Source organism: Pecten maximus, chromosome 6 (assembly GCF_902652985.1).
Source record: "Pecten maximus chromosome 6, xPecMax1.1, whole genome shotgun sequence".
In the NCBI taxonomy this organism is placed as follows: domain Eukaryota; kingdom Metazoa; phylum Mollusca; class Bivalvia; order Pectinida; family Pectinidae; genus Pecten; species Pecten maximus.
In genome coordinates this window covers 11,747,870-12,036,227 of record NC_047020.1, presented here as the reverse complement: position 1 = coordinate 12,036,227, position 288,358 = coordinate 11,747,870, and the positions used below count along the sequence as shown (strand labels likewise).

Here is a 288,358-nt window from a genome sequence, read left to right as displayed (position 1 = left end):
ATGATAAATATAAACAGTACATAGCATGGATATGTTTAGGTGAATAGCACCGGGGAGCCATTCATCCCTTTGGGAGTCAGAGTAAGAATATCATACTATTGTTGTTCCATGCTTATTTCCAAATGGAAATATTCCACAAACTAAACGAGTCCGATCATCAATCATTTAACAACTTTAGTCAAGATATTCCATATATTATTTACTATAGTTAGACTGTTCGATCTATCATTTACTATAGTCAGACTGTTCCTTCTATCATTAACTATAGTCAGACTGTTCCATCTATCATTAACTATAGTTAGACAGTTTACAGTTGTTTCATGCCTCATCAGTCAACAGTCAAAACTGTTTTCACGAGGTGTTGGTACTGACCAGGTGAACTGTTTCCCAGGGGCCGAAGGAAACAGTTCACCTGGTCAGTACCAACACCGGGTGGAAACTGCTTTGACTGTTGACTGATGAGGCATGAAACAACTGTTTTGTTATCTGACCATTGATGTGAATAAATTACAACAACAAAAAACAGTCTGAAATTCAAGATTTAATAACTCACAGAGCCCTTGATGATATTCCTGGTATTAGCTGAGTCTCTGTTCTCTAAGAGATTTAAAAGCTCGTCATCGTTTATATCTTCAAACCTAGAAGTCATGTTTACAGTCGACCGATGTTTACAAACCTGTCGACGAAAAGTAGTGTAGTCACTGTCATCTGTACGCTTGTAATTAGACGCGTTCGATTGGGCAGCGCTTGATCGGTCAACAGTTGGGTAGCATTCACGATAAATCATGTGACTGGGCAACAGTTCATGGGTAGCATGTTTTATAGGAAAACAGTCAAATTTGGTTAATATCCATTTATATAGCGAGTCCGATAACAATTCCAGCTATCATTAACTATACTTAGACTGTTCCATCTATCATTAACTATAGTTAGACAGTTCCGTCTATCATTAACTATAGTCAGACTGTTCCATCTATCGTTAACTATAGTTAGACTGTTCCATCTATTATTTACTATAGTTAGATAGTTCCAGCTATCATTAACTATAGTTGGACTGATCCATCTATCATTAACTATAGTTAGACAGTTCCGTCTATCATTAATTATATTCAGACTGTTCCGTCTATCATTAACTATAGTTAGACAGTTCCATCTATCATTAACTATAGTCAGACTGTTCCATCTATCGTTAACTATAGTTAGACTGTTCCATCTATTATTTACTATAGTTAGATAGTTCCAGCTATCATTAACTATAGTTGGACAGTTCCATCTATCATTAACTATAGTTAGACAGTTCCGTCTATCATTAATTATATTCAGACTGTTCCGTCTATCATTAACTATAGTTAGACAGTTCCATCTATCATTAACTATAGTCAGACTGTTCCATCTATCGTTAACTATAGTTAGACTGTTCCATCTATTATTTACTATAGTTAGATAGTTCCAGCTATCATTAACTATAGTTGGACAGTTCCATCTATCATTAACTATAGTCAGACTGTTCCATCTATCGTTAACTATAGTTAGACTGTTCCATCTATTATTTACTATAGTTAGATAGTTCCAGCTATCATTAACTATAGTTGGACAGTTCCATCTATCATTAACTATAGTTAGACAGTTCCGTCCATCATTAATTATATTCAGACTGTTCCGTCTATCATTAACTATAGTTAGACAGTTCCATCTATCATTAACTATAGTCAGACTGTTCCATCTATCGTTAACTATAGTTAGACTGTTCCATCTATTATTTACTATAGTTAGATAGTTCCAGCTATCATTAACTATAGTTGGACTGATCCATCTATCATTAACTATAGTTAGACAGTTCCGTCTCTCATTAATTATATTCAGACTGTTCCGTCTATCATTAACTATAGTTAGACAGTTCCATCTATCATTAACTATAGTTAGATAGTTCCAGCTATCATTAACTATAGTTAGACAGTTCCATCTATCATTAACTATAGTTAGACAGTTCCAGCTATCATTAACTATAGTTAGACAGTTCCAGCTATCATTAACTATAGTTAGACAGTTCCGTCTATCATTAACTATAGTCAGACTGTTCCATCTATCATTAACTATAGTCAGACTGTTCCATCTATCGTTAACTATAGTTAGACTGTTCCATCTATCATTAACTATAGTTAGACAGTTCCATCTATCATTAACTATAGTTAGATAGTTCCAGCTATCATTAACTATAGTTAGACAGTTCCATCTATCATTAACTATAGTTAGACAGTTCCAGCTATCATTAACTATAGTTAGACAGTTCCGTCTATCATTAACTATAGTCAGACTGTTCCATCTATCATTAACTATAGTCAGACTGTTCCATCTATCGTTAACTATAGTTAGACTGTTCCATCTATCATTAACTATAGTCAGACTGTTCCGTCTATCATTAACTATAGTTAGACAGTTCCGTCTATCATTAACTATAGTCAGACTGTTCCGTCTATCATTAACTATAGTTAGATAGTTCCGTCTATCATTAATTATATTCAGACTGTTCCGTCTATCATTAACTATAGTTAGACAGTTCCATCTATCATTAACTATAGTCAGACTGTTCCAACTATCTTTTACTATAGTCATGTTGTTCCATCAATCATAATTATAAATGCATAATGTGGGTGATGATACATGTGCAGATGATGTCTCGTTGCTGTGGTTAGACCAAAGGAAAACTGTTCATTGAGCCATAGTCTTCTAGGAATGAGCATCATATCAACTTCCTTTACAAATTCACATGTAACCAAATTGAGTTTGTACCTTCTCAAGTTAGACCATAGTTACTGTAGTTTTTGATTGAACTTGTCCAACATAGATTCCATTGTCTCTAGTTATGCTCTCGACCAAAATTTTACTGGGCCCCAGACATTATTCCAATGTGATACTTGTGTAAAATCCAAACACTACATCTACTATGTTGTCTGAGAAAAGTTTTTCATTTGTTATTCCTACAACTTTGAAATATCTTATCATTTTTTTTTCTTTAGAAAGGCTATTGTAGGATAATTTCTGTACATATTGAGTAAATTACTAAATATAAAGTGATAATGAGTTCATTTTAATGGCCTCTCCATGCCAATTATATGATAAAAATTATAAAAGGTATCACAATTTGTATTCATAACTCTGAATATTTCAACCAGGGATGGTATCACTACATCAAAGATTGTGAATTAATGCTACAACATTCTAAAATTAAAAACAAGATATGTGTGAATTGTAAAGTACATGTACAATGTATTGATTCGTTCTATAGCCATCAGCACAAATCAATGTATTTATAAATTAATTGAGAAAAAAACACATTTCTTTGTTTATACTAATTACCGATAATAAGTACATGTAAAATGAATTATTTGTTAACTTTTAAAATGTAACTTTTTAGTAGATAAAGCCTGTCAGAACTTTATGCCTTAAAATTCTTCAGAATTTTATTTGAATTCAATAGTTTTGTATTAGATATTAGGAGGCACAAACACAGCCTTGAAAATATTCAGTTATAAACTAAGCACCAGTTAAAATTTTGAAGAAGAATTGGAAAAGGCGAGTACTTTTGGATGAAAAGGCAGTGGCTGCCAAAGTGCGTGGACTAGTGTCCCCAACAGGGGTCATGGAGACTGACCCACGACCTGCCGCTTGTACCATGTTGAATTTGTTAACAGTCTGTAGTAACATTCCGACACCCTGGGCGGGAATCCCCTGGTCGCCAGCAAGTTTCAGTCCAGGGGGAGGGGCTATTAAACGGGCATATACAGCACCAGACTGACCCTTGCCCTTCTGTGAGCCCTTGTCTTGGGCCTTGGCTGGGTAAGGTATGATCTGTCCCGAGGGCAGTACTATGGCCTGAGTGGCCTGGTTATCAGGGATCTGGGGCTGGGAGATGGGGATAGTTGTCTGCTAAAGCCAACCCTGCTGGCCCAGAACAGTCCTCACCACTTGAATGTTCTGACCCTGCTTTTGACTTCCCCCACTCATGATCTGCAATGGCTTTCCGCCAGAGAACCTGTCAAGAAAACATCAAGTTTAACTTTCATTTATAGTACTTCCTTAACCTTTTACTTAATATATTGGGACATCATTTAACTTGAATCTAAAACAAGTAAAAGATATAAGGATATTGTGTGATGATACATTTTTTTTACTGAAAATACAGTAAAACCTCACATAACAAACCACCTCACAATTACGACCACCCCGATATTACAGGGTTTTTTTCTGTCCCGCTATTTTCTCCTATATGTATTTGTATTGGTCCCTTCAGTATTAAAACCACTCTGCTATTCCGTATTACGACCACTTCTGACAGTCCCAAAGACCACAAACAAAATTTTATGTAATAAACTTATAAATTTCAGCTTTAATTTTTTCTGACAGACAGGCCTAGTCTCTTTTAACACACACTATATTAGTGTATACTATGTCAATTTTTTTATTGTGTGCTATGTTAGTATATAAGTACATTACACTTTGATAGTGTTTTAATTTATTCTTTAGCCTCTCTTGTGAGAGTTACAAGAGTCCATTATTAAACTATTACTTTAGTATTAATATGAAACTGTGATATAACTATAATTTAAATTTGTTACAATTGATGCATGTACTGTGATCATGTTGACTTTACTTATGTTTTTCGCAAGAATAGCACTACAGTGCTAATATTGGCTTGTATAATATGCGACGTTAAATGAAATTTCTTAACTCTTGACTCTTGACTAATTAACGTTAACTGGCCCCGTAATTGCGACTGGTAGCCTGTGGTCAAACTAACCGTAGAGAGGTTTCACGGTATATCAAATGCTAGGTATGTTCTATCATATAAACAATACAGACATTTAATTCAAACTTTAAGTTGACCATTTATTTCATAAATGTCTTTTGTAGGTGAAATTAATGATTGTTTTTAAATGCTTACTGCACAATAATCACTGAATTTTAACAGGAAATGTTATATTGTCTTATTGGTGATCTGTTAAATGTTAATATATATCCAGGTGAGAGAAGATAAAATAAAGTTCCAGTTCAGAAAACGTTTCGGAGAAATCCCCATATGATGACACTATGGCCCTCTATAAAGCACACAAGTCAGTTATCACTCTTTCAATGTGTGTGTAAAGCTACACGTCCCACATGCTGTACATTCTCTTTTGTATCCCCTGTTTTCAAATTCTACCAACTGCAGAAAATGGACATGTAAGTTAAAAAGGTATTTATCACAAACTGTTTTTCAAAATAAAAATACATTGTATAATTTACAATTAAGATACGCTAAACTTTTAAGTCCAATAATTAAGTAGTTCATTCTAAAATAAAATGTAACTATGCCTTTTGGTCAATGCAAAAATGTAAAACTGTATCATATCATTGAAGACTAAAATCCGTCTTCCTTAATGTTTATTTTCCTTTTCTCTGCGTGCTCACGGCAAGTGTCTTTTTCAAATAACAAAAAATGTAGGCATGCCAATTAGACCTCTTTGCTAAGGGAAGATAACTGTGGTTAATCACTTCTAATTAATTTCCGGGTTCATTCTTTACGAACGGTGGGCGATAAGAATGGAAAAAAGGCTCCTTTCTCTCCTTGTCTTGTGTATCTTCTTCGTCATTGGTAAGTAGATCTATATGGAATCTTCCATAATTCACACATACTCGCACATAATAGATCTTTGTTTTATCTGATGTGCATACAGTATCTGAGATGTGTGTAAGTCTTGGGCTAGCTCGATCATGAGTAATCAGAAGACCCCCTGGTTGAGTAATCAGGTAGACCTAATACACCTATATAAGAAACCCATTTTATATGTATTATTACGCCTCATACAATTCAATATCAAGCTCAAGTCAATGGTATTCATGTGCAATAGGAAAGAGTCATGAAAAATAACCTGCCCTTACTGGGGCTCGAACTGGCAATCTTTCGCTCTCGTCATACACTAGACTAAAAGGAATGTCCCGCTAGTCTGAGCTAGTTAAGAGACTTTATCACCTTATACCCTTCAGGTTAAACATGTATGAGAAAGAGGATTAAATCTCTATTTTGTAAGTAGCCATGACGATGGTGCCAGGGCCAGGGGAAATTCCGGCAATTTTGTAAGGTTATCAAAAAGTTATCAGCTGTCCATATGAATTGGTTTTATTATTTCTGAAATTGTGATTTGCCATAGATGATCAGGTGATATATAATGTATACTCTCTACTCTTACTCTATACATTTCAGTAGATTACATAATATATACTCCCTACTCTTACTGTCAACATTACAGTTGATCAGGTGGTATATATACTCCCTACTTTTACTGTATACATATCAGGAGATCAGGTGATATATATACTCCCTACTCTTACGGGTATACATTACAGTAGATCAGATGATATATATTTCTTAATCTTACTGTATACATTTCAGTAGATCAAGTAATATATACTCTCTACTCTTACTGAAAACATTCTAGTAGATCAGGTGATATAAACTATAACTGTATACATTTCAGTAGCTCCCTACTCTTACTGTAAACATTTCAGTAGCTGCCTACTCTTACTGTAGAAATGTCAATACATAGATGATATGAAATCCCTACTCTTACTGTATACATATCAGGAGATAGTATATACTCCCTACTCTTATTGTTAACATTTCAGTAGATCAAGTAATGTATATTCCCTAATCTTACTTTATATTCCCTACTCTTACGGTATACATTTCAGTAGATCAGGTGATATATACTCCCTAATCTTACTTTATACATTTCAATAGATCAAGTAATATATACTCCCTACTCTTACTGTAGACATTTCTGTAGACAGATGATATAAAACCCCTACTCTTACTGAATACATTTCAATAGATCAGGTGATATATACTCCCTACTGTTACTGTAGACATTTCAGTAGATCAGGTGATATAATCTATTACTGTATACATTTCAGTAGCTCCCTACTCTTACTGTAAACATTTCAGTAGCTGTCTACTCTTGCTGTAGAAATTTCAGTAGACAGATGATATAAAATCCCTACTCTTACAGAATACCTTTCAGTAGATCTGGTGATGTATACTCCCTACTCTTACTGTATACATTTGAGTAGATCATGGGATATATACTCCCTACTCTTATTGTTAACATTTCAGTAGATCAGATAATATATATTCCCTACTCTTACGGTATACATTTCAGTAGATCAGGTGATATATACTCCTTAATCTTACTGTATACATTTCAGTAGATCTGGTGATGTATACTCCCTACTCTTACTGTATACATTTCAGTAGATCATGTGATATTTACTCCCTACTCTTACTGTTAAAATTTCAGTAGATCAAGTGATATATACTCCCTATTCTTACTGTTAACATTTCCGTATATCAGGTGATATATACACTTCCTACTATTACTGTTAACATTTCAGTAGATCAAGGGATATATACACTTCCTACTATTACTGTTAACATTACAGTAGATCAGGTGCTATATACTCCAAAATCTTACTGTTAACATTTCAGTAGATCAGATAATATATATTCCCTACTCTTACGATATACATTTCAGTAGATCAGGTGATATATACTCCTTAATCTTACTGTATACATTACAGTAGGTCAGGTGATATATACTCCCCACTCATACTGTATACATTTCAGTAGATCAAGGGATATATACCCCCTACTCTTACTGTTGACATTACAGTTGATCATGTGATATATACTCCCTACTCTTACTATATACATTTCAGTAGATCAAGGGATATATACCCCCTACTCTTACTGTTGACATTACAGTAGATCAGGTGATATATACTCCCTACTGTTACTGTTAACATTTCAGTTGATCATGTGATATATACTCCCTACTCTTACTGTTGACATTACAGTAGATCAGGTAATATATACTCCCTACTCTTACTGTTAACATTTCAGTAGATCAAGGGATATATACCCCCTACTCTTACTGTTAACATTTCAGTTGATCATGTGATATATACTCCCTACTCTTATTGTTAACATTTCAGTAGATCAGATAATATATATTCCCTACTCTTACGGTATACATTTCAGTAGATCAGGTGATATATACTCCTTAATCTTATTGTTAACATTTCAGTAGATCAGATAATATATATTCCCTACTCTTACTGTATACATTTCAGTAGATCGGGTGATACATACTCCCTAGCGCGCTTCATTAAATTTGCCTTTGTCCAGTTGGCATTCATCAGCCCATAACTTCCCACTGAAAGTAGTTCAATGCTTAAATATACTCCCTACACTTACTGTTGACATTTCAGTAGATCAGGTGATATATACTCCCTAATCTTACTTTATACATTTCAATAGATCAAGTAATATATACTCCCTACTCTTACTGTTAACATTTCCGTAAATCATGTGATATATACTCCCTACACTTACTGTATACATTTCCGTAGATCAGGTGATATATACTGCCTACTCTTACTGTATACATATCAGTAAATCAGCTGATATATACTCCCTACTCTTACTGTTGACATTTCAGTAGATCAAGTAATGTATATTCCCTAATCTTACTTTATATTCCCTACTCTTACGGTATACATTTCAGTAGATCAGGTGATATATACTCCTTAATCTTACTGTATACATTTGAGTAGATCGGGTGATATATACTCCCTAGCGCGCATCATTAAATTTGCCTTTGTCCATTTCGCACTCATCATTCCATAACTTCCAACTGAAAGTATTTCAATGCTTAAATATACTCTCTACTCTTATTGTATACATTTCGGTAGCTCCCTACTCTTACTGTATACATTTAGTCAGTACTCTTGTAAACAGTTGACTCGCATCACTGTGTGGATTAACATATACATATGTCAACTTGTATTTACTTACATGTAATACATCACGCTGTTTTTGATATGACAGGTGAAGCAGCTATCAAGTGCTATAGCTGCGATTATCCTGATGTGAAATGTGGAGACAATTTTGCTTACACACCTTCTGATGCCATAGAGTGTGCGGGTAGCTGTGTAAAGCGTAGTGGGAAACGTTCTGATGGTAAATAGAAGATTGTAGTATTTGTCAACTCCAGTATAGGCCTGAAACTTCTCCTGTGACATACAATATGAGATATCAACATGATTGTAATCTGCTATTACATGGCTTTCTTGAACTGGGTATTTACATTGTAAAGAAAGTCATATAACAGATGATTTAAGTATTAAATCTGATTGAAATTACATTGGAATATGAATATTTGATACTTAATTTAGGATCAAATTCTTATTTTACTTTAAACAATGCACAAAAAGTCATACAAAAGATTGAATAGATGCAGTTCATTAGTGATATTGCCAATCTGTTAATGATATCACCACATTCAATAGGTGACATCACCACAACTGACATGTGACATTACCACAATCAATAGGTGACATCGCCACAATCAACAGGCGATATCACCACAATCAATTGGGAACACCACAATCAATTGGCAACATCACCACAATCAAAAGGTGACATCACTTCAATCAACAGGTGACATCACCACAATCAACAGGTGGCATCGCCATAATCAACAGGCGACATCACTACAATCAATCACAATAATATGGTTCCTGCATATTTTTGCTCATATTTTCTTGTACTTGAATATGTCCTTTTTTTCTTTTCTTTTTTTTTTGTATTTTTCCGAGATTGCTTAAGTGTTATGAGCTCAATGTTAAAATACCAAATGTGTTAAGTAACTTGCTGTATAAATAGTAAATTGAAGATATTTTTTCTCTGGGTTTTACGTAATTGTGTCCCACATTATATACTCCTATTCGGCATGTCAGGTTGGGGAAACACTGCACTATATTTACATTCTGTGTTGCATTGGCCTATATGTCGTTAGTAAACCAAATTGTATTCATGAGACTGTATACTACAATTTACAGTGATTCGGTCAGAGTAGGAATACAGCCCCAGGTGTTGCTGGTCAAAACAATGGCCGCCAGCTACTTTCGGCCTAGAGAGATTTCGAATGCTAGCATTTATAATCCACAACACAAAAAATAAAGCAACTTCACAAGTTATGAGAGTAATATTTTATAATTAAAACAAAATGTGGTCAATACAAAATAACTATAAGTACCGTTATTGATTTAAGATTTATCAAATTGTCAATGTCGTCACACTCACAGGGGGTCGTTTCCGAATTTTCAGAAATGTAAGACACGACAACATTAAAAGTCCTGGTTTCCGTTCGTGTATGTATATTGGGTTTTAGTTTTGTGGTTATTCACTGATGTTAAAGGCCTACTGTACCTTACAAAATCGAGCCCCTGTGAAACACTACACTGTATTAGGAAGTAAACAGACTATCGTACGACAAAATGATGCCCATAACACAAAATGCATTATCCCAATCCATCCAATCACACAAAAGAAGAATAGACAGATATGGTGTTAAATTTTGTAAACTGTTTCATGTTCCTAATCATTGTGTATGCTTATTTCCAAGCTCCTATGAGGTTTACAGGGGGTGCCATTCACAGACCGAGACATACTGCCATGATGCACAATACAATGGAATGTCGGTTACAGAATGCTTTTGTAATGAGGAGTATTGTAACTCAGGGTAGCAATATGAGAATATCTACAGGAAGTTTAATCATTGCTTTGATAACAGTTTTCTGTAACCTTTTATGATGCCGTGCACTTAACAAGGAATTTATGTGGATTTGGATTTTTTATGAGATCTTAGGTCACAGTTTCATCAACATTCCTTACCAGGGTAATTTAATATTTTCCATAGGAAAAGATTATTATAATTATGAAAAATTCTTATTAAGGAACTTTCTTTAAATTTTGTCAGTGTAGTTCATTCCTATTGAAAATTCTAAGTTAAGATATTGCCTTCAGTTAAGAAATATTGATGAAACTCGGGCCTTATATTTTACATTTTCTATTGTTCAAAATTAATAGCCGGTCATATTTTAAGCTGGTTATTCTGCTCAGTTTATGTGTTATTTGGTAATATCATACAAAGCCATAACTCAATGTAGAGGAAATCGCGGCAATCAAAAATTGATGGTTGTAATGTCATATGTAGTTGTCTCCCTTGATGACTGTGCAATTAATTCATGTTACTGTGTATAATTACAGACATTTATCAAGTTTCTTTTTGAGGAGTTGTATGGTATATATGTAATGTTTGACTTCATTAACTCATAATGATTTTGACTTATTAGATTATTAATGAACTTTTATTATTTAAGTAAATGTCATGTGTAATTAATAGTCCTGCTGGTTTCTTCGGTTTGTATTCTCTCAAATGGGTTGATTGTATTTTACATAAAACAGGGTTGTAAATTCTCTCCACATCTCCTCTTTCGTCCTTTCATTAATCTCATCTTGTTCTCCGGGGCCCTGTATACACTACATCATGAAGGGGTCACTCAAAAAAATAAAATTTTCACATTCTGAGTAGAGATCAAGACATTCTACTATGTCTAGTTGTCTAGTTGCATAGTGATGTTGTTTCAATAGAAATATACCATTTGTATAGCAGATATTAATCCCTAATAGCATTGGTTATACACCACGGGGACCTGGCCCAGACAATATACCATCCGTCATGATCATAAACCAATATTTAGACTGAACAGACATCCGACATAATTAATATGTTTTCACTCTTGTATACTTTGTTTCGACTTGAACTTATAACCACACAAAGACATGTTGGTTCAAAAAAATGATCGTATTTGCAAGATTTTTACAAACTACCAGCTATCTTCAAAAGTGAATAATAATTAGTTGTTGTTTCTCATTGATATAAAACCAGGGTTTCTAATATTGTCCTTTATACAGTATTTCCCTGTTTTCTGTGACTGGTCCTAAGGTCACATTGTCTTGTAATTGGTTGTGAATTGTATTGTTATTTCTAGAATCATACTGTATACAATTACAAATATCAAGCATCCCTTATTACTAATAAATATTATTGTATTTTAATGAGTGTTTGTGTTCTCGTTGATGTACAAGGTGCTTGTTATTCTGAAACAGCTGCCAAAAGATCAGCCTCCTCATCAGGTATAAAGATAGACAATCGACCATCGATGAATAACAATACGAACAGCCAGATGGTGGACCAAGTATCAAACTGACCATATTTTATCATTTTTATGCATATCATAATACAGGAGTTATTTGCTTAAAAAATCGCCCATGGCCAGCCTGTTTACTGTAGTGTGCTACCCTATATAGAACAGGTACAACAGTTATGATATCCTATGTGTACTGAGGGGCTAAAGAAACATTCGTGAAATCTCACAATAAATAGACACATTTTGCTTTTCTTAATTATTTTTAACTTACTCATGTCACATTTTTTATCAAGTCTGAGATATTTAAGTCATAAATACATTCCTTAGTTTACAAAAAGATGTGTATTTGAAAAATAATGTAGCCGGGTCAGTGCTACATTGAATTAAAACAGCAATGCTGGTATTTCCGTTAAAGCACTTTTATTTCTTATAACGAATAAGACCATACAATGAAACAAATACAACATATTAGAATAAGTACACATTCGATAAAAGCTAGAAACTAGTCCGTGAGTGATATACATGTACACTTCATGAGAGATATACTTTATCACATTAAATACAAATTTTCCATAATGGTTACCATTAATATAACGGCTTAAAATGCATACATATATCCTACTCTTTATGATAAATTACACAATTTATCAACTTAGTGAATACACATTATTTTTAAATTACGTAACGTACATATTAACAAAATACAATGTACATACCCTATCAATCCGACAGGGTTCTTAATGACAATAGCAATAATGCTGACCTGTCGTCTACATATTCAATTCTTCTGCAGAAAGAAATAGAACATCCCAAATAAGTAAATTCGTATAATACTATTAAAAACACTGCTTCGCTTCTCACAAGAACATAATGACGAACCACACCAAAAATACGTCTAATAAAGAAGGAATAATTTAGCTTTCTCAAACCGAAAAATACCTAATTCTGTAAAGGTTATTGATAGCATATAACTTTACATAATTTATAACTCTCATTACAATGTACTTATTTTACGATATTGCTGCACTTAATACCATGAAGAAAAAATGTTACAAGAAAGTAGAAATTAGACTAAAGAAGGATTACAAGAATCACAAAGGGAATTTAAGAGGAAAAACAAGCAAACCAATTGTAAAATAACGAATGAAGATTTCTACAATCACTTTAGAAAGTTATCCCCAGTAAGTGTGCGAAAAATGAAGAAGTTAAAGAGTTTTTACGGGAATATGATAAAAGTAATACCACAATATCGTACGAAGAATTGGACAGGAACATAACTAAAAGAAAGGTCAAAAGTGCAATAGATAATCTTATACATAACAAGGCATGTGGATTAGATGGTTTGCATAATGAATTTTTTATGATAGGTAAAGAATTTTTCATTCTATGTCTGACTGCTCTATTTAATCGTATTTTTGATTCAGGTAAATTTCATTCTTCGTGGAGTATTGGCACGTGTATTCCGGTCTTTAAAAAGAGGGACAGAGAGAACCCGGATGATTATCGTGGTATTACCTTAGTTAGTTGTCTTGGGGAAATATTCACTTCAGTGCTAAATGAAAGACTTGTCTTAGTTGATAGAATGTGTAATAAATTAACCGACGCGCAATTCGGATTCCGGAAAAGTCAGTCGATTGTAGACGCTATTTTTGCTTTGCAATGTTTGATCGATCGGACGCTCAGAAAAGGGAAACGGTTATATTGTTGTTTCATTGATTATAAAAAGGCTTTTGATTTTGTTAACAGACAGAATTTGTGGTTTAAATTAATTAAAGAGATTGAAGGGAAAATGCTGAATGCTATAAGAAGCCTTTATGATAACGTAAGATGTTGTGTGAAACATAATGGTTTATCTGAATTTTATTAGGTCAATTGTGGATTATTCCAAGGTGAAATTTTGTCACCAATACTTTTTACATTATATGTTAATGACTTAGAAATGAACTTTATAAATGATAATTATCCGTCAATAGAGATTAGAACCATAAATGTATTCTTACTCATGTATGCGGATGATATGGTTTTGATATCTGAGACGCCCGAAGATCTCCAAATCTTATTGAATTCTTCACAAGAGTATACCAAGAAATGGGTATTAACGGCGAATGTGGAGAAAACTAAAATTATCATTTTTAGAAATGGAGGATGCATTAGAAATAATGAGAAATGGTATTATAATCATGAAAAAATAGAGATAGTAAATGAATTAAATTACCTAGGTTTACTGTTGAATTATAATGGCAAATTCTTTAAGACTCAAAAACATATCTCAGAACAGGGAAAGAAAGCTTTATTCGCTATATTGAATGTATGTAAAAGTAATCATTTTAATATTGAAACCTGTTTAGCAGTCTTTGATACTTATGAGAGTAGTGTGTTGAACTGTGGGTGTGAAATATGGGGTTTCCATAAAGCAGCTGACATTGAAAAATTACGTATCAGTTTTTTGAAACGACTACTAGGTGTGAAGAAAAACAACAAATGCTATGGTTTATACTGAAATTGGGAGAGTTTCTTTATCAGTTGTTAGGAAAATTAAAATATCTAAGTACTTGATGAAGCTGAAAAATACTGATAATTGCATTTTAAAAGAATGTCTTATAGAGATGGAAGAAAACAGATAGATAGATAGATAGATAGATAGATAGATAGATAGATAGATAGATAGATAATCTTTATTTCCCCATTTCAATGAGATTACAAACAAATAGATATGGTGCAGTGAAATGAATTACATAGGTGATATATTATTGATACCGATATTAACAGTTCGTTGTTGATCTAGTTCATGTTTTAATTATCACTTATAATATTGCGTCAATTTTCAATTGCATTTTAGGTATCAATTTTGCAATGCATTTGATCATTTCCATCCATTCTTTTTTTTGATAGAGGCACCTCATCTGACCGTTTGCCAAGAATAAATTTTGTTTGCTCTATTTCACTCATCGCCGTGAATTTCAGGTAGTCGGTGACAGGGAGGAAATTCACAATTGACTCTAGAATCAAGTCTCTTTCAGCGAAGAGAATGTGGCATTCAATGAGGAAATGGACCACTATATCAGTTACCATTTTACCACATAGCTTACAGACGACGGGATAGACTTCCGAGACAAAGGACAGCTGTATTAGTTCTTTCAACAGCCAAGTTTCTCTAACACTAAGTTAAGATATTTTCCAAAAGGGATGTATATCTAGTTTGACATGAACACTGCTGAAAATACGCAAACCATCCTTTCCTGCCAATGATTCTCTCCATTCTTTTTCTTCATACGTCTGTAACACTCTTCTTATAAATTGTTTCCATGGACCTTTAGATGGAATGTCATCATCTGGATTGAATCCCTCTATATTATACTTTTCCAGTATCTTATGTACGTCCGGTATAAATCCTAATGAACGCTTGTTGTTGGTCAAATGTGTTGTCAATATTGTGTCGAAAATTTGTTTCCATAGCAAAACATCCTCTCCTGTACTGTTGAATTAATCTCACGAAGGCCTAATGAGGCTATGGTTACTGCGTTCGGAGAACGAGTGTCGAAACCTTGTATTCTACGTGCGGCTTTACGTTGGAATATTTCGATGTTATTTAACGAGTAGTTAGAAAAATTGCTCCACAATTCACAACCGAATAAGAGAGATGGCGGAATTATTCTTTTCCATATCGACACACATGTGACGGGGCTCATTCCGTTTTTGTGGACTCCAATTGAAATGAAGCTATTCAGTTTCTTTCTATCTTTATTAATGAATTCTCGTATAGCAAGATCGCTTTTGAGGTTTTCATTAAAGATGATTCTCGCGTATATTTTTGAATTTTCAATTGGAAGTTGTGCCTGGCCGAGCAATACTTTGCATTTTCCAACGTCTTTCCTTCTTCTTTCAGGACGAAAAAGCACAGCTGCACTTTTGGTGGAGTTGTAATTAAGCCTCCATTTACGCGAGTAATTGTATACAATATCAAGGAGCCGTTGCAACGTTCTGTTACATCCAGATATGACACAAGTATCATCCGCTAGTAGTATACAAGGAACATGTATGTTTTCAACCAATATACCGTTTTGTGACAAATCTAGTTCCTGTGCTAGACCGTCAATCATGACGAGAAACATCCAGGCAGATATGGTTCGGCCTTGACCGACGCCTTGTTTGACGTAGTAGGGTTCCGACATTTTCCCATCATATAGGCTAGTACCATGGCTTTCACATTTTGAAATGAATTATACAGGAGTCTCCATGTTTTAGAATTTATTCCAAGCTGGTAAAGTTTGAAGAAAAGACCTGCAATCCAAACACTATTAAAAGCTTTCTGGTTGTCCAAAAATGCTATACATACCGGAAAAGACGTCTCCATATAGTGAGATATACTTTCATGAAAGAATGAATCCTGCCGTGATACTACCACATCCCCGACGAAAACCTTGTTGGAATTGAGAAGGAAAACTGTTCATCTCTGAGAACAGAACTAACCGCCTTTTTTGAATTACCGACATTAGTGTTATATCCCTATAACTGTTTACGTCAAGCCCGTCTTTGTTATTTCCTTTATATAACGTTACAACTATCCCTAACTTGAAATGTTCTGGACAGATTTCACTTTGTATAATATTGTTATATATTTTTACAAGTAATTCCACAATAATATCAGACAGACTTTGAAGATGTTCGACAGATATCCTTGTCGTGACCAGCTGCTTTCCCTCTACTCATCAGCTTCTAATGAAACAAAATATCTTCTATTGTTATTGGTGTATCAAGGATCGTTTCAACGTTGTTAAATGTCTGTACGCGTAAATTGGCTACTTCTGATTCAATGCGATTTTTGAAATCTTCGTCATAATTATCCATGTTTGTTTGACTACTTACATGTTTATAGTGCTGGAACCATACATATCTCAATGTTTCGGGATCACGCACAATCTCACCATTAATACGTAGTTCGCTACATGACTCCTTTCGGGCGTTCTTTGAACGCATGACCTTGAAAAATGTTCCAGTGTCTAGTTCTGCGGCCACCATGAGGTCTTCATATTGTTTGTTGAGGTAGATTTATCTAGCCTTGTCCAGCTCTCTTCTGAAGACTCGTTTTGCATGTTTATAATCAGCAAAGGATGTATAACAGAAACCGCGCGGTCGTCCATGTGCGATCCATATAGCACGCTATTCTCGCATAGACTTGTGTGCCGATTTAACATTACCCTCTTTCCAATATGGTATCCAATACCACTTGAACATTTTATGTGGTAAGTACTCTTTCGCAGCTTTATTTATTTGTGAACAAAACCTTGTTAGAATCACGTCTATGTCCCGATATTCTGCTGAGATATCGTTATCAAGTAATTCGACTTCTCCTTGTACTAGGGAACGGAAAGTGTCTGGTTGGACCCGAGTAACTCGTTTCCAGTTAATGGCAAAGTTGTCTGATTGTTGTGGAATCGAGTCTGTTCTATAATGTGGAACAGTAAGTGTCAAACCAATAGGTAGATGGTCTGATGTATTTGCAGCACATTCATCTACTACCCCGCTTCTGTTAAGCATGTCCATTTTGTACTTTGGAAACAGAACGTGGTCGATGAAAGTTCTGTAAACTCCGTTTTTTGTAGTATATGTATAATCGAGCCCAAAAGACCATGCTTGGCTATTTACGGAACAGAGTTGACGTTGTTGTATAAATGATTGTAGTATGAGTCCCTTTTCATTTGCGGTTTCGTGGTTTTTCTGTCCAAAACCTTTATCGATATGAGCGTTGAAATCCCCAACTATAATTACAATGAGATGGAAGAAAACAATCATAGTTGGAGTGTACAGTTGAAACAGGAATTAAACAATTGTGGGATAGGTTATATATATAATTTGGAATTTGTAAAAAAAAATGATATTGAGTTATTCAAGATAGAAATAAAGGATATTTTCCGTCAGGAGTGTATAACCCTGATAAATAATTCACCTAAAGGAGATTTATATAAATATCTTATCACTTCCTCTTACTGTCAGTCATATTTGAATAAGCCATTAGACACTAACATACAGAGAAATGTAACTATGATTCGGTTATCTGCACATGACTTGAATATAGAAAGAGGAAGATACAGAGATTTAGATAGAAACCAGAGGATATGTACATTTTGCAATGATAATGATATTGAGGACGAATTTCACTGTTTGATAAAATGTAGTGTTTATGCAGATTTACGAGCAAAATGTCTTAAACCTTATTATGTAAAAAAAAATTCAAGTATTAACAAACGGATTCAATATGTTAAAAGCAAACAAAATTTGAAAGAAGTTTATAATCTTGGAAAATATATTGGTTTAGCTATGTACAGAAGAAGGTTGTTGTCAGCTAAGTCCATAATTTCAAACTCTCTCTCTCTCTCTCTCTCTCTCTCTCTCTCTAATACTATATCAATCATTAAGTTGGTATGAATGTATATGGTGTGCATGTGAATTAGTGAAATCTGATTGAAATCATAATTATGTACTATAGTGTATCAACAATAATCCAAGGGATTAGATATGATTTCAATTAGATTTACTGTTGTATGAAAAGTTAATGTGTTCGTGTATGTAAATATTGTATTATGTCTTATGTAATTGTGATGAGTTAAAAAACTCAAGCAAATAAAGAATCTGAATCAACCTACGAACACGCAGTCACGTGACAAGACATTAACATGACAATACAATACAAATGTACATATGTACAGGTAAAATATACTCAGGTGGACATGTGAACTGGACAAACAGGTTTGACGGCTACATGTATTAAAATAAATAGAGATACCTGTAATAAAATAGTTCTATAGTTCAAAATAATTAATACTTATATCACCACTCTGGTGATAAACAGAAAGTATACTTTATCTATCCTATATTTTATTTACTCACTGCCATAATAACTCCTGATGATAACGAACACACTGAATCGACTACAGACATTCATCTCTGTCATGACTTGGCATCAGAGTTGGGCACTTCAGTTGAGCTAGTAGATAAGGCAGTGGCTGCCAAAGTGCGTGGACTAGTGTCCCCAACAGGGGTCATGGAGACTGACCCACGACCTGCCGCTTGTACCATGTTGAATTTGTTAACAGTCTGTAGTAACATTCCGACACCCTGGGCGGGAATCCCCTGGCCGCCAGCAAGTTTCAGTCCAGGGGGAGGGGCTATTAAACGGGCATATATACAGCACTAGACTGACCCTTGCCCTTCTGTGACCCCTTGGCTTGGGCCTTGGTTGGGTTAGGTATGATCTATCCCGGGGCCAGTACTGTGGCCTGAGTGGCCTGGTTATCGGGGATCTGGGGCTGGGAGATGGGGATAGTTGCCTGGCCAGGCTTAAGTCCACCCTGCTGACCCAGAACAGTCCCCACCACTTGAATGTTCTGACCCTGCTTTGGACTTCCCCCACTCATGATCTGCAATGGCTTTCCGCCAGAAAAACCTGTCAAGAAAACAATGTACATTTTTTACTGAAATACAGTGAAACCTCACATAACGACCACCCCAATATTACGGGCTCTTTCTTTCTGTCCCGCTATTTTCTCCTATATGTCTTTGTATTGGTCCCTTCAGTATTACAACCAACCCGCTATTCCGTATAACGACCACTTCTGACATTTCCAAAGACCACTAATTAACGTTATTGGCCCGTAATTGCGACTGGTAGCCTGTGGTCAAACTTACCGTAGAGAGGTTTCACTGTATATCAAATGCCGGTTAGGTTCTATCATATAAACACTACAGACATTTAATTCAAACTTTAAGTTGACCATTTATTTCATAAATGTCTTTTGTAGGATGAAATTAATGATTGTTTTTAAATGCTTACTGTACAATAATCACTGAATTTTAACAGGAAAAAATATTTTGTTTTATTGGTCATCTGTTAAATGTTAATATGTATCCAGGTGAGAGAAGATAAAATAAAGTTCCAGTTTAAAAAAACGTTTCGGAGAAACCTCCATATGATGACACTATGGCCCTCTATAAAGCACACAAGTCAGTTATCACTCTTTCAATGTGTGTGCAAAGCTACACGTCCCACATAATGTACATTCTCTTTTTTGTCCCCTGCTTTCAAATTCTACCAGCTGCAGAAAATGGACATGGAAATTGAAGAGGTATTTATCACAAAATATTTTTTAAATAAAAATACATTGTATAATTTACAATTTAGATACACTAAACTTTTAACTCCAATAATTAAGTAGTTCACTCTCAAATAAAATGTAACTATGCCTATTGGTCAATGCAAACATGTAATTTGTAAAACTGTATCATATCATTTAAGACTTTGTCTCAAGATGGAGAATTGAGGTGTTGTCAAATTCTCACATCGGTTGTGAAACCACATCTCACATTTCTCACAGAATACACACATTCGTGTGCAATTCTTGCCACATTTTCCACAAGGATATGCCATCTCCTTTATTCAAAGTCCGTATCTGTGTATTCCCTTCCCAACGGGGAAATATTCGTATTGGTACAAATATTCCCTTGCCCAAGGGGAATTATTTATAGTAAAATTGTATTTCAGTATCCCTTGCCTACGGGGATCGTTTTAGTCTTGATTCAAACAGTCGTACGAGTACTAATGCAAGAATCTATGGGGCGCCGTTTTACTATTTATTCCCATTTGGTGATATCACCTATTCAAATGAGTGATATCACCTATTCGAATAGGTGATATCACTTAAGAACTTTTTTAAGTGATATCACCTATTCGAATAGGTGATATCTATGGGGCGCCGTTTTACTATTTATTCCCATTTGGTGATATCACCTATTCGAATAGGTGATATCACCTATTCGAATGAGTGATATCACCTATTCGAATAGGTGATATCACTTAAGAACTTTTTAAAGTGATATCACCTATTCGAATAGGTGATATCACCTATTCGAATGAGTGATATCACCTATTCGGATAAGTGATATCACCTATTCGTTTCATAAGTGATATCACCCATTCGAATAGGTGATATCACTCATTCGAATAGGTGATATCACTTAATGAAACGAATAGGTGATATCACTCATTCGAATAGGTGATATCACTTAATGAAACGAATAGGTGATATCACCAATTCGAATAGGTGATATCACTTAAGAATATCTTTAAGTGATATCACCTATTCGAATAGGTTATATCACCTATTCGAATGAGTGATATCACCTATTCGAATTGGTGATATCACCTATTCGTTTCATTAAGTGATATCACCTATTCGAATAGGTGATATCACGTATTTGAAAAATGAATTGGTGATATCACCTATTCGAATAGGTGATATCACTGATTGAATAGGTGATATCACCTATTCGAATAGGTGATATCACCAAATGGGAATAAATAGTAAAACGGCGCCCCATAGATATCACCTATTCGAATGAGTGATATCACCTATTCGAATAGGTGATATCACTTAAGAACTTTTTAAAGTGATATCACCTATTCGAATAGGTGATATCACCTATTCGAATGAGTGATATCACCTATTCGGATAAGTGATATCACCTATTCGTTTCATAAGTGATATCACCCATTCGAATAGGTGATATCACTCATTCGAATAGGTGATATCACTTAATGAAACGAATAGGTGATATCACTCATTCGAATAGGTGATATCACTTAATGAAACGAATAGGTGATATCACCAATTCGAATAGGTGATATCACTTAAGAATATCTTTAAGTCTTATCACCTATTCGAATTGGTGATATCACCTATTCGTTTCATTAAGTGATATCACCTATTCGAATGGGTGATATCACCTATTCGAATTGGTGATATCACCTATTCGAATTGGTGATATCACCTATTCGAATAGGTGATATCACGTATTTGAAAAATGAATTGGTGATATCACCTATTCGAATAGGTGATATCACCAAATGGGAATAAATAGTAAAACGGCGCCCCATAGATATCACCTATTCGAATGAGTGATATCACCTATTCGAATAAGTGATATCACCTATTCGTTTCATTAAGTGATATCACCCATTCGAATAGGTGATATCACTCATTCGAATAGGTGATATCACTTAATGAAACGAATAGGTGATATCACTCATTCGAATAGGTGATATCACTTAATGAAACGAATAGGTGATATCACCAATTCGAATAGGTGATATCACTTAAGAATATCTTTAAGTCATATCACCTATTCGAATAGGTGATATCACCTATTCGAATGAGTGATATCACCTATTCGAATTGGTGATATCACCTATTCGTTTCATTAAGTGATATCACCTATTCGAATGGGTGATATCACTCATTCGAATAGGTGATATCACTTAATGAAACGAATAGGTGATATCACCAATTCGAATAGGTGATATCACTTATTTGAAAAATGAATTGGTGATATCACCTATTAGAATAGGTGATATCACTGATTGAATAGGTGATATCACCAAATGTGAATAAATAGTAAAACGGCGCCCCATAATGATATCACTCATTCGAATAGGTGATATCACCAATTGGAATAGGTGATATCACTTATAAAATATCATAAGTGATATCACCTATTCGTATAGATGATATCACTTAAGAATATTTTTATCACCTATTCGAATTTACATTGCAACAATTTCTAATAATCAATCTACACGAACTTATATAAAATAAAAATATACTGAGATTTACTTTTTTTTTTTTAAATAAGTACGAAATTTGGAATATATTGGTAGTTATTGTAATCAATGCAAAATTAACATTGAAGTTATTCCATTATCATATCATTTAATAAATTTCTTTTAAATATATACATATAATATAATTGTTAATTGTTCAATATATTCCAGTACATATAATTAAATTAGTATACACGAAGAAATAATCTTTCTATTCTTTCTTGTCGGCTTCTTGTCGGTAATTCTAACTTCTTGTCGGTTCCCGTTCAATGCAGTGAAATTATTAGAAACTAAGATACAGAAACAATTGTATCAATCATTTTCTGGTAATGCAATCATTGTCGACATCTACATATATTACTACATTGTACGTGTAATTAAATTAGTAAAAATCAAGAAATAAAAACGATCGTATTGTTCATTTTCTTGTCGGCTTCTTGACGGTAGACTAATTATAACCTCTTGTCGGTAAATCATTTTTTCTTGTCGGCTCAATTAACTGTCGCCAACATTACATTAGACAACAAAACAATCCAAATAGATAATAAATAACTTATAAATGAACAAATCAAACATGGTATTGATAAATAAAATGTGTTTTATCTTTTATTTTCTTTCTTGTCGGTAATTGCAGCCTCTTGTCGGTAGATCTATTTTTCTTGTCAGCTCAATATTACCTGTCGCCAACATTACATTAGACAACAAAACAATCCAAATAGATAATAAATAACTAATAAATGAACAAATCAAACACAGTATTAATAAATAAAATGTTTTTATTTTCTTTCTTGTCGGTAATTCCAGCCTCTTGTCGGTAAACATGTTTTCTTGTCGGCTCAATATTACCTGTCACAACCATTATATCCAACCACAAACTATTACAAAAAAAAAATAAATAAATAAACAAATCATACATTGTTTTGATAAATAAAAACTATTTTATCTCTCATTTTCTTTCTTGTCGGTTTCTTGTCGGTAAATCTAGTTTCTTGTCGGCTCTTGTCGGTAATTAGTGAGACCCTAAGGGAAGATAACTGTGGTTTGATTGTTTACTTCCGGTTAATTTCCGGGTTCGTTCTTTACAAACGGAGGGCGGTAAGAATGGAAAGGTGGCTCCTTTCTCTCCTTGTGTTGTATATCTTCTTCGTCATTGGTGAGTAGATCTATATGGAATCTTCCATAATTCACACATACTCGCACATAATAGATCTTTGTTTTATCTGATGTGCATACAGTATCTGAGATGTGTGTAAGTCTTGGGCTAGCTCGATCATGAGTAATCAGAAGACCGGGGGTTGAGTAATCAGGTAGACCTAATACACCTATATAAGAAACCCATTTTATATGTATTATTACGCCTCATACAATTCAATATCTGGCTCAAGTCAATGGTATTCATGTGCAATAGGAAAGAGTCATGAAAAATTAGTTAAATAACCTGCCCTTACTGGGGCTCGAACTGGCGATCTTTCGCTCTCGTCATACACTAGGCTAAAAGGAATGTCCCGCTAGTCTGAGCTAGTTAAGAGACTTTGTCATCTTTTACTCCCCAGTTTTAAACATGTATGAAAAAGAGGATTAACCTCTATTTTGTAAGTAGCCATGTCTATGGTGTCGGAGCCAGAGGAAACTCGGGCTATTTTGTAAGGTAATCCAAAAGTTATCAGCTGGCCATATAAATTAGTTTTATTATTTGTCATATTGTTATTTGCCATAGATGATCAGGTGATATACTGCCTACTCTTACTGTATACATTACGGTAGATCAGGTGATATATACTCCCTACTCTTACTGTATACATTACGGTAGATCAGGTGATATACAATGTATACTCTCTACTCTTACTGTATACATTACAATAGATCAGGTGATATATACTCCCTACTCTTACTGTTTACATTACGGTGATCAGTTGATATATATACTCCCTACTCTTACTGTATACATTACAGGTAGATCAGGTGATATATATACTCCCTACTCTTACTGTATACATTACGGTAGATCAGGTGATATATACTCCCTAATCTTAATGAATAAGAATTGAAATCCAAGTCTCCAGCATGATAGGCTCTACCTACCAAGGCAAAGAAGCATGCTCAGTCAGCTGAGTGACAGAGACCTATTAAACACTATGTACAAGCCACATGGACCCTTTCCTTTTACGCAGTGGATGAGATGATAGTCAGTATTTTGTATACAGTTGACTCGCATCACTGTACTCGCATCACTGTATTGATCAACATGTACATATGTCAACTTGTATTTACTTACATGTAATACATCAAGCTGTTTTTGATATGACAGGTGAAGCAAACATCAAGTGCTATAGCTGTAATTATCCTGATGAGAAATGTGGAGACATTTTTGCTTACACAAATCCTTATGCCAACCTGTGTTCGGGTAGCTGTGTAAAGCGTAGAGGGAAACGTTCTCAAGGTAAATAGAAGATTGTAGTATTTGTCAGCTCCAGTACAGGCCTGAAACCTCTCCTGTGACATACAATATGAGATATCAATATGATTGTAATCTGCTATTACATGGCTTTGTTGAACTGGGTATTTACATGGTAAAGAAATTTGTGTAACAACTAAGTTATAAATCTGATTGAAATTCCATTGGAATATGAATATTTGATACTTAAATTAGGATCAAATTTTTATTGAACTTTTAACAGTGCACAAAAAGTCATTCAAAAGATATCATTAGTGATATTGCCAATCTGTTAATGATATCGCCACAATCAATAGGTGATATCAACACAATCAACAGGTGACATCACCACAATCAATAGGTGACATCGCCAAAATCAATGAGTGACATCGCCACAATAAAAAGGTAACATCGCCACAATAAAAGGTGATATCGCAACAATCAATAGGCGACTTTGCCGCAATCAACAGGTGACATCACCACATTCAACAGGTGACATTACCACAATCAATAGGTGATATCACCACAATCAATAGACGACATCACCACAATCAATAGGTGAAATCGCCAAAATCAATGAGTGACATCCCCACAATAAAAAGGTAACATCACCACATTCAACAGGTGACATTACCACAATTAATAGGCAACATCAGTACAATCAACAGGTGACATCACCACAAACAAAAGGTGACATTACCACAATCAATCACGATAATATGGTTCCCACATATTTTTGCTCTTTTTTTGTTGAACGTGTACTTGAATTTTTTTCTCTGGGTTTTACGTAATTGTGTTCCACATTATATACTCCTATTCGGCATGTCAGGTTGGGGAAACACTACGATATATTAGGAAGTAAACAGACAATCGTACGACAAAATGATACCATAACACAAAATGCATTATCCCAATCCAACCAATCACACAAAAGAAGAATAGACATATATGGTGTTAATTTTTTTAAACTGTTTCATGTTCCTAATCATTGTGTATGCTTATTTCCAGGCACCTATGAGGTTTACAGGGGGTGCCATTCACAGACCAAGACATACTGCCATGATGCACAATACAATGGAATGTCGGTTACAGAATGCTTTTGTAATGAAGACTATTGTAACCATGGTAACAATGTGAGAATATCTGCAGGAAGTTTAATCGTTGCAGCAATTACAGTTTTCTGTAACCTTTTATGATGCCGTACACTTAATACTTAAGGAATTTATGTGGATTTGGATTTTTTATGAGATGTTAGGTCACAGTTTCATCAACATTCCTTACCAAGGTAATTTAATATTTTCCATAGGAAAAGATTATTATAATTATGAAAAATTCTTATTAAGGAACTTTCTTTAAATTTTGTCAGTGTAGTTCATTTCTATGGAAAATTCTAAGTTAAGATATTGCCTTTAGTTAAGAAATATTGATGAAACTGGGGCCCAATATCTTACATTTTCTGATGTTTAAAATTAATAGCCGGGCATATTTTAAGCTGGTTATTCTACTCAGTTTATGTGTTATTTGATAATATAATACGGAGCCACAAACCCATTTAGAGGAAACATCGTGGCAATAAAAAATTGATGGTTGTAACATTATATGTAGTTGTCTCCCTTGATGGCTGTACCATTAATTCATGTTGCTGTGTATACCCGGTAATTACAGACATTTATCAAGTTTCTTTTTGAGGAGTTGTATAGTATATATGTAATGTTTGTCTTCGTTAACTCATGATGATTTCGACTTATTAGATTATTAATGAACTTTAATTATTTAAGTAAATGTCATGTGTAATTAATAGTCCTGCTGGCTTCTTCGGTTTGTATTCTCTCAAACGGGTTCATTGTATTTTACATAAAACAGGGTTGTAAATTCGCTCCATATCACCTCTTTCTTCCTTTCATTAACCTCTCCTAGTGCTCCCGGGCGCTGTATACACTACATCATGAAGGGTTCACTCGACAAAATATAATTTTCACATTCTGTGTAGAGATCAAGATATTTTACTATGTCTAGTTTTCATTACATAGTGATGTTGTTTCAATATAAATATACCACTTTTTTGATAGTAGAAATTAGTCCCTAATAGGATTGTTTATACACCACTGGGACCTGACCCCAGACAATATACTATCCCTAATATTAATGATCATAAACCAATATAATATAGACAGAATATACATCTGACAAGATATATGTTAGGTTTCTAAACAAAAAGTCAAACTTAAAAAGTTTTTTTTCATCTATGTATGCTTTGTATTGACTTATAACCACACAAAGACATGTTGGTTCAGAAAAGTGATAATATTTTTGCAAGATTTTGACAAGCTATCAGCTATCTTCAAATTTGAAGTAAATAATTATCAGTTGTTTTTCATTTATCGAAAACCAAGGATTCTAGTCTTTTCCTCGATACAGTATGTCCCTGTTTTCTGTGACTGTGTAAAAGGTCATAGGGTCACATTGTCTTGTAATTGGTTGTGAGTTGTAATATATTTCTATACACACACACAAATAATCCTTATTATGTAAGATAGTTTGTTAGCTGTATATAAAGTGTATATTATATTGTAAATTGTTTGCTTCCATTAGAGTTCTGATGTATGACATTATTGCTTTCACTTCACTGGAACAGACAAGTTTATGTGACGATCTATATAAAATTGTATTGTTATTGATATGGCATATGATACAGGAGTGTTCTTACCTGTACTTGTTGGCCTTACAAACAAGAGGTACAAGTTAAACAGTCCCAGTGTATTTACACGTAATTCTAAATATCCAATCAAGTATTTCTCTGTAAAATAATTATTTTGTTCCACAACCAGTGTTGATTCAACAAAGGTTCAGTATTGAGATATACTTTGCCTGTGACAAGTCCAATTTAATGCACAAGTATCCTACTTTATCTATTAAAATTGAACTTAATGGGATGCTGTTCATTGAGTTAGGATGCCAAAATGTAGGTAGGGCAATGAAATATATATTAATACACATGTAATGTAATTAAAAGGGTGTTTATCAATCCTTACTTGTGGTAGAATCTAATGTAAAATTGCCATGAAGATAACCGCTGAAATGTGCATTTACAGTGAACTACCAATCACAAAAATGTTCCAAATGATGCCACATAATCTACGTGTATGATAAAACATCAAAGTTCTGTGTGGTTGTGATGTACCAGAATATTTACTGTAATTTAACTTTTAAACATTCCATCGTTTGCTTGTAATTAATAACTTCTAATGTCAGTGATATAAATAATTTGTATTGAAATACCTTACAAGAATTGTCAATGTTATAATGTTAATAGTTCTGCACTGTCATTATCTTGTCCAGAGATATGGACTAAATCATGAAACAGGTAATTTATGACATACTCGTTACTTCATCATTATTATAATAATCTTCTGTAGACACTTTTCTTTACCATTATAAGAGTTTTATAGCTACATGTGTATCAGAGAATCATCAGAGACGGTATCCGTTTGTTACATATCCACCCTTCACTTATAGCTACATGTGTATTGGAGAATCATCAGAGACGTATCCGTTTGTTACATATCCACCCTTCACTTATAGCTACATGTGTATCGGAGAATCATCAGAGACGGTATCCGTTTGTTACATATCCACCCTTCACTTATAGCTACATGTGTATCGGAGAATCACCAGAGACGGTATCCGTTTGTTACATATCCACCCTTCACTTATAGCTACATGTGTATTGGAGAATCATCAGAGACGGTATCCGTTTGTTACATATCCACCCTTCACTTATAGCTACATGTGTATCGGAGAATCGTCAGAGACGGTATCCGTTTGTTACATATCCACCCTTCACTTATAGCTACATGTGTATCGGAGAATCACCAGAGACGGTATCTGTTTGTTACATATCCACCCTTCACTTATAGCTACATGTGTATCGGAGAATCATCAGAGACGGTATCCGTTTGTTACATATCCACCCTTCACTTATAGCTACATGTGTATCGGAGAATAAACATGTGTATCAGAGAATCACCAGAGACGGTATCCGTTTGTTACATATCCACCCTTCACTTATAGCTACATGTGTATCGGAGAATCGTCGGAGACGGTATCCGTTTGTTACATATCCACCCTTCACTTATAGCTACATGTGTATCGGAGAACCATCGGAGACGGTATCCGTTTGTTACATATCCACCCTTCACTCAGAAGGGGACATTCCAGATATAATGCAATACAATTCCTGCCCAGATATTTCATCAATTGTGTAAATTACATTGTTAACCTTTAGCATGTTTTTTGTATGTAAAGTGAAAATTGGCTGGAAGTTAATTATGGCAATGTTTAACAGGTAATGTGCCTTAGTTTAGACACAAATGTTTTATTTGTATGTTGTATCTTAATTTCTGTAAATATTGAGATGAATCTGTTAAGTAGGAATTCAAAGGTGTTTACAACAAGCACAAAACAGTAAAATTCATCAAATTGGATTTTTTTTCTACTCAAGTGTGTCTCTATCCATGTGGATATGCCACAAAATTGCCAACCCCAGTGTTGATTGTATTGTATTTATTCATCATTATTGTTTTTATACACTGTATGATAGGATCATACTGTTAACAATGACACATATCAATGTACGATAGGATCATACTGTTAACAATGACACATATCAATGTACGATCGGATCATACTGTTAACAATGACACATATCAACGTACTATGGGATCATACTGTTAACAATGACACATATCAATGTACGATAGGATCATACTGTTAACAATGACACATATCAATGTATGATGGGATCATACTGTTAACAATGACACATATCAATGTACGATAGGATCATACTGTTAACATTGACACATATCAATGTATGATGGGATCATACTGTTAACAATGACACATATCAATGTATGATGGGATCATACTGTTAACAATGACACATATCAATGTACGATAGGATCATACTGTTAACAATGACACATATCAATGTATGATGGGATCATACTGTTAACATTGACACATATCAATGTATGATGGGATCATACTGTTAACATTGACACATATCAAGCATCCTTTATGACCAATAAAGATTGTTGTATTTTAATGAGTGTTTGTGTTCTCATTGATGCACAAGGAGCTTGTTATTCTGAAGCAACTGCCAAATGATGAACCTCCTCATCGGCTTGTCAAACAGTTAGAAAGGCATTTTGATCTTGTCTGGAGCATTCTGATTATCAGTGTGAAACTTAGTAGGATTAGTTACCGAGCTGTACAGTTAAGGTTTCTTGAGCAGCATTTTGATTGGACCTTCCTTCTTATTTATCTTCTATATTATGATACAAGAACGTATGTCACTTGGGTACCAGACTGGCGTACAGTATATCATTTCTGCTCCACAGTGCTCTTGTTCTCTCCAGTCAATGACAACTACAGCTAGCTCATCTTCAGATGTGTTTTAAAATACCATGGCATCAAATTTGTTTTTTTGATCAGTCTGGAACTCAAAACATGCACAATGAAACAGATCAAAGGAATTTTGTGAAAAATTGATCCAGTACTTGTTGAGTTATAGTGATGATGAGATATAAAGATAGACAATCGACCATCGAGGAAGAACAATACGAACAGCCAGATGGTGGACAAAAAAACAACAAAGAAATAATATCATTGTGAATAATTATTATTATAATAATTATGTTATTATTTGAAGGAGTTTCCTTCATGTTTTCACATCATATACAGAGATTCCATAACAGAATATACAAACTTAACAACTATACACTCACTATATACAGGGGACACAACTCATACTACATTACCGGGCACTACACTAGATTTAATTTCCATATTTGTTGGTTAACTGGCGTCAAATTTTGTTGACTTTCAGCCTTCTGCCATCATCAAAATTAAGTGTATAAATTTGTTGATTGTTAAGTCTTCCAGTCAGGAAACATCAAAAACCATTCCAATCGATAAATAATTTAAAAACAAAATAATCTAAAACAATTTTTCTTTTTTTGTGTGTGATAATTTCTGGAATTGATTTGCCTTCACTTTGTTTTCACATTTTATCATACATGTAGTTTAAAAAAATTGGTATTGTATGAACCATCAAAATACTTTTTTTAATTGATTTTTGCTAATTCGAATAAGGGACATATCAGTGTTTTGTTACAAAATTGATTTTTTCTCTCTCTCTTTTAATTAGACATTTTTCTTGACATGTAACAACCTACAAGTTAGTGTAATGAATTCAATGAAAACTTTATAAACATTCATATTCATTTTTTTTTATGATGTTCATCTTCATCTGCATAATTTGTCACCGTGTTTTCACTACTGAAGATGGAGTTGTAAGGAAGAGGTATAAGGCCACCCCCTGAAATCAAGCCCCGTGATATCTTTTCAAACAATTTTTTTTTGTCACAGAGTGTAATGGTTTTACTTCAGAAAGGGAGATTTTATTTTCAAGTATCCTACTGACCATACTGATTAACAATGTGAACATAACATGTATGTTTGCTTTATATCAAGATTAGCACAATTTAAACATTTAGATTGACAAATCAAAGATGGCATTATAATTTTAGCTCCAAAACTACACGAAAAATAACTGGTTTTGTTTGTTTATACCATAATAATCCGTTCTCTATAAAAAAAATGCTCTAAGTTTTGCAAAAAATTATTCCAGCACTTTTAGTCATGTTGTATAACAGTTGTCTTGACCAAAACGACAAGGAACCCAACATACAAAATGTGATTGTCTAACATGGACTGATAAAACATGTACATGTATAAAAATAGTACTTTGCATAAATATATCAAAGAAAGCACTACACTATAGATGCATTATTATTCCATGATATAAACAGTACATAGCATGGTGATGTTTAGGTGAATAGCGCCGGGGAGCTGCTCAGCCCCTTGGGAGTCAGGGTAAAAATATCATACTAATTGTTGTCCCATGCTTATTTCCAAATGAAAATATTCTACAAATTGAACGAGTCCGATCATCAATCATTTACCAACTTTAGTCAAGATGTTCCATCTATCATTTACAATAGTCAGACTGTTCCATCTATCATTTACAATAGTCAGACTGTTCCGTCTATCATTAACTATAGTTAGACTGTTCCATCTATCAATAACTATAGTTAGACTGATCCATCTATCATTAACTATAGTTAGACAGTTCCAGCTATCATTAACTATAGTTAGACAGTTCCATCTATCATTAACTATAGTTAGACAGTTCCATCTATCATTAACTATAGTTAGACAGTTCCATCTATCATTAACTATAGTTAGACAGTTCCATCTATCATTAACTATAGTTAGACAGTTCCATCTATCATTAACTATAGTTAGACAGTTCCAGCTATCATTACTTATAGTCAGACTGTTCCATCTATCATTAACTATAGTTAGACAGTTCCATCTATCATTAACTATAGTTAGACAGTTCTATCTATCATTAATTATAGTCAGACTGTTCCGTCTATCATTAACTATAGTTAGACTGTTCCATCTATCATTAACTATAGTTGTACTGATACCATTAACTATAGTTAGACAGTTCCATCTATCATTAACTATAGTCAGACTGTTCCGTCTATCATTAACTATAGTCTGACTGTTCCATCTATCTTTTACTCTAGTCATATTGTTCCATCAATCATAATTATAAATGCATAATGTGGGTGATGATACACGTGCAGATGATGTCTCGTTGCTGTGGTTAGACCAAAGGAAAACTGTTCATTGAGCCATAGTCTTCTAGGAATGAACATCAAATTAATTTCCTTTACAAATTCACATGTAACCAAAGTGAGTTTGTGCCGTCTCTAGTTAGACCATAGTTACTGTAGTTTTTGATTGTCCAACATAGATTCCATTGTCTCTAGTTATGCCCTCGACCAAAATTTTACTGGGCCCCAGATATTATTCCAATGTGATACTTGTGTAAAATCCAAACACTACATCTACTATGTTGTCTGAGAAAAGTGTCTTTCATTTGTTATTCCTACAACTTTGAAATATCTTATCATTTTTTTTCTTTAGAAAGGCTATTGTAGGATAATATCTTTACATATTGAGTAAATTACTAAATATAAAGTAATAATGAGTTATTTTTAATGGCCTCTCCAAGCCAATTATATGATGGAAATTATAAAAGGTATCACAATTTGTATTCAAAACTCTGAATATTTCAACCAGGGATGGTATCACTACATCAAAGATTGTGAATTAATGCTACAACACAATTCTAACATTCAAAAAAATATGTGTGAATTGTAATGTACAATGTATTGTTTTATTCTATAGCCATTAGCACAAATACATGTACCGTATTTATTCTAATAAACGCCCCCCCCCCCCCCCCCCCCCCTTTTTTTGGAAAGAAAAATTCCTCAATTCAAGAAAAAGAATTTACCGTGGCACAGTTATATATCCATCCACGTGTGTCCAGAGGTAATTATTTAAAGGATATCCAACATAAAACTAACACAAACCACAAAACAAAATTTCAGTAACTATATACACAGTACCACTATATGTTTCATGGTGTGAAATGGGTACATACAACAGATCTCACAACTTACCAACTCTGAAATTTTGATCTCCATTAAATGCCTCCCCTTGGAAAAATTTCACGCCCCCGGGGCGTTTATTAGAATAAATACGGTATTTATAAATTAATTGAGAAAAAACACATTTCTTTGTTAATACTTATTACCGGTAATAAGTACCAGTAAAATGAATGATTTGTTAACTTTTAAAATGTAACTTTTTGGTAGATAAAGCCTGTCAGAACTTTATGCCTTAAAATTCTTCACCAGGGTCAGAATGCAACATCAGACCAACTCTAGCCACAAGTATGTGGAAATAATCAAAGGGCCCAATACACACTAATCATCAGAATTTTATTTGTATTCAATAGTTTTGTATTAGATGTTAGGAGGCACAAACACAGCCTTGAAAATATTCAATTATAAACTAAGCACCAGTTGAAATTTTGAAGTAGAATTGGAAAAGGCCAGTAACTTTAGGTGAAAAAGTTATTCCTAATTTTACATCAAATGGGCACTTGTCTTAAACAAGGCTACAATGTATGATGTCAATCTAAAAAACTGTCTACTACTTCAAGATCATACTAAAGCCAACATCTTCTGTTGTTGATAAACATAATACGTAGATATTTTGATACTCAAAAATAAATCGGGAAATATTTCTGCTTTTTACCAAATATTTGCTTTAAGCCAATAAGAAACTGTCTCGTACTTATTAGGAGAGAAATATTCTAGACATCTACATGACCTTTGTCAGACCTATATAGAACAGGTACAACAGTTATGATATCCTATGTGTACCGGGGAGTTAAAGAAACAGTGACATCTCACAATAAATAGACACATTTTGCTTTTAATAATTATGTTTAACTTACTCATGTCAAACTTTTTTATCAAGTCTGAGATATTTATTTCATAAATGTATTCCATAGTTTACAAAAAGATGTGTATTTGAAAAATAACTCCTGATGATAAGGAACACACTGAATCGACTACAGACATTCATCTCTGTCATGACTTGGCATCAGAGTTGGGCACTTCAGTTGAGCTAGTAGATAAGGCAGTGGCTGCCAAAGTGCGTGGACTAGTGTCCCCAACAGGGGTCATGGAGACTGACCCACGACCTGCCGCTTGTACCATGTTTAGTTTGTTAACAGTCTGTAACATTCCGACACCCTGGGCAGGAATCCCCTGCCCGCCAGCAAGTTTCAGTCCAGGGGGAGGGGCTATTATACGGGCATATACAGCACCAGACTGACCCTTGCCCTTCTGTGACCCCTTGGCTTGGGCCTTGGTTGGGTTAGGTATGATCTGTCCCGAGGGCAGTACTGTGGCCTGCGTGGCCTGGTTATCAGGGATCTGGGGCTGGGAGATGAGGATAGTTGCCTGGCCAGGCTTAAGTCCACCCTGCTGGCCCAGAACAGTCCTCACCACTTGAATGTTCTGACCCTGCTTTGGACTCCCCCCACTCATGATCTGCAATGGCTTTCCACCAGAAAAACCTGTCAAGAAAACATAAAGATGAACTTTCATTTATATTACTTCATTGACCTTTTACTTAATATATTGGCACATCATTGAACTTGAATGTAAAACTAGTAAAAGATATAAAGAAATTGTGTGATGATACATTTTTTTACTGGAAATACAGTGAAACCTCACATAACGACCACATCACAATTACGACCATCCCACTATTACAGGCTCTTTTTTTCTGTCCCGTTATTTTCCCCTATATGACTTTGTATTTGTCCCTTCAGTAATACAACCAACCCGCTATTCCGTATTATGACCACTTCTGACAGTCCCAGAGACCACTAATTGACGTTAATTGGCCCCATAATTGCGACTGGTTGCCTGTGGTCAAACTTACCGTAGAGAGGTTTCACTGTATATCAAATGCTGGTTATGTTCTATTGTATAAACAATACAGACATTTAATTCAAACTTTAAGTTGACCATTTATTTCATAAATGTCTTTTGTAGCATGAAAATAATGATTGTTTTTGAATGCTTGACACTGCATTTTAACAGGAAATATTATTTTGTATCCCCATATGATGACACCCTCTATAAAGCCCACAAGTTGTCAAGCCAGTTATCACTCTTTCAATACACGTGCAAAGCTACACGTCCCACATAATGTACACTTTCTTTTTTTGTCCCCTGCTTTTGAAATTCTGCCAACTGCAGAAAATGGACATGGAAATTGAAGAGGTGTTTTTCAAAATAAAATTACATAGTATAATTTACAATCTAGATATTTTACACACATGAAATGAAATGAAAGACCAGAGGCCCATGGGCCTTAACGGTCACCTGAGATTTGAAATATTTCAGTTAATTTAAATGACCCATTTTGGCCAGCCCCATCAGCCCCTAGGGGTCAGTCAGGGCCAACATGTGCATACCATCAAACTGCCATCACAAGCTGATAATGTTAACCAAGTCAGAATTAATTCCAATAGAAATCAAACAAATAAGTCAAAAATGTGATTTCCCTATATAAACTATAGTAAAATTTACCCCCTCCCCAGGGGCACACGCGAGACCCCTGGGTCATGAAATTCACAATTTTGGTAAAGCACCGTAAGACCTTTCCATCTATGAAGAGTATTTGATTCCATCATATCTGAGAGTAGAGAAGAAGATTTTTGAAATTTCAGTCAATTTGACCCTTTTTAGCCCCGCCCATCATCCCCTGGGGGTCAGTCAGGGTCAATATGTGCATACCATTAATCTGTCAACCCATGCTGATAATGTTAACCAAATTAGATTGAATTCCATTACAAATCCAACAAATAAAAGTCAAAAATGTGATTTCCCTATATAAACTATAGTAAAGTTTACCCCCTCCCCAGGGGCAAACTTGAGACCCCTGGGTCATGAAATTCACAATTTTGGTAAAGCACCTTAAGACCCTTCCATCTATAAAGAGTGTTTGATTCCATCATATCTGAGAGTCGAGAAGAAGATTTTTGAAATTTCAGTCAATATGACCCTTTTTAGCCCAGCCCCTTAGGCCCTGGGGGGTGGGGACCATATAATTCACAATTTTGGTTGACCTTTAGCCATAGAAGCTTCCTGCCAAATTTCCTTGAATTTGGTTTAGGGGTTTTGGAGAAGAAGTCGAAAATGTAAATTGTTTACGGACGTAAAATGATAAAGTGGAATGATGGGTGGACTATTTTGGATATCAATTATTTTCAGTTACATTCGTGAGCAAATTTTGACAGATATTTGGGCGATAGCTGTGAGGTACTGGCCATCTTCAATGCTCTGTTACAACCTCAGGTAAGTGCTTTGTTTTTTCAGGTGGTCAAACCTCAGGTAAGTGCTTTGTTTTTTCAGGTGGTCAAACCTCACGTAAGTGCTTTGCTTTTTTCAGGTGGTCAAACCTCAGGTAAGTGCTTTGTTTTTTTAGGTGGTCAAACAGGCAACATGGTGTAGAATAAGTTATTAAAGCGAACAGTCAATACTTGAATGAAAGAATGTGTGACAACCCATATGCTTTTTATAGGATTGGTTGAGTGAATTGGTTTCCAAGCAGAGGTCAAACTAAAATATCTGCACTTCTTTACAATTGGAGGGTTTCAAAGAAACAATTCTGGAAATACATACTTTGATCTTTTTCAATTTCAAATAGATGCTTTGTAACTACAGTCAGTTTTATGGAAAGTTTCCTTACTTGGAGTGAGTGTTGCATTGTTACTGGTAAGTCCGCCTGATGACTGTTGGACAATAAACTGAGGTAACAAACCGGCTTGGCCTGCAGTTACCACTTTGGCTTGCGTGGATGCAGGCATGCCCCCGGGACGCAAGGTGATGCTGCCATGAGGAAGTTGAGTAACCACAATGCCACCCTGTCCTGGTGTGACTACTTTAGGTTGATTGACCATCTGCACCATTGCCTGAGAGCCAGCGGGTGTGGCTGTATTAACCACCGAGGTGTTGGTGAGGCGTGAGTTAGTAGTGACTGCATGTGTAGTAGGACTTCCCACTGATGACTCTGAGGTAGCTGTCAACACAATATTGAAAATCATGGTCAAGAGAACAAATTACTGTAAATCGGAGAATCATTAAAATACTGAAAATCTCCTATAAAAACCTAGCTCTGTGACACTGGTCACCAGTATACAAACATACCTGTGGGCGTCCGAGGCTGTGCGAGGGTCATCACCCCTCCTCCGCTGCCCTGTGATATTATGCTTATGGTTGGAAGAGCGCCCTGCTGGGTTTGTAACAGGCCCTGGATCTGCTGTTGACCTTTGCCCCCTATCTGCACCAGCTGGCCACGGGGCTTTCCTGTGAATTGTACAGGCTTTCCTCCTGCCACCTGATGTACCATGTTGCTGCCTAGAGACAGATTTACAGAACATCTTTGGTTAAGAATTTATGACTGATATGCAATGTTATTTTTATGTTGGTATTTAAAAAGATGAATTTGTGTATTACAGAATATACCATGTTAAACTTGTGGATTAATTGCAGCCTGAAATCTTTGGAAACAAAACTACTATAAAAATTGCACTGAATATATCGTTTTGTAAAAAAACATATCCAATTTGCAAACTGAATTTGAATCAGGTTTAAGATAGACAAATTGTTAGATAAATTGTTTTTAGACAGACAATGAAAGAAAGATGATAATGGACAAATGGTGATTAGAACGGGTCACTTGAGACTTCCCCTCATGTGACCTAAAAATGCCATAAAGATAATGCAGTATCATTACCTTGTATTTTAATAGTAGTACTAGCTCGAGGAGATTGGGCCTGTGCCCTCTGTGCCGCTAACAGGTTACTCACAGAAACCATTTGGTTTCCAGCAACTAAGCGTGCCACCAAAGGTGTCCCTACACCAGATGATGGCACTGTTGATGTGGTATTGCTTGCATCTATCATTGTCTGAAGTCCGGAGGCAGTAGTAGCTACTGTGGTGGTTTTCTTGGTGACCAAGGTTGAGGTTTGGGTAGGGGTGGGAGTGTGGGCTGGGGAGTTACTAGGAGTGCCACCCCGTGACCCTTGTATAAACAGCTCTGGGCAGATCTGTTGTCCAAGACTTTGAGCCAATGCAGGGCTTCCCTGCGGGTTTGAGCCCATCAGAGTGGCTCGCACGTTATGTAGATTTAGCGTCTTTGAGACTCCAGTTGGTGTGTCTGGCCGCGACTGCTGCAAGGCTGTGGAAACGTTAACAGAGGGAGACCTGTTGCTTCCTGGGGACATACCTGAAGTGTAACAAGAACACAATTCATACATAGGCTCCCTCCTGTCAATATGTCTCCAGTAGGAAGAAAATCAATATAGTTTCAATATAGTTATCATATACAATTGTATAAACTATTTATTTTACAACAATTGTCAAACCAGTTTTATCAACTTATATTAATCACGCTTGTTGGCCCAGATGGAAGCATGCGAGGGGTCTCGTGAATTAGTGCAGGAAAAAGTTTGCAAAATTAACAATTCTCTGTAACACACCTGTAATTTACTAATTTAACTACACAGCAGTTTTATTTTCACTACATTCTAGAGAGTCACTAATACTGATGGGGAGTAATTAAGGTCTATTGGCTATTATTGTGACTCTTCTAACAGAGAAACATCAAAAGAAGATGGAAATATTTGCTACCTTGTCTTAACTGTGTTTCATGAAAATTTTGTTCCAGGAAATAAAACACTTTAATACAATGAAACTGTTAACCCTCCTACAAACTACAGACAGTATACCTTTAGTGGGTGTCCCAGGAAGACTTCCTGTATGCTGTAACTGCTGTTGTTGTTGCTGTTGCTGCTGTTGTTGCTGTAACTGTTGTATCTGGAACCTGATAGTGGCACCAGACATGGATGATAAACCACTCCCACTAGACAGGAGGTTGGCAGCAGCCCCAGACTTGTTCATTGTGGAGGCCAGTGTGGAGGTCGCACGAGGACTCCCTGTAGCACGGGGGCTGATCTGTCCTACGACAGGGCTGCTAGGAGTGCCCTTAGAAGTGGGGCTGCCCGTAACAACCGGACTGGAAGGAGTGTGACTGCTGTCTAGAGCATTAAGACTCTCTGTACTGGCACTGAGGGATTGAGTGAGGCGTGGACTACTGGCCGAGGTCAGACTAGGAGTTGGCGGGGTCTGGCTTGTCAACTCCTTCACTTTTTGCTGTATAAACCAAATTAACTTTCAGTACATGTATACACTATTGCATATAACTTAAGAGAATATTTAATATTTAGGATAACATATTACTATATCAGCTAATATTAGCACATCCTATACAATTTGTACTTTTCTCTGCTAGTGTTAATGTTGAGGTACACAGAATATGGGCATAATTTCTGATGGTTAATCATTTTTCCTCAAATTTTTTGTTCAGCATTTCACCTCAAAATTACAGTTTATTTAATATCAAGGTGTACAAAATAAAATTGAATATTTTTACAGTTCCTTCCTTTATTTACATAATCTACCTTGCTACAGGAGAGACAAATTAGGTTTAATAAGAACCTACTGTTTTCTGAGTTTTGGGCTTCTGTAGCGATTTCCTGGCTTTCTGAGCTGCAGCATGTGCTTGGTGTATCCGTTCTAAGTTAAGAAAAAAAGAATGATTGACTGATTAAAATAGTTTTACATTATATATGAGGAAATTCTGAATTAGAAGGCAATGTTAATTAATAGTATCTCCCAACATGTAATTGTCTGGAATTAAAGAGACCTTCATCCATATCAAAATTCATGCAGAGTTTGCATGTTATGAATGAAGAAGTATCATCACAGAGTTGCTGAGGGAACTGATGGTACTTATAACAATATTTAGATTCGGGTATTCAGAGTACTACTTTCATTGTAAGCTGTATAATAGGTAACAAGACTAATGGTAGCCAGTCTTCCAGTTCTGGTACTTACCAAACTCTGTATAATAGGTAACAAGACTAATGGTAGCCAGTCATACAGTTCTGGTACTTACCAAACTCTGTATAATAGGTAACAAGACTAATGGTAGCCAGTTTTCCAGTTCTGGTACTTACCAAACTCTGTATAATAGGTAACAAGACTAATGGTAGCCAGTCATACAGTTCTGGTACTTACCAAACTCTGTATAATAGGTAACAAGACTAATGGTAGCCAGTCTTCCTGTTCTGGTACTTACCAAACTCTGTATAATAGGTAACAAGACTAATGGTAGCCAGTCTTCCAGTTCTGGTACTTACCAAACTCTGTATAATAGGTAACAAGACTAATGGTAGCCAGTCTTCCAGTTCTGGTACTTACCAAACTCTGTATAATAGGTAGCAAGACTAATGGTAGCCAGTCATACAGTTCTGGTACTTACCAAACTCTGTATAATAGGTAACAAGACTAATGGTAGCCAGTCTTCCTGTTCTGGTACTTACCAAACTCTGTATAATAGGTAACAAGACTAATGGTAGCCAGTCTTCCAGTTCTGGTACTTACCAAACTCTGTATAATAGGTAACAAGACTAATGGTAGCCAGTCTTCCAGTTCTGGTACTTACCAAACTCTGTATAATAGGTAACAAGACTAATGGTAGCCAGTCCTCCAGTTCTGGTACTTACCAAACTCTGTATAATAGGTAACAAGACTAATGGTAGCCTGTCTTCCAGTTCTGGTACTTACCAAACTCTGTATAATAGGTAACAAGACTAATGGTAGCCATTCCTCCAGTTCTGGTACTTACCAAACTCTGTATAATAGGTAACAAGACTAATGGTAGCCAGTCTTCCAGTTCTGGTACTTACCAAACTCTGTATAATAGGTACCAAGACTAATGGTAGCCAGTCTTCCTGTTCTGGTACTTACCAAACTCTGTATAATAGGTAACAAGACTAATGGTAGCCAGTCTTCCAGTTCTGGTACTTACCAAACTCTGTATAATAGGTAACAAGACTAATGGTAGCCAGTCTTCCAGTTCTGGTACTTACCAAACTTTGTATAATAGGTAACAAAACTAATGGTAGCCAGTCTTACAGTTCTGGTACTTACCAAACTCCTCCTCTGTATAATAGGTAACAAGACTAATGGTAGCCAGTCATACAGTTCTGGTACTTACCAAACTCTGTATAATAGGTAACAAGACTAATGGTAGCCAGTCTTACAGTTCTGGTACTTACCAAACTCTGTATAATAGGTAACAAGACTAATGGTAGCCAGTCTTCCAGTTCTGGTACTTACCAAACTCTGTATAATAGGTAACAAGACTAATGGTAGCCAGTCTTCCAGTTCTGGTACTTACCAAACTCTGTATAATAGGTAACAAGACTAATGGTAGCCAGTCTTCCAGTTCTGGTACTTACCAAACTCTGTATAATAGGTAACAAGACTAATGGTAGCCTGTCTTCCAGTTCTGGTACTTACCAAACTCTGTATAATAGGTAACAAGACTAATGGTAGCCAGTCTTCCAGTTCTGGTACTTACCAAACTCTGTATAATAGGTAACAAGACTAATGGTAGCCTGTCTTCCAGTTCTGGTACTTACCAAACTCTGTATAATAGGTAACAAGACTAATGGTAGCCAGTCTTCCAGTTCTGGTACTTACCAAACTCTGTATAATAGGTAACAAGACTAATGGTAGCCAGTCTTCCAGTTCTGGTACTTACCAAACTCTGTATAATAGGTAACAAGACTAATGGTAGCCAGTCTTCCAGTTCTGGTACTTACCAAACTCTGTATAATAGGTAACAAGACTAATGGTAGCCATGTCTTCCAGTTCTGGTACTTACCAAACTCTGTATAATAGGTAACAAGACTAATGGTAGCCAGTCTTCCAGTTCTGGTACTTACCAAACTCTGTATAATAGGTAACAAGACTAATGGTAGCCAGTCTTCCAGTTCTGGTACTTACCAAACTCTGTATAATAGGTAACAAGACTAATGGTAGCCAGTCATACAGTTCTGGTACTTACCAAACTCTGTATAATAGGTAACAAGACTAATGGTAGCCAGTCTTACAGTTCTGGTACTTACCAAACTCTGTATAATAGGTAACAAGACTAATGGTAGCCAGTCTTCCAGTTCTGGTACTTACCAAACTCCTCCTCTGTATAATAGGTAACAAGACTAATGGTAGCCAGTCTTCCAGTTCTGGTACTTACCAAACTCTGTATAATAGGTAACAAGACTAATGGTAGCCAGTCATACAGTTCTGGTACTTACCAAACTCTGTATAATAGGTAACAAGACTAATGGTAGCCAGTCTTCCAGTTCTGGTACTTACCAAACTCTGTATAATAGGTAACAAGACTAATGGTAGCCTGTCTTCCAGTTCTGGTACTTACCAAACTCTGTATAATAGGTAACAAGACTAATGGTAGCCTGTCTTCCAGTTCTGGTACTTACCAAACTCTGTATAATAGGTAACAAGACTAATGGTAGCCAGTCTTCCAGTTCTGGTACTTACCAAACTCTGTATAATAGGTAACAAGACTAATGGTAGCCAGTCTTACAGTTCTGGTACTTACCAAACTCTGTATAATAGGTAACAAGACTAATGGTAGCCAGTCTTCCAGTTCTGGTACTTACCAAACTCTGTATAATAGGTAACAAGACTAATGGTAGCCAGTCTTCCAGTTCTGGTACTTACCAAACTCTGTATAATAGGTAACAAGACTAATGGTAGCCAGTCTTCCAGTTCTGGTACTTACCAAACTCTGTATAATAGGTAACAAGACTAATGGTAGCCAGTCTTACAGTTCTGGTACTTACCAAACTCTGTATAATAGGTAACCAGACTAATGGTAGCCAGTCTTCCAGTTCTGGTACTTACCAAACTCTGTATAATAGGTAACAAGACTAATGGTAGCCAGTCTTCCAGTTCTGGTACTTACCAAACTCTGTATAATAGGTAACAAGACTAATGGTAGCCAGTCTTCCAGTTCTGGTACTTACCAAACTCTGTATAATAGGTAACAAGACTAATGGTAGCCAGTCTTCCAGTTCTGGTACTTACCAAACTCTGTATAATAGGTAACAAGACTAATGGTAGCCAGTCTTACAGTTCTGGTACTTACCAAACTCTGTATAATAGGTAACAAGACTAATGGTAGCCAGTCTTCCAGTTCTGGTACTTACCAAACTATGTATAATAGGTAACAAGACTAATGGTAGCCAGTCTTCCAGTTCTGGTACTTACCAAACTCTGTATAATAGGTAACAAGACTAATGGTAGCCAGTCATACAGTTCTGGTACTTACCAAACTCTGTATAATAGGTAACAAGACTAATGGTAGCCAGTCTTCCAGTTCTGGTACTTACCAAACTCTGTATAATAGGTAACAAGACTAATGGTAGCCAGTCTTCCAGTTCTGGTACTTACCAAACTCTGTATAATAGGTAACAAGACTAATGGTAGCCAGTCATACAGTTCTGGTACTTACCAAACTCTGTATAATAGGTAAAAAGACTAATGGTAGCCAGTCTTCCAGTTCTGGTACTTACCAAACTCTGTATAATAGGTAACAAGACTAATGGTAGCCAGTCTTCCAGTTCTGGTACTTACCAAACTCTGTATAATAGGTAACAAGACTAATGGTAGCCAGTCTTACAGTTCTGGTACTTACCAAACTCTGTATAATAGGTAACAAGACTAATGGTAGCCAGTCTTCCAGTTCTGGTACTTACCAAACTCCTCCTCTGCACGACTCCTGTGGAGGTAGATCCAAAGCTTCCTGTTGACATCATACTTGACACAAGGGTCCTTCTCCGAGTGAAGTCTGTCTAGAGCTCCACTAACCACCACATTTATCTGGCAAGATTACTGACCATTATCAGCATTGTCTGCTATTTTTTAATTGATACCTTAATATAATACAGTTTACAAATCTTGGTTCTGCATTCTCAACCTGGTCTGAAGACTTGGTTCCAGAAAGTCTGGAAAATTGACTAAACTGAATATTTAAATCTGTACAAAATTCCATACAAATTTGAACTTATTTCAAATAGTAACTAAATTAAATACATGTAGTCCCTATCGGTCAAATAAAATGGAGATTCTCCAGAAAAAAAGAGACCTACAAATCTGTTGTGGTAAGCAATTAAGCTCATGCAACATGAGGCATTATATTCAGGTTTTCATAATAATATAAATTTCCTATCTACATTAATTATGTTTTAAATTTTCAGTTCTGTCCGGTTTCTTGTACCAATTTCTATGTTGCAATTTTTACATGACATATACATACCTGTGCATCTGACACTCCAGGAGCTAAAAACTGAGAATCTTTCAGCAGCTCACAAATATCACCACGTGTTCCCTCTCCATTGGGTAATCGTGCTGCAGCATCTCGAACTGTAAAATTTACGGATAAATAATGTATGCTCCCCAGAATGTTATACATACCTAATGTAAGAATGGTAACAAGGGAAGACCTGTTTGAGGTTAACAATGTATGCTCCCCAGTCTACCAAACATATCTAATGTAAGAATATAGACAACGGAAGGCCTGTTACAGATAAACAATGTATGCTCCCCAGACTGTTATACATACCTAATGTAAGAATGGTAACAAAGGAAGGCCTGTTAGAGATAAACAATGTATGCTCCCCAGACTGTTATACATACCTAATGTAAGAATGGTAACAAAGGAAGGCCTGTTACAGATAAACAATGTATGCTCCCCAGACTGTTATACATACCTAATGTAAGAATATAGACAACGGAAGGCCTGTTACAGATAAACAATGTATGCTCCCCAGAATGTTATACATACCTAATGTAAGAATGGTAACAAAGGAAGGCCTGTTACAGATAAACAATGTATGCTCCCCAGACTGTTATACATACCTAATGTAAGAATGGTAACAAAGGAAGGCCTGTTACAGATAAACAATGTATGCTCCCCAGACTGTTATACATACCTAATGTAAGAATATAGACAACGGAAGGCCTGTTACAGATAAACAATGTATGCTCCCCAGACTGTTATACATACCTAATGTAAGAATATAGACAACGGAAGGCCTGTTACAGATAAACAATGTATGCTCCCCAGACTGTTATACATACCTAATGTAAGAATATAGACAACGGAAGGCCTGTTACAGATAAACAATGTATGCTCCCCAGACTGTTATACATACCTAATGTAAGAATGGTAACAAAGGAAGGCCTGTTACAGATAAACAATGTATGCTCCCCAGACTGTTATACATACCTAATGTAAGAATGGTAACAAAGGAAGGCCTGTTAGAGATTAGCAATGTATGCTCCCCAGACTGTTATACATACCTAATGTAAGAATATAGACAACGGAAGGCCTGTTAGAGATAAACAATGTATGCTCCCCAGACTGTTATACATACCTAATGTAAGAATGGTAACAAAGGAAGGCCTGTTACAGATAAACAATGTATGCTCCCCAGACTGTTATACATACCTAATATAAGAATATAGACAACGGAAGGCCTGTTACAGATAAACAATGTATGCTCCCCAGACTGTTATACATACCTAATGTAAGAATGGTAACAAAGGAAGGCCTGTTACAGATAAACAATGTATGCTCCCCAGACTGTTATACATACCTAATGTAAGAATGGTAACAAAGGAAGGCCTGTTAGAGATTAACAATGCATGCTCTCTTGCTTTGTTCATGGCGTTCTCCTTGCTGTAGACTCCCTTTACTGGCCCAACAACTGACTCGTAGCCATGCATTTTGTATGTAAAGGCTTTATGAGGGTTCTCAAACCGTCTCTTTTCCTAAAATAAAAAACAAACTTAGCAATCATAAACTTTTAATTTAAACTTCAAAGATTCAAAGACGGTGGCTTTGCCTGGATATAGTGAAATCAAACCAAGAGAGTTCATGGAATTAAAATTTGCCAAAAAAGATATTACCTGTTCCCTAAATGTACCCTTTTCCTCGTCTGATGTTGCCCGTACCACAAATGAAGTCCAACTGAAATATGAAGTTAATAAACGAATATAGTTAAGTGGCCCAGAGAGCCTGTATTACTCACTTGGCTATTTAATGGCATATAATCTTAAGTAAACCTAAAATTCATGGTTCTTCAGATAATGCTTTATGAAGTTTTGATCATATTGCACTATCTTGAATGACTGTTAAGGTCATCTATATTAGAAAATCTTTAAACACCTAATACCAAGCATCCAGTAACCAGATTTCATGAACCTAGGTCCTCTGGAATTGAGGAAACAGATTTTAGTTTCACTACAGTACCTTGTACAGGTAATTTGTACATGTGCAGACACAGTGGAGACCCCAGATCTCTATAGCAAGAGCATTATATACCTTTGACTTAAGGTTGTAGCAACACTAGTACTGGTGACCTATGACCTCCATCACTAGTGTAATATATACCAATGTACAGACAGTGGTGACCCCTGAACTCTATGAGAGCACTATATACCTTGTCCCGAAGTTTGTAGCAGCACAGGTGACCCATGACCTCTATCATTAGCGTACCTATGTGGAGACAGCTGACCTCTATCAACGATATCCTACATACCTTCGAGGAGGTGGAGGTGATCCTTGACCACTGTCATTGAGGTCAGAGGAGGACTCCTTCTTATTTGAACACCAGTATTTAAAAAGTTCCAGGAGAGTTTCATCTGAGTCACGGCCGACACCAATCCAGCGCCACTGCTGAGCTCTCTCCTTGTAGTCCACGAATGGAACAAAGTTATCGGGTGTGGCACCTGTTGTTATAAACACACATCAGGAAGAGTTATTGATAGCAACATTCGACAATATCTTGATTATGAAGTTTAAAAAAAAATCTTATTCCCAAAGACTGGGATATATACATTTATACTTTATATCATTCATTTTATAATAGCCTTACAAATGAAAAACATACATTGAATCCAGTATACTCCATAAGTTTGTTTGTGGGGAGTATAATCATCTAATCAAAGTAGAAACTAGGTAATATCTACTTACCTACAAGGTCTCCGGCTAAAAATTTGAGCGTGGACATGACACTGTCCACCCAATTTGTCTGAAGACTGAACCAGGAGTTGAGTGAGCTAGTTGGTGCTTCCTGCCACTCTCGCACTTTTTCCTCCAACTAAAACAAAACATACAAAAGCTAGCCTAACATTTTTCTTTTTTCTATGACAATAGTGTAGATATACAATGTCCATTAAAAAGTTTGGAATGCTCGCTGATAAAACATGTCATTGCATTTTATTTTTTTTTTAATTTATTTTCTCTTAAATTTATTCATGAACTTTTGCAGATAGCAACTAGAGGCTACTTCATTGCATGTTAATGTTAATAAGGATGGATAGTATTGCAACAGCAATACAAAGTCCCCTGCCTGACCTATTTATTTCCCATCTTTTAAACAATATTTTATACTGATCATGTATACCAAGTTTCATGAAAATCTGAGTAGTACTTTAGGAGAAGTTGTCCGGACAAGCCTCAACCAATGAGAAGCCGGCGGCCATTTTGAAAACTGGTTTTTCGGGGGGGGGGGGGGGGGGGGGGGGAAATGTGGTATGCACAACTACATGTTATACTGATCATGTATACCAAGTTTAGTTAAAATCAGAGTAGTACTTTAGAAGGAGTTGTCCGGACAACTATTGCGTGACAGACAGACGGACGGAGGGTAAACCTATAGTCCCCCCATTTTTCAAACGGCAGGGGACTAATAACTGAAGATTAGCTCTAGATCCTCTGTTACCCAATAACGTTTCTTCCAACAAAATATCTGAAGCTGAAAATAAACTAAAATATGAACGATTCACTGACTTACATTAGCTGTGGTAAACTTTCCGTCCTGAAACTCTGTGAGTAGGTCCTTAATGAGGCTGAAGAAGTTATTGTGCTGACCGAAGGAAAGTCTGGTAGGACAGGTACTGAAATGATAATAACCATGTGAAGATTAATTGTTCATATAATGTATTCAAACATTTTTGTAGTATATTTTAGATAAAATATTTCTTATGGAAGTTCAATAAACAAGCATGCTGGGTATTGCTTAAGCAATACATTTCCCCTACTGGCCTCTACTAAAAATAGTAACAGTGACCTTGACCCAAAAACCCTGACACTCGAACTTGATCTGTAGCTGCTCATACTGAAGTTACATATCAATTTTCACCAACATACCTTGAGGTATAGCTGAGAAAAGTGTGGAAAACTGAGTGGACGGACTGACGGACGGACGGAGTGGGGGGCAATAGTTCCGCTGGATCCACCAGTAGAGGACTAATAGCAGTCAATACAAAACATAACATCTACAGATTTACAAAAACACTTACTCAGGGAGGGGGAAATCTGGTACCCCATCATCCTCACCCTTGAGGAAACTGTCATTCATCCCCAGGGCGGATCCTTCTTCATTATAGCCAGGCTCTGATTTTATCTTCACATTTTCTTGTTTTATCTTCATTACTTTCTTTAGCTTTCTGTCAGTTTTTTCTTTTAATCTTATCTTCTTTTTCTTAGCTAATGATAATGATGAATTTTCTGGCGCTTGAAAGTAAAAGTTCTTTAATTATAATTACAACCTACAGGTTATCAATATCAAAATGAATTAGACGTGACAACACTTCCAGAGATATCAATGCTATCAGATCACTTCAACAGAAATTTTACCAATTATTCTTAATTGATTTCATATATCTGTTTTATTAAAGTTAATAAACTTTCAGATAAAGTCATGAACAATTTAATTACTTAGAAACTATTACCTTATTACCTTTACTATGTATGTGGAATCTTATTTGATAAAAATCATTATAGAATTTATTCTCCAAATAATTCAATGATTGGTTTCATTAAAGCTTCGTAAACAGGATCATCATAAATAACAACATACTTGGTTGTGCCTTTGGTGTTTTCCTACTGGCCTGACACCTCGCCATGATGTCTTGCATAGTGATGTTCTGTGTATTCAGTTCTGGGTATTCCTGTAAGCATAGATCACTTCCCGATTAGGTTTGATAAAATCCTCAGTAAAAACATATTATCTTAGGATTGTGCCAGCACTCTTCCGAAACAATTTTTCATAATATCAAGAAAACATCACAAATTATATTGATATCATCATGACTTTTACCTCTAAACCAGCCATGTCTATTCATAAGATAATTTGGTTCACTGTTCTGTAGAAGATAAACTTACCTCAGCTTCCAACTTTTTCTTTTTGTGATTTTTTAACATTAGCAGATAATCTTCCTCTGATATCTCTACTGGGCTAAACGGCCGTTGCCGTTTTGATTGTGGTAAAACTTCCCCTGAAGTAAAAAAAATCAACAGTATCATATACTACTATGGTTCTAAAAATAATTCTAGCATTATAATGTATTACTGAAATCCATTCAACAAACAATCTCTCACGTACAATACTACACAAGGTTGTCAAATATTTAGGATACTTTGTAATGCTGCAAACATGGTTATTCTGTGGGGGTTTAATTTCACGATTCCATAGGTAAACTAGTGTATTTACATTTTTGCATGATTGGTGTAAAATTAACTTTTGTTACATTTTTTCTCTCTATTCTATAAATACCACATACATCGCAATAATACATGCATGGGGGAATTTTCACGGCTGACCGACCTTATTGTATTTAGCTTAAATTCCCCCCTTATGTAAATTTCCATGTTTACAGTACATGAAATAACAATGGGTACGTTTTTTTGTGATGTTCAATTCAAGAGATATCATTGTCAGTAATGCTTCAGTATGTTCCAGGGGTTTGAGGAAGAAGTGGATGTGATTCCCATGATTTGAGGACAAACAGTGCAGCGATTCCCGTGATTTGTGGACAAACAGCACAGTGGACAAACAGCACAGTGATTCCCGTGATTTGTTGACAAACAGCACAGTGGACAAACAGCACAGTGATTCCCATGATTTGAGGACAAACAGTGCAGCGATTCCCGTGATTTGCGGACAAACAGCACAGTGATTCCCATGATTTGAGGACAAACAGTGCAGTGATTCCCGTGATTTGCGGACAAACAGCACAGTGGACAAACAGCACAGTGATTCCTGTGATTTGAGGACAAACAGTGCAGCGATTCCCGTGATTTGCGGACAAACAGCACAGTGGACAAACAGCACAGTGATTCCTGTGATTTGAGGACAAACAGTGCAGTTGTTCCTGTGATTTCAGGACAAACAGTACAGTTGTTCCTGTATTTTAAGGAAAACAGCAATGGTTACTTTAGTTTGAGGACAAACTTAGCAGTGGTTACTGTGGACTGAGGACAATTAGGGCACTTGTTCCTGTGGTTTGAGGAAGGTTAAATGTCAATGATGCCTTCGACGAAGTCTATGAGTTAAGGATGAAGATGGCTGTGACAGACCTAGGGGTGTATGATAGACAGGTAAGGTATAAGAGTGTAGGTTACCTGTAACATCTCCATTAACAGTAGGCTTTGCAGAGAAGGTGGCAACTACGCTGGGGATGGTAGGTTCAGGTGAAGGAATGGGACACAAGGATTTAAACAACTGTTTTTTACCTCTCTGGGCTGGGCCTGAAACAAGGCAAATACAATAGCCTCTGTAACATCCAATGCATTATATTTATAATTATATAGCAAGTATCTTTATAAGTCAGCAACATATACATCATTCCAACAATTTTAAATAAAATGTATAATTAATGCTATTTTTTTTGAGATGAGCACTAAAAATCCTCGTTGATAAGTCAAAGATCTGACTGAAATTATAGAACAATTTACATTTATTGAATTTCAGTCTCTGAAAATAATCATTTATGGCTATGTCATCCTAATGCTCACAGTTTAATATACTTACTTTTCCCAGCAATTTACTACTGTTAACTCACAACTCTGTTGCCCTAAAGCTCACAGTTTAATATACTTATTTTACCCAGAATTTCACTACCGTTAACTCACAACTCTGTTGCCCTAAAGTTTTTAATTTAACATTTGCACACATATAAAAATCACTAATTACCAGTGGCTCTAAAATGGTCTTTACTCCAAGTACATGTCAACCCCGTGTTTATATCCCTTGTGTTGAAACTACAGTATCCTAAACAAGAGCTCTGTAAGCGGGAGCATGATCCTCCCATCACTGGAAAGCTACCACAGGAAAATGTAGTGATAAGCAATGTTATATATGTTTAACATAATTGCTTATTCTGTAAAATCTTACAGAAAATGAAAAAAAAAGTTTTCTATGCAATGCCCATATTTGGCAATAAAAGGGGTATAACTCTGCTAAAAATAATCACGAAATTCCATAACACGAACTCGCTTGAGCTATTGTGCCATAGAATATTTGTGGCAAAGTTTCATAAAAACCTGTTGATAAACAAAGGCATGAGAGTACTAAGACGGAAAATTTAACGGACAGACGGACGGACAGGCGTATAATAAAAACAAAGTGGTTTTCTGTATTCTACATTTTCCTTTGTTAAAACCACGTCATATACATATTTTCACTAAATTTCTTGCTTGCAATAAATTCAGTTGGACATTCATTCGAGTATATGACGCTGTATTTTGTTGCCCGGTTGAGCATGTTGTTCCTACATTGCCCAGTTGTCATTGTCCACTTGATATTGCCCTAATACTCACTGTCATGCTCATCTTCCTCTGATGAGGTGTCCTCCACCCCACACTCCTCCCTCACTTCCTTCATCAGCCTGAAATTATCAAAAAAAGAAAACTGAAATGTTGCCTCTTCTCATCACACACAGAAGAATTGTCAATAGTCTTTTGACATGTTTCAACATTTCATCTACTGTAAGACTATATAATGTCATTAGCAGTAGTTACCTGGGTAAATCAAAGCAAACAGCTGTATTTTATACAGTGAAATGAAATGAATACTTTTAAGTCAAAACAAAATCAAATATCTCATGAATGTTATTTAGGAATGTAAATGAATCAAGACTTGTATTTTCTTTTGTAAATTTGAATTTGCTTTCGAACAAATATTCTTAAACAAAACAGAATGTATTTTCTAGTGACTTTTAAATCAGTAGTTAAATAAATCACTTCTAGTTTTTGATCTTATAACCTTGAATATTAACAATCTATTGGCATACTTAAAGTCTCAGTATTTCTCTCTGCAAAATATTTACATGAAAAATCAGAATAATAAAAAAAAAATGTTTTGTACAATGTGTAGATTTTTTTCAATGTTTATTTGCTTACTGGGTTTAGAGCCAGTGTCACTATGAGATGCAGTCTCCTTTCAGTAGCTGGTGTGTACCTCACTGAACAACATATAGGAGGCCTGTTGCATGCAATCTAATGCAATTAGGGTAAAGTGTCTTGCCGAGGACACAGCCATGACAATGGCAGCATATGGTGGACTGTGATCTCAGCTTCAATGAAAAGCACTAAACCTCCCACACTGAGATGAAACACACAAACACCTCCATGAAGCACACGTTTACATGAAGTTACCTCGCCTGATACCAATATAAAGGACAACAGTATTATCTACCTGACATATTTTTTCCTGACTTTGTGTTCTATAGTGCGTTCCCTGAGTGGTGGTGGGGGAGTGGTGTACTCCATTGTCACATGGCCATCTGGTGGAATCTTCTTCATTTGTTCAAATACTTTCTGTAAAACAGCATTATCTTATTGAAAGTTAAGTTGGCACAGAAACAAAAGACTATTTTATATAATGATTTTGAATTTCTCTGGTGTTAGAAACATAAATACTAATCAGTAGATATCAGACAAGGTTCAGTAGATTCATTATACAGCATTTGCAGGGTTGATATGGATTGAGCCGAGATTCTGTATGACCAATTTAGAATTAGCACTATTGAATACTCAACACAACCAATATCACAAACAATTAAGTGTATCAAAACATAAAATTTCCTGTAAAGCACATGAAAATACTGATGTGATACAGAGCCATTTGACTTGCCTGTCTTGAGAGAAGGATTTCCTTGAGAAGGTTCGAGTAGTATGTTTGCTGTCGATGTTTATACTCCCTGTATTTGACCGTCCGACACAAGTTAGTGTACTTGGCAATGTCTGGAGAGTAAAATCCATCTGAAATAAATAGCATAAATATTTATTGTATTGTCCAGTATTTTCCCAGAGCTATTTAGGTATCAGGTCATGCCTGATATGTAGATGTAACACCTAGTTGGCAGAAAATGATGAAAGTCTATGGAAATAATGTAACAGATGTCTCATGTACTATAGAATTATTGTTTTCCTTTCTATAATGTTTACATGCTGTGTAACAAATGATACAAAAGTAAACAAGGATGGATAGTATTGCAACAGCAATACAAAGTCCCCTGCCTGAGCTAGAAGTGCACCTATTCATTTCCCTTTCTTTTTTTTTTGGAAAAATGGTTTTTCGAAAAACACAAATGTGGGATGCACAACTACATGTTATACTGATCATGTATACCAAGTTTCGTTAAGATCGGAGTAGTACTTTAGGAGGAGTTGTCCGGACAGCTATTGCGTGACAGACAGACGGACGGACGGACTGACGGACGGACAGACGGACAGAGGGTAAACCTATAGTCCCCCCGTTTTTCAAACGGCAGGGGACTAATAATCTAGTGACATCAGAGATAGTACATACATAAAAGTATACAATATATAACTATATTTGACCCTATATATCATGAATTTTAAGATACACATTTACTGACACAACCTTTTCATGTGCTTGAATGTCTGCACCAGATCATCTTACACTTCCACAGAGAACACCATTCATAATGAAACATCTTGTATCATACATGTACATGATTATGATGAAATGGGAGAGACGTGTTGTAAACAGCTGTAAAACAGAAAATCTAATTTGTGTTTACCTCTCAGCTTCGTATGGAACTCTTTCAATGGATTTCCAAACTTGAAGTTATCACCCTCAAAAAGACCACTGCAGAAAAATAAGAAAACACAAAATTATAAATGTCAACATAATAATCAGGTACAACTAATTATTCGTAAGTAAGGTATTAAGTACAACTAGTTTTCTGTGAGTAAATTATCAGGTACAATTTATTATCTGTAAGTAAATTATCAGGTACAACTTATTATCTGTAAGTAAGATGTTAGGTGCAACTAATTATCTGTAAGTAAATTATCAGGTACAACTAATTATCTGTAAGTAAATTATCAGGTACAACTAAATATCTGTAAGTAAATTATCAGGTACAATAAATTATCTGTGAGTAAATTATCAGGTACAATTAATTATCTGTGAGTAAATTATTAGGTACAACTAATTATCTGTGAGTAAAGTATCAAGTACAACCAATTATCTGTAAGTTAAGGATCAGTATAAATGATTAATATCTGTAAGTATCAGCTAAAGCTACATTTTGCATCTATCTGTAGGTATAACATCTTGCTTTAAAATAGTATGTTTAAGAGTCTATGCCAAAGTTTGAAATTATATTCCACTGAATTTCCTACTGTAACGTTTACGGGGTGTCGTACCCGGTGTATTCCGGGATAAGGCGTGTTGACAAATAACTAAATAGAGCACGAGCTGCTTTCCTAGCAGCTGACGACACTCTCTCAATTTACAATACTTAATTAGTAATATATACAATGATTATATGATTCGTTTATTTACAATGCATGCGTCTAGCCTGACGCATGAGCCCTAATGATATATATATATACGGTTTATTTATTGCCGGTGCGTTATTTTCCGCACAGTAGTGTGTACCCTAACAGTAACTACGCACGAGCAGGTCGTACTAACTGCCCCGGAGACAACTGTGTCACTGCGCACCGCGTCCTGTGTACGCTTGTGTTAACCAGCCAAGACCCGTACGGCTGCTTCGCAGTATACACACACGTGTATAGCCTACTACACGTACGTCTTGTGTACGCTCATGCGCCACTAGCCAAACCCTGCACAGGTCGAAAAGAGCGACGCACGAGCCAAGACTGATACTAGCACGTATCACTCCAAAGCCTCCGCTGTTAGTAGTACCAACCGGTCGTATGGAACACGTCTTCAGAACTGGCCCTGAACGAGAATTTTCTCAGCCTTTTATACCCTGTCAGAACAGGAAGTCTCACTCTAAACGAGAAGCCTCGTTCTAATTAATCCCAATCCTGGTACACAGAGCATTTGAAACAGTAGGGTACATAAATCACAGTCATTCGAGCTCCGAATTGACATTGACAAACACGGAAGTATTTACAGTTACAACAATAAAGGTAAGGCTATCTGAGCCTTCTAACTTGTATAACTTTGATTCGCTACACTACAAGTCAAATGAAAATACTCACGCAAGGGTTTCTTCTTTCTCTTTCCTGTCATTTTCAGAGAAGCTTGGCAATAAAGTCTGGTAATAGAAATAAAACAAAAAGAAATAAAGTCAATGAAGTATACATTTCTTTAAACAATGGTGAAGTATTCAAATAATGTAGCATATTACTGTACTAATAACAATCCTTTGGCGGGTGAAACACTTGAACTGATAAGTAATTACTCATACCAACACTGTTATTAAATATTGTTCATTAGATAAGTCATAAAATTAACACCACTGTACACAATCAATACATGTACATAAGCCATGTATCTGCTGTAAATTAAGAATAACATTTGGATATACTTAATTAGGGATACAGTCTAACATTAATTAGGGATACAGTGTACCATCAATTAGAGATACAGTGTACCAGCAATTAGGGATACAGTGTACCATCAATTAGGAATAGTGTACCATCAATTAGGGATAGTGTACCATCAATTAGGGATAGTGTACCCTCAATATTAGAGATACAGTGTACCAGCAATTAGGGATAGTGTACCCTCAATTAGAGATACAGTGTACCCTCAATTAGAGATACAGTGTACCAGCAATTAGGGATAGTGTACCCTCAATCAGGGATAGTGTACCAGCAATTAGGGAAACAGTGTACCAGCAATTAGGAAACAGTGTACCATCAATTAGGGAAACAGTGTACCATCAATTAGGGAAACAGTGTACCAGCAATCAAGTCAATCTGAAGGTATAATTTGCCTTCAAAAGTATGATTTATGTCCCCAAAAAGAACCTTACCAACAGATGTTCTCGTTGTTCACTAGTCAGCTGGTTCTGCCAGGTCTCCTTACTTACTACTTCATTGAAGATGTGGGACTGAGAGAAAAAACAAGATAATCTCTGTAATCTGTGTATTACAAATGCCCTATTAATATTATTTCACAAACACAGTAAATATTTGGAATTTCTTTACTCACAGAGGGATGTTCAAACAATTCACAAAACTATATAGCACATATAGTTGTATACTGCAATGTTCAAATATATTAGGTTTGAATTGAATACAATGGTATACAGTTTAATAAAAAAAAACAAAAAGAATATCTAATTTGTATTGATCAGCTACGTCTGATTAAAATATTAACATTTTATATGTAATTAGTGATGGTGAAGTGATGATATGGTTTCTAGTATTACTTCTGGAATCAAATTTACAATTTTACATCCTAGTCTTAGCCTTTCTAATATATAACTTAGTAGATTTTATTAAATTAAAACCTGTTCAATCATTGCTTCAGGTAGGAGCATTTCTCGCCTGCCTAGAAGGCATCGCTCCGGCTTGGTGCCAGGCTTGGATACTGGGAGTCCCCATGGTGCTCCCTCGTCTGAAGACATCCGCTGCACAACTTAATTAAATTTCTGGAAAAAAAATATGCACATATTTACCTTTTCTTAAATATTGTGGTTCCATCTGTAGCTAAGAATGTGATTTAAGATGCAAACATTGATCCAAAAGCACTTTGAAAATGAAACAACGTTTTCAATTTACCACTGCACTGGGACCTATATAGCATTTTCACTAGGTTCACCTATATACATATACATACATATATATGTTTCTGCTGGAACCTCCAATTGATTTCAGTTCATTTTGCAATATTTAGTTTATTTACTGATTATTTCAAACTTATTTCATTGCAATACATGAGGTGCATTCGATGCTTTTGCAGTGAAAGATATTTAGAATATATATGAATTAGTAATATCAGTCACAAATAAAAAAAATCAATTTTAGTGACTTAATTCAATTCCCAACTAAAGGCCAGCAGCATATTGTGTCAAAGTTATATCAAGCATGGGCAGGACATTTGCTTCCATACCTTATTTGTTTTGTATACAGTCTAGTTTAGCAATCTTTATTGATTTTTTTTTAATATTTAAGTTTTGTAACTAACCTAACTCAGCTTCTTTATTTGGGAATATACTATTTTCTATTCTTGCCAACAATATAATGTCAAAGCAATAGAGAAGACTTAAAATCGAAAAAACGCGTTATTTCAAAATAAACTATAAACATCACGTTTTGCCATAGAACAAACAGTTACTATTGATTACTGAAATATTATGTACATAACTAAACTAACCAGTGTTACAAACTATCACCATCTAGGTGCATCTGTCTAAATCATGCCACAATTATGTGACTTAAGGTAATAACGCAATAATTTGCATTCCAGGAACGTCTATTTTTTTTGCTTCAATTTATGAAATGTATACTACATTCCAGGGAAACATGCATTTCTGGAAAATACACAACGTGCAAATAATTTGCCTCTGAATCCATCCGCAAAACTTCAACAAGACCAAAGTTACAACTTCCATACTGGACTAATGACATTCGCTTACCCATTCACTGGAACACTGCTATCAAATTAAATGAAAAAGAAAAGGCTTTCGTGGCTAGAAAGTCATTTTCCGCATGGTTGTAATTGAAAATGTTGAACAGCCTTGAATAACAAAATAAAACCGGAAGTTTAGATAGCCATCATACCCTTCTTTTTGGATCGACAATGCGTGGAATTCATTGGATGAAATAAAAAAATGAACTCATAATTACTAAGATACATATATTTAAAAAATATTTTTTTGGCTATAACTTACCCTACTAATAATTCATTTTTCTTTATAAAACTGATTAATGATATTAACAAATTTGGACCAATAGCATTATTTCCTGCCCTTTGTTTCGAAGATGGCGACGAACCTCGTGTGCCGGGTTCACCCGGTGGTGTTATTCAGCATTATTGACTCATACGAAAGGCGAAATGAAGACGCAAAGAGGGTCATCGGGACACTACTAGGTATATTCGTCGCGTTATAGTACTTGTTGATTCTTTATGGTTAATATATGTTTACCAATTTCATTGTTTTATGGCGGGCACCTGTCGATTGCAGTTTGACAGCTGTTTACATTCTGTCAAGTTTCAGTAGGGTCGTCAGTTTACCCCATATTACCACATGCTACCCCATACTAAGAACCTACCTAATACTTCATGAAATACGACATATTATCGAATAATCTGTTGTAAAACGTTTTACAGTTGTACATACATTGAAGGTCTCAAGTATAAGATATGTACCAGGTAACAAAAGCTCTTACATTTATTTACAGTGCAATGATGCATAGAAAATAATTGTGTTATAGTGTAAACCAGAGTTTAACCAGTACTATTTGAATTGACTTTCTGTATCTTGACATTTTAGTTTTATGACTAAATTTGATCACAAGATGTACATGTGCTGTCACCTAAACATGTCCATGTTTAAATGGCAGTAGAAGTTTAGTTAGATGTAGCTATATAGTCAAATCGACATAAATTATGTTGACAATCTGACATCTACATACATATATAGGTCCATTTACGTGAACTGATATTAATCACAAGTAGAGGTCTAGTTACGACTGTATTATATACCTGGTAGTAATAATCTGATAATCAATAACCGTATCATTGTCTTATATAACGATATAATGCGTAATAACTTGATAGTTTTGTGATATAATGCATAAGTGTAATAACATGAGAAAAATAGTGTTTTCTCCTACGAAAATGATCCCAACTGGCCTTTGTAAATACTAATAGTTGGGGACAGATGTACTTTTTATACTACTATTTATTACAGGAGTCTACGACAAGGGTGCTGTGGAAGTTACCAACTGCTTTGCTGTTCCTCACAATGAGTCTGAAGATGAGGTTGGTGCATAAATCAAATGTTTTATTAAAATGCTTTTGGAATAAAAATTATAAATTTGTTCAAAAGAGGATTTTAATGTGTCAAATAAAGAATGAATGTAAAATTTAAAAAAAAAATGAATTTAAAGGAAAAGTATATTTATTATTATATTATGATAAAAATTTATTTAAAAAAAGGAAAGCAATTCTAGTGTTGTGATTTGATTGATAATTGTATTGGTGCTTTGGTTTAAGTAATATATTTATATGTATTTAATTCTGCTTTAGGTTGCTGCAGATTTGGAGTATGCCAGAAACATGTTTGAACTGCACAAGAAAGTCAATGCAGCAGAAGTTATTGTAGGATGGTGTGTTATTTGTTTACTAGGCAAGAAGTTATTCCAAAAAATGACATTAATGTCATCCTAGTGTTAATTTTTTTTTGTCAAACGTTGAAAACAACCTCTGAAGTATATTATCACAAGGGTTTCTTAAAGTTTGTGGTTTCTGATTACTGGAGAGAGAGAGACAGACAGAGAGGGGGGGGGGGGGGGGGGGGGCTTTTGAATATATTAAACTCTTAGTGATTGATATTCATGGAGAGAAGTCAGTCAGATATTTTATTAGTGTTGTTTACAAAGTTGTTATGCCATCTGCTGTTTCTTTTAGCTATAAATCATATTAATTCTTAATTGGTATAAAATACTTCTGGTTTATATTAATAATTAATATATTTTCTATTTGAAGTACATGCTCTATACATTACAAGCGGTTATATATGCAGTATCAGATTAATATAAGGACACATTTTGTTGATGTATGGTGTAATTCTGCTATGTTAAGAGGGACCTATATGTGTTCTCAATGATATGGCAGGTACTCGACAGGATCTGAGGTGTCGGAACATTCTGTGCTGATCCACGAATACTATGCCCGTGAGGCCAAGAATCCTGTTCATCTCACTGTGGATACAACACTAAAGGGCAGCAAGATGGATGTCAAGGCTTACATCAGGTACAAATGTTGTTAGGGTTGTATACAGCAGGGCTTATATAACATGGGGCTTACATCATTTACATAGTAGGGCATGCTTTAGGTACAAATGCAGCACTTGTATAATATGATATATTCTCATTATAGTAGCCATTTTAATTTCTATCCTGTTCCTTCTGTTATCATATGTTAATTTCACTGTATGATCTCGTTGTACAGTACATCCATAGGCGTGCCCAACAAAACCATGGGCTGTATGTTTACTGCTGTACAAGTGGAGACAATCACCTATGAACCAGAGAGAGTTGGAGGTAAGAAAATTGGGATGTCATTAATTGTAGTTTACTTCATGCAATATTCATCAAGATTTCAACTGCCGTGTCTATAAGTTTTTGATATGAGAAGCATTTTTGCCAGTGTCTCAAGTTGATTAAATAAATCAATGACATCACCTGTTGAAATAACCCAAATATGGGATTGGGCTTGTGTAGTATAGTTCACAGACAAAAATACAGATGCCATGGCAAAATCTACAAAAAATGTTTCATTGGGTTTGATGATTCAATAAATGATGTGTTATGCTGTTGTTATTACCTTTGCCATTGTTGATATTGACACTGAGGAATTGGTAAAATTATCAACTTTGCCTTTCCAGTGGATTTGATCCAGCAGGGGAAGCTGAACCCCAAACGCAGTGTTGCCATGGTGACAGACCTTCAGCAGGTAGAAAATGCATGCACATCACTACAGGACAAACTAGCCATGGTCATGTCATATGTAGACGATGTTTTGGTGAGTTTCAGATGAAAAAGATAACCTCTGTAATTTATAAAATTTTCAGAGAAAGTACTATAGACTAGTGGAATCAAACATTACATGAATTAAAACAGAAGAGTTCTGAGCCCAAATGGGGAAATACACATTCAGATATAAATAATCTTACAAGAAAGTTTCAGCAAAACTCTAACTTAATGGCATGGCATGAATTTCATTTGCACATCAGCAATTATTAATTTTATTCTAATTGATGAATTGAATTATTTCATCATAGTCTGTTAGCTGTGATTGAAAATGTACCATAATATATTAGCAAATTTCTGTGACTAGTAATGTAATTACTGTACTATAGCGACTGGTGTAATTTGTAGATGATATCACAAAGTCATACAGATATTTGATGTTTCTTCTGGAAACAAATAGTTTCTTTTCATAAATCAAATTAGAATCCATTAAAGATACAATAGGAAATGTAAATGTATCGCCATCAAGCTTTCTGAAAACTTGTATGGATTTGCAACAAACATACCAATATTGCACTACTAATACGTATTGTGTTTGCCTTTAAACTTGTCTTTCAATTAGGAATGTTACATTTCAGTGATTCATTATTTTCATTATTTATCTTGTAATTCCTTCACAACCCGGAGATAATAAAAAAAAAAAAAAAAAAAGGTTTTATTTTGCATTTTTTTTTTCTTAGTACAAGTAAAAATATGTTATCTGAATAATTCATCGTCTGCTCTCGCAAAATTGAAAGCAGACATTCTGAAAACATACCTTTAAAGATGGATTTTTTTTTTTTTTTTGTTACAGTCAAATAAGATTCCAGCCGACAACAGAATTGGAAGACATTTATTGGAACTGACAACAAACGTTCCTCAGATTGCCCCAGAGGAGTTTGAATCTATGTTGAATTCAAATATGAAAGTAAGCAGTAGTTTGTTAGCCCTTCATCAAAAGCACAAACATCCAATATTTAACAGATTATATCACAAACATCCAATATTTAACTGATTATATCACAAACATCCAATATTTAACTGATTATAGCACAAACATCCAATATTTAACTGATTATATCACAAACATCCAATATTTAACTGATTATATCACAAACATCCAATATTTAACTGATAATATAACAGACATCCAATATTTAACTGATTATATCACAGACATCCAATATTTAACTGATTATAGCACAGACATCCAATATTTAACTGATTATATCACAAACATCCAATATTTAACTGATAATATAACAGACATCCAATATTTAACTGATTTTATCACAAACATCCAATATTTAACTGATAATATCACAGACATCCAATATTTAACTGATAATATCACAAACATCCAATATTTAACTGATAATATCACAAACATCCAATATTTAACTGATTATATCACAAACATCCAATATTTAACTGATAATATCACAGACATCCAATATTTAACTGATAATATCACAAACATCCAATATTTAACTGATTATATCACAAACATCCAATATTTAACTGATAATATCACAGACATCCAATATTTAACTGATTATATCACAGACATCCAATATTTAACTGATAATATCACAAACATCCAATATTTAACTGATTATATCACAAACATCCAATATTTAACTGATTATATCACAGACATCCAATATTTAACTGATTATATCACAGACATCCAATATTTAACTGATTATATCACAGACATCCATTACTTAACTGATTATATCACAAACATCCAATATTTAGTGATTATATCACAAACATCCAATATTTAGTGATTATAGCAATCATCCAATATTTAACTGATAATATCACAAACATCCAATATTAACTGATAATATCACAGACATCCAATATTTAACTGATAATATCACAAACATCCAATATTTAACGGATTATATCACAAATTGTATTTAAATTTAATTTTTTTTTAATTTAAAGTTTGACTTCAGTGTGATTTTTTAATCAATTTCGGGAAAGTCAGATTCTTGTTTTGTCATTAGCTCATAAGAGATAATGATTAAAAAAGATTAAGTTAGTGCTCGGATTATTAAGTATAAAAAATACTTATTAAAATACTTATGTGTATATAGACATTTACCTATGTATCTAGACAGTCAGTTTGCATTCAGTGTACAAGTAAAAACCTCATTAGCATTACTGATATTTTTTAACTCATTGAAATATTTCTCTTGTTCACAGGATCTGTTGATGGTGGTGTATCTGGCTAACCTGACCAGAACACAGCTGGCACTGAACGAAAAACTCTCCTCCCTGTCATTGTAATGTTATTTATTGTTTCGTCGTCATCATAACTATGTAATAAAGGACATTCTCTATGATTGTGATTCACTGCCATCAGTTTACTGTGTAGTAATGGACAACTCCATTACTGGACTATACCATGGACAACTCCATTACTGGACTATACCATGGACAACTCGATTACTGGACTATACCATGGACAACTCCATTACTGGACTATACCATGGAGAACTCCATTACTCGACTATACCATGGACAACTCCATTACTGGTCTATACCATGGACAACTCCATTACTGACTATACCATGGACAACTCCATTACTCGACTATACCATGGACAACTCCATTACTGGTCTATACCATGGACAACTCCATTACTGGACTATACCATGGACAACTCCATTACTGGACTATACCATGGACAACTCCATTACTCGACTATACCATGGACAACTCCTTTACTGGACTATACCATGGACAACTCCATTACTGGACTATACCATGGACAACTCCGTTACTGGACTATACCATGGACAACTCCATTACTGGACTATACCATGGACAACTCCATTATTGACCATACCATGGACAACTCCATTACTCGACTATACCATGGACAACTCCATTACTCGACTATACCATGGACAACTCCATTACTGGACTATACCATGGACAACTCCGTTACTGGACTATACCATGGACAACTCCATTACTCGACTATACCATGGACAACTCCATTATTGACCATACCATGGACAACTCCATTACTGACCATACCATGGACAACTCCATTACTAGACTATACCATGGACAACTCCATTACTCGACTATACCATGGACAACTCCATTACTGGACTATACCATGGACAACTCCATTACTCGACTATACCATGGACAACTCCATTACTCGACTATACCATGGACAACTCCGTTACTGGACTATACCATGGACAACTCCATTACTCGACTATACCATGGACAACTCCATTACTGACCATACCATGGACAACTCCATTACTGACCATACCATGGACAACTCCATTACTAGACTATACCATGGACAACTCCATTACTCGACTATACCATGGACAACTCCTTTACTGGACTATACCATGGACAACTCCATTACTGGACTATACCATGGACAACTCCATTACTCGACTATACCATGGACAACTCCATTACTGACCATACCATGGACAACTCCATTACTAGACTATACCATGGACAACTCCATTACTCGACTATAACATGAACAACTCCATTACTCGACTATACCAGAGAGATCATTGTACATAGCACCTGAGATCACAAGAGTACATCACTGAATGTATATATTCAAGTCGTTGACCTTTAACCTGTTTTAATGGACATATAGCGATTCCCATAACGGTATGCTTTGTTATACATTTATATATAAGGTATACCCTCTGACTATTCCACCTCGACCTTACCATCATATTGAACCATTATAACATATTAAGAAGCTGATACATGTACTTGACTCATTTAACAACATATGACATAAATTCCTACAATACATCATCAGTCCCTCAATGAGTCTTCTCTACGATTCACTTGTTTGACCGGTGGGAGCACTTTCATCAGTCGATCAATCAAAATGCTTCTTGGTAATGAAGCTCTTTTTTTTTTGCCCGGAAAATAGAAATACCAAGATAGCTGCGCCAAACAAACCAAAGAACACAAAACAACGTTTCTGATTGGTCAGGTTTTCCAAAACCATTTTCAACAAATAAGATTGCTGGATTTGGTTCAAATATTATTAAATAATACAAGACTTTTTTTATGCAAGTGCCCTCCGAGGATTAATCGGAGCTATGCGAAGACGGATCAAACGTGTACCCTAGTTGCCTACAGTAATACCTCAAACCTACATAGCATTCTCTATGATGAAGATAGAAATTAAATCTTAGAACTTTTACCTTTAATAACACAGAGCAAATGTGTTGACCCCAATTATATTGTTTCGTGATATTGTAATGGTTACCATTAAGACTACTAAGTCTGACCTTGACTTTACATCATATGACATTTATCTTTTCGTATAGTGCCACTTGAAATTTGTTTGAACAGCATCTTGATTTCCATAAATCAAGAGTCCCTGATAGAACCAAGAGTGTTCCAAATTATTCTGAAGTGTGGATACTGACTGGAAGTGAATTACCACATCTGACAACGCACATTGGTCAATATTTTTTTTCTTCAAGGCCAACTTGGATAATTACCCTTATCTGTAATAATTAAACAAAGCCACTATCTTTGTAGCTTGGATCAAAGTTTCAGTCACAACCTTACACAATTCCTTGGTAAAAGTCCTCAGTCTCATTAATTGACTTGATTGTAGTAATAAGACATACAATATTGATACGATATACAAAACTAAACCAAAACGAACAATTTGTCGGTTAAGGTGCCATTTTAAGTATTTCGGGATTCTGCATTTCAGATAGGACCAGATGTGCACCAAACAGCCTTGAAGTTTGATCTCCATAAACTTTCAGAGGAAGTTATGTATACAACACTTTAAATATTACAATGACCTTTTATAACCTTCAATATACAAGAGATCCAGAGAGGATTTTCGCATCTACCATTGAATGATCTTTGTTTGTTCAATGTATGATGTTTTCTCTACTTTAATGTTCTGATAACAAGAAAGTCTACTTATGAAATATAAGACGGGTCTTGGAGCAGAATTTTCGGGGATTAGAAATATCAATGCTAAGCTTCAACTCTCAGCAATTTTGCATTCTGGATCGGACTCGAAATCAATTGGGCACAACTAGGGTCCAAGGGAAACCTACATATCAAAACCTAAAAGATATCCAAGAAGATTTTGTAAATAGGATCTCGATAATAAATTTCAACTACCAGCCACTTGGTTTACTGGATCAGACTCGTAATAAAACTAGAACAGTTACACAGACAGGTCAGTAAGAGCCCAATAATGTGACAAAATAAAACTAGAACAGTTACACAGACAGGTCAGTAAGAGCCCAATAATGTGACAAAATAAAACTAGAACAGTTACACAGACAGGTCAGTAAGAGCTCAATAATGTGACAAAATAAAACTAGAACAGTTACAGACAGGTCAGCAAGAACCCAATAATGTGACAAAATAAAACTAGGACAGTTACACAGACAGGTCAGCAAGAACCCAATAATGTGACAAAATAAAACTAGGACAGTTACACAGACAGGTCAGTAAGAACCCAATAATGTGACAAAATAAAACTAGAACAGTTACAGACAGGTCGGCAAGAGCTCAATAATGTGGCAAAATAAAACTAAGACAGGTCAGCAAAAGCTCAATAATGTGACAAAATGTACATCATACAATGGACTTCCCCTCGAGGCAGCACAAATTACCACAACCATGATACTCGGTAGTAATTTCCGTCCTCCGGTGTGTCACACGAGTCTATAGAATACGTCTTTTTGCTATCATCAGTATCTGGAACTCTTTGCCAAATTTTATTAAAAAGTACCCTTCGATTTATAAACTTAAAACCTATCTACGCACTCCCGCTCAAAAAAATCCAATACAGTCTGTATTTTACTTCAATGGCACCGGACTGGGACAAATTCACAATGCTAGGTTAAGAATGGAATGTAGTTCCCTAAAGTTTTATCTATTCCAAAGAAACCTTATTGATAGTCCTCTATTTCATGTATGACATGCAAGCAAATGAAACAACCGAACACCTTGTCTATTTTCGCAACTCCGTACTCCAACACCAAACAAAATCAACTACCCGCTTTCAACAGATTTACTCTTGTTCGGGAATGACGAGCTTTCAAATGACGAAAATGCTTTATTATTTTTTCAATTGTACAAAATTTCATTATCTTCTCCAACAGATTTGAATAAACACTTTTCGTCGATCAAATCATCCTCTATTTTCACATCATCTATCTCTGCTATTATCGATACGGGCAACTTCTGTAGGCTAAATTTTAACATTTCTCTAAAAACTGTTTCTATAACAGCTTTTGAAATTCAAATAAAATGCGAAATTTCTGAAGTTTTAAGCAGCTGTGGGATAATTCCAATTGTTTGCAAAAATTATATAAAAACTTTCTACGAGATTAATGTCGTAAAAACCTTATACTTTTGTAAAAAGATGTATGTTATACACTTGGGTACAATATAAAGGTCAAACTGTAGTGTATATATCCATAAATTTGAAATTTATCTTTTTTTCACTCCATGCGCGATAACCCGTCCGCGAACAACTGACTCGATAAAGCAGACGGAAAGTCTAAATGTTAGTATGATAGACCAAATACATTTAAAAAAATTTCATACATTATTCAATTACGTATCTCAAAATGAATTCATTTCATTGGCTATCATATTATGTATCATTGTTATCCATTTGTTAATGTTCATATTCTCTGTACTGTACTGTTTATGAGAATAAACTATTGTCATTGCGTTATTGTTCGAACCTTTGCTACAAAGCCCATCGCATTACGGTAAGGTGAACACCATTGAGGTTACAACTGAAACTACTCCTTACTATCGATGTAGGCATTCTTTTTCTGTGGTTAAACAGTTCACCTCACGTGGAGGTATCTCCATCATCGCCAACTTTTTGGCTCAAAACTCCCCCTATCGCTGTATTACGAAAGCCGGTTGGCACCATTTTCGTAGAAGAAAATAATATTTGTTTCGCGATATAACGCGAAAAAAAAATCTACGTAATGGTCCCAACCGGCTTTCGTACTGTATCACTTGCATTTATTTTGAAGATAGAACGGATTTCAAAAGTCAGGGTTGGTTAAAACCGGTGTTTGTGTCATGGCATCTTTTAATTCCCCGAATGCCTTTACTTGTACGTTTCTCTGTCAAGACTACTTTCAATGGCTCCGTTGATTAAAACTACCATTTCGGATGTATCTGTGGGCAGTAATACTTCATCGCCGGGACGAAGTTTTTGACCACTGACTCTCGCACTGTGTCTCGTATTTCAGCCAGTCGTTCAAGCATATTTACCACACGATCAACAAGATTTCTCTGTATCTCAGCATCCCTAGTCCTTGTCATGGTCTGGAACGGACTACGAACCGGCTAAGCCAACATGCATGGTTTTATGCCCGCCTTATATTCCGAATGCCCTATATAGTTCGAAGGCCGAATAGTCCGAAGGCCCAATAGTGCGAAGGCGCGACAGTCCAAAAATAGGTAATATCATAACGTGGATGGTGGGTTTTCCATTGAGTTTAACATGTGTATCACGAATATGATAGAATATATCTATACGAAAAATGAAAACAAATAGGGGGGAAAATGTGCCAAAAAGCCCGTGGATCAGTAGTATAATCTTTGACGTCGTGTCCTTGCAACGTTACGCTTCACAATACGGCGCCATTTCTGTTGATTTTTTCTCTCTTTTTATTCGCGCCATTTCTGTTGATTTTTTCGCGCCAAGTCTTTATGAACGTTTCATTTGAAGCATTCATTGAATCTTTAATAAACTAATTATTGATTTTCAAAAATAAGATTGTTTTAGAAATAATTTCAGTAACCTTTTCGAGTAATGCTGACATGAAACTATTAATATCACTATACAACATGTATTAATATTTACCTATTTTCGGACATCTCTCTCTGAAAAATGTAAAGATGCAAATATACCATCTTGTTCATAATCAAATTGTACAACTTCTATTTGGGAAAGAGCTCCATATAAGTTTGCCAACTTGTTCCCAACCTATTGTATATATGGATACAAATAAGATATGTTTAAATCAAATCTCGAATGTCGAGAACCCGGTTTCCTCACGATGCACATCTCGCTAAACAGTAAGGTAACATTGTCCCATTATTCCTGATTGGTGGTTCACAATTTCTTCAAGACAGCTTTCAAGGTAGCATTAAACCTTTATTGTACTTACTGTCTACCTGTGGACGATACGGCCATGAAGCGATCCCTTTGATACCTGTGACCTCTTACAGCCGTTTCAACAGTTTGGAGGACCCTGGTCCGTTAGAAGCACTCTCGGAAATCCAACATGCGGGAACATTTCAATAGGTAAGTTGGTCACCGTTCCAGCATCTACATTCCTGGGTGCAAAGGCCTCACGGTACCGTGTCGCATCTTTCCTTTCGTTGACTTTGATAAGAGACCTACTTCGTTCAGTGAAAATGGCGGTTGCCCTAATGGCGCTCTTTCTGCCACACATCACAAGTACTACAGTATAGGGTACACACACCTAGCCAGTCAAATGAAGTTAAACACTTTCCTTCGTCTCCTCTACACCAAACTGACATGCGAGTGCTTTCTTGTGAGCAAACTCGATAACGATTGGTCTTAGAATTCCAGATTAAATAACTTTGACACCATAGCACACGGCATCTATAGTCATCTCTATTTCCTTTGGGATTCCATTATTCCAAAAGATTGCACAGGATTCATCATCAATACATGCATCTTCTAGGGAATCAGCCACCTTTCTCCTCATATTTCCTAAAGAAATAACTTATCTCTGCGTCTCTCTAAGGATATCCTCGATATTTTTGTTTTAGATGTCGAGAGCATTGGTGTGAACCACTTCTGGAGTCTCTTCAAGAGTCTCTTAGTAATCATTAGGCGAATTTAGCTCACTCTCTTTGGCATTATCATCGATATCTGATAGTCCAGATTTACATTCAGAGAGGTCTCTTATTCACCCTCATCTGATGGTCGTTGCTGGCCCCTGGTATCCAGGTTGACTACTCTCCGGTCAATAATATCCATACCGTACGATGCCTCTGCGGCCAGGCCATGCAGGTACCAATCCCAACTTGGGCATGTCTCATGTAGAATGGCATTTCCATGTCTACAACAGCCAATATGCCAAAATACTGACCTAAGTTGTGGATACGGTCCGCCGTTGACCCTTCGATACACTTCGGGTCGACTAAATTCCCCTTATCGGTGTCATAATTGCATCAGTGTTCTAAGGCACGTCCCTTTTGTCATAAATGCATCAGTTTTCTTCACAAAGCTCGTGTCTCTCCCGTTCACTTCACCCGATAAGTGAACTAGGCCGACAGAATGATGGTTGTGTCTTTGGACAATCATCTGTATATGTACTTCCTTCATTTCTGACGTTGACGTTTTAACTGAATCCTGACACTACTATAGTAACCTGCGTTTTTTTACTTTGTCGTATTTCAGTCGGGGAAAAATGTAATTCTTCTCCGCATCAAAAACACTTCCAGATCCACGGTCTCTACGGCTCCATTGTGCTTGTTTTATGGGGATGGCATTTCGGGATAATTTATTCCTCTAATTTCTCAACAACATCCAGGAACCTTGTCACAACTTGTTTCACTCTTGTCGAAAGTTCTCAGCATGTCTCTTTCTTTTTGCTGTTATTGGACCTCCAGAAACATTTTAAAATATTGATACATTGTGGGCCACACCTTTTTAATCAAAGCTTTTAAGAAAGTTCATCATATGATTTATGTATGTACTTGAATTGACGCCTTCGGTGATTCCCCTGTTAGAAGACTTCTTAACTAAAAGCGTTTTACGCCAATAGCCTCAAACTCGGCAAGGTACGACATTATATCCTCACCTGCCTGATGGTTGTAGGTTTGAAGTTTCATCCTGCATGGCACGGAACTGATTTTGTTGTCCAGCTTAAGTTTCTCAACTTCTAGCTCCATCATTCTAAACTCTGCTTCAACTTTTCCCTGTTCAGCAATCCTTTAAATGTGATGTTTTCTTTCGTCAGCATCTATCTACACATGTAAAACTTTTTTCGTTCAGTCTCTGCTTCACGTTGAATCTTTTTCTGTTTTATTATCTCCATTTAAGACTGAGCAGCTGATACATTCTAAATGTCGGCAGTCTCTCCATCTACTGGCATTTTGTTCTGTGATCAAGTTCGTTATGGTAAAAGGTAATAACGGAGTCCAAAACTTTATAAAACCTTTACCGCTGTCAACAGTTAGTTTTGTTTCCTTCATAAATACTGTGGTACAAACAATAAACACCAATCGTCTGGTACAATTTTGTAATAGACTTTAAGGTTGGCACAGATGTGAGGCTTACAACGAAACCGACTCGTTACATACAAGATACTTCTCAATATTTACACGACAAATATAATCAACTAAACAATTAACAGCCAAAAATAGGTTTGAAACAAGTTGTGCCTCCCTTAAACGTAGAGGTCATCAATTAACCTTGACATATTCAACCGACCAACAAGCCAGGTGCCACGACAGCTTCACAAGTTACATGTCCTTACACGAGTACCAAGACGACCAATAACAAGAAAAATAACTGAAACAGCAATTAAATTAACATTTGACTTTCAGGTCAATATTTCACTCTTCCTGTCTTATGAAAATGTTCTTCAGTGAAAGATACTAATTGGATCTCGACCGTTGACCCAGTGACCTTGACATTTGGCAAGACGACTTCTTGTTTAAATTCGAACATTGATTCATAATCTCAAAAACGAAATGCTTATCAGTATCAACATGAAAATTTGACCTAGACTCCTCGTTTAATTCTGAACTTTAATTAATCATGTCAAGACAAAATATTCATTGACATTACTGTATATGGTTACATCTAGGGACCAAGGGTACCCCTCAAGAAATAGCTATAACAATGATTGCTTACAGACAGGTGGACCATGGATACAGAACTATTTGAACAGCCTGCCATCTGATGTTGATGGGCTAATAAAACTCCTCATTAATATATTAGTATAATGGCAGAACTGTTTGCAGACCATGTTTTTTTTATGAAATTAAGTAGGTTCATCTTTCTGTTCTTAAAGATGAAGCAGTAAGATTTTCATAATGGTGGAAACCATGACTGTCATTCATATTCTCAAAATTTCATTTGAGCATACAAAGGTCAATTCTACAGACAAGGGACAATGATTCATCACTTTCAACATTTTAATATTTTCATCATAATAATTGGTACATTTCATTTGTACATCAAATTGTATTGCCTAGTCCAGATATTTTTTCCTTAAGGCAAAGTAACATGGTAGGTCCTGTGGCTTCAATACATCATTACTAATTCCATTTTCTGGAGTAGAACTACCAGTATAAAAATGCAGCCTTGTCTTCCTACTTATTAGAATATATGCAAGAAGTTTATAGCACAAGTCTTTGTATCACAACAAGAATTTGCAGATAAATACTACATACGGTGTGTAGTTTGTTATGAAGTACTGCCTCCTACAGTACTCCTAGTTTTAATTTGTTATGAAGTACTGCCTCCTACAGTACTCCTAGTTTTAGCATCAATATCACGAGTCTTAAGATAGTCTATTTACTATGACATCTTGAGGAATGGTGCTAGTATTGATTTGATATTTTAAGACATGATCTGAGCAGAGCATCCATTATTAATTTCATTAGTCATATACATTGTAATTAAATGTCTTTTACTCTGGTGAATATATTTGTCAACTCTTCAATAAGGATACTTACTTCAGCTTCATATCTGGTCAGTAAACTAACCATATTCACCTTGCCATTGCCCAAAGATAACTGCATTTTTCAAATAAATGTATGTATAATGTTTAAACTATGTCAAGAAAATACATGAACCATCAATAACAAACGTCATTGACATTCTGGTTTCAAATTTTCAAGAAAGCTATCACATTTACTGAATTACAATCTTAAAACTAATTAATAGCAATAACCTCAACATTACACAATTAGATTTATTCAGTAAATGTTATTTTAAAATTTGGAAACACCTTAATTTGAAATATTAACTTAATTTGATAACATAAAATCTGATCTCACATCAGTATTCTTTCACAAATAATGTAGCCTGTCCTAAATGTTAAATACCGGAGCATTCTCGGTTAATATCAAGGAAATCTGTGTTTGGATTGACTTCAGACAAGTGCCCTTCACTGCAGCAAGGTCATATTTATGTATAAAAATCTATTTTAAACACTTCACAATTTACTGGTATGCAAGAGATTCAGTGACTTTTAGTACACAGAAAGTCAAGCGCCGAAATCTGACTTTCCATAAGGACCCATTTACATTTTGAATCCACTTGAACTGGGATTAATACAAAATCCTACAAAACACACTGAGCACTTTGACTTATGATAATAACTACAAAAGTCCTAATCATTCAAACACTTCCACTCAAGCATTTCCATTACATACATCATACACACATACAAAATGAATTCTTGTTCAGTGCATTCAACTCTGGCAAAGTAAAAGCTTTAACAAATTTTTTGTGTCATAGAATTTGAAAATGTTTGCATTGAAAGGCTTCTTGCATGTAATCCAGTGTCAAAGTTTCTGTGTACATATTTTACAGTTTACAGTCAATTCAAAATAACTGAGAAACAATATTTTCCACTTTGTCAATACAAAAGTCCTTAACATATTTTACAGTAATTATAGATTCATTTAATCCATAAATTACGTGTACTTTCAAGAAAATGAATAAAACCTGGCTGATGATGGTTGAAATAAAACCTTCCATCAGTATTCAATGTACATATAAGACATTTTTAAAACAAATTTCAAAATGAGAATTAAATAATTGCTATGGGCAAAAATGTCTTACTGCAATGACATTCATTTCTGTGGACATTAAAGTCCAGTTTAAATTATCAATAAATTTGCTCTCTTTTTTTTTTTTTTTTATATATATTTCATTCTTTTAAAACAACAAATGAATCCACTTAAATTGGTTATATTCAATAACAAACTCGCACATTCTCAAATCCTCACTTTCATAACATCCTGTATGAAAACCTATGTGCTATTGACATTATCCAAATGCTTCTGGTCAAATCGACTCTTATAGTTTTTGGCCATATAAATAAAGTATGTCAATGCTTCCTTCTCATTCACTGTTATAGTCTTGAAGTGCCGAGCTACAGTCTGAAAAGTAAACAGTATACTGTGTAAAACAAACAGTACAATAAACACACTTTAGTTTGATGATTGTAATTACTGCTAAATATAGTTTAGACTTTTTTTAAAACAACATCAAGCACATGAAGTTTTTTCTCTGCATATGACAATATGTTAGTAATGTAGAGGATGGAGAAAAATGAGATAACATTTTCAGGATGTAGTAGTGTAGTAGAAAAGTAACTTTCACAGAATTGATATTACATATGCAGTATGTGAAACAGCAAGTACCCCCCCCCCCCCCTTCAGTGATTTTCTGGTTAATTTGTCAGCAAAGAACTGCTATAAACGTGCGACTTACATCTGCTAGCTGTGCCTTGTTGTTCATGCCAGGTCTAGTCATCAGCTTGTAGTGGCGCTTGTATCGTCTCAGTGTGTTCACAGGCATTTGGAAAAAGTCAATCTGAAACAATTTGGATTTTATGAAATTCTTACCTACATTTACTGAAAAAAAAAAAAAAAAACAAACTTTCACCATAAGAAAGCATTTGTTACTTTGGTGAGCACTATCCTACCTTCTTAAACAAGCGGCCCAGAGGTCCTGTATTGTTCACCTGATGGATTTGACCAAACATCAAAATAATGTTCATGTTCAATCCATTAATAGCTTAATTTGTTGATGTCTAGCAATGCCATATATGGTTATGGGATGATGATCTCAACTGCTTCAAATATATTAAGACTCTTGGGTTGGGGAAAGACCCCATTTACATGTGGTTGTGTTTAAGTCTTGATGCCCAACAATTATATATAATTATAGGGTGGGGATCTCAACAATCAGTATTCTGATTTAGAAACTAAAGTCCCTTGGAGTGGGGTGTCAGTCAAATCATTTGTATTAATTTGAATCCCAGCCACATAGGGATGCTTCCACCAAATTTGGTTAAGCTGAGTTAGCTCACCTTGGTTATTCAGACCAGGTGTGATAATAAAATCAATTGTTAGTCTGACATTTTTAAGAAGTGAGATGAACAAACAAGTATTAAAACATAGCAGAATCGGAATAAAGGTTTGTTGTGGATGTATCTATCCATAGCTAATGTTGATCTGACAGATTTCTTTTTTCTGCAATGATCAGAGTATAAACAAAATGCATTCATTGAATGAAAACTAAAAAAGTTTTACTACTATATATAATGTTATAAGTAGCTTTCAGGAATGTGCCAGGCAATCAGAATCAGGTACATACCGGTATTTGTAAATATCACTCATTTTCAAGGCCAGTCACATAATATCTATTATGCAAGTAAATTAAAGAACTAAAATGCTTTTCTCTAGCACACCACACATCATGACATTAAGTCAAGTTCCATTATCGGTGACTAGACTTTGTCAAATTAACTGTCATTATTGGAATAATTCAGGGAAACGGGACAATTCAGTGAATTAGTCAGTGAAATTATACATATATGCCATGAATACACAGATGATAATTCATGTAGGAACTAATTCTACACACCAAATGTTTTGACAGACCAGCCACCATATTTGATAATTCCATAATTGCATTTGGTGGTATACCATTAATGTGAATGAATGCAGGACACACTTTCTCACCTAGGTGTGTCCTTCTATATATGTTTTAAGCTTTAACTGTTACCTCTGGAAGATCCTCCTCTACATTGGGCGAGCCGTTACCATCCTCACTGTCCTTCCTCTTTCTCTTCGCCCTCACACTTTGTATCACATTCTTATGGTAGTCACAAATATAGATGTGGGCCACCTGGTGATAGAAAGTACAAAACTATAAACCTATTCACAGAAAAAAAAGACAAGTTAATACTGCACACAATCGAAAGTACAAACTACAAGTATCACCTAGCACAGCAAAATACTCTGATTTACTCTAATTATTTCTTACTTTTGAACTGACTATCCCAACAATGGTTCAAACTACAGGTTGACTAAATCATGTCATTCTTGAAAAAGAACAAAAATATTGTAAAAGTTTTTTTGTTTTTGTTTGGATATATTTCCCTTATATCCCTTTCTCCTGCCCAATGGTGTCACGCCCTTAATTTATGCATCATACAATATAGCCAAATAATTCTCCAGACCAAATTTCATCAAAATCCATTTAGTTTTCAGGACTAGCAGCATTTTAAAAAGATTGACCCTTTGGGCCAGCTGAGCTAACAAATTGTTACAGTTGAATAATTCCCATTTTCGAACTCGCCCAAGATATTTTGGGTATATGGCTACATGCAAAGTTTCATCAAATTTGGTTGATATTTATTTGAGTTATCGTGTTCACAAAGTCCACTAATAATATTATTACAAAGGGCAATAACTAGTAAGCTACTGTTGAATAATTTCCATTTTCAAATTCGTTCGAGATCTTGTCAATATATGGCTTCATACAAAGTTTCATCAAATTTGGTTGATATTTACTCAAGTTATCATGTTCACAAGGTAACTATTGACGGAAGCTGGACACCACCGTATGGCATTATTAGGTCACTTTTGTCCTTAAGCTAAAAACTGTACACTGTACAAATTATACTACCATCATACAATGACTCGCTGTACAAGACAAAACTAACATAATACAACAAACCTACTTTACAAGACAGACAGACATCATACTGTGACTCGCTGTACAAGACAGACGGACATCATACTGTGACTCGCTGTACAAGACAGACGGACATCATACTGTGACTCGCTGTACAAGACAGACTGACATCATACTGTGACTCGCTGTACAAGACAGACTGACATCATACTGTGACTCGCTGTACAAGACAGACTGACATCATACTGTGACTCGCTGTACAAGACAGACAGACATCATACTGTGACTCGCTGTACAAGACAGACTAACATCATACTGTGACTCGCTGTACAAGACAGACTAACATCATACTGTGACTTGCTGTACAAAACAGACTAACATCATACTGTGACTCGCTGTAAAAGACAGACAAACATCATACTGTGACTCGCTGTACAAGACAGACTAACATCATACTGTGACTTGCTGTACAAGACAGACTGACATCATACTGTGACTCGCTGTACAAGACAGACTAACATCATACTGTGACTCGCTGTACAAGACAGACTAACATCATACTGTGACTCGCTGTACAAGACAGACTGACATCATACTGTGACTCGCCGTACAATACAGACTATCATACTGTGACTCGCTGTACAATACAGACTATCATACTGTGACTCGCTGTACAAGACAGACGGACATCAAACTGTGACTCGCTGTACAAGACATTACGATAATTTGAATGCCAACTGGTATCACAGCAACTTCCAGAACTATTAAAAGTACAGGTGAGGAAGAAATTTCTAGACCAGTTAACCAAAAGTTTTCAAATGTTCCTAATTAGTACTATATACAATATAGACGCTATGACTTACACTATCATCCCTAACTAACTTGAGTTTGCGCTGCTGTACAGTTTTCTGTATACGTTTACTGTAGCTGGCATTTCCAGCTTGGTTAGTACATCTCTCTCCCGAATCAAACAGACAACATATCTGGTCATGTCCCCCACGACTGTCCTCCTCTGTGCTGAAACCATTCATGGACATGTCTTCTGGTCTGTTAAATAAAATTTATTCCTTTAAAGTGGGTGTTTATTCAAGAAATTTGATTAATCATACAAATACAAGTTAGGTCAAGTTTTTTTATTACAAACACCAGGATATCGGGTTGGGTAACAGGAAAATTACCATCATATATATCAACAAGAGGCCCTAGGGTCTTAACGGCCAACAGAGTTCTGAAATACATACCAACAGTTGTGACAATTTTTTTAAAATTAAGAATTCAACACATTTTACCAGTGTGACCCTGAAGGTAGGTCAAGGTCATTAAATTTAACAAACTTTTCAGTCTTGTCAAAGCATGCCAATGTCCCAATAACATGACCCAAGGCCTCCAGGTTATTGAAAAGTCACTAAAAGTTTTTTTTTAACACATTTGACCGCTGCGACCTTGAAAGTTCACATGTACATCAAGGTCACTAATCTGAACATGTTTCTTTGGTAGTCCTTTATCCTAGCATGAAACTTGACCAATATCATGGCTATGAGCCTCTTGGTCATTAAGAAGAAGTTGTTTAAAGATTCCAACATATTTAACCTATGTGACCTTAAAAAAGGTCAAGGTCATTCTTTTGAACAGCTTTAGTAGCCTTTTCAAGGTCATTTATTGGAACATACTTGGTAGCACTTCACCCAAGAATGCTACTGGGCCAATAGCATGACCCTGGTTGGTACGGCTTTGGTTTATTTTGTTTATCATCCAGAGAAAAACCACCTGCCTATGGTCAGTACCAGGTAACTGCCCCACGCCAGTTTCAAAGTCGTGACCCAGAGGTGGAGGGATATAGTGATAAAGTGTTGGGAGGCCTTAACCACTCGGCCACAGCTGCCCCTTGCACGACCCTGGGCCTCTTAGATATTGAATAGAAGTCAAAAATGTAACTTTTTTAACAAGAACAAATGGAAAATGCAAAATTGATCCATCACCACCACCAATTATTTTGGCTATGGGTTGAGTTAATTCTCTGAAACTATATTTCATATTCATATTACTCCTTGGAAAACAAAAGAACCTTGGATTCCTCTGTTTGGGTCTATGAAGCCACAGGTGGGTTTTTCTTCTTCTTTTTTTCTCCTTGAACTTGTTTGTCTGAAAAAAACAAACCCAAAACAGATAGCTAGCATTCATCAATAAATCAAATAATACATAATATATTTTAATCTTATGAAGCAATTAACAGATTAACAGAGAATATATCTAAACCATATTAATAAATCACATACTCACCATTAATTAAACCATCTAATTTTGTAGTTTCATGTAAAAGCATGTTTTGCAAATTTGTGTTTATAGCAAGAGGCCAAATGGGCATGTACCACTCACCTGTAAATTTATGCAACTTTAAAATTGATCTATATCATTTATGCTGTTGCTAAATGTAAGATTTGACCAATGTTATTGATAAGTTGTTTAAATATTTTAGCATTCCTGTGCACTTGAATGAAGGTCAAGGTAATTCCTTGAACAAATTTGACAGCCCTTTATACCAGCACAACAAAATACAACTCTAATATCAGGTCTCTGGGCCTCTTGGTTATTGAGAAATTGTCGAGAAAGATTTCAGCACATTTGACCGCTATGACCATCAGTCATTCTTTTGAGCAATTTTGGTTGCCCTTCACCACACCATACTACATGTCCAATTATCAGGTCTCTGTGCTTCTTGCATTGGTTATTGAGAAGTTGTTTGAAGACTTCAGCACATTTTGACTCCCGTTATCTTGAATGTAGGCCAATGTCCTTTATTTGAATGAACTTGGTAGTCCTTCTATTGCCAAAGCATGCATATGCTATATACCCAATATCAGAAATCTGAGCATCTAAAGTAATGAAAAGAAGTGCTTTACAGGGCTCAAAGTGGCGCCTATTTTAGTGGCCATAGCACTTTAAATTCACCATTGGCGACCAGTAATTGACCTATAAGGCGCCTGCATGGCCACTAAAAAATTGTGTAAATTTGCAATTTGGTTAATCTTTTAAAGGTTGCAGTCAATGCTAAAATGGCATTTACAATTGAAAAAATTACAGAGAGATGTTCGACTGAACTAAAGAATTAAAAGACTTCTTCTTTTTAAATGCAAGACAACTTGGCCGGGCGACTAACTTTTCCAATTGGTGTCGTCTATATCGTACGACTTGGTAGCCAAATAGGCCACCTGGTAAAAATATCCACTTTGAGCCCTCCTTTAAAGATTTCAGCATATTTGACCCCTAAGGCCTTAAATGTACATCAATGTTATTCATGTTTGCAAATTTGGTAACCCTTCATGACTTCACCACAGCATGCTACATGTCCAATATCATTATCAGGTCTCTGCATGAGCTGCAGCCACACTTGGTTATTGAGAAGTTGTTAAAAGATTTCAGCATATTTGACCCCTATTACCTTGAATGTAGGTCAAGGTAATTTATTTGAACAAACTTAGTAGCACTTCACCTCAGCATGCTTAAGGCCTAATAGCAGGTCTGAGCCTCTTTGTTATTGAGAGGAAGCTGTTTTATAGATTATAGCATATTTGATGTGACCTTGAAAGTAGGTCTTTAAAGGTCATTTATTTGAACAAACTTGGCAGCCTTTCACCACAGATAAAGGATCAATATTGGGTCTCTTGAATATTCAGAGGAAGGTATTTAAGGAAAATGTTGGTGCTGAACAGACAGATGTCACACTATGGCATAAGCTCAATTGCTTTTCTGGCAGGCAAGTTAAACAAATATATTTGTGTATAGTAAAATATTATAAATTGAATTAATTAAAGATTTTTTTTGGTCTGAATTGTTAGTTTGAGCTTTGTTTATTGGGTTTATCACCCTGTCAGCCATGTGGCAAATTTGAGGCTATGTCTCCTTGTAGTAGCTGGTGTCTACCTCAGTCACTGAACAATAAATGAAAGACCAATCTTATACTATCCGGAGCAACAAGGATGAAGTTTCCTGTTCAATGATCATCATGACACAACCACAATAGCACAGGATGGTCTGTTATCAGTTTCCTTACCAATGCAAACAGCCCCAAATAGCGAAAAAAGCAAACCAATGCACACAATGCTCAAAACACATGTGGTTGCTTTAGTCCAGTGATTTACTGACAAGAGTTATTGTGGCCTCTCACTAAAGTTAAATGATCATATGGTAATATGCATGTACTCAAAGAATGAATGTACTTGTTTCCCATATATGTATTTGCTTTGACAGTGACTGCCACAAGTTAATTAGTTTGCAATTACATGTGTAGCAACTAAGCACATAGTGTATATATAATGTATACATACCAGTTCAAGATTCAAATAACCATCTGACTTATGTTGAAGTGTATCCTCGACAACTTTACACAGAGAAGGTAGAGCAGAATAACTGTGTATTATGTTGCTATGTTTACTGGCTAATGTAGAAGGGTCTAAGCTCATCGCATTAGAACATCACTAATATAAATTATCTGAAAATAAAGAAAAAAAATAATAACTGTAGATTCATTACATAAAATGTCAACTGTTGAGTCAGTCTGAATGATACTAACTTTCTACCTGATTTAATATGCTGTAGGTAGCAGATCATCCTAAAGCATATTACGTATACAGTGCGTGCCAAAGTACGTCGGACCCACGGACATATCCGGTAAAACTGTCGTCGGTCCGATTCGGTAATTAGTATCGCCGGACCAAATGTCCGGTTCGGAATTCATACAAGCCGTTTATTATAGTTTCTATCATAACTTCCAGGCCATGTTTCCGCCATTGAAATATGTTCCTGGTACATTGCTGGGCAAGGCTTTTAAGCGTAAAAGTTCTGATAGTTCCAATTCACGCTCAAAACAACAGTATTAGGAAAAGCGGGAGCGAAAGTTTCTAGCTAATACCCGGTAAGTGGTGTGATGGGCACTAGGAATGGCTGAGGTTTGACGGTGGCGTGATGACAAGTGTCCTATGCATTGATAAGACTGCTATCACTAAAGGTGTTTTCATTCTCTAGGAAATATTTATATTTCCACTCAATTCAGACTCAATGAACCTACCACAGTTAACTCAAAGTCATTTTTCAATGAACTATATCAAGTCCGGCGTAGGAATACATTTGTCACGGTCATTCTAAAAGTAGGGGACTATTTTTTTTTTAATTCCTTTTCAAAAGTGATCATATTTATATGAAATAAATTCCATTAAAAATAATATTTGTCTTAATTCATTATTAAGTTTGTTCACAAAAGAAATCCTGAAAGTATACCATATGTAAACAAAGACTGATGACGTACATTTCGGTAAGTTCTGTGGTAGACAAAAGGACAAAATATTATACAAAAATATCAAAAAATATAAATATAAGGATTGAATAAAGTTATGTTGACTGTTGAGGTGTATGGGGGTATAAACCTCAATAGGTCTTGAGACAAATTTATTATGAACTGCTTCGCAATTCATAAAATTTGTCTCAAGACCTATTGAGGTTTATACCCCCATACACCTTAACATAACTTTATTCAATCCTTAAATTTAACATACATTATTCAATTAAATCCTTATAGAGGCTGGATTTGAATTTTTATCTCTGGATATTTTTTGGTCTGGTAAAATTTTGTCCGATCTGGTAATGTCCTGTAAACGATTTGAAAGTTTGGCACGCACTGGTATATAAAGCAAAAAAGAATGTAAGTCTGCATGACTAGTTGACTACTGCTGAGCTAGTAATTAAAACACAACAACTTTTTCCCCACTCCACAAGCTATAATATTCAAATATTGTACTGATACCGTATTTGACCTAATAAGGGCGCCCCTACCTTTCTTCAAGGAAATAAATCTTTGACTGAGTGTCGAAATGGTGTCAAAATGGTGTTCAAAAGTAATAATTCATGTGAAATATTTTGCTACTTTATGTGTTCAATTTTCTTCAGCAAATTAAGTAACTGGAACACATGTTTTCGCCACATTTTGTGTATTCCTACAGGCTACAGATGACATATCAGTGCAAAGAGCACCCAAAACTAAACACACATACAAATAATAACTTACCATCTTTATTTGAAGATAAAGTAAAGACTTCATTCTTGTTGATAAATAACTTTTGTTCAGAACAGAAAGCTAGTAAAAGACATTGTAAATCAATTATTAGGTCAAAGAAAACGATGTCTGATATGATCTGGGAAATCACCTGTTTCTATAAATAGAACACAAAAGAGTTCCATTTGAATATAAATGGTGGAACACACGTTCTCTGGTCTAAAGATCAGCTGGCATGGTTTACAAGTTTACAGGAGTATTCAAGTGATGTTTAAGCTTAATATATGATAATGAATAGATATCTTCATCTGGAATATTTTTATGACTGAATATTTTACCGTTTCCACAACCTTGGGTATTCTGCTATAAGGTATAGTCTGTTTCATAAAACTTCAGAATAACTAATCGTAATAAGGGCGCCCCCACTGTCAATTACCCGCGGCCTGCGCCCTTAATAGGTCAAATACGGTATGTGAAACGAGTTGTGATGAAAACAGCTCGTTGAGTGGGTTGAAATTTGGAATTAGCTTTTCAAAAGTAGGCCAAAGGTCATAGTTAAGGTCAGCAGGTCTGCAAATAGATCACCAATATTTAATGGACAGGTCTTGTCACAAGGAACACGCATCAAATATGAAAGCCCTATCTTGTCAGTTATATTAACATACAGAGTCCAAGGCTATAGTTTTTTAAAAGTAGGTCAAAAGTTACAGTCACGGTCAGCGGGTTAGCAAATGTAGCACCAATGGAAAGATCAAGTCACAAAAACACATGTCAAATAACTATGCTTTATCTTAATTTGTTTAACAAAAACTTAACCTATAGCTGGCAAAGCATGCTATCACACCACCACCCCAGGGCCATTACAAAAGCTCCCCTGCACTTCATCCCAACAAGCTAAAAATTGCTTAAATTGGGGCATAAGATATGTCCAATATACAATATTAGAAACTAAACTCTAAAAGTTCTTTTCCATTTGGATCCAGTTCAAATGATATAATTCTATACTAATAAAGGCTCTACTGACTTCTGAGTATGACTGATGTACATCAGTGGATACATTTGTAACTGTGGTTATCAAAAAAAAACAAAAAAAACCCAACAACATTAAAGCTTGTCAACAGACTGAATAGTGATAATGGAAATCACTAATTATCAGTGAATTTTCTATTAAAATGGCACTGGGTACATTCCATATAGGCTAATGGACTTTCGTCTTAGTATTACAAGACAGTAAACCTCGTTATCAACTCATAGAGAGTTTATAATGACACATAAAAATGCTTAAATCTTATAAAATATAGACCAATCTTGATTCTTATGGGATAACATTTTATGTAGCTTAATGACATTCTTCAAAATTTCTCTGCTGAGTGTGTATGTATGAGTGTCATATGAATAGTGTGTGCTTAGTTGGGTGATTGTGTTAAGTGGGTATGTTGATTTTTTTCATCATTAACTAAGATATTATTTTGGACATGAATAAACTTTTTCCATTTACAGTATATCACAGAACTATTAAAAAAAAAACTTTGTATATAGACTCAAAACTTGTTAAAATGAAATGAATTAAATCATTACAAACCTCAGTACCTCAATTGTTTTTGCTGCAAGATAATCAATTTAACTTCCAAAATATTTCTTCGTCAACACAGTAAGTATAAAACATGCTTAAAGTATGCTTACACGGAAAATTATCAAAATTTGATATTGAAAAAAGGGATTGGACAACAGGCTCAACCTATATCAGTCCTTTCCTGGATAATCACATTGCAAGCTTTCGGCTACCAAGGCTTACATGCGGAATCCCTCAGGGTTCTTACTTCAATTCGCACATTTCATTAGGGCTATACAATTTTCAATAGAATGTACTGACACTTGTCACTTAGCATTCATATTATCTATAGGGTGTCTACATACCTTCAATTTAATAAGCCATGTGTGTGAAGTTTTGATATATTATGGATCTGGAATAGAAAACCGGTCTAAAGGCATATAAACCAGTGTAAACCCATCGCTTGTTTTGATTGCAGTAGGCCTACACAGTACTCGCATGTTCATGCAGCAGACGATACTTTCCCCATGAAACAAACCCACAATATGGAATCAAGCGAGTCTACATCAAGTGAGAAAATTTATCTTGTGGCTTATCAAACCCGTCAGCCTCTTTCTTGGTGAAGTTTCCAGATTATGAAATGTATAATTGAGCACCTACCAAAGGTCCAGCAGTTTGTGTTGGTTCAGAATCGACACAATCAGACCTTAGATCAAACTTATCCCAACCATCAAGTTCAGTCGTAACAATGAAATATTTTGACTGCTGAATAAAGAATGATTAATTTACACTTACATTAGTTTGGTCGGATTCAGACGGTGAAATTGTGCCGTGTCTCGTAAAATGTCAATAAGTTTGCCATAACACAAGCCTCAAAATACGCATTGAAATGGCGGCCTATCTTTTGAGCATGAATAGGTCAGAGTTCGTGGTGACGTATATTACCATATTAGGGTATTAAGGCTCCGCCCATCTATCCATTCACAACAACTTTTTACTACGGACGGCGACAAGCATATATCTGGTGATTTTATTTGTATTTTTTAATTTGTTGCTTTCAATCTTACCGCGTTGAGAAAAAAATGAAAATGTATGAATATACGTGAAAAATATGCACATGTGTCAATTTCAACAAACTCCCGAGGGCTATTTAGCAAAAAATCTGTCTCAAACACGCCTTGTGATTCAGGTGTCATGTTCCCGCTTGTGTGTATCACGTGATCGCTATCTGCATATATTATGCAACGACGTCACGCACCTGCCCTGTACTGATTGGCTCAATAATGCGGCTAATCCAAACATCGACCAATCAGCTCTCAATATTCTCATCCTTGTATCCTCTATGTAGCTAGCTTGTAGCGTGGGGTTAACACTGTGCTGCATAGGGCCTTTACTTACGAAGACTATTGGGTAAGTTGACGTTTTATAAAATAGAAAGGATATTTTTTCCGGCGACAAAAGTTGATTTTGCAACAGAACAAATATTTATCTGTCAATTGCATATTTCTGTTTTTTCATGGGTTGTGGTTTTTAGAATGCTATTCTAATTTTATTCCGATGTGTCTGCTAACTTCATGCGTAAGGCTGAGCGCCATGTCTGCCTATGTTAAGTCTATGTAGTTGCCCGATAGGGTTTCGAATTTTTCCGACATCTCGCTTTCTTTGACTTAACAGTCTGATCTAAGTTGTCATTTTGAAAGAGGATTTCTTACTCTATCTTTGTGTTAATTTTCTTAGTCGTGTGATACACTCACATTGGGTTTTGTGTCTGTTAAATGCACCGGCCTTTGTCATGAAGGTGGTCGTACGCCATACACAACTCATACTACCGATACCAGTCTCAAGCCAAACGCAATACAAATGCATTGGGACTCCTATATAATGTACAGAGTGGTATGGTGTGTGACAGGTTAAAGTAAAAAGTTCAAAGAAACAGATCGTGACAATGATTTGCCGAAATAAAACAACAGATAGGTTATTTTTAAGGGTACTTTCATTCATCAGCTCGGAAAATGACATTGCGAAGGTGAATTTTGAGGTCGTTGTTTGTCGGCGGCGAAGCGGCCATGTCGAATTTTCCTTACCATTGAAATACATGGGAAACTGGCTATAGTGTTATTCCTATAGCGAAAGACGAGATTTTCTTTAAAGTCCTGAAATAATCATCGACTTATTATATAATGTATTTATTCGTAAACGATAATTTAGAAATGTATTTCTTTGTCTTATAAATCTGGTTTGAGCCAGTTTTTATGTCGTTGGCCGACATAAAAACACTTTTCACTCGACGAAGTGGTGCATTCTTAGGTCCTCATGTCTGAATATGCTTCAGAGGTTGAGGGGATCCAGCACTAGATAACTAAGAATACAATGTATGTTAGCGACACCTATTACAGGAAACGACCCGACTTCAAAGTAAACGGATTTTATGAAGGAAAATGCTTAATTTATTCTTAAAATAGAAACCGTTTTTTAACAAAGACATTTCGAAGTGAATTTTACAACAAAATAAACAATATGTTTCTGATGATCGTTTCTCATTATAATACATAGCAACATACTATTAGATAAATGTTGTGTTTATTTTGCAACCTAATTATGATTTACTGTTGAAACAAACACATGTCCATCTAATTATGAATAAATTATTTAAATTTAGTCAGTTGATAGAATCTAGATTGTGAAGCATTAAATTATTTTGTGTCTGGTTTATTTGAAGTGACCCCAATGGTGTTTTGAAATGTTTCAATTGAAAGATTATTTGGATGTTCAAAAATCACTAAAATCGATCATTGATAAAAAAAAAAAAAAACATGTATCGTAATAAGAATATTTAAACTTTTGTAAGAATGTGTTAGGCCTATCATGAAATTCACAGGAAGTTGTATGCATTGTATTTAAGTAATATACCCTTTTTTCGTATCATAACGTGTCTGCCTTTCTTTCACATATCTTCATTGTAATCATGTTGTTAATTTGATACTTTCTTGACTTATCATGATTTAGTTAGTATATATTTTTATCGGGTAGCCTATTTGACTACCAGGTCATAAAATCTACATGCCAATTGGAAAAGTTAGTTGCCTGACCTAGTGTCTAAACTTAAATTTGAAAAAAAACTCCTTTAATTCTTCAGATCTCTGTAACTTTTTTTATTGTGAACATCATTTTAGCATTGAATGCAACCTTTGAAAGACTTTAAAATTTCAAATTAACTATTTTTTTAGTGGCCATGCAGGCACATTATAGGTCAATAACTGGTCGTCAATGGTGAATTTAAGGCACTGTTGCCACTAAAATAGGCGCCACTTTGAGCCCTGTATAGTACAACTTCATATTTAATCTTATTATCCATGTTGAAACTTTTGTGATGTATGATTGGAAGTTCATTCTAATTATATATAAGTGGTGTGATGGCCGCGAATGGCTGAGGTTTGACGGTGGCGTGATGACATGTGTCTTATATATGCATTGATCAGACTGCTATCACTAAAGCCAAAAGGTATTTTCGTTCTCTAGGGAATATTTATATTTCCACTCTATAGACTCAATGAACCTACCACAGTTAACTCCAGTCATTTTTCAATGAACTATATAAAGTCCGACATAGGAATACATTTGTCATTCTAAAAGTAGGGGACTATATTTTTTAATTCCTTTTCAAAAGTGATCATATTGATATGAAATAAATTCCATTAAAAATAATATTTGTCTTAATTCGTTATTAAGTTTGTTCACGAAAGAAATCCTGAAAGTAATAACCATATGTAATCAAAGAGTGATGACGTACATTTCGGTAAGTTCCGTGGTAGACTTGCACAAGTCCCTATTTGTCAAGGATAAAATATTATACAAAAATCTCAAAAAAAAAAAAAATATAAGGATTGAATAAAGTTATGTTGGTATAAACCTCAATAGGTCTTGAGAAAAATTTATTCCCAGTTCATAATAAATTTGTCTCGAGACCTATTGAGGTTTATACCCCCATACACCTCAACATAACTTTATTCAATCCTTAAATATAACATACATTATTCAATTAAATCATTATAGAAGTGGGATTTGAATTTTATCTCTGGATATTTTTTGGTCTGGTAAACATTTCTATTTCACCAGACCGAATGTCCTGTAAAAGATTGTAAGTTTGGTACGCACTGCAGAGTGCATGATTAATTAAATTTAAATCACTGACTCCACTAGGTATCAAACCTGGGACATCAGGATTACTAGCCTCTAAAGATGAGATTTCTCTAGCAGAGTGGTATATGCAACTAGCTACAGTGGAACTTCGTTAACTCGAAGTCGACGGGACCACGAAAAAACTTCGAGTTATCCGAGTGTTCGAATTAAGCGAGTTATCGTTTTTGGTGAAAAGTTTGGTCAATATTTGTCAACATTATATAATCATTATAACTTCGCTCTGTCGCTCATCAGTTTAGTGTGAAGACTGGTCAATACATGTAAATATATATGTAATGTTTCGTTATGTCACTTGTTATTTGGTGTAGTTTTGCCGATATACAGTCACGATAAAGTTTCTTTCACTTAGTCATTTCAATAACGATCTGATGTGCAAGTCATGTTTGCAAAAGGTAAACGATAAAACGGAATTCGACAAAATAACAAGTTATTAATGTCAAAACAAATAACCGTTTAAGTTTAACACAGATTGCATACAAAACGTAACAGAACCATTACCTTTATTGGACATATATAAAATACTGTTTGATCGGCCTACTTACTTTTTATTGATAACTACGCCATTTCCATGTGTATTAGCACCGGAAGTTGGGCTGCGCATGTGCGTATAAAATGTTACTGTAACTGAGTTGGCGTTTTATCCGATTTAATAGACAGCACTGACCGTTACAGTTGTACTCTGAACACCTCGGCGGTAATTACGCTATTGTTTCAGCAGTTTAAAGATTTAATAGGCGCCGGTGACTGTGTCATTCTACACCTGTAAAAACATCAGCCGGGTAGATCTACCGGTGTGTCAGAGATTAGTTCCGCTTGAGCGAACGGGTAGATGAGTTGTTGACTATCGTGTGTACTGATATCGGCGACCGCCTTGGGAAATTACCTGATGTAAGTAAAGCAGTACTTTTTATCACCAAGACTTGTTGTTATAAGATTCAACCGACAATTTCTTTTATGAATTTATGAAACACTTATAATAGCATGTAGGTTAGTAGTGCCGATATGTTCAGTATTACAAACGGAATTTAGCTCTTAAAAAATGTCGGCGTTTGCCACCGATCGACGAAAATTATACTTCGAGGTATTCGAACATTTCAAGTAGGATTTTTATTGTTGGGACCAAATTTTTACTTCGTATTATCCGAGTTTTTCGAGTTATCCGAATTCGAATTATCCGAGTTTTTTTTACTAAGATAAAGAGAGAATTCGGCCGGGACCGGCGAGGTACTTCGAGTTAAGCGGGGTATTCGAGTTATCCGAGTTCGAGTTAACGAAGTTCCACTGTATATAGTATTTACCTGGGTTACAAACTATCCCTCCAAGAAAGAACTTGTCCTCAAGTTTCCAGGGATTACAGCAGTGCTTTCGCAAGCAGCGATGAGTATCATTCCCAGATCCCCACATTGACACCAATGTAACAGACTGAGCATATGATTAATTAAATTTAAATCACTGCCTCCGCTAAGGATTGAACCCAGGACCTCTGGATTAGGAGCTATATAGTCTTAGACTCAATCGATTGAGCTAAAGAGAAGATCTCTAGCCGAGCAGTATATTGCAGCTAGTATTTACCAGGGTTGCATTCACTTTCTCATTGTCCTTGTAATCCTACATTTTACCATCCATCTGTGTAATGATCACATATACATCCATGTTCTCGGTACAAGGTATTTTCAAAACAACCAAATAATATCTGGGAATGTGTATACAAGATTTACCACCTTTGTTAATATGTAAATATGATTATAATTAATGAGGAGTTTTCTATCAGAAATTGTGAGTCAAACATGAATGTTTGACATGTTATGGAGATTCTCCTCTTCCTTTCTATGGTATTCTGGAGAAGCTTGGGGTTAAGAAAAAAAGGGGGGGGGGGGGGGGGGGGGGGGGGTCACTAGTTCTCTCCTTGAGTTAAAATCAAGCTGATAACACTGTTGGGGATAGTCAGAACAGGCAATGGAATGTTGCCTGAAAATCAGAGATGCCATTAAAAAGTCTCGATGCATGAAATGTGTGCAATGATTGAGTAACAGATCTATGTAATGGTGTAGGGATAAAAATGCAATTGTATAAGATTTTTATTTATTTTCAGGAATAACACAAAATATGGTTGGAAAACATGAAGCAGGGAAGCCCAAAGGGCGAATGTCATCCTATGCATTCTTTGTACAAACGATCAGAGAGGAACACAAGAAGGCTCATCCAGGGGAAAAAGTTGTGTTTGCAGAATTCACAAAAAAGTGTGCAGAGAAATGGAAGGTGTGTTACAATTTTGTTTTGTTTATAATCAATCAAAATAAGCAATTAAATCCTTAATGATTCAGTTACAGCTTGAGTAAGAAACTTGCAAATCTTGTTAAATCTTTCGGTAAATAATAAAGCTTGCATTAATTTCTTGGATTAAATTGAAATAGAGATTTCTTTATATTTTAGACAATGTCAGCCCATGAGAAGATGAGGTTTGAAGACATGGCTCAGAAGGATAAGGTGCGGTATGATGCTCAGATGAGAACTTATGTACCTCCTAAGGGCGAGAAGAAGAGTAGAAAGAGGACAAAAGACCCTAATGCACCTAAGCGGTCATTGTAAGTATTGAAAATATAATTACTGTCATTTTTTAGCTCACCTGCCCTAAGGGCAAGTGAGCTTATGCCGTGGTGCGGCGTCCGTCGTCCGTCCGGCATCAACTTTTTCATTTAAACAACTTCTTCTCAATAACCAAGAGGCCCAGGGACTTGATATTGGGCCTGTAGCTTGCTTGGGTGAAGGGCTACAAAGTTTGTTCAAATAAATGACCTTGACCTTCATTCAAGGTCACATGGGTCAAATAGGCTATAATCTTCAAACAACTTCTTCTCAACAACCAAGAGACCCAGGGACTTGATATTGGGCCTGTAGCATGCTGGGGTGAAGGGCTACAAAGTTTGTTCAAATAAATGACCTTGACCTTCATTCAAGGTCACATGGGTCAAATAGGCTATAATCTTCAAACAACTTCTTCTCAATAACCAAGAGGCCCAGGGACTTGATATTGGGCCTGTAGCTTGCTGGGGTGAAGGGCTACAAAGTTTGTTCAAATAAATGACCTTGACCTTCATTCAAGGTCACATTTGTGAAATAGGCTATAATCTTCAAACAACTTCTTCTCAATAACCAAAAGGCCCAGGAACTTGATATTGGGCCTGTAGCATGCTTGGATGAAGGGCTACAAGGTTTGTTCAAATAAATGACCTTGACCTTCATTCAAGGTCACATGGGTCAAATAGGCTATGATCTTCAAACGACTTCTTCTCCATAACCAAGAGGCCCAGTGACTTGATATTGGGCCTGTAGCATGCTGGGGTGAAGGGCTACCAAGTTTGTTAAAATAAATGACCTTGACCTTCATTCAAGGTCACAGGGGTGAAATCGGCTTAAATCTGTAAACAATAATTTTGCGATAGCCATGAGCCTCCGAGACCTGATAGTAGGCCAATAGAATGCTGGAATGAAGGACTAGAAAATTTATTAATATGAATAAGCCTAGCTTTCTATGATATTTGAATAAAGAGGTAATCAGCATAGTATCTGTAGAAATGACCTCAATCAACTTCAAAGTTGCTGTAGAGACAGGTGAGCGATACAGGCCCATTGGGCCTCTTGTTGTGTATTTGAAAGTGTCGCTTCTGAGAAGAAAGCAAATTAACTATAAACAAGGTGACATGTTAAAAGTGTCATGCTTAGCACATGATAAACTGTATTGGAATTTGGAGGCTAGATATGATCAGTTTTCTACTCTGGCCATGTATACATTCTTTAGTTTAGGATGTTTACATGAGCTATGTACTGTGTAGTCTTTGATTACTAAATTAAATCTTCGTTAAAATAATCTTGGATTAAAAAATGATAATGCAATGGAATTTTCATCTGCAGGTCTGCATTCTTTTTCTTCTGTGCTGATGAGAGGGGAAAAGTGAAGGCAAAGAACCCCAATTGGACTGTAGCAGATGTGGCCAAGGATCTGGGTAAACAGTGGGAAAAGTGTCCCAACCGACCCTTCTATGAACAGAAAGCAATTGCAGACAAGAAAAGATATGAAATTGTGAGTTGATGGAATTAATTAACATTTAGATTGCCCTTTTTGTTTTTTTTAAATCTGGAAAGATGTTGACTACCAGGTGTAATATAGGGGGAGTAACTCTTATGTAATGTTTATAACAGGCAATCTTGGTCTCCTGCTTGAAGTATGCTTGTTGTAGTACAGCACTTGATTAATCTTGTTGTATTTGATATCGGCACAGTTTTGGAGCATACTATCTTTGTTATCATCATTAATTCTAGGCCACAGTTCGAGACAAAATGGGGACATGTTCTGTACTGATCCAGCAAAAATGAATGTGTGTTATAAATATCAATTGATGTATTGAAGTTCATGAAAGACAATTTAAGTTTCATGTTTTCTTTTTAATTGTATATGTAGATATCAAGAATAGATGATCAATTTGATGGATCAATAAATTATTTGACATTGATATGATAGACATTTTATTGCATGCTTTATTAGCTCACCTGCCCGAAGGGCAAGTGAGCTTATGCCGTGGCGCGGCGTCCGTCGTCCGTCCGGCCGTCCGGCCGTCCGTCCGGCGTCAACTTTCCATTCAAGCAACTTCTTCTCAATAACCAAAAGGCCTAGAGACCTAATATTGGGCCTGTAGCATGCTGGGGTGAAGGGCTACCAAGTTTGTTCAAATGAATGACCTTGACCTTCATTCAAGGTCACAGGAGTCAAAAAGGCTAAAATCTTCGAACGACTTCTTCTCAACAACCAACAGTCCCAGGGAGTTGATATCGGGTCTGTAGCATGCTGGGGTAAAGGGCTACCAAGTTTGTTCAAATGAATGACCTTGACTTTCATTCAAGGTCACAGGAGTCAAAAAGGCTAAAAAAAAATTAGACGACTTCTTATAAATAGCCAAAAGACCCAGGGACTTGATATTGGGTCTGTAGCATGCTGGGGTGAAGGGCTACCAAGTTTGTTCAAATGAATGACCTTGACCTTCATTCAAGGTCACAGGAGTCGAAAAGGCTAAAATCTTTAAACGACTTCTTCTTAATAACCAAGAGTCCCAGGGACTTGATATTGGGTCTGTAGCATGCTGGGGTGAAGGGCTACCAAGTTTGTTCAAATGAATGACCTTGACTTTCATTCAAGGTCACAGGAGTCAAAAAGGCTAAAATCTTTAAACGACTTCTTCTCAATAACCAAGAGTCCCAGGGAGTTGATATTGGGTCTGTAGCATGCTCGGGTGAAGGGCTACCAAGTTTGTTCAAATGAATGACCTTGACTTTCATTCAAGGTCACAGGGGTCAAAAAGGCTAAAATCTTTAAACGACTTCTTCTCAATAACCAAGAGTCCCAGGGAGTTGATATGGGTCATTAGCATGCTGGGATGAAGGACTAACCAAGTTGATTAAATGAATGAACCTGACTTTCTATAAATTTGGTAACAGGGTAAAAGGCTAGAATCTTTAAACGACTCTTCCAATAACCAAAGTGCCTAGGAGTTGAGGGCGATACAGGCCATTGGGCCCTGTGTGGTATTTGTAAAGTGTCGTCATTCAAAGGGCACAGGAGTCAAAAACTTAAAAAGTCTTTAAAAGGCATTCTTTACACAGATAAACTAATATTGGAATTGGTAGGCTGGGTAATACAGTTTTTCACATGAGGGCCATGATCTTCTTTAGTTACGGGGTTCAAATGGGCTAATACTTAAGTCTTCTCAATAACCAAATCCGGGAAGTTTTTTGGATGTAGCATGATGAATGAAGGGGATATTTTTCAAATGCAGGTCTTGCCTTCATTCAAGGTGAGAGGGGGGAAAAAAGTTTTGAAGACAAAGAACCCAATTTGGCCTGTAGCAGGGGAGCTAAATCTTTAAACGACTTCTTCTCAATAACCAAGAGTCCCAGAGACCTAATATTTGGCCTGTAGCATGCTGGGGTGAAGGGCTACCAAGTTTGTTCAAATGAATGACCTTGACTTTCATTCAAGGTCACAGGAGTCAAAAAGGCTAAAATCTTTAAACGACTTCTTCTCAATAACCAAGAGTCCCAGAGAGTTGATATTGGGTCTGTAGCATGCTGGGGTAAAGGGCTACCAAGTTTGTTCAAATGAATGACCTTGACCTTCATTCAAGGTCACAGGGGTCAAAAAGGCTAAAATCTTTAAACAACTTCTTCTCAATAACCAAGAGTCCCAGGGAGTTGATATTGGGTCTGTAGCATGCTGGGGTGAAGGGCTACCAAGTTTGTTCAAATGAATGACCTTGACCTTCATTCAAGGTCACGTCGATCAAGTATGCTTAAATCTTTAAATGACTTTTAGTGAAAAGCCAAAGTGCAGAGAGACATTATATTGGTCCTGTAGCATGCTTTCAAATAACTGCAGGATCCATATATGAAAAGATCACTGCATTGCAGGTGAGCGATTTGGGCCCATTGGGCCCTTGTTAAATCGAATTATGCTTCAGTGATGATTGATGATGCTGTTAAAATCATTCAGTTTAATACTGGAATATCATGTATTCCTTACAGCAATCTGAACAGTACAAACAGGGAAAGACTTTCACAGAGGTCAACCTAGAGCAACTGATGCCAGCTAAGAAAGCCAAAGCTGCAGTTCCTCAAGCCGCAGCCCAAGAGGAGGAAGATGATGATGACGATGAGGAGGATGATGATGAAGAGGAGGATGATGACGATGAGGAGGAAGAGGAGGATGATGATGAATAGACTTTTATTTAAAAAGACTTGTGTGAATGAAAGAAGACATTGCCATCATTTTTGTTGGAAATTTATTGAGATTCCTGATGTTGGATCATATGGGCTAGTTTTCCCTATGATGGAGAAACATTTTTGATTTCAAGATTTACGCTGACAACATGCAAGTCTTGTGGGTTATGAGAGTACAAGAACTGTTCATGTTTGGTCATGTAAGTGAAAACTGTCTTGTCATCATAGCACGGAAAACTTTCTTTAGACAAATTTTGTCTGCTAAAGGTGTCATGTTTCAGCTTAGAGAAGTGCAGGATTGCAAATATATATGTTACATGGGATGTATGTAAAAATCATGACATTGATATAATATTTGTTCTGTTGTAAATATTTTTAAGGCATATGTTTTAGTTGTATCATGTGGAGTAACTCTGCAAGCACTACATTTTAAATAGTCCCCATTTCTGTACAAACTTAAACAGAAGTTTTATCATGCTATACACTTTTGAAGTCACTGGTCTTGTTTAACTGAATATTTGTTCTTGGCTCACAGTGTCTGTGAGCTTTTACCATGGTGCTGCATCCATCCACCATAGATCAACTAATATACAACTTTGAAAAACTCGGGAAGCATAGGTAATATATTTTTGTCAGTAACTTGTTAGGATATGAAATTTGGTCACAGATTATGTGGTGCAGTTGCAATTGGTCACATATAAAATTTGTTGGCATATGGAAAATTATTTTGACCTTATTTCAGGTTGCAAATAAAATGGATGATTTTTTCAGAAAATATGTTTGAAATAGTTTTATTTGGCCTGTAGCTACTTGGCATAACATATCAATCAAATTCATTTTGTTAATCAATCAAATTCATTTTGTTAGCTTGATTCTAAATAAGTTAATTAAAATATGACCGAGAATGAAGGTCTTCAATATGAGATGTCTGATGATTGTTGACTGTATTGAGTAGCAAGTGAATGATTAAGCCCTTTGGGTCTCTGTTCAGGGAAACCTAATAAATTCGGGCATTTGTGAATTAAATTGGTGTTCTCAGAACACTTTTATTGTTGATTAAATTATAATATGGATTTTTTTTTGTTATATATTTTCCTGTTAAAAATTGTTTAACTTCAAGAGTGAAATAAGTGTTTTACAAAACTAGATTTTAATGTGATTATAAAAGCATTTTCGGGGTTTATGCATCCTTCAACTTTTATCCAAATGAATTAAACAAATCTTGGTTCAAGTCTTTTATATAATGATACCAATTTTTGGGTCCTTTCTTCTCCAATAGCTGGTGTCTTTAAATTTGTTGTATTAAACTCTTCAGTGCTTCTGTCATATTCATGTGTAAATACATTCATCATTCTCCACATTGGCGATGAATATTGTTGTAGAACTTTTTTTCAATCATAAATAAAATAAAATGTTGAAAGAATTGTGAAGTTTGTTGGGTTTTTAGCTCACCTGCCCAAAGGGCAAGTGAGCTTTTTGCTGTTGCATGTCCGGACATCTGTCCTGCATCAATGTTTTCATTTAACCTCTTCAATAGCCAAGAGGCCTAGAGACCTAATATTGGGCATGTAGCATGCTGGGGTGAAGGGCTATCAATTTGTTTGTTAAAATGAATTACCTTGACCTACATTCAAGGTCACAGGGTCAAATAGACTATTCTTTAAGCGATTTCGCAATAACCAAGAGGCCCAAGGACTTGATGATGGGTCTGTAGTCCGAGTTTCCTCTGGCCCTGACACCATGTCTGGTGTAGGGCCAGAGCGCACAGCTATATAAATAAGTGGAAGTCTCAGACACTGTTAAATTTTGGTGTTGCTAAGATTGTATCATTTTAAAGCAGAATGCCTACATATGGAAAAATGAGAAATTCATTTATCCCAAAACATCCATTTAGTCCCATATCAGTATTAATATATCATATTCCATTCCATTTAGACCCTCACTTTACGCTGTCAAAATTTCACACTTGACTCGAAGCCATATTATGTAGGTTGTGTTTTATTTCTATATAGTTTACCGCTTTTAATTTGTAAACAATGTATTCTTGTATTAAATATAACAGGTTTTGGGAAATAATAAACTTAGTTTTCTTGATTTAAACTATGTAAGAAGAATAAACACAATAAATTACATATGGTCTTATCGGACCATTGTGTTCTGATTAGGGTGGTTAGTTGCACTCTCTTAAAAAATGGCAAGTCAACTGAAATTTTAACTAGGGTAAAGCGAGAGTCTATATGGAAGGAATAGAAGACCGATTTGGGTCTAAATGGAAGTTTTGGGGTAAATAAATATCTCATTTATCCAAATATGTAATGTCACGCCCGAATCAAATAGGCCAATTCCTTTAAGTGACTTCTCAAGGGACTTGATATTTGGTCTGTAGTGTGCTGGTGTGAAGAGTACCATATTTGTTAAATTGAATGACCTTTACCTACAGCTTTTTACAAATTAATCTTCTATTCAATAGCCTGAATTGTAATTCGAATTACAAATTCAGCAGTTTTATGTGGAAATGACAGGATATTTGGTCATATTTGATACACTTTATTTGACCTAATAATAAGCACACTGAGCACTTAATAATACAACAATGTACACAGAAAATTTCAGAGAGAAATTCGGAAGGAAAAGATCACTACCTGGTATTTTTTTTCATTTACATGTAGTGAAAATCCAAGAGTCTGGTTAATTGACTTAAGATATTATTTACATATCAGTGAGACAAGGAATGATCAATTTGTTTCAATTAGTGCACTCATACTCTTTTCCTGAAAAAAAGGGTTTGTGTGTGCTTATTGTGCCTAATACAGTATGTGTGTTGCGGAATATTTTTTTAGTTTTAATGATACATGAGGTTGCACGAATTTGCTTACCATCAAGTAACATTTACAACATGGACAGTCTCAAGCTATGACTCCCTAACATGTGTTTTGATATTGATTGGCTTGGCAGATGGTGTTGTTTGCAGCGGTCACTTTTAGTATTTCGCTCTTTTCATTGAAGAGTTTTTGCCCTTTGTTTTCCTTGCACAGGTCATTTTTTTGGCAATCCTTTACATATAGATATTAGGGCTATATTTGTTTGTCACAGTCCAAACAGTTGGACAAGAGTTGTTTTTGTAATAAGGACAAGCCTGGTGATTTAGACAAGCCTCGACAAAGATCTCAAGGCCTGTATTATCTGCTGGTCTGTCAAGATATATGTCCGAGATATTAAATTAAAAGACAAACAGGCCCCAGGACAGCTAAGTATATAGTCATCCATAGCAGACTCTGAAATTCTGATGGGTTGTCTGTACAGAAATTTGGAGCCTGCAATTATGGTGGGTTTTAGTGGACCAAGCTGACTCGGGTATAGACATTGAGTGGTATACCTCAACCAAAGTAAAGGAACTGATGGTCATTTCATTTGGTACAGTGCTGTAGTCTTGGAGAGAAAAAGCAATCAGTATTCATGAGAATTTAAAGATTGTTTTTTTTCTGTGTATCTTCACTTACACTGGGAAATAAAAAGGTAAAAGTCAACTTGAAAAAGAAAAGAAGATTTATTTCTGATTCTATGTAAATGCATCAACACAAAACATGTCAGTTTACAAAAACTATAATTATATTTTGTTTTAGGGACTGGACATATTATTTAATAAACCATGTTTACATCTGTGGAACTAAAATGAATAAAACAACTTGCTGTGAAGCAATATAAAACTTACTTACATAACGTCTCCTTTGCTGTATCAAAGTGTATAACCATCTGTTTACATGCTACTTAGTATACAGGTAACCCATAACACAGGAACCTCGTTACTGGTATATACAGGTAACCATAACACAGGAACCTAATTACTGGTATATACAGGTAACCATAACACAGGAACCTCGTTACTGGTATATACAGGTAACCATAACACAGGAACCTCATTACTGGTATATACAGGTAACCATAACACAGGAACCTAATTACTGGTATATACAGGTAACCATTACATAGGTGACTAATCATGCAGGTAACTTGTGATAAAGGTGACACATTATACAGGTAACCCTTAACAGTCTGTAAGCTTGTTATACCAGTAACCTAATATATGTACACAGGTAACAATTAACCCAGGCTATTTACAGATAACTAATTACCGGTATATTGGTAACCCCTTAAACAGGTAACCCATTTTACTGGTTACCAATAATTATACGGTTACATCTCTGATATTGGCCTCAGGGTCAACTTATTCATCTATATACTAGTAATTGACAAAAAGTTTTTTTAATAAAAAAAGACTTCTTGTAAAGTTTGAACATGAAGACAATAAATACCACTTTTTCTACAAAGAATAGCCTATTTGGTTAATGAAGTCATCAGTGTGTACAATGATAATATTAGCGTATGAAAAATAGTCTGTGAAATATTAATAAATTATGATGATTAATAATAATTTACAAGATCAGATAATTTTCTCAACTATGAGACATAGAGACAATATGCCGCATATCTATCCCCCAGTAGATATTTGATTGAATTACCAGGTATACAATAGTTATAGATATATGATTGGTACTGTGATTACCACAATCTGGGATCAACATAAAACAATACTGAATAAATCATAATACAGAATAGACAATTAGATATAGGGGGTATATGTTCCTTCAGGTACCAATGGAAACTCCAGTAACATGGTGTAAGTCACCACAAACACGAGCATACTGTGTACCACCCTCGTACTACACTTACACAAGATCTGTTTTTCCTTTCTGTAACTTATAGGCTAGGCTGCCAATTTAGAAATGTAAGTGGAACATAGGCAGTTTATAGACCAAAATCTTTAATCATTAAGAATCAAAATGAATATTTCTTCATAATGATCTTCAGGAAAGCATTTAAGACAAGCACTTTATGTTAATAGCTGAAACAACCGTTGAATACTTCATGGTTATGAAATTGCAAAGCACATGAAAGTACAAAATATAATTTAGCTTCGGCTAGCGGCTTTGAACTGAATCTTCCTCAGCAACTTTGGATACTATGGTAACAAGTAATAGAAGGGCATGGCACTTGACAAATTGGCTAGAGAAGAAACATCAATCAATGTAATTTATCTATCACAGTTAGAAAACCATTTTCTGTCATAAAATATTCAGTTTTTATATAAAGCGCCATTCACCTTATCACATAAGAGATTAAGAAACCCCAACAGTTCTTGTTACAATCTGTATGTATATAGAGTCTAATCTTCTCAAAACTAAATACTCTAAATTAATACTGGGTAAAAAAAATGTTTTAGGAAAAACATCGATTGAAGAAGACAAGAAGCCCACAGTCACCTGAGTTCCGAAATATTTTAGTCAATTTGACACTTTCTTGCCCACCAATCAGCCCCAGGGGATCAGTCAGGGCCAATATTTCCATCAAACTGCCATCCCATCTCATAATTTTAACCAACCTTGTATTATTTCTAAAAACAAATAATTCTCAAATACGCTTAGGGATGTGATTCCCCAGGGACTGTGTGACCAAAAATTCATGAAATTCACAATTTAGAGTACCTCAAGACCCTTTTATCTATGCAGAGTATTTCATCCTACCTTATCTGGGTATTGAAAAGAAGAATTTGAAATTTCAGTTAATTTCATCCACTTTCTCAGGCCCCTGGGAGATTGTTATTGGGAGAAAAAGTTGAAAATTTTAATTGTTTATTTATTGGTGGATGATGCACGAGAGACAAATTTGGAATAAACAAAAATAACTGATAACACAATGTCCAAGACCAACCTATAATTTTCTCTATAAAAAGTAGCTTCTGTTATGTGGAGGTATAGTATGTATGAACATCGACACCTAGAATGATTGTAAGAGTATTATAAGGTCTAATGTGTCTGTGACAATATGGTAGTGTACGTACTACCGTGACCTAGAATGATCTACGGTGTAATCAGGACTTGTGTAAAGGTTATAGAAATATTTACAATTGAATAGAATAATCTCAGCATTATACTTTGATTTAAATAGAAATGAAATAAAAAAAAAAAGTTTGATTAGATAATGGAGGAAATTGAGACAACAATAATTACGTACATGTATTATTATATATATTTCATACCATATCATTCTGAATTTGAAAAAATGAACACCACCATACATGTATACAAAGAAAAAAGTACTTGAATCTAACAATGACCTCTTCATACCTAAAACTGATACTTATGGAGAAGGTGAGTAAAAGTTACCATGGAACATAATACGTCCCTGATGTTACAAACAAGCACACATTTACTTTGTCCACAGAATATAACCATGTACAAATAATTCTAAGATTAACTGTACTGCTATCACATTCATGCTTCATATATACATCTACTCCTACAAATCAGGGGAGACAATCCATATCATTTCCCTCGCTGTCATTCTCCCAGTAAACATTGAATAGTGATGACACAAATCAAAACCAACTTTACAACATTTCATGTGTGATTCAAAAATAATTTCATCTCAATGACCATTATATCTTTTTGATGAGCATAAATTTGGCAAATACTCCATGTGAATAATGCACTGTATGTGGCTTAGAGATCATCACTTGTCATTTTGTTGTTTTATTTTTAACTAAAAAAAACACAATACTGTACTAAAAAGAAATACTGAACCAAGAAAAAATACTGTACCAAGAAAAAAAAAGCTTTAAAATCAATACTTATCTTTAGATTATTTCTGCAAAATTATAAAATAAATTTTCATATGTCGGGTCAAAACCTGCTTTATGAATAATAAAATCTGTTCAAAAACATTGTACTGATCAATTTCATCTCCTGAGTCAAGCATTCTTTACCAGCTGGTTCTCAATGCTATGCAAACCCTGACCTATACACATATCATTGTGTATATATTCTAACCACTATTGTATGTCTCCACAGAGAAATTCAACATCATTCACACAATTCAACATACTGCCCAGTAAATAAAGTGAATTAAGGCATTAATATGACCAATTTCAAATTAATTAAAGCATTTATTCAAAACAATATGACCAGCTGTTCAAATATTATGCTCAAAGGGTTCAATGGTGCATATGATCACATGTATTCATACACTGAAACTGTGACACAGCTAAAACAGAAAGATAATTATGTAGAATGTTCTAAGGAATTGTTTTAGATAGATGATAGTCCTGATGTTGCCCTCACTAAGGCTATAATTATAATATTAAAACTAGATATCCATGTTCTAAGTACATGTATACAATTATACACACAGGATACATGAATATGATTGCTTCACAGACAGACATTCAATAGAGGACAAACCAACACATTCTGACATAACAAGTAAAACAAAACACTGGAATTAATAGTAAAAATGGCATTCTTCTAATAATACTATGATGCTAATGGAATTTAAACTTCCAGACCACATTCAATTACTCATCAGTCATTCTGTTTATATGTAGGTAGTCATGACAACACAACAACAACACAATACAGATCTGTATAGTACTCCTTACTCTCTCTTCTCAATAAAAATTAACAAACAGGTGGGATGTATAATTCACCCTGAATAATGATGGCCAAATAATCCCCACTGTATGATGGTGAGATAATCCTTACTGTATGCTGGCGGGATAATCCCCACAGTATGATGGTGAGATAATCCCCACAGTATGATGGCGGGATAATCCCCACCGTATGATGGTGAGATAATCCCCACAGTATGATGGTGAGATAATCCCCACAGTATGATGGTGAGATAATCCCCACCGTATGATAGTGAGATAATCCCCACAGTATGATGGTGAGATAATCCCCACAGTATGATGGTGAGATAATCCCCACAGTATGATGGTGAGATAATCCCCACAGTATGCTGGCGGGATAATCCCCACCGTATGATGGTGAGATAATCCCCACAGTATGCTGGCGGGATAATCCCCACAGTATGATGGTGAGATAATCCCCACAGTATGCTGGCGGGATAATCCCCACCGTATGATGGTGAGATAATCCCCACAGTATGATGGCGGGTAATCCTTACTGTATGATGGCGAGATAATCCTTACTGTATGATGGCGAGATAATCCTTACTGTATGATGGCGAGATAATCCTTACTGTATGAGAACAAGATAATCCCCACCGTATGATGGTGAGATAATCCCCACAGTATGATGGTGAGATAATCCTTACTGTATGAGAACAAGATAATCCCCACTGTATCAAAGTGAAACAATCCCAACCAATGGTTGTTGAGATAATCCCAACCATATAATGGCAAGATAATCCTTACTGAATGATGGTGAGATAATATAAACTATGATGGCGGGATAATCCCAACAGTATGATAGCAAGACAATCCCCACCGTATGATGGTGAAATCATCCCCACCACACAAGACAGATAATCCCAACAGTATGATGTCAGATAACCCTGACCATATGTCAGATAATACAGACAGTATGATGTCAGATAATACAGACAGTATGATGTCAGATAATACAGACAGTATGATGTCAGATAATCCTGATGGTATGACAGTATGATGTCAGATAATCCTGACATTATGTTGTCAGATAATCCTGATGGTATGCCAGTATGATGTCAGATAATCCTGATAGTCTGACAGTATGATGTCAGATAATCCTGATGGTCTGACAGTATGATGTCAGATAATCCTGACCGTATGTTGTCAGATAATCCTGACAGTATGTTGTCAGATAATCCTGATGGTATGACAGTATGTTGTCAGATAATCCTGACAGTATGTTGTCAGATAATCCTGATGGTATGACAGTATGATGTCAGATAATCCTGACAGTATGATGTCAGATAATCCTGACCGTATGTTGTCAGATAATCCTGCTGGTCTGACAGTATGATGTCAGATAATCCTGACCGTATGTTGTCAGATAATCCTGACAGTATGTTGTCAGATAATCCTGATGGTATGACAGTATGATGTCAGATAATCCTGACAGTATGATGTCAGATAATCCTGACAGTATGTTGTCAGATAATCCTGATGGTATGACAGAATGATGTCAGATAATCCTGACCGTATGTTGTCAGATAATCCGGACCATATGATGTCAGATAATCCTTACATTATGTTGTCAGATAATCCTGATGGTATGACAGTATGATGTCAGATAATCCTGACCGTATGTTGTCAGATAATCCGGACCATATGATGTCAGATAATCCTGACTGAATGATGTCTGATTACAGTTTGATTGTTCACAATTTCCGAATATTTGATGACAACAGTTGACCAATCTCTACAATTTGACCGATTCCGACAGTTTGATAGTTGACTAATCCGGACAGTTTGATAGTTGACTAATCCGGACAGTTTGATAGTTGACTAATCCGGACAGTTTGATAGTTGACTAATCCGAACAGTTTGATAGTTGACTAATCCGAACAGTTTGATAGTTGACTAATTCGGACAGTTTGATAGTTGACTAATCCGGCCAGTTTGATAGTTGACCAATGCGCTGGTATGACGACTGATTCTTATAACACAGACATCACACAACACAGCAGAGACACAATAATAATATCATGTTATAATCCCTCAGGCTTCTCCTTATTACTGTCATAGACTCGGATGAGCTCCGCCTGAAAAGTATAAACATCAATGTTAATATTTCTAAATTACCTTTATCCAATGTTTATGACAAAATTATACTGTCGTTTTTACAGTCTTAAAGTGTTTTAAAAGACATAGTAGGGGTAAGAATGAATATATTTAAGACTTTTTCTGTTTTATTTGTTCCTTGAACCTTTCACAGATCACAATTACTTGTCATGTTATTACAAAATGTTTTCATCAACTTCCAAAGAAAGAACGTTTGGAAATGTACTTATTGTTCAAAGTGGAATTTATGATTGCAGTAGTATCTCTACCATTAATAATAATGTCTGCCAGGGATTTTCTAAACTCCCAGTTGTGGAGGAGTATTTCAAATCGGGGAAATATGTGGAATACAAAGAACACTCTCAAGACAAGTTGTTTTCTGAGACCAAGACCACTGCTGGACAGTTCGCTGGTGTGTCATTCACTTACCTGAGTCAGGACACCATGTTCTTCTTGTGAGAAAGCATAGCCATCTGAAATCACACAAATTGAAATTTTAATGTTACGTAAATATACATTTTGATATAATAAAAACATTCAAATAAAAGCAATAACTGCTCATTTCTTTTCAAACTGAGTTTGCTAAAAAAAACTAAAAAAAAAACTATAAATAACAGCAGACAGAATGACTAAACTTAAACAGGTATAAACAGAAACAACATATTGTGTCTGAGAATGATTAAAATGAAATTAAGATTTTTTTATTAAGCATAATACATGATGTTATCGTTTAACAAAATTAAATGAAAAATATGTGTGTGAAAAATAAACAGTGAAGTGATAACATGTTATCAAACTTTCCATCTAAACCATGATTAGAGTTATGTCCCTTGATTTCATTGCCATCTTGAAGAGGGTTAATATGGGATGCAGGTGTTAATTACTATGCATTCACCTACGAAGTACAGCAGGAACTTCTCGTGCAAAATCTGCCAATCTGCTGATGTTCCACATCTCATAAATATGTATTTTAGTTTAATGATCAGTTTGTAGTATATCAGCCCTAAGATGAAATTCAAGCATGTACATGCTAATTACTGATAAAGATCTGTTGGTATATTCACAATGCAGAACATTATTTTAAAAGAAAAACATAATATTTCATATCACCATGGCAATTATCCCGAATGCCCACCAATAACCTTCTGATTTCTGAATACAGATCTTAATCTTCCCTCTTAAAGAGATCAAGATCTCAATAACCATCACCAAATTACCTAACATAGAACACATACCAAACTGTGTAATACAAGTTGTATATTGAAATATAGTATCAAAAACAACAACAACAAACTGTCCATAGCCAGTCATTACCCTTCAAGATAAGAATATGCATGTACATGCAGATGCCAGTACCTGTTTGTACAGCTGGGTAGGCAAATTGGTGTAACAGAACATGGACATAATTGAGTGTCTGATGTACAGCTATAGGTACAGTAGTGTACCAGGGAACTTACTGTGACCTACCTTTAAATGACCTTGGGTCATTTGATTACCATTTAGTCCTAATAAATTACTGTGTTTTAGGGTCTTTATCTAAAACCATTGTAACAAATCACATAGTATACAGTAGACCCACAGTGTAGAATTGGGGTACCACGAAGTCTAACAAATTACATAGTATACAGTAGACCCACAGTGTAGGATTGGGGTACCACGAAGTCTAACAAATTACATAGTATACAGTAGACCCGGTGTAGAATTGGAGTACCACAAAGTCTAACAAATTACACAGTATACAGTAGACCCACAGTGTAGGATTGGGGTACCACGAAGTCTAACAAATTACATAGTATACAGTAGGCCCACAGTGTAGGATTGGGGTACCACGAAGTCTAACAAATTACACAGTATACAGTAGACCCACAGTGTAGGATTGGGGTACCACGGAGTCTAACAAATTACATAGTATACAGTAGACTGACAGTGTAGGATTGGGGTACCATGAAGTCTAACAAATTACACAGTATACAGTAGACCCACAGTGTAGGATTGGGGTACCACGAAGTCTAACAAATTACACAGTATACAGTAGACCCAGTGCAGGATTGGGGTACCACGAAGTCTAACAAATTACACAGTATACAGTAGACCCGGTGTAGAATTGGGGTACCACAAAGTCTAACAAATTACATAGTATACAGTAGACCCAGTGTAGGATTGGGGTAACACGAAGTCTAACAAATTACATAGTATACAGTAGCCCCACAGTGTAGGATTGGGGTACCACGAAGTCTAACAAATTACATAGTATACAGTAGACCCACAGTGTAGGATTGGGGTACCACGAAGTCTAACAAATTACACAGTATACAGTAGACCCACAGTGTAGGATTGGGGTACCACGAAGTCTAACAAATTACACAGTATACAGTAGACCCAGTGCAGGATTGGGGTACCACGAAGTCTAACAAATTACATAGTATACAGTAGACCCACAGTGTAGGATTGGGGTACCACGAAGTCTAACAAATTACATAGTATACAGTAGACTGACAGTGTAGGATTGGGGTACCACGAAGTCTAACAAATTACATAGTATACAGTAGACCCACAGTGTAGGATTGGGGTACCACGAAGTCTAACAAATTACATAGTATACAGTAGACCCAGTGTAGGATTGGGGTACCACGAAGTCTAACAAATTACATAGTATACAGTAGACCCACAGTGTAGGATTGGGGTACCACGAAGTCTAACAAATTACATAGTATACAGTAGACTGACAGTGTAGGATTGGGGTACCACGGAGTCTAACAAATTACATAGTATACAGTAGACCCAGTGTAAGATTGGGGTACCAGGAAGTCTAACAAATTACATAGTATACAGTAGACCCACGGTGTAGGATTGGGGTACCACGAAGTCTAACAAATTACACAGTATACAATAGACCCAGTGTAGGATTGGGGTACCACGAAGTCTAACAAATTACATAGTATACAGTAGACCCAGTGTAGGATTGGGGTACCACGAAGTCTAACAAATTACATAGTATACAGCGGACCCACAGTGTAGGATTGGGGTACCACGAAGTCTAACAAATTACATAGTATACAGTAGACCCACGGTGTAGGATTGGGGTACCACGGTGTCTAACAAATTACATAGTATACAGTAGACCCACAGTGTAGGATTGGGGTACCACGAAGTCTAACAAATTACATAGTATACAGTAGACCCAGTGTAGGATTGGGGTACCACGAAGTCTAACAAATTACATAGTATACAGTAGACCCACAGTGTAGGATTGGGGTACCACGAAGTCTAACAAATTACATAGTATACAGTAGACCCAGTGTAGGATTGGGGTACCACGAAGTCTAACAAATTACATAGTATACAGTAGACCCACGGTGTAGGATTGGGGTACCACGAAGTCTAACAAATTACATAGTATACAGTAGACCCACAGTGTAGGATTGGGGTACCACGAAGTCTAACAAATTACATAGTATACAGTAGACCCACAGTGTAGGATTGGGGTACCTCGAAGTCTAACAAATTACATAGTATACAGTAGACACAGTGTAGGATTGGGGTACCACGAAGTCTAACAAATTATATAGCATACAGTAGACCCACAATGTAGGATTGGGGTACCACAAAGTCTAACAAATTACACAGTATACAGTAGACCCAGTGTAGGATTGGGGTACCACGAAGTCTAACAAATTACATAGTATACAGTAGACCCAGTGTAGGATTGGGGTACCACGAAGTCTTAACAAATTACATAGTATACAGTAGACCCACAGTGTAGGATTGGGGTACCACGAAGTCTTAACAAATTACATAGTATACAGTAGACCCACGGTGTAGGATTGGGGTACCACGAAGTCTAACAAATTACATAGTATACAGTAGACCCACGGTGTAGGATTGGGGTACCACGAAGTCTAACAAATTACATAGTATACAGTAGACCCACAGTGTAGGATTGGGGTACCACGAAGTCTAACAAATTACATAGTATACAGTAGACCCAGTGTAGGATTGGGGTACCACGAAGTCTAACAAATTACATAGTATACAGTAGACCCAGTGTAGGATTGGGGTACCACGAAGTCTAACAAATTACATAGTATACAGTAGACCCACAGTGTAGGATTGGGGTACTACGGAGTCTAACAAATTACATAGTATACAGTAGACCTACAGTGTAGGATTGGGGTACCACGAAGTCTAACAAATTACAAAGTATACAGTAGACCCACGGTGTAGGATTGGGGTACCACGGAGTCTAACAAATTACATAGTATACAGTAGACCCAGTGTAGGATTGGGGTACCAGGAAGTCTAACAAATTACATAGTATACAGTAGACCCACGGTGTAGGATTGGGGTACCACGAAGTCTAACAAATTACATAGTATACAGTAGACCCACAGTGTAGGATTGGGGTACCACGAAGTCTAACAAATTACATAGTATACAGTAGACCCAGTGTAGGATTGGGGTACCACGAAGTCTAACAAATTACATAGTATACAGTAGACCCACAGTGTAGGATTGGGGTACCACGAAGTCTAACAAATTACACAGTATACAGTAGACCCAGTGTAGGATTGGGGTACCACGAAGTCTAACAAATTACACAGTATACAGTAGACCCAGTGTAGGATTGGGGTACCACGGAGTCTAACAAATTACATAGTATACAGTAGACCCACAGTGTAGGATTGGGGTACCTCGAAGTCTAACAAATTACATAGTATACAGTAGACACAGTGTAGGATTGGGGTACCACGAAGTCTAACAAATTACACAGTATACAGTAGACCCAGTGTAGGATTGGGGTACCACGAAGTCTAACAAATTATATAGCATACAGTAGACCCACAATGTAGGATTGGGGTACCACAAAGTCTAACAAATTACATAGTATACAGTAGACCCAGTGTAGGATTGGGGTACCACGAAGTCTAACAAATTACATAGTATACAGTAGACCCACGGTGTAGGATTGGGGTACCACGGAGTCTAACAAATTACATAGTATACAGTAGACCCACAGTGTAGGATTGGGGTACCACGAAGTCTAACAAATTACATAGTATACAGTAGACCCACGGTGTAGGATTGGGGTACCACGAAGTCTAACAAATTACATAGTATACAGTAGACCCACGGTGTAGGATTGGGGTACCACGAAGTCTAACAAATTACATAGTATACAGTAGACCCAGTGTAGGATTGGGGTACCACGAAGTCTAACAAATTACATAGTATACAGTAGACCCACAGTGTAGGATTGAGGTACCACGAAGTCTAACAAATTACATAGTATACAGTAGACACAGTGTAGGATTGGGGTGCCACGAAGTCTTAACAAATTACATAGTATACAGTAGACCCACAGTGTAGGATTGGGGTACCACGAAGTCTTAACAAATTACATAGTATACAGTAGACCCACGGTGTAGGATTGGGGTACCACGAAGTCTAACAAATTACATAGTATACAGTAGACCCACGGTGTAGGATTGGGGTACCACGAAGTCTAACAAATTACATAGTATACAGTAGACCCACAGTGTAGGATTGGGGTACCACGAAGTCTAACAAATTACATAGTATACAGTAGACCCAGTGTAGGATTGGGGTACCACGAAGTCTAACAAATTACATAGTATACAGTAGACCCAGTGTAGGATTGGGGTACCACGAAGTCTAACAAATTACATAGTATACAGTAGACCCACAGTGTAGGATTGGGGTACCACGGAGTCTAACAAATTACATAGTATACAGTAGACTGACAGTGTAGGATTGGGGTACCACGAAGTCTAACAAATTACAAAGTATACAGTAGACCCACGGTGTAGGATTGGGGTACCACGGAGTCTAACAAATTACATAGTATACAGTAGACCCAGTGTAGGATTGGGGTACCAGGAAGTCTAACAAATTACATAGTATACAGTAGACCCACGGTGTAGGATTGGGGTACCACGAAGTCTAACAAATTACATAGTATACAGTAGACCCACAGTGTAGGATTGGGGTACCACGAAGTCTAACAAATTACATAGTATACAGTAGACCCAGTGTAGGATTGGGGTACCACGAAGTCTAACAAATTACATAGTATACAGCGGACCCACAGTGTAGGATTGGGGTACCACGAAGTCTAACAAATTACATAGTATACAGTAGACCCACGGTGTAGGATTGGGGTACCACGAAGTCTAATAAATTACATAGTATACAGTAGACCCAGTGTAGGATTGGGGTACCACGAAGTCTAACAAATTACATAGTATACAGTAGACCCACAGTGTAGGATTGGGGTACCACGAAGTCTAACAAATTACATAGTATACAGTAGACCAAGTGTAGGATTGGGGTACCACGAAGTCTAACAAATTACATAGTATACAGTAGACCCACAGTGTAGGATTGGGGTACCACGAAGTCTAACAAATTACATAGTATACAGTAGACCCAGTGTAGGATTGGGGTACCACGAAGTCTAACAAATTACACAGTATACAGTAGACCCACAGTGTAGGATTGGGGTACCACGAAGTCTAACAAATTACATAGTATACAGTAGACCCAGTGTAGGATTGGGGTACCACGAAGTCTAACAAATTACATAGTATACAGTAGACCCAGTGTAGGATTGGGGTACCACGAAGTCTAACAAATTACATAGTATACAGTAGACCCAGTGTAGGATTGGGGTACCACGGAGTCTAACAAATTACATAGTATACAGTAGACCCACAGTGTAGGATTGGGGTACCACGAAGTCTAACAAATTACATAGTATACAGTAGACTGACAGTGTAGGATTGGGGTACCACGAAGTCTAACAAATTACATAGTATACAGTAGACCCATGGTGTAGGATTGGGGTACCACGAAGTCTAACAAATTACATAGTATACAGTAGACACAGTGTAGGATTGGGGTACCACGAAGTCTAACAAATTACATAGTATACAGTAGACCCATGGTGTAGGATTGGGGTACCACGAAGTCTAACAAATTACACAGTATACAGTAGACCCAGTGTAGGATTGGGGTACCACGAAGTCTAACAAATTACATAGTATACAGTAGACCCACGGTGTAGGATTGGGGTACCACGGAGTCTAACAAATTACATAGTATACAGTAGACCCACAGTGTAGGATTGGGGTACCACGAAGTCTAACAAATTACATAGTATACAGTAGACCCACGGTGTAGGATTGGGGTACCACGAAGTCTAACAAATTACATAGTATACAGTAGACCCACGGTGTAGGATTGGGGTACCACGAAGTCTAACAAATTACATAGTATACAGTAGACCCAGTGTAGGATTGGGGTACCACGAAGTCTAACAAATTACATAGTATACAGTAGACCCACAGTGTAGGATTGAGGTACCACGAAGTCTAACAAATTACATAGTATACAGTAGACACAGTGTAGGATTGGGGTGCCACGAAGTCTTAACAAATTACATAGTATACAGTAGACCCACAGTGTAGGATTGGGGTACCACGAAGTCTTAACAAATTACATAGTATACAGTAGACCCACGGTGTAGGATTGGGGTACCACGAAGTCTAACAAATTACATAGTATACAGTAGACCCACGGTGTAGGATTGGGGTACCACGAAGTCTAACAAATTACATAGTATACAGTAGACCCACAGTGTAGGATTGGGGTACCACGAAGTCTAACAAATTACATAGTATACAGTAGACCCAGTGTAGGATTGGGGTACCACGAAGTCTAACAAATTACATAGTATACAGTAGACCCACAGTGTAGGATTGGGGTACCACGGAGTCTAACAAATTACATAGTATACAGTAGACCCACAGTGTAGGATTGGGGTACCAGGAAGTCTAACAAATTACATAGTATACAGTAGACCCACGGTGTAGGATTGGGGTACCACGAAGTCTAACAAATTACATAGTATACAGTAGACCCACAGTGTAGGATTGGGGTACCACGAAGTCTAACAAATTACATAGTATACAGTAGACCCAGTGTAGGATTGGGGTACCACGAAGTCTAACAAATTACATAGTATACAGCGGACCCACAGTGTAGGATTGGGGTACCACGAAGTCTAACAAATTACATAGTATACAGTAGACCCACGGTGTAGGATTGGGGTACCACGAAGTCTAATAAATTACATAGTATACAGTAGACCCAGTGTAGGATTGGGGTACCACGAAGTCTAACAAATTACATAGTATACAGTAGACCCACAGTGTAGGATTGGGGTACCACGAAGTCTAACAAATTACATAGTATACAGTAGACCCAGTGTAGGATTGGGGTACCACGAAGTCTAACAAATTACATAGTATACAGTAGACCCACAGTGTAGGATTGGGGTACCACGAAGTCTAACAAATTACATAGTATACAGTAGACCCACGGTGTAGGATTGGGGTACCACGAAGTCTAACAAATTACATAGTATACAGTAGACCCACAGTGTAGGATTGGGGTACCACGAAGTCTAACAAATTACATAGTATACAGTAGACCCACGGTGTAGGATTGGGGTACCACGAAGTCTAACAAATTACATAGTATACAGTAGACCCACAGTGTAGGATTGGGGTACCACGAGGTCTAACAAATTACATAGTATACAGTAGACCCAGTGTAGGATTGGGGTACCACGGAGTCTAACAAATTACATAGTATACAGTAGACCCAGTGTAGGATTGGGGTACCACGAAGTCTAACAAATTACACAGTATACAGTAGACCCACAGTGTAGGATTGGGGTACCACGAAGTCTAACAAATTACATAGCATACAGTAGACCCAGTGTAGGATTGGGGTACCACGAAGTCTAACAAATTACATAGTATACAGTAGACCCAGTGTAGGATTGGGGTACCACGAAGTCTAACAAATTACATAGTATACAGTAGACCAAGTGTAGGATTGGGGTACCACGGAGTCTAACAAATTACATAGTATACAGTAGACCCAGTGTAGGATTGGGGTACCACGAAGTCTAACAAATTACACAGTATACAGTAAAATGACAGTGTAGGATTGAGGTACCACGGAGTCTAACAAATTACACAGTATACAGTAGACCCAGTGTAGGATTGGGGTACCACGAAGTCTAACAAATTACACAGTATATAGTAGACCCACAGTGTAGGATTGGGGTACCACGAAGTCTAACAAATTACATAGTATACAGTAGACCTACAGTGTAGGATTGGGGTACTACAGAGTCTAACAAATTACATAGTATACAGTAGACCCAGTGTAGGATTGGGGTACCACGAAGTCTAACAAATTACATAGTATACAGTAGACCCAGTGTAGGATTGGGGTACCACGAAGTCTAACAAATTACACAGTATACAGTAGACCCACAGTGTACAATTGGGGTACCACGAAGTCTAACAAATTACATAGTATACAGTAGACCCAGTGTAGGATTGGGGTACCACGAAGTCTAACAAATTACATAGTATACAGTAGACCCACAGTGCCACGAAGTCTAACAAATTACACAGTATACAGTAGACCCACGGTGTAGGATTGGGGTACCACGAAGTCTAACAAATTACACAGTATACAGTAGACCCAGTGTAGGATTGGGGTACCACGAAGTCTAACAAATTACACAGTATACAGTAGACCCACAGTGTACAATTGGGGTACCACGAAGTCTAACAAATTACACAGTATACAGTAGACCCAGTGTAGGATTGGGGTACCATCATAGTAATGGACATTCATTACCATGTTATACTGACTGAATGCTCAGTAGTGGACATCAGTCACAGCTGTGTCAGTTTAAGATCAGCCTACACATGTACATTGATGTAAATTTGTCATCTTCACTCTCAAGTAATTCATTGAAATTAATTGAGAAGTGTCCATTTGATATAAGTAGATAAAGTTTTTTTGGAGTCACCATGCTGAAGATATCTGACCAAAAAAGGTGCAATTATCAGTTCATATACCACATTTTGAGCTTAAGTATTTCTCACCTTGAAATGCTGTATAAAAATTGAAACACTATTGTTAGTATTAAGATGACATTTCCAAAATAGTCACTTTATAGTAAAAGTCATCACTTAATTGTAAAATACATATCTTCATAGTGGCTATACAGTGCATATATTTATTAATGCCACATATCATTTTAAATTATTGGTGAGTGCACTCTATTGGTCACTTCAGTATAATTATCTGATACAATCTAAACTAAGAAACATAAGTCATAGAACCAGAAACATCGCTCACTGAACCAGATACAAAATAGAACCAAAAATATTGGTCAGTAAACCAGAAACAATGGCCATCAAACCAGAAACATCAGTCGGTGAACCAGAAACAATGGTCATCAAACCAGAAAGACTAGTCAGTGAACCAGAAACATTGGTCAGTGAACCAGAAACATCAGTCAGTGAACCAGAAACAATGGTCATCAAACCAGAAACAACGGCCATCAAACCAGAAACATTGGTCAGTGAACCATAAACAATGGTCATCAAACCAGAAAGACTAGTCAGTGAACCAGAAACATTGGTCAGTGAACCAGAAACATCAGTCAGTGAACCAGAAACAATGGTAATAAAACCAGAGACATTGGTCAGTGAACCAGAAACATCAGTCAGTGAACCAGAAACATCAGTCAGTGAACCAGAAACAATGGTCATCAAACCAGAAACATTGGTCAGTAAACCAGAAACAACGGCCATCAAACCAGAAACATTGGTCAGTGAACCATAAACAATGGTCATCAAAGCAGAAAGACTAGTCAGTGAACCAGAAACAATGGTCATCAAACCAGAAACATTGGTCAGTAAACCAGAAACAACTGCCAACAAACCAGAAACATCAGTCAGTGAACCAGAAACAATGGTCATCAAACCAGAGACATTGATCAGTGAACCAGAAACATCAGTCAGTGAACCAGAAACAATGGTTATCAAACCAGAAACATCGGTCAGTGAACCAGAAACATCAGTCAGTGAATCAGAAACATCAGTCAGTGAACCAGAAACGTCAGTTAGTGAACCAGAAACATCAGTCAGTGAACCAGAAACATCAGTCAGTGAAGCAGAAACCTCAGTTTGTGAACCAGAAACATCAGTCAGTGAACCAGAAACGTCAGTTAATGAACCAGAAACACCAGTCAGTGAACCAGAAACATCAGTCAGTGAACCAGAAACATCAGTCAGTGAATCAGAAACATCAGTCAGTGAACCAGAAACATCAGTCAGTGAACCAGAAACACCAGTCAGTGAACCAGAAACATCAGTCAGTAGATTCATTATGTATCCACTGAATCAGGTCAAGATTAACATTTTTACAAGGCTAGTTTTTATAGAACTGATAGAGCAAGCTTTACTAAAAAAGATGACTCTGACATTATTTCCACATACATGTATTGGCAAAGACAAATACAAAGGAATCTGTACACATGGTATAGGGACAGAGCATCTCTCCTGCTGTAACTTTCATTAAGTTGTTCAAAGATTAATGTGTAGTCTATTGTGTTTTATAAATATATGAATACATTCAAGAATTTTGTGTAATACAGGAGATGTACATTCTGGCTAAACCCAGAACAAAACGCCACAGTGTCACATGTATAAATACAATGTACACAAAAAAATCCTTTCAAGGCTTCACTGTTTCCTGGTGAAATGCAAAAAAACAAAAACAAAAACAAAAAAAACATGAGTACATATGTCTGTATAGACCGTGATCTTACTCACCTGAGTTACTCAAATGCAAATAACTGTTCCAACAGGAAATTATGAGATAATTATGACAAAACTGAGCAAAATAGTTACCTATACACAATAGACACACACACCAAACTTTGAACAACCAGCTACAACAATGATGTGTTATATGGTACTTGTTTTTTCTACTATTTCCTGCTTAAGAAACTTATATTACGATGGTGACTGGTGAGGCTCATCTAAGTTCTAAAAAACATTCATTGTACATCACAAGTAATTCTGTAATACTCTATTCCATTGGCAAAAAATCAACAACTAGCCTATCATATTGTTAAATCATAATGAAAAATCCATTAAACTGATGACATCCCTAAAAACTTCACACAACAATTACGATAATATTGTATGATCCTGGAGGTGAGTACAGGGACATTAAAATGTGATCCTGGAGGTGAGTACAGGGACATTAATGTGTGATTCTGGAGGTGAGTACAGGGACATTAATGTATGATCCTGGAGGTGAGTACAGGGACATTAATGTGTGATCCTGGAGGTGAGTAAGGGGACATTAATGTGTAATCCTGGAGGTGAGTACAGGGACATTAATGTGTGATCTTTGAGGTGCATACAGGGACATTAATGTGTGATCCTGGAGGTGAGTACAGGGACATTACTGTATGATCCTGGTGGTGAGTACAGGGACATTAATGTATGATCCTGGAGGTGAGTACAGGGACATTAATGTGTGATCTTTGAGGTGAGTACAGGGACATTAATGTGTGATCCTGGAGGTGAGTACAGGGACATTAATGTGTGATCTTTGAGGTGAGTACAGGGACATTAATGTGTGATCCTGGAGGTGAGTACAGGGACATTAATGTGTGATCCTGGAGGTGAGTACAGGGACATTAATGTGTGATCCTGACGGTGAGTACAGGGACATTAATGTGTGATCTTTGAGGTGAGTACAGGGATATTAATGTGTGATCCTAGAGGTGAGTACTGGGACATTAATGTGTGATCCTAGAGGCAAGTACTGGGACATTACTGTATGATCCTGGAGGCAAGTACAGGGACATTAATGTGTGATCCTGGAGGTGAGTACAGGGACATTAATGTGTGATCCTGGAGGTGAGTACGGGGACATCAATGTGTGATCCTGGAGGTGAGTACAGGGACATTAATGTGTGATCCTGGAGGTGAGTACAGTGATATTAATTTGTGATCCTGGAGGTGAGTACTGGGACATGAATGTGTGATCCTGGATGTGAGTACAGGGATATTAATGTGTGATCCTGGAGGTGAGTACAGGGACATTAATGTGTGATCCTGGAAGTGAGTACAGGGATATTAATGTATGATCCTGGTGGTGAGTACAGGGACATTAATGTGTGATCCTGGAGGTGAGTACGGGGACATTAATGTGTGATCCTGGAGGTGAGTACAGCGACATTAATGTGTGATCCTGGAGGCAAGTACAGGGATATTAATGTGTGATCTTAGAGGTGAGTACTGGGACATTAATGTGTAATCCTAGAGGCAAGTCCTGGGACATTAATGTGTGATCCTGGAGGTGAGTACAGGGACATTAATGTGTGATCTTTGAGGTGAGTGCAGGGACATTAATGTGTGATCCTGGAGGTGAGTACAGGGACATTAATGTATGATCCTGGAGTTGAGTACAGGGATATTAATGTGTAATCCTGGAGGTGAGTACAGGGACATTAATGTGTGATCCTGGAGGTGAGTACAGGGACATTAATGTGTGATCTTTGAGGTGAGTACAGGGACATTAATGTATGATCCTGGAGGTGAGTACAGGGATATTAATGTATGATCCTGGAGGTGAGTACAGGGACATTAATGTGTGATCTTTGAGGTGAGTACAGGGACATTAATGTGTGATCCTGGAGGTGAGTACAGGGACATTAATGTATGATCTTTGAGGTGAGTACAGGGACATTAATGTATGATCCTGGAGGTGAGCACAGGGATATTGATGTGTGATACTGGAGGCGAGTACAGGGACATTAATGTGTGATCCTGGAGGCGAGTACAGGGACATTAATGTGTGATCTTTGAGGTGAGTACAGGGATATTAATGTATGATCCTGGAGGTGAGTACAGGGATATTAATGTATGATCCTGGAGGTGAGTACAGGGACATTAATGTGTGATCTTTGAGGTGAGTACAGGGACATTAATGTGTGATCCTGGAGGTGAGTACTTGGACATTAATGTGTGATCTTTGAGGTGAGCACAGGGATATTAATGTGTGACCCTGGAGGCGAGTACAGGGATATTAATGTGTGATCTTTGAGGTGAGCACAGGGATATTAATGTGTGATCCTGGAGGTGAGTACAGGGACATTAATGTGTGATCTTTGAGGTGAGCACAGGGATATTAATGTGTGACCCTGGAGGCGAGTACAGGGACATTAATGTGTGATCTTTGAGGTGAGCACAGGGATATTAATGTGTGATCCTGGAGGTGAGTACTGGGACATTAATGTGTGATCTTTGAGGTGAGTACAGGGATATTAATGTGTGATCTTTGAGGCGAGTACAGGGATATTAATGTGTGATCCTGGAGGCGAGTACAGGGACATTAATGTGTGATCTTTGAGGTGAGCACAGGGATATTAATGTGTGATCCTGGAGGTGAGTACTGGGACATTACTGTATGATCCTGGAGGCAAGTACAGGGACATTAATGTGTGATCCTAGAGGCAAACAACTAGCTGGGAGATGAAATAAACAAACTATTACCATTGAACAAGTGGAAATGTTATCTATTTCATATTCAATTTTGGATTGTGTTTTAACAAATCAATTTTAATTTCCTTAAGATCTGTTACTTATTAGAACTTTGCAGTTTTTAATTTATTATAAAGAAATACATTAGCTGAAATAGAAAAAAACCCATATACCTCATGCATTAACTATTTACATATAAATATCCTGCTGGTGTTTAGTTGTTTGAACTAAAATCCTTAACTCACTTACACCATTAATATCAAGTAAATCAATAAATCACCTGACATACAAACTGTTTGCCTATTACCGGGGGGTAGTTCTAAACAGTGAGAGGCTTTGTATTGTAAATATTCTAACGTTAGTTTTAAGAACTAGAAACATTAACAGTTAAGCTGCTTATTGTATAGAAATTATGTTAATTTCTATTTAAAATTTCTTTAAAAATCTAACCTTTCTAGTTTAAATTCACATTCCTTTTCCAAACTGTTAAAAGCTGATATAATTGGCATCCTCAGTTAATTACCATACCATATATGTAATATTCTATATTTGGTCTACCTGGTCAGTTTGTCCCATCCTACACACTTATCATACTAATAGCTGATGTGTTGCTTGCTGGAAAGAAATTAAGGCCTATCATTTTTTGATTTCTTAAAATTCTAAAATTCATCTAGCTTTTAAAATTATCATAAATAAACAGTAAGATGCTTCCTTTTTTTCTCAAACACTTTCATAATTGTAACTCCTCCCTTTGTTTGTTTCATTTGTCCTTCTAATTCATTGGAATAATAACATAAAAATATGTTTATTGGTTCAAACTCAATGAAACAAAGAATAGAGAGCGGTCCCTTAAATGATAATACTGGTATACGGAATGACAATGAAATCCCTGTGATAGGTTAAGCAATATCTTAACATTTCTAGACTTTTTATATAGCTGCAGACTATCACTTTAACCCTGTCAGGGATAAAATAACTGAAACAGTATGTATATCTTATTAAACAGGCCCTAAACGACTTCATCTGTCGATGGCCTATAACCATGTACCCATGAATGCCACCTGAATTGTCACCTCATGCTTTCCACCTTTCTCTAACAACTAAACCAATCAATTAATCTAATGTACACATATTTACATATCATTAACATGTCTTTTACATATCACATGATTTACATATGATTTACATATCATCAAGCTCTCTAACGTAGGTAATAACGGTAACCTGGTTACACATATCATAGATAACAAATAGGTCAGCTTTAAAGCAAGGCAAGAGCAGCAAAGGATTATGGGAATGACTTACGTGATGGCGTGGGTGAGGGAGCTGTCGCAAAACCAAAGGATGAAGTTAAACAAAAAAGTTTAAAAAGAAAGAAAATCACCATGGAAACTCAATATGTTGTCTCGGACCCAATTTATCATCATAAACCAAGAGATTTCTTGTCAGGGGTAATGAATCATAACATTTGCCTCCATTAAACTGAAATATAACTAACATCAACCAAAATAGACAGAAGTAGCAAAGTTTGATGATCTTTGTAAGTTTCCATGGTGACAATTAAACTGATAAAGTGAAGTAAATAAAGTGTGGATATAAAAGTAAACAGTTGTGCTTCATGACGGAAGTTTTCAAATCAAAATAATCAAATCTTCAAACATGGAAAAAAAAGAGTTTTGAAACCAAATAAAATGTATTAGTGTTGGTCATAGTTTCAGCTCCATGACTGTACACAGAAAATAGCAATACTATAAACATGTGGGAAACTTTATTTACACTCTTCTCAATGAGATACAGATATTCACTAAAAATGTTTCTGTCGGTGATACACATATAACAATATTGCTCGTCCGCTGGAAGACATATCTTGATTTGATGCCACAGACTGCTGCATAGCAATTGTATTACTCCTCAAATCATAAACATGTACATAATTGCTTAATGTTTCTTGTTTTTAAAAATAATTCATCAAGCACAACTTGTATTGTTTTCATCCAAGCCCTGGTCCCTTAGATGGACGAGTTCTATTCCACATACATACATATAGGGTTTGACAGCAACACAGAGAGAGTAAAAAAGAAAAAGACATGTAAAAAATCAACATCAGAACACACAGTGGTTGAGGATCACACAACAGACGTACGTGTAGCACATTTCACGGATATGTTATAATTATTGTACCCATACAAAAACTATAAAATCAAAAAACAACTTTTTTTGCAAATCTATTTTTTTTTGCATTAAGTTTGTTTAAAAGAACAGATCAGTACATATTTCTTGTATTGAAATAATAAGCTTACTTTAATGAACATTTTCTATCTCTGATTAAAAATGTTTATCTTTATTAATCTGTACATCAAGTACATTAATTATCAATGCCCTCATTTTAAACATCATTCTATAATTAGCTGAACTAAAATTGTAAATCCAGCTTATATGTGCTGTGCCATACATTAGTTTTTAGTTAGAACATAACCATCTTGACTATGCACATTAGCTGTAATAAAACCAAATATATAATATACAAGCTTATAGATATTATAGTGGAGTTAGAGTTTATGATAAGCAAGTTAAATATTGACGAGTATTATCAGCTGTTATACTGTTTATGATAATTACTGAAAGCTATACACTAAATAACTGTTATACTGTTATGATAATTACTGTAAGCTATACACTAAATAACTGTTATGTAATCTGTAAGTATAGTAGGTAGGGTTCTGACTCAACATTACTGTATAGTAGATCAGGATATTTGGATGTCGATTAAGAAGTCGTATCACTACATAACGTGACATTTGGAAGTCGTATCACTACATAACGCGATATTTGAAAGTTGTATCACTACATAACGTGATATTTGAAAGTCGTATCGCTACATAACATGATATTTGAAAGTCGTATCGCTACATAACATGATATTTGGAGGTTGTATCCCTACGCATCATAAAACATTTGAAAGTCGTCTAAGTATCACGATATTTGGAAGTCTTATCACCATGTATCATGATATTTAGAAGTCGTATAACTATGTATAGCGATATTTGAAAGTTTTATCACTACGTATCATGATATTTGAAATCATATTGCCATGTACCACGATATAAAATTGTTGATATACACATTGCTATTACCCTAACATATATTTCACAACATTACATAACAGACAAATAAAAATAAATGTAGAATAACTAAACAATTATATCACAACAAAAAATAGAAAATGATCAGCTGTGCTAAGTAAGTCAGTGCTGCCGATACACATATTAATGACGACATTACCGATAAAGTTATAAATTATAGATGTTACATAACACATGTGATAGTACAACTCACTGAAATCAACATAATATCAGTGTAACAGAGAAAGACTTACGAGGTTGGTCCACAGCTGTCGGCATTCTGCCTGATGAACGAGTAAAGACATTCCGGAGGAGTCGGGCTGTCTCTGTCAGTCTGCATAAAAACATGGCTGGACAGTTATTTTATGATATTTCAATCTGTATTGTCACTACAGAACCTTATCAAACAAACAAGAAAGAATGTCAACAGATCATATTTCTCATAAAATTGCCATTGGTTTTGACGTATGAAGATCTTCAAGAACAACACGCATGACTAAATGATGTCTAGTCCAACATCACTATATTCAGTGTACAGTGTATCTTTAATTTGACATCACAAAATTTCTTGCTACACGGATTAAAGTTCTCAAAAGAAGGCAGTTTGATACATTTTATCTCCAAGATCAATAAACAGCATGATATACCTATTTTTGATTATCAAACTATTAAATTAATAGCAATTGAGGTCTTAGCTTTATAGGGAGCCGTAAATTATGACAAGTAGGTTTTACTGAGATACACATAGAATGCAATTGTACAGTGGACTTTGTCTAAACCAGACTCTGTACAATCCGGATCTTTGTCTAAACCAGACTCTGTACAATCCGGATCTTTGTCTAAACCAGACTCTGTACAATCCAGATCTTTGTCTAAACCAGACTCTGTACAATCCGGATCTTTGTCTAAACCAGACTCTGTACAATCCGGATTTTTGTCTAAACCAGACTCTGTACAATCCGGATTTTTGTCTAAACCAGACTCTGTACAATCCAGATCTTTGTCTAAACCAGACTCTGTACAATCCAGATCTTTGTCTAAACCAGACTCTGTACAATCCGGATCTTTGTCTAAACCAGACTCTGTACAATCCAGATCTTTGTCTTAACCAGACTCTGTACAATCCAGATCTTTGTCTTAACCAGACTCTGTACAATCCAGATCTTTGTCTTAACCAGTCAAATAATTCAAACACCTGAACTCCTTTCAGGTATAATAAAGAATGCTACCTTGTTAATTAAAACATAATGTTTACAATGAACGTAGTTATATCAGTTACAATAAACTGCTTAAATAGCAAGAGAGACTTCCTCTCGAAATATCGCGGAATACCTGGATGAGAAAACAGAGGATGATGACATCTTGCTCACATTATTGATAACTCCATTACTGCTGGTATAGAAAATTAAATCAAAATTGAGAGTGTTTCTTCTGAATGGGAAATAACTCTTCATGCCAGTGTTCAATCAGTTTATCTTGGTATGGACACAGATGAGGAGTCAAATGTCAGAATGGAAAATGAAAATAAAATGATCTGGACTATAGAGATGTATGGCTGACATGACTTATCCTTATCAATGAAACCAAAAATGAATATCACAGGTATATTACCTTATTTGGATTAATTAAAAAGGATGTCAGACTCAATCATTAAGATGATAATACAGATTTAATGGTCAAAGACCTTTTCAAGCAAATGTCGTAAATCAAAACCGTTAATTGTCAATGTTATCCCTGTTGACAATATATTGATGTGATGGCAAATGTAATAGCCATGTCAAATTTTAAATCTTCATTTTTTTTTTTAACTATGCTGCATTATAAATAAACACTTTCACATGAACAAATAAATGTACTTTAATGATTTGTGAGTATACATTAATTACATATACAAATGTATAACACAACTATATTACAACTATATTGTACTTGTAATGATATGAAAGCAGACTTCCTACATCAGAAACTGTACAAACTGACCAAATTATACAGTCCCAATGCAGTCCGGTCTACTGTATGTATTTTCAATTTCTATTTTATTACTTTGTAACTTCGATTTTTCTCCATTATAAATTATGATCTTTTTGTGTATAATTCTATGATTATTCAAGACACATCTTCAAATTATTATTTTTATGCCCTAATAGTTTCTTGGTTAATTTTATGATTTCATAAATGAGACATATCTTTTCTTAATTGATTTTATGATTTACATGAAGAAAACATATATTTTCTTAATGAATTTTATGATTTAATAAATAAACATTTTTTTCCTAATTGATCTTATTATCTATATGAGAAAAAACATACATTTTCTTCATAAATTTTATGATTTTATAAATGAAGTCATACAATTATTTTTTAATTTTCAGACATACCTTTTCTTCGTTAACTTTAGAACAACAGGGGTAGGATCCTCATGTAATTTCTCTTTTTCCTGGACCTCTTCTTTTAATGTCTTACACATGGTTCGTTTAATCCTGGAAAATCATGAACATTGGATCATCATGTTTATCAACTTCAATATTGACTTTATATCAACACTGTTGTATGTACAATTAGTCTAAATAGAACTAGTGTTAGTCATTTCCTTTACTCAAAATAAAAACAAGAGTTAATTTGAAATTACAAATGTAGTCTTTCATCGGTTAAGGTTATCTTAAAACAAATTTAATTCTATGCACTTAAAGGTGAAGATCGTACAATGTACAGCTACCTAAAACATTTGTGGACACATTAAAGATAGCACTTCAGGGATTTAGATACAAAAATGCAGTACTTTCAATGAAACAAGATGATTCTAAGAATGAACAGATATACAGTAATCATACACTTCATGTGACAGCACAGATGAAGGATTAACAGATAAACAATACTTACGCTTTCCATGCGACGTCGCGGATGAGTGACATGAAAGGAATAAGGACTAGACCCATCCAGAATATAGAACAGCCAAACACATGGGAGTCCTGAGGGCAAAACAATAAAGTAAAGTAACATGAGACATGTGTTGTTCTCTATTCCAGTACGAAACAAAGGGCTATAACTCTGTATAAAATGGAGCACAAGACCAGATTTCTTTATGCAATATGTGACAACCAAAGATAAGGCACTGAGCTATAACTGGTTTCTGTGGTATTTTACTGAGGCACTGAGCTTTAATATAACTGGTCACTGAAAATGGTACTTTTTAACTGAAGCATTGAACTATTGTGGTATTTTACTGAGGCACTGAGCTATAACTGGTTTCTATGGTATTTTACTGAGACACTGAGCTATAACTGGTTTCTATAGTATTTTACTGAGACACTGAGCTATAACAGGTTTCTAAGGTATTTTACTGAGACACTGAGCTATAACTGGTTTCTATGGTATTTTACTGAGACACTGAGCTATAACTGGTTTCTATGGTATTTTACTGAGACACTGAGCTATAACTGGTTTCTATGGTATTTTACTGAGACACTGAGCTATAACTGGTTTCTATGGTATTTTACTGAGACACTGAGCTATAACTGGTTTCTGTGGTATTTTACTGAGACATTGAGCTATAACTGGTTTCTGTGGTATTTTACTGAGACACTGAGCTATAACTGGTTTCTATGGTATTTTACTGAGACACTGAGTTATAACTGGTTTCTATGGTATTTTACTGAGACACTGAGCTATAACTGGTTTCTATGGTATTTTACTGAGACACTGAGTTATACAATGTAATTGGTTTCTATGGTATTTTACTGAGGCACTGAGCTTTAATATTACTGGTAACTGAAAATGGTACTTTTTAACTGAGGCATTGAGCTATAAACAATTATTGTCACAGTGGTACTTTTGTATTGATGCACTGCACTCTTATAGTTTACCGGCCAGGTGTACTTTACTAAGATACTTTGGACTTTAGTCTCATTTTTATACCCTTGTTGTGAACTATAACATACCATGCCAAGCATCTCTGGGGCAAGGTCGACAATCATATAGATATGGCTGTACACGGTGAGGAACAGGAACCAGCTCGCTATACTGCCCCATATAGCCAGGTGTGTCAGCTGTAGGTACACAATATACAGGTAGAGTTAATTAAAGGTACATATAGTTAATTTACAGGTAGATATAGTAAAATACATACAGATACTTTTACAATTGATGGCTCTATCACATTAATTCAGTACAATGCCAGATATATTGATATGAGAAATTATTTAAATCCAGTTCCGAAAATGATCTCCCCTCTTTCCTTGAGCTATTATTAAATTAAACTCTGATTATATCATCAACACTGATTACAACTAGAGACTATCATTTACTGTTCATAAAACAACTGCTTGAAACCAGAAACCGGTATTTATTGTAGGATCAAGAAATCACAACCTAAATGTGAGAGGAAATATTTTAGGATGGTGTATACCTACCCAGGTCCAAGCACTGGTTTCCAGGCCCGCCTTAAGACACACTGTCACAACTACATACTGTGGAAGATACACATCATAACCATGCAGTGTAATTAATGTGGTGCTGGTAATTAGTATTACTCCTATGATTACTCTGATATAGAAATAAAAGCAGGTTCTGAAACATCCTCATTGTAAGTAATATGTAGTATTGTTATATTCTTGTTTACAGAATCATTTTGTTTATTTCATTTTCTTTTTTCAATGCATGTAAAATTATTCAAAGGGGATATTTGATAATCTTACTGTATATACAAAATTTGAAGGGGATATTTGATAACTCTACTGTATATACAAAATTTGAAGGGGATATTTGATAATCTTACCGTATATACAAAACTTGAAGGGGATATTTGATAATCTTACCGTATATACAATATTTGAAGGGGATATTTGATAATCTTACCGTATATACAATATTTGAAAGGGATATTTGATAATCTTACCGTATATACAATATTTGAAGGGGATATTTGATAATCTTACCGTTTATACAAACAAAGAAGGGGATATTTGATAATCTTACCGTATATACAAAATTTGAAGGGGATATTTGATAATCTTACCGTATATACAATATTTGAAGGGGATATTTGATAATCTTACTGTTTATACAAACAAAGAAGGGGATATTTGATAATCTTACCGTATATACAATATTTGAAGGGGATATTTGATAATCTTACCGTTTATACAAACAAAGAAGGGGATATTTGATAATCTTACCGTATATACAAAATTTGAAGGGGATATTTGATAATCTTACCGTATATACAATACATGTATTTGAAGGGGATATTTGATAATCTTACCGTTTATACAAACAAAGAAGGGGATATTTGATAATCTTACCGTATATACAAAATTTGAAGGGGATATTTGATAATCTTACCGTTTATACAAACAAAGAAGGGGATATTTGATAATCTTACCGTATATACAAAATTTCCTAAAAATAGATAATCTCCTACTTTCCCATCAGAAAAGGCAGAATCTGTAACAGAAAACAGATCAATCAAACTTAGGGTTGATATTTTTTATTGCAGGTCAAACTTCTGAGAAATTCTTTGATATAAAATTACATACAGGTATGTAAATTTGTGGAAAATTTATGAAAGTTTACCATATTTTTCACACAACCATATTATCATCAAAAACAAAAATTGTAAAAATAATCATTTTATTTCAAAATATTTTATTCAATCAAGCATTTGAATTAATTTACATACAATATTTCATAATAGAGATAGAATTTAGATATAAAAATGGATTGGACAACAGGCTAAGCCTATACAGGTCCTTTCCGTACTTCCGTTATCATAAAAATAATCATGTTTGCGACAATAACCCTGAATTTTTTTGAGACAATAAACCTGACTTTGTAAGAGACAATAAACCTGACCTTGTTTGAGACAATAAACCTGACCTTGTTTGAGACAATAAACCTGACCTTGTTTGAGACAATAAACCTGACCTTGTTTGAGACAATAAACCTGACCTTGTTTGAGACAATAAACCTGACCTTGTTTGAGACAATAAACCTGACCTTGTTTGAGACAATAAACCTGACCTTGTTTGAGACAATAAACCTGACGTTTTGAGACAATACACTTACCTTGTTGGAGAGATAAGGCTGGAAGCCAAAACAGAAGTATTGAATGGAAAATTGAATTCATTATCCACATCCAGAATACCTGTAGAACAATAAAAAAATATCTTACAGGTCAGAAATATAATTACAAAATAAATGTGAAATAAAAATTATAATAAAGTCAATCAGAGGGGATACTGATGGCAGAAGTGTTTGAAATTAATGTTATTACAGTTTTATACTATATAAACAGTAACCTATCCCGATTATACCTACCAATCAGAGACGTATATATTTCAGTAACCCAGTTAGCAACATTGGTAAAACTTGAGATGCACAAGTAAATGATTCATCGATCATGCATACATCGTTTTTTTGGAAACTATTGAAGAGTGACCTTGGCATTGAATATATTTAGCTCAATATTGAAAAGTAAAGTTGACATTAACATCCTGACATATATGTCCTTGACCTTGATGTATGTACTGACCTTCACATTGAAGTACTCAGCATTCTGTGAGGATTTATACAGTGCAGGAAACTTCATCATACTATCAGCACTACAGATTCTGTCAAACAGTCCCATGGCCAGGGGCGGAGCCGCAGTAAATATCTGGGGTAATAACACAAGGTATGTTAAATCACATGGTATCAATCATCAATCACTTTAAAAAAAATAACATCAATTATTGTTAAATGATTTAATTGTTTCCAATGCTTTAAATGCAGATAAAAATATCAGATTTCAAATAATGAGCTAAATTTGAATCTATGATAAAGATATTGTCATCTGAACGACAAAAATCATACAGCTAAATGGCTTATTTCAGTCTGAAATAGTCTTGAATTGAAACAGCATCACACGGCTTGATTTATGTTGATACAATTTTATAATGAAAAGGATTTTCAAATCATTTAGATACCGATGCTGGAATGTCTGCATCCACTGTCATTCTTTTTTATCATTATTTATTTATTAAGATTTATAAAAAACAACAAGCAAATCAACTGAATTCTAGAATAATTTTTTGATCATATGATTACCAATTGATATAACAGAAATTCATTATCCTTCTATATCATTTAAATCAAAGTTATTTCACAGAAGCAAAGAGATCAGTAAAAACACGACTGATATGTGTATATCATACAACACAATACAGTACTTGATACAAACAAACCAGAAACAACCACTCTTCACAATATCAAATAATAACTCGAGATTGTTTTGTAAAAAAAGTCTCTCCTTCTCTCTTACTAGGCACTGATTTTTTTTGCACTCCATTGACTCTCAACCTTTAGTTCAAGGTCACACTGCATTTTGTCAGTGGGGTGATAAAGGTACACATCAGCTTTCATAAGAATATCGTTAATGATTCAAATGTTGCTGCCAGATAAAAACCAATTAGAAAAGTATGCACTTTGACCTTTCACCTTGATATCAAGTTCAAAGTGACATTAAGGTAGTGCATTGCACATTAGTTTCAGGTAGTGCAAATATACTGCAAAGTTTTATCAAGATATCTTCAATGGTAAATAAGTTATGGCTTGGATGAACATTGGCACTTGACCTTTAACCTTGATGATCCAATGACAGAGCACTGTACATTGTCAGTTGGTGATTAAAGTATACAGCAATTTTCATGATTGGACAAGAATTATTGAAACAATTAGTACTTATTTGAACTTTGACCTTGTTAGGTCACTGTGACCATGACCTCACAGCAGTGCACTGCACAGTGACGTCAAGTGATGCAAGTTGATGTATACAGCCAGTTTGGTATATCTTCAACAGTATATAAGTAATGGCCAGAAAGAAACTATTATTATAAGAAGAACCAGTACTAGCTAATATGTGAGGTCTCCCTCCATTTGAAGGGGAGGCATGAAAACAGATTGAAACAATTTTATAACCTTTGACAAAATATCGTCCAACATATATGTATATAAATATGAGGTATTTATCTAAAACCACCCATCCAGACTGAAATCACTTCCCAACCCCCCCTGTACAGTCCCTGGCTTTCCACAAATAAATACATTCCTAACTATAGCCATAGATGATGAAACACATTTGTACCTACCACATTGTAAAAGCCAATACTCCACCTCTCGAACAGGATCTGGCCAGAGAACCCGTTCCTAATGGCAAACCAAAACTGTGGGAAGGAAAGAAATAAACAGACACATGCAGGTTGTCTCTCTAAGGAACACAGTAATGTTGGAAGGCACAAGTCAGTTTGTTTTTTTATGTTAACATGCACACCCTATTATCTGCAGCATATAATTCAAAATTGAAGGACTCATTTCTAGTGTTTTCTAAAGTTTTGATCAGCTTAAGACTGACTACCTTTAGAAGTTTGCCTCAAGTTTTAAATTGTAGTAAAAAGAAAGTTTCCTCCAAACAAACTGAAATATTCCTCCATTGATCTCATCTAAAAAACCTCAACCAAGGTCAGGGTTACATGGTATAGATTATACCTCAAACATTCCACATATCTGCAATCATTACCTGACCAATCAAATTAAAGATTTCAGTGCTCATTAAGTCAAACCTTAAATTTGATTGGTCAAGTTACAAGCTGACTATCACTACTTTGGGAATATCTGAGATATAACACTTCTACAGAGGTCACTTTAGATCCTGTCATATGTTGGTGTCACATGACTATCCAAGTGGCCAATCATCTAAATACAACATTTAATCAGCATGGTTACCAAGCAACTGCCAAACGATATATCCAATCACATTACAGTTTGATAGTCCTGTGGTACATACCACGTTATATAAACCAATTGTCCACTTCTCAAAAACAATTTGCCCTGAAAAGCCACTTTCTATGGCAAACCACAACTGAAAAGTAGCAAAGATATGATCAACATAGTAATACAATGTTTGTCCACACCATTACATAGTTTTCCATATATACTTCTGTCTTTTGATGGTCTCTTATTAACAGTCATTTGAAAAGATGCTCTTTTCCTTCTCTTGTACTGCTGCTAATACAATTATGTGTATTCCCTTTAATATGACATGGATTGGCCCTTGAGGAAAAGTATTCATGATGAAAAACAGATTTATGTTTCCACTCAATTCAATTAAACTTGGTGTAAAGGAGGGACTCAAAAATGTTTTCTTCAATAGAAGCAGTGTCTTAATAGGGGTATGCACTTAACAGAAGTTGTTTCTTAACTGTGGTGGTCTCTCAAGAGATCTGGTTGTCTCTTAATAGTGATGGCCTCTTGTACAGTCTCTCAGAAACTCTCTCAATTAGGAACTTAACTGCTCTAAGGGATGAAAATGGAGGTCCCTCATGAGACAGATTTTTTAATAGGGTTGGTCTATAGAAGAAAATTCCAAATTGTATACCCAATATGGATTGTTCAGTAATTTAATAAGATATTTAAGCTATGATTCAGGCCAACAATATTCCAACACTCTTCTGTACAATGGTGTCATTATGTTCCAATCCTGTACACAAAGATACATTCCCAGGAAATATATACTATAGATTGAATCGGCATTCATAAGATATGGGAAAAGAACATTATTCAATTCTCGAAATTATCTAGTTTATCATAATGTTTCTAAATTGATTAAGTATCGTTAAGTATCATTTAAAAAATCAATGGACAATTATTAAGAGTTCATTAAATGTAGAAATTAATAAATCATAGTAAATTACATTTTGTCACAAATGAACATCACAGCACTAGTGTAACAGTAACCAGTACTAACTAGATACTTGTATCATTCTTTACATCAGACACCAGACCAGATAGCAGAGAAAACACTGTACATACCTCAATGACGTACAGACAAATGTTCTTGTAAAATGAGTATAGGATCATCTTGCACAATCGGGCATAACTCCAAGCACCATGAACCAGTAACAGCTTGTTCAGGAACCGAAACTGCAAAAGAACAAGAGAACAAATCAACAGTATGCTTCTCTTCATCCTATTGTGATTTACCTGTGAGACTGATATTGTGATTTACCTGAGAGATTGACGTTGTGATTTACCTGTGTGAGTGACATTGTGATTCACCTGTGTGACTGACATTATGATTTACCTGTGTGAGTGACATTGTGATTCACCTGTGAGACTGACATTGTGATTCACCTGTGTGACTGACATTGTGATTCACCTGTGTGACTGACATTGTGATTTACCTGTGTGACTGACATTGTGATTTACCTGTGTGACTGACATTGTGATTCACCTGTGAGAGTGACATTGTGATTCACCTGTGTGACTGACATTGTGATTTACCTGTGTGAGTGACATTGTGATTCACCTGTGAGAGTGACATTGTGATTCACCTGTGAGACTGACATTGTGACTTACCTGTGAACCGGACATTATGATTTACCTGTGAGACTGATATTGTGATTTACCTGTGAGACTGACATTGTGATTCACCTGTGAACCTGACATTATGATTTACCTGTGAGACTGATATTGTGATTTACCTGTGAGACTGACATTGTGATTTTAATTACCCGTGAGACTGACATTACGATTCACCTGTGAGACTGACATTGTAATTCACCTGTGTGACTGACATTACGATTCACCTGTGAGACTGACATTGTGATTCAACTGTGAACCTGACATTATGATTTACTTGTGAGAGTGACATTGTGATTCACCTGTGAGACTGATATTGTGATTTACCTGACAGATTGACATTGTGATTTACCTGTGAGACTGACATTGTGATTCACCTGTGAGACTGACATTGTGATTCACCTGTGAGACTGACATTGTGATTCACCTGTGTGACTGACATTACGATTCACCTGTGAGAGTGACATTGTGATTCACCTGTGAGACTGATATTGCGATTTACCTGTGAGACTGATATTGCAATTCACCTGTGAGACTGATATTGCGATTTACCTGTGAGACTGACATTATGATTTACCTGTGTGAGCGACATTGTGATTCACCTGTGAGACTGATATTGCAATTCACCTGTGAGACTGATATTGCGATTTACCTGTGAGACTGATATTGCAATTCACCTACCTGTGCGATTGCGTAGTCAGAGGCACATGCTGCCTGTAGTCCCTCTACACCACTGATCCCAACACCAACATGAGCAGCCTGTAATCAGAACAATGTCTCAGTAATATACAACAGGACATTATATAGTCTCAATACTACCTTAATTACCAAAGTTTTGAAAATGAACTGAACACAGAACACCAGTAATGTAATTATTGTTATATATATCTACCAAAGCTAACTTACCTGTATCATGCCCACATCGTTAGCACCATCCCCTATCGCCAAGGTGATAGCCTTCACTGAGTGCTTTACAAGGTTACACAGCTCGGCCTTCTGGGAAGGGGAAACCCTGGGGGTTAAAAATGACATATTACTACACAGCGCGGCCTTCTGGGAAGGGGAAACCCTGGGGGTTAAAAATGACATATTATTACAAAGCTCGGCCTTCTGGGAAGGGAAATGCTGGGGGACAGAAATGATATATTATTACACAGCTCGACCTTCTGGGAAAGGGAGATTCTGGTAAACAAAAATAACATCTTACAATACAGCTCAGCCTTTTGGGAAATTCTGGTGGATGAAAATAGCATAATACAAATACATCTTGGCCTTCTGGGAAGGGAAAACTCTGGTGGACAGAATAAAAGTGGAGAGTTTAGGTGGTCTTATATACTGTAAAAGTGGAAATATTCGCGGTGTGGAAATTTTCGCTTATTTCGCTATCAGTAAATCTCCGCGAAAATTTCCACACGCGAATATATTAACACATAAAAATACTAAATATAAAAGATACAAGTTAGCGCAAAAATATCCACTTTTACGGTATATAAGCTCTGACTAGTAAGAATTTTCATTAAGTCTAGTGAGTGGGTGAATGAATGTTTATTGAGAGTGAAAAGTTCCTAGCTCAAACCACAGTACCACAATACTATTATATAACAACTGACTACCACTCCTTCCTGTAATATAACAACTGACTACCACTCCTTACTGTTATATAACAACTGACTACCACTCCTTACTGTTATATAACAACTGACTACCACTCCTTACTGTTATATAACAACTGACTACCACTCCTTACTGTTATATAACAACTGACTACCACTCCTTACTGTTATATAACAACTGACTACCACTCCTCCCTATTATATAACAACTGACCACCACTCCTTCCTATTATATAACAACTGACTACCACTCCTCCCTATTATATAACAACTGACTACCACTCCTTCCTGTTATATAACAACTGACTACCACTCCTTCCTGTTATATAACAACTGACTACCACTCCTTCCTGTTATATAACAACTGACTACCACTCCTTCCTGTTATATAACAACTGACTACCACTCCTCCCTGTTATATAACAACTGACTAACACTCCTTCCTGTTATATAACAACTGACTACCACTCCTTCCTGTCATATAACAACTGGCTACCACTTCTCCCTATTATATAACAACTGACTACCACTCCTTCCTGTTATATAACAACTGACTACCACTCCTTTCTATTATATAACAACTGACTACCACTCCTTACTGTTATATAACAACTGACTACCACTCCTTCCTATTATATAACAACTGACTACCACTCCTCCCTGTTATATAACAACTGACTAACACTCCTTCCTGTTATATAACAACTGACTACCACTCCTTCCTGTCATATAACAACTGGCTACCACTTCTCCCTATTATATAACAACTGACTACCACTCCTTACTGTTATATAACAACTGACTACCACTCCTCCCTGTTATATAACAACTGACTACTATTCCTTCCTGTTATATAACAACTGACTACCACTCCTTCCTGTTATATAACAACTGGCTACCACTTCTCCCTATTATATAACAACTGACTACCACTCCTCCCTGTTATATAACAACTGGCTACCACTTCTCCCTATTATATAACAACTGACTACCACTCCTCCCTGTTATATAACAACTGACTACTACTCCTTACTGTTATATAACAACTGACTACCACTTCTCCCTGTTATATAACAACTGACTACCACTCCTTACTGTTATATAACAACTGACTACCACTCCTTCCTGTTATATAACAACTGACTACCACTCCTTCCTATTATATATCAACTGACTACCACTTCTCCCTGTTATATAACAACTGACTACCACTCCTTACTGTTATATAACAACTGACTACCACTCCTTTCTATCATATAACAACTGACTACCACTCCTTACTGTTATATAACAACTGACTACCACTCCTTTTTATTATATAACAACTGACTACCACTCCTTCCTGTTATATAACAACTGACTATGAACTTGAATTTTTTTTCTTTTCAATTATCCTATTTTCTACATTGATGCATTGATGATCTCGTAGCTAAGTAATGAGAAATCTTTCAGAACCAGTTTCTGCTCCAAATAAAACTAGTTGACACAGATTCATATATGCATACTTACCTACAGCAGATGACAGCTTTACAAGAAATGGCTATGTCAAGAAAATCTTGTCGACAGTCACAGGATAATGCATATTTCAGTGTCTGTAATAAATACAGTAAGAATATGAGAGAGCAGTATAACAGACAAGAGCAAAGAAGACATTGATCTCCATAGCACATTGTTAATAAGTGCAGTCAAGAGCAAAGGAGACTAAGACATCCATAACACATCATAAACAGGTATGAGCAAAAGCAATGAAGACAGTAGAGAACATTTTGTTTTACTGTATCTAACCCTAACTGTTCCAGCTCCCACAAACCCATTCCTGTTGGGTGAAGGGCAAGTAAACAGATATCAACTGTTTGGATTATTTCATATTAAATGCTGACAGATCATGACGGTTATCAGGACAGGATCTTAGGTTTTATAAAAGTAATATGATGTGATTCAGGTTAGAGACATACACAGATATATACATGTATATAACAACATAAATTTCAATAGAGCTATTTAGATTGAAGTGAGAAATAAAATACAATGTAATACTTGTCAAGATTATAAAAAGATCAAAACATAATATAATTTTTATATATATATATATTTTAGATGAAGTTTACAAATTATGAAACAATACAAAAGAAATATATAATTCTTCCCTGATATCATAAAGCAGAATCCAAGCTATCCTATATATAATAAAAAAAAAGTCTGTCATTCACGACAGAATAAAAGAAACCCCACGTCCTGAGCATGCTTTACCACTAGCTACAAATCTATTTCTACACTGTAATATATAAACCTAAGCCAGAATTATAACAGCTCTACAGATATCAGATTGTAATATATCCAGAGGCCAAAATCCCAAAGGACTGACAGTCACTGTAGCATTCTCACAAGATATCTCAACAAATTGCGATTTTTATCAAATACATATATTTTCTTTCCTTTTTTCCTGATTAATTTTTCTAATATGCAGCATCTTCTTAAGCTTATCCAAATCATCTAATGACAAAAGACCCATATTTCAGATACAAATTTCCCATAATTATAAGCATGTGTAGCTTTGACACAGACATTCCTTCCTGATGAGATATGGATCATCACCTTGATCCCATTCTTGGACACTGTATATAGCAGTGTCCCCTGATACAATCCCGGTAACTGTGTTTCTTAGAATTGTAGGTTAGTGAGAATAAGTACAACGTACCTAAGATTACTAGCTCAGTTTAACTAGAGTAGGGATACTAAGCCTTCAGTAACTACGCTATGTCTGATATCTAATTCCGTTTCAATACATGCATGTCATGAGTGTAAATTATTGCTAGTTCACAGACTCTGTATTCTTACCCCTGGGGTTTGGATTGTCTTCATCACACAATACAGATTTATTTTCTCCTATACCTGAGAAAATGTTAACAGAAAATACCAAATTCTTTATGATAGGATGTAACTCTGTGTATGATAGGAGGCAGCTTTGTGTTTGGTGCATGTGAGGTAACTCTGTGTATGATGCATGGGAGGTAACTCTGTGTATGATACATGGGAGGTAACTCTGTGTATGATACATGGGAGGTAACTCTGTGTATGATGCATGGGAGGTAACACAGAGTTACCTCCCATGTATGATGCATGGGAGGTAACTCTGTATATGATGCATTGGAGGTAACTATGTGTACGATGCATGGGAGGTAACTCTGTGTATGATGCATGGGAGGTAACTCTGTGTATGAAACATGAGAGGTAACTCTGTGTACGATGCATGGGAGGTAACTATGTGTATGATGCATGGGAGGTAACTCTGTTTTATGCATGGGAGGTAACTATGGGTATGATGCATGGGAGGTAACTCTGTATTACGCATGGGAGGTAACTCTGTGTATGATGCATGGGAGGTAACTATGTATTATGCATGGTGGATATGTCTTTGTATAATGGAAGGTAACTCCGTATATTGGGATGTAACTTTGTGTTTAATGGGAGATAAATGTTGGTGATTGAAGGTACCTGTGTGTATGGAGGTATCTGTATGTATCATGGGATGTAACTCTTTCTGTGATAGGAGATATTTTTGTGCAAGATGGAAGGCAAATCTCTACATGATATATAGGTCAAAATTCTGAGTATGATCATAGATAACTCTCTATATGATGGGAGGTAACTCTTGTTATGATTGGCAGTAACTCCATGTGATGGTAGGTAACTCTCTTTATAATGGGAGGTAACTCTCTTTATAATGGGAGGTAACTCTCTACATGATGGGTGAATAGTATATACATGACATCATTATCAACAAACATATTATCATGTTGAATTGACTGTATAAGATATAAGTAAATATTAAGGTTATACAAGGATGATGGTGTGTGGAAATGTCTTAATACTGTGGTACAGGGGTATAAACTCTATAGTGTTAGTAAGTGACATGCTGATGATTAGTTAGTTAGTATGGTAATACCCATATCAGCATCCATCTCATAATGGTGTAGTTATACTTTCCCCACTGATGTACAGAGACAAACTACTTATCAAATTCTCTCTTTCACCCTCAAGCTAATCACACAAAATATTGGATCAAACTCACGATAAGACCTCATATTACTGTGCAGTTATTAAATTTCAATAAATTAAAACTATTTAAGGATTATTGAGTTGAAACTATTGCAGTAAACAACACACACTAGCTAGAGAGAATACTGGTACACACATCACAGTTACACAGATAATCACCATGGTCACACAAAATCACCCATGGTTTCACACAGATAATCACCACAGTTACACACAATCACCATGGTTACACACAGATAATCACCACAGTTACACACAGATAATATAGAAAACAACAGAAATAAGCATGAAAGATCTAAAAATAGCACAGTTGATATGGATGGAAGCTGAAGGGATTTTGCAAGATGCACAAACAACCAATCAATACCATCAATACATAGAATGAACCTTTTTTCTTTTGGGGCGTTTGATTGGAGGACGGTCGGATAAGATAAAGTCCAGTGTCTGAAGCAATACGAAAAGCAACATGGTCAGTATGATACTGCTATAATGAACAGAGAGAAAGACTCAAGTGCTTTCAACTGACGCTCTGATGATGAAGTCCAGAAGATTGTACAAAGTATCAATTTGTGATTGTTATATACACGATATATCCCAATTTAAGTGGACATTTTTTTTTATTATATTAACCACATGTTCCTGTATATATTTTCTTGTTTGATCCATATTTAAAGATTCCAGACCTGCAGTCTTTTAGTACAGATATCTTTAGTATACAGCTGGTTATAAACTTATTTACATACATCATTAAAAAACAACAAGATATTGTAACTAAATGTTTTTCTTTTTGTTTTTAGATGAAATAAATATTTCATTTATCGCTTTCTGATTCAGAATTATTTTTTCAATTTTAAAACTGTCATTCTTAATTGTGCATTATCAGTTAGTATGTATATATACAGAGATAACTACAGAGATTCAGAGAGAGAGGACAGAATGTTAAGCGTTATCAACTCAACTATAGAATAGGCAGCCTGAAAAACCCATGCTAAACAAACCAAAACTGTACGGAGTAGAAACTTTACTAAATTAACACAGAAAACAATACCATCCTAACTCTAGCCAGAATTTATTCCTTTAATTTTCTAATTTCTTGTGTAATTCTTTAAAATATCAATGACTGACAGTTGAGCCGATTTATCTTTTTTTATATAATAATCCGTACTGCCAATAAAAAAGTGGAATATTTCTCCATAACACCTACAGAACTGTTTGGGGGCTTTAACTTTGATGCTAATGAAGATCCTTAGCAAAATCCTTCCAGCTTAATTAGTTCAAGCAACATACAGTAGGCATATCTAGAGGTGTTTTCATTCAGTGGGAATATAGAAATAACCTCCATGCAAAGACGTTCGAAAAAAATACATTATGAGATCATAGGAACAGCTATATGGGAGAAGAAAAATGATATATTGGAGTTAATGAAAACAAAAGTGTACAAAAATGTTTAAACTGAAAAAAATGTTTTCAAAGGTGCTGATAAGAAAAAACTGGAGTGCAGAGTGAAGATAAGAAAAGATACTATATAAGTCATACACTGTATTGTTCATCACATTACTTCTATTCTCATCCAATTTCTTAACCTCAAATTAGCTTTTTGTTCTAATAATTGAATAATGTTCCTGGTTTGTTATCAAACATTAGCATATGTTGCGAAATTCTGGCTCAACATCAAGTAGTTTTCAAAGCCATGCGATAAACTTCAATCTATCAAAGTAAGCAAATAGGAATTTAGTATAAATACCTGTCCATCAATGATTAAGCCAACGTCATTTTCTTTACGCAGGAGGTCGCCAAACTCGCCCACATGACGTCTTAATGTCTCGCGTGTTCCCTTCAATCATAAGTACATTCATTTTGTGAACACAGAGACAATATTTATACAACAAAATGGAAACAAGAAATATGAATTGAAAAGGGTTATAGCCTTCATCATGTTATGTAGGTACCATATAGCTGGTTATTTTTGCAGGTCAAAATTTTCATTGATAAAAAAGCATTCATTCTTAACAAATTGAAAGTGTGTGATCTGCTTATCAGAGGATAACTAATTTTCGTGAATATTGTTCCCTATGTCAAATTACAAAGTGTTAAATATGTGATTGTACAGCATATCACAACTTTACAATTACAATTGTTGAAATAACCTTGAATGATTGGAGGCAACCAGGTCAGCTAATGACAGTATAATATAAGTTATTCTTATCTGCAGTTCATTTCCTGATAATATATAACCATGTCTTATCATTTCATGGATCAAATTTTTGTGACCATATCAATGGTCTGCAAAATAGCAAGAAATATCCCCCCCAAATATAATTGGCAATACAGCACTTGAAAACTGAGCTAATGCATAGCCAGACAATGTTTGTTTAAGGACAGTATTCAATTTTTATATAAAAGGGGGCATAACTCTCTGAAAAAGGGGGGGATGCAAGGGGGGGGGGGGGGGGGGGGGGGGGGGGTTAGGGTAGGGTAGGGGGTAGGGGGTATAAAGACTTCTTTTCTAATAATAGAAACTACACTGCAAGGGCCCTGCCATGTGGATATATATCCTCCGTAATCATCAAGAAGCCATATTGCCGGGGTTGATGTTTATCGTGAACAAGCAAGCACTTTCAATAAGAAAGCACTGTATGAAGTTTGAGTTCGATTGGCCCAAAGGAAACTCATGTTATTGCAAGGAAACTAATTTTCTATCTATAGTATCAGTAACCTTGACCTTTGACCTTTCAAACTGTAAATCAATTCTAAGGAACACTTTAAGCATGGAAGAACTGAAAAAAGTTTTAGCAAGATTAGCTAAAGCAAACTCTGGATTTTGCATAAAAGGTGATTAGTTTACTTATATTTGATAACAGTGACCTTGAAATTTTGACACTGAAAATCAATTCTAAGCAAGCTCTTTCAATAAGGAAACACTGTATGAAGTTTGAATTTCATCCGCATGAGGGAACTTGAGTTATTGCTTTGAAAATAATTTTCCATTCATAGCAACAGTGACCTTGACCTTTGAGCTTTTCACATTGAAAAGCAATCCAAACAAGCTCTTACAATAAGGAAGCACTGTTTGAAGTTTGAGTTATACCACCCCAAGGAAATTCAAGCTATTGCATGGCAACTGATTTTCTATATTTAGCAGCAGTGACCTTGACCTTTGACACAGAAAGCAATCCCATGCAAGCACTTTCAATAAGAAAGCACTGTATGAGGTTTATGTTCAATTGGCACATGGAAACTCAAGTTATTGCATGGGAAATAAAAGAGCGGACAGACAGACTGAAGGATGGACAGCGAGGTACACAGTGATTACTTTAGGGCACCCGCACAAAAGTCTGGGTCACTAATAAAACTGTCCATCTAAGTTACTGCATTTTGAGTTCTACTATACGGACAAAGCTTTCTAACATTTTAATCAAAACTTATATAATCAGAAACGATGTTAGACTATAAACACACTACAGCTATCCTACTAACAGTACTCACATCTAGACTGTGTTCATTGACGATCAACAATGGCATGCCTTGGGTCAACAATTTACAGGAATACCCTTTAAAGAGAAAAAGTTCTGATTTAATACACACAATACAGCAATTACAGATTCTAAAATATCCTTTAAATAGCAAAAATATCAATAAATAGAGGTTACACAATGAGTGGTTGTTGTATATTGTATTTCTTTCTCTTGAGATAGTTAATTTTTAAAAGTTACAAAAACAAGAGCTTTAGCTTTGAAAAATAGCTAATGAGAGTGAAAGAAATACCATATACAACAACTTCAAGTTTGTGTGACCTGTTTCTACCACAATAAAAAAGCTATTCTGAGAATGACTTGACCTGTTTTGTGTCAACGTGTGTTATTTTCACAGTATCAGGTGTGGTGTAAGGATAAGACCTAATTTGAAATGCTGCTAATTAATATGCAAAACAGACAAATTCGGAAATGTATGAAACTATTTCAATTTATTACAAATAATAACAAAATAACAAAATAACAAGTAGTTTTTTTTAAAGTAATAAATTGATAAAAATCTATAAATATTTTCAAAAATATGACAAAACAACTGCGAACTACTTCTTATGCATTATCATTTCCAGGACATGGTGAAGCGGTCTTCAACTGTTAACCAATCAAACTGCATTGAACCAAGTGATTGAAAAATAGTCTCCAGTACCTACCTATATTGATGGCGGTCTCCTGTCTGTCTCCAGTACCTACCTATATTAATGGCAGTCTCCTGTCTGTCTCCAGTACATACCTATATTGATGGCGGTCTGCTGTCTGTCTCCAGTACCTACCTATATTGATGGCAGTCTACTGTCTGTCTCCAGTACCTACCTATATTGATGGCGGTCTACTGTCTGTCTCCAGTACCTACCTATATTGATGGCGGTCTACTGTCTGTCTCCAGTACCTACCTATATTGATGGCAGTCTCCTGTCTGTCTCCAGTACCTACCTATATTGATGGTGGTCTACTGTCTGTCTCCAGTACCTACCTATATTGATGGCGGTCTGCTGTCTGTCTCCAGTACATACCTATATTGATGGCGGTCTGCTGTCTGTCCCCAGTACCTACCTATATTGATGGCGGTCTGCTGTCTGTCTCCAGTACATACCTACATGATGGCGGTCTGCTGTCTGTCTCCAGTATCTACCTATATTGATGGCGGTCTCCTGTCTGTCTCCAGTACCTACCTATATTGATGGCGGTCTACTGTCTGTCTCCAGTACATACCTATATTGATGGCGGTCTCCTGTCTGTCTCCAGTACCTACCTATATTGATGGCGGTCTCCTGTCTGTCTCCAGTACCTACCTATATTGATGGCGGTCCACTGTCTGTCTCCAGTACCTACCTATATTGATGGCGGTCCACTGTCTGTCTCCAGTACCTACCTATATTGATGGCGGTCTACTGTCTGTCTCCAGTACCTACCTATATTGATGGTGGTCTCCTGTCTGTCTCCAGTACCTACCTATATTGATGGTGGTCTACTGTCTGTCTCCAGTACATACCTATATTGATGGCGGTCTCCTGTCTGTCTCCAGTACCTACCTATATTGATGGCGGTCTCCTGTCTGTCTCCAGTACATACCTATATTGATGGTGGTCTCCTGTCTGTCTCCAGTACATACCTATATTGATGGCGGTCTCCTGTCTGTCTCCAGTACCTACCTTTATTGATGGCGGTCTCCTGTCTGTCTCCAGTACCTACCTATATTGATGGCGGTCTCCTGTCTGTCTCCAGTACCTACCTATATTGATGGCGGTCTCCTGTCTGTCTCCAGTACCTACCTATATTGATGGCGGTCTCCTGTCTGTCTCCAGTACCTACCTATATTGATGGCGGTCTACTGTCTGTCTCCAGTACCTACCTATATTGATGGCAGTCTCCAGTACATACCTATATTGATGGCGGTCTGCTGTCTGTCTCCAGTACCTACCTATATTGATGGTGGTCTACTGTCTGTCTCCAGTACCTACCTATATTGATGGCGGTCTCCTGTCTGTCTCCAGTACCTACCTATATTGATGGCGGTCTGCTGTCTGTCTCCAGTATGTACCTACATGATGGCGGTCTACTGTCTGTCTCCAGTACCTACCTATATTGATGGCGGTCTCCTGTCTGTCTCCAGTATGTACCTACATGATGGCGGTCTACTGTCTGTCTCCAGTACCTACCTATATTGATGGCGGTCTGCTGTCTGTCTCCAGTACATACCTATATTGATGGCGGTCTACTGTCTGTCTCCAGTACATACCTATATTGATGGCGGTCTCCTGTCTGTCTCCAGTACCTACCTATATTGATGGCGGTCTCCTGTCTGTTTCCAGTACCTACCTATATTGATGGCGGTCTGCTGTCTGTCTCCAGTACATACCTATATTGATGGCGGTCTACTGTCTGTCTCCAGTACATACCTATATTGATGGCGGTCTCCTGTCTGTCTCCAGTACATACCTATATTGATGGCGGTCTACTGTCTGTCTCCGGTACATACCTATATTGACGGCGGTCTACTGTCTGTCTCCAGTACCTACCTATATTGATGGCGGTCTCCTGTCTGTCTCCAGTACCTACCTATATTGATGGCGGTCTCCTGTCTGTCTCCAGTACCTACCTATATTGATGGCGGTCTGCTGTCTGTCTCCAGTACCTACCTATATTGATGGCGGTCTACTGTCTGTCTCCAGTACCTACCTATATTGATGGCGGTCTGCTGTCTGTCTCCAGTACCTACCTATATTGATGGCAGTCTACTGTCTGTCTCCAGTACCTACCTATATTGATGGCGGTCTCCTGTCTGTCTCCAGTACCTACCTATATTGATGGCGGTCTCCTGTCTGTCTCCAGTACATACCTATATTGATGGCGGTCTGCTGTCTGTCTCCAGTACCTACCTATATTGATGGCGGTCTGCTGTCTGTCTCCAGTACCTACCGATATTGATGGCGGTCTCCTGTCTGTCTCCAGTACCTACCTATATTGATGGTGGTCTACTGTCTGTCTCCAGTACCTACCTATATTGATGGCGGTCTCCTGTCTGTCTCCAGTACATACCTATATTGATGGCGGTCTACTGTCTGTCTCCAGTACATACCTATATTGATGGCGGTCTCCTGTCTGTCTCCAGTACCTACCTATATTGATGGCGGTCTACTGTCTGTCTCCAGTACATACCTATATTGATGGCGGTCTACTGTCTGTCTCCAGTACCTACCTATATTGATGGCGGTCTACTGTCTGTCTCCAGTACCTACCTATATTGATGGCGGTCTCCTGTCTGTCTCCAGTACCTACCTATATTGATGGCGGTCTCCTGTCTGTCTCCAGTACATACCTATATTGATGGCGGTCTACTGTCTGTCTCCAGTACCTACCTATATTGATGGCGGTCTCCTGTTTGTCTCCAGTACCTACCTATATTGATGGCGGTCTCCTGTCTGTCTCCAGTACCTACCTATATTGATGGCGGTCTACTCTCGGTCTCCAGTACCTACCTATATTGATGGCGGTCTCCTGTCTGTCTCCAGTACCTACCTATATTGATGGCAGTCTCCTGTTTGTCTCCAGTACATACCTATATTGATGGCAGTCTACTGTCTGTCTCCAGTACATACCTATATTGATGGCAGTCTACTGTCTGTCTCCAGTACCTACCTATATTGATGGCGGTCTACTGTCTGTCTCCAGTACATACCTATATTGATGGCAGTCTACTGTCTGTCTCCAGTACCTACCTATATTGATGGCGGTCTACTGTCTGTCTCCAGTACCTACCTATATTGACGGCGGTCTCCTGTCTGTCTCCAGTACCTACCTATATTGATGGCGGTCTCCTGTCTGTCTCCAGTACCTACCTATATTGATGGCGGTCTACTGTCTGTCTCCAGTACCCACCTATATTGATGGCGGTCTACTGTCTGTCTCCAGTACATACCTATATTGATGGCGGTCTCCTGTCTGTCTCCAGTACCTACCTATATTGATGGCGGTCTCCTGTCTGTCTCCAGTACATACCTATATTGATGGTGGTCTACTGTCTGTCTCCAGTACCTACCTATATTGATGGCAGTCTCCAGTACCTACCTATATTGATGGCGGTCTCCTGTCTGTCTCCAGTACCTACCTATATTGATGGCGGTCTACTGTCTGTCTCCAGTACCTACCTATATTGATGGCGGTCTACTGTCTGTCTCCAGTACCTACCTATATTGATGGCGGTCTCCTGTCTGTCTCCAGTACCTACCGATATTGATGGCGGTCTACTGTCTGTCTCCAGTACCTACCTATATTGATGGCGGTCTACTGTCTGTCTCCAGTACCTACCTATATTGATGGCGGTCTGTCTGTCTCCAGTACCTACCTATATTGATGGCGGTCTCCTGTCTGTCTCCAGTACCTACCTATATTGATGGCGGTCTCCTGTCTGTCTCCAGTACCTACCTATATTGATGGCAGTCTCCAGTACCTACCTATATTGATGGCGGTCTCCTGTCTGTCTCCAGTACCTACCTATATTGATGGCGGTCTACTGTCTGTCTCCAGTACCTACCTATATTGATGGCGGTCTCCTGTCTGTCTCCAGTACCTACCTATATTGATGGCGGTCTACTGTCTGTCTCCAGTACCTACCTATATTGATGGCAGTCTCCTGTCTGTCTCCAGTACCTACCTATATTGATGGCGGTCTACTGTCTGTCTCCTGTACCTACCTATATTGATGGCAGTCTCCTGTTTGTCTCCTGTCAGCACCCAAATCTTGATATCAGCCTTAGCGAGGTTAGCTATTGTTTCAGGCACTCCCTTTCAGGAAATCAGTACAAATATTAGTGAATTAATTGTTTATTGTAGCTTCACATAATATGCAAAAATTCCAATATGAGGCAAATCTTTTCTGCATCAATATTATGTTGATTGTAAACCAAATACATTAATTTTATAAACTGTAGATTTTATCTCTTTTACAATGACGAACCAAGTCATATTAACTGATATCAATCATAGTTGTTGGTTCAGATAGAACTGTGCGAGAGGTATTAGTGAAGTAGGAAACTGCAGCAGTACCTGAAGAAAACCCACAGGTAAATCCCAAACCATTTTACATGAAATAGAAGAATCAACCCCCGATCACCTAGGTGAGAGAGATTTTTTTTTATATATCATGCCAGTTTGAACTATGTACAGAATTATAGAGGCCATGATGTATGTAAAATGTATTTACGCTAGGAGAAGGCTAACTAAGTTGTACGAACTTGTGCCTAATCCTTTTTGTTATTACTTTGTGTTTCCCTAGTAATGAGGTACACTAATTAATAAAACTACTTACATCTTGAAGTTTATCTTCTATAGCTGTAGCACCAAGCAATTTTAAATTCTGAAAAAATACCCAGTCAAAACAATTATTACATATCAATATTTTCGTATATTTTTACTACAAAATTTTATGGTGAATCTCTTCAGTAGCTCCAATACATACACAATCTTGTCCAATCATTATCCTGCTTACAAACATACATTATAATTATATACATGTGATCTATCCAATTTTACAAAGCACTTCAAATACATCTGATCCTCACCCTGTTTATAGAAACATATTATGAAAATTATCCAATCATTTGTGCACTTACAAAACATATCTTGACTAAAACTTTTCCAATCATTTATCTGCTTAGAAAACTCAATAACATGCTCTGATGACAAATTTTACATGGACAGATGCCCTATTAAACAATTTCTACACGCAAGTTAAGTAACTTGATGAGTTTATATATTCCAGTCTCGATGACAATTCTGTAGTTCTATGTTATTACATAAACCCTGAGATCCTCTAGAGGTTATGACAAATTCTCATACCCAGGGTTCATACCAATACTTGTTAGGATACATAATTACATACTGTTACAGTATATCATGAGCCATGAATTTCACTTTATAATATATCAACATAAAGACAAATGTTTAATACTTCCACAGAAAGCTTGCTGAGGTTATTGTCCAAGTATTGACCAGGTTTTTACTTACCAGTAATAAACTCAAAAATATAAAGTTGACAGGCTAGGAAGCCCTGTCACTGATAGATAGATCTTTAATAATGGACATGATAAGGAATTTATGCATCTGTTATGTATACAACACTCCGTTAACATGGACTGTGGGTGGGGACTTTGTGACTGAGGGACTATAGCCATACCCTCTCTATAAGTTCGGCAGCCTCCTCCAGTTTTTTCTCTCGATTCTGTATGGATGTGCTGGCCTTGTAATAGGTGTGTTTCCAGTCTTCATAGAAATCCTCAGCTACATCTGCCGTTGCAATACAAAGGGTCCGCAAACCTAAACATATAGGCCACATACAGTCAGAATCCAAGTAATATTTCATCAATTTTAACGGATCTGAGTTAATCAAGTAATTTGAATATCTCTAAAACAAGTGTGTTATGTTTTCTAATCTAAGGAAAGTTTGTGATTTTTTTTGTCAAGCCCACCAAAGTATTACCACAAGTACAAATAACCGTACAGAGGAGGAATCTTACCCAATGAGGCAAACTCCTCTAAATGTTGAAGAGTGATATCCCTGTAGAGTTGTTTCTCGTCGAGACGTTCGTATATTACAGTATCCTACAACAGACAGTCAATGTAACAGTATGACAGAAAGGACTCATACACTAATTTTAGGCATAACTAAAAATTGGAAAATAAATTTTAAAAAAAATACAATAAATCAATATAAAAGAAAGGAAGGTAAGATTTCATGTTGTAGGTACACAATTGGAAAATACAAATTCAAAAAATAATAAAAAATTTTCATAAAATTTTGACTCTATAGCTATGAATGATATTTAGAAGGAACACTCCTGTCTAGCTCGTAGATCTTTGCATATTCATTTATGGTGTAGAAATTACAAATACTAATGTCAGGTGTCTTGAGAATATTTAGACAGATTTAAATAATGACCTTGTTCCGTTCTAAATACTGCTCCATCTTTTGAACTTGCAGTTAAAATTTGTTTCTGACTAAGAGTAATATACTGAAAACCTTCCATATAACTTACTGCGCCTTTACAGTAAACCTTGATCCTGTTGTCAGGAGTCCGTACCACAACCGACATTCTTTTTCTTGTACTGGAAAATAAATTCAGTGGTGTAATCACAAATTAATCATCATAATGATTAAACAGTACAAAATATAACTGGACAAGTCACAATGATAATGATTATAATCTGCATGAAATTTAGCTCCATCAGCCCCAGTATCCTTGTATGTATTTTGTGTGTGAGATATGTACAAGTCACCATTTTATAAATCATTTTTGCTATCATCCTCTTATTACTACTATATACATGGTATTTTTCACCCCAGGTTATTTTTGGCCTTGAGCAACACAAAAGATATTCGCCCCATTTTAATTTCGCCCTAAACTACTTTTTAGGAAATTGTAAATACATTGTACTGCAATTGAGCTTGAAATTTTCGTTGTCATCTTAAATTCGCCCTATCATCAAAGGGCGGAAATGGCGAAAATTAAACGGGGGCGAAAATTACCAGGTATACAGTATTTATAATACATACCTTGAAAATTCTAGAACATTTAATACTTCATATTGTTCTGACTTCCCATTCTGAAAATGAAACAGTAGACATTTTCAAAAATACTTAACCTACCTAATGTCCATTTAACATCACGGATATTTACTTTAAATTTTAACCGACGGAAAGGATTACTCTGAGGAATTAATAAATCCTTCAGACACACAGATAGAAAATTGACAAATCTTTGTATGACAGTCGAGTGAGTGTGTCCTATTGACGCTTGAAAGATTTAACCATTGGTGAAGTAAATCTGATTAATTCCATACATTCACTTTTAGTTTTGAACTTCATGTTTTTAAAGTGATAAGATAGGTTAGGTGAACACTTTCTGGGCCGTACATTAACATATATGTAGGGAGAAGTATACAAACCACTTTGATGGTGACAGCCTGGGGGGTCCTAGTAGCAAACTCGAACCCGAGACTTCTGGCTCCTTTAACCAAAGCTGCTTCATCTGTTGAAATAAATATCCATTGTTTCACTAATAACACAATTAGGCAATTTGTAAACTAATTTTGTATGACTTAAAATTAGATAAGAGTGAAGAAAATGCTTGAAATATTTTAGAATTTATCTAAAACATTCAAACATTTTAAATAGGAGCAGAGATTTTAAAAAGTAAACAAAAGCAATAGTACAATTTAACTGAAAAATTCTTGGCCTCTAAACAATTTAAACTAAAGAGAAATATTTGATGCCAGTCAAACAATTTAAGAAAGCTGGTCACATGAACACCTGATACGACCGTGGACAGACAGACAGAAATGTATACCTGGAGACGAAGCTTGGTACACCACATGACCGGTGTCACTGCCCTCCTCAAGGCTCTCACGTTCTGGAACAACAGTATGACACACAGACAGCAGCGTAAGAAACTCACGTAGAACTGGGGCTGTCACCTGTACCAAGAAAATCAGTTGATTTAGCGTTCATAAAGAAAGTCACTCAGACACCCACCACAATAAAGATTTCTACATTTACTCGTATGACTTATACTACTGGAACCAATTTATGCATAAAATGTCTTTCTCATCCAAAATCTTTTTAATACAAAATACAAATAAACTGAACCTAGCATTTGTGATAAAGGCAAACTTAATCAAAGATTCTGAGTACATATATAGGTCGCAGTGATCTGAGCCCTCAACTGTTTCGAGAGTGTGTAGATTTACAGTCAAGTGACCAAATAGTACTAGTGGTCCTATACATACTGGATATTGTTAGATCTGTATGTTCATGAGGCAGAAAATAATGTTTCAGAATATGCATGGCTGAGATGATCAAAATACATGGTGTTGTAAACAAAAAACATGGTTTTGTAAACAAAATACATGGTGTTGTAAACAAAAAACATGGTGTTGAAAACAATCAAATTGAAGAAACAACCCAATACAGAGCTGATTCCAGTGAGTTTAACCTTTTAATTGGTAATTCTAAATTAATTAATACATTAATATAATAACAAGTGTCTCACATGGTTCTGTAGATTCTCCAGAATTGTTGAGTCATTGAATGTGTGTTCACTTTCTTCATTGTTACTAAAAGATAGAAATGACAATATTTTAATCAGTACACAAACGACCAAATAGTAAACCCACTCAAACAGTGATGTTATCAGGTGTTCTATAATTATATCAACCATCACATCACACTTCTTTCAGAATTTCCAAATGTTTCTGCTAAGGAAAGGTAAATGTCTACTGACCCATAAGTAATACCAGCCACGGAACATTTCCGGAACTCCATGATGTTTCTCGTTAGTGTACCAGTCTTATCAGAGAAGATGTACTTAATCTGGAAAACACAAATTACCAACATACAGAGACATGTATGATGTAGCATCCAGTACCTCCGCTGATTTATAAGGCCATATTTGTTGGTTTAGGAATTGTATCTAGGGAAGTTGTATTACGTAATTGAACAATCTTACATTTTCCTAATGTTAGATAGACATACCATATAGGTAATCACTGGTACAGTTACTCGTTTATATGTACAGTATAGTTTATACTTATTTAAAGTATATCTGTGTTGTATGTTAACTCAGTTATTATTTTCCTCTATCATAACTTACCTGTCCAAGTTCCTCGTTAAGGTTTGACGTCCTTGCCATAGCAGGTGTGTCTGACTCGGCGCAGTACATATCTAGATCCTGAAAACCAAAATCCCATTAAGTCTGAAAACTATCCATACACAGTAGTCAAATCAAAACACATGATTTGTTTTTATAAATCTTTACTTAACTTTTGTTTTTAAAAAATACATATCACATATCTTGGTACAAAAAATCTTACCCAGTTGATGAATATAGCCTGTATGAACTTGACGACCTCGAGGGAGACCTGGAGACTGATGGGGATGAGATTGTTGTACAGGATGATGAAGGTCAGGAAGTTGTAACCAAAGTTACTAGGTGGTAGCTCTGTAATCATAACAAGCAGATTCTGTCTGATCTTGTGAATGTGATATGTAACAGGAGCTTTTAGTCATTAGCTTAAATAGCTAGACTAAATGTTAATCAATATAATAATTAACAAATTAATGATTAAAGAGAAGAGCTATATCTGCAGTGGAAGTAAAACTCCTGGTCAATACTTACCTTGATAGGCCAGGTACCAATCCCGGTCCACATGCCACTTGGTCCACATCTCGTTAGCAATAGTACTTACCTTGATAGGCCAGGTACCAATCCCGGTCCACATGCCACTTGGTCCACATCTCGTTAGCAATAGTACTTACCTTGATAGGCCAGGTACCAATCCCGGTCCACATGCCACTTGGTCCACATCTCGTTAGCAATAGTACTTACCTTGATAGGCCAGGTACCCATCCCGGTCCACATGCCACTTGGTCCACATCTCGTTAGCAATAGTACTTACCTTGATAGGCCAGGTACCAATCCCGGTCCACATGCCACTTGGTCCACATCTCGTTAGCAATAGTACTGATCAGGGACATGACAATCAGGATGACAAACAGTATCAGGATCTGACAGGTGTAAAATATGGATAAATATCCAACATTTAGGTTACTTCACATGATACAGGTGAGACTATGGACAGTTTTACTGCAGTACAGGTAAATATAATAACAGGAATAATAACCATGAACCTAGCACAGATAACAACATTATCTATCTTCTCTTTATCCTAAATGTGTCATGTTTTAGAAAGTCGTTAAAAAACAAGCATTGAAAATCGTCAAATAAATACCAGTAACAATCTATAAGTGAATACTTTTGGAGTTAATTTACTAGAGGAGTCAATCAGCCTCTGATACCAACTGTTGTGTAACAATAACTAATCTATAATGTAATGATGTCACCCCACTGACCTGTGTGTTTGTGACTTTCTCCACGTTTGACCTTTTCAGCGGTGCAGTGGAGGAGTTGAGCATCAACTTGGACTCTGAACCAGTGTAGATCACAATCCCTGGCAAAACAAACAAAAAAGGTTAGATCTTTGCATTTATCAATGTGTTCATCAACATTTTTATCAAGAAACTTTTACTATTATAAATTCACAATGCATGTATCGAAATCAATTTTAAAAGTACTTTCAATTGAAATTGAAAATACAATAAAATTGAAAATTAGTCTATCTTAAAGAGGCTAAAACACTTGTCTCCCATTTTAGTTGTACAAGAGGAAGTAATCTCATCCCCAATAGTTAGATAATTGATTGTCTAATCAGAGCTTCTGCTAAAGGTTAGACATACCAAAATCTCACCCAGAGGGTTGGGAATGTTTTAACTCTACCCTTAGAGAGAGACAGTATCAATTTACCAAATATCCACTTGGTATTCCTCAGCATGGCTCCCCTCAGTAACAGCTGGTCTGGACCTAGAGGGATGGCACTGTAAACAAACACACAACTTTTATAAACAAACCAGTATCAACACAAGCCAATAACTACAACATTGTTATTGAAAACAACATATCCAGTAGTAAGTATAATTTCAAATCACAGTAATCATGACTCAAAATATTTCAAATCACTTTTAATAATTTTTATTTTCCCTTTAAAAATTATTGTCATTTATATTACGATACCTAATTATGATATTTTCAAATTCCTACTTCATGGCAGCTAGGGCTATACAAACTTACTGGTTTGGTGCATGTTTAAAATATACTTACAATCTGCCTGATGGTCGGATGTTTCCCACAAAGTCATACAGGTGTTTGTTTGGCAGCTCACACTCCACCACACCATCCAGATCTAATAAATCTTCGTGTCGTAAAAGCTTGGCAGTTTGAGGTATACCCTAATGAAACATCACAATTAAATTCAACCTATTTCTGAATCACAAATGATCTTATAGCAAATAGACACTAAGTTCTGGAAAATAAAATGAGACTATAAATATAAACAAAGACAAAGCCTTATCAAATGATAAGAAATGAGAATTATGAATCTGCATTAAAGATGAAATTGAAGCCTAAAGGACCACTATAGAATACTTGGCCTAATTAACCACCCACAGAACTGTTCTTGTCAAATTCTGAATGGCCATTACAGAGACAGAGGTTCAACAGAGAAAGATGACAAGAAGAGAAAGAGGAAATGAAATCAGAAAGAGGAGTCAGAGAGAGAAATGGAAAAACATTGATGAGATAAAATTTGATTTTTCAAATGATTGTGCCAGAACCCCTAGATCTCAAACTGTCTTTTCATAAAGATGACCTTGAAAGTGTGAATTCTCACCTGCCTAATCTTCAGATTTGTTTCCCCATCTAGATTGGAAGTTTCTATGTAACACATGGCCTGTGGTTCACTGAAAAGTGTGTTAAAGTCAAATGTTATGTTTTAAAAATATTAACTGATCATATGTAAGCTGTTTGTCACATACATACCAAGACAGGTGATATCATAGTTTATCATAAATTCCATTAACTGTTATATGGAATCATAAGATTTTTTGAAATAAAGTATTTTATTTCACATGAAAAAAATCAGATTAAATATTGTTTCATTAAAAATGATATCCTAAAATGTAAGTATTAAATAACAGCTCATCACCTATAAAGTTACGCTAAACTATCACGTTACCTTGACGACAGAAGGACAAGGTCTGCTGGGAAGAACTGACCGCTGACCACCTTGACCAGGTCTCCCACCATCACCTGCGTCCAAAGGAGCCGTTGCCAGGTACCATCTCTTAACACTGAAATAAAGACATGTTCTCTGATAATTAATGGAGTGACAGAATGGAAATAAAAAATATATAAGAAAAGATGTATATTGAATGAATTCCCTACCTGCAAGAGGGAAATTAAATTTTAAATTATTTTATCCTAAAACAGATGAATTTCAGGGTAATAAAGAGAAAACACCAAACTGTGTTTGTTGAATAAATGTTATTTGACAAATTCTAATGCACTATATACTATACACAGACTATATATACTGTATACAGTCTGTATAAATACAGACTATATATACTTATACAGACTATATAATACCGTATACAGACTATATATACTTATACAGACTATATAATACCATATACAGATTATATAACACCATATACAGACAATATACTGTATACAGACTATATAATACCGTATACAGACTATGTAATACCATATACAGACTATATATTTATACAGACTATATAATACCGTATACAGACTATATAATACCGTATACAGACTATATAATACCATATACAGACTATATATTTATACAGACTATAATACAGACAATATACTGTATACAGACTATATAATACCATATACAGATTACATAATACCGTATACAGACTATATAATACCGTATACAGATTACATAATACCGTATACAGATTACATAATACCATATACAGACAATATACTGTATACAGACTATATATTTATACAGACTATATACTTATACAGACAATATACTGTATACAGACAATATACTGTATACAGACTATATATTTATACCGACTATATACTTATACAGACAATATACTGTATACAGACTATATACTTATACAGACAATATACTGTATACAGACTATATACCATATACAGACTATATATTTATACAGACTATATATTTATACAGACTATATACTTATACAGACAATATACTTATACAGACAATATACTGTATACAGACTATATATTTATACAGACTATATACTTATACAGACAATATACTGTATACAGACTATATATTTATACAGACTATAATACAGACAATATACTGTATACAGACTATAGACTTATACAGAAATAAAGACTATATGTATATATGCAATGATATGGAAACTAAATGTCTGTCCTAGAACAAGGTGTCCTAGAACAAGGTTTTGATATACCAGCCAAGGATGGTATTTCTAAAGAGATTCTAATGAGATGATAAACAAGATTTGTACTGATGTGTCGTGTTATTAACCTACCCTGCACTTCTCGATTGTTAACTGCATCATCTTGACGGTGACGTTTCTGAAACAAATTAAAGATGGAGTTAAAACTGTAAATCAACTTACAAAGGTAGACTTACAAACAAATTCAATAACAGAAAGACTATCTATTGATTCTGAATAAGTGGCCAACATTATCTAACATATAGTCACAGTGGCCCAAAACTATCTTATATACAGTCATACTGGCCCAACACTATCTTACAGTCATGTTTCCAACTCACTGTGAGTATACAGGGTGAGGAACGGAGGGTGGGTGATGCAACACTGTCTCATGCGATACAGTCACTATACCCAACTCACTGTGTGTGAGTGTACAGGGGTAGAGAACAAGGGTGTTGGTCATCCAATACTATCTCAGATACAGTCATGTTATAGTTTACAATGTACCAGGGTACCAGGTCAGTGCAGGTTAGGGTGGAGCTAAGGGTGGGCCTCCCCTCTGATACAGTACAATGTATATCATAATTCCCTACTCTACAAGACGAGGAGTTGGTAGGGTTGTGTGTGGGGTTGGGCTGAGTTAGCCTACACTTTCTGGGCTTAGGCAGAGTTGGCCGACATTTTCTGAGCTTGAGCTGAAATGGCCTAAACTTTCCGGGGAGGGGCTGAGTTGGCCTACACTTTTGTCTCTGATAATCATATTTTCTGAAGTCCCCAATTCAACATGTGTGAACCTACTTTATCTAGAAACAACCATCAAATCAAGTCTGGTTTTAAAAGGTCTATGAGAAATCATCTCAAACAAGTTTTCTCCATCAAAAGCATGTAGATACAATATCTCCACACCATATACATACTAATGATACAGGTACAATGTATTCTGTTTCCATCTGACTCGACACCATATACATACTAATGATACAGGTACAATGTATTCTGTTTCCATCTGACTCCACACCATATACATACTAATGATACAGGTACAATGTATTCTGTTTCCATCTGACTCCACACCATATACATACTAATGATACAGGTACAATGTATTCTGTTTCCATCTGACTCCACACCATATACATACTAATGATACAGGTACAATGTATTCTGTTTCCATCTGACTCCACACCATATACATACTAATGATACAGGTACAATGTATTCTGTTTCCATCTGACTCGACACCATATACATACTAATGATACAGGTACAATGTATTCTGTTTCCATCTGACTCCACACCATATACATACTAATGATACAGGTACAATGTATTCTGTTTCCATCTGACTCCACACCATATACATACTAATGATACAGGTACAATGTATTCTGTTTCCATCTGACTGACGATACAGACATGGAAACTTTACAGTCTAATCCGTATAAAGAAATATGTACAGAAATAGAATTACGTCTGACTTACTAGCGTTTAATTGATGTTAATGGGTAAGCATAGGAAGTCAAGTTGGTGGCCCACAAGGAATACTCAGCCAAGTGAAGATGTTTTATAGTGAGAGGTATGAAAAATAGTGAGAGGTATGAGATAAAGTGAGAGGTATGAGATATAGTCACAGATATGAGATATAGTGAGAGGTATGAGATAAAGTGAGAGGTATGAGAAATAGTGAGAGGTATGAGATAAAGTGAGAGGTATGAGAAATAGTGAGAGGTATGAGATAAAGTGAGAGGTATGAGAAATAGTGAGAGGTATGAGATAAAGTGAGAGGTATGAAAAATAGAGAGAGGTATGAGATAAAGTGAAAGGTACCAGATACAGTGAGAGGTATGAGAAATAGTGAGAGGTATGAGATAAAGTTAAAGGTATGAGATATGAGAGCTATGAGATATGGTGAAAGGTATGGGATAAGAGAGAGGCATGACAAATAGTGAAAGGTATGAGATAAAGTGAGAGGCATGACAAATAGTGAGAGGTATGAAAAATAGTGAGAGGTATGAGATATAGTCAGAGATATGAGATAAAGTGAGAGGTATGAGAAATAGTGAGAGGTATGAGAAATAGTGAGAGGTATGAGAAATAGTGAGAGGTATGAGATAAAGTGAGAGGTATGAGATAAAGTGAGAGGTATGAAAAATAGTGAAAGGTATGAGATAAAATGAAAGGTACCTGATACAGTGAGAGGTATGAGAAATAGTGAGAGGTATGAGAAATAGTGAGAGGTATGAGAAATAGTGAGAGGTATGAGATAAAGTGAGAGGCATAACAAATAGTGAGAGGTATGAAAAATAGTGAGAGGTATGAGATAAAGTGAAAGATACTAGATACAGTGAGAGGTATGATATATAGTGAGAGGTATGAGATATGAGAGATATGAGATATGGTGAGAGGTATGAGATATAGTGAGATATGAGATGTAGTGAGAAATATGAGATGTAGTTAGAGATATGAGATGAAGTGAGAGATATGATATATAGTGAAAGGTATGAGATGTAGTGAGAGGTACGAGATATAGTGAGAGATATGAGATATAGTGAGAGGTATGATATGTAGTGAGATATGAGATGTAGTGAGAGATATGAGATATAATGAGAGGTACGAAAAATAGTGAGAGGTATGAGATAAAGTGAGAGGTATGAGAAATAGTGAGAGATATATAATGTAGTGAAAGGTGAGATATAGTGAGAGGTATGAGATATGGTGAGATATATGAGATGTAGTGAGAGATATGAGATATGGTGAGAGATATGAGATGTAGTGAGAGATATGAGATATAGTGAGAGGTGTGAGAAATAAGGAGAGGTGCGAGATTAATATTGAAAGGTACAAATAATAGTGAGAGTTATGAGATATAGTGAGAGGTATGAGAAATAGATATGCCGAGGCTATGTTAGTAAAGAGTAAGGCTATGTGTTGTGAATTGTACATCCAATCAGCCAGTCACTCGTGGTAACTCATTGTGTAACTCGTAGTATAGAGTTTATCAATAATTCATACTCTCACTGAGGCCGTGTTCAGAGTTAACAGTCAGATAGATATCAAATAATCTCTACATTCCTCTGTGTGTGTATTTATTTATTATTTATACCAAACAAAATGGTAATCTATCTCCCTAGCTTTCGTCTGACATACAACAGACATATCTAAACAACTAGATTTCACTTGGTAATATTATTGTTTTATTTGTAACTTAACATTTTATTGAAGACATCTGTTTTGTGTAACTCATAATCATAGGGTATCTCTTTAAACTTTCTGAGCATTACTTAGCCCCTGTTCAGTAAATCGTCAGACATTCCTGATTTTTATCCCTTTTCGACAACTGTTGTAATAAAAAAATTGGGTTCAATCAACAAATGTGCAATACAAATTCTCACCTACCAATTCTATATTTACCCTGACACAGAATCATGTAGATGTACTAATTGTGTTATTTTTGGGGGCTAATATTTTGTTTTCTATTGAAAACTACTTTGCAGGGATTCAAATTCTCCTAACATCACAGTCTAGAGGCCAACACATCAATTGATAATTAGAAAAATCTTGGTAAAATGTCACAGTTCAAAGCTGTTCTGAACAGAAATCAATTCACTGATGATTCTGCTGATTTCAAAGGTCAGAAAAGAATGTGGGAAAAAAATAAATTGCAGCAAATGTCATTATGTATTTTAGATAAATTTGCATAAAGGCATTTGTATTCAGAAACTTAAGTTCAATTAACATGATAGCTTAACAATTACACACCTACTTCTGGGTATATTGTATAAAGGAGCATCTACATCACAGCTAGATACTTTGTCACACAGCTAGATACCATATCACACAGCTCGATACCGTATCAAACAGCTAGATACCGTGTCACACAGCTAGATACCGTATCACACAGCTAGATACTGTATCACACAGCTAGATACCGTATCACACAGCTAGATACTGTATCACACAACTAGATACTGTATCACACAGCTAGATACAGTATCACACTGCTAGATACCATATCACACAGATAGATACTGTATCACACAGCTAGATACTGTATCACACAACTATATACTGTATCACACAGCTAGATACTGTATCAATTAACACGATACCGTATCACACAGCTAGATACTGCATCACACAGCTAGATACCGTATCACACAGCTAGATACCGTATCACACAGCTAGATACCGTATCACACAGCTAGATACCGTATCACACAGCTAGATACTGTATCACACAACTAGATACTGAGTCACACAGCTAGATACCGTATCACACAGCTAGATACTGTATCACACAGCTAGATACTGTATCACACAACTAGATACTGTATCACACAGCTAGATACTGTATCACACAACTAGATACCGTATCACACAGCTAGATACCGTATCACACAGCTAGATACTGTAACACACAGCTAGATACCGTATCACACAGCTAGATACTGTAACACACAACTAGATACTGTATCACACAGCTAGATACCGTATCACACAGCTAGATACTGTATCACACAACTAGATACCGCATCACACAGCTAGATACCGTATCAAACACGATACCGTATCACACAACTAGATACCGTATCACACAGCTAGATACCGTATCACACAGCTAGATACTGTAACACACAACTAGATACTGTATCACACAGCTAGATACCGTATCACACAGCTAGATACTGTATCACACAGCTAGATACCGTATCACACAGCTAGATACCGTATCACACAGCTAGATACTGTATCACACTGCTAGATACTGTATCACACAGCTAGATACAGTATCACACAGCTAGATACCGTATCACACAGCTAGATACTGTATCACACAACTAGATACTGAGTCACACAGCTAGATACCGTATCACACAGCTAGATACTGTATCACACAGCTAGATACTGTATCACACAACTAGATACTGTATCACACAGCTAGATACTGTATCACACAACTAGATACCGTATCACACAGCTAGATACCGTATCACACAGCTAGATACTGTAACACACAGCTAGATACCGTATCACACAGCTAGATACTGTAACACACAACTAGATACTGTATCACACAGCTAGATACCGTATCACATAGCTAGATACTGTATCACACAACTAGATACCGCATCACACAGCTAGATACCGTATCAAACACGATACCGTATCACACAACTAGATACCGTATCACACAACTAGATACCGTATCACACAGCTAGATACCGTATCACACAGCTAGATACTGTAACACACAACTAGATACTGTATCACACAGCTAGATACCGTATCACACAGCTAGATACTGTATCACACAGCTAGATACCGTATCACACAGCTAGATACCGTATCACACAGCTAGATACTGTATCACACTGCTAGATACTGTATCACACAGCTAGATACAGTATCACACAGCTAGATACTGTATCACACAGCTAGATACCATTTCACACAGCTAGATACCGTATCACACAGCTAGATACCATATCACACAGCTAGATACCGTATCACACAGTTAGATACAGTATCACACAGCTATAGATACTGTATCACACAGCTATAGATACCGTATCACACAGCTAGATACCGTATCACACAGCTAGATACCGTATCACACAGCTAGATACCGTATCACACAGCTAGATACTGTATCAGACAACTAGATACTGAGTCACACAGCTAGATACCGTATCACACAGCTAGATACTGTATCACACAGCTAGATACTGTATCACACAACTAGATACTGTATCACACAGCTAGATACTGTATCACACAACTAGATACCGTATCACACAGCTAGATACCGTATCACACAGCTAGATACTGTAACACACAGCTAGATACCGTATCACACAGCTAGATACTGTAACACACAACTAGATACTGTATCACACAGCTAGATACCGTATCACACAGCTAGATACTGTATCACACAACTAGATACCGCATCACACAGCTAGATACCGTATCAAACACGATACCGTATCACACAACTAGATACCGTATCACACAGCTAGATACCGTATCACACAGCTAGATACTGTAACACACAACTAGATACTGTATCACACAGCTAGATACCGTATCACACAGCTAGATACTGTATCACACAGCTAGATACCGTATCACACAGCTAGATACCGTATCACACAGCTAGATACTGTATCACACTGCTAGATACTGTATCACACAGCTAGATACAGTATCACACAGCTAGATACTGTATCACACAGCTAGATACCATTTCACACAGCTAGATACCGTATCACACAGCTAGATACCATATCACACAGCTAGATACCGTATCACACAGTTAGATACAGTATCACACAGCTATAGATACTGTATCACACAGCTATAGATACCGTATCACACAGCTAGATACTGTATCACACAGCTAGATACCGTATCACACAGCTAGATACCGTATCACACAGCTAGATACCGTATCACACAGCTAGATACCGTATCACACGGCTAGAAACCGTATCACACGGCTATATACCGTATCACACGGCTAGATACCGTATCACACGGCTAGATACCGTATCACACAACTAGATACTGTATCACACAACTAGATACTGAGTCACACAGCTAGATACTGTATCACACAGCTAGATACTGTATCACACAGCTTTAGATACTGTATCACACAGGTAGATACCGTTCACACAGCTAGATACCGTATCACACAGCTAGATACTGTATTACACAGCTAGATACTGTATCACACAACTAGATACTGTATCACACAACTAGATACTGTATCACACAGCTAGATACTGTATCTCACACTTAGATACTGTATCACACAACTAGATACTGTATCACACAGCTAGATACTGTATCTCACACTTAGATACTGTATTACACAGCTAGATACCGTATCACACAGCTAGTTACTGTATCACACAGCTAGTTACTGTATCTCACACTTAGATACTGTATTACACAGCTAGATACCGTATCACACAGCTAGTTACTGTATCACACAGCTAGATACTGTATCACACAGCTAGATACTGTATTACACAGCTAGATACTGTATTACACAGCTAGATACTGTAACACACAACTAGATACCATATCACACAACTAGATATTGTATCACACAACTAGATACAGTATCACACAGCTAGATACAGTATCACACAGCTAGATAATGTATCACACAGCTAGATACAGTATCACACAGCTAGATAATGTATCACACAGCTAGATACCGTATCACACAACTAGATACTGTATCACACAGCTAGATACCGTATCACACAGCTAGATACCGTATCACACAGCTAGATACAGTATCACACAGCTAGATAACGTATCACACAGCTAGATACCGTATCACACAACTAGATACTGTATCACACAGCTAGATACCGTATCACACAGCTAGATACCGTATCACACAGCTAGATACCGTATCACACAGCTAGATACTGTATCACACAACTAGATACTGTATCACACAGCTAGATACCGTATCACACAGCTAGATACTGTATCACACAGCTAGATACTGTATCACACAGCTAGATACAGTATCACACAGCTAGATATTGTATCACACAACTAGATACTGTATCACACAGCTAGATACTGTATCACACAGCTAGATACCGTATCACACAGCTAGATACCGTATCACACAGCTAGATACAGTATCACACAGCTAGATACCGTATCACACAGCTAGATACCGTATCACACAACTAGATACCGTATCACACAGCTAGATACCATATCACACAACTAGATCCTAAAATGTTACTGATTGATCTATCATGATTTATAAAGACAGAAGGGAGATAACTCTATTCAAATGAACAGGGATTCCTTTACTTACAAAGTCCTCAATGATTTCCTTGATAGCAGACACTGCTAGGATAAACAGAAGGGGCACTGCTGTTGTATACCGTCCAGTTGGGGATACACGTGGAATTTGCTACAAAAACAAGAAATCATGTTATGCATTAATGTTGAGGTATTTTCTTGAAAATCAATGCCGATAATGATTTCTGAAATCTCAAGGCTCTGTTATATGTCTTGATAAGAAGTACACAGTGCGATATATATGTGTTATAGACTTTATAACTACATCTCCAGTGACTGATTTATTACATAACTGTACTCGGATAAAATGTCTACATTGAGATTGACAGTTTTATGTAATATAAAGGAGAGAACACCAAATTGTCAATGAAAATGTAACTTAAGAATGATAAAAAAGGACAAAACAAAAGGTATATTTAAAAAGAGACCCTTGAAATTGTGCAAGGAGAACAGGCATACTGGGTATTACTAAGGCATTAAGAATAGTAACAGGTACCTTGCATGACCTTGACCCAAAAACCCTGAAACTCAAACTTTTCCAAGATATTATTGTCCTTTATCATTGTATGAAGTTTCATCAAAATCCCTCAAGGAATGAAGACGCGCTAAAGTGCTGACAATCTTTGGCATTACGTACATAATTTTGTACCAGACGGATAGAGAAGAAACCTATAACCCCCCAGTTTCACTAGTAGGAGCCTTAACCTGTAACCCCCCTGTTTCACCTCTAGGGGACTAAACCTATAATCCCCCAGTTTCACCAGTAGGAGCCTTAACCTGTAATCCCCCCCCCCCCCCCCCCTGTTTCACCTGTAGCGGACTAAACCTATAGTCCCCCAGTTTCACCAGTAGGAGCCTTAACCTGTAACCCCCCCTGTTTCACCTGTAGCGGACTAAACCTATAGTCCCCCAGTTTCACTAGTAGGAGCCTTAACCTGTAAACCCCCTGTTTCACCTGTAGCGGACTAAACCTATAGTCCCCCAGTTTAATCCATAGGGGACTAAACCTTTAGTCTCCTAGTTTCACCAGTAGGGGACTAAACCAGTCCTCCCAGGTTCATCGGTAGGTCACTAAACCTGTAGGCCCCCCAGTTTCACCAGTAAAGGACTAAGCCTATAGTACCCCAGTTTCACCAGTAGGGCGCTATCAAGGCTAGAAATTCCAAAAAGGAAAGCTATGATTCAATGTCATATTAAATGGAATTAATTTTTAAATACATATACTAAATAATTTGAAACTCGAAATATTAAATCAAACATTTTCTCTCATTCAAATTGAAAACATAATACTGATATTTCAAATGTTATCTTTGTTCTTCAAATGTCTGTTATAGTACATGGTGCCACCATTAATACCACAATGTACTTTTACCAGAGAAATGGGTCATGACCAATTACGATCACAATGTCCATCATGCAATGTTGTAGTAGATGAAAACACTGTGTCGGATATCTGCCCCAGGCTCTGTAGCCATTGTGTAATACCTGATTGATCTGATAACACTAATTAGACTATAATACCTGATTGATCTGATAACACTAATTAGACTATAATACCTGATTGATCTGATAACACTAATTAGACTATAATACCTGATTGATCTGATAACACTAATTAGACTATAGAGTGTACCAATATTAAACCTTTACCAGAAATTCTCGGACAGAAAATGATTTCAAATCATCCTTCCAAGAAATGGACATTTTAGTTGAATTCTTAGTATAAAATGGAAACAATAATATATTCTCACATGATAACAGTTGTGGAGGGAACGTTGGGTTTAATTCCTAGTCATTGATTATTTTGTTATGTGCTGGAAATGTCAAACATTACATAGTATCTATCTGTTCATTCAATGTCAGCTAGCACACGAAGACATCCCTAGATGAACAGTTCTCCAAATCTAGCAGAGATACAAACGTTTATAGGCCACAGAATGATTGGCCAAGTGATGATGCTCTGGAGAATTCAATCTCACTGAGAACTTGTAAGTGAAGGACAATTAGCTATACTGTACTGTCTACAGCATCTCATCTACTCATAACACAATGTATTCCTCTGACATTTTACAGTTGAGGGTCCGGAATCATATTACATGTTTATATTATCAACGTTTCACAACTCAATTGAATATAAAAATCAATATCACTGGTTCTCTTTTATAATTATTTTCCGTTAAAAATCGTTAATTCTGAATATATATATAGTTTTTTACAATATTATTTCACCAACTGTCCATTTAGTGCGAACAGGTGATTATAGCTAGAAAGAAAGTTACCTATTATCCGTTTAGTGTCTACAGGTAGATAGAATGACGGAGGGAAGACTTACCTGTTGTCCGTTTAGTGTCTACAGGTAGATAGAACAATGGAGGGAAGACTTACCTGTTGTCCGTTTAGTGTCTACAGGTAGATAGAGCGATGGAGGGAAGACTTACCTGTTGTCCATTTAGTGTCTACAGGTAGATAGAGCGATGGAGGGAAGACTTACCTGTTGTCCGTTTAGTGTCTACAGGTAGATAGAACGATGGAGGGAAGACTTACCTTTGTCCGTTTAGTGTCTACAGGTAGATAGAACGATGGAGGGAAGACTTACCTGTTGTCCGTTTAGTGTCTACAGGTAGATAGAACGATGGAGGGAAGACTTACCTGTTGTCCGTTTAGTGTCTACAGGTAGATAGAATGATGTAGGGAAGACTTATCTGTTGTCCGTTTAGTGTCTACAGGTAGATAGAACGATGGAGGGAAGACTTACCTGTTGTCCGTTTAGTGTCTACAGGTAGATAGAACGATGGAGGGAAGACTTACCTGTTGTCCGTTTAGTGTCTACAGGTAGATAGAATGATGGAGGGAAGACTTACCTGAAGTAGTGAGATGAACAGAAAGAAGATGTTGGCATACTTTCTAAACTGCTCGAACAGGAACTTTGGTGCGAAGGTCAATACACTATACTTGGCGGTGCTGCAATAAATATCATACAATGTCTCAAAATTGTCATCATGGTTTGAAAAGGGTCACAAAAGGCCTTTCTAAAGTTTAGTGGAAGGAAGAACAAGGACTGAGGAGGGGCCGCAAAATGAATTATGATTGGAGATGGACAGATCAGAATAGGACTAGGGAATTATTAGGGACTTAGGATGTTAATTGTAGGGGACCTAATAAAGTCCAACATCAGTTAGGTCATTATTCTTATCTATTACCCTGCATATAGGCAGTGGATCCTAGGAATCCCATTAAGTCAGTAAAGCTTATAATGTGATAATACGTATGGATACTGGTGAACAGACAGGACATACCTGATCTTGTTGTAGCAGTACTTGACAGGCTGGGGTGCATTAATGTAAATGACTCGCTGCTTGGAGGGTTCCACCTCTTCTGTAGTCTCAGATCCCATCCCATCCTGCATTTGGTGGTACTCTGTAATAAACAAATCATTTCATGGTAATTCTCTAAACAACAGAAAGGTCTGTTGACATTTTGTGGTATGCTGTGAACAACAGAAAGGTCTGTTGACATTTGGTGGTATGCTGTCAACAACAGAAAGGTCTGTTGACATTTGGTGGTATGCTGTCAACAACAGAAAAGGTCTGTTGACATTTGGTGGTATGCTGTCAACAACAGAAAAGGTCTGTTGACATTTGGTGGTATGCTGTCAATAACACAGAAGTAAGTCTTGTGTTTCCATTATAACTGTACATTAAATTGACAGAGCAATGATAGAAGTCAGTCCTGTGTTTCCATTATAACTGTACATTAAGTTGACAGAGCAATGATAGAAGTAAGTCTTGTGTTTCCATTATAACTGTACATTAAATTGACAGAGAAATGATAGAAGTCAGTCTTGTATTTCCATTATAACTGTACATTAAGTTGACATAGCAATGATAGAAGTAAGTCTTGTGTTTCCATTATAACTGTACATTAAATTGACAGAGCCATGATAGAAGTAAGTCTTGTGTTTCCATTATAACTGTACATTTATATTGACAGAGCAATGATAGAAGTCAGTCTTGTATTTCCATTATAACTGTACATTAAATTGACAGAGCAATGATAGAAGTCAGTCTTGTATTTCCATTATAACATTAAATTGACAGAGCCATGATAGAAGTAAGTCTTGTGTTTCCATTATAACATTAGGTTGACAGAGCAATGATAGAAGTCAGTCTTGTATTTCCATTATAACTGTACATTAAATTGACAGAGCAATGATAGAAGTCAGTCTTGTATTTCCATTATAACTGTACATTAAATTGACAGAGCAATGATAGAAGTCAGTCTTGTATTTCCATTATAACTGTACATTAAATTGACAGAGCAATGATAGAAGTCAGTCTTGTATTTCCATTATAACTGTACATTAAATTGACAGAGCAATGATAGAAGTAAGTCTTGTGTTTCCATTATAACTGTACATTAAATTGACAGAGCAATGATAGAAGTAAGTCTTGTGTTTCCATTATAACATTAAGTTGACAGAGCAATGATAGAACAGTTGTTGTTACACAAGGCTATTGATTCACACACAGCCACATATCCTCCCTCGATTGTTTACCCAATCTTAGACAACACTTAAGTTACATTTAGAATAATTTGCAGGTTGGTAAAACATCGGGTGATTCAATATATGACAAACAATGATTCTCTTGAAATGAATTAGGAAACTGTACACATCTTATAATCTAGGTAGCCATGCCCCAAAGGCACTGAAATTTCTCCTTCAGGATATCTGTCTGTGGTTGGATTGTTTCACCAGCATACTACTTGTTATGAAGTAGTACGCAATTATGTGTAATACATGGTTAACCACACATTACTCCAAGGTCGACTTAAGTTACTACAAGGTCAACCCTAGGTTACTCTAAGGTCAACCACAAGTTACTTTAAGGTCAAACAAAGGTTATGTTATTCCAGTATTAACCACAGGTTACTTTAGAATCACAAGTTATTCCAATATCAACAACAGGTTACTACAAGGTCAACCACATGTTACTACAAGGTCAACCACATGTTACTAAAAGGTCAAACACAGGTTACTACAAGGTCAACCACAGGTTACTACAAGGTCAACCACAGGTTACTACAAGGTCAACCACAGGTTACTACAAGGTCAACCACAGGTTACTACAAGGTCAATACAAGGTCAAACACAGGTTACTACAAGTGAACTACAGGTTACTACAATGTCAAACACTAGTTACTTCAATGTCATGCAACCACAGGTTACTACAAGTGAACTATAGGTTACACCAAGGTCAACCACAAGTTACTCAAAGGTCCATGTAGGCAAAAGGTCAAAATGAAGGTATGATTAACCCAAGGTCTAGTGTCAATATGTGTAGGAGATAGAGCCACAACAATTTTTTTTCTTTGATGTAGGTCAGAGGTCAAAATACTACCTTCTGTTGACACATGACACATTGCCTCACGTTGGTGAAGCCAAGCCAAGGATGAGGTGCAAGTGTCAAGTAGTGTAGGAGAATGTGCAGAAGGATGGAAGGATGGACAGACACAACACAATACACAGGTTTAGTACCCCCAGTTCCTGCTCGGGGACTAATATTGATATAAACAAATGCTTTGTGACATGAACTAACACTAACACTGATAAGCCATACCTCAAAGAGCACAAAAAATACAGGTGTTAACTTTATATTGAAATATATTATTGATTTATTTAGATGATTTCATCATTAATTAAGATAATTTTATTAATGTATAAAATCCTTATAGTAATTCTGAGTATTAGGAAACTAATGTTAACATGCCTACAGCTTTCTCTTGTACAAAGTTCATCAGGTACGTGTATGAGTCAACGGTGAAAATGACTGATATGATTCAGCTCTTCAACACTTCGATCATGCTTTAGAATTAATACTAAAGGAAAGATGTCATCAAAGAAAAATGATAATGTATGTTACATCAGATCAGTTAGGGTACATCAGGTACATATGATTAGAAGTAGAATACCTTACTACACTTTCAATATATACCTACCAGTAAATGTTACTTATGTTTACCTACATGTACCTATAAATGTTACCTATGTATACCTACCTGTAAATGTTACCTATGTATACCTACCTGTAAACGTTACCTATGTATACCTACCTGTAAATGTTACCTATATATGTATACCTACCTGTAAATGTTACCTATGTATACCTACCTGTAAATGTTACCTATATATGTATACCTACCTGTAAATGTTACCTATATATGTATACCTACCTGTAAATTAAATGTTACCTATGTATACCTACCTGTAAATGTTACCTATATATGTATACCTACCTGTAAATGTTACCTATATATGTATACCTACCTGTAAATGTTACCTATATATGTATACCTACCTGTAAATGTTACCTATGTATACCTACCTGTAAATGTTACCTATGTATACCTACCTGTAAATGTTACCTATGTATACCTACCTGTAAATGTTACCTATGTATACCTACCTGTAAATGTTACCTATGTATACCTACATGTACCTGTAAATGTTACCTATGTATACCTACCTGTAAATGTTACCTATATGTATACCTACCTGTAAATGTTACCTATGTATACCTACCTGTAAATGTTACCTATGTATACCTATACTACCTGTAAATGTTACCTATGTAATGTATGACAGTTTCTACTCTATCATTCTATTGTATATGAGGATATCCAACAGGATGGCCCAGATTTTAGCCACTATTTATGAGGATAATACTGTCACATGGCCCGTATTCTTATCTGTCTTGCTGCTCACTAAATCCACCAACATTTCTATATATTAACCAATATTGACATGTCCATATGCTGGCAAACAATACATCACAATTACCATGACAACACAGTTCTGTAATCACTTTTGTATTAATGCTTGCAGAAAATCCAATACATCAACACTATGACAACCCTTAACAATCAGGCCCTGTCTGTTCCATATATGTTGTTTTTGTTTAAATACAGAAGTTTGACCTTCAGACAAAAGGACATTGATAAAACCTTAGCTACTGTCTTATGACAGAATACATTAGCTTGCAGTCTGTGCATGGTGCATAGTTTTTCATTCAGACAATCTGAAAATCCTCATGTTATATATCATGTTATTATTCTGGCTTTTTGACAGAAATTGTTATCAGGTTGTGAATGGTTAATGCAATCCTGTCCAGTTGTGAAACACATTATACATGGATGTAGGATCCTGTCATACAAGAAATAAGTGCAATCAATGATTGTGAAACTCTCTGACAAATGTTTCATACAGATTTTCAGAAATTTAAGGATATCATATCAAATCTCAATCATTAAATCAATACATTTTATACAAAAGGATATCTAAGTGAGGCTGAAATAAAATCCAGCAAGAGGTCAAGAGCCTTAACAATCTAAACATACTCAGTAGCAAGTAGAATGGTACTATTGGCCATGTCTGCCACGGTGGCCATCTTGGATTTTGGAAATGCATACTCAAACAAGAGATCCCAGAGGGATCTTGGCGCCCACCATTGAATGATCTTCATAGGTTCCATGTCAGATTGATCTTTTCTCTACTTTTCCCTTCATTTTACTAATCTGTGCAAATTGAGACATCCCTCCAGTACTTTTCAAACAAGGGAATCCTAGCTATATAAGAAATTTGAGATTTAACGATAATGGCTGTTTGTTTGCCAGGTTGTTTTCAGGACAGACTGGTCCAAAAATGCAATACAAGGGACCAAGGGGAACCTACTTATGAAATTTGAGAAAGATCCATTCAGTAATTTGAGAAATAGAGATAACAAACTTCAATTGTCAAAATCCAAGATGGCGGTCTGTCGGCCATATTGTTTTCCAATTGATCTCAAAATGCAATAAGCATAACGAGGCACCAAGGGGAACCTCCATATGAAATTTGAGAAAGATCCCTTCAGTACTTTCTCAGAAATAGCGATAACAAACTTCAATTGTCAAAATCAAAGATGGCTGCCTGTCGGCCATGTTATTTTCAGATTGGTCTCAAAATGCAATATGCATAACTAGGCGACAAGGGAAAGTTACATATGAAATTTGAGAAAGATCCCTTAAATACTTTCTCAGAAATAGTGATAACAAACTTCAATTGTCAAAATCCAAGATGGCTGCCTGTCGGCCATGTCGTTTTCCGATTGGTCTCAAATCGCAATATGCATAACTAGGCACCAAGGGGAACCTACATATGAAATTTGAGAAAGATCCCTTCAGTACTTTCTCAGAAATAGCGATAACAAACTTCAATTGTCAAAATCCAAGATGGCTGCCTGTCGGCCATGTTGTTTTCCGATTGGTCTCAAAACGCAATATGCATAACTAGGCACCAAGGAGAACCTTCATATGAAATTTGAGAAAGATCCCTTCAGTACTTTCTCAGAAATAGCGATAACAATCTTCAATTGTCAAAATCCAAGATGGCTGCCTGTCGGCCATGTTGTTTTCAGATTGGTCTCAAAATGCAATATGCATAACTAGGCACCAAGGGGAACCTTCATATGAAATTTGAGAAAGATCCCTTCAGTCCTTTCTCAGAAATAGCGATAACAATCTTCAATTGTCAAAATCCAAGATGGCTGCCTGTCGGCCATATTGTTTTCAGATTGGTCTCAAAACGCAATATGCATAACTAGGCACCAAGGGAAACCTACATATGAAATTTCAGAAAGATCCATTCAGTACATTCTCAGAAATAGCGATAACAAACTTCAATTGTCAAAATCCAAGATGGCTGCCTGTCGGCCATGTTGTTTTCGGATAGGTCCCAAAACGCAATATGCATAACTAGGCACCAAGGGAAACCTACATCTGAAATTTCAGAAAGATCCATTCAGTACTTTCTCAGAAATAGCGATAACAAACTTCAATTGTCAAAATACAAGATGGCTGCCTGTCGGCCATGTTGTTTTCGGATTGGTCTCAAAACGCAATAAGCATAACTAGGCACCAAGGGGAACCTTCATATGAAATTTGAGAAAGATCCCTTCAGTACTTTCTGAGAAATAGCGATAACAAACTTCAATTGTCAAAATCCAAGATGGCTGCCTGTCGGCCATGTTGTTTTCCGATTGGTCTCAAAATGCAATATGCATAACTAGGCACCAAGGGGAACCTACATATGAAATTTGAGAAAGATCCCTTCAGTGCTTTCTGAGAAATAGCGATAACAAGAATTGTTTACGGACGGAGGGACGGACGGAGGGACGGACGGACGGACGGACGGACGGACGGACGGACGGACGGACGGACGGACGGACCACGGACCACGGACGCAGGGCGATTTGAATAGCCCACCATCTGATGATGGTGGGCTAAAAATAAAAACACTTGGTCAGGACTATTTCAGGATCATTTAAGGTAAGTTAGCTAGAGCTGAATCCCACTGGTGGAATGTGAGAAGAAGTTTGAAATAGGTGTTGTTCAGGAAAACCATGATTACACAATCATGTTACAATTGAAATGGCTGCCGTGGCTAACCGTGTTTTATGAGACCAAAAATAACAACATTTTGTTGGCTCCCCTTAATATTCCTACCAAAATAAAAGAAGTTTAAAATGTGTTTTCAACATAGCGGCCATCTAGGTATTCAGACCGACCCCAAAAATAACAACACTTGGTCAGGACATTTGAAATGATACTCATCGCTGCTTGCGAAAGCATCGCTGTTACCCCTGGAAACTCGAGGACGAGTTCTTTCCTGGAGGGGGAGTATGTAACCCTGGTAAATACTAGCCGCAATATACCGCTCGGCTAGAGAGATCTTCTCTTTAGCTCGATCGGTTGAGTGTAAGACTAGTAAGCCAGAGGTCCCGGGTTCGATCCCTAGCGGAGGCAGTGATTTATATTTAATTAATCATGCGCTCTGTTACAAAAATTGTTTTTAAAATCTAAATATCATTTCAGTGTTCGATTGTCAATTGATACCTAAAATTTGAATAATTAGAATGAGTAAAAGTGAGGAATGTATACTGTCAGATATCTTATTGCAGCAATATGGAACATTATACAGAAAATTATACTACATCAGTACATGGTATACTGTATCAGTACATGGTATACTGTATCAGTACATGGTATACTGTATCAGTACATGGTATACTGTATCAGTACATGGTATACTGTATCAGTACATGGCATACAGTATCAGTACATGGTATATTGTATCCGTACATGGTATATGTACTGGTATATTGTATCAGTACATGGTATATGTACTGGTATATTGTATCAGTACATGGTATACTGTATCAGTACATGGTATATTGTATCAGTACATGGTATACTGTATCAGTACACGGTATACTGTATTAGTACATGGTATACCGTATCAGTACATGGTATACCATATCAGTACATGGTATACTGTATCAGTACATGGTATACTGTATCAGTACACGGTATGATATACTGTATCAGTACACGGTATACCATATGAGTACATGGTATACCATATGAGTACATGGTATACTGTATCAGTACATGGTATACTGTATCAGTACACGGTATACTGTATCAGTACACGGCATGGTATACTGTATCAGTACACGGTATACTATATCAGTACATGGTATACATGAGTATCAGTACATGGTATACTGTATCAGTACATGGTATACTGTATCAGTACATGGTATACTGTATCAGTACATGGTATACTATATAAGTACATGGTATACTATATCAGTACATGGTATCTTGTATCAGTACATGGTATACTTTATCAGTACATGGTACAGAGTATCAGTACAATGGTATACTGTATCAGTACATGGTATACTGTATCAGTACATGGTATACTGTATCATTACATGGTACACTGTATCAGTACATGGTATATTGTATCAGTACATGGTATACTGTATCAGTACATGGTATACTGTATCAGTACATGGTATACTACATCAGTACATGGTGTATCAGTACATGGTATACTGTATCAGTACATGGTGTATCAGTACATGGTATACTTTATCAGTACATGGTATACCATATCAGTACATGGTATACTGTATCAGTACATGGTATACTGTATCAGTACATGGTATACTGTATCAGTACAATGGTATATTGTATCAGTACATGGTATACTGTATCAGTACATGGTATACTGTATCAGTACATGGTATACTGTATCAGTACATGGTATATTGTATCAGTGCATGGTATACTGTATCAGTACATGGTATACTGTATCAGTACATGGTATACTGTATCAGTACAATGGTACAAGTGTATACTACATCAGTACATGGTATACTGTATCAGTACATGGTATACTGTATCAGTACATGGTATAGTCGATATATAACTACATCAGTACATGGTACACTACATCAGTACATGGTATATCAGTACATGGTATACCATATCAGTACATGGTATACTACATCAGTACAGGGTATACTGCATCAGTACATGGTATACTACATCAGTACATGGTATACTGTATCGGTACATGGTATACTATATCAGTACATGGTATACTGTATCAGTACATGGTATACTGTATCAGTACATGGTATACTACATCAGTACATGGTATACTGTATCAGTACATGGTATACCATATCAGTACATGGTATACTGTATCAGTACACGGTATACTGTATCAGTACACGGTATACTGTATTAGTACATGGTATACCGTATCAGTACATGGTATACCATATCAGTACATGGTATACTGTATCAGTACATGGTATACTGTATCAGTACACGGTATGATATACTGTATCAGTACACGGTATACCATATGAGTACATGGTATACCATATGAGTACATGGTATACCGTATCAGTACATGGTATACTGTATCAGTACACGGTATACTGTATCAGTACACGGCATGGTATACTGTATCAGTACACGGTATACTATATCAGTACATGGTATACATGAGTATCAGTACATGGTATACTGTATCAGTACATGGTATACTGTATCAGTACATGGTATACTGTATCAGTACATGGTATACTATATAAGTACATGGTATACTATATCAGTACATGGTATCTTGTATCAGTACATGGTATACTTTATCAGTACATGGTACAGAGTATCAGTACAATGGTATACTGTATCAGTACATGGTATACTGTATCAGTACATGGTATACTGTATCATTACATGGTACACTGTATCAGTACATGGTATATTGTATCAGTACATGGTATACTGTATCAGTACATGGTATACTGTATCAGTACATGGTATACTACATCAGTACATGGTGTATCAGTACATGGTATACTGTATCAGTACATGGTGTATCAGTACATGGTATACTTTATCAGTACATGGTATACCATATCAGTACATGGTATACTGTATCAGTACATGGTATACTGTATCAGTACATGGTATACTGTATCAGTACAATGGTATATTGTATCAGTACATGGTATACTGTATCAGTACATGGTATACTGTATCAGTACATGGTATACTGTATCAGTACATGGTATATTGTATCAGTGCATGGTATACTGTATCAGTACATGGTATACTGTATCAGTACATGGTATACTGTATCAGTACAATGGTACAAGTGTATACTACATCAGTACATGGTATACTGTATCAGTACATGGTATACTGTATCAGTACATGGTATAGTCGATATATAACTACATCAGTACATGGTACACTACATCAGTACATGGTATATCAGTACATGGTATACCATATCAGTACATGGTATACTACATCAGTACAGGGTATACTGCATCAGTACATGGTATACTACATCAGTACATGGTATACTGTATCGGTACATGGTATACTATATCAGTACATGGTATACTGTATCAGTACATGGTATACTGTATCAGTACATGGTATACTACATCAGTACATGGTATACTGTATCAGTACATGGTATACCATATCAGTACATGGTATACTGTATCAGTACACGGTATACTGTATCAGTACACGGTATACTGTATCAGTACACGGTATACTGTATCAGTACATGGTATATTGTATCAGTACATGGTATACTGTATCAGTACACGGTATACTGTATCAGTACACGGTATACTGTATCAGTACACGGTATACTGTATCAGTACATGGTATATTGTATCAGTACATGGTATACTGTATCAGTACATGGTATATTGTATCAGTACATGGTATACTGTATCAGTACATGGTATATTGTATCAGTACATGGTATACTGTATCAGTACACGGTATACTGTATCAGTACATGGTATATTGTATCAGTACATGGTATACTACATCAGTACATGGTATACTACATCAGTACATGGTGTATCAGTACATGGTATACTGTATCAGTACATGGTATATTGTATCAGTACATGGTATACTGTATCAGTACACGGTATACTGTATCAGTACATGGTATACCATATGAGTACATGGTATACCATATCAGTACATGGTATACCGTATCAGTACACGGTATACTGTATCAGTACACGGTATACTGTATCAGTACACAGTATGGTATACTGTATCAGTACACGGTATACTATATCAGTACATGGTATACAGTATCAGTACATGGTATACTGTATCAGTACATGGTATACTGTATCAGTACATGGTATACTATATCAGTACATGGTACATTGTATCAGTACATGGTATACTGTATAAGTACATGGTACACTGTATCAGTACATGGTATACTGTATAAGTACATGGTATACAGTATCAGTACATGGTATATTGTATCAGTACATGGTATACTGTATCAGTACATGGTATACTATATCAGTACATGGTATACAGTATCAGTACATGGTATACTGTATCAGTACACAGTATGGTATACTGTATCAGTACACGGTATACTATATCAGTACATGGTATACAGTATCAGTACATGGTATACTGTATCAGTACATGGTATACTGTATCAGTACATGGTATACTACATCAGTACATGGTATATTGTATCAGTACATGGTATACTGTATCAGTACATGGTACACTGTATCAGTACATGGTATACTGTATAAGTACATGGTATACAGTATCAGTACATGGTATACAGTGTATCGGTACATGGTATACTGTATCAGTACATGGTAAACTGTATCAGTACAATGGTATACTGTATCAGTACATGGTAAACTGTATCAGTACATGGTATACTGTATCAGTACATGGTATACTGTATCAGTACATGGTATACTGTATCAGTACATGGTATACCATATCAGTACATGGTATACCGTATCAGTACATGGTATACTGTATCAGTACATAGTATACTGTAACAGTACATGGTATACTGTATCAGTACATGGTATACAGTATCAGTGCATGGTAAACGGTATCAATACATGGTACACTGTGCATGTATTAATACATGGTTTACTGTATTAGCATATGTTGATCTTGTTGTACCTCTAATCAACCACAGGTATAACAGAATATGTTGATTATATATTTATGATTTACAGCAATTTTCAGCAAATGAAGAAAAGTAAAATTTTGGTCTAACATGCCATGAATGAATGTTGATCTATGCAACATGAATATGTTATCTTAACCTGTATTTTGGATGAACATATGGTACAAGAAGCAGAAAGGAGTCAATGGCCCTGTCACATACGGGTAGATACTACAGATTTACCTGGAGCTTGTCGTAGGGAAGCTTTATGTGCAGTTGTCATGTCGGTAGTATATATCACCAATCATACCACAGAATTCCACACAGCTCACAATGACAAAGGTATCAATGCCGAAACTACCTTCAATTCATTCACATGAAAAGCAATTCACCCTGTCTCAGTTCCCATGAAAAATGCAAGCCCTGTAGTAAAAGAGCCAATATCCTTGGCTACTATATGCTGATTCATGGAGCCCCAGAATTAAATTCAGAGACACTGTCCAACATCTCTGTGGCAAATTTTGTTTCCGGAGCCTTTACAGCTTAGTCCCTAGGTTTAGCTCCTGAATCGGTGTTAATAATCAGACAGCATTATTTAAATGATCAGAATCAGAGGAATGACACTTCCATATGTCGGTCACCAACAGCCTGGCTCTCCACCGATCACATACACTGACAACAATACATCCATATGGCAGTTCATCTCCACACGCCGTGTGTAAATTTTTTATTATCTCCTTGTCAATATGATCATCCTTTTTGCAAAATAATGCACAGACTTTGCCAATAGCTATGCAGAACACGATAAATCAATACTGGAGATGATGAAAATTCTTAATGTTTACAACGAAATGTAAACATGACCAATGTCTTGTAGTACAAATTGTAGTAATGCTGGGAATAAGGTTGAGGCCACCTTGTGAAAGGCCTGTAGGCTGTCAGCATCCCTGATCAGTCAGGGACCCACCTATCACCACGGCAGCATGCTCTACTTCCACTTTACAGAGACCTTAATTACTATACATAATACATTACATTACCTGTATTAACTTTGTGTATTGATATGAATACATGATTTCACTATTATCATAATAAATACTATTATCTGTGAGAATGAATATAACATGTATGGTAAGATAACATCACATCATTATGTACAGGTTTGTCTGTCTGCGTGTGAATACAAAGCTGAAATTAAGTTACAGTCAATAAGTATATCCTGTCTGTTACTGTATGACAACTACACCCAGCACATGTGAGGACCCATCAACTGTACCCTCTTATCATAAACAGTGTCCATTCAGTCGATTCTAGACTGAACTTATTCAAGTGTAGTCACATTCCTGCAGATCACCCAAAGGAATAAGTAATAGGGACATATAACTATCTCACAGTACACCGTCGTGAGGACAAACTAGACAAAATACAGACATGAGGGCAGACGTAACAAGTCATCGGGGCAGTCCTAACGCTGGCCCACTCACTGATGGCCTCAGTCCCTGGATGCTGGGTGCCCTGGCAGGGCTAGTCCTAATGGATGCTGGGTGCCTTGGTAGGGCCAGACCTTGGATGCTGGGTGCCCTGACAGGGCCGCAGTCCTAATGGATGCTTCGTGCCCTGGCAGAGCCAGTCCTAATGGATGCTTGGCGCCCTGGCAGAGCCAGTCCTAATGGATGCTTGGTGCCCTGGCAGAGCCAGTCCTAATGGATGCTTGGTGCCCTGGCAGAGCTAGTCCTAATGGATGCTTGGTGCCTTGGCAGAGCTAGTCCTAATGGATGCTTGGTGCCCTGGCAGGGCCAGTCCTAATGGAAGCTGGGTGCCTTAGCAGGGCAAGACATTGGATGCTGGCCTAGGTGCCATGGCAGGGCCAGTCCTTATGGAAGCTGGGTGCCTTGGTAGGGCCAGACCTTGGATGCTGGGTGCCTTGGTAGCTAGGGCCAGACCTTGAATGCTTTGTGCCCTGGCAGAGCCAGTCCTAATGGATGCTTTGTGCCTGGCAGAGCCAGTCCTAATGGATGCTTGGTGCCCTGGCAGAGCCAGTCCTAATGGATGTTTGGTGCCCTGGCAGAGCCAGTCCTAATGGATGCTGGGTGCCTGTGCAGAGCCAGTCCTAATGGATGCTGGGTGCCTGTGCAGAGCTAGTCCTAATGGATGCTTGGTGCCCTGGCAGAGCCAGTCCTAATGGATGTTTGGTACCCTGGCAGAGCTAGTCCTAATGGATGATGGGTGCCTTGGCAGAGCTAGTCCTAATGGATGATGGGTGCCCAGTGAGGACTAGCAGGGATAGTCCTTACTTGTTGACGGGGCAGTTTATATTCACTCACAGAATGATGCCAGCTTTCCCCTATCAAAATTAAACAGCTGGCCGTAATGCATGTTACATGTACATGTGATTATTAATACCAATCATTAAAGGTATGGGTAACAAGGGAATTCTACCTAAGGCTTTGCAAAGATTCCAAATTCTATACTTGTATGAGAATAGCATTTCTTTATCATGGATCGATGCCTTCATAATCACTAACTCCTTTCTACCCAGCTTTTACTAGTGTGTATGACCACCAGTATAAAAGCACCACACCACTACATTACAGCTGCATCAGACACGAACATTAATGTCCCACAATGTTTTTATCACTCCTACAACTTTGATCTTTTTATTTTTGTTCTTTTCTCTGAATTTTCTGTTCTAACAGCTATGTATATGATCAGTAAATCAGTCCTGTGATATTTCAAAATTTTTATTGTTTGGTCTGAAATTCTCCTATTTCAAAATGCTACTGATATTTAACCGTTTAAATAGTTTGTGTAACAATGAGATATTTTTAACAACTGTATGTCTTAATTCTTCTGATCAGCCTCAAAACTTGCCCACCTTCTTTTTGGTCAGTCTCAAAATTCAAAATGTACTGTTCTTCTTCAGAAATAACATCATTAACAGTTAGAAATATAATATTAACATCAGATTGAATATCCATTGCTTGTTCTTTAAAAGACTGCCTATAAAATAAGCATACTTTATACAGTGAAAATTTCACAAAACAAATATTTTGACAACAAATTTTGTTTATTGATATACATGTATATATATTAATTATAAATTTTGCAGCAAAACCTTGAACAGCTTATCTAGCCAATATTTTTACTATATTGTGTTATTGATGTTTTTCTTGTGGTAGAAAAGTCAGTTAATATATAGTGTGTATATCTATTTCTGGTGTGTGCAGGCAATCGTCTGAACAATTTTCCCAGGGTGTTTGGACTACCAAACTGTAAATTAATGATCGTTCTGTTCCACAATCCAAAACACTCAGGTTAGCCTGAAGATGTTACTTTTCCATTGGTCGTATAGCTAGATCCCAGAAATTTTTTAGATTTTGGGATCAATTTTTTTCTTTTTATCTTACTATACTGACAGAGTGCGACGGGTAAGACATAATAACCTATCACTCTTGTTTAACTTCACAATCACTACTAAATCTGAACATGCATTTGTATAACCTGGAATATGTGACAATCAAATTCAAAGAACAGATCATGTTTTTTTTTATTCCAATACTGATATGTATTATTACTTTACAAATTGATTTCTGTATCATTGTAGTAAAATGATAAAGAGTTACAGAGTACTAATGGAGTTATAAACTTGTATGAGCCACTACTTGTTGATATGCTATAAAATACCGATGTGATTCTGTCTTATTTCCCCTGTGAACCGATGTGATTCTGTCTTATTTACCCCTGTGAACCCATGTGATTCTGTCTTATTTCCCCTGTGAACCGATGTGAATCTGTCTTATTACCCCTGTGAACCGATGTGATTCTGTCTTATTTCCCCTGTGAACCAATGTGGTTCTGTCTTATTTCCCCTGTGAACCGATGTGATTCTGTCTTATTACCTTTGTGAACCGATGTGATTCTTTCTTATTTCCCCTGTGAACCGATGTGATTCTGTCTTATTTCCCCTGTGAACCGATGTGATTCTGTCTTATTTACCGCTGTGAACCGATGTGATTCTGTCTTATTACCCCATGAACCGATGTGATTCGGTCTTATTTACCCGTGAACCGATGTGATTCCGTCTAATTTACCACTGTGAACCGATGTGATTCTGTCTTATTTCCCCTGTGAACCGATGTGATTCTGTCTTATTTCCCCTGTGAACCGATGTGATTCTGTCTTATTTCCCCTGTGAACTGATGTGATTCTGTCTTATTTCCTCTGTGAACCGATGTGATTCTGTCTTATTTACCCCTGTGAACCGATGTGATTCTTTCTTATTTCCCCTGTGAACCGATATGATTCTGTCTTATTTACCCCTGTGAACCGATATGATTCTGTCTTATTACCCCTGTGAACCGATGTGATTCCGTCTTATTTACCCTGTGAATCAATGTTATTCTTTCTTATTTCCCACTGTGAACCGATGTGATTCTGTCTTATTTCCCCTGTGAACCGATGTGATTCTGTCTTATTATCACTGTGAACCGATGTGATTCCATCTTATTTACCCTGTGAACCGATGTGATTCTGTCTTGTTACCTGTGTGAAAGTCTAGTGACTTGATCTTTTATCACAGAATCTGCAGTAATAATTTAATATCCAGTAAATTTGCCTGAGTAATATTTTTCCATATAACACTAATGTAATAATACCTTTGAGCAGTATTCATTGGCTGTGCCAGTCAGAAATTGATTGTCACAACATATTAGGGGAAATGATGTTATGCCATGAATTGGAATTGACACTACTAATGATGTGATTCTGTCTTATTTCCCCTGAGAACTGATGTGATTCTGTCTTATTTACCCCTGTGAACCAATGTGATTCTGTCTTATTTACCCCTGTGAACCGATGTGATTCTGTCTTATTTCCCCTGTGAACCGATGTGATTCTGTCTTATTTACCCCTGTGAATCGATGTGATTCTGTCTTATTACCCCTGTGAACCAATGTGATTCTGTCTTATTTACCCCTGTGAACCAATGTGATTCTGTCTTATTTACCCCTGTGAACCGATGTGATTCTGTCTTATTTCCCCTGTGAACCGATGTGATTCTGTCTTATTTCCCCTGTGAACCGATGTGATTCTGTCTTATTTACCCCTGTGAACCGATGTGACTCTGTCTTATTACCCCTGTGTAAGTTTTCTTTTAGCTGATACAGGTATCTTAAATTTGTTTTCATTTATACAATATTTTATCATGATACTTTTTTCATGAGCGTTAATTTTTTCTTACCTATGTTTGCAAAAATAAAACCTTAAATGAAAATAGAAATTCATTTAATATATATCAAAACTAGCTATCCTTAAAAAATCAGTAATTATGGTTAGAATAAGAGGACCAGTGGACTTGTATAGCTCACCTGCTACTAATGTAACATTGAAGTTCAATTAGATGCTAAGCAGAATACCTCTTCATTCGGTCCTTTATCTTGTATCACACTAAGGGCCTTGTGGTCAATGAGAAGAGTAAATTTACAGAACTTAACACATTTGATCAAGATCAATCACTGAACAACTGTATTGGTGAAAACTAATATCCAAAACCCGATATTACCTGGCCTTAACCATATCTGTCTAACCATATCTGTCTAAGATGAGTCGGCACACTTACCCGAGTTCTGGAGACTGATATCTAACATCCTTATCTATGTCTGTCTAAGATGATGTGACACAGGACTTACCTGAGTTCTGGAGACTGATATCTAACATCCTTATCTATGTCTGTCTAAGATGAGGTGATGCAGGACTTACCTGAGTTCTGGAGACTTCTATCTAACATCCTTATCTATGTCTGTCTAAGATGAGGTGACGCAGTAATTACCTGAGTTCTGGAGACTGATATCTAACATCCTTATCTATGTCTGTCTAAGATGACGTGACGCAGGACTTACCTGAGTTCTGGAGACTTCTATCAAACATCCTTATCTATGTCTGTCTAAGATGATGTGACGCAGGACTTACCTGAGTTCTGGAGACTTCTATCTAACATCCTTATCTATGTCTGTCTAAGATGATGTGACATAGGACTTACCTGAGTTCTGGAGACTGATATCTAACATCCTTATCTATGTCTGTCTAAGATGAGGTGACACACTTACCTGAGTTCTGGAGACTGATATCTAACATCCTTATCTATGTCTGTCTAAGATGATGTGACACACTTACCTGAGTTCTGGAGACTGATATCTAACATCCTTATCTATGTCTGTCTAAGATGATGTGACACACTTACCTGAGTTCTGGAGACTGATATCTAACATCCTTATCTATGTCTGTCTATAAGATGATGTGATGCAGGACTTACCTGAGTTCTGGAGACTGATATCTAACAATCCTTATCTATGTCTGTCTATAAGATGATGTGACGCAGGACTTACCTGAGTTCTGGAGACTTCTATCTAACATCCTTATCTATGTCTGTCTAAGATGAGGTGATGCAGGACTTACCTGAGTTCTGGAGACTGCTATCTAACATCCTTATCTATGTCTGTCTAAGATGAGGTGACGCAGGACTTACCTGAGTTCTGGAGACTGATATCTAACATCCTTATTTATGTCTGTCTAAGATGATGTGACACACTTACCTGAGTTCTGGAGACTTCTATCTAACATCCTTATCTATGTCTGTCTAAGATGAGGTGACGCAGTAATTACCTGAGTTCTGGAGACTGATATCTAACATCCTTATCTATGTCTGTCTAAGATGACGTGATGCAGGACTTACCTGAGTTCTGGAGACTTCTATCTAACATCCTTATCTATGTCTGTCTAAGATGAGGTGACGCAGTAATTACCTGAGTTCTGGAGACTGATATCTAACATCCTTATCTATGTCTGTCTAAGATGACGTGACGCAGGACTTACCTGAGTTCTGGAGACTTCTATCAAACATCCTTATCTATGTCTGTCTAAGATGATGTGACGCAGGACTTACCTGAGTTCTGGAGACTGATATCTAACATCCTTATCTATGTCTGTCTATAAGATGATGTGATACACTTACCTGAGTTCTGGAGACTGATATCTAACATCCTTATCTATGTCTGTCTAAGATGATGTGACACACTTACCTGAGTTCTGGAGACTGATATCTAACATCCTTATCTATGTCTGTCTAAGATGACGTGACGCAGGACTTACCTGAGTTCTGGAGACTGATATCTAACATCCTTATCTATGTCTGTCTAAGATGATGTGACACACTTACCTGAGTTCTGGAGACTGATATCTAACATCCTTATCTATGTCTGTCTAAGATGATGTGACGCAGGACTTACCTGAGTTCTGGAGACTGATATCTAACATCCTTATTTATGTCTGTCTAAGATGATGTGACACACTTACCTGAGTTCTGGAGACTTCTATCTAACATCCTTATCTATGTCTGTCTAAGATGAGGTGACGCAGTAATTACCTGAGTTCTGGAGACTGATATCTAACATCCTTATCTATGTCTGTCTAAGATGACGTGATGCAGGACTTACCTGAGTTCTGGAGACTTCTATCTAACATCCTTATCTATGTCTGTCTAAGATGAGGTGACGCAGTAATTACCTGAGTTCTGGAGACTGATATCTAACATCCTTATCTATGTCTGTCTAAGATGACGTGACGCAGGACTTACCTGAGTTCTGGAGACTTCTATCTAACATCCTTATCTATATCTGTCTAAGATGAGGTGACATAGGACTTACCTGAGTTCTGGAGACTGATATCTAACATCCTTATCTATGTCTGTCTAAGATGATGTGACACACTTACCTGAGTTCTGGAGACTTCTATCAAACATCCTTATCTATGTCTGTCTAAGATGATGTGACGCAGGACTTACCTGAGTTCTGGAGACTGATATCTAACATCCTTATCTATGTCTGTCTATAAGATGATGTGATACACTTACCTGAGTTCTGGAGACTGATATCTAACATCCTTATCTATGTCTGTCTAAGATGATGTGACACACTTACCTGAGTTCTGGAGACTGATATCTAACATCCTTATCTATGTCTGTCTAAGATGACGTGACGCAGGACTTACCTGAGTTCTGGAGACTGATATCTAACATCCTTATCTATGTCTGTCTAAGATGATGTGACGCAGGACTTACCTGAGTTCTGGAGACTGATATCTAACATCCTTATCTATGTCTGTCTAAGATGATGTGACGCAGGACTTACCTGAGTTCTGGAGACTTCTATCTAACATCCTTATCTATGTCTGTCTAAGATGATGTGACGCAGGACTTACCTGAGTTCTGGAGACTGATATCTAACATCCTTATCTATGTCTGTCTAAGATGATGTGACGCAGGACTTACCTGAGTTCTGGAGACTTCTATCTAACATCCTTATCTACGTCTGTCTAAGATGAGGTGACGCACTTACCTGAGTTCTGGAGACTTCTATCTAACATCCTTATCTATGTCTGTCTAAGATGATGTGACGCAGGACTTACCTGAGTTCTGGAGACTGATATCTAACATCCTTATCTATATCTGTCTAAGATGACGTGAAGCAGGACTTACCTGAGTTCTGGAGACTGATATCTAACATCCTTATCTATGTCTGTCTAAGATGATGTGACGCAGGACTTACCTGAGTTCTGGAGACTTCTATCTAACATCCTTATCTATGTCTGTCTAAGATGATGTGACGCAGGACTTACCTGAGTTCTGGAGACTGATATCTAACATCCTTATCTATGTCTGTCTAAGATGATATAACGCAGGACTTACCTGAGTTCTGGAGACTGATTCGATGATGAACAAGACTCTGGAGTTGTATTTCTACTCCTGACATCAGGAACAAGGATTAAAGACAAAACTTCCAAAATAGCAGCGTCACAAATTCTCAGACCCCAAGCAGTTTAAACACACTAACACGCATATCACGTTATGGCTGCATTTGGCAAGCAGTATCAATTGTTTCCTTTAAAACCCTCAATTGCTCTTTTCCAACTAGAACAGAGTGTCAATATGCACAGTGCTACTGAGAGTGAAGGCCTGCCACATCAGATATAAATCCTGCTAGCCTTGGCATCCTAATCATCCAAACCTCCAGTCGAATGCTGCATCAAAATAATAATTCCTCTACCTTTATTGGTAAACCAACACAGGTAAGTAGTGAAGGACAGGTACATACACCTGTATATTAACCTTCCACCCAATAAGTAAATATAATTAGTCTACATATTTTACAGCGAGAAGGAAATGCACTCATGCATGTCCGATGTAACTTGTTCCACTGCCAGTGAAATATGACAAAAATCAATTCCAGAATGTTTAGATCTTCACCTCCATGGATCCATAGCTGTCACACTGGTAAAGATTGGATTTCCTCACTACAGGTACAACAGCATTATCCCATAGCCATCTAATGTTCTCCAGGTAAAAAACAATGAGGAAATCAATTCCAGGGAGTACAATTTTTATGTGATCTATGATTGATCACTGCATTTAAATTTCGTCCAATATTCAAATGGATTCCGTACAGGAACTGTAGCCTGCCATCAGTGTCCTGTTCCGTACGAGCAGTGTTACCGTCGGATCACTACATCAATGATACTACTTTACTATCACAGCGTCAATTGTTGGTCTCTTCCTTACAGCCAAGGCATCATTACGATTTTGTAATCTTGTGATATACCCCGAGTACCTGAACAGTAGTGATACAGCCAATATTAAAAGCCTAAAGAACCAACACAAACATTACAAATTGTGAGATGATATAACTTCATTAACTGACTGAGTAAACATGTACAAGACATCAATTTAAACAGACCATTGCTGCTTTGCATACATTGGCAATAGTATGGTAAAGGATCCCTGAGCATCAACTCTCTGATGCATTTCAACCTATTACTCAAGAGAGTTCCACAATAACACTGAATACATGGCAGCCACCATAAAAAACAAAAACATCCACCAAAGACGTTTCCATGAAAACTTCAATGTCAGCTAGTTACATGACATCAACTTAAAAGCAGGCAGAGTAACAGTAAAATGATGGGAACACCAAAAGTCGATACCGAGACACAACCCAGTGCCGGCTCTCCAGTCGGGGGATTAGCACATGTCAAAACCACACGAAAATCCCATTGTGATCAATGGACTTTAGATTTATGACAAACAAGTAGATAAAACATTACGTGCATAAAGTCTATCTTTTCGGCCTGAATTCTCCAATAAAGTGGTTGGTATACCAAAGCTGTTCGTATACAAACACAAAACTGTTGTGTGTATAATAAAGCCTAAAGTGTGACAGTAACACTATATGCACCAGGAAAGCATTTTGATGTTATTTTGTCGTGATTGTCGATATCTACTCCATTAGCATACATGTACCAGTCTGGCTGTGATTACGATCAGTAAACTTATCTAATACAGCAACCCCATGGTTGTCAATGTGAACGGTTCAGCAACCTTAGCAATTCATCTTACAACTGACTTTATAAAATGCAATAATACCATGACAAAATCACAGTTGCTAGTGTAACTACTGTATCACCATGGAAACACCACACTTGGTAGTGTTACTACTGTATCACTATGGAAACACCACAGTTGGTGGTGTAACTACTGTATCACCATGGAAACATCACAGTTAGTGGTGTAACTACTGTATCACCATGGAAACATCACAGTTAGTGGTGTAACTACTGTATCACCATGGAAACATCACAGTTAGTGGTGTAACTACTGTATCACCATGGAAACACCACAGTTGGTGGTGTAACTACTGTATCACCATGGAAACCTCACACTTGGTGGTGTAACTACTGTATCACCATGGAAACCTTACACTTGGTGGTGTAACTACTGTATCACTGTGGAAATGTCACATTCCGTAGTGTAACTTCTGCATCACCATGGAAACATCACAGCTGGTATTGAAGCTACTGTATCACTGTGGAAACACCACACTTGGTGGTGTAACTACCGTATCACCATGGAAACATCACACTTGGTGGTGTAACTACTGTATCACCATGGAAACATCACAGTCGGTGGTGTAACTACTGTATCACCATGGAAACATCACACTTGGTAGTGTAACTACTGTATCACTATGGAAACATCACACTTGGTAGTGTAACTACGGTATCACCATGGAAACATCACACTTGGTGGTGGAACTACTGTATCACTATGGAAACATCACACTTGGTAGTGTAACTACGGTATCACCATGGAAACATCACACTTGGTGGTGTAACTACTGTATCACTATGGAAACATCACAGTCGGTGGTGTAACTACTGTATCACCATGGAAACATCACACTTGGTGGTGTAACTACTGTATCACCATGGAAACATCACAGTCGGTGGTGTAACTACTGTATCACCATGGAAACATCACACTTGGTGGTGTAACTACTGTATCACTATGGAAACATCACACTTGGTAGTGTAACTACTGTATCACCATGGAAACATCACAGTCGGTGGTGTAACTACTGTATCACCATGGAAACATCACACTTGGTGGTGTAACTACTGTATCACTATGGAAACATCACACTTGGTAGTGTAACTACTGTATCACCATGGAAACATCACAGTCGGTGGTGTAACTACTGTATCACCATGGAAACATCACAGTCGGTGGTGTAACTACTGTATCACCATGGAAACATCACAGTCGGTGGTGTAACTACTGTATCACCATGGAAACATCACAGTCGGTGGTGTAACTACTGTATCACCATGGAAACATCACAGTCGGTGGTGTAACTACTGTATCACCATGGAAGCATCACACTTGGTAGTGTAACTAGTGTATCACCATGGAAACACCACAGTTGGTGGTGTAACTACTGTATCACCATGAAAACACCACACTTGGTGGTGTAACTACTGTATCACCATGGAAACACCACACTTGGTAGTGTAACTACTATATTTCCATGGAAACATCACACTTGGTGGTGTAACTATTGTATCACCATGGAAACATCACACTTGGTGGTTTAACTACTGTATCACCATGGAAACACCACACTTGGTGGTGTAACTACTGTATCACCATGGAAACATCACACTTGGTGGTGTAACTACTGTATCACCATGGAAACATCACACTTGGTGGTGTAACTACTGTATCACCATGGAAACACCACACTTGGTGGTGTAACTACTGTATCACCATGGAAACACCACAGTTGGTGGTTAACTACTGTATCACCATGGAAACATCATAGTTGGTGGTATAACTACTGTATCACCATGGAAACATCACACTTGGTGGTATAACTAGTGTATCACCATGGAAACATCACACTTGGTGGTTTAACTACTGTATCACCATGGAAACATCACACTTGGTGGTGTAACTACTGTATCACCATGGAAACATCATAGTTGGTGGTGTAACTACTGTATCACCATGGAAACATCACACTTGGTGGTGTAACTACTGTTTCACCAGGGAAACATCACAGTTGGCAAAATATCTTGCCTCTATGATGCAATAGCAACTGAATTTGCAAGGCACTTTAACTCTAAAATGTTGCCATTGTGAAATTATAGTAGCTTGTGTGTCAGTGCTACAATTGATCTGAGAACCAAAACATACTCAAAGATATTCCAGTATTTAGCTGCTTACCCTAACAATAAATGAGCTAACTGTATGTGCATATCAGTTGCTACAAGACAATCACAATCTTTCATTGGGTCAGCTAATCTGTAGTTTCATCTTATTATCTTTGTAATATTTTATATTTTTTTGGTATTCAAACTTGATAATAAAAATTAGACTTTAGATAATAAATTTTTTTTTTAAATATCATTGATAGATTAAGAAGAAAACTGTTATCAGAAAATCTTCACTGAATTAATGTAATTCTGTGTACTGTTGTTTTGTTCCATTGCCTTGTTTGTGCCCTTAAGCTTATGTACAGAATATGAATGACAGTGTCAGTCTGGTGGATTTAAACTCTAGTTAATCACAGGATGTTTGCCCCAGTGTCTGTAACACAAGGAGGCAGTAACACCAAGAGCAGCCGTGGTTGATGACCTTCCACCATCGGGAGACACCATGTAATTTTAATGAGAGAAGTAATCAATAGGGTTGGTACATATTGTTTACAGTATAATTAGTAATGGTGCTGATTACATCAGGACAATAGGCTATTGTTGTGTGTATACACACAAACTGATGATAAGGCCAGCATGTATTGATGATGTAGTTACTTCACAGGGACTCAAACCAAGGACTACATATTAATGGCCAAGATGAAACCATAAGGAAATAACACAATCTACATATAATAGATTTTCTGTATACAAAACCATCACAACTTGAAAACAAGAAATATCTTTAAAAAAGATAAATGGCATAGTTTTAATGCTGGCGGTTATAATGTAAAACTGATGGTGAAATAAATTAACGAACTAAAGCGTTTTAGCACGAATAACAAAATTATATCAGTTTGAATCATTTTTGGTAATAATAAGACTGCATTTGAATCAGGAATATGATTTTATTAATGTGTCATTTTAAAAGATAATCTACTTATTCAGCTTGCATTCAATCTTATCTTTGTTTCGTTTTTAACTGCATATCTGCATTTTGCATTTACCGATACATTGACCAATCACATACTTCATCTTGACCCGTAACGCCACCTGTCACGTTATATATCCGGTGCCAAAAGAAAATTATACAGCTATGCCGAAAAACAAACTTTTCACAGAATTGAGTTTACACAAGGTATCACCACTATCAGCTAGACAGCTACAGCTTTTGGCCAGACGGCCAAGGAAGTTCTTCGTTTCCTGATCATTGATTAGCATGATAAAGTCACTCAATGCCCAATATCCTTACAACTACTTGTAAAAAAAGAAGTCCTTGTATACTGACAACAGCACAATAACATTATATTAGCAACTGGTGTGTAATAGTGTGTATAATACTATATATCAAACTTTATTTTGCTTTCAGATGTCCATTCTTACTTTCATAGATTTATTGGACAATCAAGCGCCAGGCTTGACCTGGAAAATACTTTCCTATACATAGCATCATATAAAAGCTGAGAAAATGAGGCAACTGGTAACATTGTTAACTACGTGAAAATGTGTAATGCTGGTCCCAGGCAAATATCAGTACCAAGACTGAACTTGTGATTTTTCATTTCAACAACTGCTTTAATGTGTTTAATTTAGTTAACATAGAAAGTTGGATTTTCTTTCATTAAGCCATTATTGAGCAATGAAAAACACAGGTCAGACCAGCATCACCAAATGAAGCTACAAATAGCATGAACTAATCAAAATGCATAATGACGGACCAACATACAGGTCATAGTTCATGTGGTTGAATGTAAGTATGGTCAATCGATACATGCACACATCTGTGAATGACATAAGTGGAAAGAATGGCTATGAACTGAGGTATTGAATACAAAATTGTTTATAAACAAAGTTTAAATCATACTTTAAACCATAATTCATAAAAAATCACAAACACAGATTTTACGATTGATAAATGAAACAAAGTATTTACGTTTTATACTATTCTAACATAACATATAAACCAGAGTAAACATATAGTAATCTAGACTAAACATAAACAAAATCAAACAAAATAATTGAATTTAGGGCTGTCTTAGCTTCTGCATATGATTAAATAATTACCAGCATGACGAAAAATAATATCAAGATTCCCGACCACGCACAAGTCCTTTTCCACCTCAGAAAAGGCAGTCCTGGTTAAGGGGAAACGGGTCAAGTTCTACTAGAACTGTCACCCAGATGGCTGACTAATACCCCCGCAATCTGCACAAGTCAATGGTGAATTGGAACTGTTAATTAGAGGCTAACTAAGATAATCCAGTAATATAGTGACCAGTAGCCATAGCAACAATAATTTTGAGAAAAAGAAAGTGGCATGCACATCTACACATGGTCCTCTATATTTGTGTGAAGTTTCATTGAAATCGGGCCTTCAGTTTAGGAGGAGTTGTCTGGACAAACTTAAAGTTATGGTTCTAATCAGAAAACCTGTTTATAGTGACCAGTTGCCATAGCAACCATAATTTTGAGAAAAAGAAAATGGCATGCACATCTACACATGGTCCTCTATATTTGTGTGAAGTTTCATTGAAAGCGGCCCTTCGGTTTAGGAGGAGTTGTCCGGACAAACTTAAAGTTATGGTTCTAATCAGAAAACCTGTTTATAGTGACCAGTTGCCATAGCAACCATAATTTTGAGAAAAAGAAAATGGCATGCACATCTACACATGGTCCTCTATATTTGTGTGAAGTTTCATTGAAATCTGCCCTTCGGTTTAGGAGGAGTTGTCCGGACAAACTTAAAGTTATGGTTCTAATCAGAAAACCTGTTTATAGTGACCAGTTGCCATAGCAACCATAATTTTGAGAAAAAGAAAGTGGCATGCACATCTACACATGGTCCTCTATATTTGTGTGAAGTTTCATTGAAATCGGCCCTTCGGTTTAGGAGGAGTTGTCCGGACAATCTTTAAGTTATGGTTCTTATCGGAAAACCTGTTTATAGTGACCAGTTGCCATAGCAACCATAATTTTGAGAAAGAGGAGTTGTCCGGACAAAATGTGTCTACAGACAGACAGACAGACGGACAGACAACCTGATTCCAGTATACCCCCCCTAACTTCGTTGTGGGGGTATAAAAATGTTTAGAGCTGGTAGACGATGAACAAATAAAGAATTGGAATTGAAAGAGCAGATTGTGGCCAGGCATGGTCCTGAGTTCTAAGAGAACCAGGCGAAAGTCCTGAACTACAATGACTGCATATATAGTTAGGTCACATCTCCAGGCCAGTCCTGAACTACAATGACTGCATATATAATTAGGTCACATCTCCAGGCCAGTCCTGAGCCCTACTGAAGAACCAGGTTGAAATATGGTCCTGTACAATTTAAAGTGTATATACTATGAATATAAAATGAACGAAAACCCAGATGACTTAGGGCTAATGGACCAAATTGATTATGCATAGCATGAGAAAGCCCCCAAAAATCATTAAGTTCACAATGCAGGTATAAGAGAATGATACAGGACAGGGCAATGTCTGTGCTATATCGGCATCTCTTTTTGTGGCTGACTTTGTTACTGTTTCAAGAACATTTTCATTTGGCCATTTTTGCATAAATCAGAACACCTTCATATTGCATTATGAGATTTGAGAGCCCTATATAGGAGCCTCATTTGCATGTTATCTTGTCCTTGACGATTTAGATTGGTCAGGGATTTTCGTTTGTATTTATGTAATTACACATTTTCAGAACCCCATAAGTATTACATGAAATTTAATAAGGGATATTCAATTTAGTCAGAAAATTGTAATTGGCTTCCGCTGTGACCACCTTTAAACCATTGACATTTGAAAAACTTGTACCTAGTTCATGACATTCCACCCAATTTGTCTCTTCCAGTATCTTATGAAGGCTAGGAAATAGAATTTTGTATTCTGTTAGATGGCTTTATTAGAGATATACATGTATAGTACCCGGACATTTGTCTTCGATATTTTCAAAAGGTTAGATATTTGCAAAAGGTTATCAAGAGTATCTAACAATTTATAACAATATCTGCAGTATGCCAGTGACTGGTGAGCTGACTGGTTCCCGTTGATAAAACTGATGTAGATAAATTACAGAGAGACGACATGGGGGTCGGTCACAATGGAAAGGCCACAGGATACAGTGATTACTTCTGTGTTAAGGTTTCATTTCACTGCACCACCTGTATAATAAGATATGTATGGAGCAGTTCCAGTTGTGTTTATGGACTTGTCATGTCAGTAACTTACAATAAATGATGTACAAGTGTACTTTTGTAGACATTACAATCATGTTCAGCATATAAAGTACATGGGAGATTTCTTGTCATGTTATATAAAATTCTATAATATTTTTCCTTACTTAAACATAGGTAATCCTTATCACAACTTGACAGGTACAGCATGTCTTGATATTCATGATGTATCTGTGTTGCTAAGAGACAATGCCAGTGTGATACTGTGGCTGAGAACACTTTGTCTTGGCCTAAAGCTGGTAGTACCAATGACCTTAGCTGTTGAGGGGACGTTAAGCAATACAAACCATACCAAACCAATGTAATCACAATATACAACTTGTTAACTGAGCTATCAAAATTAATTATAAAAATATTGGTATAAACTATCAATGGTACATGTATTATATGAACTACATAATAAATGTAATCTGTCTGATTTCAAATGGTCCTGTCTGCAGTGACAGGTAAGTTAATTGTAAGGTTGTGAATAGTTTGGTCCTGTTAAAAGCAAATTCAGTCTGCCATCTGCACTCAAAATCTATGAATATATACATGAATATCTTTTATAAATATCAAGGTACAGAAACATGCAGTCTGTCTCTACAACCAATCGTTTTTGGCATCTAACCAGCTGACAGATACCTTTACACAAATTGGCTTCTTATCGCCAGACAAAATGGATTCTTATCGCCAGAGAATTCATTTAAGAAGTAAAATTCCAAAGTTTATCAATCAGTATCAAGAGGATTTATTACGATGGGGATAAAATCAGATTAACTCTGCTGCAATTTGTCTTAATTTTCCTGTTAAATATCAATGTTTGGGCTGTCAAATATCAGAGTATTTATGGTATCTGTAGGGAGTGCTTTAATAACCAAACCATTAAGCATTATTCAAAAGAAGACTTTGATAAATTTGATAAATACCTTTAATATTTCTTACTTAAATCCTGGAACTCTGAGTTATTGCTTACAATAAATTTATAAATGACCGTCAATTTGTCCACCATCTTCTTTATGCCCCCTAATTGATTTCAATAAGTAGGTAAAACAGGGTCATTTTTCAATATTCCACACTCTTTTGTCTTTGGTGAGGGTTTTTAATTGATTACTTTGTACTGCATTATTCTTAAATGTGCCTTCAAAATTTAAATAACGGGAGTATCTATTACAGTAGCGGTGAAATGGGAGATAGTGTATAAGACCCCTAATGTTAGTATACCCATTGTGATACATACATTGAATGCATACTAAAACTTCTACAACTTTGTATAATGCTACAAAATGTTAAAATTACATAATGATAATATAGCCATCACATCAATCCCTGCTAGGCCCTCAATTAATCTCCAGGTACAATATCAATGTATCTACTAATGACAAAATGTGAAGCATTGTAATGGTGGGGGTAAACAAATATTATTCAATTTTTTCATCTGTAGCATTACTACATCAATATTAACATCACAATAACCCCCTTTATTATCATTAGTATTCTTTGAATACATATATAAACTTCTTTTTTTTTAAATCAACAACCAATCGCAAAACAAATATTCACTGAAAATGCATTAGTCTCCAGACTTGACATTCTCCATGTAAGCCTGATCTCTCTCAAATAATGATCATCAGATAATGATAGTCCACAAATACCATCTGTGTCATAGAGGCTTTTTAATTACAGCAATATGTCTTGGTCTTAGAGGTGTTTTATGATAATTAACCTCAGTGAATTGAAGATACCATTGTCAAGAGTACCATACAAAATCAAAGCTATCCCTTGGTACTAAAACAGAAAGCCATTGTGTCTACACACACAGCACCACACATCACTCCTACACACACAGCACCACACATCACTCCTACACACACAGTACCACACATCACTCCTACACACACAACACCACACATCACTCCTACACACACAACATCACACATCACTCCTACACACACAACACCACACATCACTCCTACACACACAACACCACACATCACTCCTACACACACAACACCACACATCACTCCTACACACGCAGCATCACACATCACTCCTACATACACAACACCACACATCACTCCTATACACACACCACCACACATCACTCCTACACACACAACACCACACATCACTCCTACACACACAGCACCACACATCACTCCTACACACACAACACCACACATCACTCCTACACACACAGCACCACACATCACTCCTACACAAACAACACCACACATCACTCCTACACACACAACACCACACATCACTCCTACACACACAGCATCACACATCACTCCTACACACACAGTACCACACATCACTCCTACACACACAACACCATACATCACTCCTACACACACAACACCACACATCTCTCCTACACACACAACACCACACATCTCTCCTACATTCACACCACCACACATCACTCCTACACACACAGCATCACACATCACTCCTACACACACAGCACCACACATCACTCCTACACACACAGCACCACACATCTCTCCTACACACACAACACCACACATCTCTCCTACATTCACACCACCACACATCTCTCCTACACACACAGCACCACACATAACTCCTACACACACAGCACCACACATATCTCCTACACACACAGCACCACACATCTCTCCTACACACACAGCACCACACATCACTCCTACACACACAGTACCACACATCTCTCCACACACAGCCCCACACATCTCTCCTACACACACAGCATCACACATCTCTCCTACACACACAGTACCACACATCTCTCATACACACACACCACCACACATCACTCCTACACACACAGCACCACACATCACTCCTACACACACACCACCACACATCTCTCATACACACACACCACCACACATCACTCCTACACACATAGCACCACACATCACTCCTACATACACATCACCACACATCACTCCTATACAAACACCACCACACATCTCTCCTACACACACAGCACCACACATCACTCCTACACACACAGCACCACACATCAGTCCTACACACACATCACCACACATCACTCCTATACACACACCACCACACATCACTCCTACACACACAGCACCACACATCACTCCTACACACACACCACCACACATCACTCCTACACACACCACCACCACACATCACTCCTACACACACAGCACCACACATCACTCCTACACACACAGCACCACACATCACTCCTACACACACAACACCACACATCACTCCTACACACACAACACCACACATCACTCCTACACACACAACACCACACATCACTCCTACACACACACCACCACACATCACTCCTACACACACAGCACCACACATCACTCCTACACACACACCACCACACATCACTCCTACACACACACCACCACACATCTCTCCTACACACACACCACCACACATCACTCCTACACACACAGCACCACACATCACTCCTACACGCACAGCACCACACATCACTCCTACACACACAGCACCACACATCACTCCTATACAATCCTACACACACAGCACCACACATCACTCCTACACACACACCACCACACATCACTCCTACACACACCACCACCACACATCACTCCTACACACACAACACCACACATCACTCCTACACACACACCACCACACATCACTCCTACACACATAGCACCACACATCACTCCTACACACATAGCACCACACATCACTCCTACACACACACCACCACACATCACTCCTACACACACACCACCACACATCACTCCTACACACATAGCACCACACATCACTCCTACATACACATCACCACACATCACTCCTATACAAACACCACCACACATCACTCCTACCCACACACCACCCACACATCACTCCTACACACACAGTACCACACATCACTCCTACACACACAACACCACACATCACTCCTACACACACAGCACCACACATCACTCCTACACACACAACACCACACATCACTCCTACACACACACCACCACACATCACTCCTACACACACAGCACCACACATCACTCCTACACACACAGTACCACACATCACTCCTACACACACACCACCACACATCACTCCTACACACACAGCACCACACATCACTCCTACACACACAGTACCACACATCACTCCTACACACACAACACCACACATCTCTCCTACACAATCCTACACACAGCACCACACATCACTCCCACACAATCCTACACACACAACACCACACATCACTCCTACACACACAAAAACACACATCAGTCCTACACACACAGCACCACACATCAGTCCTACACATGCAGCACCACACATCACTCCCACACAATCCTATCACACACAGCACCACACCTCACTCCTACAGAATCTTAACAGATCAGTTAACTTAATGATAGGGGAAATCTCCAGGTTACAAGTGTATAGCTGATAATTAAAACAGTGTACATGAAAGGATTCCAAAGTCTCACGGATTTTATTTCTTGACAACCATTATGTCTATGAAAATGTCAAAAATGCCTGAAATATTTTCAAGATAGATAAAATAATGAGAGAAATCCATAAACTAGCTACAGACATAACAAAGTCCTTAACAACAAGCTATTCAGAACCAACGGTAAGCAGTAATGGAAACGGTACAGAGATTTGTATAAATCTTAGAATGATATATCTCCGGCGGCAACCGACTGTCTGGGTATGTATGTATAATGCCACCGCTAGAAAATGTCCAACAAACACATTTAACCAGCACCAAATAACAGGTTATAACATTCCATTATATATTCTTTGGGAAACCTTTATCCAGCGTAGAATAACACGTTATTACATTCCATTATATATTCTTTGGGGAACCTTTATCCAGTACTAAAAAACAAGTTATGACATTCCATAACACATCATGTTTGGGAAACCTTTATCCAGTACTAAATAGCACATTATTACATTCCATAACACGTCATGTTTGGGAAACCTTTATCCAGTACTAAATAACAAGTTATGACATTCCATAACACATCATGTTTGGGAGACCTTTATCCAGTACTAAATAGCACATTATTACATTCAATAACTCATCATGTTTGGGAGACCTTTATCCAGTACTAAATAGCACATTATTACATTAAATAACACATCATGTTTGGGAGACCTTTATCCAGCACTTAATAACAAGTTATGACATTCCATAACACGTCATGTTTGGGAGACCTTTATCCAGTACCAAATAACAAGTTATGACAATCCATAACACGTCATGTTTGGGAGACCTTTATCCAGCACTAAATATAAATAACACGTTATAACACTCTATAACTCATTCTTTGGGGAGACCTTTATCCAGCTATCTGTTAATGTACTTCGTAACTGCATTCACATTCAAACAAGAGTGGCCAAATTCCTGAGTAAAATTATATTCAGATATTCATGCAAGTTAGAATATCAATTTCAATATGCATCTGCTGTTTTCAGTTTTTCATCATGGAAAGTGTTTTAGCTAAAAATTCTGTAAATATCCCAAGTATATGTAGTTATCTTTTTGTGTATACAGTTTAGCATTAACTCTTACCTAGATGAAGTATATACATTGTACTGTATGACAGAGCTTACAGGTTGTCTATTTTACAGTAAATCAATACCAAACACTGGCTGATACACATATATGTATATCGATATAAGATATGTCCAACTTTTACGTTTAAGGAAAACATGCCATCTTATTTAACCTGCGTTTAAGGAAAACATGCCATCTTATTTAACCTGCGTCTTTGTCTTTCAATTCATTAGGAAAAAAATAGTCAAGTACAATTAAACAAGAAAACGAAAATTAACAAAGCAATTTGATAAACAAATGCCCTTGTTGTTTGTAGATAGTTAAATTAAAGCACCTGTGTTATACTGCATGTGAGGATTGAGTATTACAACCATTAGCATTCCTACCATCAAACTACTAAAACTTCTATTATACCAATAACACAATGACTTAGAATCTACTTCGAGGTTGTATAGAAGGATTGGAATTCAGAAAAAAATATCAAATTGCTGAAGTTTTGTATTAGAATATTGAAACATCTACTAAGGTTTAGAGCTTCAAATCAAAGATATTAGCTTGAGAGAATTTTGTGTTTCTTCACAAGACAGCTACAATAACTGCAGGATTTGGGACATAATCAAATTGGACCTGTACTCCTAAAGGAGCTATTAACATGTACCTCAGGCTCAGATTATTAATAAAGAACTTATACAGCAATATTGAAATAGTCATAATAAGAAAAAATTCATTTACAAATTTCATTAAATGAAATAAATAATTATACACATATGGTGTACCTCAAAACATTGTCTTCTTGAAATCATTGGTGTTTTGAAGTACAATCTTTATTCATATAAAACGAAAATAGGAAAAGTAAGATTTTCCTATGATTATGGATTACATGGCAATTTTTTTTTGGGAATTAGAGTAAATTTTAAGCAAAATGAATCATAATAAGGACACACCTTAGATTTCATAAGAATTTAACCCCTGGAAGGCCCCTGTCCTTACTTAACAATCCTTGTTCATTGCTACTAACAATGTAAGCCTAATTCAAGCTCAACAAATTCATCGAAATATCAAGGCACTGCAATTTTCTCTCAGAAACAAACTCAATAGAAGATCCCCTAAGCATCTAAAGTTATGACCTAATCAGACACAGGCACTTAGGTCTATTGTTTAATTAGACACAAATACTCAATTCTATACAGTCTGTATCCTATTGTTATGTGAGAGTATTGTTTAATAAGACAGACAATTAGGTCCACAGTGTGTGTCCTATTGTTATGTGAGAGAATTGTTTAATCAAACACAATACTCTGGTCTCAAGTCCTTCTGTATCTCATTATATCTTATTTGCTATCAATGTTTCGGAGACCTTTATCAAATACAGAACAACAAGTTATAACATTCCGTGGTCTGGAGTGTAGAACTATGAGGTCAGTAGACCTGTGGTCTGGAGTGTAGAACTATGAGCCAGTAGACCTGTGGTCTGGAGTGTAGAACTATGAGGCCAGTAGACCTGTGGTCTGGAGTGTAGAACTATGAGCCAGTAGACCTGTGGTCTGGAGTGTAGAGCTATGAGCCAGTAGACCTGTGGTCTGGAGTGTAGAACTATGAGGCCAGTAGACCTGTGGTCTGGAGTGTAGAACTATGAGGCCAGTAGACCTGTGGTCTGGAGTGTAGAACTATGAGCCAGTAGACCAGTGTGTTTTGGAGTGTATAGAACTATGAGATCAGTAGACCTGTGGTCTGGAGTGTATAGAACTATGAGCCAGTAGACCAGTGGTCTGGAGTGTAGAACTATGAGGTCAGTAGACCTGTGGTCTGGAGTGTAGAACTATGAGCCAGTAGACCAGTGGTCTGGAGTGTAGAACTATGAGATCAGTAGACCTGTGGTCTGGAGTGTAGAACTATGAGGCCAGTAGACCTGTGGTCTGGAGTGTAGAACTATGAGCCAGTAGACCTGTGGTCTGGAGTGTAGAACTATGAGGCCAGTAGACCTGTGGTCTGGAGTGTAGAACTATGAGCCAGTAGACCTGTGCTCTGGAGTGTAGATCTATGAGCCAGTAGACCTGTGGTCTGGAGTGTAGAACTATGAGCCAGTAGACCTGTGGTCTGGAGTGTAGAACTATGAGGCCAGTAGACCTGTGGTCTGGAGTGTAGAACTATGAGCCAGTAAACCTGTGGTCTGGAGTGTAGAACTATGAGGCCAGTAGACCTGTGGTCTGGAGTGTAGAACTATGAGCCAGTAGACTTGTGGTCTGGAGTGTAGATCTATGAGCCAGTAGACCTGTGGTCTGGAGTGTAGAACTATGAGCCAGTAGACCAGTGGTCTGGAGTGTAGAACTATGAGATCAGTAGACCTGTGGTCTGGAGTGTAGAACTATGAGATCAGTAGACCTGTGGTCTTGAGTGTAGAACTATGAGCCAGTAGACCTGTGGTTTGGAGTGTAGAACTATGAGATCAGTAGACCTGTGGTCTGGAGTGTATAGAACTATGAGCCAGTAGACCAGTGTGTTTTTATGTACAGTGTGGTCTGGACTGGAATATAGAAATATGAGGCAGTAGACCTGTGTGTTTGGAGTGTAGAACTATGAGCCAGTAGTATATATATAGACTGTGTGGTCTGGACTGGAATATAGAACTATGAGGCAGTAGACCTGTGTGTTTGGAGTGACAGCCATTACCTGTGGGCTCAGCATCTATATAGTGTGGCACTACTATGGTAGCCTGTATGATATAATGGCAGCTCCAAGATCAATACCAACACACTGGTAGATCAATACACTGGGGGCCTCATACAGGGAACAAAACTGAAAATTCATATACAGTCACAATTCTATTTTTGTCTTTCCAACAAAATTAAGATATTACAAAACTAACTTTGAGAATTATAGATGTCTGCATACCTTTTGTAATTTTGCAACCTTGCTACCTTAACCCTACTGCAGGAAATAATACAATATTGGAAAACAAATACAAGAAAACGATAAATACACATGCAATATTAGGAAGATGATTAGAGTTCTCTCCCTTTATTTACCACATTTAACGCATCTCTTTATGTTTATATTCCTGTCTTACAGTTTGCTTATTAACAGACATCTACAGACAGTACATGATGGTTAAAGCTGCCCTACCTTACATGAAATTTAGTTAAATTGATATCATATTGCTATATTTCATGAAACTGTCAGGACGACCATGCATGCATGTTCATTAATTAATTAAATTCCATTTATGCAATTTTAAAACTTCTCAGTGTTTGAGATAGCAGAACAGCATGAATGCATGTTAAATATATTTCTTAATTATGGTGTCATACTATAAAACTCCAGATAAGTTCATCAGTAAACCTGCTCTAAAGATTCAGCGCCAGGCTTACAAAGACTCAATCAGACATGGAGTGTACATAACCTCCAGTATTAAATCCTGAATGACCAGAACATCTAGTGGCTCTCGGTCAGACCTTGATCTGTTTATTATCTTCTGAATCTATACCTTTCATTGTAACTTGTATTACATGTTAGTTGGACATCAGTAACAGAGTGGACATCCAGAAAATCAATACATATATGTTGATCTACCATTTCCTGAGAATATATTGAATACAACAGTATTTGTAAGCTGATTTTTCTGAAAAAAGACACAAATATATCAATGCTATTTTATCCATATAACCAGCAAACAGAAACGGTCAAAAGTTCACTAGCTCCTCTAGACATTGAGCAGGTGGAATGTTGTACAATAATAGCTATCATAGAATCCCAGAACTGCTACGTGTAGCCCACAGAATAATGACAATCTTGCTATCTAATTACCAGCTTTTATATCAGCAAAAGATATAATCCTTTTTAGCACTGAAAACAGACACCTGCCTTAATCAAGAGGCAGCTATATAATAGATGTACCTTCCTAAGAGATCAATGTGATACAATCTTGCATTGAGAGACGGTACCTTAAGAGTAAATACAATATACCTCAATAAAGACACTTCATATCAATACCTGGTTAACCTTGACAGACCATTACAATAATAGAACTGTCATCCAGAGGGCCAACTCATACCCCCCGCCCCTCCACCGCCCCTCTGGTGAAAATTTTCCAACAAAAACCTTGCACATTTACACATTGTCCCTATCACTACTGTGTAGTTTGACTTGAAGCAGTTCACAGGTTAATGAGGAGTTGACTAGACAAAATTCCCCCTCACCCGAAAAATGCAGTATAGTGACCTGGTTACCATGGTAACCACAAAATTACAACATGATATAGATTAGGCACATCTATAAGGGTTATTGCCATTAAGTTTTGTTGAAATTCCCTCAGTAGTTTAGGAGGAGTAACCAGTACATCGTTGTGTCTATACAAACTGACAGAGAGACGGACGGACAACCTGATTCCAGTATACCCCCCTAATTTCGTTGCGGGGGGTAAAATAAATACATGTACCTGTCTTGAGAGACCACTATAATATAAATACCTGCCTCGAGAGATCATTATAATATAAATACCTTACTTCAGAGATCGCTATGTATTAAATATCTGTCTTGACAGCTAGATCCCTATAACATAAACTCCTGCATTGAGAGACCACTTATATTAATACCTGTCTGGAGAGACCACTATGATAAAAACACCTGTCTTAACAGACCACTATGATAAAAATACCTGCATTGAGAGACCACTATGATAAAAATACCTGCATTGAGAGACCACTATGATAAAAATACCTGCATTGAGAGACCACTCTAACATATTACTTACCTTAAGAGATCACTGTAATATAAATACCTGTCTTGAGAGACCAATATAGTATAACACCAATTTAATATAAACACCTGCCCTGAAAGACCATTGTAATATTTATACCTGCCTTGAAAGACCACTGTAATATAAACACCTGCCTTGAGAGACCACTATAACACAAATACTTGCCTTGAGAGACCAGTATAATAAAAAATACCTGCCTTGAAAGACCACTGTAATATGAATACCTGCCTTCAAAGACCACTGAATCATTAAAACTTGCCTTCAGCATCACCCACTTCCTGTTCAAACTTGTCCTCAACATGTATGTGTATTTACTTACCAATTACAAGTCTGCCTCACACAAATCAGCAACATAGAACCTTGAGGAAATCTAAGGCATATCCATCAACAAATTGCTAGTTCTTCTTCGATCAGAGAATAATTGTTATATCTCCTTTCAAATTCCATAACATCAAACCCCACAGATAAATTCAGACTGCCGTGTAATGTTACTTAGGAATGAAATCTAATATACATGTATCTGTACCTGTCTATTACATTATCACTACAATATATATCAGACAGCCCTGTACCAACTATTGACATTGTAAGCAATCCTATGGATTGTAGAACACTCAGGTGAACCACTAGAATGTAACACACATATTACTAGGTGGTAGAACAGAACAAATTCTGAGGGACCATTTTCTACATAAATATAATTACTACATGCGTTATCTTTTAACATATGCATAAAAGTCATCACTGCACAATGCCTGGGAGAAAACTGTTTTCCATCAAATTTAAACAACATTTCCATCAACATTGCCAGAATATCTATTTGCCTTTAAATGTCTCCTTTTCTAAATATAAGCAGCACATTTCTGTACTAAATTACACAACAGAGGGCACATCAGCACAGATCATCATAGACATTATAATCTGATATTTAAATACAACCATATTTTCATGTACGATTTAGTCCAGGAAGTCAATACTAAACTTTTAACAGGGTGAGATAGTAGGCTTATTGCTGGTGATTGACCTCAAACACTTTGTGTGGACTTGTTACCAGACATGGACTTGTTATCAGAGATGGGCTTATTACCAGACATGGGCTTATACTAGACATAGGCTTATTATCAGACATTGACTTATTACCAGACATGGGCTTATACTAGACATGGGCTTATTACCAGACATGGGCTTATACTAGACATAGGCTTATTATCAGACATTGGCTAATTACCAGACATGGCCTTATTACCAGACAAGGGCTTATTACAATGTACCAGACATGGGCTTATACTAGACATAGGCTTATTATCAGACATTGACTTATTACCAGACATGGCCTTATTACCAGACAAGGGCTTATTACAATGTACCAGACATGGGCTTATACAAGACATGGGCTTATTACCAGACATGGGCTTATACTAGACATGGGCTTATACTAGACATGGGCTTATTATCAGACATTGACTTATTACCAGACATGGCCTTATTACCAGACAAGGGCTTATTACAAGACATGAACTTTATAATTACCAGACATGGACTTATTGCCAGACATGGACATATCACCAGACATGGCCTTATTACCAGACAAGGGCTTATTACAAGACATGAACTTTATAATTACCAGACATGGACTTATTGCCAGACATGGACATATCACCAGACATGGCCTTATTGCCAGACAAGGGCTTATTACCAGACATAGGCTTATTACCTGAAATGGTTTTATTTTAATCGCCAAATTAAAATGGTACTCTAGACTACTTTTCTGATTATAAGCTTTCCATTAAGGCATTCATTCAGAGTACCGATATATATCTAAAATGCCTGATGATTAATAGCATCACTACATAAGATAAGGATATGACTACACAAGAAAACTTTCAATAATGCTGGCAAATCCTCAACTTACGAAACACTTGTGAACAGAAATTTACACAATTACCACTTAAAAAGGTAAATGAACATGAAGGTCTGAAGATAAACCATCTGTACAAACTGGTATACCACACTGGTATACCACACTGTTATAACTCACTGGTATAACACACTGGTATACCACACTGTTATAACACACTGGTATAACACACTGGTATAACACACTGGCATACCACACTGGTATACCACACTAGCATACCACACTGGCATACCACACTGGCATACCACACTGGCATACCACACTGGCATACCACACTGGCATACCACACAGGCATACCACACTGGTATAATACACTGTTATAACACACAGGTATAACACACTGGTATAACACACAGGTATAACACACTGGTATAACACACTGGCATAACACACTGGTATACCACACAGGCATACCACACTGTTATAACACACTGGTATACCACACTGGTATAACACACTGTTATAACACACAGGTATAACACACTGGTATAACACACTGGTATAACACACTGGTATATATTACACAGGTATAACACACAGGTATAACACACTGGTATATATAACACAGGTATAACACAGGTATAACACACTGGTATAACACACTGGTATAACACACTGGTATAACACACTGGTATAACACACTGGTATATATTACACAGGTATAATACACTGGTATAACACATTGGTATAACACACTGGTATAACACACAGGTAAACCACACGGGAATAACACACAGGTATAACACAGGTATAATACACTGGTATAACACACTGTTATAACACACAGGTATAACACACTGGTATATATAACACAGGTATAATACACAGGTATAACACACTGGTATAACACACTGGTATATATTACACAGGTATAATACACTGGTATAACACACTGGTATAACACACTGGTATACCACACTGGTATAACACACTGGTATACCACACTGGTATAACACACAGGTATACCACACTGGTATAACACACAGGTATAACACACTGGTATAACACACTGGTATAACACACTGGTATAATACACTGGTATAACACACAGGTATAACACACTGGTATAACACACAGGTATAACACACAGGTATAACACACTGGTATAACACACAGGTATAACACAGGTATAATACACTGGTATAACACACTGGCATAACACACTGGCATACCACACAGGCATACCAGACTGTTATAACACACTGGTATACCACACAGGTATAATACACTGTTATAACACCCAGGTATACCACACAGGTATAACACAAAAGTATAACACACTGGTACACCACACTGGTATATATTACACAGGTATAACACAGGTATAATACACTGGTATAACACACTGGTATAACACAGGTATAACACAGGTATAACACACTGGTATAACACAGGTATAACACAGGTATAACACACAGGTATAACACACGGATATATAACAAACTGGTATTACACAGGTAGGTATAGCACACTGTTATAACACACAGGTATAACACAGGTATAACACACAGATATAACACAGGTATAACACACAGATAATACAGGTATAATACACTGGTATAACACAGGTATACCACACAGGTATAACACATGGATATATAACAAACTGGTATTACACAGGTAGGTACAGCACACTGTTATAACACACAGGTATAGGTATATCATACTGGTAGGTAGAACACACTGGCAGTTTACATGTAGGCTATAAGGACTTGTGGCTGGTGTAGAGACCAACCAACCAATTGTTTTCCCATAGACCTTAGTGTTAACGTTTTGGATTATTTCATTCAAATTCTTAAATTAAATATGACGATTATGGTTTATAACAAAAGTTTAGGGTCTGATATAACACCTAATCAAAAAAAAAAGTTGGGTCCTTCAGCTCAAATTTTCTCCAGGGTAGCCATTTTGAAAATAGGTGAATTTCGCAGTAAAAATTCTCAAAAATCTTAAATGTTTACCTGTTTACTATTATTACGTGAACTTTTGGGAAAAAAACCAATCGGACTTAAGAAATTTATATCAACATTTCTTATTGATAGTTACCTATCAGGCTACATATCTATTTTCTCACTTCATAACATACTGGCCAATCAGTGGCTGCCAGACATTTTATCCTTGGCTCAACGTTCTATACACAGGGGCTGTTTCAAAAATATATTTTTTCAATTGGTTGGTTGTTCCCAAGAGCTGTCAGAAGACAACATGGCTCATCAAAAGAGTTAGGATTTGGAATAAGCTTTTAAAAAGTAGGTCAAAGGTCACAGTCAAGGTCAGCAGGTCGGCAAATGTAGCAATAACTCCACTGAACTTTGTCTAAAGAAAGGTGTCTGATCTACAGGCCACTAATATAATAACAAAGGCATCAGTAGGTCTGTGAATGTCTGGTAAACTTTCAGGTGAGAATGATAACATGAAACATTTCAATTCCATTGCAACAGTTGTGTATTACCTTTACTACACATGTTATTTTGGAGGTAGGATTATAATTCTAATACACAGTGAGGTCAGAGTACTGAAGTGAGCTCAACACACTTGGTAGGATGATGATATGATTTTAGGTACATTTGTAGTAGTAGTTATAAGCTGCTGGTATTTATAGGAAAATCTAATACTACTTAAGTGGAAATTTCTGTGGTGGTCTTTTTAAAGTGTGTAAACGGCCAGCATCTAACATTCCTGTGATTAGTGTTGCTATATATACTGAGATGTTAAACCTACAGGTGTAACTAATATCTCAAGGTCACTCACTGTTATACAGAAAGATGAAGGTATTCTAGGAACTGTTTATCTTATTAGGCATAAGAAATAAATAAACACTTAATTCAGATAATGTTATTTCTCCGACAGCCTGAAACAAAATCAATTTTATCACATAATAACTACCATGTTATCAGTGGCAGTTTCACAACATAAATTGTGTTGATAACATCTAACAGAGCTGTGATTGCATTAACATCATCAAACAAATAATTGGTTCAAGTGAGAATATTACCATTTTAGATTTAACATAATTCTGATGAAATCTTGTTTTCATAAGTGTTTGCAAAAATGTCTAGGTTATGTGCAAAACAGAATCTAACATTAATTTCCATTTCATAGTAAATTCATAAAACTTTTCATATTTATTTTTTATTTCAGTCTGCGAACCTCTACCCTCTATATATACTGACACATATACTACCGATCCTGTAAAACCTACAACCATATCAATATTAACAATACCACAAAAGGAAACTAACCCAAGGAACAATGCATGCTTACAGATATATATGGCTATATACCAAAATGTACAGATCTCTGTGAGAACTGCTAAATCAATGACACAAATATCTATATGCACCAGTCTAAATTAAAGAGTCTAATATTTCTGGTAAAAGAGGTGTGTGGGCAAGTCCAAGAAGGAAATGACAGACCCTCAACCCAGAAAAAAACCCAGTAAAACTGACCAGCTTCCTCTCCTTGTGATACTAAACCAAATAGAACATTGCAATACTGACAGCATGAATACAGCTGGGGATCAATATATGTACAAAAGGAGCATGTTAATTGTAGCACCAAGGCAAGTCATTACTGGAATTACATCATTACTGATTAGTACAGTATAGGTCTAGTATATGTAAAGGTCTACACGGTTATAGCATGGGTTGAATGTTACATATAAAGATGACCATTATGGGTTTATGACAGAGGCCATGTATTACATATTGTATAAGATGGCCTAGATTATAACACAACCTTATAATCAGACTGTTAAATGTTGCATAACATAAATAACAACATCATATACTTAACATAAATTTCAATATCATATACTCTTAACATGGATATCAACATCATATACTCCCGTTGTTATATACAACATAACAACACCATGATATAGTATATACTCTGGTTGTTATATACAACATAATAACAACATGATATAGTATATACTGTACTCTGTTATATACAACATAATAACACCATGATATAGTATATACTGTGTTATATACAACATAACAACACCATGATATAGTATATACTCTGGTTGTTATATACAACATAAAACAACATGATAAAAAATATACTTTTGTTGTTATATACAACATCACAACACCATGATATAGTATATACTGTGTTATATACAACATAACAACACCATGATATAGTATATACTGTTTTATATACAACATAACAACACCATGATATAGTATATACTCTGGTTGTTATATACAACATAAAACAACATGATAAAAAATATACTTTTGTTGTTATATACAACATCACAACACCATGATATAGTATATACTGTGTTATATACAACATAACAACACCATGATATAGTATATATACTCTGGTTGTTATATACAACATAACAACACCATGATATAGTATATATACTCTGGTTGTTATATACAACATAACAACACCATGATATAGTATATACTCTGGTTGTTATATACAACATAATAACAACATGATATAGTATATACTGTACTCTGTTATATACAACATAACAACACCATGATATTGTATATATACTGTGTTATATACAACATTACAACACCATGATATAGTATATACTCTGTTATATACAACATCACAACACCATGATATAGTATATATACTGTGTTATATACAACATTACAACACCATGATATAGTACATATACTGTGTTATATACAACATTGCAACACCATGATATAGTATATATACTCTGGTTGTTATATACAACATAACAACACCATGATATAGTATATACTGTGTTATATACAACATAACAACAACATGATATAGTATATACTCTGGTTGTTATATACAACATAACAACACCATGATATAGTATATACTGTGTTATATACAACATAACAACACCATGATATAGTATATACTCTGGTTGTTATATACAACATCACAACACCATGATATAGTATATATACTGTGTTATATACAACATAACAACACCATGATATAGTATATACTCTGGTTGTTATATACAACATAACAACACCATGATATAGTATATACTCCAGTTGTTATATACAACATAACAACACCATGATATAGTATATACTCTTGTTGTTATATACAACATAATAACACCATGATATAGTATATATTCTGGTTGTTATATACAACATAACAACACCATGATCAAGCTCTGGTTGTTATATACAACATAACCATGATAAAGCTCTGGTTGTTATAATCTGGACTACTATTCAGACCATATGTTATGAAGTCAGTCTCGTAAGACAGACATATATCCGTTGACTGCTATGTAATCGTGACATTGTATGATCTGGCTTCAGTGATATAACCTACCCATCAACATCCTATGATTCTGAAATAAACTAAATATAACATGTATACAACTGAAGTCATCAATTCCTTATAATTAGTGTTAACATATAGGTAGAAAACATTAAAAAGGGTCTACTGATGAAAATTGATGCATGAATCATCAAAAAATATTCAAAGGCGAATAATTTGACTCAAAGATACCCTCTTTAAAAATATTCACCGTACCGGGTAAGTCAGCAAAACACTTTTGTATACAGATGAAGATGAAGAAAGTAACACTGTAATCCAATTGTACTACAACACTATGACCATCACATATGTCCCTTTACACACTGCGGTCACATACCTCGACTATCTATAATGATTCAGGCAGTGTGGTGTCCTGTGGTATGACACCTAGCAGTAAAACAGAAAATGGATATAATCTTTCCCTCAGGCCACCATCTTATGCCACTTACACATGTAAATATCCCTAGGCTATATGAAAACAAAATGAATCCATCTCAACCATTTCAGGCCCAACACAATATCACAGATTATGTAAGGAATTCCATATCACACATTACTAACCTGGAGTCCCAAATCAATGTATCACAGATTGGCCAGTAATATTTTACAAGTATGTAGAATCTGAGCACTTACAATAAATATTTCCTGATTTGAAAGCTGAGTTTTGATGCTGTATTTAAACTAATAAGAGCACCTATTACTATAAGCAAAACCCATTTTTTTTTCTGGGAAATTAAGCTAGTCCATTAAACACTTACTTACTTGACTAATAGCTATCTGTCAATACACTATACAGACTGATAACACTGTAGTGGTACTAGACTGGGCTGTCAATACGCTATACAGACTGATAACACTGTGGTACCTAAGACTGGGCTGTCAATACGCTATACAGACTGATAACACTGTAGTGGTACCTAAGACTGGACTGTCAATACACTATACAGACTGATAACACTGTAGTGGTACCTAAGACTGGGCTGTCAATACACTATACAGACTGATAACACTGTAGTGGTACCTAAGACTGGACTGTCAATACACTATACAGACTGATAACACTGTAGTGGTACCTAAGACTGGACTGTCAATACACTATACAGACTGATAACACTGTAGTGGTACCTAAGACTGGGCTGTCAATACACTATACAGACTGATAACACTGTAGTGATACCTAAGACTGGACTGTCAATACACTATACAGACTGATAACACTGTAGTGGTACCTAAGACTGGGACTGTCAATACACTATACAGACTGATAACACTGTAGTGGTACCTAAGACTGGGCTGTCAATACACTATAGACAGATAACACTGTAGTGGTACCTAAGACTGGACTGTCAATACACTATACAGACAGATAACACTGTAGTGGTTCCTAAGACTGGACTGTCAATACACTATACAGACTGATAACACTGTAGTGGTACCTAAGACTGGATTGTCAATACACTATACAGATAACACTGTAGTGATACCTAAGACTGGACTGTCAATACACTATACAGACAGATAACACTGTAGTGGTACCTAAGACTGGACTGTCAATACACTATACAGACTGATAACACTGTAGTGTACCTAAGACTAGACTGTCAATACACTATACAGACTGATAACACTGTAGTGATACCTAAGACTGGGCTGTCAATACACTATACAGACAGATAACACTGTAGTGGTACCTAAGACTGGACTGTCAATACACTATACAGACTGAAGCCTCCTATGGGTAATGCCCTAGTTTACCCTTATGATGTAGTCCCAATAATACTGAGGATTTCCTGTCACATGTATGTATAGACTCTATGACACCCAGGAGTCTGTGTCAAGTGTGTAGACCAAATAACACCCCAGAGTCTTTATGGTATAGTCCTTATAACACCTACAAATCCCTATGCCTAATTTTTATGTTATAAGCCTAAAAATATCAAGAGTCCCAAAGCTGAATAAATATACTGTATATTATTGTTCCAGATCACCTCTGTACTTCTGCATTATCATTTAAAAGTTTATATAAGGAAATTTCATATCTAGATCATCACAAGAGAAAATTAAATTCTTGGCATACTTTACTAAGTGTAAAGAGTAGTTATAATTAAGTAAGGTCAAGACCATACACTTATACGTAGTGATATAGTCAGCTATAACATCTATACAGCCAGTAGATAGTACAGCACTGAGAGCCCTATTATATTTACCCATTACAAAGGATCTAAAGCTGTAGCCAATCACTTTACATTTAGATCTGACCATGTTTTACATACTTACTTGTGTATTGATGTAGACAATTAAAACATGGTGGCCTCTACAGCTATAGTCTGTCCTTATATTTATATAATACAGCATCACCCACTTTTGTTCATTTACAGATTTAATAAGTCAATGGCTTACAGAAATATGTTTTCAAAATACATCAGAAAATTATAATCAGGCAAAAACTTCTAAGTATAATGGAATTACTTAAGGGTAATAAATATAGGGCTATCCTGTAGGACATGATCGTCTTCAATCTAATTCTCAGCAATGAACACTGGCTTATCACTGGCTTATCATACAGTGTATACACTACTGTACTACCTCCTCCAACAAACTACAATATAACACCAACATTCAGATGGTGACATCAGAATTTTCCTCTACAAACCAAAACAAACTTTTTGCAACAGGAAAAACTGCTTATAAATGAAGATATATAACAAACAAAGACATTTGAAGGAATACCAATCCCCATATTATTCAATGTTGACCAATATGCAAGGACAATAAAAATTTATTCATAGTAACAGTGACCTCAATAATGACCTCAGCTGGTTGAACAATGAACTCCTATAAGAGGTGATTGTTGTAAGTATATGATTGAAGTTTCAGGACAACAAGATCATTAATGAAATCAGTATAGACATTGAAAATCTATCTATAGTAGTAGGGACCTCATTTTTGACCCCAGTAGGTTGGAACACCAACTCATTTAAGAGGCGATGGTTGTGAGTAAGTAATTATATGATTGAAGTTTCAAGATAACTGGATTATTAATGAAGTTAGTAGAGTTAGGATGTTGGAAATATATCTATAGTAATAGTGAACTTGTTTTTTTTACCCCACGTGATTGAAGTGCCAGCTCATACAAGAGATGAGTAATATAGGATTTCAGAACAACTAGACCATTGATGAAGCCAGTAGAGATAGGGACGTCAAAATTATATTTATGGTAACAGTAACCTAATATTTGACACCAGATGGTTGAAACACCAAATCACTAAAGAGATCCTGATGGTTGTGAGTAAGCGTATGAAGTTTCAGGAGAATTGATTCATCAATGAAGCCGGGCGGCAGACAATAACATCCTTCTAAACTAGATTGAAAAAGATTTTTTTAAATGTTACGTATAGATAAGTGATAATATACATGTACAGCCCGCTGTCATATTTCCTAAAATCAATTCAGGGTATCAATTTACAACAGTTGTTAAAAATATAAAATGATGCATAAAACAAATAGTTTGAATTAAATTTCCTGAAGGCCATAGAAAAATTTGTTGTGATTTTTTAAACATAAGGATAAGGTCCATCGAAGATGACAAATTCAGCTTCAGGTATATTTTTATGTCAATAACAAATGCTATTCATCTCGAAAGAAATCAGTCAGCGTAATATATCATTATTCTTCATAAGATTACAATAAAACTATAACATGTATAAGGTATTAACACTGTTATCAGTTTGTATGGACTCAGGCACTTGTAAATAATAACTCGCAGTCATCATCATCACTTGTTAGTGACTCACATTTAGCATCACATGTTAGAGACTTACTCGTGATCACTGTCACTTGCTAGTGACTCAGTCATCATCACTGTTTATGACTCATATCCATCATCACTTGTTAGTGACTCATATCCATCATAAATTGTTAGTGACTCACATTTAGCATCACTTGTTAGTGACTTACTCACTGTCACTTGCTAGTGACTCAGTCATCATCACTGTTTATAACTCATATCCATCATAAATTGTTAAGAGACTCAATCATTGTCACATACTAGTGACTCACAGCCATTACTTGTTAGTGTCTCAATCACCATCACTTGTTGAGGACTGATAGTACTACCATCATCATGTGTTAGACACACACTCAGACACCATAACTTGTAAGTGACTCAGTCATCATCACCTTCCATTTACTCACAGTCATCATCACCTTCCATTTACTCACAGTCATCATCACCTTCCAGTGACTCACAGTCATCATCACCTTTCAGTGACTCACAGTCATCATCACCTTTTAGTGACTCACAGTCGTCATCACATTCCATTTACTCAGTCATCATCATTTCTTAGAGACACACTCAGACACCATAACTTGTAAGTGACTCAGTCATCATCACTTTCCAGTGACTCACAGTCATCATCACCTTCCAGTGACTCACAGTCATCATCACCTTCCAATGACTCACAGTCATCATCACCTTCCAGTGACTCACAGTCATCATCACCTTCCAGTGACTCACAGTCACCATCACCTTACAGTGACTCACAGTCATCATCACATTCCAGTGACTCACAGTCATCATCACCTTCCAGTGACTCACAGTTATCATCACCTTTCAGTCGACTCACAGTCATCACCTTTCAGTGATGCAATTATAATTAGTGCTGGGAATCGCCATGATATTGAAGATCGATTATCGGGCTGTCAAGATCGATCGATAATCGATTTTCGGCTGGAAATGGTTTTTAATTAGGTCCGACCACGTGTTAATTAAATTCTGGAAAGTCCGGATTCCGTCATATATTAGCAAATTAGTATAGCCTTGTACAAAACGCTGCACCGACCACGATTACGTAAGGAAGCTACAACGCTTGAATTCCAGGCGTGTTTCAAGCGAGACATAACAAGAACAAGCGAAATGGATGTTTTATTTTGGTTTATTGAAAATAAAAGCATTCATAACAACAGTACGTATCTGAATAACGTCAGCCATTCAAATAAGAAACATATGAAACGATCTATTCATAGCCAAATTTCACAATCGATCTTTTAAGTGCAAAATCGATTATCAAATCGATCTTGGGTCCAACTCGATTTAATCGATGTTTCCGGTTATCGGTACACCACTAACTATAATCATCATCACTTGTTAATGACTTAACTCATTAACTGAACAATATATTGTGTCAGACATTGAGGTGGTGATTAAAAGATTGGCCACTTTTTAATACTCTTGTTTGGCTCACTCTTGCAGGTTTGTTTTAAATTACAAGATCGGATATTATATTAATTGTAAAATTTTACCATGCTACATTGTGTAATGGTTAATGTGAATCACATATCCTCAGTGATCATAATGATTAAAATTGGTTAATCTTGATGTAATAGAGAGGTTAAATTGCGATTTATAACTTAATATCTAAGGTGACAGTACTTAAATACGATCAATTTTCACAAAAAAAACTATTTTCAATAAACGCTTGTGTACATTTATTATATAATTATCAAAAATATGTAGTCTTAGAATGCATTAAAAAAAAACCAGTAATATAATGTTTTTATCTGTAAATTAATGACTTTCAATTTACAAGTCTTAAAGGACAAAAGAATAAACATTTCAATTTCTTGAATATTGTTACTTTGTTATGCTATTAAAAATGGTGCATACAATTAGCCCATGCTAATGTTTTCATATGAAAGAAAAAAATCTAGACCATAGAAATTCTTTTCTAAATACAAATTCCACAGATCATTCTTAAATAATGGCAGCTCATTTAAAGTGTGGAATACTGAAAAATTCAGTCCATGACCGTTTTGGGTATTGACATTTGGATAAACAGGAAGCGATAATTATAGAGACGACAAAGCGTTCTAAAATAAGTTCATGTGAGCTTCATGTAATAATTTTGCTCTTTGAAACACCCTTCAATATTCTTCCTTTGATAAAACCGTAAATGGATCTGCTTCATACTTCTACTTCTTCCATATGGTACTGGCCAACTTCAACAATTAGGAGAAATGCCAAAGAGGAGTGAAATGGAGTAAGATATTCTATTTGTATGTATATTAGCTAGGATATAAAAGTTGGATAAAATAGAGACAGAATCATATTCTGATTTTTTTTACAAATGAACAAAATGCTTGTTTAGTGTCACCTTACCCATTCACCATCTCCATTTATACCTGGTGCAATTTTATTAATATGAGCATAATAATTATAAGTTAATGACAGTACGCTATTTTCATACACACAAAAAGAAAGAAAACACATCACATATTTCTATTCTACCTAGACAAAACAACGACCATTTCTTGCTGGGCGATTACTGAACATATAATCATATACAGCGAACGTTGGGTGATTATTAGCAGCATTGATTAGTTTATACAATACATACACAATGTGTAATTGGGGCCGTGTAATTGTGTGCACTCTCAATGTTCATGGAGCTTCAGTGTTCTATCCTGTAGAGAAAAGACTGATCTACCCGACAACGGTGTCTTATGACCATCGCATGCTAGCACGATTCCGTGGTCGTGCTTATTGGTGACCAGTGGCGATAATGTCACTTCCCCGATCGATAGCGATCATTCACCGCTAACCTGGCACCACCGGCAAAACGTTGAATGGTACATCTGCTAGTAGCTCTGACGATTAGACGAGATGGACCCCGGGGTTTAAGATACTTACCTTCGTATCTGTTACCGAAGTCAGTGAAATCTTGTCTGTTTGTCATAATGTGCTGGTGGTTATAAATAATTTACTTGAGCGCACTTCGTAAGGATAATAAAAGCCATTCTTATGCTGTGACAGTTTGCATCCCCTGAGGATCCTCTAGGCAGCTCTTCAATGTGAGAGTTAAAAATAGCCTACACCAGGAAGTGCGCCTCGTTTTGAAACTGAAACTGGACTCATTCACACGTGTTTGGATACTCGTTATAAACATTTGTAATACACATTATGCGTGACACACCTTTATCGAATTGTGAGCGAGAATTCATTAGACAAGCAGTTGTACAAAAGAAGGTAATGCAATGTGTTGTTGTATTGCCCACAATACGAAAGAGATCCACATGTTTGTAGCAGGTACATTTTGTACATCATATTCATCATGCAAATGAAGGATTGGAACAACATGACGTTCATAAAAGATGTTGAACAGTGACATGTATTAAGATGATTGATTATAGCCCAAAATATAGTATATCAGTAAAAATACTTTGCCATACTTTGCCATAAAAATAAAGATATATAATACGTATGTAGAAATACTGAAATATATATGTTTTCCTTAAAATAGGATTACCAAGAAAATGCCTCTTGGTTTGCTTATTTCCACTATAGTCCATGTTATAGACACATTATTTGAGAATAAGAAATCTATAGAATGAAAAGATTTATATAAAATCATATAAAGTAGCTGCGGCTTTTTTATGTATACACTCATTATGAAATAAGGAGGATTAAAGCAAAATTATGAATAAGTTTGCATAAAATTGCATTTGTGGATAATTCATATACATGTAACTATACTTTAATGTAATGACAGTTGTAAGTTATAATGTTTTGTTATGTATATACCACATATGTTCCAACTATAATGCATACAAACAAATTAACCACATTATTACTGCATATACACACATGTACACATATATACATACCATATTTTCAGGAGACCAATAAGGGAGATTGATGATTATTTTAAGGGAGTTTTGCCTAAAATAAGGGAGATTTGTGCGCGACATGAATATCAACATTTTTACTCAATTTTAAAGCAATAAACTAATTTTGAAAGTGATAAAGAATATCTATAGTTATTTTGGATATTAATCATATTGTATATGCAAACAACAAAAAGTTGTATAGGGTAAAAAAAAGCAATAAGTATACATTCAGATTCTGATGATATGAAATTATTTTTTAATTTTTTTTTATGTAACACAAAAAGTTTCACAGCTTTATGCATAGCAGCATTTGAAAAGGGTATATTATAATTACATGTAGCTAAAAGATTAAGACAAGCAAGTTAATCATTTATCAGTTTGGATTTTCTTAAAATTAGAAAGCTTGATCCACTCTGAGGGAACACATCATTTGTAAAAAACACCATAAAATGTCCTGTGGGATCCCTAATATTGGACCATTTAGATATAAAAATATTCCAAGTGTGCAAGTGTATACATGTACATGAAGTCATGAGAACTGAAGATGTTCATGTTAGGAGACTGCAGTAAATCTTATCACGATCATTCTAGATTTTGTATATTGTCTCTGTCATGGACGGTACAGTCATGGTAAACATCATGATTGACCACTACGACCAACAGATGTACACACATATGTATATATATTAAATTACAAAAAAACAAGACTTTGCTGCTAGGCCTGTCTGTCCTCTCGGGCTTTATTAGGTGGACTGAACATCACTTTCCAGTAAATGTTCAGTCCACATGAAGAAGCCTGAGAGGGAGAGAATTTAAAGGCTTAGTGACAAAGTATGTAATTAACCTTCGCAAGGACAGATTCCTTTTCCTTATATACAATATAGTCATACTTACTACATACATACATGTATATACTTACATAATAAAAAATATGCTAATACTTCTCATATAATAGATTACACTTGTAGAACTCAAAAGTCTGGTCTTGTTCCAGTTTTAGTTGATGGAGAAGGTTTTTATATGTCACTATTCTGGAGAAAGATTTATTTTTTATTGTCCTGATCTAGCGATACTCTCTGGTAAGGGTAAAGAATTACATTCTTTTACAGCATTATTATAATAAAATGTGGTAGAATTGGCCTCTCTCACATTTGGAATATATAAAAAAAAAAATGTAAACTGGAGCTTATATTATGTTGTTGCAATTCAGCTTGCCTTCTGTTTTCTGTAAATGATAACAATACATGTAGTTTCTTCTTGTCAAGCAACACATATTGAAGAACATGCATTATCTTCCAGGTAATTAACAGTCAAAACATTATAAATTGAACTAAAGAAATAAGAATGAATGTTTAATTCCTACAATTCACAATTACATACAAAAACAAATCTTGAAATTAAAATAAATATCTAATATATGTTTCATACTAGTGCTTGACCTAAAGTCATTCAACCAATCAGTTTCTTTATCACTGTTTAGTTATCTCCTGATTATAGATATGGATATAGGGGCATTTGTTTTGCCTGTGTCCATTATATTGACTTGATCAACTTTAGGTAACAGTTAAACTGTTTCCTTTTCCACAAAAGTATAAAAACTTGATCGAGTGTTATAGAGGTTCTATAAAGATAAAACATTGTTGCATTGCAGATTTTGATGTTTAAATGTTATAACTTCAAGCTTTTCAACAATATGAATTAAAGAATGCGTTCATTTCAGCGGATTGATGGAAGACAGCCATTTGACTACAGAAGGATCAGAATCAAGTTTGGTACTGATAGGGGAAGCTGCTATGTTGAACTTGGCCAAACAAGGTAGAGTGAATTATAGACATTATGACTTGGGAGTCCATAAAGTGCAAGAACTTTTAACAAATTGCAAGATAGAGTGAACACATCATTGTGTGCAGGTGTTAGAAAAAGATAGAGAAATGTTGATTGTATTAAGAATTTGTGTAAATAGTTACCATGATAAATTGTTTGAAGGGATATAGATATCATTTGACAATTATATGTGCCATGTTTTGATATTTTAAGCTGTTTTGTAGGTACATGTAGAAAGGAATATATTCTGGTTGCTGGTGTCATTTTTTCTATTTTTACAAGGTGTTCATTGCTGTCTAATGCACAATTTTAGAAGACTCGCTATTTCTTCCTGAAATCTAAACTGGGACTTATAGAGTACTGTAATCCCTAAATAACAACCAGAAGGAATTAAAGCATTTTCAAAGGTGTACAGTTAATTATGTAACCAAATTAGGCCATGGCTGCCATGAGCTGCAGCATGTAGCCATAAATGTTATTTTCCACTATTTTAACTGCAGGGTGTTTGCTCAGGTGTCCTGTGAGCTGTGTGAACCAAAGCCAACCAGGCCCTCTGACGGTGTCCTCTTCATCAATGTGGAGTTATCTCCCATGGCATGTCCATCATTTGAAGGAAGGTAAAAAGAGTGAAGTAATTGTTAGTGTTATGTGGGCTTATTATTTAGTACTATCAATATTAAATTGTGTGCAACACAAAAGTTCTGCTTTACCCTTTTTATGTTCACTTTTAGAATTGTGTTAACCTCTGACGCTCACACATCAGTATTCTGTAAACATGAACATCAACAGTGTCTGTTGTTTATTTTTGACATAAATAGTCAAGCAGTTTCAAGTGTTTCCAATGATGGCCTGCTGATAGAGAGGTTCACACTTTTATACCTCTTTGGCACTTCATGATAATTATTTTCAGGAAAGAAAACAGCTGAATATAGCCACCTGATATATATGTTACAATCATATTACACTTTATTGTGATCTTTAATTTGCAAAATGTAATATGCATGGTGAAGTCTCCACAATGACTGAGAAATACATACAATAGTGATAATTCTAGGAAGTGGTGGTCATCCTGAGTTGTTTTCAATGTTTTGTAATGGTAATTGATGTCATTATTTGTCTATTGAACAGATTTTGTATATGATGGATTTTTATCACTATTAGATGTACCCGATAGACTAATAATTTTCTTTGTTTTGAAGGTCACATGAATTAGGTGTGGAGATCAACAGACTTCTGGAGCGATGTCTGAAGGAATCACGTTGTGTAGACATGGAGTCCCTCTGTATCATATCAGGAGAAAAGGTACATTCTAGCCGGCCTAGACCTGTAAAGATAGAGGGTTTGGAAAATTCTGTCTCGATCCTCATAATTTGATTTTAATCACACAATAGGACTGTTTATGTAATGGTAAAATCTTTAAGTGTTTCTATTATATAACAATGATTAATAATGTGAAATAAAGTTTTGTAATCGGCTTACTATCATTTAACTTCCTGTATAAATATACTTATCAGGTGACTTTTACTCTCTCTTTAGGTGTGGCAGGTGAGAACAGACATCCATGTGTTAAATCATGATGGAAATATTATAGATTGTGCTAGTATAGCTGCCATTACAGCACTTACCCACTTCAGGTAGGGACCATGTTTATTGACAAGGCTCTGATGTTTATTAGTTTTATGTTTAACAAAGCACACGGAAAACTTCATTTTATCATTAATAATCGATGACTGAATCTAAACTGGTTAAAACATTTCAAAGACTACTTTCATTTTTGTCAACATTTCAAATTGTAAACTCCCTTTCAAAAACAATTGCTCACTAATACTTCTAAAAAGAAAATATCAGAATTTATTTTCTGCGGTATTGTGTATGATAGTAATCAGATGAATAATGTCCATTTGCAGGAGACCTGATGTGACTGTTGAGGGCAGCAATGTTATAGTGGTGAGTAGCTACTCCAAGGGTCCAGCTACATGAACGTCATATTTAGTCAAAGAATTAGATAACGAACCCTGTTAGGCCATTTTTTAGTTTTAAGTGACTCTTGTAAAGAAGCTGGGTCATATATATATTAGATGGTTGTGTGGAAAATCAGTGTAAATATAATTTGTCGACATGTTATAAACATTTGTTCCCATTCGATTCTTTTAATTGAAATGAAGGATTTAACAAAATATATACCTTTACTTAATATATATATGTAGGCAGGGTCTCATTTCACCCATTAACACATATCATATTTGATAATTTTCCAAATTGTACAGCAAAAGCTTGATCCCAAAATGCTGCATGTTTGAATTGGTACAGAATCTGTGATTTCAGCATCCAGTGGAGGAGAAAGACCCAATCCCCCTTAGTGTACATCACATGCCTATCTGTGTGTCCTTCTCATTCTACGAACAGGGGTAAGTTAAGGAATATAAGCCTTGGATACACGGAAAATATGTGATGTCACTTTCTACTCCTGGTTTCAATTGATGTCTTAATCTATCTTATAAAATTTTGAACGATACAATTTGTCATATTAACAGATTTTAAACATGTCATGATGTTGGGCTTAAATTTTGAAAAATATGGTAAAATATTTTTTAATATGCCACTGTTTAATCGACATTGTTTTCTTCTGTAGAAAGTTTTTGTTGGTTGACCCAACAGACAAAGAAGAGAAAGTAATGGATGGGAAGATGATAATAGGAATGAATAAACATCGTGAAATATGCACATTGCAAGTTACCGGACAAATGTTGCTTCTCAAAGACCAGGTAGCTGTTTTTTTATTGTTCTGAAATGAAATAAAACATCATTTTTTTCTTTCTTGAACATTTGAGAATAGTGCCACCTGCCAGAAATTGGGAATTTCCTGTGCAAGTGGACATGTTCTCAGGTAAAAACCTGTTAAACTATTGTGATTTTTATGACATTTAAAAATAAACAACAAACCTAATTGGAAATGGTGCTTCAGTTGTACCTATGTATAAAGGCAGGGTCAAAACTGACAGGTGTAGGTCTCTTGTCGGAAGAGAGATAATACAGTATTGTCATGACTTGAAACAAATCCTGCATATTTTGTTGTCATTCTAATAGTAGGGTAGGACTTGAGTGCTTGTTTTTAAAAAAAATTGTCTGACTTTTAAAACCTACATATCATTATTTAAGAAATAAAATTGCCAAAGGTATAAAGCTTGAAAAAAGATGTGCTGTCTAGTATCACATAGGATCTTGTTGGTGACAATTTAATGATGACATCTTCAGGTCCTACGCTGTTCCAACATAGCAGTGGTGAAGGTGTCGGAGACAACAGATCTCATCCACAGGGCACTAGACAATGACAGACAGGCCAGGTATGTTGTAACCACGGTGATTAGTTTGATAGGTCTGTCAATATAGGGAGACATGATATAATAACAAATGTTTTTCTAATTGGAGATATTTTTGTATGAAAACTGAATTGGAATGACTCATGTGGTGACTACTGTTGTCTGTAGGGCGAAGGGTGAAAAGTTTGGATACACTGAGTCTGTTGCCATGGATAACATCACAACCAATGAGATGGAACCAGAGGAAGTGGATGTAGATGATGTGGAGGAAAGTGTGGCCGCTTCACTTCAGACAATCAGAGAAGCAATGACCATTAGCTCCAGTGAATCGTATCTTTTTACCTGTCTCAATTTGTTTAGAGTAAAATTAATATTAACAGGCTGTTTCTCCATGGTTTCATCATCAGCCTGTATGCTGTACTGAGCTTTGTAGTAAGTTTGGGTACTGACTAGGGTGGCAGCTGCAGGTTTGGTACCAGCCGGAAAACATCTGGGTATCTCCAGTTCTCTACAAACCAGTATATGTACAACTAGTGTAAAGATTTAACTTCCATATGAGTGAAAAGGAATAGCTTTTTAGGCCAGGAGATTACAGGTCAGGTCACTGGTCAGTAACAAATTGGCATTGAGATCCCTTTCTGATGTGTCAGTACTAAAGCTTTTATACCCCTGCAGCGAAGTTAGGGGGGTATACTGGAATCAGGTTGTCCGTCCGGCCGTCCGTCTGTCTGTAGACACATTTTATCCGGACAACTCCTCCTAAACCGATGGGCAGATTCAATGAAACTTCAACGCAAATATTAATGATCATTTATAGATGTGCATGCCACTTTCTTTTTCTCAAAATTATGGTTGCTATGGCAACTGGTCACTATAAACAGGTTTTCCGATAAGAACCATAACTTTAAGTTTGTCTGGACAACTCCTAAACTGAAGGGCCAATTTCAATGAAACTTTATACAAATATAGAGGACCATGTGTAGATGTGCATGCCACTTTCTTTTTCTCAAAATTATGGTTGCTATGGCAACTGGTCACTATAAACAGGGATTCCGATAAGAACCATAACTTTAAGTTTGTCTGGACAACTCCTAAACTGAAGGGATGATTTCAATGAATCTTTACACAAATATAGAGGACCATGTGTAGATGTGCATGCCACTTTCTTTTTCTCAAAATTATGGTTGCTATGGCAACTGGTCACTATAAACAGGTTTTCCGATAAGAACCATAACTTTAAGTTTGTCCAGACAACTCCTAAACCGAAGGGCCGATTTTAATGACACGTCACACGAATATAGAGGACCATGTGTAGATGTGCATGCCACTTTCTTTTTCTCCAAATTATGGCTGCTATGGCAACTGGTCACTATATTACTTGGTTATCTTAGTAAGCCTCTGATTAACAGTTCCAATTCACCATTGACTCGTGCAGATTGTGGGGGTATTAGTCAGCCATCCTGGCGACAGTTCTAGTTGATTCTGATCAAGACATGGCTTATTATTCAATGAATACCTCATTCAACAACTTATTCTTTATTACAATAAAACTTTTAATGGTACACAGTCACCTTGCGAAAGTATAATATCACAATGTGCCATTTTAATAAACTAAAAACAATATTATAGACTAAAAAGTATATGTATCTGAAGAAATACTTTTAAGTTGTTTATTAATGACCTTGACCTCTGTCAGATCTGATGTTGAAATATTGGTAAGTTTGTTTTCAGGAAAACAGACAGTGTGTCCATTTGCAGATAATTTACATTTAACAAGTATACAATGAGTAACTGTATTGTTTAGACTGAAACAATGACTTCCTTTATCTTCTCTGTGGTATAAACAACAAAGAGATGTTTATGTGGATATGTGACTTGATGATTGTTGTAGGATAAGGGAGTTGGATGTATAGGAGAAGGGGGACCAAGTACTTGGGAGCTGGAGGAGAAGGAACTCGCAGAGGAACAAGGTCACAAGGCCATCCCAATGTCCAAGAAATCCCCTCAACCAGAAGGTTAGGTTCTTATTAACTTTTCACAAATGAAAACTTATAAGTTATCGCCATAATTTTAAGTCATCTGAATTATTGGTTGATATTAATACAAGTAAGTAAAATTGTCAAAATAACTTATATTATTCAAGATTTGGTATGAAATAAATTACCAATGAAAAACTCATTATTTTAATAATAGCTGCAAATTCATTTATTCTGTGACTTACAGAGTATAATCTATATTTCAACAGTGGTCGTGTTGGATTCTGACAGTGAAGAGGAAGATGTTGTTATTATGGAGGGTGACCAGCTACATACGCAACCAAGGTGAGAATAATTTGTTATCACATACTTCACAGAGTGAGTCCCTGGTTGTTAGCTAGAAGAGTTAACTCTTTCTCTCATATCTCAAGATGTTGGATAGAGTTTGCCATGTAAGATAGCTATATAAGAAAAATCTATCTTTCATAGCATTTCAGGTGCGCAGAGTAATCTACATTCAAGGGGGACAACTCTTACGTCTTCTGCTTGTTTTCGCATCTGTCAGCCATCACCACTGATGTCAAATTTAACAAATTGGACTTAACTATAGAAAAAAGATATGTATTCACTAGATATATGTATCATACCAGCAATAAACTGATAGGGCTACAAGGTAAAATGATCAGACATTTCATTTGAGTAAAAATATATCTCCATTACTGTACAGTACATACAGTAGACTGGCCTACACTGCAGGTTTGTCTTTTGTCATTAAAAAAGCATGTAAACACAGTTAATCACCAGGCAATAATAGGACGTCGAACTAAAGCCATACATTAATGCTTTTTATCAAAATGCCAAACAGCAAAAACCAACAAAATATGGTTCCTTCTTCATTAGCACACACCGCATCATGGCGAACAAGATCGACATCACTCCCAATAGCCTTAAACTATGACCGGCATTTCCAATGACAGTTGTGACGTCATGAAGTGATGTAGTATTTTATATAAAAACTGTACAATAAAAAGTATTGGTGTATTCTGTAAAATGATCAAATATGTGGAAGTGTAAATCAAATTATATGTAAAATTGGAAATTGCTTCTTTTTTTTTCTTTTTTTTTTTTGCTTTTTCAAAATATTGTTGATAGAATTTCTTTTTCTGGGATGTTGACAATCACAGACATGTCAATGGATGGTTGAGAGACAGTTTTACCAGAAATGTTGGAGTGATATGAGAGAAAAAGTCTCTTTCATTATGTGTGTATGTAGGATAGGGATATTCTACCCTCAGGATCACAAGATGTTGTATAACCTTTGGCATGCCTTGGCTTTCACCATGTTTTGTGACCCTGGGGTAGAATATCCCTATCCTACATACACATATATGAAAGAATCTTTTAATCACACATGAGAGATAGATAGCATGCTGACACACACTGGCATCATGATTATGAATTGTTTCCATGCACTGTGACATCAGTCAATTGTTGTGAATTGAGGAATTCCTTGTCTCAACTCCTGGGTTTTTGGTTGAAGAATCAGATCTGTTTGTAATCTGAATAGAATTTTATGTAATAGTTATTTGTAAAGGTAATTATGTGAGAAGTTTTGATGTAATATGTCGCCTCCCCTGGTCTGTTCCCTGGACAGGGATAGCCTCATACTGACCAGCCAATTCTTACTTCTTACACTCAGGTTGAGATATACCTGTCCACGGCACAGACCCCTGTAATTTCTATAAATTTCCCAAAAAAGTAGAAATCACTAATCACTTTGTAAATGGATGAAATGTGAGTGTGAGAATTGTTCGTTTTACCTGGTAAGTTTATTTTCCATTTCCTGTTGACAGGGACGCAGTTGACAGCACAAAGAAAGTTTCTTCAGTACAGTCAACAAATACTACACGAGTGCAAACAAAAAACAAACCAAAGAAACGGAAAGGAAAACCTTGATATTTATTTAATTTGTTGCAATAAATTTATGTTGAATATATTTTATATTTTGTTTTAAATTAACTGATTTTAAAAGGTTTTAAATATTTACTATTTCTTATACAACCAAGGTGTTTTATCGCCCAGTTTTCATTTTCATCTTTAGATAAGGAGGCAACTTGTAGATATATTCAGTAGGACACACATATGTTTATAATGAGCTGTAGTAATCCAAAGATTTCTAATGTTTTATGAGTGTTTTGAAAAATCTAATATGGAAGATTTTTTAAAAGGCAGATGAACCACCAGAAACCTTCAGGTTATAGCCGTAGATGAATCTAATTTGATGTATCTCTAACACTGAACACATGATAGGTGAAATACAATATTTGGATTCATCAATAATAAATAAAACCAAAGAGCTACATGACAAACAGCGTTTAAATGTGAACGAACTGGATCATCAGTTTAAAGAGATTGTGAGAATACCAACAATCCAGATAGAAATTACAATTTGACAAGTTAAATTGAATACTTCTTAATTTACATCAAGAACATACTGATCAAAGTACTTGATTTCACAGTTGTATTTATCCTTTTTATTAGCTCACCTGGTCCGAAGGACCAAGGTGAGCTTATGCCATACCGTTGCGTCCGTCATCCGTCCCTCCGTCCGTCCGTCCGTCCGTCCGTCAACAATTGACTTCCTCTTCATAACCACTGATCAGAATTTGACCAAATTTTGTCAGAAACATCCCTATGGGGTGTGGACTCAAAATTGTACAAATGGTGGGGCTAACCCCCAGGGGTCTGAGGGGCGGGGCCAAAAGGGGTCAATTTGGCTCTATTAATATAAACGACTTCTTCTCTGAAACAAAGCAATGGATATCGCTCATATTTGCCTGGTAGCATCACTATGGGGTGGGGATTCAAAATTGTACAAATGATGGGGCTGACCCCCTGGGGGCCTGATGGGCGGGGCCAAATGTGGTCAATTGGGCTATATTGATATAAACGACTTCTTCTCTGAAACCGAGCAATGAATATTGCTCATATTTGCCTGGTAGCATCACTATAGGGTGGGGATTCAAAATTGTATAAATGGTGAGGCTGACCCCAAGGGGGCCTGAGGAGTGGGGCCAAAAGGGGTCAATTTGGCTCTATTAATATAAACAACTTCTTCTCTGAAACCAAGCAAAGGATATCGCTCCTATTTGCCTGGTCACATCACTATGGGGTGAGGATTCAAAATTGTACAAATGGTGAGGCTGACCCCTGGGGGCCTAAGGGGCAGGGCCAAAATGGGTCAATATACCTATATTGATATTAACGACTTCTTCTCTGAAACCAAGCAATGGATATCGCTCATATTTGCCTGGTAGCATCACTATGGGGTAGGGATTCAAAATTGTACAAATGATGGGGCTGACCCCCTGGGGGCCTGATGGGCAGGGCCAAATGTGGTCAATCGGGCTATATTGATATAAACGACTTCTTCTCTGAAACCGAGCAATGAATATTGCTCATATTTGCCTGGTAGCATCACTATAGGGTGGGGATTCAAAATTGTAAAAATGGTGAGGCTGACCCCAAGGGGGCCTGAGGAGTGGGGCCAAGAGGGGTCAATTTGGCTAAATTGATATGAACAACTTCTCTTCTGAAACCGAAGCAATTGATATTGCTCATATTTGACTGTGAGCATCCCTTTGGAGTCAGGATTCACAATAGTGGGGCCGACCTCCCTTGGGGCTGCGAGGCGGGGCCAAAAGGGGTCATTTTGGCAGATTTGACATAAACAACTTTTTCTCTGAAACTAAGCAATGGATATCTCTAATATTTGACTGGTAGCTTTCCCTTGGGTTAAGGATTCAAAATTGAACAAATGATGGGGCCCACCCCCTTGGAGCTGAGGGGCGGGGCCAAAAGGGGTCAATTTAGTTAAATTGATATAAACAACTTCTCTGAAACTAATCAATATATATCACTCACATTTGTATTGTAGCATGGTCATGGGGTTGGGATTCAAAATTGTACAAATTTTAGGGTTGACCCTCTGACCAAGGGGCTGAGGGGTGGGGCCAAAAGGGGTCAATTTGGCTAAATTGATATGAACAACTTCTTCTCTGAAAGAGCTCATGTTTGACTGGTAGCATTCTTTTGGGTAAGGATTCAAAATTTTATAAAGGAAGGAACTGACCTCCCGGGTGCAGAGGGCGGGGTCAAAAGGGGTCAATTTGTTTAAACAACTTCTTTTCTGAAACTAAGCAATGTATATCACTCATATTTGTGTGGTATCATCCCTAAGGGGTTGCGCCAAAAGTCAATTTCATTTCATGAATTAATGCATTTTTTGGCATACCTCACGTACCCATATAAAATGCCTATGATATATTGACATAGCAATACCAGTGACAAATATACTTAATCATCATTCTTGTTTCATATATCATGAAATCCAGGTGAGCGATACAGGCCCTCTGGGCCTCTTGTTTGTAAAATATCAGACTGCAAACAAAAAATATAAATTACTAAAAAAAGAACCAACTATATACTTACATATATACAAGTATACAAGTATAAAACATTGTAATTCTCACTCAAAATAGAAACATGAGGAACAGCATCTTGTAAAACAACCAAATGACAAATATTTTCTCATTTCGGGATCCACCTTTCATTACCATGTTTAAAAGCCTAACCTTTATCTTTCTTGTCTAATGATGTCTCAATTCTTTTGAAAAACATCCAATTTAAATAACCATTTTAAATTCCTCTACCCGACCCTATCCCTTTAAGTTTTGAGATATTCAGTTGCAACTTGCCTTGCTGCAAACCAAATTTGATAAAAATCCCTGTACCCATACAAAAGAGAACGAATATTCTTTAAACTAATCCATTTTGCATATTGGGCCCAGCATCTCTGCCCCTGAGGATCCAGACCCTCTATTTAGATACCAGTCGATCTCCTTTACGCAATAATGCTTCAGACCAATTTTGATCAAATTCCCTATAGAGGAAGGTTAAACACTAATTAGTTATACTTCCTATATTTCGGTCCCATTTATATGAAATGGTTCCCCTTCACCCAAGGAAAGCTTTAAACCGAATTTGGAATTGGTCGTTCTTACAGAAAAAAAACGATATTTTCTTCAATGGGCCCCTCCTCTTTGCCCTGTGGAGATTCTGTTACAGAAGAAGTTTGTGGATTTTTTTCTAAATCGGTAAATTTCCACTATCAGGCCCTGCCCCCACAGGCTCTATGCAACCAAATTCAGTATTTATACAAAAATGTTTTTCTTCTTCAAGAATGTTTCAGACCAAATCCTACAGAAGGATTTTAAAGAATTTGCTGAATTTATTATTACTAGTATTATTCTAAGTCTCGTATGTCCCGCTCAGTCATTCAAGATTAGTAGTGATTTTTAGGAAAAGTTGACGATGGGCCAGGCGACCGAAAAACTATGACAACATAGAAATAAAGAAAACGCTTATATTGAAATAGTCTGATTTATACAACACCCTAGTTAAGATCTGAGAAGAAAAATTAGACTAGCGGAAACGGAGACCTCGGATAGTGTAATGATCACAATACCTTTAAAATATTGTACAATATAATAGGATACTACGGCTTTGAAAACTAAAGGAGACACAGGGATGTTGCTGTCAAGAAAGGGAAGGTTATATAATTATATAATGGTGCCTGTCCTGATAAACTCAAGAAATTTGACTTCAGAAAAACAAAAACATGTAGTCTAAAAGACTGGATGTACCAAATGTCTACTACTGTATCAAAGGCATGTCGTCGAACTGATCAAAGATATTGTCAATCGAAGAAAAAAATCGCCAATAAGAAAACGGAGACATTTCTTTTGCTTTGTATAACATTAAAACGTGAACAAATTGAAAAAAAAACGGTAATAATAGAGAAATAGTAGGAGTTTCGAGAAACGCCATTTCAATCCCGACAAAACAATTGTGATGATCCTCACAATCCCATTGCCTTAATTCCGCTCTTTGGACTTACACTTAAACAAGAGGCCCATCGAGCCTGTATCGCTCACCTGGTTGGATTTGACCAAATGGCAAATGTCAAAATAATGTTCATGTTCGATTCGTTTTATTTGTCAATCTCAAACATTGCTATATATTGTTATAGTGTGGAGATCCCAACTGCTTTAAAGAAATAACGAAGTCCAGACTCTCTAAGGGTCTTAAAGACCTCAAGGATTATTTTTACAACATGCATTCATAACTTTATGACTAGAAGTGATTAAAAGGAATTGCCTCTATTTCCCCTACTGGCCCCGCCCCTCCGGCCCCTTTGGGGTCAGAGTCACCATTGATGCCAAATCTGATCCCCTTCCGCCAAGGATGTTTCTGACCAAATTGGGTTAAAATCCATTCATAACTTTATGACTGGCAGCGATTTAAAGGAATGGCCTCTATTTCCCCTATATGACCCCGTCCCTTTGGCCCCTCGGGGGACAGTGTCATCATTTACGCAAAGTCTGTTCCCTTTTCCACAAGGATAATTCCGACTAAATTGGGTTCAAATCCATTCATAACTTTATGACTAGTAGCGATTTAAAGGCATTACCTCTATTTCCCCTTTTGGGCTTGGCCCCATGGAGATCAGAGTCACAATTTATGCTAAATCTGTTCCCATTCCCCCAAGGATGTTTCTGACTAAATTGGGTTCAAATCCATTCATAACTTTATGACTAGTAGGGATTTAAAAGAATTGCCTCAATTTCCCCATTGGGCCCCGCCCCTCCGGCCTCTTGGGGGTCAGAGTCAACATTTATGCAAAATCTGATCCTCTTCCCCTAAGAATATTTCTGGCCAAATTTGGTCAAAACCAATAAGAACTTTTTGACTAGTAGCGATTTGAAGCAAATGTTGACGGACGGACGACGGACGCCGCGCCATGACATAAGCTCACCTGGACCGAAGGTCCAGGTGAGCTAAAACAAGAGGATGCCGACATAACACAACTGTATGACTCGAGCTCTGAGGGCAAAATTTGAACGAAAATGTACAAGTGGAATAAGACCAGGTGTTCCGGGATGGTAAGCGTTTTATACACTTAAATGATAACATCTGCTGCATGATAAGCATGATGCTTTCAATTTCCCAATTGTTCTAAATAATTTTTCATTTCCAGATAGTAGCATCCCTGCTTCCACTGCCTACGGTGATTATAAATCTCAGTTGATTCGATATTTAAGATTGCTGAAGAACTGATAGCTCCGCTGTCACCACCCTGGTTTTATCAATTTTTGAAAATTCAACTGAACCCGAATTTGGCATAGATTTGTATGACGGGTGTGGCCTTTAGAATAGAAGACGCTCACTCCTCCGAAACATCTGGTCGTATTCTCCATTTACATTTTCAGGGTTTCCATGCAAATCTTAATGGTTTATTCACGTTTGTTTTCGTTTTACTGATTTTAAATCAAAGTTACACTCTCGTTTTATTGTCGGTATATCTCTTTTTCATCAAGTTCATCGAGATTTACTTTGATGGATCATGAAGGTCTGTTGCGTTATGTAGGGCAATGTAAGAAAGATCGTATGTAATTTATTAATGCCTAATGGCAGCTCCTGCTGTATGCTCCTCATGGAGTTGAAAAATACGTTAACTGGTTAGTAAAGGCCCAAAGACCTCCGATAATAATTTGTGCACTGCTCTGAGACGGCTATATTGCTGTGATATACCTTCGCTAACCAAGGACTCCACGCACTTCGTGGAGTGTAATGCAATCAGCTGCCTTGACTAGTAAAAACTCATAATCATTATCATTTTTATTGTTATGCTCAGGTCTATTGAACCCTATAATGTCTTTCTAGGATACATACGTTCTATCGCACTTTTGAAGATCTGCATATTGGTAGCACATTTTTTTTATATTAAACACTTTGTCACAGTCCCAATGATCGTCATGATTCAACCAAGTTCCCTTTCCTTAAGATCGCTACGGTTCCTGTGGATTTGTAATGCCTTTCATCCTACCCAAAAGGTTATTGATACTGTTTAAAGACAACACACCATCAACATATCGAGGTGAAGGACTATACGCAAGGTCTCCTAACCGTTATGAAAAACTCTTTGATATCGGTAGTCTCATAAAAACAGACAAGTCGGCCAATAAAGGGTCACATTTTGTTCCAATGGGTATGCCAATAGTCTGTCAAAAGATCTTGTCACGAAACTTAACATTGTTGCCAACCAGAAATACAATCATTCATTCATAAATACTTTAATCAACATTGAACAAATGTTCCTCAACATTTTTGTTCAACGTCATACTAAACTGAAGGTAAGTATTACAAAGAGGGGTTACATTTATCGAAGAACTTAAAGTCTACTGCTGGGTTTCGTCTCGTCGACTATATACAGTGTTGGTCGGTGTTACCTGCTTTTCCTGGCTATAGTATTCAGTTTTATAATGGTCAACAGTTTATTTTATCTCATTTTGACTCGATATTCAAAGCCGTGCTATCGTGTTACATTGTAAATGTAGGTAAAGGTCAGTGTTTAATTATTGTTACTATGATGTTTCCTTGTCAGTAGCCTGGTTCTCGAGTCCATAATATAACTTACATTGAAATGACCCAGATTTCAACTCGTCTTCTGTATTAAAGTTTAACACTTGTACGATTGCGTCCTCTGTGTGCTCCAGAATATATCAAAGGAATGTGATTAATAAGACGTCACTCTTTTTAATTGTTACTATAATTAAAGTAATAGTAAACTGTACTTTTACGACCTCATGATAATATCAAGAGCACACATTGACAAGTTTGCTGTCGTTATGTTTAAATCATAGGGATAGGTACATCACGTTTATTTTAATCGCATATCACAGGCATTGATGACAAAATCGAGACTAACGCAGATGGCATAGATTTCAAAGTTAGGCTGTTTTACTTACTACAAACAATAACCAATGTCAGATACCACAATAGTATACTAGTGATTATTAAATGTCCCTAATTCGTGTATGGATGGCGCGCTTCACACGCAAGATATTCACCGTAGTTTATCAAATTATCCACGATTACCGTGGTTTTAAATAATACGGAAATTCTGAAGGACACCAGTTCCTTTATTTCACAGCCAATCTTGATCGGTAATTCGTCAAGTGCGTGATATCGGTAAGGATATGCTAGGTTAGTAATGCCGTATGGCGTACTCACTGGCACCCTTCCCTCGTTATTGCTGATTTAACACATTCTACACTATCTGATATATAAACCTGATAATTCCCGTAAAGGATATGTTTCTCTTTATCTCGATCCGATCATGCAAATGATTGACATCCTGTAGTCTTTCAGAGACTATATTTCAAGAGCCCAACCCTCTTTTAATATTCAACCCGGATTCGCTGCTCATCATATCCGCATATCTTTATATAGTAAATCGCAGTTTTCCTCGACACGGTTATATCTAAATACAGACAGATTCAATGATCATGACAATAGTCGAATGTTACAAGACAAAGGAAAATCACCATGATGATTATCGATGACACATCGACATCAAAGAGTAAGAGCACACTGCCCGTGGTGTACCCGGATGTAGAAGTTACATGGACGATTGTATTACGTAATCATACCCAAAAGTTTAACTTGTCAATGTGGGGTGTTAACACTAAGGATGTTACTGGACGGCGTGGGCAAACATGCTTCGTTATTTTGATATTCTTTAATATTATCCTCCATGTCACTATTTTAAAGGTATCCCTTTATTATAACACTTTTAATTGTTAACCAGTATAGCATTAAAATACTTGTTGGTATTTTGTTCTTGCAAAGGCAATCTGGTTAAAATGATATTATCATTATACACTGATTAAAATAATGTCATCATTATAAATTGGTTAAAATACATATCATTATACATTGGTTAAAATACATATCATCATTATACATTGGTTAAAATACATATCATCATTATACACGGATTAAAATACATATCATTATACACGGATTAAAATACATATCATCATTATACACGGGATAACATATTATCATCATTATACACTGGTTAAAATAATATCTTTTTACACTGGCTAAACTACATATCAACATTATATAGTGGTTAAAACACATAATCATCATTATACAAAAATGTACGCTGGTTAAAATAATATCATCTGTATACACTCGTTAAAATACATATCATCATTATACACTGGTTAAGATTAAAATAATATCATCTTTATACACTCGTTAAAATACATATCATCGTATCACCTTCATACGACAGGTAGTCAGACGTCCTACATCACTGATTTAACATCATTATACTATAGAATACATTATCGATTGAAACTTAGGTGATGCATCTTTTGTTTAGAACCTGTTGGCAATATAAACAAAGACTTTACTGAGGGGGACACCATTTTATGTAAAATGAAGCTTGATATACATATATTATCAACAAATTGTCAAGTCATGACGATGGATTGTTGTAGATATATTAACAAAACACACACTCAGTCCCGATATTAATACTTTCATTCTCTTACAACAAGTACACCCATTTATGTGTCAAAATTAACATGTTTTAAAAACTAAAGACACTTCAGTGTAAACAATTTTTTTGTTCTGGTGTAAAATTATGCTATAAATATTAAGTAAATTTGGGTGTGACAAAGTATAATTGGCAGCATATTTCCTTCCTATAATCATACTGTATTCACCTCGACACTGTCAACAGTATTTGTAATATTGTCTTACCCCATGTTTACTCAGATGTACGATTTTAATTGTTTTATTAAAGTAATTTCTGATGACAGTTTTGTAAAGGCGTTGCTGGCTATAATTGGTATAATATTACCTGGGAAAACTACAACAATAACCTTCTTTTTGTGGACACGTAAAACGAAAAACAAAGAAAAAGTACATTGGTTTGGAAAAAAAGAGATCTTGAATGAAAGAAAATCGTCTCTACTAAAAGAAAAAAATTAATAACCTGTCCAATTATTGTTCTTTTTCTGTACATTTGTTGTTTTAACATACTGAACATGATATATGTTGCGCCAGTACTGTTCATAGGAAATTTCTTCTGTAAAGCTAATATAAATATAGTTAAATAGCTACAATGGAATGTATACTAACACGTTTCTGTATTGACGTTGTTAAAATAGGAATTATAACGCTTCATTCTATTATCTTTAAAAAGGGGTGACTTGGTAAATCATGAACAGGAGCTATATCATTGCTTTCTTTAAATATCGGTCTCCAGCTAATCAGCGGAGAGCAGGATAGGCTCACAGACTAGGTATAATTACCCTGCGGAATGACAAAAAGCTTTCGTGTGATGTCAAAACGAGTAGATTGTTCAGAAAGTCTTACACAGGGCCGTTCCCAATGTCGAAGGCATATACTCTGCCTTCTTGTGCCTTTTATTTAAAGAAGGTTTTGTTTTCGAGAAATCAAGATGCACATTTTAGCTGATAAAGAATGTATTCGAGAAACATTTGGAGAGGTTTGATCCTAGTGGCCCTGCTGTGTTCTTTACGTCCTGTCAGATCGCAGCAAAAAGGTAAAATGGTTGATGTATGCTTGGCGATATCTAAAACCTCTTTAATATCAAAATTATATATATGTATATGTATGTATATATATCAAATTCGAAATAGAGTGTTTGGGGGTAGACGGATTATTAATCGGCGATAAATTACTACATTGGCAACATTTAAATGACGGTAATTTTTTTATATTCATGTTAACCTTTCTGATGGTTATTGAAATATAACAAGTTATTGGTATGTTGTACTCACTTGTATGTCACTGGAAGTTTTCCCCACTGAAACAAATATATAATAATGTGGAAAATGTTAAATTGTTATATGTTAAATTGTTATATGTTAAATTGTATATGTTAAATTGTTATATGTTACAATGTTAAATGTAGTTTATTCCTATCAGTTACTTATATAATATTGGATATTTAGCATCATCTATCTTGTTATAATTTATAATTTTTGTACTTTACTATGCGCAAATCAATTTTCAGACATTGTGTTTCTGGTGGATACAACAGCAGGAGCCACATCAAATGAACTGGACCTTGTAATAGATTTTATATACAAGGTTGCCTCATTCTTAACCATTGGACCAAATGACATGCTCATTTCTGTTGTGACATTTTCATCAACTGCTACAGAATCTTTTGACCTGGATGACTATCCGGATAGTGCTGGACTGTTGGCCGCTCTGACTAATCTAAAAACCATAACACCATCCGGAAATAATGGACTGGTTGCTGGTTTGAATTATGTAAAGGACAATTCATTTCAGGCGAGTAAGGGAGCGCGCACCCTTGCAGATGATACTTTGGTGCTCATTGCACACAGTCAGTCCGTAACTAGTTTTAATACAGCTGTAGTAGGTACTGCCCTTGGACTAAATGAAGTTCACTCCTACACGATTGGGATAGGGTCATCAGTTTCTCAGTCAGAGATGATGTTCGTGTCAACAGACCCGGATTCCGATAATAACCATGTGGTGAACAGTTTCAGTGTCTTGTGTGATGTAGTGCCTGTACTTGTCCCTAAACTCGGTAAGTATGAACTACCCTGTCCCATTTCGTAAAGTCTTTATGATATCAAAATGGAATTTTATATAATCTATCAAAACTGTTCTAAAGAGAGAGAAAAGTTCATCCTACGGGCAAGCTTTCCTGGAGCTTAGCCATCGACACAGCCTCGAGTTTGCTGTTTATCTTGACGTTACTTCCTCATTTTCCCTCACTGCACGATAATCGATAGTAATGAAAAGAGTAGCAAAACTGACATCACCCTACTGTGGTATAATAAACTTTAAGTCTATACTTTGTGATATGATCCTTACATAAAATGGTTACATTTTTAGGATAAAGGCGAGAGTAAAGTACCTTTCCGTTGATAGATTTTTCTTTCACGTTGCACATGTGTATCAATATTCCGTTTGACATCGCAGAAAAAATACAATGAATGTTTAATTATAATGACGTCATAGTACGTGTCAGCGGAATCACCCCCCTTGCGTTTATGAAAACAAAGCTTTACTTGGCAAACAAAAAAAAAAAACAAAAAAAACACGGTAATACACATGCGAAGTATGATGATGTCTATCCCAAATATAGTTTCAGGGTGATACACTTATATAGATATCGATAAAGGGGTTGAAAGATCAGTAGACATATCTTATTTCGAAATACACTAATTTTTCAATTTTAAATCAAATTCTTTATCTTCAACGATTGATGAATAATATCGTGTTCTACAGATAGCACAACTAGCGTGACGTCAGCAGATGGATGTGACGTAACGACAACGTCAACCTCCACTACCACAACTACAACCACCATAACCACCACTACACAACCCACAACCACCACGACCACAGCGACAGCTGGACCTGCGTCTCTCAAAGGTATCATTTCAAACAATCAAGTGGAATGTATGTTCATTCAATGTATTTATCCTGCTCTTCTTGCTTTTACGTTCTGTTACCATAACATCCGATATGATATAACTATGATTCATATAGAATCCCAATTTAACTTACATTTGTATGTAGAAAAACACATCTTATTTATTATTAATCCAATATAAAAAAGGGTATTATACAGGGACAGATATATAGATAATAATACATGTTTATACAATACATTGCAACATTTTGTAATATTAATCAGTAAGGTATATTAAACTCAATGCCACTTCTGATTCCAATCCTTGCCTTGTAAGACTGCATCTTGATTACTTTCCATAATAATAACAACTAAGAATTGTTTTTTGGTGTTTGTGTTATCAATATAGCTAGCAATGTCTGACAATGTTTAATTCCAGTGGCTAAGTATATCTTTATATATTGCACAGAAAGCCATTTATGATAAAATATGATTGAGACAATTTTCCTCTTCTACTGTACAGATATTATTTTCGTTGTTGACGTGTCATCTGGAGCCAATGAAGCGGATCTGAACTATGTCACCGACTTTGTATACAAGGTTGTGGCCACTCTATCAATAGGTGACAACGACACTTTGGTATCTATTGTCACTTTCTCCGATACCACAGAAGAACATTTTGCTCTTGATGTTCACAATACAAGCTCTACACTGCTAAGTGCAACGAGCACCCTGATGGATTTGGCTCCAAGTGGTGACCCACAGACATTCGAAGCATTAAACTATATCAGTGCCAGCGCCTTCGATAATGGACGATCTGAAGCAGAAGACATCATTGTCTTGGTGACGTATAGCGAATCCACAAGTACAGCACAAACCGCCTTTAACGCCCTTTCGCTGAGGTCAGCCGGTGCTAGTATTTTCGTAGTTGCCGTTGGAGACGCATTGACCGTTGACAACGACGAGCTGGTTGCTGTAGCGTCCTCACCTAACTCCTATTACATACACTATGTGGCTAACTTCAGCGATGTTTGTGAACTATTGCCTACCTTTGTCCCGAAACTTGGTAAGTCATTTATTTTAACTTCTTCAGTTATAAGCACATTTATTTATAATATAATTCTTCAAATTAACCCATTTTGTTGGCCTCCAATTTGAAATTTAAAAAAAACCGGAGAAAATGAAACATAAAAGAAGATGTGTAGCAGTCCTCGCTTTGTTCCAATCGGACATTGAAGCATCAACCGAATTAATGAAAGCCACTACATTGATGCAGGATTGTTAGAGGATACATTGGCAGATTTTAGGTTTTAAAACATAGAATAATATAAAGAAATTAAAGAAAATGGAAACAGTGTACTTGCTCGATCCCTACATTCAGATGTTTTTGTTGATGTTACGCATGGTAAAATTTCACGAACTACTTGCATCTCCATTCTTCTTGATGACTTCTACGTTGTAGACGTGGACACGCTTTTCTATCCAGGAGACATCCATTTACGATACAGGATACATTTATTTTTTAGATCCCGCTACATTTGTATCTATTTGATCTTTTTTCAAGCTATATAAAATGTATGTATTTTGTTCTATTTTACAGATAGCTCTAAGACCGCAAGTACAGACGTGTGTTCGACATTGATAACGTCATCAGTCACGGCAGCATCCAGTGTTAACACAGACGGTACATACACATTACATCATATTTACTTTCTCATTTACACTCTGGCATAGTGACAACTACTCCGGATCTAGTAAAGAAAACGTTATTTATTTTACAACAATTGCGAAACAAGTTAAACCACCTTATATTAATCATTCTTGTTGGTGCGGATGGAAGCGCGCGACGGTATTACTGTGAGAATCTAGTAAACTTTTGACAGGAAGAGAAGGCGCTAAGATATCATTACTTGAAAGGAAACATTTTACGTTGAATACTTTTAACTAGATCATGCGAATTTAAAACAAAGTACCATTCATTTTCTTTCCTGGAGTATTACTTTCGAACAAAATTATTTGTTTTCATGAATTCCCTGTACTTTAAAGAATAGAATACAGAGAACATTACAACCAATCACATTGATGGAAGTATGAACAATTGAACCGCGATTTTCCCCCAAATAAATGTGTTGTCTTATTTTCATTCCAATTACGATTCTAAACTCACGCTGGGCGATATTTATCTTCTCAAACAATACGTGCTCATTCACATTTTAATTTATCTACATAGGACCAATCGAACTTCAATAAAAAAGAGAAAAGATTATATCAGTGTCATGTTCATGATATTTGTGTTCATTAAGTAGAGAATAAGTCGTGTTAGTCTACATATTACTCTTTAGGGATAGGGCTCCTGGTCAGAATATACCTAAATAATCTCTTTAAAAACATCTTATATTCCAACCAAATTGATCGAATTATGAAAAGATTGTGACCTGCTCTCACTTTTAGTTGAACAGATTTTATTTTTCTAACTCTCCTCCTCCACTTGTTCGTCCCCTGGCACGAACAACAATGCCTCCTATATAGGACGAAACATCTGCCTATGCTCTTCATTATTCGACATATGCTGTCTTCTACTAAATTATTATTTTACGTTTGTGAGTTTTAATCAACCCCTTAATGTTACTGTTGCAGCACCGTCAGAAAATGAGGAAGGAAACGCGATAGTTGTGGTTGGGGCCATAGTAGGCGGGGTTTGTGTGACCGTACTACTGCTGATCGGGGTCACCATGCTGATACTCTACTGCAAAAAAAGGTAAGGTCTACTCTTGTTCATACGACTATGTGTATGGCAATATACAATTACAGCATATACGTCTCTAATTAAGTAATAAACATAAACAAATGAGGACGCGGCATGACAAAATGCTACTTGATGCAAATCTATATCTTTGTTAATGTTTTGAGTTGGAATTGCGATTTCCTTATTATGTCGGTATTCTTTGTTGTGTTCGTTTTGATGGCCATTACACAATGGATTTGTACCTGTCCCAATTATTTGTATGTAAATGTGTGTAGGAGTATTTGATACTGTTGTACCACATTGTATGTTCCCTTGACGCCTGAAGTAAACAGCAATATGATCATGGTTCGATGTAAATATTAAAAACTTTTATTCAAGAAGTAACTTTGGACGTAATTAAATGGTATGGGCAGATTTGAATAAACATTATGTCACAAAGTATGTGAGAAGAAGAAAAGAAACAGTTTTTATATACATGGACATCTATGTAATAGTTTAAATCATTTAAATTTGTCTATTGACACAAGTTTATGTACTTGAAACTTTACAACCTGTATGAAATAATTAATCGAAAGGGCTTGTTGCTGCTGTCTTTGTTTCACATGTATTTATACTAAGGCAGCTTTAAGGCCGAATTTCAGAACATTTTAACAGATGATACATATTTAAATTTATAATAAGTGACTATCGTTATAATTTTCTCCATCGTTCTTTTATTGCAGAGACTTAATCTTGAGGAAAACAAAAATAAAAGAGATCAGCCGATCACACTCAAGTATTCGTCGACAAAAAGAGGAGACAAGTCATATGCCAATGTCAGATAATATGGCAAACAGCCGCGATAATCCAGATCGTCACGATTCTAACCTCTCGAGCAGTAGCCACGGATATGTATCCCCAGTGCCTATCATAACAGAAAGAGACCTTCCGGGAATGATAACCAAGGAACTACCTCCGCAAATAGGAGAATCGCAAGACAAAGAAATGAACTCCAGTTTGGTATCAATTTCAGAAAAGACGTTTGATGAGGGATATAAGTCTAACAGCATCGAGAATAGAACTCCTGGGTCCGCGGGCTCAGATCAGCTCAGTTTCTCCAATTCAGAAAAGGACATGTTTCGTCAGGATTCTAGCGATTGGAGGGACATGAGTCCGTCTGTACACTCACAAATCGAGTCTCAGCCGACGGAGCAAAACTTTGAAAACCCTACCAGTAAAATAATTGACGATAGTGACAACGCTGTTGAAAAAGATATAAAGCCCACCACAGACTCAAAAGATGAGAATAATTTAGATAGTGGAACAGTAAATTCGATAGCTCCTTCTCAACATGTATTGAAAAACAAAAAGATTGATACTTTGCAAGATTCAAAAACATCTACCATAGCTCAAAATAGGGAAACAGCAACGCTCAGAACTAGATACAGACAGTTATCATCTTCTTTGGCTGATGCAATTCACTCGAACCCTCAAAATACAACAGTACCACTTACAACTCAGCGGCCGAAGGCGAAGAAACATGTACTGATTCGTCAGGAGACACAACAAAGTATTTATAGTAGAAGACCAAGTATAGTACACATAGATATTGGAGAAATATAATGGGATCGACTGTGCCGGGGACTGTCTATACCTTCAGCATCACGGAGGCACTGTCTCGTGATGGAAATTGCAATGCTTATTTTAATTATAGCTACATGGAATTGCGCGTGCTCTCGTTGTCTTGTGAAGGAAACTTTCCGGACCAATCCAGTGTAATGACACATTTTATATTTAGGTAGCTGTAGAAACACTGTTCGTAATGTGAATTATATAACTATTTATGGTAAAGAATGTATATTTATTGTCATGCTGAAGGAAAGCAGTTATTTGTTCGAACACATTGAATATTTGACTATCTGTATCTACACTTAGTGCAAAAAGATATTTCATTTTGCGTCGTGAACTTGCGTGTCTCTATTATAAAGTCGTGTCTGTTGTTATGTTGATTTTCTTGTTACGTTGTCACTTTAATCTTCCCTCAATAGTATATTGTCAATAGTGTTTCTACAATTATTACCTATCACAAAGTCGTGTTCCACTTATTTTTTGTACCATAGAAAGAAACAAAGACCATGGATTGTTTCGTGGTAGAATATACAGCATGGTAAATTTAACTAATAGATATTGATATGAATCGGTGCTCAATCTCAAAGGCTTTCTGTTATTGTGTGTCTGCTAATATCGGGGTATTTGTTCTTATGTTGGCTATTGACCCCGGCCTGTTATCATACTTTTATCGGGTTAATGTTCACGTCATCTACGTTGTATTTATATACATAGAATTATTTCTTTTGAAGGTCTCGAAACATTCGCCGGATTTTATGACAGACAGCTATATTGATAGACAAACGGAACAAACAGACAGACATATAGAGAAAAAGGAATCAGACAAACAGACAGACGGACACAAACGAAACAGACATACAGACCTATAGATAGACAAACGAGACAAATGAACAGACAGACATATATAATGACAAACGAGACAGACAGACACATAGAGAGACAAACGAAACAGACAGACAATTAGTGAGACAAACGGGACAAACAGACAGACTAGCAAAACATAACGAGACAAACAGACAAATAGACAAACAAAAAAGCATGCTGTTTCGAGTACCGGTATTGTTTTATCATGTTGTAATTATAATCCATGTGATAATAATTTCAATTACATTAAATTTGTTGCAATAACATTCATTCGACATTTGTGTTATTTTGTTCGGGTTAAACAGTTAATACCACACACATACATACACAGATGTAGATGTCAATCTAATTACACTGACAAGTAATTTAGAATATAATTGTCTACCATTCTTTAATTAAAATCTATGTATGCCGTTTTACTTATTTTACAATAAATTTCTTTTCTTATTTCAATTACAGTTTGAATAAAAATATATTTAACTGAACGTAATAATGACTATTTCTCAAAGAATAATACAAACGGGTCAGTTGAATTCTAGATGAAATCAAAATTATTTCTGATGCGAAATGAAAATAACGTGTCTACAAAAGACCTCAAGCAAAAAAACGTTGACAGCTGAATGGCGGTCTGCGTGACCGAGATAGATTACTGATGTCTACAACACAAATTATATACGTTGTTCACGGAAATTATCTCTTTTTTAACATTATCCATTCATGTTGCTTACAATTATTGAAATAACATTCTATAGAAACACATATTTTGTCTTAATTCAATTGGTATTATTAAGATATTGTGAAATATTTTACAACAATAACTGGCGTAGTCATGAAATCATATCACAATCTACATATATTTTTAAACTGTTTTTAAATGTCGTCTTTTCATATCAAAACAAACCACGTCATTGTAGCACACAGATGTTTCTCTATGGATTATTGTGTATAAGGTAGTGAGATTCACCAATTGGCTGGGAAAGTTTCGTGGATAAAACCTTATAGAAACGATATGATGGGGTGTGAAATAATTGGTGATATGTTCAAGCCTAGCTATACAACTCACCAAGAAGCAAGATGTACCTTTTATCTCCTTTACCAATGGCCTGTTTCGTCTAGCTATTAAAATTCATGGAGGGAAAGGAAAAACAGACATATGCTTGTTTGCATGCTGTCTTGTATTTCTGAAAGATAATATATATTCCAATTCTGGCCAAGCAGAATCCCGAGATCACTATCATATCTTTATTTTTAAAACATTGATTTTATTGGCTGAATGCCTTGTGTATAACTGTGTTTTTGTTACAAATTGTTTAATTGGCTAATATTCAATGAGCAGAACATGGAATGTGTAGTGTTCACGACTATCTGTGTGACGTGAAGGGTAAAAGCTAAAAATATGATCAGTGAAGATGATTATAGTGATGCCTCAATTCCTGTGAATAGTAACACCTGTCCAGAATATGTTTTATTAACCTGTCCGTCTAATGTGAATCCTTATACAAAACTATGCATCTATTAAAAAATGATGATGTACTCATTATGGAATATAAACTGTCCCCTATAACCTGTATATACGTATACCAAATGTGACGGGCGGACGTGAACAAAATAATGGGCTTAAGTCAATAGCAAACATTGAAACCCTCTTATGACTAGACATTACATTGTATATATAAACCAACGATAAAGACTGCATCCGGATGCGTATCTTTATCCCAACAGAAGAAGAATGATCTTTAAATATTAACCTCTATTTCCTATATTCGGCCCTGTCTTTCTGGGGGCAGAACACAATCCTTTTATATAGGATTTTATATGATTTGATTTTTACATCGGAGAGGGAAGCTGGCTTTCTGTTTAAACACAACTGAGTCCTCTTTACCCAGGTATGATCTGGATTAAATTTGGTTGAAATCCAATCAACTGTTCAGGAGGAGTAGCGTTTGTAGAAACAGTTTGGACGTAATAATGACCGATGGACCAATTGACTTAAACCATACAATGTACCGTATGTTCAGGATAGCAAGTTACAAAGCGTCTGATGTCGTTAACGATATAAATTCATACCAAAACTCCCGAATCAGATCAATGAAATGTTTATGATAATGCCTGTATGTTGTTTATAATTGGTAAAACAAACATGCTTATTCCTTAACTGACATGTCGCTTCATTTTCGTTTTCTTAATATATGACTACAATTGGCGGTTAAAAACCAGATATATTGAAATCAAGGCAACAAACTGAATCATAAAAAAATCATATAAACCTGGAACAGAATATGAATAATTTCACTTGCAGCCTTTCTGATACCGAATGATAATCAGATATCCGAAAATAAAAAGTACGCTTTTTAAGGACAAAACGCGATGTGTTTCCGTGATTAATCAATTTAAATTTACGCAATAAAATTAAAATGACGTCGAAGCGTTCCATCGTTTACAAATTTATCAGAAGCTTCTTGTAATATAATTTTCGTCATATTCTTTTTATGGTATCAAATATTAATAGAAGTTGTCTCCCTTGAACTGACAATATCTTGCTTTTTCAACTTTAGTTTAAAGTATGAAAATAACAGGTATCCAATAAAGATAGTTATATATGAATGGTTTTACTGGTTTTCAATGTTTTGCAAAATTTGCTTACCGTATTTGGGGGAAAATGATCCTCCTTTTAGAAAATGATTGCTGCAGATTTCAGTTTTAACTTGAGACACCTTTCTATTTTATATTCTCTCAGCTCGGAAAGCTATATTTATGTACATATATATTACACAATGTGATTTAGACCTGATAGAGAAACATATTCTGTTCTGGGATCATCAAATACCTCCAAGGAGAAATAACACCCATTTCATTTATCTGTTTCTGATTATATTCATATACTAGTACTTGTATATATATTAGTATTATCTTTATTCCATCAAATGTTATTCACAGATATTTTCAAGTCAAACAGAACGAAAAAAAATCCTTCCCTATTTGTGGATAAAGTATCTGATGAAGTGAATATATGTATAAAGTTTACCTATTTTTATCATCAATAACAATAATGATTATAACAACAGAATAACTTTGTTTCATCACAGCCAATAAGCTAAGAGATAGATACATATTGAGCCCCTCAGAAAACAATAGATGAAGGAAACATTGGCATGATAATAATGATATTAAACAATAACAATAATAGGCTTCATTTAAACTTGATAATGTATTGAGTCAACGAGTCGTCTTACATATGGTCAAATTGTGTTTTTTTGTTTTGTTTTTATATATATATAAGTAATTTTGTGAAAGTTAACAATGATTTTGTAACGTTCTGTAATGTAGGATGAGCTCCGCAACAGTAAAATCTGTCCGAGTTGCTTCAGATCAGTACTAGCTAACTTCCAGAATAAAGGTTCAGAAGCTTTGTGGTTTAAGGGGATGAATCTGGCGTGACCTTCACATGGAGCTGTAAAAAACCAATAATACGACCAAGGTCACATTCACATATAATACTTACACACTGCTAATTATCTGATCGTTTAATACATCAATATCAAAAATGATTTATAAGAAAAACGTTCAAATATACCCTTATATACTTAAATTAATGTATAATTCATGTATAACAACTTACTGCAGGCTCAGAATATCCTTTCTCTACACTTGTATCATGCAAACGATAAACGCAACATTATCCATCTTCCATAGTTTTTCAAACATGCATATAAATACCATAAGTATACGTTATATTGACTACTAGAATACATACACATAACTTAATTAAGGATATTCAATAGCAAGATCATAATTGAGAATAATAACCCTAATTAAGCATACTAAATAATAACAACAATATTACTCATCACTGAACCAGATGTTCTAACGAGTATTTACCAAAGATATATATCGAGAAAAACAGGGCTAAACTAACAGTAAAGTAGATATAGAAATAGCAAGATAAATTTACCACAGTCTGTTGTCTGAGCCTGTGTCAAGTTTTTATAACTGCTAACGCAGTATAAAACGGGTAAAGAGCCCGCAAACAAAAGCTCGAAAATGCATGCCTCTGCCACGAATTCGCACCTACCTGGTCACACACACTAGAACGGTGGCCCGATATTCAGGAATATCCAGATGATGCCGCGTTTCTGAAATAAAAGCCGTGGTGGCAATGTAACCGCCAGGAATATCAACGAGAATCGAAGTCTGACTTCTTATCATTTCATTTCAACATATTTTATTGTATAACATTTATACAAATGGGTTAGACAGCAGGCTTGGCATATATAAGTCTTCCCCAATACAAACAGAACAATAGTAGAATTAAACTAAAACAATTGAAAGTGAAAAGGTATAAGAAATATGTATATAAATTAAGTCAATGGAGATGAAATATCTATGGAGATGAATTTTTTTTATGAATATATTGATTTTCATGGTCAAAGGGAGGTAATTATAAAAAGAACTAACAATTAGTGGAAAAGGGAGGTAATAAGGTTCTAGTATATCCCTTGTCAAATTATGATCATGTTACAGAGTTATAAAAAGATTTTGTTCTCAGTTAATAGCTATTGCTTAGATACAGGATTGGCACCCAGCCTTAAATCCAGCAGCACTATAGATGTTCAGGCATAAAATGTCTTACTCCTCCTTCTGTAGCCATCCATCTTAGTGTGCTAGATTCAGACTGAATGCCCCTGCATCCAAGCAAAGCTTTCATATGTTAGATATAACAAACTGTGTAATTATACATTTGAATAAAAAGATTCTAGTTGAATATACTAGTTTTGAATTAAGTAAATCAATCAGAGATATTCAGGGATCAGCTGACTTCTTATCATCACAGAACTTACCGATGAGATTATAATGTCGATCACTTCTATCGGTCGTGCTATTTGGAATAAACCCTTTAACATTCAATCAAATGAGGCTTATAATTACCTTAGGTTGAAGAGGACGAAATGTTGTCACATTGATAAAAACAATATAAGAATCATATATCCACGCTTATAATACACTGTATTTGTAAGGTGTCACTATTATTAGATTGTAAGTAAAGATCAAGCGACTGACTGGGACGAGTATATAATGTTGATTTCAATGGTTTACTGTATTTCCAATCCTCATGGACCATACTGTACACTTTTTGTTAATTAGTCAACATATATGAAACTGAAGGACTTGACAAGGTCTTTTCCGCCTTGTATGATACGCTCCTAGGTGAAAACAATCGGAGTAGAGATGTACATTTTGTTCCTATACTGTGTCAATAGTATGTTAAAAGCGCAGCAAATATGATTTCATCCAGATATACCAAGGGATTATAGTGCGGACAAGCTTTATCTTCAAACATAATCAAATGGTGATAACTCCGCATAGAGATACACAACACTTGGAACGTGACCTCCTATACCAACATATACTATAAAGAGGTGAATGTAGCCAAACGAGCAATAAAGGTATCGCCAGAGAAGAACACAAATGGCCATCCGAGCAGAGAGACTCCACCAACATGGAGCAATATATATCGGCCTCTCTGCCTGAGAGTCCATAGCCATCCAGCGAACAGCCATTAACTGTATCCCCCGTCTCCGTCATGGTCGAGACGTTTAAAATACCACTAGGTGTTATCCATTATTGTCATATTGTCACAATCTTTGTTTACCGTCATCTTACCATAATTAGTTCTTATTCTCATATTAATAAACGGCGGTACACATATGAATAGGTGACATATTTAGGACTAATTCGTTGAATTTCATGTTGCCGGCTAGTGGCATGACATCTTCCCAGGTCCATTATGCTGACACTGACATACAAATTAATGAGGTTTTACAAGTTACTCTTGTATGACAATTATTATCACAAAGGTAATTAATACAAAGGTAAGAAATCATAATTATAGCGTCTTTGTGTTCCTTATTTCAAAGTCATGTTCAGAAGTATATCTCTTAATAAACAAATTACTCATGCATTCAATGTAGTGAAAAGCGTTTATTGATAAATTAAACAAAGGGTAATGTCTACCGTAAATAAACGATAATTAAGATAAGGGCAAATCATTCTGAAATCTGATGTGGAATGACAGGTGATTTTACTTTCTTTAAATGAACGAATCAATAAAGGTAAACAGCATTCTAGTAAGAATTGACCTGAACACCTTGCCATACATTTTTTCATTAAGTTCAAGCTAAATTATCTTCTTTATTGTTCATTTATACAGTAAGTGTATAAATTGAAATGGATCAGTAACGAATTAATTCATTTCTATTTCAATTACCCATCCCGTATTTATCTTGTCACGCTAAAATATATACTTTATCGATCTTAACAAATATCCATGACAAATAAATCGGCGCTCCCAAAGTATTTGTCATAGAAAACAAAGAGGAATCTGAAGGGGTCATCTCCTCATAGTTTGAAACTTCTAGAATTAATAGTATCATTCATAGGAAAGATATCCTCCAGTAAAATAATAGTATCCTCAAGTTAAAGGATCGTATCCTCCAGTTAAATGATCATTTCCTTTAGTTAAAGAATCGTATCCTCTAATCAAAGGATCGTATTCTTCCAGTTAAAGGATCGTATCCTCTAGCTAAGGGACCGCACCCTCTAGTTAAAGAATCGTATCCTCTAGTTTAAGGATCGTATCCTCCAGTTAAAGGATCGTATCCTCTAGTTAAAGAATCGTCTCCTCTAGTTAAAGGATCATATCCTCTAATTAAAGGATCGTATCCTCTAGTTAAAAGATCGTATCCTCCAGTTAAAGGATCATATCCTCTAGTGAAAAGACCGTATCCTCTAGTTAAAAGATCGTATCCTCTAGTTAAAGAATCGTATCCTCTAATTAAAGGATCGTATCCTCCAGTTAAAGGATCGTATCCTCCAGTTAAAGGATCTTATCCTCTAGTTAAAGAATCGTATCCTCTAATTAAAGGAGCGTATCCTCCAGTTAAAGGATTGTATCCTCTAGTTAAAGAATCGTATCCTCTAATTAAAGGATCGTATCCTCTAGTTAAATGATCGTATCCTCTAGTTAAAGGATCATATCCTCTAATTAAATGATCGTATCCTCTAGTTAAAGGATCGTATCCTCTAGTTAAAGGATCGCATCCTCTAGTTAAAGGATCATATCCTCTAGTTAAAAGATCGTATCCTCCAGTTAAAGGATCGTATCCTCTAGTTTCAGGATCGTATCCTCCAGTAAAAGGATCGCATCCTCTAGTTAAAGAATCGTATCCTTTAATTAAAGGATCGTATCCTCCAGTTTAAGAATCGTATCCTCTAATCAAAGGATCGTATTCTTCCAGTTAAAGGATCGTATCCTCTAGCTAAAGGACCGCATCCTTTAGTTAAAGAATCGTATCCTCTAGTTTAAGGATCGTATCCTCCAGTTAAATGATCGTATCCTCTAGTTAAAGAATCGTATCCTCTAATTAGAGGAGCGTATCCTCCAGTTAAAGGATCGTATCCTCTAGTTAAAGGATCATATCCTCTAGTTAAAGAATCGTATCCTCTAATTAAAGGATCGTATCCTCTAGTTAAATGATCGTATCCTCTAGTTAAATGATCGTATCCTCTAGTTAAAGGATCATATCCTCGAATTAAAGGATCGTATCTTCTAGTTAAAGGATCGTATCCTCTAGTTAAATAATCGTATCCTCTAGTTAAAGGATCATATCCTCCAGTTAAAGGATTGTATCCTCCAGTTACAGGATCGTATCCTCCAGTTAAAGGATCGTATCCTCTAGTTAAATGATCGTATCCTCCAGTTAAAGAATCCTCTAGTTACAGGATCGTATCCTCCAGTGAAAAGATCGTATCCTCCAGTGAAAAGATCGTATCCTCCAGTTAAAGGATCGTATCCTCTAGTTAAAGGATCATATCCTCTAATTAAAGGATCGTATCTTCTAGTTAAAGGATCGTATCCTCTAGTTAAATAATCGTATCCTCTAGTTAAAGGATCATATCCTCCAGTTAAAGGATTGTATCCTCCAGTTACAGGATCGTATCCTCCAGTTAAAGGATCGTATCCTCTAGTTAAATGATCGTATCCTCCAGTTAAAGAATCCTCTAGTTACAGGATCGTATCCTCCAGTGAAAAGATCGTATCCTCCAGTGAAAAGATCGTATCCTCCAGTTAAAGGATCGTATCCTCCAGTTAAAGGATCGTATCCTCCAGTTAAAGGATCGTATCCTCTAGTTACAGGATCGTATCCTCCAGTTAAAGTTAAAGGATCGTATCCTCTAGTTACAGGATCGTATCCTCCAGTTAAAAGATCGTATCCTCCAGTTAAAGTTAAAGGATCGTATCCTCCAGTTAAAAGATCGTATCCTCCAGTGAAAAGATCGTATCCCCAGTTAAAGAATTGTTTCCTCCAGTTAAAGGATCATATCCTCTAGTTAAATGATCGTATCCTCAAGTTAAAGGATTATATCCCCGAGTTAAAGTTACAGAATTTTATCCTCCAGTTAAAGAATTGTATCCTCCAGTTAAAGAATTGTTTCCTCCAGTTAAAGAATTGTATCCTCCAGTTAAAAAATTGTATCCTCCAGTTAAAAGATCATATCCTCTAGTTAAAGGATCGCATCTTGCAATTAAAGAATTGTATCCTCCAGTTAAAGAATTGTTTCCTCCAGTTAAAGGACCGTATCCTCTAGTTACAGGATCGTATCCTCCAGTTAAAGGATCGTATCCTCCAGTTAAAGGATCGTATCCTCCAGATACAGGATCGTATCCTCCAGTTAAAGTATCGTATCCTCCAGTTAAATGATCGTATCCTCCAGTTAAATGATCGTATCCTCTAGTTACAGGATCGTATCCTTTAGTTAAAGGATCATATCCTCTAATTAAAGGATCGTATCTTCTAGTTAAAGGATCGTATCCTCTAGTTAAATAATCGTATCCTCTAGTTAAAGGATCATATCCTCCAGTTAAAGGATTGTATCCTCCAGTTACAGGATCGTATCCTCCAGTTAAAGGATCGTATCCTCTAGTTAAATGATCGTATCCTCCAGTTAAAGAATCCTCTAGTTACAAGATCGTATCCTCCAGTGAAAAGATCGTATCCTCCAGTGAAAAGATCGTATCCTCCAGTTAAAGGATCGTATCCTCCAGTTAAAGGATTGTATCCTCCAGTTAAAGGATCGTATCCTCTAGTTACAGGATCGTATCCTCCAGTTAAAGTTAAAGGATCGTATCCTCTAGTTACAGGATCGTATCCTCCAGTTAAAAGATCGTATCCTCCAGTTAAAGTTAAAGGATCGTATCCTCCAGTTAAAAGATCGTATCCTCCAGTGAAAAGATCGTATCCCCAGTTAAAGAATTGTTTCCTCCAGTTAAAGGATCATATCCTCTAGTTAAATGATCGTATCCTCAAGTTAAAGGATTATATCCCCGAGTTAAAGTTGTAGAATTTTATCCTCCAGTTAAAGAATTGTATCCTCCAGTTAAAGAATTGTTTCCTCCAGTTAAAGAATTGTATCCTCCAGTTAAAAAATTGTATCCTCCAGTTAAAAGATCATATCCTCTAGTTAAAGGATCGCATCTTGCAATTAAAGAATTGTATCCTCCAGTTAAAGAATTGTTTCCTCCAGTTAAAGGACCGTATCCTCTAGTTACAGGATCGTATCCTCCAGTTAAAGGATCGTATCCTCCAGATACAGGATCGTATCCTCCAGTTAAAGGATCGTATCCTCCAGTTAAATGATCGTATCCTCCAGTTAAATGATCGTATCCTCTAGTTACAGGATCGTATCCTCTAGTTAAATGATCGTATCCTCTAGTTAAAGAATTGTATCCTCCAGTTAAAGGACCGTATCCTCTAGTTACAGGATCGTATCCTCTAGTTAAAGGATTGTATCCTCCAGTTAAAGGACCGTATCCTCTAGTTACAGGATCGTATCCTCTAGTTAAAGGATCGTATTCACCATTTAAAGATCTTATTATTTAGGGTGTAAACAAATAAAGAGATAGTCAATATGATCCAATGAACTGTACAACCTTGTATTAAGTATACTTGTGACATTGATCTGTATACTTTTATCGTTCCTGTTTGAAATATCTAATCATCTACGGACTGAATAGTTAGGTCAACTGTAGTGATCAACGTTGGTATCAGCGCGTTTAAAGTTAAACGACTTGAAACTAATGAATTCAAATAAATCATGATCAAGCAAAGGCAACAATTTCTTCATACGAATGCCAACAAATACTAATTATTAGAAGACTGACAGAAATAGAGGCATGAATGGAGCAACAAATGAACCCTAATAGACATCCAAAGAAGTGACAGTGGGGCAGGTCTACATGTAGCATACTTATCGATGACCACGTGGGGTCCCGAAGGATCAGACAGATGATATGGGACAGTGGTAGCGCTCGTCAGGATTACAGACTGGGCTATATATGTTACAACTATGTGGGTTGATAGTTTGTGGCATTCTTTATGAAGCAGCCGTTAAAAACGTAATATCTTAATATTAAGTTAATGATGTTACTTATTTGCATTACCTTCTAATTTTCATTTGATAATATTGCTCAAATTGCCTTATGCGAGACCACAAATCTACATCGACGAAACCGAAATAATTCGTCACAAAAATTGTGGACGCGCTGTGTGAAAACTGTATGATCTCAGTCGTTAGATAAGAAACGAGGGATGATTGGTATGTTGTGATCTTCGTATTGAAGGAGATACCCAAGGATGTTCTTTTTGAGTCCTACTATTCTCTGACTATATAGGGCCGTGTATCCAAAGACTGGTCTCATTTGGTTAGTTTATATCGACGAGGTAACACTCTAAAGTAAACAAGACAAGCGGCCTTTGCAAAATGGACAAAATCGGTAAAGGAGCAGTGACCAATATTTGCATAAAAAAGTTTAACCCCTAAGGATATCCATAATGATATGGTAGCAACACTAGGGAAAGATGCCCCTACATATGCTACAGTGAAAAGGTGGGTGGTGGAAATTTAAGCACGGCTGACAGAGCCTTGAGGATGATCCCCGTCCTGGAAGGCCTGTCAATATGGCAACCCCAGAAATGGTCAATAAAGTTCATGGTATTGTTATGACGGACAGACGAGTCACAGAAAGATATATAGCCAGTAGAGTTGACATTTTATAGGAAAGAATATATTCCATTCTGGACGAGGATCTTGCAATGAAAAGGCTTTCGGGTCGATGGGTACCAAGACTTCTAACAGTTGATCAGAAGCACACCAGGCAAACAACAATCGAAACAATGGAAGCACCCTGGCTCTTCCCCGCCAAAGAAGGCAAATACTGTTCCATCAGCTCGGGAGGTTATAGCCTCGGTTTTCTGGGATGTACATGGTATTCTGCTAATAGATTATCTCCAAAAGGGACAAACAATCAATGGCACATACTATGCTTCACTTCTGAGGCGGTTACGGGAAAATATTAAAATTAAGCGGCGCGGAAAACTCACTAAAGATGTGTTATTCCATCAGGACAATGCTCCTGTTCAAAGGTCTGGCATTACATGGCTACCATTTACGATTGTGGCTTTAGATTGATTGAGTATCCTCTTTATTCTTCTGATCTCGCTCCATCAGACTTTCATCTATTTCCAAAACTGAAAACAGTGGGCATTTTTTTTAAAATCTGAATCTAATACCTAAAGAGGGGAAAATATCGTTTTGCATGTCAATAGGTCAAAATTGCTTTGCTGTATGTAGATGTCGATCGATTTTGTAACCACTTGTATAACAGGATCTTATTCCGCAGGGAATTAGTTGGATAAAGAAGGTTGTTTGTATTTGCACAGAAAAAATCTAACGCACGAGAATGAAAAGTTGAATAAATATGTACGCACTTGTAGCCTTGATAACTTGAACAGTATGATGTAATGGATTATACAGAAGAACAACATATACCAGGCATGCTTCTTTTAATAGACTTCGAAAAAGCTTTTGATTCTGTTTCATGGACATTTATAAATCAAGTTTTAGAATTTTTCAACTTTGGGGACTCAATTAAACATTGGATAAAAACTTTTACAAATAATATTTCTTCTTTTGTAAACCAAGGTGGAAATTTATCTAAACCCATTAAACTAGAAAGAGGCTGTAGACAAGGAGATCCATTATCACTCTATATTTTTCTTCTCTGTGCAGAAATATTAGCAATTAAATTAAGAACAAATACACATATTAAAGGCATAAAAATTGACACAACAGAACATCTTATATCACAATTCGCTGATGACACTTCTCTTATTCTAGATGGTACTGAAACATCACTTAGGTATGCTTTAAAAGAACTCAATTACTTCTGGGAAATATCGGGACTCAAATTAAACTATACAAAAACACAAGTTATATGGACAGGGAGTAAAAAAATACAGTTCAGAGAAATTAGTCAATAATCTTGTTCTATCATGGGGTTCAACACATTTTAATCTTTTAGGAATTAACTTCAATGTTGACCTCAGTAAAATAGTTCAATCTAACTTCAAAGAAAAAATTACAAAATTAAAGGCACTAATTAAACAGTGGAATAGACGATTTATAACTCTGATAGGTAGAATAACCGTAATAAAAACACTGCTACTACCAATACTTACACACTTATTTATAGGATTACCATCACCTAACCAATCTACTATGAAAGAGATTCAAAATATGTTCAATGAATACCTTTGGGGAAGTCCAATAGCAAAGGTCAAAGGAGATATTATTGTGAAATGTTATGAAGAAGGTGGCTTGAAAATGGTTAATATCCAACATTTTGAAATGGCCTTAAAATCAACATGGATAAGAAATATTTGTCTTAAAAATTCAAATTGGCAGACACTTCTTTTTACAAAAATTAATAGAAATAAGCTTTTAACGTTAGGAAATAGATATATTGAATATAATATCAAAAATGTACTTCATAACATTTTAAAATAAAATTTTGGATTGATGTTTTTAATGCGTGGAATACATTAAGAGGGAAAATTGAAATATTTATGCCAGAACAAATATTATCTCTACCAATTTGGTATAATGATTTAATAAAAATAGGTAATAATACTGTATATTATAAGCAATGGTTTGATAAAGGTGTGATTTTTATAAATGATTTACTTAAAGAAGATGGCAGCTTTCTTCAACAGAATGAATCTAATGAAACTTTTAATTTAAATACTAACTTCATTGATTATAATGGTATTATTTTGGCAGTTAAACGATTAGGATGGAATTTTGAAAAAAAAACCTTACATTACCATTGATACCACTGTATATTGATATTGTTATTAAAAGTAAAAAAGGTACAAGAGATATGTATAATGTATTGAATAAAAATAATGTATTGCCTACAGGCCAAGCAACACTGGACACCATATTTGGAAATACATGTATACCTATTGAGGAATGGAAAAAAATATACAGATTGCCTTTTGACACAAATAAAAATTCAAAACTGCAATGGTTGCAATTTAGAATTGATCATCATGTCTTAGCTACAAACACTTATTTGAAAAAGATTCATTTGGTTCAGTCTGATTTGTGTAACTTCTGCTTCATAGAAAAAGAAACAATACAGCATGTACTTTGGGAATGTAATAAAGTCCAAAATTTAATTATGGCTTTCCAAATTTGGGTGCAAGCTACTTGTAATGAGACATTTAATGTATGTAAAAAAGATTTCATTTTTGGTAAAATAGCACAAAACCCACACCAAAATAACAGAGCAGAAAATATTATAATACTAAATATGAAGCACTATATTTATTGTCAAAAGTGTTTAGGTAAAGCTCTGTACTTACCCACTCTAATTAGTAACCTTAAAACTTCATATAACATCGAGAGATACTTAGCAAAAAAAATATGACAAGGAAGCTACTTTTATTGAGAATTTCAGTGCTTACCATTCAGCTTTTAGAAAATAGATATAACAATTACAATAGGGTAGTGTCTTTCATTATGAAGTTTACCAATGTAATTAATTTTTTATACTTTTTCAATTTGCTTGTGTTTTTGTTGGATTCGTATCAACCTTTTTTTTCCCCATTTAATGTTTTATTAGCAATAGTCAGTTATTTTTTGTCACCCTTTCAGAAATTGCCTTTGCTTTCGTCGGAAATCTCGTTCCCTCTTCTCTTCTTCTTTTGATGTCTCCTTTCTCTCTTATCTTTGTATTTCCTCTTCTAAATCAGCTTCTACTTTTTATCCAAACTATCCCCGAATCCCATTTTTCAATTAGAGCTCCAGTCAATGTATTCATTTGTTGATTGTTTCAATTCTACATACACTGTACTGCCCAATAATTAAGAATGTAATAGTAGATATAAAATATGAGTATTCATAAAAATTGATTACATGTACGTAATTAAGAGAGTATTGATGTATATGTTTGTCTGGAACTAAAAATAAAAAATAAAAAAATTGAACAGTACAATGTATCGATTTTACGATCGGAAACGAAAATTCTTGACCATTTTAATACCCAAAGCAAAATATAAGTATTCTTGGTTTGTTCTGTACATCTATAGATAATGACAAATTGACAGATTAGTGGCGATTTAGACATCAGCTTAATATAACCTAATCATTGTTATGATAGTCATATTAGGAAATCTGCTGTGGAACTGAGTTGTGTGTGTGTAATATACCCTGTGATTCACATATTTTTAAGAAATAGAATCCTTCACTTTGAATCTGAGTATACTAGAACCCTATAAGGACCAAGCAGTTTTATTATCAGTTTTAAATTCTCTACTTGGTAAATTCTTTTTTTACTGATAAATTGTATATTTCTTGATGAGGGTCGTATATAGTAAGCACCGTGCCAGTTTAAATAGATGTGCTTTCAGGCGATTAAAGTGAGGCGGGGTGCCATATCGCACTTTCAACAGTACCGACATCCCTGCCAGAACATTTTTTTTTAATCAAAATTTTATATGCAAGCGCCTGTGATTGTTTCTTAATTTTACATATAAAATGAAAGTAGAATATTCTCTGATTTGGTCTGGAGTCATTTCCACGAAATAGGCGTACAGAAAATAGCCGTTCTGATTGAGCTGGTTTAAGTGATGCAAAGAAGAGGTTGCGTAGTTTAAACCAGTCGATAGCGAAACATTTGTAAATCCCCGGAACTGATAAGGTAGGCCCATTCATTGGTAACTAAACGATACATTTCCGAGACAAGTTTCTTCTAACGAAAGTTATCAAAGATCAAATATCTTATCATGATACAGATCAAGTAATGTATGGAGAGAAAAAGTCCTGATTTCATTATTAAAGTGGTATATCACTATAAGAACCCAATATAGCTGTGTAAACAGTAGCAAATCACATTAATTCCGCCAGAAAGGTACACGTGACAAAAAGCGAGAGTTATGGTCGGTAAGTGGCATTTAACAGATGAGATTTTAAATTTAACACCGTTATCATAGCAACCTAGGACAGGGACCATGCACCTTCCGACCATAACTACCGCTTCTACGAGTTATCCCCGGGACCAAGGTTCTTAATCGAAAGAAAACAAACACCTAACCTTGCCTCTGGAACTCGTTATATTATAGTTTACGTTATCACTTACCCATACCCTGACATTTGTTAAATCTCTATTTTAAGACAATTTTAGTTTATTGCGTAAAAGATATTTCGTTATGACACGAAGGTACACTGTATTTGAATTATATATTTTACTCGGTGGGTGATGTTTTTGTTTTCATTTCAGCCTATTTTATTGCCAAGATTTTAGGTATAATATTGTTATTGATGCTTTTGTTTTTAATATTTGATCAAATGTTTACTGATCTATCGTGAATAACTACACCGGGAGAGCGACTAACGGGTAGACAAAGTATCAATTACTGTACATTAGGTAATCAGCCTGTTATCCTGTTAATTCGACCTTGTACAATTTTTACATATATATCACTATAGTGTATTATACCCTGGGGCGTTTTTACGTAATATCACGTATTATACCCCTGGGACGTTTTTACGTATATATCACGTATTATACCCCTGGGCGTTTTTACTTATATATCACGTATTATACCCTGGGGCGTTTTTACGTATATATCACGTATTATACCCTGGGACGTTTTTACGTATATATCACGTATTATTTATACCCTGGGACGTTTTTACGTATATATCACGTATTATACCCTGGAACGTTTTTACGTATATATCACGTATTTTACCCTGGGGCGTTTTTACATATATATCACGTATTATTTATACCCTGGGGCGTTTTTACGTATATATCACGTATTATACCCTGGGACGTTTTTACGTATATATCACGTATTTTACCCTGGGGCGTTTCCCCTTGGCTGTACCAGTCAGATATCCATTATGACGTTAGAATATAGACAATGATGTTACATCATAACTGTATATGGCCTAAAACATTGCTGCCTCCGTTTTATTTTACCCTCCACATTGTTACTTTTACCTGTCACCATGTAGGTTTACTGAGTTATATGATAAAAGGTTCTTAGATTTGTTTTAATTTTATATGAGATGTTATAAAGTCTTCTCGACCTTTTTAACGGTTTGCAAAAAAAAAAAAAAAAAAAAAAAAAAAAACAAAAATCTACGACTCGTTTTCCTATACACATGTAAGTATCAATATAAGATACCTATGTTGTCCTTGGGTATGAACGTGTTGGCATATAGTCTTTCTCTTCGACTCATAAAGACAACGTATCGATTCTCCCTTTTTATGAAAATACTGGATCTGTTTTCCAATTTAAGACATTAAAACCTGTTAAGTATTACTTAAGCATTGTGGTGTTTAGATAATTAGTGAAGCTATTATCTACAGATCGGTAATCGTTTGTATGAACTACACCTGTACAACATAACGGACAGGGGACGGTGCTGGAATTCTCTCTTCTCCAATGCCAAAAGCACTTATAAACCCTATCCCGAACATAATAAAGAGTGGTGATTTTAGCGATAGCTCTCCAGGACCTATCAGAAGTATTACAAATTTAAACCAATTTATCCCCAATTAATCAAAAATAATTGTGTTCAAGTGCAATTCAAACGGAGATAGGGATTTTCATGACTCAAATGAAGAAAAGATAACTTGTGATTTTAGTAATTGTAAAAGAATTACAAAGTTGATATTCATTGTAGGACAAAAGGTCATCTTACAAAATGGTGTTAGGTTCTACATATTCTGTGACATAATGTATCGGAGTAAAACGCACCAAAGGTTTTTATTAAATTGTATTAATGAAAATAAAAAAGAGAAGGTCATGAAAGAAATAAAACCTGATACGTAAATACATACGAAGTGGGGTTTTTTCATAATGAAGTACCGGCGTACCTACCCTCTATGTTACCAATTATTTAAGTAGCATTGGACTTCCGATATTTGAACGAAAAATGTCTGGGTGAAAGCCTCGTGGGTGAAACTCGAGTCAACAATGACAGCAGGTATCATCGATTTGATCTCCATTGGTCATTGTGACGAGAATTTACAATACACATTCAGGTAATTTAAAAACAAAATTCTGAGGCGCGGACTATTATCAAACTCGCCTAGTTAAAGTAATTTTAAAGCTTTGTGAACAACACTCGAATAATAAAATAACTTTTTTCCGTGACGTTCGTTCGACTAATACTTAGCTAAAATAACAGTAACACGCAAACCATTCTTTTAAACGGTTTAAAGAATCAGAATTTATAAACAAAGCCCTTACGGTTCCTAACCAGAACCCCACTAAGAGCCAGCAGACCTGATATTTTATGTGTGATAGTAACTGGCATTTATATACAAAGAGTGTAGATAGCGAGCCTACATCTGAGGGGAGAAACGTCACCACAAGGGAACCCAAATCTGTGGGGAGTACCGTCACCACAAGGGAACCCACATCTGAGGGGAGTACCGTCACCACAAGGAAACTCACATCTGAGGGGAGGACCGTTACCACAAGGAAAACCAAATCTGAGGGGAGGACGTCACCACAAAGATGTTCAAACAGCCTAGAGGTCTATACTTGTATGTTATTTTATTCTGTGCCATCCAAGACGTCTTTCCTGTTAAAAAAGGTAAGATATTAAATCTATTATCCATTTTACAATATTTTCATGTCGATATATCATTATCTGATTAAGGAAGTTTCTGTAAGTTTTGAAATGAATCCATGTCAGTTACTTTGCCTTCCCAAACAACAAATTAAAAATTATGTTTCACTAATAATATTTCTATACTACAATATATGGATCGAAGCGTTATATAACGGTTTGTGTCATTTCACATAAATTGTTAGGAAATTATCATGTATATATTTTTAATATATTGATAATCGATTCCCTCTCACTATAATTAACAATGAATGACAAATTTGGGTAATATGTCAACCCAAAGACTAATGTTATCATGTTAAGTACACTTTCAGCATGGTAAACATATCAAATATCAAACTTTATGCATTAAAAAAATATATGTATATAAATGCAAATGTATATCATAGGTTATGGAAATGAAACATGACCCATACATGAAAGAACAAAATAAGATATTCTAATGTTTCTAAGATAACATCTTCAAAAATTATACAAAATATACCCAAGATATATAAAAATTGAAAGCTAAATACAATAAAGCCAAAATGGATTAAATTAAGAGATTATACAGCTGATTCTTCCTTCCGGAAATCGTCATAAGGAGTCTGAAGTCAGTATAAACTGTCTATAGTATGAACACGGCTCAGTAGAGGAAGGGAAGGTAGTTGGATTTCACAGGTTTTAATTTACCGCTAGCTTTAGGATTGGTAGTCAGTTTATATTTCTTTAGTAACGTATTTATGATAACGTATTGATATAAAACAAATGTGTTAGCCAAGAGTTTTTATCTAATTCTTAATTTTACATTTAACATAGCAGTAGGATGAAATAAATAATAACAAAACAAAAAGTAGATAGATTAACAGAGAGATAACCTTGAATATAGTCGACCTAAACCTGGTTATAGATTAACAGAGAGCTAACCTTTAATACAGTCGACCTAAACCTGGTTATAGATTAACAGAGAGCTAACCTTTAATACAGTCGACCTAAACCTGGTTATAGATTAACAGAGAGCTAACCTTTAATACAGTCGACCTAAACCTGGTTATAGATTAACAGAGATCTAAACTTTAATACAGTCGACATTAACTTGGTTATAGATTAACAGAGAGCTAACCTTGAATACAGTCTACCTAAACCTGGTTATAGATTAACAGAGAGCTAACCTAATACAGTCTACCTAAACCTGGTTATAGATTAACAGAGAGCTAACCTTTAATACAGTCGACCTAAACCTGGTTATAGATTAACAGAGAGCTAACCTTGAATACAGTCGACCTAAACCTGGTTATAGATTAACAGAGAGCTAACCTTTAATACAGTCGACCTAAACCTGGTTATAGATTAACAGAGATCTAACCTTTAATACAGTCGACCTAAACCTGGTTATAGATTAACAGAGATCTAACCTTTAATACAGTCGATCTAAACTTGGTTATAGATTAACAGAGAGCTAACCTTTAATACAGTCGACCTAAACCTGGTTATAGATTAACAGAGAGCTAACCTTTAATACAGTCGATCTAAACTTGGTAATATATATTAACAGAGAGCTAACCTTTAATACAGTCGACCTAAACCTGGTTATAGATTAACAGAGAGCTAACCTTGAATACAGTCGCCCTAAACCTGGTTATAGATTAACAGAGAGCTAACCTTTAATACAGTCGACCTAAACCTGGTTATAGATTAACAGAGAGCTAACCTTTCATACAGTCGCCCTAAACCTGGTTATAGATTAACAGAGATCTAAACTTTAATACAGTCGCCCTAAACCTGGTTATAGATTAACAGAGAGCTAACCTTTAATACAGTCGACCTGGTTATAGATTAACATAGAGCTAACCTTTAATACTGTCGACCTAAACCTGGTTATAGATCAACAGAGAGCTAACCTTTAATACAGTCGACCTAAACCTGGTTATAGATTAACAGAGATCTAAACTTTAATACAGTCGACCTAAACCTGGTTATAGATTAACAGAGAGCTAACCTTTAATACAGTCGACCTAAACCTGGTTATAGATTAACAGAGAGCTAACCTTTAATACAGTCGCCCTTAACCTGGTCAACGAACAATTTAAACCAAAACAAACCCGTTTTCATAAACACAACAAGTTTTATTCGCGCTTTAATAAGAGGTTGGTGAGCGTCCTATTTACACAAGACATTTAAAGGCATAACAGAAGATACAGTACACATTAACACATAATATGGCAAAGGTAACTTATGTCAACATGCCTAGTATACAAATATTAACACCCTCCACATCTTTATCTCCATCACGATATTATTTCTTTTGGTATAATTATTATTCATACCACATAGTTTGGTATAAGTATTATTCATCGTGGTGATGATGATGATGATGATGATGATGACTACTTAACTAAACCTGGATTTGTACGAGATTATTAGTACTTAACTAAACCTAGATTTGTACCAGGTTATTAGTACTTTAATTAAACCTATATTTGTACGAGGTTATAAGTACATTGTATTTTACTAAACCTAGATTTGTACGTGTTTGTTAGTAGTTCACTAAACTAAGATTTGAACGATTGTTATACATACTGACACCCGGTAAAGCTATGTTATACATACCGACACCCGGTAATGCTATGTTATACATACTGACACCCGGTTAAGCTATGTTATACATACCGACACCCGGTAAAATTATGTTATACATACCGACACCTGGTAAAGTTATGTTATATATACTGACACCCGGTGAAGTTATGTTATACATACTGACATCCGGTGAAGTTATGTTATACATACTGACACCCGGTAAAGCTATGTTATACATACCGACACCCGGTAATGCTATGTTATACATACTGACACCCGGTTAAGCTATGTTATACATACCGACACCCGGTAAAATTATGTTATACATACCGACACCTGGTAAAGTTATGTTATATATACTGACACCCGGTGAAGTTATGTTATACATACTGACATCCGGTGAAGTTATGTTATACATACTGACACCCGGTAAAGCTATGTTATACATACCGACACCCGGTAAAGTTATGTTATACATACTCACACCCGGTTAAGCTATGTTATACATACCGACACCCGGTAAAATTATGTTATACATACCGACACCTGGTAAAGTTATGTTATATATACTGACACCCGGTGAAGTTATGTTATACATACTGACATCCGGTGAAGTTATGTTATACATACTGACATCCGGTAAAGTTATGTTATACATACCGACACCCGGTAAAGTTATGTTATACATACTCACACCCGGTAAAGTTATGTTATACATACTGACAACCGGTAAAGCTATGTTATACATACCGACACCCGGTAAAGCTATGTTATACATACCGACACCCGGTAAAGTTATGTTATATATACTCACACCTGGTAAAGTTATGTTATATATACTGACACCCGGTAAAGCTATGTTATACATACCGACACCCGGTAAAGTTATGTTATACATACTGACACCCGGTAAAGTTATGTTATATATACTCACACCCGGTAAAGTTATGTTATACATACTGACACCCGGTAAAGCTATGTTATACATACCGACACCCGGTAAAGCTATGTTATATATACTGACACCTGGTAAAGTTATGTTATACATACTGACACCCGGTAAAGTTATGTTATACATACTGACACCCGGTAAAGCTATGTTATATATACTGACACCTGGTAAAGTTATGTTATACATACTGACACCCGGTAAAGCTATGTTATACATACTCACACCCGGTAAAGTTATGTTATACATACTGAAACCCGGTAAAGTTATGTTATACATACTGACTCCCGGTAAAGTTATGTTATAAATACTGACACCCAGTAAAGCTATTTTATACATACTGACATCCGGTAAAGTTATGTTATACATACTGACACCCGGTAAAGCTATGTTATACATACTGACACCCGGTAAAGTTATGTTATATATACCGACACCTGGTAAAGTTATGTTATACATACTGACACCCGGTAAAGCTATGTTATACATACTGACACCCGGTAAAGTTATGTTATATATACCGACACCTGGTAAAGTTATGTTATACATACTGACACCCGGTAAAGTTATGTTATAAATACTGACACCCGGTAAAGTTATGTTATACATACTGACATCCGGTAAAGTTATGTTATACATACTGACACCCGGTAAAGCTATGTTATACATACTGACACCCGGTAAAGCTATGTTAAACATACCGACACCCTATAAAGCTATATTATACATACTGACACCCGGTAAAGTTATGTTATAAATACTGACATCCGGTAAAGTTATGTTATAAATACTGACACCCGGTAAAGCTATGTTATACATACTGACACCCGGTAAAGTTATGTTATACATACTCACACTCGGTAAAGTTATGTTATACACACCCGGTAAAGTTATGTTATACATACTCACACCCGGTAAAGTTATGTTATACATACTGACACCCGGTAAAGTTATGTTATACATACTGACACCCGGTAAAATTATGTTATACATACCGACACCCGGTAAAGCTATGTTATACATACTGACACCCGGTAAAGTTATGTTATACATACTGACACCCGGTAAAGCTATGTTATACATACTGACACCCGGTAAAGTTATGTTATACATACTGACACCCGGTAAAGTTATGTTATACATACTGACACCCGGTAAAGTTATGTTATACATACTGACACCCGGTAAAGTTATGTTATACATACTGACACCCGATAAAGTTATGTTATACATACTGACACCCGGTAAAGTTATGTTATATATACTGACACCCGATAAAGTTATGTTATATATACTGACACCCGGTAAAGTTATGTTATACATACTGACACCCGATAAAGTTATGTTATACATACTGACACCCGGTAAAGTTATGTTATGTATACTGACACCCGGTAAAGTTATGTTATACATACTGACACCCGGTAAAGTTATGTTATACATACTGACACCCGGTAAAGCTATGTTATACATACTGACACCCGGTAAAGTTATGTTATACATACTGACACTCAGTAAAGCTATGTTATACATACTCACACCCGGTAAAGCTATGTTATACATACTGACACCCGGTAAAGCTATGTTATACATACTGACACCCGGTAAAGTTATGTTATACATACTGACACCCGGTAAAGTTATGTTATACATACTGACACCCGGTAAAGTTATGTTATACATACTGACACCCGGTTAAGTTATGTTATACATACTGACACCCGGTAAAGTTATGTTATACATACTGACACCCGGTAAAGCTATGTTATACATACTGACACCCGGTAAAGTTATGTTATACATACTGACACCCGGTAAAGTTATGTTATACATACTGACACCCGGTAAAGTTATGTTATACATACTGACACCCGGTAAAGCTATGTTATACATACTGACATGAGGTAAAGTTAAATTCGCCTTTAACGTTGATAGCCCTAGAATGTAGAGATGAGTAATTACGTGGGAAATTGACGGTAAGTATGTACGGGTCATGCAAACCTTGTTCATTATGATCATTACATACGATCCGCAAATATTTTCTCATGTTTTAACGATTTCATTTGATTGGTGCCAAAATTGTTATTTTAGAGAATAAAGGTTAATATCATTATCAAAATAAACATTTATCTGATGACAGTAACTACCCCTAATGTCGGGTATCGCCTTACAACTTACTGTCATAAAAATAACATACATGCTACACATGAATTTTAATTCTAATTTTGATATTCAACACATTACGTTATAATTGACGAACATGTTCTTACAATTTACAAATGTAACTGATAAGAACGAACAAAGGAGACAAAACGACAAGCCCCACACGAAAGACACGTTTACAATATATACTTTAGTAAATTAGAAGTAATGATACCGCAGTGTAGGCCTCCTCAGAATACATGAGGCCAAGCTTTCGGTGACAGCGACATTTTGACGGCTTATAATTCTTCTTTATGAAATATAACCGCCACCTTTAACCACACAACAGAGGGAATACTTCTCAAAAGAGAGACATTATTAACAATCCATCTTCCTTCACGTGAATTACATAACTAAGAAGAACATTATTAGCAATTCATCTTCCTTCAGGCAAATTACATAACTAAGAAGAACACTATTAGCGATCCATCTTCCTTCAGGTGAATTACATAACTAAGAAGAATATTATTAACAATCCATCTTCCTTCACGTGAATTACATAACTAAGAAGAACATTATTAACAATCCATCTTCCTTCACGTGAATTACATAACTAAGAAGAACACTATTAGCGATCCATCTTCCTTCACGTGAATTACATAACTAAGAAGAACATTATGAACAATCCATCTTCCTTCAGGTGAATTACATAACTAATAAGAACACTATTAGCGATCCATCTTCCTTCACGTGAATTACATAACTAAGAACATTATTAACAATCCATCTTCCTTCACGTGAATAACATAACTAAGAAGAACATTATTAACAATCCATCTTCCTTCACGTGAATTACATAACTAAGAAGAACATTATTAACAATCCATCTTCCTTCACGTGAATTAAATAACTAAGAAGAACATTATTAACAATCCATCTTCCTTCAGGCAAATTAAATAACTAAGAAGAACATTATTAACAATCCATCATCCTTCACGTGAATTACATAACTACGAAGAACATTATTAGCGATCCATCTTCCTTCACGTGAATTACATAACTAAGAAGAACATTATTAACAATCCATCTTCCTTCAGGCAAATTACATAACTAAGAAGAACATTATTAACAATCCATCTTCCTTCAGGCAAATTACATAACTAAGAAGAACATTATTAGCGATCCATCCTCCTTCGCGTGAATTACATAACTAAGAAGAACATTATTAACAATCCATCTTCCTTCACGTGAATTACATAACTAAGAAGAACATTATTAGCGATCCAACTTCTTTCACGTGAATTACATAACTAAGAAGAACATTATTTACAATCCATCTTCCTTCACGTGAATTACATAACTAAGAAGAACATTATTAACAATCCATCTTCCTTCACGTGAATTACATAACTAAGAAGAACATTATTAACAATCCATCTTCCTTCACGTGAATTACATAACTAAGAAGAACATTATAAGCGATCCAACTTCTTTCACGTGAATTACATAACTAAGAAGAACATTATTTACAATCCATCTTCCTTCACGTGAATTACATAACTAAGAAGAACATTATTAACAATCCATCTTCCTTCACGTGAATTACATAATTAAGAAGAACATTATTAGCGATCCAACTTCTTTCACGTGAATTACATAACTAAGAAGAACATTATTTACAATCCATCTTCCTTCACGTGAATTACATAACTAAGAAGAACATTATTTACAATCCATCTTCCTTCACGTGAATTACATAACTAAGAAGAACATTATTAACAATCCATCTTCTTTCAGGCAAATAACATAACTAAGAAGAACATTATTAGCGATCCATCTTCCTTCACGTGAATTACATAACTAAGAAGAACATCATTAACAATCCATCTTCCTTCAGGCAAATTACATAACTAAGAAGAACATTATTAACAATCCATCTTCCTTCACGTGAATTACATAACTAAGAAGAACATTATTAGCGATCCATCTTCCTTCACGTGAATTACATAACTAAGAAGAACTATTTTTACAATCCATCTTCCTTCACGTGAATTACATAACTAAGAAGAACATTATTAACAATCCATCTTCCTTCACGTGAATTACATAACTAAGAAGAACATTATTAACAATCCATCTTCCTTCACGTGAATTACATAACTAAGAAGAACATTATTAACAATCCATCTTCCTTCACGTGAATTACATAACTACGAAGAACATTATTAGCGATCCATCTTCCTTCACGTGAATAACATAACTAAGAAGAACATTATTAACAATCCATCTTCCTTCAGGCAAATTACATAACTAAGAAGAACATTATTAACAATCCATCTTCCTTCACGTGAATTACATAACTAAGAAGAACACTATTAGCGATCCATCCTCCTTCAGGCAAATTACATAACTAAGAAGAACATTATTAACAATCCATCTTCCTTCACGTGAATTACATAACTAAGAAGAACACTATTAGCGATCCATCCTCCTTCGCGTGAATTACATAACTAAGAAGAACATTATTAACAATCCATCTTCCTTCACGTGAATTACATAACTAAGAAGAACATTATTAGCGATCGACCTTCTTTCACGTGAATTACATAACTAAGAAGAACATTATTTACAATCCATCTTCCTTCACGTGAATTACATAACTAAGAAGAACATTATTAACAATCCATCTTCCTTCACGTGAATTACATAACTAAGAAGAACATCATTAACGATCCATCTTCCTTCACGTGAATTACATAACTAAGAAGAACATTATTAGCGATCCATCTTCCTTCACGTGAATTACATAACTAAGAAGAACATTATTTACAATCCATCTTCCTTCACGTGAATTACATAACTAAGGGGAACATTATTAACGATCCATCTTCCTTCACGTGAATTACATAACTAAGAAGTACATTATTTACAATCCATCTTCCTTCACGTGAATAACATAACTAAGAAGAACATTATTTACAATCCATCTTCCTTCACGTGAATTACATAACTAAGAAGAACATTATTAGCGATCCATCTTCCTTCACGTGAATTACATAACTAAGAAGAACGTTATTAACGATCCATCTTCCTTCACGTGAATTACATAACTAAGAAGAACATTATTAGCGATCCATCTTCCTTCACGTGAATTACATAACTAAGAAGAACATTATTAACAATCCATCTTCCTTCACGTGAATTACATAACTAAGAAGAACATCATTAGCGATCCATCTTCCTTCTTGTGAATTACATAACTAAGAAGAACATTATTAACAATCCATCTTCTTTCAGGCAAATAACATAACTAAGAAGAACATTATTAACAATCCATCTTCCTTCAGGCAAATTACATAACTAAAAAGAACATTATTAACAATCCATCTTCCTTCACGTGAATTACATAACTAAGAAGAACATTATTAGCGTTCCATCTTCCTTCACGTGAATTACATAACTAAGAAGAACATCATTAACAATCCATCTTCCTTCAGGCAAATTACATAACTAAGAAGAACATTATTAACAATCCATCTTCCTTCACGTGAATTACATAACTAAGAAGAACATCATTAACAATCCATCTTCCTTCACGTGAATTACATAACTAAGAAGAACTATTTTTACAATCCATCTTCCTTCACGTGAATTACATAACTAAAAAGAACATTATTAACAATCCATCTTCCTTCACGTGAATTACATAACTAAGAAGTACATTATTTACAATCCATCTTTCTTCACGTGAATTACATAACTAAGAAGAACATTATTAACAATCCATCATCCTTCACGTGAATTACATAACTACGAAGAACATTATTAGCGATCCATCTTCCTTCACGTGAATTACATAACTAAGAAGAACATTATTAACAATCCATCTTCCTTCAGGCAAATTACATAACTAAGAAGAACATTATTAACAATCCATCTTCCTTCAGGCAAATTACATAACTAAGAAGAACATTATTAGCGATCCATCCTCCTTCGCGTGAATTACATAACTAAGAAGAACATTATTAACAATCCATCTTCCTTCACGTGAATTACATAACTAAGAAGAACATTATTAGCGATCCAACTTCTTTCACGTGAATTACATAACTAAGAAGAACATTATTTACAATCCATCTTCCTTCACGTGAGTTACATAACTAAGAAGAACATTATTAACAATCCATCTTCCTTCACGTGAATTACATAACTAAGAAGAACATCATTAACGATCCATCTTCCTTCACGTGAATTACATAACTAAGAAGAACATTATTAGCGATCCATCTTCCTTCACGTGAATTACATAACTAAGAAGAACATTATTTACAATCCATCTTCCTTCACGTGAATTACATAACTAAGGGGAACATTATTAGCGATCCATCTTCCTTCACGTGAATTACATAACTAAGAAGAACATTATTAGCGATCCATCTTCCTTCACGTGAATTACATAACTAATAAGAACATTATTAGCGATCCATCTTCCTTCACGTGAATTACATAACTAAGAAGAACATTATTAACAATCCATCTTCCTTCAGGCAAATTACATAACTAAGAAGAACATTATTAACAATCCATCTTCCTTCACGTGAATTACATAACTAAGGGGAACATGTTATTGTTATCGCATATTTCCTTAGCTGGTTATGAGTGAAGCTTTATAATTATCATCTCTGATTGGTTAATATAACTCAGTTAATGAGATATGCTGAAAGTCTTTGAACGAAACTGGTTATATAACAAATGCAAGTTACTGTTAATAAATGGTTTATTGAGCACTCTTATTGTCTCCACTTTGCCACATATCTATATAACTTTCTGCCATGTTATGTTGGTAAGTACAACGGGTACCTGGGTAATCAGCCCCAGATATCAGGTCTGTATGGGTATTTATCGATAATAATCATAGCAATACAGAAGTGGTGAATTATTTAACTGTTTTCTCTAATAAAGAAAATGTAATAAACCAACTCCAGTGGGCGGCCATGTCACAATAAAACGGCCTAATTGACAGGTGTCACTGAATGTATAGGTGAGAGGTTAATGTGTGTCGTTTTCAAGGTGTGATTGCGTACTAATTACACACTTCTTGTAATTACGTGTGGTTTCGATTTTCCTTCTTTTCCCCTTTGTATGTACGATAATATGACTGTGTCACCTAAATATTACGAAGTTAAAAATACAAAAGACTATTACCGTATTTGAAACTCAAACAAAAACCTCAACCAGAAATTACCTGTAAACTCTGTATTATTATATACATATGTTTTCACGAGAACAGCATTGTTACACATTGGAGTGAAAGAAAAATGGAACTAAGTCGAAATCATCCTATGCCACCACTTTACTAAACTTTGATCAGACAGGTTTAGAAAATCAAATATAAAATCTAATGTTATTTTTTACCGATATTTTCTGACTTTAACACCAGTACATCGCTTATGAATCTTACCATTTTTAAACACCATAGAAATAATTTACGAGAATTTCGATCATGTCAAATCTAGTGATTGTTAGCAGAGGGACCTCATAATGTGTTACAGTCTAAGTGTTATTGGACATTCCCTAGTGTGTTTAGCCCATTCTCAGGAAGGTCCAAATACACGAAGACTGTAACAGATTCTCAGGTCCCTGTGATACACACTAGGGAAGTCCAAATACACGTAGACTGTAACAGATTCTCAGGTCCCTGTGATACACACTAGGGAAGGTCCAAATACCCGTAGACTTTAACAAAGTCTAAGGTTCCTGTGATACACACTAGAGAAGTCCAAATATACGTAGATTGTGACAGATTCTCAGGTCCCTGTGATACACACTAGAGAAGTCCAAATATACGTAGATTGTGACAGATTCCCAGGTCCCTGTGATACACACTAGGGAAGTCCAAATATACGTAGATTGTGACAGATTCTCAGGTCCCTGTGATACACACTAGGGAAGGTCCAAATACAAGTAAACTAACAAATTATTTGTCCCTGTGTTTCACACAAGGGGAAGGTCCAAATACACGTAGACTGTGACAGATTCTCAGGTCCCTGTGATACACACTAGGGAAGTCCATATATATGTAGATTGTGACAGATTCTCAGGTCCCTGTGATACACACTAGGGAAGTCCAAATATACGTAGATTGTGACAGATTCTCAGGTCCCTGTGAAACATACTAGAGAAGTCCAAATATACGTAGATTGTGACAGATTCTCAGGTCCCTGTGATACACACTAGGGAAGTCCAAATACACGTAGATTGTGACAGATTCCCAGGTCCCTGTGATACACACTAGAGAAGTCCAAATATACGTAGATTGTGACAGATTCTCAGGTCCCAGTGATACACACTAGGGAAGTCCAAATACACGTAGATTGTGACAGATTCCCAGATCCCTGTGATACACACTAGGGAAGTCCAAATATACGTAGATTGTGACAGATTCCCAGGTCCCTGTGATACACACTAGGGAAGTCCAAATACACGTAGATTGTGACAGATTCCCAGGTCCCTGTGATACACACTAGAGAAGTCCAAATATACGTAGATTGTGACAGATTCTCAGGTCCCTGTGATACACACTAGGGAAGTCCAAATACACGTAGATTGTGACAGATTCCCAGGTCCCTGTGATACACACTAGGGAAGTCCAAATACATGTATACGTAGATTGTGACAGATCCTCAGGTCCCTGTGATACACACTAGAGAAGTCCAAATATACGAAGACTGTAACAAATTCTTAGGTCCCTGTGATACACACTAGAGAAGTCCAAATATGCGTAGATTGTGACAGATTCTCAGGTCCCTGTGATACACACTAGAGAAGTCCAAATATACGTAGATTGTGACAGATTCCCAGGTCCCTGTGATACACACTAGGGAAGTCCAAATATACGTAGATTGTGACAGATTCTCAGGTCCCTGTGATACACACTAGAGAAGTCCAAATATACGTAGATTGTGACAGATTCTCAGGTCCCTGTGATACACACTAGAGAAGTCCAAATATACGTAGATTGTGACAGATTCTCAGGTCCCTGTGATACACACTAGAGAAGTCCAAATATACGTAGATTGTAACAAATTCTTAGGTCCCTGTGATACACACTAGAGAAGTCCAAATATGCGTAGATTGTGACAGATTCTCAGGTCCCTGTGATACACACTAGAGAAGTCCAAATATACGTAGATTGTGACAGATTCTCAGGTCCCTGTGATACACACTAGGGAAGTCCAAATATGCGTAGATTGTGACAGATTCTCAGGTCCCTGTGATACACACTAGAGAAGTCCAAATATACGTAGATTGTGACAGATTCTCAGGTCCCTGTGATACACACTAGAGAAGTCCAAATATGCGTAAATTGTGACAGATTCTCAGGTCCCTGTGATACACACTAGAGAAGTCCAAATATACGTAGACTGTAACAAATTCTTAGGTCCCTGTGATACACACTAGAGAAGTCCAAATATGCGTAGATTGTGACAGATTCTCAGGTCCCTGTGATACACACTAGAGAAGTCCAAATATACGTAGATTGTGACAGATTCTCAGGTCCCTGTGATACACACTAGGGAAGTCCAAATACACGTAGGTTGTGACAGATTCTCAGGTCCCTGTGATACACACTACTATTTACATGTTTACTTATCCAAATGTATTTTGTTTTAAACATCCTGTTTATTAATCACAGAATTTATTGGTTATTTTAAAGCAGATCAACTAATATCAATGAAGACAAAGGTTGTTAAGAATGCCTTTTTCTTTCTTTCTTACAATAATAATTCTTTCTTTCTTTCTTCACTAGAGATTTTTTTTATTGCTATGCAGTCCCTATAACTAATCCTCAACCGTAAAGTAAAGTAAACACCCAGAGTGGTTCGGTGGTGTAGTGGTAACAAACTGGCCTTTCACCTAGGCGATCAGGGTTCGATTCCCGATCGGACGTGAAAAGACCACACGGGTTTCCGATGCACACGTATTTCTATAACATTAGCTTTGTTCTTATATTCCAGATGTGGTTTTCGTTGTGGACAAGTCGGGGAGCATAGCACAATCAGATTTTAATACGGCTATTGATTTTCTTAAAGATGTGGTCAGCGAACTGACCATTGGTACAGGGGACGTCCAAGTATCTGTGGTCAGTTTCTCAAATACCACCGATGAAGAATTTGATCTTGACGATTACACGGACAAGACCAACCTTCTTACAGCAATTGATGGGTTGAAGTCGTCCATAACGACCACTGGAGGTACTTTTACCAACGACGCTCTAGACTATGTTCAGAGTACTTCATTCACTATTGCGAAGGGAGTAAGGTCGGACGCTGATCCTATAGTCGTTGTTATCACAGACGGTGTCTCCCAGAATACAGCACTAACCAAAACAGCTGCTGACACTATCCGGAGTTCTATAATCGGAAGTATCATATATGCGATAGGTATAGGATCTGCCCTTAGCTCCACCACACAGGACCTGTTGTATATTGCCAGTGACCCGGATTCTGACAATGTTATGTATGTCACATCCTTCTTATACGTATGCAATCTTGTGCCAACGCTCGTAGTGAAAATAGGTAAGAATATGTATTCTGTTACAGAGTGTCATGTGGTAATGTGTTACAAAGTGTGTTACTACTCGTGGCAATGTGTTACAAAGTGTGTTACTACTCGTGGCAATGTGTTACAAAGTGTGTTACTACTCGTGGTAATGTGTTACAAAGTGTGTTACTACTTGTGGTAATGTGTTACAAAGTGTGTTACTACTCGTGGTAATGTGTTACAAAGTGTGTTCATACTCGTGGTAATGTGTTACAAAGTGTGTTACTACTCGTGGTAATGTGTTACAAAGTGTGTTCATACTCGTGGTAATGTGTTACAAAGTGTGTTACTACTCGTGGTAATGTGTTACAAAGTGTGTTACTACTCGTGGTAATGTGTTACAAAGTGTGTTACTACTCGTGGCAATATGTTACAAAGTGTGTTACTACTCGTGATAATGTGTTACAAAGTGTGTTACTACTCGTGGTAATGTGTTACAAAGTGTGTTACTACTCGTGGTAATGTGTTACAAAGTGTGTTACTACTCGTGGTAATGTGTTACAAAGTATGTTACTACTCGTGGTAATGTGTTACAAAGTGTGTTACTACTCGTGGCAATATGTTACAAAGTGTGTTACTACTCGTGGTAATGTGTTACAAAGTGTGTTACTACTCGTGGTAATGTGTTACAAAGTGTGTTACTACTCGTGGTAATGTGTTACAAAGTGTGTTACTACTCGTGGTAATGTGTTACAAAGTATGTTACTACTCGTGGTAATGTGTTACAAAGTATGTTACTACTCGTGGTAATGTGTTACAAAGTATGTTACTACTCGTGGTAATGTGTTGCAAAGTGTGTTACTACTCGTGGTAATGTGTTACAAAGTGTGTTACTACTCGTGGTAATGTGTTACAAAGTGTGTTACTACTCGTGGTAATGTGTTACAAAGTATGTTACTACTCGTGGTAATGTGTTACAAAGTGTGTTACTACTCGTGGTTATATTACAGAGAGTGTTACTACTCGTGGTTATATTACAAAGTATGTTACTACTCGTGGTAATGTGTTACAAAGTGTGTTACTACTCGGGGTAATGTGTTATAAAGTGTGTTACTACTTATGGTAATGTGTTACAAAGTGTGTTCCTACTCGTGGTAATGTGTTACAAAGTGTGTTATTACTCTTGGTAAAGTGTTACAAAGTGTGTTACTACTCGTGGTAATGTGTTACAAAGTGTGTTACTACTCGTGGTAATGTGTTACAAAGTATGTTACTACTCGTGGTAATGTGTTACAAAGTGTGTTACTACTCGTGGTTATATTACAGAGAGTGTTACTACTCGTGGTTATATTACAAAGTATGTTACTACTCGTGGTAATGTGTTACAAAGTGTGTTACTACTCGTGGTAATGTGTTACAAAGTATGTTACTACTCGGGGTAATGTGTTATAAAGTGTGTTACTACTTATGGTAATGTGTTACAAAGTGTGTTCCTACTCGTGGTAATGTGTTACAAAGTGTGTTATTACTCTTGGTAAAGTGTTACAAAGTGTGTTACTACTCGTGGTAATGTGTTACAAAGTGTGTTCCTACTCGTGGTAATGTGTTACAAAGTGTGTTATTACTCGTGGTAAAGTGTTACAAAGTGTGTTATTACTCGTGGTAATGTGTTACATATCTACACATAAACTTTTCACATTTTTGAATTCTTTTCAATAATAACTGAATGGATTTTAACCAAAATATAAACCTTGGAAGAGGGTGATCGGAATTTGTCACAAAATGCGGTATCGATCATTTATTCTGAATGAGAGTGTTTATTTCTTCTATCAAAATGTGATATGCGGTCGTCATATATGGAGGACATCATATCATGATTATATCTGAACATTTTATTTTATTTCAGATAGCACAATTTCTGTGTCTGTAGCATCCGGTTGTACACAAACAACAACAACGGTGTTTGTAGGCAAAGGTGGCGGTGGTGCAACTACAACCACAACCACCACAACCACAACCACGCCCACAACCACGCCCACAACAACTACAACCACGCCCACAACCACAACCACCACAACCACGCCCACAACCACAACCACCACAACCACGCCCACAACAACTACAACCACAACAACCACAACCACAACCACCACAACCACGCCTACAACAACTACAGGTTTACAAGCTGTTGCACGTGGTCAAGAGGCATCATCAAATGAAGATTCCTCAACAGGTGCAGTATTTATCGTTTGCAAATTATAAGTCGAAGTCTTATTTTTGGCACGAATTTCCGACACATAGTTCTGATTGATACAAAATACAAATATATGGACCCTTGTTTGCAAGTTCATGTCAACATCGTCCGTGCATACATTATAACCTTCATCCTCGGCTTACTTTGTTCTTCATGTTTTATGTTATTTGCGTGATACGTCTGTTCTGTAGTAGTAAAACTTATTTTGAGTATATGTTTTATTTTTTTACCATGTTAAAAAACTTCGCGTGAGCACAAGTTTTCCCCAGAAATCTATATAAACGTCATGCATTCTGCCAAATAAAGGTTATTCCATCCTACTGTGACCAGTCCTCGTGTTACATTGGTTACTTTATCGTACTGTGACTAGTCCTGGTGTTAAATTGGTTACTTTAACCTACTGTGACTAGTCCTGGTGTTACATTGGTTACTTTATCCTACTGTGACAAGTCCTCGTGTTATATTGGTTACTTTATCGTACTGTGACTAGTCCTGGTGTTACATTGGTTACTTTATCGTACTGTGACTAGTTCTGGTGTTACATTGGTTACTTTATCGTACTGTGACTAGTCCTCGTGTTACATTGGTTACTTTATCGTACTGTGACTAGTCCTGGTGTTACATTGGTTACTTTATCGTACTGTGACTAGTCCTCGTGTTACATTGGTTACTTTATCATTCTGTGACTAGTCCTCGTGTTACATTGGTTACTTTATCCTACTGTGACTAGTCCTGGTGTTACATTGGTTACTTTATCGTACTGTGACTAGTCCTCGTGTTACATTGGTTACTTTATCCTACTGTGACTAGTCCTCGTGTTACATTGGTTACTTTATCGTACTGTGACTAGTCCTCGTGTTACATTGGTTACTTTATCGTACTGTGACTAGTCCTGGTGTTACATTGGTTACTTTATCCTACTGTGACTAGTCCTCGTGTTACATTGGTTACTTTATCCTACTGTGACTAGTCCTGGTGTTACATTGGTTACTTTATCATTCTGTGACTAGTCCTCGTGTTACATTGGTTACTTTATCGTACTGTCACTAGTCCTCGTGTTACATTGGTTACTTTATCGTACTGTGACTAGTCCTCGTGTTACATTGGTTACTTTATCGTACTGTGACTAGTCCTGGTGTTACATTGGTTACTTTATCCTACTGTGACTAGTCCTGGTGTTACATTGGTTACTTTATCGTACTGTGACTAGTCCTGGTGTTACATTGGTTACTTTATCGTACTGTGACTAATCCTGGTGTTACATTGGTTACTTTATCGTACTGTGACTAATCCTGGTGTTACATTGGTTACTTTATCGTACTGTGACTAATCCTGGTGTTACATTGGTTACTTTATCGTACTGTGACTAATCCTGGTGTTACATTGGTTACTTTATCGTACTGTGACTAGTCCTGGTGTTACATTGGTTACTTTATCGTACTGTGACTAATCCTGGTGTTACATTGGTTATTTTATCGTACTGTGACTAGTCCTGGTGTTACATTGGTTACTTTATCCTACTGTGACTAGTCCTCGTGTTACATTGGTTACTTTATCGTACTGTGACTAGTCCTGGTGTTACATTGGTTACTTTATCCTACTGTGACTAGTCCTCGTGTTACATTGGTTACTTTATCCTACTGTGACTAGTCCTGGTGTTACATTGGTTACTTTATCGTACTGTGACTAGTCCTCGTGTTACATTGGTTACTTTATCGTACTGTGACTAGTCCTGGTGTTACATTGGTTACTTTATCCTACTGTGACTAGTCCTGGTGTTACATTGGTTACTTTATCGTACTGTGACTAGTCCTCGTGTTACATTGGTTACTTTATCGTACTGTGACTAGTCCTGGTGTTACATTGGTTACTTTATCCTACTGTGACTAGTCCTGGTGTTACATTGGTTACTTTATCGTACTGTGACTAGTCCTCGTGTTACATTGGTTACTTTATCCTACTGTGACTAGTCCTGGTGTTACATTGGTTACTTTATCGTACTGTGACTAGTCCTGGTGTTACATTGGTTACTTTATCATTCTGTGACTAGTCCTCGTGTTACATTGGTTACTTTATCCTACTGTGACTAGTCCTGGTGTTACATTGGTTACTTTATCATTATGTGACTAGTCCTCGTGTTACATTGGTTACTTTATCGTACAGTGACTAGTCCTGGTGTTACATTGGTTACTTTATCGTACTGTGACTAGTCCTGGTGTTACATTGGTTACTTTATCGTACTGTGACTAGTCCTGGTGTTACATTGGTTACTTTATCCTACTGTGACTAGTCCTGGTGTTACATTGGTTACTTTATCGTACTGTGACTAGTCCTGGTGTTACATTGGTTACTTTATCGTACTGTGACTAGTCCTGGTGTTACATTGGTTACTTTATCATTCTGTGACTAGTCCTCGTGTTACATTGGTTACTTTATTCTACTGTGACTAGTCCTCGTGTTATATTGGTTACTTTATCCTACTGTGACTAGTCCTCGTGTTACATTGGTTACTTTATCCTACTGTGACTAGTCCTGGTGTTACATTGGTTACTTTATCCTACTGTGACTAGTCCTCGTGTTACATTGGTTACTTTATCCTACTGTGACTAGTCCTGGTGTTACATTGGTTACCTATCCTACTGTGACTAGTCCTGGTGTTACATTGGTTACTTTATCGTACTGTGACTAGTCCTGGTGTTACATTGGTTACTTTATCCTACTGTGACTAGTCCTGGTGTTACATTGGTTACTTTATCGTACTGTGACTAGTCCTGGTGTTACATTGGTTACTTTATCCTACTGTGACTAGTCCTGGTGTTACATTGGTTACCTTATCGTACTGTGACTAGTCCTGGTGTTACATTGGTTACTTTATCGCACTGTGACTAGTTCTGGTGTTACATTGGTTACTTTATCCTACTTTGACTAGTCCTCGTGTTACATTGGTGACTTTATCCTACTGTGACTAGTCCTGGTGTTACATTGGTTACTTTATCCTACTGTGACTAGTCCTGGTGTTACATTGGTTACTTTATCGTACTGTGACTAGTCCTCGTGTTACATTGGTTACTTTAGTCTACTGTGACTAGTCCTGGTGTTACATTGGTTACTTTAGTCTACTGTGACTAGTCCTGGTGTTACATTGGTTACTTTATCGTACTGTGACTAGTCCTTGTGTTACATTGGTTACTTTATCCTACTGTGACTAGTCCTGGTGTTACATTGGTTACTTTATCGTACTATGACTAGTCCTGGTGTTACATTGGTTACTTTATCGTACTGTGACTAGTCCTCGTGTTACATTGGTTACTTTATCCTACTGTGACTAGTCCTGGTGTTACATTGGTTACTTTATCGTACTGTGACTAGTCCTGGTGTTACATTGGTTACTTTAGTCTACTGTGACTAGTCCTGGTGTTACATTGGTTACTTTATCGTACTGTGACTAGTCCTGGTGTTACATTGGTTACTTTATCGTACTGTGACTAGCTAGTCCTGGTGTTACATTGGTTACTTTATCGTACTGTGACTAGCTAGTCCTGGTGTTACATTGGTTACTTTATCGTACTGTGACTAGTCCTGGTGTTACATTGGTTACTTTATCGTACTGTGACTAGTCCTCGTGTTACATTGGTTACTTTATCGTACTGTGACTAGTCCTGGTGTTACATTGGTTACTTTATCGTACTGTGACTAGTCCTGGTGTTACATTGGTTACTTTATCCTACTGTGACTAGTCCTCGTGTTACATTGGTTACTTTATCGTACTGTGACTAGTCCTGGTGTTACATTGGTTACTTTATCGTACTGTGACTAGTCCTGGTGTTACATTGGTTACTTTATCGTACTGTGACTAGTCCTCGTGTTACATTGGTTACTTTATCCTACTGTGACTAGTCCTCGTGTTATATTGGTTACTTTATCCTACTGTGACTAGTCCTCGTGTTACATTGGTTACTTTATCCTACTGTGACTAGTCCTGGTGTTACATTGGTTACTTTATCCTACTGTGACTAGTCCTCGTGTTACATTGGTTACTTTATCCTACTGTGACTAGTCCTGGTGTTACATTGGTTACCTATCCTACTGTGACTAGTCCTGGTGTTACATTGGTTACTTTATCGTACTATGACTAGTCCTGGTGTTACATTGGTTACTTTATCCTACTGTGACTAGTCCTGGTGTTACATTGGTTACTTTATCGTACTGTGACTAGTCCTGGTGTTACATTGGTTACTTTATCCTACTGTGACTAGTCCTGGTGTTACATTGGTTACTTTATCGCACTGTGACTAGTTCTGGTGTTACATTGGTTACTTTATCCTACTTTGACTAGTCCTCGTGTTACATTGGTGACTTTATCCTACTGTGACTAGTCCTGGTGTTACATTGGTTACTTTATCCTACTGTGACTAGTCCTGGTGTTACATTGGTTACTTTATCGTACTGTGACTAGTCCTCGTGTTACATTGGTTACTTTAGTCTACTGTGACTAGTCCTGGTGTTACATTGGTTACTTTAGTCTACTGTGACTAGTCCTGGTGTTACATTGGTTACTTTATCGTACTGTGACTAGTCCTTGTGTTACATTGGTTACTTTATCCTACTGTGACTAGTCCTGGTGTTACATTGGTTACTTTATCGTACTGTGACTAGTCCTCGTGTTACATTGGTTACTTTATCGTACTGTGACTAGTCCTGGTGTTACATTGGTTACTTTATCGTACTGTGACTAGTCCTGGTGTTACATTGGTTACTTTATCGTACTGTGACTAGTCCTGGTGTTACATTGGTTACTTTATCGTACTGTGACTAGTCCTGGTGTTACATTCGTTACTTTATCCTACTGTGACTAGTCCTGGTGTTACATTGGTTACTTTAGTCTACTGTGACTAGTCCTGGTGTTACATTGGTTACTTTATCGTACTGTGACTAGTCCTTGTGTTACATTGGTTACTTTATCCTACTGTGACTAGTCCTGGTGTTACATTGGTTACTTTATCGTACTGTGACTAGTCCTGGTGTTACATTGGTTACTTTATCGTACTGTGACTAGTCCTCGTGTTACATTGGTTACTTTATCCTACTGTGACTAGTCCTGGTGTTACATTGGTTACTTTATCGTACTGTGACTAGTCCTGGTGTTACATTGGTTACTTTAGTCTACTGTGACTAGTCCTGGTGTTACATTGGTTACTTTATCGTACTGTGACTAGTCCTGGTGTTACATTGGTTACTTTATCGTACTGTGACTAGTCCTGGTGTTACATTGGTTACTTTATCGTACTGTGACTAGTCCTGGTGTTACATTGGTTACTTTATCGTACTGTGACTAGTCCTGGTGTTACATTGGTTACTTTATCGTACTGTGACTAGTCCTGGTGTTACATTGGTTACTTTATCGTACTGTGACTAGTCCTCGTGTTACATTGGTTACTTTATCGTACTGTGACTAGTCCTGGTGTTACATTGGTTACTTTATCGTACTGTGACTAGTCCTGGTGTTACATTGGTTACTTTATCGTACTGTGACTAGTCCTCGTGTTACATTGGTTACTTTATCCTACTGTGACTAGTCCTCGTGTTATATTGGTTACTTTATCGTACTGTGACTAGTCCTGGTGTTACATTGGTTACTTTATCGTACTGTGACTAGTCCTGGTGTTATATTGGTTACTTTATCCTACTGTGACTGGTCCTGGTGTAACATTGGTTACTTTATCCTACTGTGACTGGTCCTGGTGTTACATTGGTTACTTTATCGTACTGTGACTAGTTCTGGTGTTACATTGGTTACTTTATCCTACTGTGACTAGGTCCTGGTGTTACATTGGTTACTTTATCGTACTGTGACTAGTCCTGGTGTTACATTGGTTACTTTATCCTACTGTGACTAGTCCTGATGTTACATTGGTTACTTTATCCTACTGTGACTGGTCCTGGTGTTACATTGGTTACTTTATCGTACTGTGACTAGTTCTGGTGTTACATTGGTTACTTTATCCCACTGTGACTAGTCCTGGTGTTACATTGGTTACTTTATCCTACTGTGACTAGTCCTCGTGTTACATTGGTTACTTTATCGTACTGTGACTAGTCCTGGTGTTACATTGGTTACTTTATCCTACTGTGACTAGTCCTCGTGTTACATTGGTTACCTATCCTACTGTGACTAGTCCTGGTGTTACATTGGTTACTTTATCCTACTGTGACTAGTCCTCGTGTTACATTGGTTACTTTATCGTACTGTGACTAGTCCTCGTGTTACATTGGTTACTTTATCCTACTGTGACTAGTCCTCGTGTTACATTGGTTACCTATCCTACTGTGACTAGTCCTGGTGTTACATTGGTTACTTTATCGTACTGTGACTAGTCCTGGTGTTACATTGGTTACTTTATCGTACTGTGACTAGTCCTCGTGTTACATTGGTTACTTTATCGTACTGTGACTAGTTCTTGTGTTACATTTGTTACTTTATCCTACTGTGACTAGTCCTCGTGTTACATTGTTACAGACAACATCGCGATTATAGCTGGTGCTACAGCCGCAGGAGTCGTGCTTACTTCCGCTGTCGGAGTTGCTGTCGCAATCAGATTAAAAAAGAAATTTGCCAACAGGTATGTCGTTTATCCTAGTGCCAACAGGTATGTCGTTTATCCTAGTGCCATCTAACAATTTATACGTAGGTTACTAACAATCTTACACATCAAATAGTACATTTCGTAGAAATCTACAACGGTTAACAAAAAAGTTGTCTTTGTAGAGATCTATACATCAAATTGTACACCTTTGTAGAGATCTATACATCAAATTGTACACCTTTGTAGAGATATATACATCAAATTGTACACCTTTGTAGAGATATATACATCAAATCGTACAACTTTGTAGAGATCTATACATCAAATTGTACACCTTTGTAGAGATCTATACATCAAATTGTACACCTTTGTAGAGATATATACATCAAATTGTACACCTTTGTAGAGATCTATACATCAAATTGTACACCTTTGTAGAGATATATACATCAAATTGTACACCTTTGTAGAGATTTATACATCAAATCGTACAACTTTGTAGAGATCTATACATCAAATTGTACACCTTTGTAGAGATCTATACATCAAATTGTACACCTTTGTAGAGATATATACATCAAATTGTACACCTTTGTAGAGATATATACATCAAATCGTACAACTTTGTAGAGATCTATACATCAAAATGTACACCTTTGTAGAGATATATACATCAAATTGTACACCTTTGTAGAGATCTATACATCAAATTGTACACCTTTGTAGAGATATATACATCAAATTGTACACCTTTGTAGAGATATATACATCAAATCGTACATCTTTGTAGAGATCTATATATCAAATTGTACACCTTTGTAGAGATCTATTCATCAAATTGTACATCTTTGTAGAGATATATACATCAAATTGTACACCTTTGTAGAGATCTATACATCAAATCGTACAACTTTGTAGAGATCTATACATCAAATTGTACACCTTTGTAGAGATCTATACATCAAATCGTACAACTTTGTAGAGATCTA

The 288,358-nt window shown here is 36.2% G+C and overlaps 8 protein-coding genes and 1 long non-coding RNA gene across 19 annotated transcripts; 6 read left to right on the top strand and 3 right to left on the bottom strand.

Moving 5' to 3' along the window:
• The first annotated feature begins 5,551 nt into the window (after window positions 1–5,551).
• On the top strand, window positions 5,552–10,781 carry LOC117328979. Its single transcript, XM_033886630.1, has 3 exons — window positions 5,552–5,632; window positions 8,924–9,055; window positions 10,502–10,781. Exons 1-3 carry the CDS (start codon window positions 5,581–5,583, stop codon window positions 10,621–10,623), a joined length of 306 nt encoding a protein of 101 aa, XP_033742521.1. The 5' UTR covers window positions 5,552–5,580; the 3' UTR covers window positions 10,624–10,781.
• Window positions 10,782–23,776: 12,995 nt separating this feature from the next.
• LOC117328978 lies at window positions 23,777–30,285 on the top strand. Its single transcript, XR_004533086.1, has 3 exons — window positions 23,777–23,897; window positions 25,053–25,184; window positions 26,187–30,285. It is a non-coding gene; the product is annotated as an uncharacterized LOC117328978 (long non-coding RNA).
• Window positions 30,286–34,616: 4,331 nt separating this feature from the next.
• LOC117328976 (nuclear factor related to kappa-B-binding protein-like) lies at window positions 34,617–58,494 on the bottom strand. 3 transcript variants are annotated; one of them, XM_033886625.1, is made up of 25 exons: window positions 58,349–58,494; window positions 57,221–57,361; window positions 56,741–56,818; window positions 55,962–56,017; window positions 54,524–54,591; window positions 53,611–53,738; window positions 53,173–53,294; window positions 52,296–52,363; window positions 51,099–51,224; window positions 49,860–49,972; window positions 49,555–49,645; window positions 48,995–49,208; window positions 48,487–48,589; window positions 47,664–47,790; window positions 47,230–47,419; window positions 46,598–46,658; window positions 46,285–46,459; window positions 44,943–45,049; window positions 44,383–44,506; window positions 40,254–40,327; window positions 39,481–39,904; window positions 38,487–38,978; window positions 37,898–38,107; window positions 37,440–37,769; window positions 34,617–35,253 (listed from the first exon to the last, which is right to left on the bottom strand). In XM_033886625.1, exons 2-25 carry the CDS (start codon window positions 57,335–57,337, stop codon window positions 34,763–34,765), a joined length of 4,089 nt encoding a protein of 1,362 aa, XP_033742516.1. In that variant the 5' UTR covers window positions 57,338–57,361; window positions 58,349–58,494; the 3' UTR covers window positions 34,617–34,762. The 3 variants fall into 3 exon arrangements, with proteins under 3 accessions (XP_033742516.1, XP_033742517.1, XP_033742518.1); XM_033886626.1 differs by having other exon boundaries at window positions 51,210–51,224; XM_033886627.1 differs by lacking the exon at window positions 51,099–51,224.
• A 171-nt stretch (window positions 58,495–58,665) lies between these two features.
• On the top strand, window positions 58,666–63,811 carry LOC117328977 (eukaryotic translation initiation factor 3 subunit F-like). Its single transcript, XM_033886629.1, has 8 exons — window positions 58,666–58,803; window positions 59,627–59,697; window positions 59,965–60,044; window positions 60,553–60,690; window positions 60,889–60,980; window positions 61,325–61,461; window positions 62,263–62,376; window positions 63,666–63,811. Exons 1-8 carry the CDS (start codon window positions 58,695–58,697, stop codon window positions 63,747–63,749), a joined length of 825 nt encoding a protein of 274 aa, XP_033742520.1. The 5' UTR covers window positions 58,666–58,694; the 3' UTR covers window positions 63,750–63,811.
• An 8,837-nt stretch (window positions 63,812–72,648) lies between these two features.
• On the bottom strand, window positions 72,649–85,705 carry LOC117328973 (histone deacetylase complex subunit SAP30L-like). Its single transcript, XM_033886623.1, has 7 exons — window positions 85,582–85,705; window positions 81,514–81,677; window positions 79,254–79,330; window positions 78,052–78,235; window positions 76,274–76,396; window positions 74,975–75,076; window positions 72,649–74,640 (listed from the first exon to the last, which is right to left on the bottom strand). Exons 2-7 carry the CDS (start codon window positions 81,646–81,648, stop codon window positions 74,512–74,514), a joined length of 750 nt encoding a protein of 249 aa, XP_033742514.1. The 5' UTR covers window positions 81,649–81,677; window positions 85,582–85,705; the 3' UTR covers window positions 72,649–74,511.
• Window positions 85,706–86,072: 367 nt separating this feature from the next.
• On the top strand, window positions 86,073–97,174 carry LOC117328975 (high mobility group-T protein-like). The gene is made up of 5 exons (XM_033886624.1): window positions 86,073–86,196; window positions 91,079–91,245; window positions 91,420–91,571; window positions 92,899–93,067; window positions 95,560–97,174. The coding sequence occupies exons 2-5, from the start codon at window positions 91,093–91,095 to the stop codon at window positions 95,752–95,754; spliced, it is 669 nt and encodes a 222-aa protein (XP_033742515.1). The 5' UTR covers window positions 86,073–86,196; window positions 91,079–91,092; the 3' UTR covers window positions 95,755–97,174.
• Window positions 97,175–99,282: 2,108 nt separating this feature from the next.
• LOC117328971 (probable phospholipid-transporting ATPase IA) lies at window positions 99,283–219,737 on the bottom strand. Of its 9 annotated transcripts, none has more exons than XM_033886617.1 (43): window positions 219,630–219,737; window positions 167,554–167,674; window positions 167,119–167,218; window positions 164,271–164,369; window positions 156,509–156,554; window positions 155,170–155,284; window positions 154,825–154,894; window positions 154,257–154,384; window positions 153,903–153,973; window positions 153,452–153,549; window positions 152,998–153,106; window positions 152,413–152,540; window positions 152,193–152,270; window positions 151,824–151,912; window positions 151,593–151,656; window positions 150,891–151,017; window positions 150,490–150,572; window positions 150,098–150,147; window positions 149,580–149,649; window positions 149,061–149,145; window positions 148,721–148,860; window positions 147,854–147,901; window positions 147,240–147,330; window positions 142,505–142,569; window positions 140,763–140,852; window positions 139,406–139,462; window positions 136,469–136,551; window positions 134,253–134,358; window positions 134,028–134,105; window positions 132,798–132,908; window positions 131,078–131,152; window positions 129,484–129,606; window positions 129,018–129,096; window positions 128,335–128,396; window positions 127,364–127,420; window positions 126,893–127,000; window positions 125,835–125,923; window positions 125,333–125,434; window positions 123,209–123,288; window positions 121,138–121,158; window positions 115,369–115,377; window positions 105,806–105,849; window positions 99,283–105,357 (listed from the first exon to the last, which is right to left on the bottom strand). In XM_033886617.1, the coding sequence occupies exons 1-43, from the start codon at window positions 219,673–219,675 to the stop codon at window positions 105,304–105,306; spliced, it is 3,549 nt and encodes a 1,182-aa protein (XP_033742508.1). In that variant the 5' UTR covers window positions 219,676–219,737; the 3' UTR covers window positions 99,283–105,303. The 9 variants fall into 9 exon arrangements, 8 of the variants coding, with proteins under 8 accessions (XP_033742508.1, XP_033742506.1, XP_033742504.1 ...); XM_033886615.1 differs by lacking the exons at window positions 131,078–131,152; window positions 219,630–219,737 and adding exons at window positions 131,773–131,847; window positions 187,378–187,495; XM_033886613.1 differs by lacking the exon at window positions 219,630–219,737 and adding an exon at window positions 187,378–187,491.
• Window positions 219,738–219,772: 35 nt separating this feature from the next.
• LOC117328972 (exosome complex component RRP45-like) lies at window positions 219,773–229,722 on the top strand. The gene is made up of 14 exons (XM_033886622.1): window positions 219,773–219,965; window positions 222,327–222,421; window positions 222,931–223,047; window positions 223,630–223,732; window positions 223,967–224,064; window positions 224,338–224,377; window positions 224,756–224,838; window positions 225,063–225,195; window positions 225,686–225,774; window positions 225,919–226,080; window positions 227,447–227,465; window positions 227,642–227,765; window positions 227,996–228,071; window positions 229,580–229,722. Exons 1-14 carry the CDS (start codon window positions 219,900–219,902, stop codon window positions 229,680–229,682), a joined length of 1,308 nt encoding a protein of 435 aa, XP_033742513.1. The 5' UTR covers window positions 219,773–219,899; the 3' UTR covers window positions 229,683–229,722.
• Window positions 229,723–239,132: 9,410 nt separating this feature from the next.
• On the top strand, window positions 239,133–280,793 carry LOC117330040 (serine-rich adhesin for platelets-like). The gene is made up of 9 exons (XM_033888260.1): window positions 239,133–239,214; window positions 239,689–240,234; window positions 240,942–241,088; window positions 241,592–242,134; window positions 242,669–242,752; window positions 243,706–243,826; window positions 244,537–245,363; window positions 278,006–278,566; window positions 280,438–280,793. Exons 1-9 carry the CDS (start codon window positions 239,133–239,135, stop codon window positions 280,791–280,793), a joined length of 3,267 nt encoding a protein of 1,088 aa, XP_033744151.1.
• Window positions 280,794–288,358: the final 7,565 nt, after the last annotated feature.

Excerpts from the sequence above, each read along its gene's own strand:
- LOC117328979 (XM_033886630.1), top strand. The coding sequence starts at position 5,581 with ATGGAAAAAAGGCTCCTTTCTCTCCTTGTCTTGTGTATCTTCTTCGTC. Across the intron at positions 5,633-8,923 it reads GTGTATCTTCTTCGTCATTG|GTGAAGCAGCTATCAAGTGC; the intron begins GTAAGTAGATCT and ends TTGATATGACAG. Across the intron at positions 9,056-10,501 it reads TAGTGGGAAACGTTCTGATG|GCTCCTATGAGGTTTACAGG; the intron begins GTAAATAGAAGA and ends GCTTATTTCCAA.
- LOC117328976 (XM_033886625.1), bottom strand. The coding sequence starts at position 57,337 with ATGTCTTCAGACGAGGGAGCACCATGGGGACTCCCAGTATCCAAGCCT. Across the intron at positions 49,973-51,098 it reads TGTTAATGGAGATGTTACAG|GGGAAGTTTTACCACAATCA; the intron begins GTAACCTACACT and ends TTTTTACTTCAG. Across the intron at positions 46,659-47,229 it reads TCACCTCCACCTCCTCGAAG|TTGGACTTCATTTGTGGTAC; the intron begins GTATGTAGGATA and ends TTCATATTTCAG.
- LOC117328977 (XM_033886629.1), top strand. The coding sequence starts at position 58,695 with ATGGCGACGAACCTCGTGTGCCGGGTTCACCCGGTGGTGTTATTCAGC. Across the intron at positions 60,045-60,552 it reads GCAGAAGTTATTGTAGGATG|GTACTCGACAGGATCTGAGG; the intron begins GTGTGTTATTTG and ends ATGATATGGCAG. Across the intron at positions 60,981-61,324 it reads TGAACCAGAGAGAGTTGGAG|TGGATTTGATCCAGCAGGGG; the intron begins GTAAGAAAATTG and ends TTGCCTTTCCAG.
- LOC117328973 (XM_033886623.1), bottom strand. The coding sequence starts at position 81,648 with ATGAGCTTAGACCCTTCTACATTAGCCAGTAAACATAGCAACATAATA. Across the intron at positions 76,397-78,051 it reads AGTTAGTTAGGGATGATAGT|GTGGCCCACATCTATATTTG; the intron begins GTAAGTCATAGC and ends TTCTATCACCAG. Across the intron at positions 74,641-74,974 it reads ACAAGGCACAGCTAGCAGAT|ACTGTAGCTCGGCACTTCAA; the intron begins GTAAGTCGCACG and ends TTTACTTTTCAG.
- LOC117328975 (XM_033886624.1), top strand. The coding sequence starts at position 91,093 with ATGGTTGGAAAACATGAAGCAGGGAAGCCCAAAGGGCGAATGTCATCC. Across the intron at positions 91,246-91,419 it reads AGTGTGCAGAGAAATGGAAG|ACAATGTCAGCCCATGAGAA; the intron begins GTGTGTTACAAT and ends TTTATATTTTAG. Across the intron at positions 93,068-95,559 it reads ACAAGAAAAGATATGAAATT|CAATCTGAACAGTACAAACA; the intron begins GTGAGTTGATGG and ends TATTCCTTACAG.
- LOC117328971 (XM_033886615.1), bottom strand. The coding sequence starts at position 187,441 with ATGTCAGGAGTAGAAATACAACTCCAGAGTCTTGTTCATCATCGAATC. Across the intron at positions 154,385-154,824 it reads CAAATCTGAAGATTAGGCAG|GGTATACCTCAAACTGCCAA; the intron begins GTGAGAATTCAC and ends ATGTTTCATTAG. Across the intron at positions 121,159-123,208 it reads GACAGCTGTGGACCAACCTC|CTCCCTCACCCACGCCATCA; the intron begins GTAAGTCTTTCT and ends GTTTTGCGACAG.
- LOC117328972 (XM_033886622.1), top strand. The coding sequence starts at position 219,900 with ATGCGTGACACACCTTTATCGAATTGTGAGCGAGAATTCATTAGACAA. Across the intron at positions 223,733-223,966 it reads GTATCATATCAGGAGAAAAG|GTGTGGCAGGTGAGAACAGA; the intron begins GTACATTCTAGC and ends CTCTCTCTTTAG. Across the intron at positions 227,766-227,995 it reads GAAATCCCCTCAACCAGAAG|TGGTCGTGTTGGATTCTGAC; the intron begins GTTAGGTTCTTA and ends ATATTTCAACAG.
- LOC117330040 (XM_033888260.1), top strand. The coding sequence starts at position 239,133 with ATGTATTCGAGAAACATTTGGAGAGGTTTGATCCTAGTGGCCCTGCTG. Across the intron at positions 242,135-242,668 it reads TACCTTTGTCCCGAAACTTG|ATAGCTCTAAGACCGCAAGT; the intron begins GTAAGTCATTTA and ends TCTATTTTACAG. Across the intron at positions 243,827-244,536 it reads ATACTCTACTGCAAAAAAAG|AGACTTAATCTTGAGGAAAA; the intron begins GTAAGGTCTACT and ends CTTTTATTGCAG.